We start from the raw sequence: 280,482 nt of genomic DNA on the forward strand, positions 1-280,482 counted from the left end.
TCACAAATTTACACACACAGATGCACTAACACACAACCACCCATACACACTGCACACTTTCCCTGAACTGGTCCCAGAACCAGAACAGGCCCGAGGGAAGCGCTGTCCTCCAAGGGGGGCGGACCCAAGGCCCTCACCCACTCCGGGGCACCCCAGCTGTGCCAGGGGCCTGGATCTGGCGACCCCCACGGCCTGCCCAGCTCTGCCCAGCCCCCTCTTCGAGGTCCCCAAGGGGCGCTCAGGGCCAGGGTCCCTGGCTTGGCCGAGTCTGCCGTGCGCAGTGACGCAGGAGGAAGGGTTGCGAGCACCCTGACATCCTGTGGTGCGCTTCACTGGGCCAACAGGATGCCCTGGCCAGGTGGGGATGACGGCAGCTCTCCTCGGAGCCTGCCCGGTCTCAGGGCTCGCTCTGCGCACCTCAGCCAGGCGGGGCCGTGCGGCTACTGCTCCTCCAGTCGGGAAGGTCCCGACACATGGCTGCATCCACCCACGTCACCCCTACTCATCCGGAAACATGCATGTCACGGCTCCTGTGAGGACAGCGCAGCCAGCCCGGCAACCAGCCCCGAGCTCCTGGGGACAGTGGTGCTGCCCCTGCCGGCCCAGCCACACTCAAACCAGTGCAGCCCCAGGGGGTGGCCTCCTGGGAGTGGGCGCAGACTCTGCATGGGCCCCAGCTGGTGGGTACTGCCCCAAGAAAAGCAGGGCAGGCAAGGAGGCAAGCCCCTAGGAAGGGTTGGGGCTGCTGACGAGCTGGGGGAGGGGTTGCGGTGCACAGACAAGTTCACCAAGCCCTTTATTCAGTGTTCTCTCAATCCGTGGTCCCCATCAGTCTCCTGACAAGTCTAAAAACAAGGGGAGGGCGTGCCGCTGTGCAGCTGCAGGTCGGAGCATCCCGGTCCTCGGTGGCCCCCATGAGCGCCCCGCAGGCCGGGTCAGCGCTGCCCGCCACTGCCCTCCTCCAGCCGCATCTGGTCAGCCAGCTGCTGCCCAATGGCCAGCAGGGGACTGGCTCTGTAGGCCGGGCTGGCCAGCAGCTCCCGGAAGCGGGTCCGTTCCTCCTCCCTGCAAAGAGTCAAGGCCGGAGGTCAGCCTGTGCACTCAGCTGGGGTCCTCGGGCAGGACACCCCAGTGGACAGGGGGTGTCAGCTCAGAACAGGGGGGACCGCACCGGGAGCCTCATCACAGAAACATGCCAAGAAGCCAGCAGGGTGCCACACATGGCAGGCACAGGGGCGCAGGGGAGTGCGGGTGAGAAGCATCTCAGCCGGGTCTGGGAGGTACGGCCAGGGCTGAGGACGGGCTGCCAACCGCCCGGCTCATACTCACAGGAGCTGCAGCCTCTGCACAGCACTCATGCGATGGAACTCTGCCGGCCTGGGCTGCCGGTTCCCCCTGCTGCGGACGAGAAAGTGTCCTGTGAAACCCCCGCGGACGCCACCCCTGCCTTCTCCAAGCCCAGGGAGCTGCCAGCTCCGGCTGCAGGGGCTGCAGGGCCGAGCCTGGCTGGGGACTTGCCCGCTTCACCTCCTAGGAGCCGGGGCTGTGGGGAGCAGCCTGCTGCCTTCCAGAAGAGCAGGCCCAACAGCAACAAAACAGAGTAGGGCTGGGCTCACTCCCACTGGAGAGAGGGAGCGTCCCTGAGTCCTCAGGGAAAGGGATGGCAGGTGACCAAATGAACAGACAGGGAGGGGAGAGGGGACAAGCCTCCTGCACAGAACCCCAAAGGACTCATGAAGGTGCTCTGCCCTCAGGGAGGGGATCAAAACTCCCCGCTCCTCACCCATGGGCCACGCAGGGTGGCTCCTTCTACAGCCCAGTGTGGAGAGGGAGAAAAACAGGAGCTTTCCAGGAGAGCCCGGCAGATGCGGCTGCCCCGGGTGCTGGGAGGTGATGCACCCACCAACAGCACGACCCCTGACCTGGGGTGACAAGGGGGCACTTGCCTCTGAGGTCTCCTCCCCAAACCTATAACCCCCATCTACCAGAGAAAAGTGCTAGACAAATCCCAATGGGGGGTCGGGGTGTCCTGCAAACCCCTTGACCTCAGGGCTGTCAAGGCCACCAAAACCTGGGAAGCCTGAGACACTGCCCCGGCTCAAGGAGCCCACGGAGACCTGACGTGCAGAGGCCGGGGGTCCTGGGTGGGTCCAGGGGCAGAGAAGGGGCGTCAGGTGGAAGCCACAGGGAGCCGAATAAAGCATGGGCGTTGGCTCATTATTATTTTAAGCTGTTCACCATCTCTGTCTCAGCATTGGTTCCTTCACTGGAGACAACGTGCCATGCTAACGTGAGATGTAAATAACAAGGAAAACAGCCCTGTGCTCGCTCCGCAACTTGTCTATAAAGCTAAAGCGACTCTGATATTAAACGCTTTTATTATAACAAAGACAGCTGTGGCTGGTGCCAGGACACGGGCCCCTGAGACCACTGAGGAGCCGCTGACCCCGGGCTGGGCGGGGCACGGGCACTGGGCCCTCTCGGCCACACTGGGAAGCTGAGGTCAGGGGCTGTGTGACCAGACAGGGCCTTCCCACACCCGGAGCCCAAAGCAACACACACCACCGCCAGCCCAGCGACACTCTGCAGTCGGAACCCACTAGTGCGCGCCGCCAAGGCCCTGGCTGCCGGGTGTTTACCCAGCTCGTCCCCCTGGGAACCAAGAGCACATTTTTCAGATGAGAAAACTGAAAAACAGGGAAAGGATTCTTGACCAGGGTCACATTTTTGTTCAAGAACCAGGAATGGAATTTGCATCTCAGGCTACATTCAGTCGTCAAATCTTAATCTCAGTGGCCACTCCTTGTCTGGACCGAATGTTCCGGGTGATTCCACCAGGAGAGTCTGCCTTCTCTGCAGAGGATGGGGAGCTGGCCTGGAACCAGGGGGTCTGTGGCCAAGTGCCTCTGAGCCCACACCTACCCCCAGGCCTGAGGGTCCCTGAGTGTGCACCCCCCCCACCCACACCATTCTCACGCCCACAATGGCAAGAGGCTGCACGGGGGGCGCGAACTTACCTTGTGGGCTGTGGCCTACGGCGGCCGGCCTCCAGCTCCAGCAGCTCGGGCAGGGCCTCCAGCAGCGGGTGCAGGTCCCCCACCACTGCCGTGGCCCTCCGCCTCTGCGCCTCCTTGTGCTTCTGCTCGGCCAGCTTTATGGCTTCTATTTCTGCAGAAAGAGGGCAGGAGGTCAGAGGGGGAGAAGCAGCAACGGACTCAGAGCACGGGCTGGAGCCCCGGTCAGAGGCGATGAAGCCGCACATGTGCGGGGCCCAGACATGCAGCCCACCCGGGGTGGGGGGCGGGGCAGGGGTCTCCAGCCCACCTGAGCCCCTGGGCCCTGCTCTCCTGGGGCAGGGCTGCTGTCCCCTGCCCCCGCCCGGAAGCCTCCCTCATCACGCAGGCACACTCTCCCATCCCAGTGGACAAGGCTGGAGCACTGCACTGAGGATTTTTCCTTTCTGAACAGGGATGTTGGCACAGTGGTCTGAGCACACGGGCTGAAGGGGACCCCAACAGCACACGAAGGTGGGGAAGGAACATGAGCGGAAGCAGGCCCTGGGTTTGGTGAGTGAGCACTCACTGGGGGCCTGACCCTCCCTCCTTCCCAGCCAGGAGCCGCCTGTGATGGTGCCGGGGCCACGCAGGAGAAGACCCCAGCCCAGGTTCATGGCCCGCAGGGAGAGGATGCGGGGCAGGGCTGACTCACTGAAATGCGAGGTGGCAGGTGGCGCCCAGGAGGGGGCAGCTCAGGGGTGGGGGGAGGGAGCAGGCGGGCAGAGGGGAGGCAGGTCTGTGGGGCCCCTGGGGTCACAGGAGGGCGAGGTGGGGGCTGCACGGCAGCAGCCGCTTCCTAAGAAGGTGGGTGCAGGGCCCTCAACACAAGGGTGGCGGGTCAGTGCTGGGGCCCAGCAGGGAAGACCAGCAGGGAGACTCTCACGGCCGCCACGAGAAGTGCTAAACCGCACCTGATGAGACGTACTCCGCATGCAGAGAAATCGCCAACGGGAGGACGTCCTCAACCGGGCCAAGAACCTCCAGAAACCTGGACTAACTATGCCTTCGAGGGAAGACATCAGGCACGTCCATCTCCACTCAGACAAGACGAGGATGTTGGGCGAAGGGTGCGGCCCCCGGAACCCACCCTGACCACGGAGTGGAGGACGGGACCAGGGACGCTCGGCTCCCCCAGGCCAACCCCGTCCAAGGCAGCCTCGGCTGGTCCAGTGGGACTTTTAGGGGGACCTGCCACCGCAATCTTCTAAAGACTAAATGCGTAAGAACAGACTAAACAATTCTGAAAAGGGAACAAACAAGAAGAGAGTTGGTCTACTGGCTGGTAAAGAAAACTACGGAAGGACAGAAACTGCAACAGCGCAGTGGCCAGGGGAAGAGGCGCGTGTCCGAGCAGGGCCACCGGAGCCTGCTGGGGAGGCCTGCGGGAGAGCGGGCCCTGAAGTGGCGGGTGCTCGCCTATCAGGTTAGCAACTTCCTAGAAGTTTCACAGCCTCGAGTGTGGGGGGACTTTGGGGGATGGGGGGTGTGTGCACCGGCCCAGACATTTTAGGGGACAGCTTGGTAAATGAACACCAAGCAGAAGGGGTGCATCCTCCTCCAGCACCCGGACCAGGCTGTGCTGGCGCCACACGGGAGGGGCCCTGGGCCGCCCCAGGCGTCAGGCAATCTCGGGAACATCACTGGTGTCGTGACACGGCGGCTCTGTCTGCTCCCAGGAAGCGTGAACAAGACCAAGCGGGGGGCGGGGCAAGGGCGGCAGGGGGCTCCCTGGGGAGCGGAGGCAGGGATGTGCTCGGTGTGTATCAGGAACAAGGGAAGGCCCCCGGGTGGAGACATGGAGAAATCTCAACACACCATGGAGCAAAGGAGCAAACCAAGGGGGAAACCACCGCCCACCCCACTACAGAACAGACTTTTCTGAAGACGTGACCAGCCGTAAACAAAGAGACAGGTTTGCAAGTTTAATCTTCAACAATCAACCACAGTGGTCATTCCTCAGCAGGAAAACAAATTTGGGTCTGGGACTGAAGAGGTTTTCTGTGTTGTCTGGGACCCTGTGCGTTGTCCCCAGACTTGGAAGCCCTCTGACTCGAGGCGTAGCAGGTCTGCGGTCTACAGGACAAGAGTAGATGCAAAGAATGGCGAGTCCACGAGCCGACAGGCTGGGCATGGGGCAGGGCTCTGGCCGGTTGTGAGGGGCCATCTCTGCTGCTGCCCCTCCAGCCCCCTGGCCCTCTCCTTCCCCAACCTGCTGGGAGAGACATGGCGCAGGCCGTGTGCCCCGTGGCCAGGACTCAGTTGTGCAGCCTTCTCCACGGCACCTCAGGGGTTCTGGGACCCCAGCCTGCCTTGGAACCTCCAGGCCTGGGGTTCCCGGGTATCTCCAGGCGAGGCCTTTTGGGGGTGCTGGGACCAGGCTGCCCCTCAGCCCCAGGCAAATGAGGCCAGCCCCACGAGGGTTGGATTTTCCTGGCCAACCCCTAGTGCATGATGCCAAAAATAAAAGCAGAAGACGGGCTTGCTCAGTTAAAAAGAAGGAAAAAAGAAAAGAAGAAAGTAAACTAAAAAGCAGTGGGGCAAAGGGGGAAAGGAAAAGTTTCCTTCTGTGAACGCTGTGGTTCACGCGCGCTCCAAAGCAACAACAGGAAAATCCTACCAGACTCCGGGATGCGCTGCCAGCAGGGCGGGGGTGGCTCGGCTGGGCCAGCTCCCCCAGTCCCCAGGCAGGTGAGCACCACCAACCCCCAGAGCCCTGGCAAACCCACCTCCCCACAGGGCTCGGGAGGTGCTGGCCAGGGCCGGACCCGCCTTGATCCTAAGTGGTTTAATTTAAAACCAACTTGACAGAACAATCAAGAAATTATCTCATGCTCAAACTGAGCCTCCAAAAATGACTCCACTGGCTTCACGGGCCCCTGAACTTGGGGGACTTTCATGAGCTGAAGGGGGCGCTTGTCTCTGGCATCCTGGACAGCCCGGCCGTGCTCCGTGGCAGGGTTCAGAGGACGGGGGGCCGCTCCCTCGCCCTCCTCCCCACACGTGCCCGTCTTCTGTAAAAACCTCAAGGGGAGTTCCGCAGAACCAGGACTGACCACTGCGCACCTGTGGGGGTCACCGGCCTTAGACACCCCTGGGCGGGGGTCCCATGGCCCGAGAAGACGCAGGCTCAGGGGACAATGACCGCGGCCTCGCCCTGGGACGTCCAGTCTCACTCCTGCCCCCAACTCCGGAGCGCAGGGTTGAGCTAGCGCAGTAGGACAAGACAAAAAAACAGAGGGTTTGGGAGGAAGTAGAACCGCCTCTGTTCGAAGCCGACATGGTTACTCAGGCAGAAAATCCCAAGGAATCTACAAAATAACCACCAGAACCAACACGGGACTTTAGCAAGCTCACAGCATACAAGATGAATATTTCAAACACTGGAAAAGGAAACTTCTAAAATTCCACTATAACAGCATTGAAAACCATAAGATATAAAATACTTAGCAATAAAATTCTAAAAAAAAACAAAAAAAACAAATTTAAAAAAATCCCACATAGGGCCTCTATACTGAAAATTAAGTGTTTAACCTCAGCTGACAGCTGCCGTAAGTTAAGGAAAACTTAAGAAAGTGGAGGCACACCACGTGCATTTCTCCCGAATCTGATCCACAGATTCAAGGCCGCCCCAATCACAATCCTGCCAGGCCTGTTTGTTTGTTTCCTTTTAAAGAAATTGACACCCTAATGGTAACAGTTAGACAAAACGTCAAGGTCCCAGAGCCTCCACAGAACCAGCGCACAGATGGGGGCTCCCCTCCTCCCGGGCCACGGCCCTCGGGGTGTGCACCCTGAGGTGCCCCCGTGCTCCAGGGGCAGGAGACGGACCTCAGGACGAGGCGCCACAGCAGCCCATGGGGGAGCGGGGACAACGCCAGGGACGAGCATCGTAACCTCCCCCTCACGCCAGGGACGAGCGTCACCTCCCGGTGGAGGGCAGCCCCACAGAAAGGCTGAGACCGTAAGGCTCTCAGCAGAAGACACGGGATAATGTCCTCAGGACTTGGAACTAGGCAACATGTTCTTAAACAGGATATAGGAAAAAACAATAACCATATTAAAAAAAGATAAATTACGACTTTCAAAATTAAACTCTGGCCACCAAAAAGCACTAGGAAAATGCATAGGCAAGCCACAGTCTAGGAGAAAATACTAGCAAATGTATCCGACAAAGAACTGGCCTCCAGACAGAGGGAGAGCCCCTGCAGCCCAACACGAGGCCCACGGCCTAACGAAGAAAGGGCGAAACACGTGGACAGACGCTGCACTCAAGGTGACGGGCAGAAACGCTTCTTTCTGGCTGTGAAAATGAAAACCACAATCAGCTACCTCTTTGCACTCACTGGATGCTAATAAGGCTTTGGAGACGAACAGCCACACACCGGAAAAGACCACATGGAGGCTCAGGAGCTCCCAGGCGCTGCTCGTGGGAGTGCAAATGCACAACCGCGTTAAAAAATGTCTGGCAGCTGCGAGTGAAGCTAAACATGCACCTGCCCTATGACCCAGCATTCCATTCTCAAATACTTACAAGAGAAACGAAAACACGTCCACAAAAAGACTCATCAAGAATGCGCCCAGCAGCCTTCCTGTTGGTGGTGGACGTGGGAGCGCACCCAGGCAAGCATGGGCAGGGGTGCGGGCACGGACGGGCACTGCCAAGGCCTTCTCTGCAGCAAAAGCCACTGACCGCAGCTGCACGCCAGGGCCAGACCAAGACGGGCCTGTGCCACCTGCTCCCTTCATGTGACACCTGGACTGCCGGGGCTCTGGGGGCAGGGCCAGGGGCGGAGGGAGGCTCCTGCACACTGGGGCGCGTGTGTGTGTCAGAACCGACGAACAGCAGGCTTGAGATGCGCGCTTTCCTGTAAGTAAATTTTACCCAAAATAAAAAGAAAACAGAAAAGAATCATAAACCAATCGTGAATTCAAGTTGAATTATTTGGGAGAAAGTGTGCTGATGTCTGTAAAGTACTCTGGATGCATAAAGAGTGTGGGTTGGTGGACAGACACACGGAGGAACGGACAGATGAGCAGACAAGCAAGCAAGCAAGGAAGGCAAGTCCTGGCTGTAGATTGTAGGTGGTGGGTACAAGGGTGTTCACCATAAATTCTTCCAACTTCTCAGTGTGAAACATTTAATAAAATGTCAGCAAGGACAATGTGCAAGACGTAGCTACAGCCGCACTCAGAGGCCGACTCAGAGCCCACGGGCTTTCACCCCTAACAGGACGAAGGAAACCAACGAGCTGAGAAACTGAAACCCAAGAAAGCAAGAATGGGACATTCATTAAACAGAAACTAGTCTGTTAGAAAACAAAGAAGTAGAATTGACAACTAAAAATAAGAATCAATTCTTGGAAGGAGGAAACAGAACTCCCCAACTAACCTGTCAGAATAGGAAGTGGAAAATAGAAATAAAGAATGTGAGGATACATAGGATATTGAAAAATGAGAAACTGACAGACAACCCTTTGCTTTATTAGCAAAGGTTGAGAGCTGACTAAAGATTATTTTATGGAAAAACATGAATGGCCAAAACTGACCCAAGTTCTTAAAAAAACAAAAGATCAGCGCCATGGAAGAATATTTAAAAGTCATCAAAGCATCATAGCCAAGAAATCCTCAGCCGGCTGACTTTTCCAATCCACTTTATAAAATCTACCCTGCACATCTCTGTGCTGGGAACCACGAAAAAAAAAAGCGGATGAATGAAGTACCTGCTTCAGAAATATCCAGAAAGTGATAGAAAACGCAGTATTAATAATTGTGGAAGAAGTTGACAAATTTCTCTAAGTACTACCTCTGAAAAACATATTTTCTTTATAACTTTGAAGGAAAAAATAATGCAGATCATATTTTCACTGTGTGAGACCACACAGAAGAAACATTTCAAACTAATTTTTAAAAGTCAGCAAAACCATAATAAAAAGGTAACAGTAAGAAGTTACAAAACAATCTTTACCAGAAAACCTTTAGGTAAACATCAGCAAATATTCAACACTACATTAAGAATGAAAATAAGTCAACATGCTCACGTGAAGTGTATCCCAGAGGAAAAGCCCGGAGTCCACTGAGGCAAGGCCTCACATTTACTGGTAACTGGACGACAGCCAGAGGCCCGCAGAGGCCATCCGCACAGACGCCGAGGGGTCGCCAATGGGAGGTGGGGGCTCGGCAGGGCCCGGGCAGCAGCCCGATGTCAGGAGTACCCCTCACCCGGGGGAGCGAGGCCAGGCTGTCTGCCGGGCACCCAGGCACACAAGCTAACACCTCTGGACTGCAGGACACTCTCCTGAGCCGTTACTCTCTCAAGAGCTTCTGTTTCTCTGGATAGGTCAAGTGGTATTTACCATACTCAAATTAAAACATGAAAATTTAAATTATTGTTTACTAATTCATCTAAAAACACTGCTCAACCCATTTTATGCTAGCTAGCACGCTATTTACCAGCGAGAGACTGGCAGGCGATGCAACAGGAGATGTTTTGCTGGAAGCATGTGAAGAAAATCTGACCTCATGTAGACATGTGCTTGGACAACATGGGACCCCTGGGACCCCTGAAAGGGTCGCAGGGACCCCAGGAGCCCTCGGGGTACACTCGGAGCTGCTGCAGCACATGTGTGCAAGCCGGGACATGCATGGGCAGCTCCACGAGGACACACACCCAGCCTCAAACCTGGCTTGCACTTTCCTCAATGTTTCTGTGTCACAAGAACAAGCACAGAGACACCACACTTCTGTGGTTCAGAACACCCGTCACGGGAACCAAGACCTAGGCCTGTTCCCACAAGCCGGACGTCGCGGGTGCTGTCAGGGAGGCATAAGCCGGGCTGTGCAGGCCCACACGGGGGCCGCAGGCTGTCCCTGCAAGGGACTGTCACTCACCCTGAGGCTGCCCACCCCGAGGCTGACTGGCATGGCTGTGCTGCCAAGCTCTGCTCTGCACCCAGTTGCCCCAGACGACCCCCCCTCCACCGCAGGCAGCCTCCAAGGGGCTCCACGGTGGGTTTCAGGCGCAGGCCGACACCTGGCTGGGAACAAGTTGGTGCAGCCACCACATGAGGCCTGACGGGCACTTACTCTGCAGCCACCTCTCACGCCTCAGCTTCAGCTTCTCCTTCTTGGGCAAAATCACCTTCACCTCCGCACCTGGGGCAGAACACAGGCGATAAGTCAAGCATCTCGGATGGATATTCTGCAAGAACAGAAAAAACACAAACAGGCCGTGGGCCTGGCCCCACAGTTCCAAGCAGATATCTGCCGACATCCTTGCTGGCAGGCTCCAGTGACCACAGGCCCTGCCCGGCCCCAGCACACACCGAGGCCCAACAGCCTTGAGCACTGGCTGCGACATAACTGCTCAGCACGGAGGCCGCGGTGAATGAGGCGGCGCAAACGCTGGAGGCAGCAGGCAGAAGCTGGGGCAGAGACCGGTGGGCAGCAGGTCTCCCCAGGGCCTGGCTCCCCAAGTCTGCACATCGGGGTTCGGGGCTGGCCGGCCGCCTCCGCAACGCTCAGTGCAGCTGGGGAGCCGCAGGTGAGGGCCAAATGAAGGCCTCAGCCACACCACGGGCCCACCCGGGTACATGAGGACGCCCCTGTGCCCTCATCCCTTCCTATTCCCATCCCGCTGGTCCCAGCGGCTGCCAGGGGCACCAAAAGCACAGTCAGCTCTTATTCCCAGGGGACACCCTCAACCTCTGAAGACCCCCTGTGAGCCCCATTCTGAGGACCAGGTGGGCCACCCCAACCCCTCTGTCCATTCCCTGTGGTCTCTGGGGCCCTCCTCTTCCTAACCAACAAGAGGGAATGGGGCAGGGCAGGATGAGGAAGCATCTAGAATGTAATGCAACATCCCACACCCGGGTCACACTGAGCCTGAAGCTCACCCCGAGGCCTCAGCCGGCCCTGCTGGGTTAGAAGGCGTGCAGGGAGCCCGTGTGCTGCAAACCGAGGCTGGAGCAGGAGCTGGTCTGCGGGAACACGGGTAAAGAAGGCACCGTGCCCCGCAGCACCGTCCACCCTGTGCAGGATTCCACAACTGGTGAGGGGGGCCTTGCAGGAAGTGGTAACAGGACAAAACCAAAAACCCTAACCAGGCCAAGTCCTGAGGGCCAGGCATCCACTAGGGCTTGGCTGGGGGTGAGCCAGGGCTCTGCCCCAGGGGCATGCAGAGGGGTCAAGGCCACCCTGCCCACCACAGCAGCAGGAAGACATGCTCCCACATTGACTGGCTTCCTGCCAAGCTCACCGGGAGTCGGGGACCCAGGGCCATGACCGCCTGGGGCCCTTGCACACAAGTGGTGAGTGGCACAGAGAGGGCTGCCCCAGAGCACCTCACAGCTGCCTGGTGCAGGGGGCTCAGGGGGCATGACAGCAGGTGTTGGTGGGGACCCAGCCTCCGGGCTCAGGCTGGCCTGGGAGCTCTGCAGCACCGACCTCCATGGGGGCAAAAGGCAGCCACGAAGGAGCCTATGCCAGAGGCCCCCAGGCTCTGAAGGTACGGCTGCAGCCCCCAACGGGCCACCACCACACAGCTGGCTGCACAGGTAGCACGCTGCCCAGCCCCAGGGGCACCACCTGTGGAGACCGCATGCAAGCAGGTTCCTGGACGGGGCAGTGCACAACCTCGCTGCTTGGCATCCACGCAGAGGTCCAGGGGGCACACACCGAGTCCACGGCCCCCCCGGGCCCCCCCCCGTCTCACCCAGGCCCCCATCCTGGATGCAGCTTTGCCTCAGCCCCACTCTTTCTCAAGCTGCTCCTAGGAGGTTTGCTCCCATATTCCTTTCCTACCTGATTCAGAGAACTTGTGCTTTCCTACTCATCCTCAAACATTAAGTTTACTGGTTTTATTTCCCAAATGAAATCAACTCTTGGAATTATTCAGATTTCTGTGACATTTTATTGGTTGAAATTCCTGTTTCTTTGCCTTCATTTCTGCCCTGATCTTGTTGGGTTCTTTCTCTTCTCTCTCACTCTCCGAGCTGGACACTGAGCCTGCCCCCGTCCCTTCCTCCCGGGAGCGTGGGCCGTGCACAGGAGGCAGTGAGTTTGGGCGCCACCCCATTTGGAACGCAGCTTCTCGAGACACCTTACTGTCCTGTTCCCCGCTTCAGGAACCCCACAGCTGTCCCCTTCTCTATTACCTGACTCACTGTTCTCTCACCTGTGCTCAGTCCGCGGACGCCCCTCTGACCTCCCATGGTGCCAGCCCTTCCCGCCGCCTCTCGCCGAGGCGCATGTCTGAGCCGCGCCGTCTTCCCCAGCTCTGCTGTCCTGCCCCTCCCCAGGATCCTGTGGCCCACGGGCCTGCTGTCCACCTTTTCATGGCACACTAGCCAACCCTCTTCCTCACTCCACAGCACAGCATTTGGGGGGAGGGTGTGTGCCGGTTCCTTCCTCTTTTGGGGTATCTCAGAGTCTCCCACAGTGATCTCACAGTGCCTGCCTTCGGACGGGAAGGTCAGCTCTGCGGGCACAGGAGTGTTTATCCGTCTTCCCCTGATGTCCTCTGAAACTGAGAACGGAGCAGAGCTTGCAGCTCTGAACGAGGCCGTGCAGGCGGCACTGCCCTGCTGCCTCTGAGCAAGGTGGGCACGGCCTGGGGACCCCACTCAGGCCAAGCTGGGGTGACAAAGCTCCTGGGGCGCCGGCTGGGGTAGGCGCTCAGCCTCCCTCTCTGGCCAGCTGGGGGTGGCCCCTCGTCACTCCTCTGCCCAAGGCACCAACAGCGTTTCCTGCCAAGCTGCCAAGACCACTGTTCCCATCCAGGCTCCGTCCCACTGCCCCGTGGAGAGAGTGGGCTCAGGACCCTCCCGCTGCCGACCCTCCTCCCAACTGCGCCCTTCCAAGGGAGGGTCACGGGATCTGACCCCCTCAGGGAGCCACGCCCTTCAAACAATGCTCTCCTTTCTGGAAGCTTCCCCCAGGCTCTGTCCCTTTGGTCCCACTCTCGCTCTGCCTGGCAGCCCATCTGCACGTGTTGTTCCAAGGGTTGAGGGCACTTTGGAGTTTGAGAAGATATAGTCCTTCTCATCCACCCCAGGCTCAGAAGCCGCTGCTCCTCGAAAGCAGGGCCCCGGGGAAGGGCGGCACTGCCAGGCCGGGGGGGCAGCTGTGGCAGGCAAGTGACAGCTGGACCCTCTGCTCTGAGCCCCACCCTCTGCTGCACCCCACTCGCGCCAGACTCGAGGGCACAGAGGGGCCACCAACACCCTCCGACTGGGCTCGGTGCCCCCGGGCCGGAAGTGCCGCCCGGGAGGGGTGAGTCACCCCCGCAGGAGAGGGTGAGTCAGAGCAGGCGCTGCAGGGCTCCACAGCCAGAGGAGGGGTCGCCCCGGCGCCCCGCGCTCCATGGGCAGGCCACCCTTCCATCACACGCGCTCATTCGCCAGGGAACCCGCAACGGCCTCCTCTGTTACTTTAAAATTAACCCACCCTCCCCTGCCCCGGGACAGCGCTGCGCTGGTGGCTGCAGCTGGACATCTCAGCTACCTGGTGGTGGCCGGCAGGGTAGGGGCGCTGGCAGCTCCCTGCAGGGGCCAAGCCACATGGCAGCCCCAGGCCCTGGCCAGAGGTGCTGACGGATCCACCCAGGGCAGCTCAGGAAAGGACCAGAAGGAACCGGATGTGCCCGGCTCTGAGCATAGACACACGGTACACATGTGTGCTGCATCCAAGGCTGGGTGCTCCGGCCGCCTGGGGGGCTCAGGGGCTGTGCTGAGGGCCAAGGGTCCCCTCTGCTGACCAGCACCTGGGCACGCTGAGGCCTGGGGCTCCTGGCCACCCACTGGCCAAAACCTCCTCCACACGGGCTTGTGAGGCATCGGTCAGTCCCCAGAGCTGACTGAGGTAACTGGAAAAAGCTGCTTCTCTTCAGCCCGGCTTTCCCTAGCACCACCCTCCCACCTCCCCACAGCACCCCAGCACCAGCTGCTCCCCAACTGGTGACCAGGGGGGCAGGACACACCTCCCTGCCCCTCCTCCCTCCCAAGGAAGGCCGGCTCTGCCTGCCCCACCCCCAGCTGGCCTGGCTCCTGTCACACCCCAAGGCCTGTCCTCCTTCCTGGTGCCTTCCCACCAGCCCTGCTCTGTGGCCTCCGCGCCCCTCCCCAGCTCCGCCTCCTCCCTTGCCACCATCTCCAAGTCCAGCAGCCCCTCCATCCCCACCCTAGCCATTCTCCCCTGCTGTCCCACTGTCCACTCTCCCTCTGCATGTGGCAGATCTTTCTGGTACAAATGCATGTTGCTATTTCTCCCACTGCAGAGCCCTCTCCAGAACCCCCACCACCACTACTGCCCAGTGCCTTCCCCCTCTGCGGGCCAGCTCCTAGGAGGAGCGCCCCCCACAGACTGCTCTGCAAGGCACCCCCACTCACCGTACCCCTAGGCCCAAAAGCACAGCCTCACCCTCACTCACCATACCCCCCACCCCCCACTCACATCCCCCAGATCCACAAGCACAGGCTCACCCCCAACTCACCATGACCCCCCCCCAAGTGCTCCACACAGACCCCCAATGCTCCTGTCCGTGTACCCCTTTAAGGGGCAGGGACTTGTCCCAGCGTCAGCCCCAAGGTCAAGGGATTGCTGAGAACCTCCCACAGGGGACAGCTGGAAGGTGGGAGGGGCAAGGGCACAGAACCCCGCTTGCCGTGAACCTCCAGGGGCCTCTTGGCCCAACTCTTGTTTCCATGGTTTTCATATCCACAGAAAACCAGAGAAACAAGTGCCACGAACCCAATGGCCCCTGCGCTCAACTCGCCCGTCACCACGTTTCTCCGGCCTGCACTGTCCGCTCTCTGCACGCGCGTCCTCCAACCCCAGAGGACAAGGCCCAGCCACGGCGCCGGGACCCTCAGCAGCCGGCCCGGCCTGGCCCACATACGCACTGCCTCAGAAGTTCCAGAAGGTTTTATAATCTTCTTAAAAAAAGAATCTTTGAAACAATATATTTTTAAAAAATCTTTTTAGAAAAATTCTCAAATCTTAAAAAAATTTTTTTTAATCTTTTCAATTTTTTTAAAAAAAATCTGCCTCAGAAGTTTTTAAAATTTTTTCCATCTGGGACCTACCAAGGCTCAGGTGCTGTCTCCCCACCTCCTTTCTCTACAAGAACCCCCACCAGTTGTTTCTGGCAACACCGACTCTCGGGGCCCCACGTTCAGGCCGCTGGACGGAGACCGTGGGCTGGACAAGGAGGGGGCCCTTCGGCCTCGGCAGGCCAGGGGGGGCCGGGCAGCAACTGGCCTTGGTGACTCTCTTCTCTGAGAGTCTCTGAGGGACCCACATGGGCTGGGGCCAGCATGAGGAGAGCCACCGAGGGCCACACAGAGCCCCCACCCTCGGTGCCGACGTGGGCAGGAGTCAGGGGAGCGCGTGGGTGGCCCAGGGAGATGGGGTGCGGATCAGAGGGGCCCACGCTACTCCCTCGGGTCTCTGGCAGCAGGGTGGGTGGATTTCAGAATAGCTGCCAGTGGGTGCTCCAATTCCACGGCCTATGGCGTCAATTCAGAAAGATGATGCCCCCCCTGGGTTCTCACAACCGCGGGGAAAGAGGCCTCTGACAAGCTGAGACGGGCACGAGGCCAGTGACACGTTCCCTGGTCCCCACCCGGCCACGAGTGGACAGGACCAGCTTCCTGGGTGAGCAGGAGACGCGTCCCGAGGGTGGCAGCAGGCTCGAGGGATCCGGCCCTGAACCCGAGCACTGCGATCTGACCCTGCTCCGGCTGACACCAGGGCTGCAGCACAAGGGCACCCAGAGAAACAGAGGACTGCCGGGACGGGAAGCAGAGGGCCCGGGCAATGCCTAGCGCTGGCCCCAGGGTCTCTGCAAGTCCACCCCACTTTCCAGGACGACTCACCCTCCCTGCGATGGCACGGCCCCCTACCCAGAACATGCTCCAAGAGCGTGCCCTCCTCGTGTGCCTGTAACGGGCCCAGGGTGCTCAGAGGAACAGAGCAGGCAAGCAATGTAGGGAGAACAGGGTGACCCCACCAGGCGACCAGAGACTCTGTGTTTCCAGAGCATGTGCACGGCCCCTGTGAACCAAGCCTCCCCGGGGTCCAGTCCCCACTCCCAGAGCTCTGAGCCCTAGACGCTCGCAGCCTCCTGCTTCAACCCCCGAGGGCTGGGTGCTGCAGGCAACCCACCCCCTCACCAGAGAGGAGGGGCTGGCACTTTCCCATCATCCTCGGCGTCTCCTGTTGCTGGCCAAGCCCAGCTGCTCAGGGAGGGGCAGGGGGCAGAGGTCAGGGTGAACAGAAAAAGCAGATGGGGAGGCCAGCCCAGAGCTCATTCAGGGCGGGCACCCAGGACACACACTGCTCTGGCCGGTCCAAGCCCCCAGGGTGCAGACACTATACCTCAGCATGACACCCCCACAGTGGACCCCAACACTGCACCCCCGCGTAACACCCAACGCACCCAACACCATACACACTGCTGTGTGCAGCAGTCGGGAGCAGCCCAGGGGAGGGCGAGGAGAGCCTCAGCGAGGCCCTGCACGGGGTCAGAGGCTGTCGGGGGAGAAGGGGTCCACAGCCAGTGCGGGGTACAGGGCCAGGGGGCTCAGGCTGTCGGGGCAGTGAGGAGGCCCCCGTCATTGGTGGATGGGAGCAGGGCCTGGAGACGCTCAGTGTCACGGGGACAGCAGCTGTGCCTGGGCTGCACCCCTGGGACGCGCCCGGCCAGCCACCACCCGGGTCTCCTGCCTCCGGGGTCCCCGCCCCTCCCTCCAGGTCCCCACCCCTGAGCATTTCAGGTGTCCCTACCGCACTCTTTCCAGAGGCCCGGCTGCTCCCCTGGTGCCAGGGATAAGGTGACGCCCCGTGAAGCCAGAACCCAGAGCACCCCGGCCAGCGGGTGGGTGACCAGATGAGCCAAGACGCCCGGCCCGCACTGAGACGGCAGCGCCCCACCTGCCCACCTGCCACCTCACAGGGCTGTGGCTTCTCCCCAGCGCCACTTGCCTTTGTGTGTGTGACACACGCACACTTCTGTGTCCAGAAAGACTCTCCCTTGTGCTGCGTTTCTCTTCGTGGTGAGCGAGCCCCCACTCCCGCTCCAGCCACTTTCTCCAGTGGAAGAGACTTGGCTGGCAGCTGGGGCGGTGGCCACACACTGCAGGTTTTAAACCACCTGCCACCTGGGACCTGCACTTCTCACCAGGCCCATGTTGTTACCAGGGGACTCCAAAGACAAGCAGGGTCCACAATGGCCCCAAGACAAACAGCTCTCAGCTCCTCCGATCCCAGAAGCCAGGTGGAGGGAGGGGCCGGGGAGGGTTCATGGAAATGAGATGGGACATGGGGGGATGGGACTTGGGGGGATGGGGTGGGGGTTGGGGAGAGAGGGTAAGGGGACATGGGGGAGTGTGGGGATGGGGAGACTGGGTGTGGGGGAGTCGTGGGGTATGGAGGCTGCAGGGCAGGGAGGCAGGGCTGGGGGCATCGGGCATCGGGCTGGCTTGGGCCTGGGTCATGGGCCCCCCGTTGGCTGCTTCTGCCATGTGGCCAGAGCAGCCTGCACCTCCCCGTGAGAGAGGGACAGCGCGCAAACTGGGGCGCCGGTTATTTCAAATTCCCTCTGACATGAACAGCTGAAAGGCAGTGGCGTTTGAGGCTTGACTTCTAGACACTCAACCAGGCCAGCTGCCCCACCCCCACCCCCCGCTGACCCTGATCATATCCTCATGAAAAGGGGAGACACGTTAGAATAAAATGAACCTTTACTCTTTATTCCAATAAAGGGAGCCACTCGTAACCCACACGGCTGTGTTTCTGTGTCTCTGAGTCAGCGTGAAGGCTCCCCCAGGCACCAGCCAGGTGCTTTTAAACGCAGGGAACCCCAGCAGCACAGCTGGCGGGAGGTGCTAACCTGTTGGAGGTACGTGTGATGGTTGGGTTCACGTGTCCACTTGGCCAGGTGATGGTGTCCAGGTGTCTGGTCAAGCAAGAACTCACCTGTTACTGTAAGGACGTTTGTGGCTGGTTAATAAACCAACAGGCTGGTTTATTGACGCATCAGTCAACTGGCTGCAGCTGTGACTGATGACGTCAATGAAGGGGTGTCTTCCACAAAGAGAATGGAGTCAGGTGGATTTAATCCAATTAGCTGAAGACTCTCCAGTGAGACAGAGGACTTCACTACTTCGGCTGGCCAACAAAGCATTTCCTGAAGAGTTCATCGAAGTTGCCAGTTCGTTTCCTAAGGCGTTCGTCAAACACCCTCATCAGAGTTGCCAGTTTGCTGCATGCTCTATGGAATTTGGACTTGTGCATACCCACAGTTGGGCGAGGCACTTTTATAAAACCTTTCATTAGATATCTTTTGTTGATTCTGTTTCAATAGAGAACCCTAACTAATATAGTGCAGTTAGCAGCAAAGCACATGCCTTAGGATCCAACGGGACCATGAGAAAACCCAGTAGCTAAGGGACGTTTCTGTAGTGCCGTCAAGAAGCCAGGCCTTTTGTCACATCCCACGATCCAGGGGAGGTCTGGGCAGAGCATAGGCAGGGGATGTGGCTTGCACAACTGCGTCGGAAGTACGCTCACGGGGCCCAGGTGGCAGGTGAGATGCTCAAACAGCACCGCCGCTTCCTCCCACCGCAGCCTAAACGCAGTTACAGGGGCACTCCTAACTCGTCCTGCTACGCGATCCTCCTGCACACATAGCAGGTGCTTTACTGTGATGTCCACTTTACTGTGGTGGTCTGGAGCCAAACCTGCTGTATCTCCACAGCAGATAATGGGATAGAATCGAGAGTCCAGACATAAACTCACATGTCCACGGCCAAACGATTTTCAACAAGGGGCCAAGGCCACTCACTAGGGAAAGAACTGTGGTGCTGGGACCCCCACATGCACGGGAATGAAGCTGGAGCCCCACCTCACCCCACAGGCAGAAGTCTCCTCCAGCTGCTAAGAGCTAAACTGTAAAACTCTCAGAAGAGTTGGAACTCTTCATGGCCTCTAATTAGGCAAATTTCTTAAATATGACACCAAAAGCCCGAGCAACAAGAAAAGTAAATCAAAACTTAAAAGTTTTGTGCAAAGGCCACTGCCAAGGAAGTAAAAAGACAACTCGCAGAATAGGAGAAAATATTTACAAATTATATTTCTGAAAAGAGCCTAAGTATCCACAATATATAAAGAACTCTTGCAACTCAATTATAAAAAGACAAACAACCTAATTTAAAAATGTGCAACAGCTTTGACCAGACATTTCTCCCAAGACCATCTAAAAATGACCAACAAGCACAGGAAAAGATGCTCAACGTCATCAGCGGTCAGGGAAATGCAAATCACAACCACGACGAGACCCACCTCATGACCACTGCGATGGCTGTAAGAAAAATTCCCCACACACTGTAGGTGACTGTAAAATGGTGTGGTGACTCTGGGAAACAGCTCGGCAATTCCTCAAAATGTTAAACACAGAGTTACCGTATGACCCTGCAATTCCACTCCTAGGCGTATGCCCAGAACTGAAAACACGTCCACGTGAGAACGTCTATGTTCACAGCGGCGTTATTCACAGCAGCCAAGCAGCAGAACCCACCCAAGTGCTCATTAACTGGTGAATGGGTAAACCGAGGTCTATCCACATGCAGAGCATTATTCCGCCACAAAATGAAAGGGCGTTCCAACACATGCTCCAGCAGGTGAACCTGGAAACCCTGGGCTCAGCGGAAGGAGCCAAGTACAAAGGCCAGGTGTGCTGCAACCCCGTTCTCGTGCAGTGCCCAGGAGAGGCAGCTCCACAGAGACACAAAGCGCAGAGCAGGGCCCAGGGCCTGGGGGAGGAGGTATGGCGAGTACCTACCAAGGGGTGCAGGGTTTCTTTTGGTGTTAAAGGGTTTTGGTATTAGACAGTGAAGGATGCATGACATTGAAATATACTAAAAAACCCTAAATTGTATACTTTAAAACAGTTAAAATGGTGAATTTTATCTCAATTTTTTTAAAAAAAGGAAAGAAAAATGACAGCAGTTACAGAATTGGCCAGTTAGGGAAAAGATAAAGCTGGAATCCTCAACCTCACTCCATGTGCCAAAATAAGATCCCAATGGACTAAATGCAAAAATAGAAAAACAAAGCCATAAAAGTACTACAAAAAGACAGAAATTACAAAACTAATCTAAATAAAACACTAGGAAACATAAATTTGACTATAAACTTAAAACCTCTGCAAATAAAAAAATCTTATGAACAAATTCAAAAGGAACTACCAATGAGACAGAAACATCTGCAGAACGCAAAAAAAAAAAAAAAAAAAAAAAATTTGCCTAATTAGAAAAAAAAAATGCCTCCTTCTATACCAACAGCACTTTCAAACCAATAACACTAAAATCCTAATAGAAAAATAGGGGAAGGGCACAAACGGGCTGCTAACAGAGAGATTATGGTACTAAACCCTCATCCACAGGGAGATGCCATTTCAACACCCAGACCCCGGTGCTCAGCAATGTGCGGGGAGGGGCGCGGACAGGGGCTCCCGCGGCAGGGCCGGGCTGGTCCCAGCCAGGAAAGGCACCGTCCCCCCAGGCACAACCCACTGCGCTGGCCTCGTGGTCCCGAAGGGCCCACGCTCCCCCTCCCCAAGGGCAGGCTCTCTCCCACCTCCAGAGCGCAGAGCCCCGCAGGTTCTAGAGAGGAGGTGGGGCTGCGCCCAGGCTCCGCAGGCTCTTGCCCCCGCTCTTTCCCGCAAGGACACCTGCTGTGCCCTGGAGACGGCCTTCCTGCAGCAGGGTGGGTTTGGCCACAGTGACCGTGATTCCTGGTGAATTCCAGGCCCCACAGGGTCTGGAAGATGAAGGGGGTGCTGCAGGCAGTCCTCATCAGTGTCAGGTGTGGTGCAGGCACCCGGCCTCCAAGAGGAAAGAGCCCTTGGGGTGCTGGCCCACAGTGAGCACACTGGGCGGCCGAAGGGCTCCCAGGCCCCGTCCCAAGGACGCAGGGGTCTGCCTGCTGCCTGTCCCACGGGCCTGGGGCCTCACCCACCACGAGCCCAGTGTCTGTCTGTGTTTGCTGAAAGGATGGCCTGGGAAGGGCTGGTAAGAAGAGACCCTCCCAGGAGTCCGCAGGGACCCCCCATCCCCGTCAGCAGCCCTCGCCGACACTCCCAAGCGCGCAGCACACACTGGAGACACACAGGACCCAGAATGCGGCAGCAGCCCCCTGCCAGGACCGATCTGAAGACCGATCACCCGCATGTTCTAGAGAGCCCTAACTTCACCCATCCTGCTTGAGCATCCCACTAGGGTCTGGAAAAAACAGCCAGCGCCACTGTGCCCAAAGGAGGCGCAGCCAGAAATCCCAGGGCCAATGGCTCATTTCAAACGCTGCGTCCCAGGGCCCCCAGCCTCCCACCACGTGCCCCCAAGTTTCTATTTGAAAACTGTGAGCCCATGACTTCACCAGAGCCCGAGCCGGCCTTGGCCCCCACTGTCAATGATGTGGTGATGAGCAGACGGCCTGGCAGGGGCTGCCAGCACGGGCTCCACAAACAGCAGAAGTATGCGCCAGCCTGAAATAGCTCCAGCACCCCCACCCCCACCCAGCCCACGTGCTCAGCTGGCAGCTCCCCTTCTCTGAGCAGGAGGGGGTCCAAGCACAGGGATGTCTGTGTCCACATGGCAGCACCCCAACCAGGGAGCAACCCCAAATGTCCAGTTCCGTCACAGGACCATGGCTGGGGCACACCGTTTCAGAGACCGTGTGCCCTTTGGGAAGAAGGTTCTGGAGTGACTGCAAACAGATCCTATACAGGGGAGAGGAGGGCATGCTCTGGGACCCCCTCATCTGGTCATACGGTTTAGAGCACCTGTAGGTCGAGTCCCCTCTGTGAGAGGCATTTCAGGGAAGGCACAGGGGACCCCAAGTACCCCACTGATGGGGCTGCCGCTCCGCCTCCCACGATGCCCAAACCCCACACCTAGCTCCCCCTACCACGTGCCCCCAGATGCCCTGTCCCCCCACACCTGGCTCCCTGCACCAGCACCTGCCCCCACAAGGCCCGTCCCCAACACCCAGCCCCCTCCCCCCAACAGCCATGTTCACCTGCAGGGTCACCCCCAGGGCCACGTTCACCCTGACCCCCAATCCCGTCCTCTCCATGGGCCACCTCCATGAGCAGGCCATTCCCTGCCATGCCCCAAGAAGAGGAAATGCATGGCTGATCCTCAGCCACACTGGCACACGTGGACATCTGGGTCTCTGTTAGCAATGATGTCCTGGGGCCAGGGGTACCCCGCCTTGCCCTATGCCAGACCCCTATGCCAAGAGGCTGGAGGGCAGAGAGCCCACTGCCTGCACCCCAGGGCAGACACGTGCCAAGGAGGTGGGAAGGCCAGGGAGCAAAGGGGGCTCCACCCTCCATCCAGCAACCCCACAACCCGTGCACGGGCCGGCAGCACCCCACCCTGGACTCACCTTCAGAGAGAGGCTCCACACAGCTGACTAGCTCACTTTGTTTTAAATTTGGGGGTGGGAAGGACATGAGTAAGGAAAATACTCTCTGTGACTTCTGTCATAACCCTGACTTCAAGGCTGCAGGGAAAGGGGGGAAATCTTACAAAGAGCTGTGTTTACAAAGGTCCCCCAAGAGCCCCCTCCCCACCCCGATTCGGAGGCCACCTCGTGAGTAGGCAGGATAGGAACCTGCCTCCGCCTCACCCAACCTGGGCTTCACCCAGGAAAGGCAGCAGCGAGCCACCCTGTGCCTGCACGGGATGAGGCCCCTCACCACCCATCCAGGGGCCTTGGGGCGGTCCCGGGGAAGGCCAGCCCATCTCGGCAGACCCTGCACTCAGCGTGGAGTGCCCTGGCATCTCCCCATGCATCCCCAATCCGCCACCTCTAGGACACTCTGCAGCCCCAGCTGGGAGTGCTGGGAGAAGCCCAGGGAGCGAGCGCCACGTGGCCTCTAGTGGGAGACGGAGGCAAACATCACCATGAAGACACAAATGACGCTGGGGCCAAGGAGCTTGGTCCTGCCACCTGCCAGTGGTGCAGCCCTGCCAGCCTCAGGGCCGTGGACATCTTACAGCGGGTGAACGATGGCAGCTGGAGGGTCACACCCAGCCCTGGCCTCTGCCTTCGGCTCCCTCAGCAGCACCCACACTCGCACACACACACAATCACTTCCCGCAGGCGCTGTGCACTCAAGCCTTAACAGACCCCTATCCTCCAAACGGGGAGCCTCTTCCTAGGATGGAGCTCCGTGAACGTGACGACACAGGAAATCGCTTTGGGACGGAACAAATGAACACGACGGGGTGGGGGTGGGGGGTGGCGTTCCCACGTCACTCGGCAGAATTAGAGTCAGACCAGCGACCAGGAGCTCCGGGAGGCCCAGCTTAAAACGAGAGCCACACCATGGGGGAGGAGGGGGCTCGGGGTGAAAGTCTGCATTCTCCAGGGGAAGGGCTCGTGGACGAGACCCCCAGGACCAAGTGCAAGGCAGAGGGGCAGCTAGGGGTGCTGCGAAGTATCTTCTTGTGTTTTCTTTCCTTTTCTCATACTCTTGTTCTAAGTATTAAAAAAAATACATTTACAAATTCTCAAGTATGTACACGCAAACAACCATATGTATATGTGGACAACCACACGCACACACACTCGTGAACTACATCATGAGCGTGCTGCCTGCAAGCAGGAGGCCAGCTCCAAGGCCCGCGGGTGTCCCCATTCTCTGGAATCACGTGTCTGGTGTTAAGCCTCATGTCCCTTTTCTCCTGCATTTGGTCTTCCAGATACAGTAGGTCCTCGTTTTGCATTCCAAGACCCTTCGTTTATGTTGAAAATTGTGTGTAATCACGAACCCCATTATTTAATAAGTATTTCTTACACAAACATACCTATCACACATTTTTTAATAAAGGATATAAACACTCCAGTAACAATAAGTAAATAAATTAATCACAGAAAAATTTTAAAATTTTAGTTCTCTCTCTGCCTTTATGTTTTCGCTTGCCAACTGCGCATACCTGAGTTCATTTAAAACGAGGTCCTGTTTTGACTTGAAGGGTCTCCAGTGACCCCCTCAAGAAAGCACCTGCCTCAACTGCCCACAGGCGGCTGAGTGTGGGCTGAGACAGGCAGGCCCTGAGCCAGCCCACCCACGGGCCTGGGCAGCACCGGCCCCTGTCCAGGCCATCGGCCCACCAGGGCAGTCCCTGGCTGTCCCCCAGCCTGTACTCAGCTCTGGAGGGCCCAGACCACCCTGGGCCATGGGACAGGCAGGGGCCTGACCCCCAGGCACTGGCCCAAGAGCCGAGTGGGGGAGCTTCTGTGACCTCTGTAGAGAGCTGAACGCAGGGCCCGGAACAGGCCGGGCCGACACGGCACCATGGCCCGCCGCCACGCACAGTCCCATTCCTGAGCCAGCCTCGGAGAGGCGCAGCTGCCTTTGGAGCTGACAAGTCCCCACTAATCAGAGCAGACAGGTGTCCTGAGGCCACGGCTGCCCTCGCCCTTACTAAGCAGGCCACTGAGCAGGCGCTGCCATTGAAGCCCAAGACACTCTTTCCACATGACCAGGGGCCCCCCACCCTCGCCCTGCAGGACGCAGACCTGGGGCCAGCTGGGAGCTGAGAACACCAAGGCCCAGGAACAGCCAGCAGAGAGAGGCGCACGGGGCAGGGCCAGGGCAGTGAGTGCTTGGACGTGTTCGCGCCCACAGAGGAGGGCCTGTCCACCCAGCCTGGCGGGGATGCCCCTTGGACAGGGCAGACCGCTGAGCTCAGCACCCGCAATCCAAGGGGTCTGCAGTTCAGGGAGCTGCCAAAGGCAGTCCGGGGACATAAGCCACCCCCAAATGCAGAGACCCCCGAGGGGTGCAGAGCCAGCTGAGCACACCATGAGTGCTGCACCTCACACAGCGTCTCCCCCATGCTCGAGGCAAGCAGGGCCTTCTGGACACACGGGGCCTTTGCGGCACCCAGGAGGCAGATGGACCCTTCCTCAGGTGCAGGGTCAGCGGTTCCAAGGGGGCCCCAAACAATGAATTCCACCCCCAAAGCCCCCTTGACCCCAGGCTCCTGTGAGGCCCTGCTCTGGCCGCCCGCTTCACTGACTCCCTCAGCTGGTGCGTGGCCTCCAGCAACACCCGAGCCCGAGTCAGCAGAACGAGGGGCGCACGGCTGCTGACACATTCCCTGAGCACTTACTCCCTGCCGGGAACAGTCTTACGCAGTCTCCATCTTTAACTGATTCAAACCACAGAGCAGGTAAATCTCAGGAAGGAAATACTCTCATCACCTGCATCTTACCGACGTGGGTGTGGGAGCCACTGGCTGGGGAAGCCCAGGCTGGCACTGGTGCCTGAAGCCCGTTCCTGCCCCCGGGGCCCTCCCCACACCTCAGAGACCCAGACCCCGGCCCCGAGGCCACCATGCAGCTCCCAAGCCTGCCCAGCGGGACGTCTGGGTCACCTCGTGCCGGGCTACCCGAGCCACAGAACACAGCACGCTCGCACCCCGAGGCCTCCCCGCCCCACCCCTGCGGCTCTCAGGCCTGGACCCCAGAACTCCCAGACTGAGAAGGGGTCGCTCTGTCACCCTGACCCCTCTGCCGAGGGTGATTTCCTGGGAAGGGACGTGTGGGCTCCTCCTGCAGAGCCATCCTCCGTGGGCATTTTCTGTAGCCCCCAACTCACAGGGGAGGCACAGGGTGGTCAAAACTTCTGCCTATGGCGCGGGGGATCCTGCCTTGGAGCGCAGGGGATCTTGCCTGGGATCCAGCCTCGGGCCAAGCAGCCGGGCGCTGCCACCTGGTGGGCGCTGGCAGAACTGCAGCGACTGGAGAGGCTCCCAGAGGGGGACAGCGCACGGAGCAGGCAGCCAGGGCTTCAGGACCTTCACCAGACAGGACAGACAGCAGAGCAGAGAGGACAGAAAGATGGAGAGGGCTCTCGGTTCCCTAGAAGCCCAGTCAGCAGTCCTGAGCTGTCCCTTCCAGGACCCCGTGTGGCCCACCGATAAGCCACACATGAGAACAGGATCTGGGTGCCATGGAAGGCAATGGCCGCGCCTGTGCAGGCAGACTTAGGGCGCAGGCCACCTCCCAGCCATGCGCCACTGAAGACAGCCCCAGGGTTCGCAGAGGTGCCACCAACTGCCCTCTTCCCAGGCCGCAGCCCGCACCACACGGAACCATCTGGCCACTCGCACCCATCCACACAGCCCCCCGTGAGGAGGAGCCGCACGCCCCCCCCCGCCCCCGCCCCTTCCAGCCCGCGGCGCCAACAATGCTGGACACCGGGTGGTGCCGCCCCCACCACCACTATTCACAATGGACAAACTTTATTTACCACTCAGGGCTTAGGTCCAAAACCCAGCCCCAAACTCAGCCAACCCGGCCAGACCACGAGACCACCCCCGACACCCGCGCCTGCACTGACTGCACAGGGCTGCGTTTACCCAGCAGCCACGGAATCGAGCACCGCGGGGTCACCTGACGATGAGGGATCCTGTAGGTTTGCAAGGTGAGATCACAGGATTGTGGATACACTTACGGGGACTTCTTAAGAGCCCTAAGAAACATGTACTGTACAATTTGTGGCTGAAATGCTGCAAAGGTGTTGGTTTCAAAATAACTCAGTTCATATGAGCCAAAGGCAGGTGATGGCTACAAGGGGACTGTTTCATGGGTCACATCTTTTTGTCTCTCTTTTCCTTTACTGCAACCTCCTTTTCTGTACAGCTGACCTTTCGTGACGTATCCAACTGATCCCTTTCTCACTACCATGCTTTTATCCATTCTGCCAACCTGGGTCTTTGGACTGGGGATTTAACCCGTTAGCATTCAGCATTACTACCGGAAAGCAATGCTCTCTTCAGCAGTGCTGTCCTTTGGTTTTCACATGTCTTATCTACAGGGATTCTTTATACCAACCTTTTAGCTTCAGTAAATGTTCAAATTTCTCCATAATGAGGAAACGTTTTAAAAACTGCACAGGCTACCTCAAAACACGCTCAGACCCGTGGCGTGAACAAGCCTAAGCCAGTGGGTGTCGGGGTGCTCAGAGCCCGGTCCCCAGGCCCCCCACCGCTCACCTCTCCTGACGGAGGCCACGCTCCTTGTGTCCAGGTCCAGCCTCTGCACCAAGGCGCGGGGGTCTATCTCGGTCTTGGCGAAGATGTCAGTGCTCACGGACGCCCAATCCTAACCCCCCAAAAAAGGAAAGAAGAGACAGCATGAGATGCTTGGTAGCTGAGACCTCAGTGATCTCAGGCGAGGCCCTGCATGGGAGAGCGTCCTCAGGGGAAGCCCAGCTGCCCAGGGCGGGAAACCACAGCCCCTCGGTGCCTGTACTCGGAGCCCCTCGGCAGCCGCCAGTGCCCCAGCCACCTCCCTCCTGCCTCCCACCGCTCCTGGGTTTCTGGGACCCTCCGCGAGTCCAGGTCAGTAATCGGTTGAGATTAAAACCTCAGCGCTCTGAAGCACCGTGACAGGAACCACATTTCCTTCCCAACTCTTCCATTTTCTTACTCTTTCCTTAATGCTCTCCCATTTCATAACCAGCCACCCTTTCCCAGGCCTGTTTCCAACCCAGTTGCTCCTGCACTTAATTTCAGAAACAGAACCCCCACCTCCCAGGCCCCACCAGCTCACTCGAGGGCTCAGCCCAAATGCCCCCTCATGGCCCGAGGCCTTGGGGGGAAACAGCTCTGATCCCAGGGCAGGGAGGCAGCAGTGGCTGAGGCGGAAACCAGCCAGCAGCCATGAGGACGGAGGCTGGTGGCAGCTCCTGCACCCGGTCCCTGAGGCTCCACCTGGAGCACCTGAGAGGACAACCCTAGGTCATGGGGAGTTCACAGCATGGGGGCAGCGAGGAAACAGAAGACAGCAGAGGGCAGCCCTGGGTGCAAGGAGCAGTGCAGGGGCAGTGGCAGCCACATCACAGGGGCAGGCAGGGCACACGGAGGCCACACAGCAAGGAGGGCCAGCCTGGAAAGGCGGAGGGCACCGTGCACATGCTGCCAGAAGGCAAAGGGGTCAGCATGCAAGACGGTGTGGCCGCCCCAGAGCCTCTCTTGCACTGCAACTCAGAATGTTTCCACGTGGGACTTCATAACCCGTTATGTCGTAGTTTTGGAAGCTAATATAAACAGTACGGTAATGTCACTGGGCCTACACTGCTTGAGTGTCTTTCACAGATTACAATTTCATTATCTGTTTAGAAACTCTCCTTAACTCTCCATTTGGTATTAAAGTCCAATGTCTATTATTTTTCATTTATATAAGTTCTATTTACTACTTTTTCCGAAAAAAATCTGCCTGGTCTTTCTGAGGACTTTTTTGTTGTTGTTCTTAGATTCCTGCCTATCTTTACTACTTTAGACATGCGGTCGCAGTTGATTCGTCTGGGGGAGGGTGGCGGCCGGTTGCTAAATCCTAGGCTCCCAGGATTGCTCCGAGGGTACTGGCGGCGGGGGCTCTTTCCCGGAGGCGAGGGCGAGGCGGGGGACTTGGCCAGGTCCCCGGCGGGAGGCGTGCAAGTATGGAGGGCGGCGAGAAAGGAACAGGCGGGACACGATTTCTTTTAGGATGATGAAAACCAAGAGAGAGAGCTTTATTAGGGGAGAGTACAAGTTTATATCGGGCGGTTTAGAGGGCGGGGTAGCTGTAAGGGTTAAAGGCTTGGATTGGTTCTGAGAGGATGCGGAAGCTGTTTGTCACGGGCAGGAGTTGCTCTGGCAACGGTGCATGCGCACTGGCGGTGGGGGAGTTGCTCTGGCAACGGGGAGTGGGTGGGCAAGGTAAAGGGGGCGGTTTTCTCCGGCAAGCCCTCCCCAATGGTTTTTACTTTGGGGTGAGGAAATGGGGCCTGCATTCGGCTCCGCTTTCTCAGGCCCGGGGGGCCGTGGAGGGCGCAACCACCCGTGCCCCACTACCTTTCCTAGGGGCTGATCAGTTCCCCTGGCCCAGGCCCGCCAAGTCAGAACTCGATAACAGTGTCCCGCAAGACACACTGATTTTGTGATCCCTATCCTGAGAGATGCATATTAAGAACAGAACTCTGACCCTCTCTGCAGCAACCTGCCCAGGAAGCCAAAGCACAACCCCTGTAACCATCGGCCCCAAATAGCCAGGACTTCATCCGTAACCGACAGCACCCCTCACTGTGCCCCCACTTCCAGCCTAGGACCAACAGACGGAAGCCAAACTTGCTCCCTGAACGACCCACCCAGGAGGCCCGGTCTCCTCAGCCCCCCCCCCCCCCACGCTCATGGCCCCAGCCAGGGCCTGAAGCCCCCATCCCTCCAGGAAGCTCTCCCACTCCTCTGCCCACCACTGGGACTCTGCAAAGGCAGCCTCTGTGTGTCCTCGCCCGGATGTTCTTCGCTCACTCCCACAGCTATCCCGAGGCCCCACGGAGACGCCCACACTACCCACCGCCAAACCCCAGCCCGAGGCCCTGGGCCCTGGCGCTCACAGCCGGGCCTCCGCTGAGGCAGCACATCGGCACCAGGCCTCAACCCCACTCTCTGTGCTGTTTCCCAGCTACTTGCTCTCAGTTTGGTACCAGAGTTTGGTTCTTGGTTCCCGTTTGTTCGCCACCCTTGATGGAATCAACCATTCCCTTCCCTCCCTCTGCTGTCTTTGTGACTGTTTAAAAGTATTTGTCATAAGAGAATCATAGGGTGGAACACAGGTGCAGACCCCGCAAGCCCGATGCTCCAGCTGGCTTTGCAGGCTGGTGAGCTGGAGTTCTCACCAGACCGACATCCACTTGCACAAACTTTGCTGCGGGTCATCAACAAAACCAGATGAGCTTCTCCTTCCACCTAGATCTTTATCCTGCAAGCTGGGCTTTCACCCAGAGAGAGCAAGCTCTGGTTTTCCACCTAGCCAGGGGCATGGACTGTCAAGTCTGCGTTTGGAAGCGGACACCCGTCAGTGTGGGGACCCGAGACAAGAGGTGCACAAGCATCCCATGTCAACTGACAATGCCAGCTCCTTAGGGTTCTCCGAGTCCGAATCCTCTCCTCCTCCAGGGAAAGCTCCTGTGTCTTACACACGCTCTCATCACGATCCCAGCTCTTGAACCAGCTTTCTGAACAGCCACACTTTTAAAGATGATTTGGGCCTTCAGTGGCCCCTCTGGGGAACGATGACTTGAACAGAACTGCTCGCTTGAGAGGTGCCTTGGGAAAGAGAGGGAGCAAGGTTTTGCAGGCTCAGTGGGCAGCTTGAGAGGCCTCCAAACACACTTGTGAAGGAAAAACTGCTTCACTAAAAGATTCCTAGGCCAATGCTAATGACCAATCTGTCAAAGTACATTAAAGCAGCCCAGGCTCGCTTCCCTGTACATCCCTCCCCCTCCTGCTCCTGCAGTTGTCTCCCCACCTGCAGCTCTCACGTCCCCTCACCCTTCTGACCTCCCTCCTTTGCCCTTTTTCCAGACCCCCTACCTTTCTCAACTCTCCTAAAATCCCAAGATACCAGTTTCCTATAAAGATCCATCCTTCCCATAAGCCAGGTATGCAGACAAATAGACAATTTAAATCTTGGACCCTGAATTAGAGGTCTATATATTTATATTAACATATAATACAGTATGTTCACAAATTATAAATACATACTTTAGTATCATTAGATGTAGAAAATATTGCCCAAAACCCAAACAAAACCAGCAAATATCCACAGAAGAATTTAGAATCTTTTTGGTTGCACATGAGCCAGGGTTACCTGAAGTGTATCGACTCGTCACATACCTGTTGGTTAGAACCTCAGATGCTAAATCCTTGAACTGACCCAGAAAGGGACCTATGGGATCCCTCTTCCCACAATAAATCTGAGGGTCAAAAAATGGGCTAAAAAGTACGGCAAAGTCTCCTAACTAAAAGCTCTGCCAGCAACAATTACAACAAAAATTGATCGGACCAGAATTTAATCATGCAAACAGAAAAAGGATGAAACAGTAGGAGATTTTCAGGATAGACTAAAAAATACTTTCCAACAACATTCAGAAATTAAAGAAGGTGTTGAGGTAACAGCGGCCCTTTCATCTCATTTTTTGGTGGAGTTAAACCTGTAACTGCAGATGTAATTTGAAAATCAGAATGGGAAAGAGTCCCCTCTCTGAACCACGACACCTGGCCCAACATCTGAAAGGGCTTTAGAACAAAAAACAAGACAGAACCCAAAGTAAAGTAAGCCTGTGGCCCTGCAGGTCAAGTGGCTGGAAGACCCGCTCCCCAACCAACCACCTACGGACAAGGACACCTGGAGACACTCTAAACAGAAGGGAGAGCAGGAAAATGATGGTCCCATCTGAGAAAAGAAAAACCAAGACCAAGAAAAATCCCTCAACTGAAACCACTGAGGCTGCGCAGAAGAAGAAAAAAGAGCCCAATATCCTGCCTTACTCTTCAACAAGCAGAGTGAATCACCTCCAAGCATAGACAGTCACTGCACTGGGTGACAGGGCAAGTAAAAAGGTAAAGGAGTAAAAGCCATCCAAATTGGAAAAGAAAAAGTAAAACTCTATTCACAGATGACATGTCCTTATATGTAGAAAACCCTAAGGAATCCACAAAAAAAAAAAAAAAACACTACTAGAACGAGTAAAGAAGTTCAGCAAGGTTTCAGGATACAAGATAAATATACAAAAAAGTTTTATTTCTATAAAATAGCAACAAACTGCAAAAATGAAATTAAGAAAACAATCCCACTTACAATAGCATCAAAAAGAATAAAATACTTAGGAATTAATTTAACAAAAGATATGTTAAGACTTGTATGCCAAAAATGAACAAAACATCATGAAAGAAAATAAAGAAGCCCTAAATAGATGGTAAGACAACTCACATTCACAGCCTGTTAGGATGGGAAACTCCCCAAACTGATCTAAAGATTCAGCGCAATCCTTATCAAAATCCCAGCTACCTTTTTTGCAGAAAGTGTCAAGTTTGTCCTAAAAGTCATATAGAAATGTAAGGGAGCCAGCATAGCCAAAACGATCTTGAAAAAGGACAGTATTTGAGAATTTATACCTCCTGATTTCAAAACTTACTACAAAGCTACAGTAAGCAAGAACGTGTGGTGCTGGTACTTCCATAAGGATCAATGGATTGGAACCGAGAAATAAATTCCACACATCTACAGCCAATTGATTTTTGACAAGACTGTCAAGATAACTCAATAGGGAAAGAGCAGTCTTCTCAACAAATGGTGCTGTGACTAGTGGAGAGCCACATATCAAAGAATGAAGTTGGACCCATGCCTCACACCATATCCAACAATTAACTCAAAATGGGTCAAAGACTTAAGTGTTACAGCTAAACTTATAAAATTCTTAGGGGAAAAAAAATAAGCATACTTCTTTGTGAACTTGTATTAGGCAATGGTTTCTTAGATAAGACACCAAAAGCACAAGCAACTAAAGAAAAAAAATAGATAAATGGGACCTCATGAAAATATAAAACTTCTGTGCCTCAAAGGACATTAAGAAAGTAGACATTGTTAAGAAAGTGAAAAAACAACTTGCGGAATGGCAGAAAATATTTACGAATCATGTATCTGATAAGGGTCTATTATTCAGAATATACAAAGAATGCCTACAACTCAACAATAAAAATGCAAACAACCAAATTAAAAATGGGCAAAGGATTGAAACAACATTTCTCCAAAGAAAATTTACAAAAGATGCTCAATATCATTAGCCATCATGGGAATGTAAATCAAACCCAAAATGAGATACCACTTCACCCCCACTAAAATGACTATAATCAAAAAGACAAGTAGTAACAAGTGTTAGTGATGCTGTAGAGTAATTGGAACCCTCATGCATTGCTGGTGGGAATGTAAAATGGTGCATCCCGTTTGGAAAGGAGTTGAGCAATTCCTCAAAAAGGTGGATCTAGAATTACTGTGTGATCCACTCCCTATGTCCTGAGAAAAATTGCTACACAAATGTTCATAGCAGCATTATTCATAGTAGCCCCAAAGTAGAAACAAGCTACATGTCCATCAACTCAGGAATGAATAAACAAAATGTACTTCCATACAACAGAATAGTTCTCATAAAAAGGAATGAAGTACTACTAGATAAGGATGAACTGAGAAAACATTTTGCTAAGCAAATGCCCCCAGACACAAGGTCACATACTGCACGATTTCATGTACATGAATGTCCAGAACAAGCAAATTATATACAGAAAGAAAATAGATTTGCAGCTGCCAGAAGGTGGGGTGAAAGGAGAAAGGAAAGTGATTGTTAAGTATGGAGTTTGTTTTTTTTTCCCAGACAATGAAAATGCTCTGAAATTAGTAGTGGTGACTGCACAACTATGTAAGTATACTAAAAAACAGTTAATTGTACACTTTATGAATTTCATGGTATATAAATTAAAACTCGAAAAAGACGTTTCTGTTTTTAAAATATAAAAGGCAGAGCCCGGGGCTGACCACCTGGATCCGAATATCAGCCCCCTCCTCTCAACAGCTGAGGGGCCTTGGCAATTCGGGCGTCCGGCCCCCTCACCCGCACGTGAGGGCCAGGGCTGCGGTGAAGACGCAAAGTGCGGCCCGCGGCAGGTGCTCGCTAAGCGGGGCTGTTCCTACCGGCATCGCCGATCCAAAGCCATGGCCCCGCGGGCCCGCGGTCTCGTCTACCCAACCCGAGGGCGACCGTCGACTGAAAACGACCAGCGAACGCCCCAGGGCAGCTCCAGGTTCAGCGCCTGCGTTCCAGCTCCATTTTCAGTTTGCGCTTGGTGTTTTCCCTCACTCTGGGAATGCCCTTCCCTCTCCTGGGATCTGGGCCACACCGCGCGACCCCAACCTCGGGAGCGGTGCAAGGCGGCCGCCCCCAGCCCGCGCCCCCAGGCCCGCGCGGAGGACACAGTCCGCGGACTCGCGGGGCGGGCGCGGCGGGGCTGACGGGGGTCGCGCACCCCACCCGAGGCCCCCGCGAGCGCCCGGCGCCGCCCGCCACCGCGCTCTCACCTTTCCCCCAGCGACGCCGGCCGAGGCCTCCTCGCGGGGCGCCTGCGGGGCGGGGGGCGCGGCGTCGGGCGCGGCCTCCCCGCGGGGCCTCACGGCCGCCTGGTGCACCCGGGACCGCAGCCCCCGCACTTTCCCCATTTCCGCGAGCAGAGAGCCGAGGCCGGCCGGGGACGCCGCGGAGCACGCGCGGAAGGGCCCTCCGGAAGCCGGTCCTTCGCTCTCGCGGGCCCCCGGAAACGCGAGCTGCAGCGGCCGGGTTCCGCCTCCTCTCCGCGTCCGCCATGCGGGTACCCGGAAGTGCCGTTTCCTCGGAGGGGCGGGGCCGTGCCCTGAACACGCCCCCGGCCGCTGACTGGCAGCCCAGGAGCCCTATTCTTTTTTTTTAATTGACTTTTATTGAGATATGTTCACATAGCACACGTACCATGCAGTCATACAAAGCATACACTCAGTTCACGGTACCATTATATAGTTGTGCGTTCATCACCAAAATTAATTTTTGAACATTTTCATTACCACCCACACAAAAATAATAACAAAATGAAAGTGAAAAAGAACAATTAAAGTAAAAAAGAACACTGGGTGCCTTTTTCTACTCATCCATCCATACACTGGACAAAGGGGAGTGTGGTCCTTATGGCTTTCCCAATCCCACTGTCCCCCCTCATAAGCTACATTTTTATACAATTGTCTTCAAGATTCATGGGTTCTGGGTTGTAGTTTGATAGTTTCAGGTATCCACCACCAGCTACCCCAATTCATTAGAACCTAAAAAGGGTTGTCTAAAGTGTGCGTAAGAGTGCCCACCAGAGTGACCTCTCAGCTCCTTTTGGAATCTCTCTGCCACTGAAGCTTATTTCATTTCCTTTCATTTCCCCCTTTTGGTCAAGAAGATGTTCTCCATCCCACGATGCCGGGTCTACATTCCTCCCCGGGAGTCATATTCCACGTTGCCAGGGAGATTCACTTCCCTGGGTGTCTGATCCCACGTAGGGGGGAGGGCAGTGATTTCACCTGCCAAGTTGGCTTAGCTAGAGAGAGAGGCCACATCTGAGCAACAAAGAGGCATTCGGGAGGAGGCTCTTAGGCACAATTATATGAAGGCCCAGCCTCTCCTTTGCAGCAACAGTCTTCCCCAGGGCAAGTCCCATGGTAGAGGGCTCAGCCCATCAAACCACCAGTCCCCTATTTTATTTTTTAGAGTAGTTGTGGGTTTACAAAAAAACTCCCAGAAAGCACAGACTTCCTATATATTCCCAACACAACAAATTTGCCTATTAACATTTCACGTTATTATGGAACATTTGTTAACCACTTGTGAGACAATATTGTTAGAATTATATATATTATCTATCGGGCTCACTTTCAGGGTTGCATGGGTCTATGGGTGTTTCATTTGCCTGTTTGTGGTAATAAATGTATGAAGTGAAAAGTCCCCTTTCAACTACTTTCAAATGTGCAGTTTGTGGCATTTATTACACACTGGTGTTGTGCTACCAGTGCTGTTTATTGAGCACCTAGTGCATGCCGCCCCCACACCTGCTCCCACCGACCCGGTTGGTTCTGATCCTGCCAGCCCAGGCGACGTGGCCATCCCTGAAGCTCTGCGACCCCCTTCTGGGGGCTCCCTGCTCTCGCCGCGCAGCCCTCTTGGGGTGCGGGACTGACTCCTGCAGCGCTGGGCTGGGACCAGGCCTGCTCAAAACGTCTTGAAAATGTTTGCTGCCAACCAAGTTTTGCCTTCCATAAAGCATTCTAGGACCCCAACCCTGCACACCTCCACCCTGCACCCCCACGCCCCCACCCTCACACACACACACTCCCACAACACCTGCACCCTCACCCTCCACCCTGCACACCCAGGCCTCCCCCCACCCAGACCCCCACCCTCCACCAGGCCTTGGGGAGCATGGTGCGTCCCAGGCAGAACCGGGCACTTCCCGGGGAAGCTCACCCGCCAGCTGGGGGGGGTGGGTCACATACGCGAAGGCGGCAATGGAATCTGTGGTTTATCCAAGGCCACACGACTGGCTTGAATGTGTCCACTGACACGTTCAAGGCTTTCCAGGGTCTTTGTGAGTCATCACGTTTTTTCTCTCCAACTAGGTTTGTTCTCAACCCGTCCACCCAGGAGGCCGATGCTGTGGGGCTCACGGGGGAGGCAGCCGCGGGCCGGGCATGGCGAGCGCTGCACAGGTGAGTCCCAGCCAGGAGTGACACCTGCGCCTAGGGGGTGCCTTCCCCGCCAGCCGCCGTTCACAGCGAGTCTCCTCCGAGATTGTGCCTGTTTCTAAAGGGCCTCCCTTCTGTGGCCACCCAGGATCTCAGCCCTACAGAGGAGGACGATCCAAAAGCAGCCGCTCAGCGACAGAGGCTGGTGCTGCAGAAGGACCGCGCAAGCCACGGAGCGCTGAGAACTAATTAGCTGACGGACTGTAGCCCTCTCTCTTGAAAAGGCAACATACAGGCCTGGTACCAGGACAAATGTGTGTCCCCCCCTGCACCTCCACCCTGGTTCCCTCCCCAGACGCCACCGCCAGCCCGTTTCCTGGTGACTTCCCAGAAATACTAGATATACGTCATATATGAAAATGTGTTCTTCATTGGTCCTCTTCGTGGTGCGAATCTGACGTTACTCTCCACACTGTCCTGTGGTTTGCCTCTTTCTCGTGAGAATAGTTCTAGAAGCTTCCACACCACCACCACCCCTCAGGCGGGCAGTGCAAAGGACACCCTGTAGATGTGGCCACAGCTCCATCAGAGTCCACGGGTGTCGCCATCACTGGCCTGCGTGTCCTTACACACGTGAACAAGAAGCTTTCTAAAGAAAAGAGACTGAAGTGTTTGGCAATTGAGATTTCTGATTCAGATCTGCTGATCTCACTGCATTACCTACATCAGCTGGATGGCTTTTCTCCCGGTTTGGAGGCTGTGCTGGTTTGGATGTATTATGTCCCCCAAAACGCCATTATCTTTGATGCAGTCTTGTGTGGGCAGGAAACATATTGGTGTTGATTGGTTTGGAGACTTTTGATTGGATGTTTCCGTGGAGATGTGACCCACCCAACTGTGGGTGATAACTCTGATTGGATAATTTCCGTGGAGGTGTGACCCTGCCCATTCAGCGTGGGCCTTGATTAGTTTACTGGAGCCCTATATAAGCTCAGACAGGAGCGAGCTTGCTACAGCCAAGAGGGACACTTAGAAGAATGCACAGGATCTGAGAGAGGAGCTGCAGATGAGAGACAGTTTGAAGATGGCCTTTGAAAGCAGACTCTTGCTCTGGAGAAGCTAAGGGAGGAAAAATGCCCCAAGAGCTACTGAGAGTGACATTTTTGAGGAACTGCAGCCTGGAGAGGAACATCCTGGGAGAAAGCCATTTTGAAACCAGAACTTTGGAGCAGACACCAGCCACGTGCCTTCCCAGCTAACAGAGGTTTTCCGGATGCCATTGGCCATCCTCCAGTGAAGGTACCCGATTGTTGATGCCTTACCTTGGATACTTTATGGCCTTTAGACTGTAATTTTGTAACTAAATAAACCCTCTTTATAAAAGCTAATCCATTTCTGGTGTTTTACATTCTGGCAGCATTAGCAAACCGGAACAGAGGCCCAGCTGGGGAGAGTCCCGTGACAAGCGTGGCTATGTGGCAAACCCGGAATTCCTGTCAGGGCCCTGGGGACCCCACTAAGGGATCAGGAGGCGCCCCCAGAGCAGCCAGGCAGCAGTGGCTGTTTCATCCAATGTGGAGAGGTCTGGGATGGTTGGACTTAATGTACTGGCTTCATGAGCAGCCAGGGGGCAGCGGAAACCCTGGCCTGGGCAGAGCCCACCTGGCTGTGCGTCAGAACCAACACGGCACGTGTGCAAGGACGCTGCAGGTGCCGGAGGCCTGCAGGGGCCCCAGCACCAGCCCCCAGCCCGGCCCCGCGCTGGCATCGCAAATCAAGGCCCTGGCCAGCCCTCCTGGCCCCTGGGGGGCATCTGAGCAACCCCACAACCCTTTGGCTGAGCAGGGCTCTGGGCCTCCGTGCTGCCGCCAAGGGCTAGAGCCAGCGTGTCGCAAGCACACTGATTTCTGGCATCCTGCTGCCTTGTCCCGTGCACCGGGTCCAGCCTGAGGAGGCTGGGAGGGGGGCGTCAGTGGGTGGCCCCTGCTTTGCCCCGCGCTGAGCAGGACCAGGCGGCACTGTGGTGACCCACGCCAAGACCACAGTGAGTTTTGGGGGGCCTGAGGGCAGACTGACCCCTCAGGGAGAACCCAATATGCTGTCTCCTTGGAGACTCACTGCTGGGCGCTGACTCAGTGCACACCTGGCACCTCGGGGAGGCAGAGCTCACCTGCACCCCCAGCTCCTCCACCACCCTGATCCCTCTAGGCGGGTGCAGCAAGTGTGGCCCCCAAAGAGCCAAGAGCCCTTTCGGCTCCTTGCTCCGAGCCCGCTGACCTCAGGCTGTGTCTCAGAAGCCTGACTTCAGAGTGCACCCCATCCGTGGCTCTGCTCACATCAAGAGCCAGGGGGCACCGGGGCTTCCACAGAGCCCTGAGGCCCCCTAGGTGGAGGAGGGGGCCCCCACCTCCCCACTCCCCACCCTGCCCCGGGTTGGGGTGCTCACTGTCTGAGAGACTCGAGGGTCCCAGGCACGGCCAGCAACTGCTCCAGGCATGAGCTCCGGGCATCCCCCACCCCTGCACCCTAAACGTGCCCCTTGCTTCCTGCCCCAGACCCTACAGGCTGGCACCACAGGTCACTCAGGCTCGCCCAGCTCCCAGCTGTGCCCAGGGTCCGGGCTGGTTCCTGGGGCCCCTGTCCCTGCTGTGCCCCGAGGGCCTGATTCTCCCCAGTGTGCAGTGGGGCCGGCAAGGAAGTGGAGACTGTGGGAGACACAGGTGAGGGGTAGCAGGTTCTCGCCATCCTGGCCGAGGGTCCAGAACCCCAGGAGTTCCTCGTAGAAAATGGTATTGGGTGCAGGTGGCCTCAGACCAAGGCCCCTAGTCCTGGGGTGCACTCCTCCGAGCCCTGCCTCACAGCCCCTCTGGGACACCCCGACTCAGCCCCATTGGACCAGAGCCTGCAGCCCCCAGGGCAATGGCCGGCCACCCATGGCCATGCAGACAGCAGGGGACAGGACCAGGTCCAAACCAGAGGACCTGCCTGCCAGACCCCACAGTCATCATTCTGCTGCTGGGTCTTTGCTGGGGGCAAGGCAGGAAAGCAGGGGGTTGGGGGGACACAGCCGTAGCGGGTTCAGGCAACTCTGTCCAGCAGGAACCGGAGGGGTCAGCGCCTGGCCTGGGGAGGGTGCAGCGCAAACAGCCTCGTGGTCGGCTGGGACTGTCCGGTCCCCAGCTCTCCCCACAAAGCGTCTCAGTGTCTGTGGAAACAAGGGGGGTGGAGAAGAAGAAAACAGGAGGGGCAGCCGCCGCCAGCCCTCCCGAGCCTGAGCGATAGCTCCCTCGGGGAGGCCGGGTCCCAAGGCTCCCTTCTACCAGGAGAGGTGTGGGGTCTTGGCTGAGCGGGCACCGTGGGGTAGCCTGTCAGCCCCTCCAGCCTGGGGGTCGCCCCACCCAAGGGAGGGGCGTGGGCAGCTGCATTTCTTAGCAGGCCTGGCCCACCCTCCCCTCACACTGCGTCAGGATTTGGGGTGGCTGCTGACCCCAGGCCTGGCCACGAGAACCGGATCGGAAACAGAGAGGGGGAGCAAGGCTGGAGAGGAGAGGGTACCTCCCCAGGGCCTGGGTGCCCCTCACTTCTGCCTTTCCACCTTGGGGCCTGTGGCAGGGAGAAGGGGAGTGACCCTGCTGCCCAGGGGCCACCGCTGCCTGGCCCAGCCCTTCCAGGGGGTCAGCTCCAGCCCCCCTTGGGTGTCCAGGGACATGAGCCACATTGTTTCGCTGTTGCTTGTCGACAGAGAGCTAATGGATTTACCAACCTCCCCTTAAAGAACTTATCCAGAGTCAGAACAGAATCTACACAGAGCTGGACAAGGGACCCTCAGATTAGAAAACCTGGCCCTGGGGGCTCCATGCCATGGTGCTCACCCTGCCCTGGGCCCCCACAGAAGTGACCAGGCACCCCCCTTCTAGCTAACACGACTGCTGCTTCTCGACCCGCTTCGGGGCCCCCACATGCTGGATACCTGAGGGAGCCCATTATAAAGTCGCTCTGCTGCCTGGCTGCACCCCTTATTTGAGCCCTCCCCCTGAGAGGCCCGTGGCACCCGCTCGGGTTGTGGGCTTCCCTGGCGCAGTGAGTTCCCAAACCCCGCTTTGGCTGATTGCAGGCCTGTTCCGGGTGGGGTTTAGTTTGCTAACACCAACAAAATGCAGCGTACCAGAACTGCGCTGGCTTTTACAATGGGGATTTATTAACTTAGGAGTTTACATTTCTGAGGCTGTGAAAATGCCCAATTCAAAGCACATCAAGGCGATGCTGTCTCCCCAAACACTGGCTGCCTTCGAGCCTCGGTTCCTCTGCCGCCGGCCGGGCCCACGGCATGTCTGCTCTCTCCCTTCTCTCCCGGGTTTCCTTGCTTCCGGCTTCTGGCTTCAGCGGTCTCCTCTATGTTTCCTGTGTGTCCTTTCTCAGCTTCTCCGGGGCTTGCTTCCCGTGTCTTCTCTCTGACTCTGTCTTCCCATAAAGGACCCCAGTAGAGGATTAAGACCCACCATGAATGAGGTGGGCCACATCTCAAGCTAAGATCCTACTCACCAAAAGGGTCACTTATGAGGGTCCACACCCACGGGAATGGAGTAGCTTCAGGAACGTGATCTTTTCTGGGTACACACAGCTTCAAGCCATCACAGTAGGCATTGGCTGAGCTGAGCAGGAGCTGCCCTGGCCAGATCCAAACGTCCAAGAGGGGACGATGCCACCCGCCGGTGACGAGGTTGCCTCAGTGCTATCAGGACATGCAGGGAGGACTTCCCAGCCCGGACCGCTGCTCAGTGAGAACCGCCTCACCCCAGCTCCTGCCCCGTGGCAAGTGTGGGCATCTGCCCAGCGCCAGCCAGGCCAGGCCGGTCAAAAGGAGAATCCAGCTTCCTCGCGCTCCGGAGGAGAGCTGGGTGGGGACAGAGGGGAGCGGTTTGTCCTGAGACGGACAGGAGTGGCCCCGGCCTGGAAACTTGCAGGAGCCGCTTGACTGGGCTGTGAATACGGCTGGCAGAACTTCGGGGTGCAGTGGGTGGGTGTCAGCCCACAGGGTGTGCTTTCTGCAGTATGAGAGTCCCACCCTTTCCCCCAGATCATGTCCCCACTATCCAGGGAGTGTTGAGTCTGTTTCCAAGCAGTGGTCTGGGGCCACAGCTCTGTGACAAAACACGGCGTAACGAGAGCAGCAGGCCCCGCCGCTGGGTGACGGCCCTGAGAGGGGGTGGGAGGGGTGGGAGCCGCAGGCCCTTGCTCCTTGGCAAACCTCAGCGGCCTGTGCCGGGATCCCAGGGAAGATTCCAGAAGCAGCTCTGTTCTCATGGGTCCAGCCGCGTGCACTTCGCCGTCTGTATTCTTGCATCAAACCAGCCACATTCCCAGAGACCTCGGGGCACGGCCCTTTCCCCGACAGGCTCCTGGCCCCCCAGGGCCCCAGTGCGTGGTGGGCACCCCAGCCCGGGACGGCCGTGTTTTCCCGTCCTGCTCTTCGCCCGGGCTGCGTGGTCGGTGCTTTCTCAACAAAAGGAAGGGAACCTCCAACTGCTGCAAAATGCATGTTCAGCGCTTTGGAAACTCCTTTCCCGCCGCGAGCCCACGATGGAGACGCCCCTGTCGCCCAGTCCCGGCGACGCCCCCACCGGCCTTCCCCGGCCTGAGCTCCCCTGGGGTCCCCGCGCGGACCGCGCCCCCGCCGCCCACCGCCCCGCAGCCGTGGCCTTGGCGGGGGTCAGAGCCGCACGCGCGGGGACGGGGTCCCGGAGGGGGCGGCTGGGCTCGGGCTGCCGCCCCTCCAGCGACCCGAGGCCTTGGCCCCGGTTCAGGGGTCGGTCTGGGGTTGAAAATGGCCGTGTGGGTTTCTGGGGTGCCGTTGGCCGTCTGAGTAAACAAACAACCTGCAGCGTTCCCGAGACCCGCACCGCCTCCCTCCTGGGGCCGCGGCCCCCCTGGGCGCCTGGGCAGTGACCCCGCAGAGGGACCCTCCCGCCGTCCCCGCCCAGGGTGCCACACGAGCCCCAGTGAAGTCAGCCGGGGCTGCGCGGTTCCCGTATTTGGAAACTCTTGGGCTAAAAATATGTGCCCAACTCAGCTTGTCACCACCCAGGGAGGTTCTGAGGAGGTTTTGTGGAAGTAAAAGGGTGACGCGCCAGGGTCATTGTTGGGCCATCGTGGTGCCCTCGTCGGGGGCTGCGGGGAGGGCAGGGAGGAAGAGCCTGGGGGAGAAGTTGCCCAATTCGGGGCTGCACAGCGAGCCTGCCTGGCGTGGGGTGCAGGGCGCCTGGCCCGGGCCTCAGGGTGGCCGAGCGGCCGCACCCTCTGGGGCAGGGGCAGGGCGGTGCCCTCACCCTGGTTCTCTCAGCCTTTCGTTCCTTTCCTCTCACTGCAGCCGCCCCTGGACCAAGGGGATGGGGGGGAGGGGGGAGCCTGGGAGGGGGGAGGGGGGAGGGGATGGGGGAGGGAGGCCCACAGAGGCAGAAGCTTCTCCCACGGGAGGCAGTATAGGCCCCTGGCAGTGATGCCCATGAGGGGGCTGGGGTTGGGCAGGGGCTGGGTCACCTACCCTCAGGGTTCCCCTGGAAGCTGGTGGGCGAGGCAGGGAGAGAAGAGGCTTAGGGGGCCTCTGGCTCTGCTCCTGCCTCTCTGCCCCCTGCCCCCTCCCCGGACGCCAGGGCCTGCAGGTGCAGGGCACGGGGTGTGGGGGGCTCGGGCCAGGAGCAGGGCCTGTGGGCAGGGACGCCGGCCCCACCAGAGATCCAGCTCTGGGAGTGGGGTAGGCCTGCAAGGCTGCATTTGTGACAGGCAGCCCAGACGCAGGATTTCCAAGTTCACATGTGAACCCGCTGACCCGAAAACCAGGGGTCTGCAAACCACACCCTGGGGCTGGCCCTCACTGTGTGTAATTGCAGTTGTCTTGGCCCAGCCGCCCCTTCGTGTGCCAGCGTGTGGCAGCTTCCCTGCCATGTGGCCACGAAGCCGCGGCCCTTCACTGAGCTCACCGGGAGGGCGTCTTCCCCCAGCCACTGTCCTCTGTCCCCTTCTCCATCCTCCACCCTCGGGACATGCCGCTGGACCACCCTCCTCACTTGGCAGGTGCACAGGGGGACACACAGGTGTGCCCAGGGACATGGCGGGGAGCTGGGTACCCCTGAGGCTGGGTCCTGGGGTGGGGGTGGTGAAGAGAGGAGCTTGAGAGGGTGTGCCACATCCTGTAGGCCTCCCCGGGCTCGGAGGGGTGGTAGGGATGCGAGGGTCTTCCCACATCCTTTATCTGTCACCCCAAACCTCCACCTGCACATTTGCCTGGCCCTGGGTGCGGGGCTCCCAGCACCCCCACCACCCACCCCGGCCTCTGCAGGCCCCGCCCCTCCCCTGCTTCCTCCTCCCTCCTTCCCCTCCAGGCGGGAGAAGCCCAAATTCTCACCTGCGCCCCGATCCTGTAAGGTAAGGTGAGACAACTTTGATTCCTATTTGTCGAGGGCAAAGACACTGATGCAGAAAGATTAAAATTTTCCCCCAGTTTCAAAAGCTGAAAGGTAGATGCAAAAAATTCAATGGGAAGAAACCTAAGTCCAGGGATAGACTCTCCCTGAAAAACACAACAAATGGCTGTGGCTTTCTGGCACGTGGGGACCTCCCATTCACCTCTTGACTGTCCACACCGAGTGGGCCCAGCCAGCCCTGTCCCTAAGCCCAGCCTCCCCAAGGCATCCCCAAAACAGCCTCAGGGGACTCAGCCTGCGCAAATATTGAGCAGGAAGTTGCAGTTTGGGTAAGTACCAGGCTGCGTGCTCTGAGGGCAGGAGGGATCCCCAAGTCCGGGTGGGGCCAGGCCTCGGTGAGGCGCCCACTGCCTGCCGGGGCCCCCACAGGCCGCGGTGCCCGGGGAGGGGCTCCTGGGACTGGCAAGGCCTGGGCCCCCCCGGGGTTGGTGGTGAGGGCATGTACTCACCCCCATCCTCCCCGTGGCCGCCCTTCCCTGGAGCCATGGCGGTTTTGTTGGTCACCCCTGCTCACTGCTTCCGGACTTGTACCCAGGCAAATGTGCCCTGCTGGGCCGAGAGGACGGAGGATAAGGACATCTTCCTTGTGTGGCTTTTGATGCTCTTTCCCCTCAGGGTGAACCATTGCTCAACGCTTTACTTGCTTAATCCCCTCTGCACTCAGAGAAAGGCTGTCTCCGGCCCCCCGTCAGGGGTGCCCCTTGACCTGTGGGCTTTGCTGAGGGTTGGGAAGGGAGAAGTGCCCGGGCTGAGGCAGCCCCCACCCCAGCCCCGCCCACCTCCCTTTGGAGAGTCAGGGGTGGGGGGCAGGAAGTCTGCCTCGGGGCCCCCACCCCCAGGGAGGTGGCAGGCTGCAAAGAGGAAGGCTGGAGGAGGAAGCAGCAATCTGTGGGTTTTGGGGGCCATGACCGAGTTGGGGGGTGCAGGCCAGCATTTGGGACAGCAAGCAGGTGGAGACAGCCCCCCAGCCTCTTGCACCTCGTCCTCCCTTCTCCCTTCCTCCCTCACCTGGCTACTCCCCAACCCTGGGATGGCTCCCCCTTTGGGGTCCCCGTGGTGGCCCGACTGGGTGAGCAGGGAAAGCAGAGGTGCTGGCCTGGCCTTAGGGCTGGGGGAAGTTCTAATGAGAGAGAACCATCCGGGGCTCTTATCTCACACCTGCCACTGCCATTTCCTGCCACAGACACCTGCCCACACGCCCCAGTCACCCGCTCGAGGTGCCCTGCACCCCCTCCCCACGGCCTCGCCGCAAAGGAGCGACAGCTGAGTCAACATCCCAGCAGGAAGTTACTGGTGGGAAGAAATTGAAAAGAAAGCAGAGATGGGGGCAGGGTCAGGAAAAGACAAGAGCTGGATCTGAGGGTGCACTTTCAGGCGCGCTGGGAGGGAAGCTGGCAGAGACACGCAAGCTAACGGGGCGTGGGGAGGGAGGCCGAGAGGAGGAGTGCCAAGTGGTTTTGCTGTGTGCAGGGACGTGCGTGGCCTGTGGTGTGTCCTCGAGGATGCCGTGGCGCTCTGCCCTGGGGTCCGTGGGTGGCTCTCTCTTGGCGTCTCTCACTGGGCCGGCCCACGGGCACTGACCTGCCCATTCTTGCCCCCCACTCAGTTCCACTTCTGCCGTTCCCCAGCCGCAGGGCCCGACTCCCCAGCAGGCCCTGGGTGTTGGCTAGCGTGTCACCGTCCCTGCTTGGGCACCTCTGTGACAGCAACATTCCTCTAGAAACCCCTCCTCACATTCTCCACCATTAAAATCTTTCTCATTCTTCAAGCCCTGCTGCAATGCCATCTCCTCAGTGGAAACTTCTGGAAGTTGCCTTCCTATTTCAGCACTGTGTTTTGGGGGCCGGGGCTGGGATTGGGCAGTGAGGCGGGGAGCACAGGCCAGAATTCAGGACAGCCTGGGAACAGCCCCCAGCCTCTCCGGCCTCTTCCCTCCTTCCACCCTCCTGGCTGCCCTGTGCCCCCCTGGCCTGGATGACCCTTTGGGGGTCCCCTCTCCTGCCTGTGTCACAGTGACAGCTTCCTTGCCTCCTAAACTAGACGGTGCACCCTGGAGGCCCTGGCACAGGGAAAGTCCTCCGTGAGTGCGCGATGAGATAAATGCAACTTTCCGGAGGGTGTAGGTGAAAGTGACTGCAAATGGAATTTCCTGGTGGATTTAGGGAAAAAGATGATTCCCGGCCTCCAGCTCCTGCTTCCGCCCATTTGTTTGGCTAAAAATACCCAGAAGCTCACTTGTTCCTGGCTCCAGAACCCAGTTACAGGTGTTGAGAAGATGTGAACTCATTAGCAGGAATACCCAGACGGTGCGGCTATTTCAGTTGATTTTTATTTTGGAAAGCGCCCCTGAGCTCCACAGGGTTGCCTCTCACTCCCAGCTCGCAGCCAGTAGCGGCTCTTCTGCCAAATGGCCCGTGAAGCAACAGCCTCCTGATTTCCACACAGTGGGGCCCCACGATGTTTTATATGGAACGTTCCTCCTGGTTCTTTGTCTTTCACACAAAGCAAAGTTTGCCACAGTCTGATGTTGGGTCTCATGGGGCAGATGGGACATGGGTACACGGTGGGTGTTGAGAAGCAAGTGCCAAGGGCATGGAGCACGGAGTGCCCGGCAGGGCAGGGCAGGGGCCACGTGGTGGGGCTGGAGTGGGGGGGCCACGCAGTGGGGCAGGGGCAAGGAGCTACATGGCAGGGCAGGGGGCCACATGCAGGGCAAGGGCCACATGCAGGGAAGGGACAGGGGCCCATGCGGTGGGGCCCACGGGCAGTCCTCCGTCGGCTAACCAACCGCAGGTGCACGTGGGCTGGCGCAGCGCAGGCTCCCGCACTGAAGGGTCATGACTCTGCCTGAGGGAGCCCCGGGGTCCCTTCCCCACCTCACTCCCACCAGTCTCTCCCTGCACTGAGGCCACTCTTCTGTCCCTGCCACTGTACCCCGCTCAACCCTCCCTTAAACAATGGCACTGCCTGAAGTCATGCTGCTGTGTTTCTAACATCTGCACCTAATGCTATGAATTTCCCTCTAGGCACTGCGGTAGCTTCACCCCACAAAATTTGATGTTGTATTTTCATTTTCATTCCATTCAGAATATTTTCTAATTTCCCTTGAGGCTTCTGCTTGACTCACGGATAATTTAGAAGTGTGCTTTTTGGGGAAGATTTTCCCAAATATCTTTCTGTTGTTTATTTTCGGGCTTAATTCCATTATGACCAGATAATGTGTTCTGTATGCTTTCAGCTCTTTTACATTTGTTAAGGTTTGTTTATGACCCAGCCTAGAGTCTGTGTTGCTGACTGTGTCGTGAGCACTTGAGCGGAATGTGTATTCTGCTGCGGCAGCTATTGGGTGGAATGCTCCAGAAGCATCTTCAAAGCGTGTGGTTCAGGTCTTCTAGATACCTGCTGATTTTCTATTTTTTTTATTGATTACTGAGAGAGGAGGGTTGAAGGTGCCAACCATAATTATGAACGTGTCTGTTTCTCCTTTGAGCCGTCATTGTTAGACGTGTCCACATTTAGGATCATTATACGTTCTTATTGATTTGACCCTTTCATCATTAAGTAATGTCCCTCTTCACATGTCAATTTCCTTGTTGTTAAGTCCACTTAACTCTAGAGTGATATTAACACCATCAGCCTGATTTCCCTTTGATGAATGTTTGTATGCTATACCTTTTCCCTTCCTTTTACTTTTAACCTACCTGAAATTATCATATTCAAGGTGAGTTTCTTGTAGAAAGCATATAGTTTGGTCTTTAAAAAGAATCTCCCTTGACAATCTCTGTCTTACAATTGGGTATTTAGATCATTTACACTTAATGTAATTGTTGAATTGATTGTGTTTAGGGCCACCATTTAATACTTTTGTTTTCTCTTTCTCCCCTATGTTTTTCACTCTGTTTCTCCATCCTGCTTTGTTTTAGATTATTTGAATTTTACAAGTATTTCATTTTAATTCATCAGTTTGCCTTTGACTCCAGTTCTTTGAATAGGTTTTTCATTTGTTGCTCCAGGAATAACAATATATATACCAAACACTTCGCTGTCTACTCAAAGTTAGCGTTTCATCACTTCAAGTGAAATGTGGAGAAATTTTGCAGTGATACAGGTTCCTTTACTGTCCTCTATCTTGTGGTGGTCACTTGTCTTTTATCTACATACCTCAAAAACCCTACCACACCATGTCATGCATTTTTCTGTCAACATATTCTAAGGGACTTAGGAGGAGAAAAGTATCTATTACCTTTACTCCAATGTTTACCATTTTTGTTGCTTGTCTTTCATTTCTGTGCCTAGTCTCCCTCTGAGTCATTTCCCATCTGCCTGGCATTTATTTTAGCTCATGTCTACTGGTGACTAATTTTCTTAGTTTTCTTCATCTGAGAATGTCTTCATTTCCCCTTCAGTAGTGAGGAAGATCTTGGCTTGAAATGGAATACTGATTTGACAGTTCTTTGCTTTGACCACTTAAAAAGTGTTGCTCCTTTGCCTTCAAAGCTCCATGGTTTCTGATAAGAAGTCACTCAAATGATTTTTCCTCTCTTGTAATGTGTCATTTTTCTCTGGCTGCTTTCAAGATTTTTTTCTTTATTTTTGGTTTTCAGTAGTTAGAGGATGGTGAGTATAGTCTTGGTTTTCTCAGAGTTTATACTGTTTGAGATGCTCTGAGCTTTTTGAATCTGTAAACGTACGATTTTCACTGAATATGGAAATCTTCAGTTATTATTTCTTCAAAAGTGTTTTATGTGCCCATCTTTTATTCCTCTCCTTCTGGGATTCAATGACGCAAAAGTTATACCTTTTGATACTATTCCACAGATCCCTAAGTTCTGTTCTCTTGTTTTGTTTTGCCGGTCTTTTTTTCTCTCTGTTGTTTGTATTGGATAATTACTTCTGACCCTCAGGTTCAATGACTTTTTTCCCTGTCATAACAATTCTTCTTTTGAGCCCATTCAGTGAATTTTTTATTTATGTTATAGCATTTTTAACTTTTAGAATTTCTGTTTGGTTCTTTTTCATAGCTTCTATTTCTCTGCTGAGAATTTTAATTTTGCAGTTTGTTTCCAGCATGTTTGGCCATACTTAATGGAGCATGGTTATAATAACTGCTTTAAAGACCTTGTGCAATAGTTTCAATATTTGGATCACCTCAGAATTGGCAACTATTAATTATCCTTTCCCTGACAAATTTCTAAGCTTTTCTCTGTTTTGTTGTATTGCTGCTGCAGTTGTTGCTTGAGTAATTTTGGATTGTGTCCTGGACATTTTGGATATTTTTAGTTAGACTATGGATCCTGATGAAACCCCCCTAGAAAATATAGATCATTTTGGTTTTGCTAGCAATCAGTCTGGATGGGTTCAAGCCACAGATCCAGACCTGCCTCCTGTGGGCTGTGTTCCCAATGTGAGTCCAGTTTTCAGACCCCCTCGGTGCTGTTTGGACCCCTCATGCCTGCACCCGGGTCTGACCTGTGACCTCAGCAGTGTCCGCACCACGGTTCAACGCCCACAGCCTTTGATCGGCTGTTCCCACACACGCCCAGCTCAGGGGTGGGTCTGGGGCACCACACAAAGCTTCACAGGGACCCTTCCTTGTCCACTTCCTCTTCTGGATTTCTCCCGAACTCTGGCTCCCAGGGGCCCCTTCTCCTGGTCCTCTGGCTATAAAGCAGGGGTTTGGGCTTCCTTCCGTTTCACATGCTTCCTGCAGATGCATCCAACTCTGGCCAAAGTAGTAACCGCCCCCATTTCTGCTGCAACCTCCTCAGAGGTGCAACTTTGGGGCAAGGTTTGCCTCTGAGGCAAGACCAGGAAACAGAAGGAAGCAGAAGGTGTCCCCCACCACCTCCATCCTTCACGGCCCCCCTTCCCCGTCCTCTGACCAGAAAAGGAGGTTCCTCTTGGTGAGACCCACGCTGGAATCCTGGAGTTCCAGCTCCCTGGAGTCTAAGCTGAAAGATGAGAGGAGAAAGAATCAGGACACTCATCACGATATCAGTTTTCCGCACGTTTTTATTTCCCTCCACCTACCTGCTGTTAGCTGCTTTTTGGGGCCCTGTGTGGGGTTTCCAGTTTGTTCAGGGGTAGAGGTAAGGAGTGGTGTGTGCTTGCTCCATCTTACCTGGGACCAGAAGCTACTGGTGCATTTGTTCTTTCAAATATTTTTTATTTTGTTTCTTTATTTTTTTTAAATGCAATTTTATTGAGATATGTTCACATAACATACAATCCTTCAAAGGGTAAGAACAATTGCAGCTTCCCTGAGGTAGAAATTATCTACCAAATTCCACTCACACTAGATGTACAAACCAGTGGTTTTCAGTAAATTTACAGAGTTGCACAACTGTCACCACAGTCTAACTTTAGAACATTTCCATCACCCCCAAAGCTCCCTCATGCCAGTGTGCAACCACTACCTCCTAGCTCCTTTTGAAGACATAAAATATCTCAATAATACAGAAAAGTGAAACATTCTAACACTCATATACCTCTGTCCAACTTCATAAAATATTAGCATCTTGCCTTACTTTGCTCAGAACCTTTTTCTTCTTTCTTTTTTAACAAATCAAACTTTACAATATAAAACTGAAGCCCTGGCATACCTTTCCCAGGACCGTTGTCTTCTCCACCTTCAGAAGCAACCACTGTCCTCAAGGTAGGCTCATGGTGTGCAGGTTTCATCTTGTAGTCTCGTACATCCGTGACATTATACTATGTATCCTTCTGCAACTTGCTTTATAAAAAGCTCAGTGTTGTGATTCTGAGAGGTGTTGTGTGGATACATCTAACCCAGGTTAGCATTTTAATTGCTGCTTATTATTCCACTGTGTGAATGCGCTACAGTATTTATTCATTCCAGTTTTTCAGGATGCCAAAGTTATCCTTTGGTCAAAATCTAATTTTTTTAAATGTTTTATCATGGTAACATATGTACTACATAAAATTCCCCATTTGAACCACTGCCAAGTACACAATGCAGAGGTGTTAATTAAGATCCTGATACATCACCATCAACACTACTCACCCATTTCCAAAAAGTATCTTATTTTTTTCTCACTGTGTGTCGGTGATGTTTTTTGTGCTGGGGAATGTATTTGAGCTCTCCTTTGTGATCTAATACATGCTCCAAATTTTAATGGTCCCAGGTGTTTCAACTTTATGGGGTACAAGTTTGCCATGAGCCTAATTTGTATTTCTCTTTGCCCTGTCCACTTCTGAGGGAGGTGTGTTAACGATGCACGCTATACTTGTGGCTTTGCCACTTTGCTTATGCATCTGTCAGTTTTCTGTAGCATTGTGTTCAGCACATAAAGATTTATGACTGCTAAAACGTTCTTTGGTACTGCAACTTTCATTAGTTAAATCTTTCTTTGTCCATTCAATTCTTTTTGCCTTGAACTATAACTTTGTGATATTGTTTCTATACAATTATATTTGTTAGTATTTTCTAGTACATGATGTGTTTATTTTCCATTCCTTTATTTTCAGCCTTTGTTGTTTTTCTCTTTTAACTGTTTATCTGATACAGGACACTTATTTCACTATCTTGAAAAGTTTTTTTTTTTAATTTTTACTACAGAACTTTCACACACATACAAAAGTGGAGAGCATAGTTTAATGAACCTCATGTCTCCATACCAGCTTTAAAAATTGTCAACTAAGCATCTAAAAGAATAAAACACTTAGGAATAAATGTAATTAAGGAGGTGAAAGACTTGTACACTGAAAACTACAAAACATTGCTGAAAGAAATTATAAAAAGACCTAAGTAAATGTAAAGGCATCCCGTGTTCATGGATTGGAACAGGATTGGAAGGTTTAATATTGTTAGGACATCAGTCCTGCCTAAAGTAGTCTACAAATGCAGTGTGATCCCTATCAAAAAATCTCAGCAGCCTTTTTGCAGAAATGGAAAATCCTCAAATTCTTATAGAATTTCAAGGGACCCCAAATAGCCAAAACAACCTTGAAAAAGAAGAACGAAGTTGGAGGACTCACACTTCCTGATTTGAAAATTTACTACAAAGCTACAGTAATTAAGACAGTGTGGCCCTGGCATAAGGACAGATATCGAGACCAATAGAACAGACGGAGAGTCCATAGTTGAATCCACACATCTGTGGCCATTTGGTTTTCGACAAGACACCAAGTCCACTCAATGGGGAAAGAGCAGTCTCATCAACAAATGGGGCTGGACAGCTGGAAACCCACATGCCAAGAATGAGTGTGGAGCCCCACTTCTCACCAGATACAGAAATTAATTCAGGGTGGATCAATGACCTAAATATAAGACCAAAAGTGCAAGCAACAAGGAAAAGAAGAGTTTAAATGGACTTTTAATTTAATAAAAATTAAAATCTTTTGTGCTTCAAAGAACTTTATCAAGAAAGTGAAAGACAACCTACAGAATGGGAGAAAATATTTTGAAACCATGTATCTAATGAGGGTTGAATATCCAGAATTATAAACTCCTACAACTCAACAACAAAAAGACAAATGACCCTATTAAAAAATGGGCCAATGATTTGAATAGACATTTCCCTAAAGAAGATATTTAAAAAGCCAATGAGTATATGAAAAGATGCTCTACATCCTTAGCCTTTAGAGAAATGCAAATTAAAACTACAGTGAGCTACCACTTCACACCCACTAGAATGGCTATTAAAAAACAACTAAAAACGGCAAGCGTTGGTGAGGATGTGGGGAAACAAGAGCCCTTGTACACTGTGGGTGGGAGTGTAACATGGTGCAGCCACTGTAGGAAACAGTTTGGCAGTTCCTCAGAAAGCTAAACATAGAATGACCATATGACCTGGAAGTCCTACCCCGAGGTGTATCCCCAAAGAACCAAAAGCGGGAATTCAGATAGATATTTGCACACCAATGTTCATCACAGCATCAGTCACAGTAACCAAAAGGTGGAAACAACCCAAGTGCCTATCAACCGAAGAATGGATCAACACAATGTAGTCTGTCGTACGATGGAGTATTACGCAGCCATAAAAAGAATATTACGTGCTGGTCCATACTACAACATGGATAAACCTTGCAGACATCATGTTGAGTGAAATAAGCCAAGGACAAATATTGTATGATTTCTCTTAACGAAATACTAAGAATCAGCAAATTCATAGAGACAGAAAGCGGAACAGTGGCTACCAGGTGTGGAGGAGGGAGAGTTATTGCTAAATATGTGAGTGTTTTGGTTTTGAATGATAAAAATAGTTTGGAAATTGATAGTGGTGAAAGTTGTATAGTATTGCCAATGTACTGAATGTCAAACAGTTGTCCACTGAAAATGGTTAAAAGGATTTTACATTATATATATTTTAGCACAACAAAAAATATATTTTTTTAAATTATCAACTCATGACCAATCTTGTTTTACCTGTACTCCTACACACTCTCACCATCCCCAATTCTTTGGAGGCAAATCCCAAACATCATACATGTCATCTATAAGTCTAGAAGATGGGGACTCATGAACCTATTCATAGTTCCACTGTCACACCCAAATAAATTAACAATCATTTCTTAACATCATCAAACACCCAATCAGCATTCACATTTTCCCCATCATCTCAAGTTTTTTTTCTTCCTGTTTCTCTGATTCAGAATTCAAATAAGGTCCATATGTCATGATTGGCTGATGGTCTTTTCTGAACACTCAATTAGATTCCTTTGATCAGTATATCTATCTTTATGCCAGTACCATGCTATTTTAACCACCGTAGCTTTGTAATGTGATTTAAAGTTAGGTAGTGTGGGAGCTCCCACTTTATTTTTCTTTCTCAAAATATTTTCAGCTATTTGGGACACCCTGCCCTTCCAATAAATTTGATTTTTAGTTTCTCTATTTCTGCAAAGTAAGTTGTTGGGCTTTTAATTGGTATTGCATTGAATCTATAAATTAATTTGAGTAGTATTGACATCTTTACTATATTTAGTCTTCCAATCCATGAACATGGTGTGTCCTTCCATTTATTTAGGTCTTCTTCGATTTCTTTTAGCAATTTTTTGTAGTTTTCTATGTATACGTCTTTTTGTTGTTGTTTTTCTTTTTATCTTTTTTTTTTTTAACTTTGTTTCTTCTGTGTATATCTTTTGTGGCCTTGGTTAAATTTATTCCTAAATATTTGATCCTTTTTGGTTGCTATTGTAAATGGATTTTTTTCTTAGTTTCCTCCACAGATTGCTCATTACTAGTGTATACACTACTGATTTTTGTGTGCTGATCTCGTACGCTGTCTCTTTGCTGTACTCATTTATTAGCTCTAGTAGCTTTGATGTAGATTTTCCAGGATTTTCTAAAATACACTATCGTGTCATCTGCAAACAGTGAAAGTTTTACTTCTTCCTCTCCAATTTGGATGCCTTTTATTTCTTTTTCTTGCGTAATTGCCCTGGCTAGCACTTCCAGCACAATGTTGAATAACAGTGGTGACAGCGGGCATCCTTGTCTTGTTCCTGATCTTAGAGGGAAGGCTTTCAGTCTTTCCCCGTTGAGTATGATGTTGGCTGTGGGTTTTTCATAGAAGCCCTTGATCACGTTGAGGAGGCTCCCTTCCATTCCTACCTTTTGAAGTGTTTTTATCATGAAAGGATGCTGAATTTTGTCAAATGTCTTTTCTGCATCAATTGACATGGTCATGTGGTTTTCCCCTTTTGATTTGTTAATGTGCTGTTTCACATTCATTGATTTTGTTGTGCTGAATGGCATGTCTTTTAAACCTTTTAGTCTGTAGGTTCCACTCTATTCTTTTTCACCTGGCAACTTGTTTTCCTGGGCGTTTGCTCCAGCCTGGGCTTTGCTTGTTCATCCCTGTGACGTCACGTACGTGTTCCTCTGTGTCCTGTGTTTCCTATAAAATGTCTGAGTGTTGTTTCTTTGTGGGTATCATCTGTCTGCCTGTCTGCCTGTCTGTCTGTCTCAAGGCCTATGGCATTTTCGTGACACCGTCAGGATGTACCGTGTTTGGGGCTCAGTGGCCTGGAATCTGTATTTTCCACCTCAGGTCTGGGCTCTGTCTTGTTCCTGGCGCCCCCCTACACCTTCCCCTCGGCCTCGTGTGGGTGCGGTAGCAGCTGCCCCCCAAGTCCGCCCCCCTCCACCTCCTGTGGGTGCAGTGACAGCTGTGCGGCTGGGGCCCCTTTCCTCCTCCCCGTCACCCCGCAGCGGGGCCTCAGCCCCAGCGTTCTTCTACTAATGTGCTTTCCGGCCGTTTCCGGCCTGCTCTTCAGCTTGGGAGTCACTTTTTATTTCCGTGATCAAAGTTTTAATTTCCAAGGCCTCCATTTCCTTCTTCTTCCAAAAGGCGTGCTCCCCTCTTGCTGAGGGCCCCTCCGTGGCCAGGTCCCACCCACCCCACTGCGAACCTGCCCCTGCGCCCAGCCCCCGTGGGACCCTCCCCTGCGGGCAAAGCCACCCCTGGGTGGCTCGGGAGGCCCCCGCAGACCCTGTTCCCATAACCGCCCCTCATCCCACCCTCGGCTTCCCTCCCGGACGTGTGTGATTCCCGCGCGGGGCTGTGACTCTGCCACCCCGTCGGGGCGCGCTGGGGCGTAGAGAGGGGCTGGGTGTGTCTGCAGCGCGTGGCGCAATCAACCAGCTCCTTGCAGCTCTACTTCCTCCCTGGGCCTCCTGAGAACAGGCCGAGGCCACCGTTCCTGGTCGGGGCACCCGCGGTGCACACGCAGTGCTCACTCAGCACACACGCACACGCGGCGAGGGCTCCAGGACAGCAGGTGGGTGAGTGGGGGGGCGACCCTCTGCTTCTGCGGCTCTTTATTTCCGTAAGGGGAAAGTGCAGCCCTGTGGCTTCCCCCCAGGGAACAATCCCATGCGCCCCAGCCCCTGGAGTGGGGCCTGGTGGTCCAGGGGCTCAGGGCAGGGAGCAGCCCAGGAGAGCACCCTCCAGGTGCCCTCTTGCCAGGGGAGGTGCCACCCGGGGAGGCCGGGGCCTCGTGAAGCCGAGCAGGAGCCCCTGATCCCCGAGGCGCCGGCCCAGCCAGGAGCACCCCCCAGCTTCCCTGGTCCCGAGGCCGCCTCCGTGTCCCTGCCGCCTCCCCACGAGCCCGGGGCTTCTTTTCCAACCCAGAGCGCTGGGCCACACTGGACGCGGGGGGCAGATGTCAGTCCCACGGCCACCCTGACGGCCCCGGAGGGCAGAGCGTGGGGTGACTGCGAGGGCCCCGGAGGCCTCCAGCCTGGTGCGCCCAGCCTGTCTGCTTGTCTCTCCTGAGGCTTAAGATGGCTGTCGGGGACGGGACCCCCAAGGCTGCCTGGGCTACTCTCTGGGGTACACAGGTGAACCGCGAAATCCTAGCAACACAGTGTGTGTGACTGTGTGTATGAGGCGGGGTGTGCTATGTGAGGTGCATGGTAGTGGTGTGTATATGAGTGTGTGTGTGTGTGTGAGTGTGAGACTCTGTGGTGTTGTATGTGAGGACAGCAGCAGCTCCAGTTAGGCTGGTGTGTCTGTCTGTGTGTCTGTGTGTCCGTGGTGTATGTGTGTGCAGTGTGGTGTGTGCAGCACCTTTTCCCCGTGGGGGGTCCGTGGCTTCTCTCCGATTCTGGAAGGGTTGGAACCACCAGCCTAACCGAAGTGAAAACTCAGGGTGAGCTGAGTTCTGGGGAACTGGCTTTAGGTGCCGGCGGTTTAGTGCCAAGTGGCTTTGCCGTGGGACCTAAACTCCCTCCTGGCAACACGGTCCCCGAGCTCCTGGGGTGCAGCGTGGGTGCCTTACCACCCAGGCCCACACCAGTAGGTCCCCCAGACCCGGGGCTTTGGGGCCAGCCCCACATGCACACCTTCCTCCAGCCCCTTCCCCTCGGCCGTCCCCCTGCCCTCCCCAGAGCAGGAGGCAGGGACCAGCCACTGCTGTGCTCGGCCAGGGGTGCCCCTTCCTCTGGCACCTGGGGAGCAGCTGGCAGGGAAACGGGGCAGCCCCTGTGATGGCGAAGGAGGGGAGTGGGGGATAACTCGGGGAGCATTTGCCTGGAGCTGTGTGCAAGTGTGGGGCATTATGTGCGAGTTGTGTGTGGGGAGTGTGTGCGTGCATGAGTGTGTGGTGCGTATGGTATGTGCATGTGTGTGGCTGTGTGCTTGTGTGCACATGCACTGTGATGTGTGGTGTACGTGTGCGTGTTGGGGTGTGAGATGGGAGGGAGAGGGCGTGGGTGCGGCCCCCGCCTGCACTGTCCCAGCCGCGTCCCGGCGTCTGTGCGCTGGGGCTGGGAATGAGCCAGATCCCGGGAGTCAGGGGAAGGAAGGGCCGTCAAGCTTCTTGGAGGCGGCTTCGGCGCCCGGCAGCTCAGGGGGAAGCGGCCTGCGCGTCTCCCGCCGACCGCCCTTCGGTTTCCACGCGCCGCCACCCCACCCTTCACCCGCTGTCCTCAGCTGAACCTCGGGGCCTGCCCCGGGCCTGCAGCATCTGCAGGAGGAGTGAGGTGAAGGAGACCCGCTGCCCCGGGAGGTCGTGAGGCCAAGGTCACTCCTGAGGTCAAGGTCACTCCTGGGGCCAAGGTCACCCCAAGGCTGAGGTCACTCCCAAGGCCAAGGTCACCCTCAAGGTCAAGGTTACCCCCAAGGCCAAGGTCACCCCTGAGGTCAAGGTCACTCCTGGGGCCAAGGTCACCCCCAAGGCTGAGGTCACTCCCAAGGCCGAGGTCACCCTCAAGGTCAAGGTCACTCCTGGGGCCAAGGTCACCCCCAAGGCTGAGGTCACTCCCAAGGCCAAGGTCACCCTCGAGGTCAAGGTTACCCCCAAGGCCAAGGTCACCCCTGAGGTCAAGGTCACTCCTGGGGCCAAGGTCACCCCCAAGGCTGAGGTCACTCCCAAGGCCAAGGTCACCCTCGAGGTCAAGGTTTCCCCTGAAGTCGAGGTCGCCCCAAGGCCAAGGTCACCCCGAGGACAGATACTCCATGTCAGGCATGAGCAGGGCCACAACCTTTCTGGTCATCTTGGCCCTCTAGACGTCAGACTCCAGGGGGCTGTGCCCTCGGCTGGGACGGGCCTCCCGGACGGGGCGGGCAGGGGCTGTGGGTCCTGGGCAGGCAGTTCCACTCCCCAGCGTGTCCCTGAGCTTAGGACGTGCCCCGGTCTCTGGTGTGAGTGGACAGGAGCAATGGCCAAGGTGCCCGTGGGCGAGGCCGGGCCACGGGGGGCCACTGGCCGGTGCCTGAGCCCCCCGTGAGTGACCCGTTAGATGGAGCAGGGCTTTCGGGCCCCGGGCTGGGCTGGGCATCCCCAGGCTCACATGCCCACCCGGGCAGCCCCGTTCCTGGCACTGACCTGCACTGCGGGGATCCTCAGTGGTCGCCAGGCAGGGCTAGAAGAGGGAACGTGGCACAGCCAGCGCAGGACTGGCCATGGTCACCTCTAGCCATTACCGTGTTCAAGCCCCAAAGCAGGGGAGCACGGTGGCGGAAGTCTGCAGCCCCTGCCAACCCCTCCAGCATGACCTCCCTGTGCCTCGGTTTCCCCCTCTGTGAAGCAGGGGGCATGAGCTGGCCAGTTGTTTAAATTCCAGTGGACCCTACAATGTGATGTATAATTAGAGCCCCCTTCCCTGGAGGCAGAGGTGTTGGGGGCATGCGGGAAAGGAGGGGCCCCAGCAGGCCTGGCCCTGTCCCCTCTGCCCAAGCTGTGCTCCCTGATGGTGAGCACAGAGCACCCTCATCCCCACCCTCCTGGCCCCCACCCACCTGGCCCCGCCCTGGCCCACTCCTGTCCCCGTGTCCCGGGCAGCTTGCCCCGATTTGCAGCATCCCCCACCCTCAGCAAGCAGGCACCACAGGGAAGGGTGGAGCGTGAGGGGCCTCTGGTCACGCAGGGCTGGTCTCCGGGCTTTCTCAATGGGTGACCCGGCCAGGCCGTCCCCTCCTCGGCCCAGGGCTCCCTCCTCTCAAAGCCGAGGGGTGCCCAGCTGTGCGCCCTTCTGAGCTGGTGTGGTCACAGCCAGCAGGGCCCGGGAGAGCCCGGAGAGGTGCGGCCCGGGGCTGAGAGGGCCTGGGAGGGGGCCGGGGGCTGGCCTTGCTGGGCTCTGGGGACAGGGGACGAAACAGACTTGCCAGGGCCCAGCCGCCTCCCACGATGCTGAGGCGAAACCGCAGCCCACTGCCCACCCGGTTCTGCTCCTGGAATCTGGACGCGGTTCCCTGGAATCCCTTGCTCTCTCGCAACAGGTGGGGAAACTGAGGCCTGAGGCGGAAATGACCTGTGCACAGTGCAGAGCTGGACAGAGATCTGAGGGCGGCAGCCCTCGTGGGCCCCCATGGGCGCCGGCCTGGCCCCGGCACGTCCTGGCTGGTGGCTTGGCAAAGGGCTGCCCCTCTGGGAGCCCGTTTCCCCGTCATGACTGGATGCCGGGCACTGCCCCGTGCTGTGTCTGGGGACCTGGGTCCGGAGCGGAGGCCGGGCAGGGACACTGCGTGCTGCCCGGCCGGGAGCAGGGCCAGCCCTGAATGGGGCTGCGTCCGCCATGCCCCGTCCCTGAGCCTCGTCCTCCCCCAGCCTCTGGCTTGTTACGACCCGTCTCTGAGGCTTGAAGTGAGGGGCTGGGGCGGGGTCGGGCCCTTGGACGCTCAGATCTGGTCAATCTGAAAGGTGAGACCTCATGCCCAACCCTTCTGCAGTGCTGGAAGCTTCTGGGGAGGGGTCAGCACATGGGCAGCAGCTGGTAGTGGTCCTGGGGCTGGCCTGGGCAGCGGGGACGCCACCAAGCCAGGGGTCTGCTGGGAGGGGCCCAGGGGGAGCTGGTCACGCTGGCTGCTGCCCCGGCATCCGGCTGGGCTCTCCCCCAGGGGTCCAGGGGCTGCGGATACATGGGGGCCAGCCCCCCAGGGCAGCCCTCCTGCTCGACTCATTTTAGTGGGCTTTGAATAAGGCCACGTGCCTTTGGAGAGATGGTGGCTTTCGAGCGTGATGGACGCAGACGGAGGGCCAGGCCACTTCCGTGGGAGGGAGGGCACGGGAGCAGGGGCTGCCTGCCAGCTCTCAGGAGCAGAGCCCGGGGGTCCCAGGGCCGTGCCCAGGGAAGGTTCTATGAGAGGATGAAGGATGACTGAGTGGTGAGCAGACGGCCCGGGGGAGGTCCCAAGGCCACACGCCTCACCTCTGTCCTCAGAACGATCCAGTCAGGACAGAAAACCTGATCACTTTCAGAGGCTGAAGAAATGTCAGGGCAACTGATCCACCACCTTGGAATTCCGATTTTAGAAAACAGGTATTATATACGATTACAGTTGGAAGTTTGGAAAATACAAAAAAGAGTTAACGAAGAGCATTGCAAATACACACGATGCCCACAGCCAGAGGGAAACACAGAATGTACCAATGGACTTGCTTTTACTTTTTCCCAAATTTACTTTTTGCCAGGAAATTGAAATAGAGTTCTGAAGTCTGTGCTTTTACTTTAACGTTCTAACATTTTCTCGGGTCTTTTGTGGCTTTTACGCAAGGGGAGCCCCAGAGCAAGCCCTCGGCACGTGTCCGAGATGCATCTGTCCGTCCGTCCATCCACCATGGTGGGTCACTTGTTTATTATGGGGTCAGATTCCACTGAGCAGCCTTTATAAAAGTCAAAAACTTTTCTCCACTTCATAGAAACAAAATCAAGCCCTATCTGACTCTTAGGGAGGTGGGCATTTTCCTGTTTATTGACCAGTTGCATTTCTTCTTCTGTGAATTATCTGCTCATTTCCATGAGGGCTTTGCCATTTTGCTATTAATTTGTCTAGGATTTCTTTAGAGGTTAAGTTTACCCTAATGTTAAACCTTTAGTTTCAGCACCAGCTAAACCTTTAGCGTTGGATAGAGGTTTAATATTTTTATCTCTATGCAAGCTCTTATGTACACAAGCTTTCCATCTGTAGTTGGCCGATCTCCCCTTGCTTTCATGCTTAGAGTAAGGTTTGCGCTGAGACGCATTTCCTTCTAGTGCTTTTGTTATTTTATTTCCTTAAACAAGCTACACCACAGCGTGTGATGTGAAGAAACAGCCCTTCTCCACAAGCAAGCTTCCTTTCTCCGGAAACGGAAATGCTTGAACCAGCTTCCAGCACCTTCTAAGATCTAGGTTGGACCTGAGCTGGCCCATGGGCTCTGGGGCCAGGTTGCTGTGTCAATTCCCGAAGCTTTTTAGTGTCCTTACGATCTCGTGGTGCTCACCCCGGTCTCTGTTCTTTTCCAAAACAACTTGCCCATCACCAGAGATTTCCTTCTCCAGATCATCACTTACTTTGCTTTCTCCAAGGAAACAGGTTTTGATGCCTTTATTGGCTTTAGCTTTTTTGTTTGTTTCTCTTCTGATGTATTAACTTTGGCCCTTATCTTTATAGTTCCCATTTCCTGCGACAGCTTTATTACTATTTTTCTAACTTATTGAGCTTCAGTCTTGGGACATTATTTTTATTCTTTTTTGTTTCCAACAAAAGTGCCCGAGGTGTCACGCCCCTTTCCTGGGCTGCAGAGGCTTTCCATCGTCCCTGACAGGTTTCAGAGGGTATTGATTGTCTGCTTTTCTAAATTGTCTATAAGTATAACCTTGATTTCCCTTTGACTTGAGTTATTTAGGAGCATGCTTTAAAATGTTCTCATTAGTATGTGGAGGTGGGGTGGAGATTGTCTCATTTTATCCCATTTTGGTCGGAAACTGCAGCCCCTGAAGTTTCTGCTTTCACATGTCACCGGTAACGAATGAACAGCGTGTGTGCAGGTTTCGGAGACACTTGGAAAAATATTTTTTGTAGGGTTGGAGGTTCGGTGAGCATGTGGCTAAATCTCCCTCCATCCTCCCTGCCCTTTGGTTCCTTCGGCCCATTTTCTTTGTCCCCTCGGTCTGGTCTCGGACACACATGGCCTGAGGACTGGTGCCAGGCTCCCACTGCGTCTGGTTTCAGCCCAATTCCTTTTGTATTTATTTAAAGCAGGAACGATTGCCTCGTAGAGTCTGTATTTGGGGCTAAAGAGGTGGACGAGCATCTGCTGTGGCCTGTAGACGTTCCCTTTTACAGGGGTGGGTGCCGTGGCCCAGATGTCTCCTGTCTCCTTTCCTTTGCCCCTTGCCCTGCGGGAGCCGCCTCCCCTCCCCCTCCCGTTGCACCTTTGGGAGCGTTTGCTCCACCTGCCCGCGCGGCCTCTCTGCTCGGACCCTCTGGACAGTCTTTGTCCCTTGATGGGGGCCTCGACCCCCGCGGTCAGGGCTTGTGCACTTGGGCCGTCCTCTGCTGTGTGTTAGTGTTTCCTTTTTCTGGTGTTTCCTCCTTTTCTTTTGTCTAACCCCATGGATTATATTTCCCTTTTGTGGATGTGGGTGGGTGTGATTTAGAGGAACATATCCTGTTTTATTCTAAGGCTACTTTCATGTTTCGAAACCGAATGTTTAAACCTTTTACTCATCATGAAGCGAGCCGTGTGCATTTGGCGCCAGGGAAGGGGCCCTGCTGGGGAGGGGTCTCCGGGCAGGGTGACGGGGCCCGCGGGGCAGGGGCGGCCTCCTGCAGTTGGGCCCCGGGTTCCACCAGCGCCAACAGCAGCAGGCAGGGTGGGGGGTCCTGGGTTTCTCAGGCTTTGCACCTCGAGTCCTGTCTCAGTGACGCCCCTGCCGCAGCTCAGCGTGCCAGGGCCTGGCCGGGCGGGCAGACGGGTGCCGCCCTGTCCACACAGCCGAGCAGCCGGTGCCACGCGGAGCTCGGGCCCCCGTCTCCACCCTGTGCCTCCCCGGGGCCCGTCATGTGGGGTCACCTCGCTGGGTGAGGACACTCACGGCCACAGGAGGGCCCCCCCCACTTCCTGTGGCCAAGGTCACGGCCCTGCGGTCTGTGGGTCAGTCTGTCCTACCCGAGCCCCTCCCCCTGTCCTCGAGGGGGGAGCTGGGCTCTCCCGAGGCTGCCTGGACCCAGGCCCAGGACAGGGACCCACAGGGCCTGGGTCTGCCAGGGCAGCCACGGGGGCGGGGGCTCAACTTGCGACACAGCGACCGTCCAGCCGGGGAACTGAGGCCACAGGTGGAGGCAGGGACTGGGCACGGCTGGCCCTCGCCTGAGCCCCTTGCCCCAAAGCCGGGGAGCTGGGGGGCTTCCTCCAGCGGGTGGGCCGTGGGGAGCCACCACCGCCTCCCTGGCTCGCCTGTGCCGGGGCCGCCTCGCGGGGGAGTTCTGCTTTTGACCCCTAGCGGGAGGGCTGGGGTTCCGCTCTCACCTTTCAGGTTCTGACTGTAAACTTGGTGAGGAGCAGTGAACAGGACCACCCCAAAAAAGGCGAGGACTTGGGGGGCAGGCTGACCTCTAAGTTGTAGGGTCTTCGGTGGGGGCAAGAGCAGGTCTGTGGGGTGCACCCCCGAGCACAGGGGCCCGTCCCACTGCCAGGAAGCTTGCCAGCCTCGGGGGTGTGTGGATCTCGGGTTCTGGTAAAGCACAGCTGCTCCCTGCTGCCACCCCACTGCCACCCCCACGGTGACAGGTCCATCAGGCGGCTACGTGGGCCCAGGTGGTGGAGCTGCAGCTGGAGGCCCTCCTGGAAACCGCCCCAGGGGGGCACGCCACTTTGGACCAGGCCGGGGGCACCTCCGGGATCCAGGGTGCTGCCAGGGGAGGGGGTGACGGGGTGCCCAGGCCAGCACCTGCCCACACAGATGGGGCCTCCATGGCCAGGCCCATGATGTCCGGACCTGAGGGACGTTGCTCAGCTGCTGTCGCTGGACGCCCTGTGGACACCCCAGCCTGGGGCGCTGGGTTTGTGAGGCCAGAGTGGTCTGGACCCAGAAAAACAAGGCACCGGGTCTCCTGGGAGCTGGGAGCTTCGGGGATTGCTCTCTGCAGCCCCTCCTTTGCCCGCCAGTGGGGTTGTCCAGGAAGGCCGCTGGTGCCCGTCCGGTGCCCACTGGGCTCAGCAAGGCCCGTTCCCCTCCTGGTCCCAGTTCTGCCCCACGAGGGGCCCTGGGCGGGGCAGGCTCTGCTGCAGCTCAGCATGCCATCCAAGTGCTCCAGGGGGCCACGCGGGGGTGCACGAAGGCTTGCCCAGGGCAGAGCATGTGGCACTGTGTGTGCAAATGCGTGTGCACAAATGCGTGCATGCATGCGTGGCACCATGTGTGTGCATGTGGGTGCAATTTGTACATACGTGTGTGAACATTGTGTGTGCACACGTGTGTGTGCGTGTGCCTCTTGACCCTGGAGACCTGGGGGGCTCAGCAGGTGCTGGGCTGGGTCTGCCCCACCCCAGGGCAGCTCTGCACACTTGGGGCCGCCTGAGGGGCTCCCAGTGCCTGTGGAATGTGTGAGGGGACATGGAGGCACCTGGGGCTGCCCCAGAGCTGGGTCCAAGCACGACCACCCAGCCCCCTTCCCTCCACAGGACATGTCCGGCCAACGCGCCCTGCTGCCCACCCTGGCGGCCCTGCTCTCCCTCGGGTCCGGTGAGTACTGCAGGGGCGGCTCAGGGCTGGAGCCCAGCAGGAGGAGAGGACCTGCCCCCCGCGCCACTGGACCAGCTCCCGGAGGCCGAACAGCTGTGCACAGCCTGCCCCTGCGTCAGGAGGGGCCCGAACGTTTTCTGGGCTCCCCCCTCCCCCCGACCCTCCCTCAGAGCCCCTCTTGCCTGGCCCCTCCCCTGGACTCTGCCACCCCCTCCTGCGGCCTCCCTCCCCCCCTCCTCCCCCTTTCCTTCCCCTCCATGGGCAGGTGTGGCCCGGGGCCCCGTTGGCCTCTCCGTCCCTTCACCCACCGTCCCGTCCCAAGCCCCGATCAGACCCCAGCTACTCACTGCCGCCTCCACATGAACAGCTAACGGGCGTCTCAGCTCATCCAAGTTAGAGCTTTGGGGCTTGCCACCCCCCACCCAACACCTGCTCCTCCCTGGTAAGGGGTGCCGCCCACCCCCACACGTGCTGACCCCGGCCGCTCCACAGATCCATCGAGCCCGCCGGCCCCACTGTCCACATGTGCCCAGCGTCCCGGGACGCCTCACCTGTGCCTCCTACACATCACCACCCTCCGTCTCCAGATGCCTGCAGGGGCTTCCCTGCCCTTCCCAGCAGCCCACGGGACCCCACAAAGCACAAATATAACCGGGGACTTCTCTGCTTAACCCTGTGGTCTCCCCAACATGGCTCCCCGGCGGTCAGCACGGCCCTCGCCATCTCTTACACCCCCCCCAGCCCCAGCTGCCTCCTCCCACGCTGCAGCCACACCTGCTGCTCCCAGCTGCTGCTGCTGCCCCAGAGCCCATCACAGCTCTCGCCTCATTCTGCTCAGGCCTCACCTCTGAGACCTTCTCTCAGCCCCCTAGACAGCCCATCTCCACTATTCTCTACAGATGGGCTTACATGGTATAGATGTCTGCTACCAGTGTCCATTTCCCCCCTGTAGAGTCAGATCATGAGGGCAGGGGGGCCCGAGGCATCACCCATTCATCCATCTATCCATCTATCCACTCACCTATCCATCTACCCATCCATCCACCCATCATCCATCCATCCACCCACCCACCCATCCATCCACCCATCCACCCACCCACCCATCCATCCATCATCCACCCATCTACCCATCCACCCACCCACCCATCCATCCACCCAGCCACCCACCCCTCTATCCACCCATCTACCCATCCACCCACCCACCCATCCATCCACCCATCCACCCACCCATCCATCCATCCATCCATCATCCACCCATCTACCCATCCACCCATCCATTCACCCAGCCACCCACCCTTCTATCCACCCATCCACCATCCATCTACCCACCTACCTACCCATCTATGCATCATCCACCCATCTACCCATCTACCCATCCATCATCCATCTACCCACCTACCTATCCATCCATCATCCACCCATCTACCCATCCACCCATCTGCCCATCCATCATTCATCTACCCACCTATCTACCCATCTATCCATCATCCACCCATCTACCCACCCTTCCATCCACCCATCCATCATCCATCTACCCACCTACCTACCCATCCATCCATCATCTACCCATCTACCCCTACACCCATCACCCACCCAAACATCCACCCACCCATCATCCATCTACCCACCCACCCACACATCCACCCATCCACCCATCCCTCATCCACCCAACCATCCACCCACCCACCCCTCCATCCACCCACACACCCATCATGCATCTATCCATCCATCCATCATCCACCCATCATCCGTCTACCCACCTGCCACCCATCCACTCATTCACCCATCCATCCATCCCTCATCCATCCATTCACACAGCCACCCACCCATCCATCCATTATCCACCCATCCACCTATCCATCCACCCACCTACCCATCCACTCACCTACCCATCCATCAGTTAGTCCATTCATCCATTTGTTCATCCATCTGTTCGTTGGTTTGTCCTCTGACCCCTCGCTGGTCTCAGGGTGGATGCTGGGTCGGCAGCTGCAGGCCCCACACTGAAGCTCGTGTTCCTTCCCCCAGTCCTCTCCCAGGAGTGCAACAAGTACAAGGTCAGCACCTGTCGGGACTGCGTGGAGGCGGGGCCTGGCTGCGCCTGGTGCCAGAAGCTGGTAAGAGCCGCGGCTGCTGATGTTGGCGCTGGGGTCCCCTCGGCCTCTGCCCCCTCCCTTCCTGAGTTCCCATCTCCTGGGCACCCTTTCTCTCTTTGCTTCTGAACTCAGAAAAATCACCAGCTCCATTTTCTAGTGGGAGCAGGAGCAGCTCAGGACCTCAAGTGTCCGTGAGAAGGCCAGGCAGGCCCACAGCCATGGGCTGTCCCTCAACCGGCCTCTCCCCAGGCAGGCCAGGGCTTGGTGCTGTCTTGTGGGGTCCCCCAAGCAGGAGGCAGGCTTGGGCCGAACACTCCATCTGGGGTCCCCAGGAGGTGGGACTCGGTCTGGGTCAGGAGCTGTGTTCCTCTGGAGACGGCTGAGCCAGACTATGACGCTGCAGCAATTCCGGCCACGCATTTGAGCAGGAAGCCAGGGGATCCCAGGCGGGGCGGGAAGGAAGGGCCGCGGTGGGCGATGGGCTCAAAGCAGCCCCAAAGCAGATGGGCGGTGAGGGGCAGCCCAGCTCCAGGATCTGGAGGGAGCGTGGAGAAGGCCCCCCAGGGACTCGCCTCCTCTTTCACCTCTCGTGATTTTGTTTTCCTGCGACCCCCAAGGGAGACAGACTCCCTGCACCCCGAAGCAGCCGGGGAAACGGAGAGCTTCCTGGATCCCAGACCAGAGCCTCTGTCACTCTCCCATCCTCCTCCTGTAGAGGCCCTCCCCTCGGGGGCCCAGACCCCAACCACACCCTCCTCCTCAGGGTCCCAGACCCCGACCACACCCTCCTCCTAAGGGGGCCCAGACCCCAACCACACCCTCCTCCTCAGGGTCCCAGACCCTGACCACACCCTCCTCCTAAGGGGTCCCAGACCCCGACCATGCCCTCCTCCTCAGGGTCCCAGACCCCAACCACAACCTCGTCCTAAGGGGACCCTGAGATCCTGACTGTGCACTTCTCCTTGCACACACACGTGCACACACACGCGTTATTTTTTTCCACCACTTGAGAACAGGCTGCAGACCCGGAGCCCCTTTGCCCCTTACAACTTCAAGGGCGTTTCTTAAGAACAAATGATCCAAATCAGGCAATTTAACATCACTGCCTCGCTCTTGTTAACACTGCACGTGTCGTGCACACGTTCCCACTGGTTCCAGCAGAGTTCCCTTTGGCTCTCCTTCCGGGTCCCACGGGGCCCAGGGGCCCAGGTTGTGGCGAGACCTGGGTCTGGAGCAGCCTCGGCCCGCCCTGACCTTAGGTGCCTGACGTCGCTGAAGAACACGGGTGGCAGGTTCACGGGCTGCCTCGGGGGGGGCTTGTCCTGCGCTCCGGGCTGTGCGCTCTGCAGGGCTCGGGCGTCTTCCCCGCGTCCCCGAGGGCCCTGTCCTGTCCCTCTGCCCAGCCTGGTGACGTTTGCGTGGACCCCCCGGCCAGGCTCTGCCCCAGCAAGTCCGTCTCCCCCAACAATGAATCAGCAACACGGGGGTGGGGGGCACCGAGGCTGTGGGACATCCTGTTCCCATCAGGTTGGCACCCACTAATGTTAGTGTCATTGATGGTTCTTGCCTGAATCGATTGACATAACATAAAATTAAATGTTTCAATTTCCCAAACCCTTCACCTTTTGATTAGTGGCATTCTGGTGTAAGGAAGCACTTTTCCTCCTCTCTCCCTCTCTCTCCTCTCTTCCTCGTCTCCATCTCTGTCTCCCACCATTACCAGTGTGGACGCCTGGATTTTTATTTCACTCAATAGCTCCTAATCCATCACTAGCTGCTTTTCCTTTTGACCCTCAGGGTGCCCCAGCCTCGGCCCCTCGGCTGATCTCGACGTGCCGCCATTTTTTAACTCTTTTTTCTGGAATAACAAGGTCTTGCAGACCCACCTTGTGCCGGCCTCCCCTGGGCCCTGGAGTCAGATGTTCCTCTAGAGAATCTGGTTCCTTTTCGGGAGGAACTTGGCTCTCAGCGCCCTCAGTTTATTTCCCCATTTTCTCAATCCTACAACACACGAAATTTCTGGGGCTCAGCCCACACCCCAGCAACAAGCAGGCCTCCAAGGGGAAGTGGCTGTGAGCTGCCGCTCCTTTTTCTTCCTCTTGAGGAGCCCGTGGGAGTCCAGGGCTTCCCATCCTTCATGGGGACTTTCCCCGCCTTTCCTGGGATTGTTTCATTCGAGTTCAGTTGGGTTCCGTTTGTTTCTGTGGGAATCTATTTTAGGGTGCTTTCCTCCCCATTCTTGTTGATTTTATTTTATAAGAACTTAAAACATCAATTCAGTCCCCAAAGTCAAAACAGGATGGAAAGGCTCTGATAAGTCCTGCAACAAAGGCAAAATCAGGGTCTGTCACGGCCCCTCCCCCACCAGCCCAGGTCCTGCCCCCACCTGGCCCCGCCCACCTGCTGCTGCAAATGAGCCCGGCCCTTCCTGTGTTACCTTCTGTAAAAGTAAACAGAAAGAGGAATATATTTTTAGCTATTTATATTTTGGGTGCCCCTTTAGAGGACCCCCAAGTGGGATCCATCTGCCTCATCCCCACCCTGAGGGAGGCAGGGGCCTCCATGGCTGGCAGAGGGGTCAAGAGGAAAGAGGTGGCCTGGGACCCCGTTACCCGGTTCCCATTTCCCTCTGGGCCCCGGGGGGCTCGCCAGGCCTCTGCATGGGCTGCAGGGTTCCGGGCACCTGGGTGCCAGCCAAGGGGGGGTGCGTGTTCCCTGGGGGCTGCCCCTTGTGTCACCTTTTGACTGGGCCGATGCTCCCGCGTCGTTTTGCTGCTGGAGGCACTGGGGGAAAATGCCCCGTCCACCCCTCCCGCCAGAAGGCTGTTGGGGACCCCTGCAGGGATGTCGGGGTGCCCCGGCCTGGCCCCCGGTGTGGAAAAGGGGGGGGCAGCTGGGTCCTCAGCCCTCAGTCAGCCTCATGCCACCCTCGCCCTGGGACTTGGGGTCCCCCTTGGGGTCCAGCCTCCCTCCTGACCCTTGACCCCTGCCCGCCCCGCCGCCCCCCCAGAATTTCACTGGGCGCGGGGAGCCCGACTCCGTCCGCTGTGACACCAGGGAGCGGCTGCTGCTGAGAGGCTGCGTGGCCGACGACATCACGGACCCGCAGAGCATCGCCGAGCCCCAGGTGGACAGCCGAGGCTTTCGCCAGCAGCTGTCCCCGCAGAAGGTGACGCTGTACCTGAGGCCAGGTAGGCTCTGCCCGGCCGCGGGCCGTGTGCGGGCCTTCTCAGGGCGGGGCGTGGGGGTGGGCAGGTGAGGCCGCAGCGTCCCGGCCCGAGCACTGCTGGGGACCTCGAGGCCACCAGCTGAGCCCACCACAGCCCTGCCTCTCTGGTCCCAGACAGACCCCACCCTCATCCCCACCCCACTTCCCACCGTCTGCAGCTGGGTGTCAGGCCCCCCCTTTAGCCCTGTGTATGTTCCGTGTCCTTTTTGGGGGTGGGATAAGGATAAGCCATGTGGAAGATACTGCTCTTTCCCCTCTTTAGAGGGTCAGAACAAGTGTTGGCAGAGGAAAGGCTCTGATAAGTCCTGCAGCCAAGAGCGCTGAGTCACTAGGATAACACCCACACCTCCCAACCCACCCTGACCGCAGACCCAGTTTCGGAATCCAGACCCTTGGGAGGGCGGGTGGGGGAGACAGGGAGGAGGTGGCCTTGAAGGTGGGGGGGCTTCACACTTTCCCGCCCCCGGCCCTGAGTGGGGGCTGCCTCACCAGGTGTCCCGGGACAGAGTGACCCGCACCGCCACGTGGAGCAGCCCGAGGCGGTGCCCCGGGGGAAGGAGGGCACACGGGCCGGGTGTGCGGAGGGGACAGGGCCCGGCTCTGGGAGCACCCTCCTCAGGGGCAAAGGGGGCTGGGGCCAGCGGAAAGCCAGCAGGGGGCCTGGAAGAGGGGCGCGTGAGAGAGCAGGGGGGCGAGCTGCATGCAGGGCAGGGCCGGGGCTGAGGGGCACGGCTGCTCCTTGGGGCAGCAGCGGATGAGCCGGGTCCTGGGTGGGGCTGGCCCCTGCCCCTTGCAGGCCCCACGGGCTTGCTCACGGCCCTCCGTCCTGGGACCACCTCTGACCACAAATGCTGGGGGCCTGGCCCGACAGAGCCCTGGAGGGCAGCTCCAGCGCAGCGCCCCAGGGTCCCCGTCTTACAGAAGGGGAGACGAGGGCCCACGAGAGTCTTGCCCGGGCCCGAGGTCCCGCAACTTGGCCTGTGGGAGTCAGGGGTAGGGGGGGAGCTCAGCCGGGGTGCAGGGACCTGAAAGCAGACGGTCCCTCTACCACCCTGACACCTCCAAGGGGCAGAGCAAATGGTTAGCCCTCGAGGGTGCAGGTGAGCACTGAGCAACGCAGGCCGCAAGGGGGTGGGGGGTGGCTTCCCGGAGCAGCCCCCTGGGGCAGGGCGTGGGGGCCAGGGCCAGACCCCCGACCGTCTGAGGGCGCCTCCTATCGCAAGCCTCATCCTCTGCAAGGGGAGGGACGTGTCCCCTGCTGGCCAGCGCAGGCCCATGTCCACGTACCTGTTATTCGTGGCAGCTTCCGTGTTGCAACAGCATTGCCCAGCAGTCAGTGCAGACACGTGAGGCCACAGAGCCAGAACCGGTGTCATCAGGCCCTTCTCCGAGACCTCCGCCACCTCCCGGCAGCCACAGAGAGCCACTGAGGGCCGGGGCTAGGCCAGGGGCTCTGGGTGGGAGGCACGCATGTGCACAGCCTGCGTGAGCATGAGGGTGCTGGGTGTGTGCAAGGTGGGTACGAGAGCATGTGTGTGCCTGTGTGGGAATGGCTGCGGTGTATATGTGTAGGTAGTGAGTGAGTGTGTGTATGTGTGTGGTGTGTGCATATGTGTGTGATGTGGGTGTTTGCCGTGTGGGGGTGTATGCATGAGTGTGGTGTATTGTACGTGTGTTGTATGAGTGGTGTATGTGTACGTGTGTGTGTGCTGTCCGTGTACATAAGTACAGTATTTGCATACATGTCTTTTCATGGGCTGTGTGTATAAGTGTAAGAGTGTGGCGTGTGTGTATATGTGCGTGCTATATGTATTGTGTGTGTGTGGTGTGTCTGCATGTCAGTGAGAGTGTGTGCACATTGCGGTCGCAGTTGACTCGTCTGGGGGGGGTGGCGGCTGGTTGCTAAATCCTAGGCTCTCGGGATTGCTCGGAGGGTACCGGCGGCGGGGGCTCTTTCCCGGAGGCGAGGGCGAGGCGGGGGACTGGGCCCGGTCCCCGGCGGAGGCGTGCAAGGTGTGGAGGGCGGCGAGAAGGAACAGGCGGGACACGTTTCTTTTAGGGTGAAGAAGCCAAGAGAGTTTATTAGGGGAGAGTACAAGCTTATATCGGGTGGTATAGAGGGCGGGGTAGCTGTAGGGGTTAAAGGCTTGGATTGGTTCTGAGAGGGCGCGGAGGTTGATTGAAAAGGGGCGGGAGTTGCTCCGGTAACGAAGAGGGTGGAGGGTGTGGGTAAGGCACGGGGGGGGGGGGAGGTTTTCTCCGGCAAGCCCTCCCCAACGGTTGTACTTTGGGGTGAGGAAATGGGGCCTGCATTCGGCTCCACTTTCTCAGGCCCGGGGGGCCGTGGAGGGCGCTACCACCCGTGCCCCACTACCTTTCCTAGGGGCTGATCAGTTCCCCTGGCCCAGGCCCGCCAAGTCAGAACTCGATAACAGTGTCCCGCATTTCCCCCTTCTTTTCTAATTAGAGGAAGAAGCTTACCGGAGAGATCCGCCAAGGGATGAGGGAAAGGGGAGGTGGGGGAAGGGATAGGGGTAGATGGTAGTCAGAGAGGCTGGAGCTCGACGTTGGTGTGGCACCCGGGCGCTCGAGAGGGGCTTCACTGCTTGCGGGATGGACGAGGGTGGCGACGCTGCGGAGGGTCAGCTTCTTCAGCGGAGGCAAGTTGTTGATACTGGACTTGCACAAATGATGAAAAGACAGCATTGGCTTGGTTCTTAGCAAGCTGGACAATTCTGCGGATAATGCAGGGCCCTAGGGTGAGAGCTAGAATAATCATTAGTAGGGGGCCGAGGAGAGGGAGGAGGTAAGGGAGGAGGGGGGTAAAGATGTGGGACCAATAGTTGGTGGCTTCACGGTTTCTTTTGCGTTGTTCCAGTCCCTCTCGGACCTTCTTTAGGCTGTCCTCGGCGAGACCTGTGGAATTGGCATATACACAGCACTCTTCTCCTAGGGCGGCGCAGAGGCCTCCTTCTTTGAGGAGGAGAAGGTCGAGACCTCGGCGGTTTTGGAGCACTACCTCAGAGAGGGAATTGACAGAATTTTTAAGATGGGAAATAGCGTCTTGTAGGTGACGAATGTCCTCGTCAACAGCCGCCCGGAGGTGAGTTAGGGCGGAGCCTTGACTGGCTAATGCAGCGATTCCGGTGCCAGCGCCTGCAAGACCTAGGAGGGAGGCAATTGTGAGGGCGGTGATGGGTTTTCGCTTTTGCAGAGTGGCAGGAACTGCAGTTCTTTCCAGGCGGAGGAAGAAATCTTCCTCGCTGTGGTATAGGACCCTAGGGATAAGGACAATTAGGAGGCAAGTTTCATGAGTTGTATTGAGGGTCTGCACGTTAAGGCAGGGGGTAAGCCCTGTAGAGGAGCAGAGCCATTGGGAGGAGTTGTGGGGAATAAGAAACTTGGCAGAGCTGCTGGGAGATGAGTAGTTGGCACAGGCTGTGAGGTTGGGAGAGTTGTTTGAGCGAGGGCGGCCTGTGGAGGAAACTGAATGAAAGGTTAGGGGGACGGCAGAGGTATTCCAATTGCATTCCGAGGGGTTGTCTTCTGCATTTTCTGAAAAGGAGAGGTTGGAGGCGACGGGCTCATACAGTGAGGAGGAGGTGGAGAGGCAAAGCCAACAAGAGGAGGTAAGATTGGGATAGGAGACATTTAGTGAGGTGAAGGTTGCTTGGATAAGGCTGAAGAGGGGAGAGGAGTAATGAGAGGGGGGTAGAAAAGGTTGGGGTGGTGGGGTTGGCGATGCGTTGTTTGCAGCTGAGGTGCGGCTGGTTGGAGTTGAGGTGCGGCTGGAGGGCTGTGGAAAAAGGGGGTTAATGACTTTATTAGGACCGATGGCAGAGGGGTTTTTTAGTACAGCCTCCTTTTTTATAAAAATAAGGGAACCTGGGTCGACTCCTTCCAAATAGATTCTGAAGCCCCAGGTTCGACCGAGTAGCCAAGAGGGATCAGTAGGGAGCTGTACGGTGAGATTTAGTTTTTGACAATTATATTTATCGTAATAAGGATTGATGGAATGGTCACGGGGCTTGCAACCAAAAGGGGCCCAATTTAAAGTTAGGTAAAGATCAGGGGCGTAAGGCTTCCAAGTAGTGGCTAATGTTTCACACCCCCAGTATGCACAGTAGTATTGGTTGGGAGCATTGCAGTACTGTTTCCCGGGGTTTGAGGATGGGCACATGTAATATTGGGCTTGGTTAAGGCAAGGTGTGCCCTCCGGGAACAGGATTAGGTCGCAGGGGTAAATGACGAAGGAAGGGCGTCCTGCGGTAACGTGGGTTTGCACAATCTTGGAATCTTCCCATCGTGCCAAGGTCCATTTCCAAGGCTGGTGGGGGTTGGCCTGAGTAGAAGAGGCGAAGGCTAACATGGCTATTAGAAGAGAAGCTATGCTTGGGTGAGGGTTGTGGAGGTGTAGGGGGCTGGCTTTTGCCTGTCTGTATAGGCGCATGATTTGGACAATTTCTTGTCTTTCCTCTTGCGAGTTTTCAGGCCTCTCCGGGAGTGCTCTCGGACGGCCTTCCTGGTCCAGTTGTAAGGTTGTCATCTGGTATGTTAGGCTGCGGAGACGGCGGCGTTCTCGTCTTGTCGGCCGTTTGGCTGCTGGTGGCGGGTCGGATTGCTTTTCCCGGGATCCAGATTGGTTGTGATGCATCATCTGGGAAAACACAAGCAAACCCGCGCCCCTGGGCGAGGAGTGGGGAGGGACCCTTCCAGGCATTAATTTCTGGGTCTTTCCAGTAGACCATCGGGGCCTGGGTGGGCCTATACGAGGGACCCCAATGTTTATGTAGGGGCGAAAGTCCTTCTTTATTGAATGTGAGTAGATTAAGGTGAATAAGGGCTGCTATGATAAGGTCCCCTGGAGTTGCCTGGGGGAGCATTGCCCTTTCTTTTTCAATTTGTGTTTTTAAGCGGCGATGGACTGCTTCCACAATGGCTTGCCCCTATGGATTATAGGGGATGCCGAAATGATGGGTGATGTTATATAACTGGAGAAAGGCCGCAAAGGAGGCACTGCGATAGGCAGGCCCATTGTCCGTTTTTAGGTCCCAGGGGACTCCCATGAAGAGAATTCCCTGTCTTAGGGCCTTGATACAGTGTTTGGCCGTTTCCCCGGCGAGGGGGACTGCATAACACATGGCTGAGAAGGTGTCAATCATTACATGTACATACTTGAGGCGCCCAAAGGACGGAACATGAGTTACATCCATTTGCCATCTAGAATTGTGTTTTAGGCCTCGTGGGTTGACTCCCTGAGGTTGCAGGGGCCAAGCGGCGCAAAGGGCGCACAAGTTGCACAATTGCGGACAAGATGTTTACAGGTATCTAGGGGGAGGCCACATAAATGATGCAACGACGTAGCCGAAAAGTGAAACCTGGAATGCAATAACTTAGCCTGGTTAACAGCATCCCCCGGAGGGGCTGCCGTGTGGGTTAGCATAGCTTGGGTAGTCTGAGCTGAGACCGCTTGGTCTACTATACTATTGCCATTAGCCAAGGGCCCCGGAAGGCCTGAGTGACTACGAATGTGGCTAATGAACCAAGGATCTTGTCGATGCTCCAGGATGCTCCTGAGGGTAGAAAGTGCTTTATCAATGGCCGAGTCCCCGGGGAAAAAGGTGGAAAACGCGAGGACTCGGCAGACCTGATAAGTGTAGAGGCTGTCAGTGAAAATGTTTACTGGGTGGTTACAGTGGGCGTTTAGCGCGTATGACACTGCCAGAATTTCCCCCACTTGGACTGAATGAAGGTTGACATAACTGAATAGGCGGGGTTCCGGGTGGTCCTGTGAATAAGAGAGGAAGGCGAAACGGGTTTTGGAGGCGTCAGTAAAGACGGTGGTGGCACCCGGGATGGGTGCAGAGGAGGGGAAAGGATGGAAGGGGCTGCGGAAGGGAAGCTTGGCGAGCCCCTGTAACAGTCGATGGCTAGGATAGTGGCAGCTGAATTCTCCCTGAAATCCTTCTAAGAGGATTTGCATGTCCGGGTTATCACATATAAGCAGGCGGGTTTGGCCTGCGTCTAGGGGCCAAACAATTTTTTCTGGCGGCTCTCCGAATACATGAACAGCCAGGGTGACTAGATCTGAAGCTAGGCTGATCCAGAGCCGCACTGCGGGGCAAATTTTTCTAAGCCGGCTTTTAGCAGGGTGCACCCAAAGTAGAGGGCCTTCCTGCCACAGGCAGCCCATGGGTGTCCCGGGCGTAGGAAGGATGAGTGCCATAAGATTGCCCTCTTTAGTGCTGAACCTGTTGAGACAGCAGGCGGCGAGCGCCTTGTTAATTGCGGCAATGGCTTCCTTTGCCTCCTGGGTGAGCTTAATGCGCCAGGAGATTGCTAGCGGCGGGGCTTCAGGGACACTCAGCAGCATAAAGAGTGGTTGGAGCTGCGCGGTGGTGATTGGCAATGCAGAGCGGAGCCAATTGATCTGACCGCAGAGCTGTTGAAGCTCAGTGATAGTGACCCGATCCGGTATGTCCATCTGGGGAGCGGACGGGGCAATGGTTTTATCAATACTAAACCCTAAGAAGGCTAATGGTGGCACAATCTGAACTTTATCGGGCTTAACCGTGAGGCCGAGGTCAGCTAAATTAGTGGTGAGGTCTTTGAGGATTAGAGGAAGCGCCTCGGCGTCCTCAGAGGCCACCAAGATGTCATCCATGTAATGGATGCGCATGGCCTGCTTTCGCAGGGGGGCCACTGCGTGATTAACATACATTTGGCAGATGGCCGGACTGTTACGCATCCCTTGAGGGAGGACTTTCCATTGGTACCTGCTAGCCACGCCCGCGTGATTGGGGACGGGAACTGTAAAGGCAAAGCGCGGGCGGTCTCGCTCATGTAGCAGGATGGAAAAGAAACAGTCTTTGATGTCAATGGTGGTTACATGATAGTGGGCCGGGATGGCCACCGGATGGGGGAGGCCAGGCTGCGGGGAACCCATGGGAAGAATATGCTTATTGATTTCCCGCAGATCATGGAGGAGCCTAAATTTCCCTGTGGCTTTTTTATGAATAATAAACACTGGCGAATTATAGGGACTAGTAGAAGGTTCTATGTGGTTAGCGTCCAATTGTTCTCGGACAAGGGCTTGAAGTGCCACTAATTTGTGCGTGGGAAGGGGCCACTGCTCCACCCATATAGGTTCCTCAGTATCCCACTGCAGAGGAACGGGCGCTGGAGGTGTTAAACGAGCAGTGGCGCACATTATTGGGGGGGCTGCGTGGTAAGCACTGCCCCAGAGGCGGCGAGGATGTCGCGGCCCCATAAAATTTGGTCTATGGTGTGTAGAAATAACGGGCGGAAGGTGCCTGAGTGGCCCTCCTCATCCTCCCACTTAATGGGCCCTATGGCCTGGAGAGAGGTGGAGGTACCAGTGGCTCCCACTACTGAGGGACCATCGAGAACCATGCACATGGTGGCATACTGAGCGGGCATGCAAGAGACTTCTGCCCCTGAATCGAGCGTGCCCGTGTACCATTGCCCCCCTATTCTTAACTTACGAGTAGGCTTTTCTGGAGTGATAGGGACTGTCCAGAGAAGCGTTTTACTGCCGGTGAACTGATTAGTTTTATTAGAACCGGCCGGCACGCTGCCTCTTAGGGGCGGGGCTGAGGCTTGCCCCGCTTGGAGTTTAAAGCTTGCTCAGCGTTTTGGCGCTGATTGACACCAGGGCAGCGGCAGAGGGTTTTGGGGTTATTTTTGCAATCGCGCGCCCAGTGATAGCCACGCTGGCAGCGTGGGCAAGGAGTGGGAGGGGGGCGCCCATTGCGCTGCATGAAAGGCGGGCGGTTGACCTCCGCATTGGGGCACTCCCGGGCAAAATGACCGCTCTGCCCGCACTTAAAGCAACCGGTGGTGGCGGCTAAGGCGGCAGTGACAGCGCCAGAGACAGCCTGGGCTAGGGACGCGGCAGCTGGGTCAAAGGCGCTGCAGGCGAGTACCCAATCGTATAGGCTTTTCTCCCGCAAGGGAAGAATAGCCTGCTTGCAAGGGGGATTGGCTCCCTCGAGAACGAGCTCTCGAGCGAGAGCCAGTTGGGCCTGGGGATCATTAACCTTTCGAGCGCAGGTTTCTTCAACCCTAGAGACAAAGGTGGCAAAAGGCTCATTTGGCTCCTGGAGGAGCTTGGTGAATTTAGTAGGCCGACAGGCGGAACAGTTGGCAAAAGCTCGCAAGGCGATTCCCCGAAGGATAGGCCAAAAGGTGGCAGGCGCATTAATATAGGCGGATGCATTTATAAACGCTCCCGTGCCCAAGTAGGCTTCGGGGTGATGATAGACTCCAGTGGCTGCGTCTTGCTCGCTTTGCTTAGCTGCTTCCGCCTGGAAGTGGGCACACCAATCAACGAACTGGCCGGGGTTAAGGATGGTATGGGCAAGCGAGGCCCAGTCTTGGGGGAGGCAAAAGTCCATGGCGAGATCCTGCAGTAATTGGGAAGCGTATGGGCTACCTAACCCGTCTTCCTTGACGGCCCTGCGAAGCTGCTTGATAGTATCTGAGTCAATGGGATACCAGTCGTACGGTTTCTGCGGTGTGGGGGTAAGGTTAAGAGGAAAGCAGCGAAAAGCACGAGAGAAAGGAGGACGCGCTTGCAGAGGGCCTGGCGCGGGAGTGGGGGTAGGGGGAGCGTTGCCCCAAGGGTTGCCTTGAGGTGTAGAAGGCAGCCAGGGGTTGTTAGTCAGCAGGGTGGGAGGAGCGGCAGCAGCTGCCGGTAGCGGCTCCGAGGGGGAGCTTGTCGAAGGGGGAGGCGGAAGTGGGAGGCCCCAAGCGTCGCAAGATGGCGGCGTGGTGGGAGTGGCTAAGGCATAAGATGGTGGACTAGCTCCGCCCTGTGAAAGGGCGGGGTCTAAGGCATAAGATGGCGGACTAGCTCCGCCCTGTGAAAGGGCGGGGCCTAAGGCATAAGATGGCGGACTAGCCCCGTCCTGTGAAAGGGCGGGGTAAAGCGCATGCGGTTTCCGGCCCGGCTTAGGGCTGACGTCATCACTAGAGCACTTCCTCCCCTCAGTGGAAGAAGAAGGAGGAAGTTCGCCATTTTGGAGAGGCTTAGTATTGCTTTGTTTTTGGGGGGCGACTTCGAGCGCGTTGTTAATCTGCTCGACTAAGGATTCTGTGTCCGAATCGTGGTCTACATTAGTATCGCTGTCTGAATCTGTTGGCTGGGTTGATAGGGCCTCCTTGGATTTAATGGGGCCTCGATCAGGGGGGAGGGAGCCTTGAAGGCAGGAGCGGACGGTTATTAAGGTGGGGAGCAAGCCGGGAGGGAAGCGCTTGCTCTCATGTTCCATGGCGTTGGTGACCCGATCAATAAGGCGATTATAAGTAACAGGGTCCCAAAGATGGCAAGTGGTGAGCCATGGGTTAAAGGGCAGCAGGAGGTCCCAGTATACTTGCAGCTGCCGGACAGACACCTTACAGCGATGTGTGTCTAGGAGACCCGCTAGAGCGCGAACTTGAGGTGCTTGGCGTGCAGATAGACGATTACCCATAGCGGAGGGAGAAAAGAAAAAGGGGGGTTGATTATTGAGTAAAGAAAATGAGGTAAACCGTGGCCGCGAGGCCGAAGGAGACGGCGAGAATAGAAAGCAGGACCCTCTAGTAGCGAGAGCAGTTTGGGGGGGCGGTCGCAAAGAGGCACACGGCGCCAAACAAAGAAACAAAGACACAGAGGACCACAGCAAAGTAATGGAGGGGAAGAGGGAAAGCTACTGGAGGAAGAGTGTTAGGAGGAATGGGGGGGACATAGGAAGAGAAGACGAAAGGTAGTCGGGGGCAAGAGCCAGGTTAATGCGGGAAAGGAAGAGCGGCGAGGGAGAGGCGGCTCCGCGGGGCGGCGAGGGAGAGGCGGCCCTTACCTTGCAGGCGAGGAGAAGGGGAGTTGGAGAGGCGTCCGGGTGAGCGGGTGGTTTTACTGGACCGCTGCGTGGAGAGGACTTTTAATCCCAGGGTCGGTAGAGCATGAGACTCTTAATCTCAGGGTCGTGGGTTCGAGCCCCACGTTGGGCGCCAGTTGCGGTCACAGTTGACTCGTCTGGGGGGGGTGGCGGCCGGTTGCTAAATCCTAGGCTCTCAGGATTGCTTGGAGGGTACCGGCGGCGGGGGCTCTTTCCCGGAGGCGAGGGCGAGGCGGGGGACTGGGCCCGGTCCCTGGCGGAGGCGTGCAAGGTGTGGAGGGCGGCGAGAAGGAACAGGCGGGACACGTTTCTTTTAGGGTGAAGAAGCCAAGAGAGTTTATTAGGGGAGAGTACAAGCTTATATCGGGCGGTTTAGAGGGCGGGGTAGCTGTAGAGGTTAAAGGCTTGGATTGGTTCTGAGAGGGCGCGGAGGTTGTTTGAAAAGGGGCGGGAGTTGCTACGGTAACGAAGAGGGTGGAGGGTGCGGGTAAGGCACGGGGGGGGGGTTTTCTCCGGCAAGCCCTCCCCAACGGTTGTACTTTGGGGTGAGGAAATGGGGCCTGCATTCGGCTCCACTTTCTCAGGCCCGGGGGGCCGTGGAGGGCGCTACCACCCGTGCCCCACTACCTTTCCTAGGGGCTGATCAGTTCCCCTGGCCCAGGCCCGCCAAGTCGGAACTCGATAACAGTGTCCCGCACACATAGTGTACATGGGATCTGTGGGGGTGTGTGTGGTGTGTATATATGTGTGCTATGTTGTGCACAGTGTGGTGTGTGTGTTTCATAGGTGTGTGTGTTGTGCACATGTGTATGTGTTCTGTGTGCATGTGCTTGTGAGTGTACTGTGTTACGTGTGCGTGGGTGTGCGTGGCCTGTGTGGGTGCGCACAGCAGGACCAGGAGAGGTGCCACTGAGAAGGGGGAGCCGAGAGGTGCTGCCTGGCAGGACCCCTCGGGAGTGTTTGTCCGGGACAGGACATGATGCGGGGGCTGCAGACACAGTCAGCCCTGCCCTCGGAGCCCCTCGCCGTGGTGGGGCGCCCGGCACGAAAGCGAACTGAACATGCGGGTGGGTGACCAGCGGCGACCTTCCTGGGACAGGACAGAAGAGCCAGCCCTGCGGGAGCGGGGGGCCCTGGGCTCTGGGGATGTGTGGTGAGGACAGGGCTCGGGGCTGGGGGCCGGGAGGGGACAGCGGCGGGTGGCCGGGGTGGGAGCTGTGTCGCCGGGCGAGCTTTGGGCAGGGAACCTCCGACCTCACCGCAGGGCTTGGGTCTGAGCAGCTGCGACTGGGCAGGGGCTGCAGGTGCCTGAGGGGGTGCCACGGAGACTGGGCACCGGACAGGAGGTCGTCACCACGCCAGACAGGGCTCCAGATTTAGCAAAACATAAACTACAGGCTGCCCAGATGGATTTTAATTTCAGATTTTAAAAAAATTATTATTTCTAGGCAAGTGTGTTCCAAATGTTGTATGGACATTCTTCTATTTGGGAGAAGCTTATACTAGACAAATCTGCGTGGTTGATCTAAAATTCACACCCACGTGGCCTCCTGTATTTTATCTGCAGCTCCCCCATGGGCCATACACGGGGAAAGTTGGAAGGATTTCGGGGTTCTGGAGCAGGCCCCCAGTCCCCCCCGCCCCCACAGCGCCCGATGGGCCCGCGCAGCCCTGCCCACTCCCCGGCTCTCTGCCCACAGGCCAGGCCGCTGCGTTCAACGTGACCTTCCGGCGGGCCAAGGGCTACCCCATCGACCTCTACTACCTGATGGATCTCTCCTACTCTATGCTCGACGACCTCAAGAACGTCAAGAAGCTGGGAGGCCACCTGCTCAGGGCCCTCAACGACATCACCGAGTCTGGCCGCATCGGTGAGGCGCGGGGGCGTCTGCGGGGGTGGGAGGGGAGGCCGGAGCTCTGCGTCTTTGCCAGGGGCCACGCTGGCCGCTCACGCTCCAAGACGTGTGAACATCGCCCGCCCCCAGTTCCTCTTTCTCTTCTTCCTCTTTCATTTGCTTGCCTGGTATTTTTAAAAGGCACAAAACCTTGCAGTGATATTTTTAAATTAAAGAATTCAAACCTACACCAACTACACAGGAGACACGGCACTGAAGGAATAACAACAGCAAAATGCAGATCTTGGACACACGCGTGTGCGACGGAGGGGAGGACATCTCCCCACTGCACCACACCCAGTCAGCATGCTCCCAGCGCCTTGCAGGCTGCTCTCTCTGTATGCAGGGGTGCATGCACACACGTGTGCACGCGTGCAGGCACAGACACGTGAACTCACTCATGTACAAACATGCACACACTTGTGCTCAAGCAGAATCACATGTGCACTCACACTTTCGCCTGCATCCTCACATGCACACCCACCCACTTGCACACACACTTACCCTCAGATGCACACATATCCACATGGCCATACATGTACACAACCACACAAGTGCCTGGTATGTGTGTACTCACACACAATCACACCCACATGTACACACTTGCTCCCACCTGTACACTGTCACACACTTGTACACACACACATGCACACATGCACCATCTTGCTTTCCCCCTTGCCCCCATATGAGATGGGGAAACTAAGGCCCCATCCACGTGCTCTCCTCGGGGCCCACCTGCTCTCTCTGGGGGTGACCTGCCCACCTGCCCAGCCTCCCCCATGTGCCCCCCAGGCTTTGGGTCATTCGTGGACAAGACGGTGCTGCCGTTCGTCAACACGCACCCTGAGAAGCTGAGGAACCCGTGCCCCAACAAGGAGAAGGAGTGCCAGCCCCCCTTCGCCTTCCGCCACGTGCTGAAGCTGACCAACAACTCCGACCAGTTCCAGACCGAGGTGGGCAAGCAGCTGATCTCGGGGAACCTCGACGCGCCCGAGGGCGGCCTGGACGCCATGATGCAGGTGGCCGCGTGCCCGGTAAGCTCGGCTCCGGGACCCGCTTCTCGGCCCGGCGGATTCCCCTGGGGGCTCCAGCCGATGGCCCCACAGCCTGTCCCTCTCGGAGAGTGGCATCCGCAGGCAGGGAGCCGCAGCCCCCGGTTGCTACGTGGTTTGGGCGGCAGTGCCTGGCTCTGCCCTCACCGCCCCAGCCCTGCTGTGAGCCCCACGCGTCCCCCCCACCTCCGTGTCCCGTTGCCGGCAGGGCTCGCTGCCCGGTGCGCTAACAGCCCATCTACGCCGCCAGGTTTCAGAGACAGAAAGAGCTTTTGTTTGCCAAGCGCGATGCGAGAACGGGTGGCTGCGGCTTCAGCGCTGCTCGCCTCCCGGAGAGCTCCTGAGGGCTTCCGAGCATCTTGGCAAGGGCGGGTTTGATAATGAGCGCGTGGCTCTGAGATGATGAGTTAGAGATCGTCTAATTCTGGAGCAGGTGCAGCGAGCTTTCAAACTTGACCATGGGGCGTACATAAGGAAATGCGGCTCAAGATGCTTGTGGGTGTGATTTGCAGCATCACAACGAGGTACAGGTTACCGTGGGTCAGCGTTTGTCCCCTGCCGCCTCAGGTGGGCCAGCTCCGGCTAGGACCCGCCCGTCTAGTGAAATATGGAGGAAGGGGGTGGGGGTGGTCAGCTGCGGTTTCGTTAATAAACATTAATTGGGCTGTAATGGAAGCACGAGACCCGAAAGCTGTAAAACAAGAGAAACCCGGACACTCAGCCGCCCTGAGGCTGTTGAGTTACAGCCGCGGAGCAGAGCCGGGGCCTCGGGCCGCCCTCGGTGAGCTGTAACAGTTGCAAGTTTTCGCCTTTGGCTGCACCACCCTGTATCCGAAGGCTGATGCGCATCTGAGTGAGGTCCAGCTGCGATTAGAGTAGTTAATTCCCCGTTAGGGTTCCACCCGCCGTATTCAAAACCCGGTGGCTTCGGGACCACGCATGGGCTGGGTCTTGCTGCTTTCACCGCAGGATCCGCTGGTCCCGCGTGTCTCCCAGAACCCAGGCGCGCTGGGATTGAGCGTGACGCAACCACACGGGGTCACCGTGGGTCCCCCAGCCGCGCAGCGGGACGAGATCAGGAGGGATTACAGTGACGCACGACGGCGCACGTTTTTTTGTGCAGAATATTATAGTTTTTGATGTGCACGTCTCTAAACAAGCATTCCTTCAAGGGACGGTCTGTGACTACGTAAAGTCCCTTAGCGTGTGGCCTAGTTTGTTTCTTATTTTGTTTTTGCAACACTTCTACATTGTAAGACATTTCTATGCATTTTTTTTTTCTTTGGGATTGTTTTCTTAGGATTCACTCCCAGGACTGGACTAAAGAGGACATTTCTTTTTTTTCTTAAGTTAAACCTGTGCTTTCTTCCCCCTCACCCTGTGTATCCACGGGGGCATTTTTAAAGCTGCAGCCTCGACAGACACGGGTGATGCCGTCCACACCCGGATTCCGAGCCGCGGCCACAGGAAGCTGCCCCAGGGGGGGTGTCCTCTCACCCTCTACCCCCCACCCCACCCCCCATGCTCTGAAGCCCTGAGGAGGGGAAGGGGAGGCCCAGCCGAAGCCCATGAGGGGCCGGGAACTGCTCTGCATCAGAACGCTCCTTGGGCAGGACTCCGGCTGGGGAAACTGAGTCGGGTAACGCCCCATGTTTCCTTCCCAGGAGGAAATCGGCTGGCGCAATGTCACGCGCCTGCTGGTGTACGCCACGGATGACGGCTTCCACTTCGCGGGGGACGGGAAGCTGGGCGCCATCCTGACCCCCAACGACGGCCGCTGCCACCTGGAAGACAACCTGTACAAGAGCAGCAACGAGTTTGTGAGTCCCTCTCCCACACGGCGTCCGGAGGGGCGCCGGGCCCGGCTGGCACTGGTCTCACTGCCCGGAGCAGGGGCCTCTGCGGGAAGCATGTGCAGCCACGGCGGGGCGGGCGGGGCACAGGCTCCTGCACTGGCCCCAGGGGCAGCCGCAGGCCTTGTGTGGGCCTCACACTGTCCACCCGCCATGGAGCCCAGGACCCCTCTCCAGTCTAAGTGGACAGAGAAGGAAGGAGCGTCTGCGGGCACCAGCTCGGGCAGTGTAGAGTCTTGGGGCCTCCATCCTCGGCCATGCCTAGCCTGTGGCTGCCCGGAGCCCCTGCCCTCGTCAGGCCTGGCAGAGGCGCTGCAGACACAGTCTCCCCATCTCCCACCCGCTCAGCGGCAGCCCAGACCTCTCCCCCGCCAGGGCCCCCATCCCCAGGGTGTCTGCCTTCCAGAAGGCCCGTGTCCCCTGGGAGCTCCCCTCTAAGCGCAGAGGCTGGGGGACACAGCATACACGGGTGTCCCCTCTTTCCATCTTCTCCATGGGGGGGCACCCAGGTAGGGACAGGGGCCGGGACCCAGGGAGGAGAACGTGAGCTGGAGGGGGCGAGAGCCTGGGGGATGGGGGGCAGGGCACGGGCCCATGACTCGGATTGTGGATGAGCTTGTCGTGGGGAATTCTGCCTCCCCAGGGAGCCACTTTCTGTGCTTGGAGGAGCCAGTGAATCCTCTGCCGTGGAGGCCAAGGCTGCGGCCTAAACAAGGGTGATGTTTTGTCCCAGCCCGCAGTGGAAAGGGTGCCCGGCGTCCCGGAAGCCTAAACTCCGGACACCGAGGGGTTTTATCGGGGGTGCAGCCTGGAGGTTTCTCTCCTGGATCCTACAGACCCGGGGGCAGGGGGTCGGGGTGTAGAATTCAGGGATCCACGCGCTTGGACAGAAAAACTGGCATCTTCATGCTCACGAACCGTCGCCAGCGTGGGGACCAGTGCCTGAGCCGCTGCCCGGTGGCGACCTCGGGCCTCCCCACGTCTTCCCACCGGGGCCCCTCCACGTGCTGTTTGCACACTCCCGGGGTCTGCTCACCACTGGGCTTGTCTCAAGGCCTTGATCAAGAAGCGCACCCCTACTCTCAGTATCGTCTCCCCTGAATTTCCCCTTAATTGGCTCCTTCATGGTCCCGTGTATTTTGTGTGTTTGAAAACGTCGGCAGGGTCGTCTGGGGCGGGTGTGGACGGGGAGCCCTGGGGCCTCTGACCGCCGTTCCGTCCCCCCAGGACTACCCCTCGGTGGGCCAGCTGGCGCACAAACTGGCCGAGAGCAACATCCAGCCCATCTTCGCCGTGACCAAGCGGATGGTGAAAACCTACGAGGTGGGTGCGGCCGGGGAGGTGTTTTCAAAAATTCAATTCTGCCGACTTGAACTGCTCGGCCCTGAGAGTCCCTCAGCTGGGGGCAGAAGGCAGCCACGTGCGGGAAACGAAAATACAAAGCCAAGGGAAATGAGCCTGGGATGTCGGGACAAGCGAGCGGCAAACACCTGGCTTACCTGAGATATCTGGAAATAGCCAGTCTGTGCAGACAGAGTAGATTAGGGGTTTCCCGGGGTGGGGGTGTTCCTTGATGGATACAGAGTGTTAGTAAATTTTGGAAAATTTTTAAATAAAATTATAAAAATAACAATTAAAGCCCAGAACACGTTGCTTCCTCGTGATTTTCCCCACGGCCTTGGGGTCGTCTGCGCCCATCGTATCTCTGGGGCGTGTCCATCTGGGGGTCCCACCTCCACGCTCAGCACTGTCACCGGGTAGCCTGAAACCGACCAGGAAATCGGCAAAGGCGACAAACCAGGGCTCCCCCCCACCCCCGCCGAGAACGGCCCATGGCGGACACTCCTAACTGATTAAAGATGGAAACTGTGAGGGGGGTTCTCCGAGCCCCCCGGGGTGCCCTAGAGCTGGGTCTCGGGGGCCCAGGTTCCCGCTGCAATGCGTCTGTCCTGCTGGCCCTGCAGAAGCTCACGGAGATCATCCCCAAGTCTGCGGTCGGGGAGCTGTCAGACGACTCCAGCAACGTGGTGCAGCTCATCAAGAGCGCCTACAACGTGAGTCTGCCCCACAGGCACCTGAGAGGGGACCCGGCACCCCGCAGCCCCTCGGGCCTCGGACTGCCCGGCCCTGGAGCCACCCCGATGCTCGAGCCCAGGCCCTCCTCCTTCGGGCCCTTTGCTACTGCTCTCTGTGGAGAAGTGGGGAACAGACAGCAGGGGGTGGGAAGCCCCAGAGCCCACAATCCTCACTCACCCCAGTGGGCTCTGACCCTACAAGGAGTCCCTTGGGGATGGGAGGCCCCTGGAGGGGCCTCGTCCGTCATCACCTGGGGGGTGGGGGCACCCAGCTCAGGGCCCGGGCCCAGCGGGTCTCCCTCGGCCAGGGGAGCTTCTACCCAGATAGAAAAGCTCTGTGCCTTCTGGCTGCGAGTCTTCTGGACAGATGTCCCGGAGGCTCCATGGTGCCCCATAAACGGTGACTGCACTGATGGAAATCAAAGCCCATCAAGGAGGTTCTGTCAGCTTCCAGAAGCCTTTCGGGGACCCTGAGCCCCTGCAGTGGGGTGCCCTGTGGGCTCCACGGCTGCCTGTCGGTGTCTCGGTGTTTGCACAAATATTGCCACTTCACAGCAATTCCCTCCTTCCCCCTCCCCCTTTTCTGCCCCCCCCACCCCCTACCTTCTCCCCCCACCCCGCCTCATTCAAAGCCTTGGTCCAGCAGGGCCTTCCCAGGCCTGGGGGTTTGGGGGCGAGTGACCGGGGCAAAGCCCTGCCCTCATGGGGTTTCCACTCGGACCCACGTGGGTGCCCCCAGGTGGCCCGGGAGCCTCTCGGGGCAGGACGGTGGCGTGCACGGCCCCTGTCCCCTGTCCCGGGCACGGTCCCCCACCCGGTGGAGGAGCTGAGGAAGGGGGAGGCGCCGGCAGTGGCCCCCCTGAGCGGGCGCTCTGTCTGCAGAAACTCTCCTCCCGGGTCTTCCTGGACCACAGCGGCCTTCCCGACACCTTGAGGGTCGCCTACGACTCCTTCTGCAGCAACGGCCAGTCGCGCACGGACGAGCCCCGCGGCGACTGCGACGGCGTCCAGATCGGCGTCCCGGTGAGCAAGGGTCGCGGGGCGGCGGGGGGCGAGGACGGGGCCAGGACCCTCTCCGAGGAGGCCCCGTGCCTGGGTGCTCAGGTGCGGGCAGGGTGCCCGGGATCGCGTCGGTCATTCAAAAGAAGAGTTTCTCCCCAAAACTGCCGGACCCGCCGCGGGAGGTGCCAGCGCCCGGGGGCAGCCCGGACACACAGCTCCGGCCGGCAAACGGCTTCACACCCCCAAACCTGGCTCTGATTCGTTCTTCCAATATGATTTGGGGATTTTTTGCTTTTTGACAAAAAACGAGCAAGCCACAGCACAGACAGGCGATCAGAAGCAGGCACTGGGTTCCTTTCCTAACATTTTAGATTCGGATTTATTACAACCGTAACGATTCAGTTTTTCCTGCTGCTTGCTGTGAACTGACGCCCAGTGCCGTCTGCGCTTTTATTGCTTTGTGAATAGGACCCGGGAATTCCTTCATATCTGTCACTTTCTAAACGCTGTCGGTGGATTTTCACCCCGAGATTTCTCCTCATGCTGGGAATTTATTCCATTTTGTTTATCATAATTTGCTGATTGCTTTTTACACATTTTTACAGATATTTCTACTGGATCTGAATGCAGTTTATGGAAATTGATTTCATTTTATGTTATACGTGGCTCACTTCTGACACACCGATATTCCCTGAAATTCAGTGTTGATGTCTGCTCGTACTGGGCAGTGTGTGTGCTGGGACTTCTGGTGGCCAGGCAGGGGGGACGGGGACACTGTTGTCCCCAGGGCCAGCCGGCTGGGGCCTGGAGCAGGCTCGTGCCTCCAATCCCTCGAGGGTCTGGGGCCTTGTCTGAGCCTGCTGGCCCCCTGCAGGTCACGTTCCAGGTGAAGGTCACGGCCACGGAGTGCATCAAGGAGCACTCGTTTGTCATCCGGCCGCTGGGCTTCACGGACACGGTGACGGTGCAGGTGCAGCCGCAGTGCGAGTGCCGCTGCAGGGACACGAGCCAGGACCGCGGCCACTGCCACAACAAGGGCGTCGTGGAGTGTGGCATCTGCAGGTGCGCTCCTGGGGGCTGGCGGCGAGGGGCACGCGTGGGGCGGGCCGGGGGGCCGGGGTGAGCCGGGACCTGACTCAGAACCCGTTCTCCGAGTCTCTGGCCCCCGGGGGGAGGACGGGTCCGCGGCTGCTGGCCCCGGCTGGGGGCCTCCCGGGCTGCCCTGTGCTGACCCGCCGAGGGTGCGCAGCAGCCGACTGAGGAACATGCAAGCACAGCGTGCAGCAGCAGGTGTTTTCGGCCAAACGCCCAGGGCTTCGGAGGAGCGGGAAGGCTGGCCCGGGCCTCGGGAGGGGCCCTGACCACGCAGTCACTCCGTCCCCAGGTGCGACGCTGGCTACATCGGGAAAAACTGTGAGTGCCAGACACAGGGCCGGAGCAGCCAGGAGCTGGAAGGAAGCTGCCGGAAGGACAACAGCTCCATCATCTGCTCCGGGCTGGGGGACTGTGTCTGTGGGGTGTGTCAGTGCCACGCCAGCGATGTCCCCGACAAGGAGATCTATGGGCAGTACTGCGAGTGCGACAACGTCAACTGCGAGCGCTTCGATGGCAAAGTCTGCGGGGGCAAGAGTGAGGGCCCTGGGCTGGTGGGGGGCTGCTCACGCTCCGAGGGACGGGGTGAGGGCCTGGGGTGGGGCTGTGACCCCCGGGGGAGGGGTGTGGGGCACTGCTGGCCCCCCTCACAGGTGGGCGCGTGGAGGCCTGGGCCGGCCAGGGGCTCGGGCAAGGAGGCGACATCGGGGTGATGCAGAGATGGGAATCGGGGCTGGTGCGGGATGCCCGCTGGAGCCAGAAGTTGGGCACACGGGACCTCCACTGCCTTGCAGAAAGGGGGCGCTGCTACTGCGGCAATTGTCTCTGCGACAAAGAGTTTGAGGGGTCGGCGTGCCAGTGCAAGAAATCCACCGACGGCTGCCTGACTGCACGGGGCGTCGAGTGCAGCGGCCGCGGGCGGTGCCAGTGCAACGTGTGCATGTGCGACGCGGGCTTCCTGCCGCCGCTGTGCGAGGACTGCCCCGGCTGCACCACGCCCTGCGCCCAGTACATGTGAGTGTCCAGGGGCCGGGGGCTCAGGGGAGGCTCCAACAACGTGTGAGTGCCAGGGGGCCATGGGGGCCAGGGAGCCTCCCTCCCCCTGCCCTGGGACCCCCGAGGGGCCTTCCCTGGGCCCCGACTGCCTGCTGGTGAGCATCAGCCTCACCCCACCAGCCCACACACACGCCATGGCTGGGTCCCTGTTCCGGTTTGCTAAGGCTGCTGGAATGCAAAACACCGGAAATGGGTTGGCTTTTACAATGGGGGTTTATTAGTTCACAAATTGACAGCGCTGGGCGATGAAAATGTCCCAATTAAGGCATCCACAGGACGATACGTTCCCTGAAGAAAGGCCGATGGCATCTGGGGTTCGTCTGTCACATGGGAAGGTGCACGGCCAGAATCTGCTGGGCCTGTCCTGGGTTTAGCTTCTGTTTTCCATGGCTCTCTTCAAAATGTCTCTGCCTTTTATCCTCTCATAGAGGACCGCGGTGAAGGATTAAGACCCACCTTGAATGGGTGGGGTCGCATCCCAATTGGACTAGCCTCACGTAAAGGCCCCGCCCACAAGAGGTCTGTCCCACAGGGATGGATTAAAGAACATAGCCCTTTATGGGGTACAGAACAGACTGGAACCACCACAGGCCCCAAGGAGTGGGGGATGGCCTGGTCTTGCCTGGGCCTGGGGGATGGGGATGGGGGTGGGGCTCTCCGTGGGTCCCAGGTCCCAGCTGCTCCCCCTCATCCTCTGTACACTTTGGGGGTCCTGGCACGTTTGGGGAGGGCTGAGGCCTAGGCATTCTGTGGGCTCCTTCTCCCCAGAGGCACCCTAACCCCAGGCGCCCGCCCCCCAGCACCCAGGCCCAGCTCCACGGGGGCCCCGCATGGTGCACCCGGCCATGCGTGCCCTCGGGCCACCCCGTCTTGACTGCGCTGCGCTCACGCCGGCCCCTCCCGCAGCTCCTGCGCTGAGTGTCTCAAGTTCGACAAGGGCCCCCTGGCCAAGAACTGCAGCACGGCCTGCGGGAACCTGCAGCTGGTGAGCGACCCAGTGTCGAACAAGCCCTGCAGGGAGCGCGACTCGGAGGGCTGCTGGGTGACGTACACGATGCGGCTGCGCGTCGGGCGGGAGCAGTACGACATCTACGTGGATGAGGCCCGAGGTGAGCCCGCGGGGGCCCTGCCGCCCGTCCCCCCCACGCGCAGTGGGGTACCCCGCAGACCCAGGCCCAGGGCAGGGGGTCCGGGAGAGGGTGGCCTCTTCGCCGAAGTCACCGGACTCCCCCCTCACACCCACCCTCAGAGCAGCGTTTGGCCCAAATGCGCAGCCCCCAGCCCGGCCGGTGCATAATCCCTGGTCCCCGGCGGAATCCGTGGGCTGCAGTGATGGGGTCCCCAGCTGTCCCGGCGGGGGGTGACGTCCTGGGGGGAGTCAGCTGCTCACCCTGGAGGAGGGACTCCCTCCGGCCCCAGTTGTTTTGTCCATAGACCCAGTGAGCCAGGCAGCCTCCACCCTGCACTGGGAGGTTTGCAATCAGGGCCGGTGGGGCACCCAGCGCTGCCCCCTCCCTGGCCAGGGGACCGGGTCCGGGTGCGCGCAGCCTTCCAGGGGTGGCCGGGAGGGCGCAAAACCACCTGGTGGGACCTGGGCAGTGACCTCAGTCCTGGGGGCGGTGACCCAGTCTGGGGGCACCCTCGGTGCCAGGCGGACGCAGAGAGCCTGAGGCGCGCGGCGTGTGCTCCCCACAGAGTGTGTGCTGGGCCCTGACACGGCCGCCATCATCGGGGGCACCGTGGCGGGCGTCGTGCTGATCGGCCTCCTCCTGCTGGGCATCTGGAAGGTGATGACGCATCTGAGCGACCTGCGCGAGTACAAGCGCTTCGAGAGGGAGAAGCTCAGGTCCCAGTGGAACAACGTGAGTGCAGGCGGCGTCGGGTCGGGGTGACGGACCCTGCCCCCCCAAAAGGCCTCCCGGCACTAACAGGTGTGCATTTGTTTTTCTCACCAGGATAACCCCCTTTTCAAGAGCGCCACCACCACGGTCATGAACCCCAAGTTTGCCGACAGTTAGGAGCCCTGGTGAGCACAGGCGTCTGCACCGCCAGGGGCGCCACCTGCTCAGCACCCCCTCCTGACGCCCGCCGGGGCCCCAGCCCGGGGAGGTGACACGACTCTTGACAGTTTCATCAATGAACCAAAATCCGCACTGCTTTTTCTGGCTCAGTTTTTACACGGATGGGACCCTCCTCTCCGATTTGTACAATCTTCTGATATATACTTGAAAAGGGAATTGCTTACGTCTTATAAGGTTAGGTACATGTATTCTGGTTTAAAAAATGAGGTTAGGGGTCTGATTAAAGGCAGCACAAATGTATTTATATTTAATGCTCATAAATATATAAAATTATGTTCCATAAATTACAGTGTTAACCAATCACATGTATAGAAAAAAAAATAAACCTTCCATTGAGGCTCTCCAGGGCAACTGAGGCTGGCGGGCTCTGCTCCACTCCACACTGGCTCAGGCTCTGTGGTTCCCCACGATTCCAGTGTGGCCGATGGGTTCTGTTCCCTGCCCGCCCCTCACCTGCAGGCCCAAGGTGTCTCTGAGCCCCTCGTCCCCATCCCTGTGCCAAATCCCAGGCAGCTTTCCGGCTGTTGCTGGCCTCCTGCCTTGTCCGGGTAACAGCTCAGCGGCCTGGGCTGCCTGTCCCCAGGACTCGGAGAGCATCAGCGCATTTTCTCGGCAACTTTGTCATCTACCTGTCAAGTGCCATCTCGGCTGGGCTCGACTGACCGCTGGGGGCAGAGGGTGCAGCTGGGGCCCGGGGACCTGGAGCTGCTCTATGGGGTTAACACCAGCAATGCTGGCTCACAAAGTGACCCCAGACCCTGGGCTCAGTACCGAGCCCCTGAGGCCAGGTCACTGACCCAGGGAGCAGTTGTCAGACGATGGGGGACGAGGTCAGGATGGCCTGGTGGGGGTGGCTGTAGCAGTCAGGCTCCGGTGACCTGCCATCCTGGTTTGCCTGGGACTGTTACAGGTTTAAAAATTGAAAGAAACACACACACACACACACACACACACCTTCTTCCTGGGGCACCGCAGACCTGTGAGTGGGCCCTGTGAGGAGGCCATCAGGCTTGCATCACTTTTAATTTCAAAATCCCCATTGCGCAGCCTGCACGTAGGGCCCTTTACACCGGCAGGCGGGAGGAACTGGGAACAGTCCAGTGGGCACGGCTGCCCGCTCGCCCCACACCTGCCAGCCCTGGGCATCTCGGCCGGCCTGTACCAAGGGAGCTACAAACAGTCCCGGCCCGCACGCCGGCTTCAGTTACCCTCCGGGCTGGGTGGTCTGTGTTCTTCAGGGCCCCCTGGAGATGGCTGTGCAGCCGGACTTAAGACCCCTGACCTGGCCCAGTGCTTGGCAAGGGCTGGTTCCGGACCAGCAGCCAAAGCTTGTCAGAAATGCAAATTCCTAGGCCCACCCAGCCCTGCTGAATCGTAAGCTCGTGGTGGGAGGCGGCAGTCTGGTTTGGAACCAGCCCTCCAGGGGATTCGGATGCGCTCCAGGTACATGAGGAAAGTCTAACTATCAACAGAAGGTGCGGTCCGGGGATGCCGCCTGTGTGACGTGTGCTGGGTGGGGAGGTGACAGAGGGAGGGTCACACCCCCAGGCGAGCCTGGCCCCCAGGAGCCCTGGGCCCACCCCAGCCTGCACGCTGCTTTGGTTCCCAGTGTGGGCAGAGAAGGCCCAGCCTGAGGCGTCCATCAGCAGGCCGGTAACGGTACAGTCGGCTGCCCTCAGTCCGTAAACCCGGCCCATTTTGTGGCTTTGTGGCATTTCCCTGGTAGTTTCCAAATAATCCTTTCGCAGAGTTCCAGGGTGTGTGGGGAAGTCAGCGGAGCTGCCGGGAAAGACTCTGAGAGTGGCCCTTGGGTCCAAGCCCAGCTCTGCCTCGTAGTGGCCGCGTGACCTTGATGTTACAGAGCCCCAGGCTTTTCTGTGAGCTCCCAGGTGCTGGGGAGGGGTCATGGGGTCACGGGGGCCTCCATCCCCCTGCCGGGAGGGCTCCAGGAAACTGGCTGGGGAAGTGCTTTCAGAAACCCACCTGCACCTTAAGGTGGGTGAGGGGCATTTTCCCACGTCTTGGTCAAGGGTAAATGGGGGGCATCCCTGGGCCCTGGAGGCCTGGCATGAGAGTGGCAGCCAAAGGGACCAGCTCCAAAGCCCACGGGGCTAATGACCATGGTGAGGCGGGAGCCCTCTCCACCCACAGCCCCCTTTGGAGCCATCCTACATGCAGGGGAAGTGTGGGCCGCTGCATCCTGGAATCCAACCACGGAAAACAGGCTCTGGCCAGTGGGTGCTGCCCCTCCCCTCCCTCTGCCCCTCCCCCTGCCCCAGCCAGAGCCCCTGCTGACTCCTGACCCACAGACCCCAGGCCCGGACCTTCCCAGCTCCCTCCCGAAGCCCTAGGCCCACAAGTGCTTTCCTTGCCCTCAGCTAAAGCAGAAACCACCCCGCAGAGCTCATGATTATGATGGTTTAATGTGTTCCCTTGCTCTGGTAAAAGCTTTGCTGGAGGAAATTCTTTAATTCTTTAACCTACTGAAGAATTTAGTCACCATGATGAAAAGAAACCAGACAGTATAAACACTCCCACTGGTTAAAAACAACTCTGGTGAGAGCCCGGCCAGCAGTGACGGCAATATCCAGGAGCTCGTGGAGCGTTTTTCTGAGCAGTTCCCGTGCAGGAGCTGCTGGCGCACCCTCGGGTGGACCGCGGGAGGCTTTGGCCTCAGCCCACCCCCAGACCGCAGCTGGCCTGGGCTCCTGGCCCTCCCTCCCCATGGCTCTGGGACTGACTCTCCTGCTTCCTGTTGATATCACCTGGCGCGAGCAGCCACACGGGACGTCCTGGAACACAGGTTCAGAGCAGGATAAACTTCCAGCAAATGATCTCTTTATTATCTGCACAGAATAAAGAATCCAGAAAGGGCAGATAATCTCCTTGTCACTTACACAGCACAAAGAGTCCAAGAGAGCAGGGAAAGATGTCCCATCACGGATGGTCTCCCAGGGTGGCCGAAAGCTGCCCAGGGTGGGGTTGGTGTGCGGCAGCTCCGCGTGCCCCACCTCCTGCCAGTCAGAGAAGAGGGAGAAACCTGTACTGTCAGCCTCGGGGAGGGGCCTGCAACGGAGAATTCCTGGTGCGGTCGGCATCTCGGGCTGCTCGTTCGTGGTTTCCAGGTTTAAGGTCTGTGGGGCCTGTTCTTTAGATTCAATATCTCCCCCAGGGTGTGGATCAGCACACAACAGAAAAGGAAGAGGAAGATGGCCTCTTAGTGTGTGCTCCTGACTTCCCAGGATGAGGACTGGCCACAGCCCCTCACAGGTGTCTGTGACTCCCCAGCAACCTTTGTGATTTCAGGGGAGGTGGGCGCCATTGTCAATCTAATTCCAGACTGAGCTTTCCTCTCGGAGAAGCAGAAAAGCATATGCTTTTTAAAATTCCAGACAGCTCCAAGTAGCCATCCTCTTTTGTGAAGAGTCATTCTCATTTGTGCTTGGCTGATAATGTGTCCCTTGGTCATTCTTGAGTTCAAAGCATCTTTGACAACTGAACACACATCTGTGGACGACAGATACATTGTTATAAGTTAAGTAGTGCTGCTCCTCCCCCTCCCCCTTTTAGATCTTGGCATTATGGGGGCCATGATTACCAAGGTGTTTTGAACTTCTGTATTGTTGGATTGACCCAGAACTTAAGGTGTGGCTTTAAAATGCCATTGGTGAGAGAACCTAAGATGGCGGCTAGGAGAGACAGGGCAGAAAACACCCTCCATGAAAAATACTAGGTAGAGGCCAGAAAGTGACCCAGAACACCAGTTCCAGCGATGCACCAGCTGGACAAGGGCTGCTAGATCCACAGGGACCGTGCACTTGGAGAAACCGGGAGTCTGCGTTCTGAAACGAGTGCGTGAGCCTGCTGAAAGTCCTGCCGCCACGCTGTCATGTGGGGAAACCGTGGGTTGGCGTTTGGAGGTGGACGAGTTCTTCTTTTAAAAAAAAAACAAAAGCAGCTGCAGATACGGCAGCGAGAATTGCACAGTGAAGCGCGGCAGGAAAGGGCTGTGCGGACGCCTCAATGTCTGGTGTGGAAGATAGCCTTTCGCACACCCACTGCTAACTGTCTCGGAGCGGGGAGGGCAGAGGGGAGTCAAAAGGGGAAAATAACCATGCCCCTTGTAGCCATCTTCACGGTGGGCGGGGAACGCTCCTGCCTGGCACCAGAGCCATAGCCTAGAGCCGCGCCAAGGGACCCAGTGGGGAGGGAAGTGTTTCTGGCAACACCGTGCACACACCACAATCGGGCTTGGACCATAGCCTTTCGCACACCCACAGCTAATTGTCCCAGAGCTGGGAAGGTGGAGTTGTGCAAAAAGGGGGAAATTAACATGCCCCATTCAGCCATCTTTTCAGCCATCTTTACAGCAGGCTGGGAATGCCCCTACATGGCCCAGCGGCCCAGGGCTTCCCTTGAGGAATGGCTCGTACTTGTGACTTAGCACAGCCTTCCCTCAGCAAAGGCCCTAGAAGGGCACGACTGGGAAGAGGAACCGACCTGGAAATCCTGGGGACCCTACGCCAATACCAAGGACTTGTGGGTCAGCTGCAGAGACAATCTGTGGCGAGACTGAAATGAAGGTTTAGACTCTTGCAACAGCCTTAAATCTCCAGAAACACCTGGGAGGTTTGATTATTAAAGCTGCCCTGCCTCCCTAACCGCTCAGACACACGCCCCACATTCAGGGCGGACAGCTCCAACAACACACCCAAACTTGGTGCACCAATTGGACCCCACAAGAATCAGATCCCCACACACCACAAAGACAAAGCTGGGGAGAACTGACTTGAGGGGAATAGGTGACTCGCGGATGCCATCTGCTAGTTAGAGAAAGTGTACACCACCAAGCTGCAGATCTGACAAATGAGAGATTAGTCTTTGAATAATCCTACATATCCTAAAAGAACCCTATCAAGTAAAGCAAATGCCAAGAGGCCAAAAACAACAGAAAATTTTAAAGCATATGAAGAAAACAGACAATATGGGTAACCCAAACCCAAACACCCAAATCAAAAGATCAGAGGAGACACAGTACTTGGAGCAATTAATCAAAGAACTAAAGATGAACGACGAGACCATGGCACAGGGTATAAAGGACATGAAGAAGACCCTAGAAGAGCATAAAGAAGAAATTGCAAGAGTAAATAAAAAAATACATGATCTTATGGAAATAAAAGAAACTGTTGACCAAATTAAAAAGGTTCTGGATACTCATAGTACAAGACTAGAGGAAGCTGAACAATGACTCAGTGACCTCGAGGACCACAGAATGGAAAATGAAAGAACAAAAGAAAGAATGGGGAAAAAATTGAAAAAATCAAAATGCACCACAGGGATATGATAGATAAAACAAAACGTCCAAATTTAAGACTCATTGGTGTCCCAGAAGGGGAAGAGAAAGGTAAAGGTCTAGAAAGAGTATTCAAAGAAATTGTTGGGGAAAACTTCCCAAACCTTCCACACAATATAAATACACAAAGCATAAATGCCCAGCGAACTCCAAATAGAATAAATCCAAATAAACCCACTCCAAGACATATTCTGAACAGACTGTCAAATACTGAAGAGAAAGAGCAAGTTCTGGAAGCAGAAAGAGAAAAGCAATTCACCACATACCAAGGGAACAACATAAGACTAAGTAGTGACTACTCAGCGGCAACCACGGAGGCAAGAAGGCAGTGGCATGACATATTTAAAATTCTGAGAGAGAAAAATTTCCAACCAAGAATACTTTATCCAGTAAAGCTCTCCCTCAAATTTGAAGGAGAGCTTAAATTTTTCACAGACAAACAAATGCTGAGAGATTTTGCTAATAAAAGACCTGTCCTACTTCAGATACTGAAGGGAGCCCTACAGACAGAGAAACAAAGAAAGGAGAGAGATATATAGAGAAATTTAATAGACATGTATAGAACATTACATCCCAAATCACCAGGATACACACTCTTCTCTAGTGATCATGGAACTTTCTCCAGAATAGACCATAGGCTGGGACATAAAACAAGCCTCAATAAATTTAAAAAAACTGAAATTATTCAAAGCACATTCTCTGACCACAATGGAATACAAATAGAAGTCAATAACCATCAGAGACTTAGAAAATTCACAAACACCTGGAGGTTAAAAATGAGGGGGAGATGAAAGCATTACCAGATAATCAAAAGCTGAGGGACTTCATCACCAGTAGATCAGTCCTATAAGAAATGCTAAAGGGAACTGAGCAGGCTGAAAGGAAGGGACACTAAACAATTGACTGAAACTACACGAAAAAATAAAGATTTCCTGTAACGATCACATGGTAAATATAAATACCAATACTACTGTATTTTTGATTTGTAACTCTACTTATTTACTTCCTACAGGATCTAAAATACATAAACTGTAATGATAAATCAGTGGTTTCGGACTCAATGTAAAATATGCAATTTTTGACAACAACTACGTAAAGATGGGCAAATGGAGGAGTACAGGAACATAGTTTATGTGTCCTATTGAAGTTAAGTTGGTTGAAAGAAAACAAGATTGTTATAGACTTAAGATGTTAAATTTAAGCCCCACAGTAAACACAAAGAAAGTATCAGAGAATATGACCATAGAGATGAAAAGTTGAGTATGGGTTATGAGAAGTGGGGGAAGGGGCAATGGGGAGTTAATAAGAAATGAGTGCAGGGTTTCCGTTTGGGGTGAAGGGAAATTTCTAGTAATGGATGGTGGGAAGGTGATGGCATTGCAACATTGTGAATGTGATCAATCCCACTAAATGGAATGCTTGGGAGGGGTTGGAATGGGAAGATTTATGCTGTATTTATGTTTCCACAATTGAAAAAAAAGACAGTCTAAATAGATAATGACAATTAAATGTCACAGATGATCCTGGATGAGATCTAAGAATAGAGGAGAAAAGGCTCAAAAGGACACAATTGGGACAAAAGAAAAAAACGAAATATAGAATGTAAGCTTTATATCAATGTTAAATTTCTTGAACTTCTTAACTACACTTAATGTGATTACATAAATGAATATTCTTGTTCATAGAAAATGTATATTTGAATTATATTATTTGTTCAAGGATGTCTGCAACTTGCTCTCATATGTTCAGAAGACAACAATATATGATGGATGATAGACAGGGAGGGAGGAAAAGAAAGAAATGGTAAAGTGACAAAATATTAAAGTTGGTAGATTGGGGTATCGGTGAAGGCGGGTTGGGGTATGCTGGAGTTCTGTGTATGGGATTTGTATTATTTTTGCAACTGTTACTGTAAGTCTGAATTCATTTCAAAATAAAAATCTAAAAAAAATGCCATTGGTGACAGTGTTGTTTAAAATGTAGTTGTGTTGCGTTGGTTAATGTTTACAAAAGACTAATGTCCATTGTTCCAGTTTGTTAATCATGCCATCATGCAAAATACCAGAAATGGATTGGCTTTTATAAAGGGGGTTTATTTGGTTACAAACTTACAGTCTTAAGGCCATAAAGTGTCCAAGGTAAGGCATCAACAACAGGGTACCTTCACTGGAGAAAGGCCATTGGCATCCGGAAAACCTCTGTTAGCTGGGAAGGCATGTGGCTGGCGTCTGCTTGCTCCCAGGTTGCATTTCAAAACGGTGCTCTCCAAAAGGTCAGCATCAGTTTCCAACAGCTGTCTTCAAAATGCCTGTCTCAGCTGCAGCTTCTCTGAAGTCCTTCTACTTCTAAGCTTTTATAGGGCGCCAGTAAACTAACCAAGGCCCATGCTGAACAGGTGGGGCCACACCTCCACGGAAATTATCCAATCAGAGTTATTACTTACAGTTGGGTGGGTCGCATCTCCACGGAAACAACCTAATCCAAAGGTTTCAACTTAACACTTGTCTGCCCCCACAAGAGTGCATCAAAGAACATGGTGTTTTTGGGGGACATGATACATCCAAACTGGCACATTCATCAACCATCATTAAATTAGTACATTTCATGGTTGTGTTGTCAGGATAGAAAAATGTTGGCTTGGGGGGGCCATAGTTCTAAAACCAGGCTTGTGTTTACTCTGTTCCCTAGGACAAACGAATCTTTAAACATCATTTTATATATTCAAAAATCCAAAGAAGACGTTCAGTACTTGAACGGGAAGAGGCGGCTCCAAGACCGAGTTCACGTGGGCCCCGGTCCCTGGACCACGGCTCCCGCGAGCACAGCTCATGGAGGCTGAGTGACTGGGTCAAGGACACCGGGTGGAAACCAGTGGGGTTGGGATTTGAGCCCCCAGTGCCTGGTTCCCAGCCCCTGGTGCACCATTCCCGGCCCTATGATGTGCGGTGCCCAGGCTCTGCTCCAGGTCAGGTTCTCCCCGACGGCAGCAATGGGGCTGGGGCGGCGGTGCTGTCTCAGGCTCCTGCACATCGCAGAAGCTGTAAGTACACAGCCACTGATGGTGTCCTCCTGGCCAGAGAGCGCAGCTCTCCATGCTGGCCCCGGGGGCCAAGGACAAGTGGAAGTCCAACCACGTTGGGATCCTCTCCTGGAGCGGGTCTGGAGGATGTTATAGGCCACACGGCTGAATTCCAGCATCCTGAACAGAGGCAATTGGTCTTAGCTCTCTGCTCAGTGCCTTCCTCCCAGGGGGCTCAGCACCTCCCAGGTGAAACTGCAAAGCCCACCCCAGAAGACCAGTAAAGTGCAACCCCCTCCCCACCTCCCTTGGGACTGAGATAGGTGTGGGACAGCAAGGAAACAGGAGCCAGCAGTGGCTTTGGGGCCCGGAGACACTACAAATGGCGGACACTGCACCCCAGGCTGACTCCATGACTGATCTGTGCACAGGGCCCCTGAGCCAGGGGTGGGTGCTGAGCAGGGTGGGCAGGGTGGCCACAGGGGACCATCACCCTGTGTGAGCCTGAGGGTGGATCTCCTTTACCGTTCCTGAACAATTCCCAAATCCACCCAACAATTCCCAAGTCTTACAAAGTCTTAAAAAGACAACTTCTGGGTATGTGTATCTTCATCATTTCTTATGTAGCCTGTCCAGCCAGAAATACCCAACTGAGCTGCAAGGCAACAGCGGCGTTTATTTGGGGTCTTCGAATTGCAATTTGGGGAGCACAGACCCAAGGAGAAGCCCAAGTGCGTCCTGTCTTGGTACTTCCAAGCAAGGAAAAGAAGATCAGACAGATTGTTTGTGGTCCACAGTATCTGGGTGCTCCGATTGTCCTTCAGGTTAATAGTTAACTGAGGTCTGCGCCTTGTGGTTTCTGGTGTCCATGTCCTGGGGTTTGAGAACACACTGCCCGAGGTTTTGCATCCTGTGGTGGTTTGTGACCGCTGCTGCGGCCAGCCTGAGTCACCTCCACAGTGACCTCCTGCTTCTGTTGTAAATCTCTTAGCCAGAGTAACTCTATTTTGTTTTATTTCTTTTTACAAACCTTGAAATGATTCTGGTACTTTTTATCTTCTGAACTTGAGTATCCTACAGAACAGAGTCCAACACAAGAAGGGCAGGGAGCATGGAGGTGGGAGTAAAGCGGGGGGAGCGTCTCCCCATCAGGTGCAAAGGGCGGTCTCAGCAACAAAACCAGTGAATCCAAGCGCGTTTGAGACTGCACTACCCATGAGAAAATGAGACACAAGAACGAACAAAGCTTCTCTGGGGAATTTAAACGATAGTTTCAATAATAAAAGTTTGAATTTCGAGGTTGTTTCACATGTTCTGAACGTACATGAAGAATTACACCCTCCCAAGGTACGACGGGATCACCGGGCAAAGCTCCGAGGAAGAAGGGGAGGCGGCGCGTGTCCCCGAGTCCCCGCCGGCCCCGGGCCGCCCCCGCCCCACCCCGCAGGACCTCGGCGAGCCCCCAGCAGCCGGGCGGGTCAGCTGGTCCGGGGCCTTCCGGCTCCCCAGTGGTCAAGGAGCCCTCGCAGGAGGACACGCGAGGCCACAGGTCAGGCCGGCGAGAGGGGGCCCGGCCCCTGCGGGAAAGGGTGGCCGGGGACGGGGACGGCCGGGGCGGGGGTGGCCGCGACGCGGGCCTGAGCCTACCTGGAACGGGACGAGAGCGCTGGTCTCTGCGGAACCCTCCACCACTGCGGGGTAAAGGTTGCAGGCGCCCCTCCACCTGGGAACGCCCCTCCGCGACGTCCGCCGCCTCGAGCCCCAGCCGAGCAGCGCTGCGCAGGCGCACGGAGCCGCAGCCCTGCCGAGCCGCGCAGGCGCACGGAACCGCCCGCGAGCCAGGCGGCGCAGGCGCACGGAGCCGCAGTCGCCCCTCGCCACCCCAGAGCGCCGGGAGGAAGGGACGCAAGCCAGGGGCGGGCTAGAGGGCGGGCTAGGGGGCGGGGCGAGCAGCGTGCCGCGGCTGCGCACTGCGCCTGGCCCCGCCCCGCCCCACTTCCGGTCCGAGGACGCCGCGGTTGGTGTCGCCGTATGGACGTGCGAGCGGCGGGCGTCCGGCGACCACCGACCACCCACCGACCACCCGCCGACCGGGCCCGCGCCGCCATGGCTCCCGGCGAGGCCCGCGGCCCGACAGCGCGCTGGGGGCTGCTCCTGGGCGGCGCCGCGCTGCTCCTGCTCGTCCCCGCCGCCGCTGCGCAGCAACCGCCCGGAGCAGGTGAGGCCCGGGGCCGCGGCCTCCGGCGGGGGCGGCTGAGGGGCGGGCGCGGGGGCGAGACCCCCGGTGAGGGTCCGGGGCGCGGTCCTGGCGCGGAGGCCGTCGGTTGGGGCGGGGCGGGGTCCCGGGGCGGGGCGAGATCCCGGGGAAAGGTCCGTGCCGCGGTCGTGGGGCGGGGTCCGCGGGCGGAGGCCCTGACGCGGGGCGGCGGTGGGGTCGCGCCCGCCCGGCCCGCGCCCCTCGGTGGCTGCGTCGCCGACAGTCCCCCGCCCCGACCCCGCGCCCCCCAACTCCCTCCCCCTCCACGCCCGAGATTGCCGCTCCGCGCGCGTTTGGAGGGTTGCTCACCGGTCGCGGGGTGCCACCCCAGCCCCGTGCACACGCGGACAGCCACCGCGGAAGCGGCTCTCGGGGCGGAAGAGGCGCGAGCGGGGGGCCGGCCTCGTCCTCCTGGGGCTCCTCGCCGGCCTTTGCAGGGCCGCCTGCCCCGGTGGCTTCTGCAGCGAGCGCCCCTCGCCGGGCGGCGCCTGGCAGCCCCCGTTTGACAGCGAGCCTCCGTTTGAGATTTGGGATCGGGAAGGACATGGCCGGTGGGTGGGTCAGGGCGTGAGGTCTCACCCCTTGTCAAGCCTGTGTCACCTGGAGAAGGGGCAAGGGCCCCCTGTCGAGAGCGCTCGGATGCCGTGGACACCTGGGTTACCTTTTTGTCGGAGGGAATGCTGTGGCGCTTGTGAGTGGAAGCCAGGGGCTGGGGTATGGTCTCCACTCTACCCCACCTGCTCGCAGCGGCAGAGTTCCTGTCCTGGGGCAGCTGAGGTCCTGGGAGCCTGGCCCATGGGCAGAGGGGGACTTTCTGTAGAAACCACCTGACCTAAGGCCCCCAGGCTGTGAGAATCGGAGGAGGGGAGCAGGGCAGGAGGGCAGTCTCCTGTGGGCTGGGCAGAGTGGGGAGAGGGGTCTGGACAGGGGCAGCCGGTTGCTGTCTGGAGACCCCGGGGGTGGGGGGGTGGGAGTGGGCGTGGGCCACGGTTTAAGCTGGGGAGGGTGGTGGTCGGCCTTGTTTGGGGAACGTGGGTGCCCCTGGCCACTTTGTGGGGGGTGCTGTGGCCACCTGCTGTGGACAGGAACCAGACGGCACCAAGCCCAAGGGCTTGTATTTTCTCAGTTCACAGGAGCCCAGAGCTGTGGGGTTCTGTTTTTTCTCTTCTGACCTTGCTGAGTGTTTATTCCAGCACAGGGCTGCGTTCTTCCTTATCTACTGCCAGATGGACTTGGGTGTTGGCAAAGCCACACAATCACGGTCTCAGTTTGATAACGGAGAAGTTGATTGCCTTGGTTTCAGTCTATGTAGAGCTCTGAGGATTAATGTGAAATGAGTACTTTATTAGAGCAGTTGTAGATTTACGGGAAAGTTGTGCGGAAAGCACAGGGTTTCCATTGCACAGTTTTCCCTGTTATTAACACTGCATTGGTGTGGTGCCCTTGTTATAACTGATGGAGCAATATTGGTACAATGAAACTCTTAACCCTAATCCATAGTTTACGTTCCGGTGAGTGGGTGGTAGGGGTGTTTGCCCGAGGAGGAGTCGGTGATCGCACCAGAAAGGCTTTATTGCACCTTACGGGCGTGCCTGCCCTCGTGATTAGATCGGGTGTGCCCACAGAATGCCCGCAGTGGCCAGCTCAGACTCGGGAGGACCGTTCGGCCGCTCTGATTTAACATTGCCCCTGGCCCCAAGAGGATGCAGAGACTGAGGCAAATGCAGGCGGGCTGCGAGTTGGGGGCTCAGCCAGGACGGCCCTGTGGGTGTCAGCTGAGACGCTAATGCCTTCTACGCACGGGAGTCTGGGGGGAGCTGCACAAGCCTGTCTCCCCATCTGCCCCCAGGTTCCTGTGCGGAGGAGATCTTGTCAGGGCGGGAGGAATGTGGCTAACACTGGAAAAAGCGTCCTCCTTGCAAGGCTACTCTGAACTCAGAGACTACATCACACCAACCCCAAACCCGCACTTTCAGACATCACGTGGTGTTTTGGTGGAATGGAGACATGAGGAACCCGCAACAGAGTGAAGCTCTTTAGAGCAAAATTAACAAGATTAAAGGAGGCTTGATGGGGTGTTTGGACCCCACTTTAGTGTCTGGGGTGAAACTCCAGGTGAGAGCTTTCTCTGTACATCTGTAGGGAAGATGACCCCTGAAAGTACTTCTTTTGCTCTTCCTAAACAAAGAGCCCAAGGAGAACTGTGTGGCTGGAACAGGGCAGTGGAGGAGGTGGGTCCAGCCCTGGGGGCCCCTGTCGGGGACTCTGGATTTGGAGAGGGGATCTGATCTGAAGTTGCAAAAAGCTCCTCAGGCTTCTCCTCCCCACCCCCTCAGTTGAGAACTGTACGGCCTTGTTTCAGTATATGCACAGGACTTTTTAAACTTTTTGTCTTGGAATAATTTCAAGCTTAGTGGACAGTTGCAGAAATAATTCAGAACACATGGAGAGAACTCCAGTATCCCCTACCCAGACACCCAGATGCACCAACTTTTCACATTTGCCAGATCATCTGCCTGCCTGCCTGTTGATCCATCCGTCTGTCTGACTGTATTCTAAACATTTGAGAGTAGGTTGTATCCATCATACTCTTTGAACACTTAATACTTCCGTGCACATTTTCTAAGAACAAGGAAATTCACTTATGGAACCACCTTAAGTGCAGTTACCAAGTTCGTGAAATTTAATATGATGCGAAGCTTACGGTTTACATTCCGGTTTTTCCATTTGCCCCAATAATGTCCTTTTGGGCTTTTAGTCCATTATTAGATCATTCCAGGATCATGGATTGCATTTAATTGCCATCGTCTCTTTAGTCCGTCTCTTTCTTTCTTTCTTTCTTTTTAATTGTGAAAGCATATACACAACGTAAGATTTCCCATCTCAGTTGTTCCCAAGCATACAGTTCAGAGATTATGTCCACCACGTTGTGCCACTCCCACATCCAGCCCTCCCCAGAACTCTTCCATCACCCCAAACAGAACCCGGACCCAGGTGGCATCAGTTCCCACCCCCCTCCCCTGTAACCCACACTTACTTTCTGTCTCTTTGAATCTGTACATACTAGTTACTTCACTTATGTGAGATCATGCAGAATCTGTCCTTTTGTGTCTGGCTTATTCGACTCAACACGGTGTCTTCAGGATTCATCCACGTTGTTGCCAAGTCTCAGGACATCACGCCTCCTTCCAGCTGAGTGTGGCCAGACCACATGGTGTTGGTCCAGTTGTCTGCCAATGGGCACAGGTTGTTTCTACCTTTTGGCAGTTGTGGATGACGCTGCTGTGGACGTTGCTCCACAAATACCTGTCCAGATCCCTGCTTTCAGTTCTTTGGGGTATTTGCGTAGAAGTGGGATTGTTGTGTTGTGGTTCTGTGTTTCACTTTCTGAGGACCTGCCAGGTGTTTTCCCTGGTGGCTGCAAACGGTACTTATTTGTGATATATGCTACCACCCCTCTTTATTTTCTACTGAGGTAGTGGGACGAATGGGACTTTTTTGTCCAAACGAATTTTCCCATTTCTTATCCGAAGCTGAGGAGTTAGGTGTTCTGCATGCACTCCTTATGGGGCCTTTGTGTGAGGTACACGCACAGTATAAAAATATACCTACCTGTTTCTGCATTTTTAAAAAGCATGTCTCTTGGTACAGACGTTTTCTTCATACTCACTGAATTAATTGACTCAGCTGAATCTTGAGGCAGGAACTCACTGTGGGTCGTGGTTTAGTTTATCTTAATAGGAGAACCTTTTTTTCCCTTGTCTACTTTCCGAGGTGAATGGAACTTAAACTTCTCTAACCACTGAGAAGTGGAATCTAAGTTGAAGATTTTAATCCCAGGATCTCAGAAACTGGGGACACTTCTGGTCTGCCAGAGCTTGTTTTCATCTCTAGCTTTCAAGCCCGCAGTTTTCTGCACCTTGTGGCAAGATCAGAGAGAGAGTGGCCACGTAGAGAAAGAGAACCGGCCCATGTGTGAGGCAGAAGCAAATGGTTCCTGTGTTTTCCTTTCTGGCTGTGAAAGATGGCATGTTTTCAGTTGAGGGAACCGAATGACCTCTTCACTGCTGTGGACGTTGTTTTGCTGAGGATTCTTTGACAGTGGCGTCTCCCCCTTCCACTGAAAACCTGCTGGCTGCTGGAGGAGGGACGGGAGGATTCCTGGGCTGCAGTCCCAGGGCCTCTTCCACCCAGAGGGGGAGAAGTTGGCGGAGTTTCTCTTAGAGCAAAATTCTTTTAGTTCACACAAGGCCAGTTATTAAACGGCTTTAGAAGGAACTTCCCCTTGAGGGATTCTTATGCCCCATCTTCCCTGTCTCCTGTGGTGCAGGGAGATGATGCACCGTCTCCTGTAGAACTTTTTAAAAGGACGGAGAGTGGGGACGTGGAGGCAGCTGCAGGGTTTCCACAGTGCCACCCTCCTCAACTGCTCATTTAGAAAAACTTCCCAAAGCTTCCAGCAGTCAACGGGCTGTGCAGGGAGCTCCTGAGCCACCCCTGGATTTGTAGTTTGCCCCTTGCTGCCCACTGCCTCGCCATGCCCACCTGGTCTTACTTGACAGGAAGTTGTCCGTGTGGCTCTCTGCCCCCAGATTCCTCAGGGGGGGTCTCTGAAGAGCAAGGATGCACCATCCTAAACCAGAGTTTACTTACCATACCCGCACCTGGCATTGGTACCTCACCTAACACACAGCCCAGGTGCTCACCTGCTTCACCCAAAACAGCGCCTCAGCCTCACCTGTGTTCAGAAAGCGGGTGTGTGGAGGCCCTCCCTGGGTTCGTCTGGGGTTCCCTGAGATTCAGGTCAGGTGCCCCCCACCTACCCCCAGGAGGTGTAGGCTATCACTCGGTCCTTCTGTCATGTCCGTTTCCTTTCACAAGCGATGACTGATGTGCGAGGGGTGCCTGGAGACCGTGGCTCGTCCCACACATGCTGACACGGGGGTCTTGGTGTCCACAGGTGGCTCCTACCTGCGCCGGTGTTGACCTTGACATTGCCAGATGGAAACTTCTCATCCTTTTTCTGTGCTTATTCCCCTTATGTTTATTTCCTGTCATTGTGAAATCAGGATTGTTTTATTGAAGAGGCTGTAAAGTTGACGAAATGCAACATACAGAAATGGGTCGGCTTTTACAGTGGGGATTTATTAGCTTGCAAGTTTACAGTACAAATTGGCATCAACAGGACGATACCTTCTTCCTGAAGAAAGGCTGCTGGCACACGGCTCTTTCGGTGTGTGCGCGTGTGTGCGCGTGTGCATGCGTGAGTTACGGCAGGGTGGAGGGCAGGCTGTGGTAGCGGCCTGATGGCATGTTGGAAATCCCTTCTTGCACAGCAGCTCTTTATTTCCACTCAGCTTCCAAAGCTGTCGGCTGCTTCGAGTGCAGCCCCTTGAGCAGCAGTGGCACCTAGGGGTTCTCATCCCATTGGAACCAGCGGGGCCCTGGGGTCCTGAGGCAGGGCTGCTGGGAGCGCTCTGGAAACACTGGGGCGCTGCTTGCCAGTGTCGCGGTCCCGCAGTCACACCAGATGATGGCTGGTGCGCCGGGAGGTCTGGGCTGGGGCCCGGAATTAGACATAAGCAGCCTTCTGTGTCTTGAGCCCTTCCTGCGGGGTACAGCTGTGTGTCGCTGTTCCGCTCGTCTCCGTGGAGCTCTGCTGGCAGCCAATTCTCGGGGACTGTTTGTTGGCCTCGAAGAAGCTTGTTCCTGGGGGGCCCCAGGGAGGCTGTTGCCAGTGTCCTTGAGACCCCCCCCCCAGCTGGTCTGACAGATCGTGATTCTCAGAGGTGTATTTATTCCTTCTTTCCCACAGCTTGTTCTCAGAACACAAACAGAACCTGTGAAGAGTGCCTGAAAAACGTTTCTGTAAGTAGCACACAAATTATAATCCAAAAGCAGATGCGCCGTTTCTAGATCTAGAAAGTTACTGTGTATCGTCAGGGATCTGCTATTTAGGATTTAGGGGCGTATTTTTGTGCTGGTTATTACGGGTTATGCAGGCCTTTCTCAGGCATGGTGCATTGTCTCGGGAAAACTGTGGACACCCCTGAGCACTGTTGGCACGTTATTTACCCCCATAAGAGGTGTCTGTGGGAGGTGTGGGAGGCCTGGGTGGCAGAGGAGCAGGGGCCCCTGCCCAGGCCAGGGGTCGGTGCTGGCAGGGCGGGCACAGGTGGGTGCAGGTGGGCGAGTGGAGGCAGTGGGTCACCGGGCCACAGGGTTGGGGCAGGGCTTTCCCCCCGAGAGTCCTGGCACCTGCAAGGCCCAAGGAGGGCAGGGGCTGGGTGGGCCCAGGGCCTTGGCAGTGAGTACCTCTGGGGGTGCACAGGGCTCCTCTCACCCACTTCTCTGCTCAGGAGGGCTCCCCTTCCTAAGAGTTGCCCCTGTCGAGAGGAAAGCCGGCCGGCCCTAAACCTCAGAGCGAGGCCTTGAGCTGGGATGTCCTGCGTTTTCCCTCTGCTGCCAGGGGTGCAGCAGGTGCTTTGGGGTGGGAAACGGGACAAGGGCAAGGAGGGAGGTGCACGGGCCTCCCAGTCAGTGAGAAATTTAGGTCCCCAGTCTGGCGGGACTCAGTGAGGTTTGCGGGTGAGGGTTGGAGCTGGGGCCCCTCTGTGTGACCTTGAGCAGGGCGCCTGGGGTGCAGTTACCCTCCTCATCGTCCAGCGGGCGGGGCAGAGGCTCAGTGGGGCCCCTTCCAGGGACCATCCTGCAGGAGGAGGGCCTGCGGGTGCGGGAAGTTCATCACCAGTGGCCGTGGACACCGCTGCCTTGTTGAGGGTCCTTGGCTCCCGCAGGCCCCCTCCCCCGTGCGCCCACAGACCCCGTGGCCCTCCATGCCCAGCAGCTCCTCGTGTCCCTGCAGTTGGCACTGAGCCCCCCTGGAGCTGACAGGACGGTGCCTTTGTCCTTGGGGTTGCACCGAGGGCGTCTCCCCTCCCCTTCCCCTCACCTTTCACAGGGGCGTTGTAAGCCGGCATAGCCTGCGTTTTCCTTCCCTGATTCAGGGTTTCTGCTGGGAGAGGCCCGTGGCTGCGCTGTGTGCCCCGTGGGCCTGAGCAGCTCGCGCCTGCCACGGGAGTGGTGTCCACACGGCCGGTGGGGAACGAGCTGCTGCTCCAGTTTCTGATTGTTGGACCCGGGCCGCACAGCCTGGGGCCCGGCCCTTCCTGGGGCATTTCTGAGGCTCTTCGCTTCAGTCTCCCGGCTTTTTTCTGCTGGGGGTTGTGTCAGCCGCGGGAATGCTCAGCCCTTGGTGGTGCTGTGGAGTGGTGTCCTGGGTGCTGTCCCAGGGGACAGCTTGGGGGGTCAGGGGAACACGGTGGTGTCCGCGCTGGCTGCTGGGTGGAGGAGCAGCTGGAGGAGAGTGGGAGGGCGTAGGGGTGAGCCAAGGGGCCGTGCCGGGGAGGCGGGGGCGGGAGGGGTCTCGGGCACCTGGTCCCTGGGCCCCACGTCGCCTCTCCAAGGCTGGCGTCTCTCCTTTCCAGTGCCTGTGGTGCAACACGAACAAGGCGTGTCTAGACTACCCGGTCACAAAAATCCTGCCGCCTCGTTCCCTCTGTGAGTTGAGTTCTGCACGCTGGGGCGTCTGCTGGGGTAAGTCATTATTTTACTTTGCTTCTTGCAAAAACTTTGCTTTTTAAAAATTCCAGTGTCCACTCAATAAACAAGTTGCCAGAAAGGAGCCCACTGACAGGCCCAGCACAGTATCAGGAAGCTGGTGACAGCTTGTGGGGTCTGGGAGAGGAACTGAGGTCCCTGGGGGTCTGGAGGAGCACCTCAAGGCTGAGGGGGATTGGGTGGGCTTGGAGCCGTTTCTCGGCTCCCCGGCGCACCATGAGTGGATGAGTGGATGGTGTCACTCCCGCCCCTGGCGTGGATTCCCGCCCCCTCCTCACCAAGCCTGTGGCCTGTCCGCTCCCATGTGGGGGTCTCGCCCGTGGTTTTTTCTGTACCCGGAATGCCTGCCAAGCGGTGGAGTTGCTGCGGCGGGCTCTGCTTTATTTGAGGCACTTGTCTCTTTCGCAGCAAAGCTGGCGTTTTTCCTGTCTTTGACCATTTGTGTTTCTGTCAGCTTCGGGTTAGTTGTTGTCATGTTTTCTGTCATTGCAGCCCGCTGTCTTTCCTCGCTGTCTTGTGCTGCCGTTGCCTTCTTTCCCTGCTGTCTCTCACCTGATGAGTCTGTGCTAAGCTGGAGGGTGTGTTTGCACGTTGACATCTCTGAAATGACTGTGGTCTCTGGTGTGGGCGCATCACTCCTCCTGCCTGCTGTGGCTTCCTGGCTCTCCTCCTGTGTGTGGGATTGGCCTCCTTGTTTTCCTGTGTCCCTGCGTGAGCTCCGAGGAGGGGCCCATCTGGGCCCTACTGGGCCGTTATCCCCCGGGGCGTGGGCTTGCTGGTTGTGAGTGAATGAGTGTGTGCATGAAAAAAGTGCACGGCTGATTCCACCCTCGGCACATGGTAGCAGGTGTCTGCACCCCCTCTGGGGTGGCGCTGAGCACTGTTCCGGGGCACACAGGGAAGTCCAGCCCCTGCTCTCCTGTGTGGAGGCCTGGAGGTGGGTCACTCAGGCACACGGCCTGGCCACAGCCCGCCTGAGGGACGGCTCTCGACTCCACGGTGGGGCCGAGTGGACACAGTGCTAACGCGGCGCCCCTGGGCTCTGCAGTGAACTTCGAGGCCCTGATCATCACGATGTCAGTGGTGGGCGGTGCCCTGCTCCTCGGTGTCTCCATCTGCTGCTACTGCTGCTGCTGCCGGAGGCGGCGGAGTCAGAAGCCAGACAAGGATGACGAGAAGGCCATGAGGGAGAGGGAGGAGAGGCGGCTGCGGCAGGAGGAGAGGTGAGCGGGCACAGCCACCGTGCCCCCCTGGGGAGAGGGGCCGAGGGGCGTCAGTGCAGGAGCCGTGCACGAGGAAACCCACAAGCCAGGAGTCTCCTCGATTCTTAGAGTTTGGGGCTGATGGGGTTTGGTCCCAGTCTTCAGGGTCCAGCGTAGAGAGGGAATCCACCGGCCCCCCGGCCCCGCTGACAGCCGAGTCACAGAGCACCCGTGTGCACGGTCAGCGCTGCCCAGCCGGCCCATGGAGCACCGGCTGCATGAGTGTGTGGGGATCGAGTGCTGCACGAGTGCATGGGCTGCGGCTGATGGAGGTTCCCATCGGGCCGCCGGACCCTCATGGCAGCTGCTGGGTGGGCTTTCCATGGGCCAGAGTGAAAATAGACGTTTGTACTTCCTGACCACCTTCAGGATCTGACATAGAGTGTTTACTGCTCAGCATGTTTCCTTTACGTGAAAAAAGGATTTTACAGAATCGTCGTGCTGGGCACTCTGGTGGCTTTTATTGGAAAGAATTAAACGACAGGCTGTGAGGCAGCCTCGGGGGACACCAGGCTGGGCCTGTTCCAACAGGAGGGGCCGCGGCTCCCCCCGGGAAGCACAGGACACACCAGCTCTTCTGCCCAAAGACACGGAAGGGCTGCTCTTGAAGTTAGTTTGTAATCGTATTTTGGTCTTAAACGATGTTTCTTTGTGTTTTTTAGGAGAGCGGAAATGAAGTCAAGACATGATGAAATCAGAAAGAAATACGGTGAGAATGGATGGGACTCTCTTTTCGGTAGATTAGGGCTCGAGCCAGCCTCAGGGAGCCAGGGGGTCTTCCTTTCTGGGGGCAGAAGCAGGGCTCTGCTGAGAAGAGCTCGAAAGAGCGGGCCTCGGGACGTTTTCCCCTCAACCGGACGCCTTCGTGGAACCATTTTCTCTGACAGGGTTTGCTCAGGGCGCCCTGGAACCTCCACATGGCCCATCTGTGTCCTCTCTCCTGTCACCTGGTTTGCCTTAGAATGGGGGTGGCCTGTGGTCCCCGCAGAGCCTCTCGTCCCTGGCGTGTCCTCTGCTGCCCTCCTTCCGTCTTCTCCCTACGCACCTCCTTCCCCTTGGGGCATTCGCCACAGTGGGCCTTGCTGCCCCTCCTGAGTCTCTGGTTTCTTCTTGTTCAGGTTTGCTTTCCATTTGGGAGATTTGGGGGATAACCCAGTTGTGTGAAAAACTGTATTTTTACTTTTTTTCCTTTGGGCTTTGGAAGCACTGACGCTGTTCTCGTGTTTGGCTGGTTTGTGCTGGTTTCACGGTCCAGGGCATGATCTGGGTCTTCTAGAGCATGCACAGGGGTTGCCTGGTCTCTGGGAAATGGTGCCTGCTCCTTGGCTGGTGCAGAGGCAAGAATGGCCTCCAACCCCGGCCTCCACGGGCCTAGGCCCTGCACGGTCCCTGAAGTGCCTGGGACCCTGAGGTGTGCACACAGCCTGTTTCCTGCTCGCCGGGTCCCACAGACCAGGAGATCGTATCAGGCTGATCAGGAACGTTGCACTTCGTCAGGTCTCCTGTTTGTATTGGGAAATACTGAGGCTTAGGGGCACATTAGGGCCCTTCCCAGCGGGGACAGGCTTCTCCAGGAGCGGTTAGAGCCGTGGCAGGGGGTCAGCCTAGCAGCACAGTAAGCCCCGGCCCTGCTTCCCGTCGATCTGAGGGCCAGGGGCCTCCGCAGACCCTGCTGCCACTCGCCTGCGGCCATAGCAAGTCCTGGGGCTTTTGGGGCCACAGCCCGATCTGGGGGCCCCTTCTGTTGGCTTTGGGCTCCATGGAGCCAGGGGTTACTGCCCATGACTCTGCCTCCCTCCTGGCTCATCCTGGTTTCTTGTCCTTCCTTCGTCCCCTCCGTCTTCCCAGGGGTACTCAGCCACCCAGAGACCCTCCCGCATGACCCCCATCTCCTGACTCCTGGGCACGGCACACACAGAGGGGGGCCCCCATGGGCTTGTGCCCCGGTGTCCTCTGGTATCTGATAAACAGTGATGTCGTACAGGATGGATGCCCCCCCACATGCACCCGCAACACACCACTCACACACAGTCACCCACCATGCACACACCACTCGCACACGTGCACCGTGGACGGCCTCGTTGCCAGGTGCAGGGGCGGGCATGGCCGGCCTCACCTGCGCGCTACTGAGGCGCCTCCGCAGCACCGAGGGCTGGTGGCCGGGGCACCGTGTCGTCTGACTGTGGCCGAGAGGCTCTGCTTCTGAGCTTGGTGAGCCGGCCCCGTGACTGCCTTGACGAGCTTTGTGACGGTTTATAAAAAAGCCAGACCGGGGCACCTCAGCTCTAGAATTCCCAGGAGCTCCCGGCGGAGAGCTGGGATAAAGCCCATGAGGAGACTGTAGTTAACAAATGAAATGTTGTAGTGTAGACAGAACCCTTCTTTTCGTTGGGTGTTTACTTCCTATCACCAGTTTACCTTTGTTTTTCCCTCTGAACTAGGAGCAGAGCTAGGAGGTCTCTTGCAGTGAGGCCTGAGTGAGGCGGCTTGTACTTGGCCCTTGGTGTTTGGTAGTTCACAGAAATGGGCTCCAGCCTCACCCCCCAAAGCCCGATGCTGACCGGGCGTAACTTCCCCTCATCGCCCCCAGCGCCCAAAAAATACAACCGCAGGAAGGAGATGCACTGCAGCGGTTCCAGAGCTTTTGGTGGACGATACAGATTTTTCAAGTGTGTGTGTGTTTCTGCAGCGTGAAGTGGAATCTCCAGTCTTTGGGGAAGTCTCAGAGATTTATTTTTTTAGTTGAATTCACATTTTATTCCTGTTATATCAGAGTCCTTCAGAGTTAATTGATGGTCTTAGTTCTTTTTGTGGCCTCAAGTCTAAAAATAAGTTAGCAATTAGTAAGGAACATAGGGGTTTTCTCCCATGTGAACTAACAACTCTGGAAAGAAATTTTGGCTTTAAATTTTTGGATTTTTCCTAAGTAATAGACTCCTAACTTAGTCTTTATTTGCTGGGGTCTCTTTGAATGATTGCTCCCAGTAAATTGTATTTTGGTTTTAAAGTAAAACTGGTTTGATCTTCAAAAAAAGGTTAAGTATAGTATTTGAGCCTCCTTAGAACACCAGTTTTTCTTACAGCCTCAGCACATCTTCATATGAAACTTACCTAAGCTGTATTGCTTTCTTGAATATTGGTTCCCATTGGATGAGTGGATTCATGATTCAAGTTTGTTTGTTTTCAGGTTTGTTTAAAGAAGAAAACCCATATGCCAGATTTGAGAACAACTAACACACACTTGTGACGGGTCACCCGGCAATCCCAGAGCTTCCTGAAGACTTGGGCGCCGCTGCTCAGAGCAGCTCCTGGAGGGGCCGGGCGCCCTCGGATTGCCCCTGACCTCGAGTGTGTGGGCCGGGCCTTGGAGACGGTCAGCCGTGGCCCCCGACCCTCTTGGCCCCGGAAGCTTGTGCCTTTGTCCCCCGTGATCTCAGTTTCTGAATTCAGTTCAGACATTAAACTGGCGTCTTCTTTCTGAGGAGGAGACATGCGCACCCCCTGCTCTCCTGAGCATGTGAGCTGGTGTTGGCCCGACGCCTGTGGCCCCGTCGCACTGCCCCCAGCCTCCACGGCCCTGGCCTCGTGCTCCTCTCCTCCCACCAGCCGGCTTCACGCAGCCGTGACAGTCACATTACGCTCGTCTCATGAGGAGAATTGAACAGTCCCTCTCTGTTTCCCCTTGAATCTGTGCCTGACCTCTGGGCAAGTGTGTGCACGTCTGTGTGTGGATGTCACTCAGGCAGCTCTGACGGGGATGCTTTCCTGACCTCAGCGGGACCCAGGGGCTTTCAGCAAGAGTGGAAATCACCTTCCACAGTTCTCTGATGATTCTTGGATTTTTTCCCCCCACCTAAAAGATTTCACCAAAAAACTTTCATGTGAAAGCTTAGGTCCCTTGTCTGATTTTTCTGTTTATATCATTAACAGACTATCAAGGTTTGCTTTCAGTGGAAATTTGGGTTGTCAGGGTAGCTTTCCGGCACCCTCTGTAAGCACAGTGTGCTACAGGGCTGCCCTCCCCCCGTCTCCAAGCCCCTGGGCAGAAGGCGTGTGCACCGCGTGTGCTCCCTGACACCTCCTCGTCCCCTCTGTGGTCCCGATGACAGCAAGTTCTTCCGGGGAGGAAGGTGGGCGCCAGAGGCCAGCCCCTCCGTGGCCTGTCCAGGCCAGTGAAAGGGACATTCCCCGGGCTCAGTGGCAGCAGGGCGGGTCAGTGTTCTGCCGGGAAACTACCAAGCCTGGAGCCACGTTGCTGGCCAGGGGGTGTTGTGAGAACTTCAGGGCCGGCCACCGTGAGAGTCGTTATTGGGCTACTGCTGCCCTAATGGGGACACGCGTCCTCTGCCTTTCCTTAAAACCAAGACAAGTGCCTTCAGGAAACAGGCCCAGCACTTCTCACAGTCACCCAGCAAAAAGCTTCTAAAGAAACCGGAAACTCCCAGCAGCCAGGCTGCTTTGAATTAATTAAACACTAGCTGTGGGAAAGCAGGTCATTAGGCACAGAGCATACGCGATGCCACGCAGTTCACGCTCATAATCGTGCTGTTCACGAGAATGTTCTTACGCATCAAATAGTGTTCATATGCACGGCCGGATGAGCACAGATAATTTAAAAAAACGTTGAGCGACTTGCTAGGCCTTTTTCGCTATGTAATGTCTGTACTGTGAATTAACATCTCTACCCTGAAATTTCACAAACTAAGAAAATAGCCTTTAAAAATTCCTTATTCTTTTTCTTCTTGGGCATTTGAGTAAGCAATTTAAAGTTTTATGATACATTCCTGAATATTTTATAGCAGCCTTCAAATTTTGACTTTACTGTTTATTTGTAAAAGAAACTTTCTAGCGAACTTTGTATTAATATACAGTAATGTGTATGTAAATTCCCACTGTCTTGAGCTTGGGTTGCTGAGCTGAAACTAGATGCCAGTTGTTAAATGTAGACGCAGTCCGGAAAATCGGACCAGTCTCATTCCGGGACAGTGCTAGGAGCTGCCACAACATTGTAACCTCAAGGAAAGCCTTAAAGTTTGGCATGCCTTAACTTTTAGCCAGTTGCCAATAAAATGGGGTGATACCTGCTTGCTTCATCATTCTCTGTGTGGCTCGTGTTCATTTCTGTGGTGTTATGGGGTGACTGGGAGAGCTCAGTCTGGGGGTGGCAGGGAGACCGTCTAGAGCACGGTGGACTCACGGGCCAGTGTCCTGGCTTCTGGGTCTGTAGCCCCCAGGAGAGAGTGCCGCGTCTTGGAGGGACCCCAGCCCAGCCCCCACTGCGCCTCCTGCCTGTAGAGGGGAGGCTCGGCTGCCCAGCACTTGGCACTGCCCGTCCCGGAGTTTCCTTCTGCTTAGTTGAGGTCAGACACAAAGGACTTGAGAAGGCTGGAGCCTTTGGGGCTTACTTATTTGCACTCCTCGTCTGAAATTTGGCCCTGCAGCAGATCCCACTGTGTTCCCAGACGGCACCCCTCGCCCGGGGCTCTCCTGGGCCACCCACCACGGAGCCCAGCATAGGGGAAGATGCAGGCAGGGGAAGGGAAGGGCGGCTCCATCCTGTCACCGGCAGGAGGCCAGCCAGTGCCCCAGAGGCCAGTAGGAGGGTGGGGGGACAGGTTCCTGCCCTGTGCCAGGGCCCGGGGCCCAGCTCCCTCCCCCTCTTTCTCCCTCTCCCCCACCCACTGCTTCCAGGTCCCCCCTGCAGGTCCAGCTGCCCCTCGCAGCATAGACCCCCACAGCACAGCGCAGGAACCCCCATCCCAGGGCCGCTGAGCTGTGCCCTGAGCCTGGTCCATGCAGCAAGGACCACAGAGGGGTACCCCGGCAAGTCTCCAGCGTTCCAGATGAACCCGCTGGCCCCAGGGCAGGAGGACCGGGTCACCCATGTCTTCCGAGGGACCCCGAGGAGCCAGCGTTGCGGGGAGTCGGAGTAGGGGCAGTGGCCCGCCCGTGGGCTGCTGGGATGTCTGTGAGCCAGACCCCCAAAGTGGCTGGCGGCCTGAACACTAGAAAGCGTCTCCCCACTGCCGGGGGCGCTCTCCCGTGGTGGAGGGGCCCGGCCCCTTCCTCTTGGGGCTCTGCATCCCCCGGGCCGAGTCCCTGGCCTCTGGCCCCTCCAGCCCGGCTCACGGGCACCTCCCGAGGGCACGGGCTGGTCGCGGCCGGGGCACCCCTCCTACGTGGGCAGGCGGCCCACAATGGGGGCGCCCAGCAGCCTCTGCCTCATGGGAGTCCATCCCGCCTGGGCCTCACGTCCTCCGAAAGCCGCTTCCACCAGGCCCGAGTTTCGGAAAGTGCTCGGCACAGCCGGTCCCGCTTCCTGCGGTGCCGCTGGCAAGTGCCTGAAATCACCACAAAAACCCCAAAGGCACCGCTTAGCCAGACACTGAGCCGCCGGGGTGGGTTTTCTGCTCCGTGGAGCTGAAGCGTGGAGCTTCATCCCCAGTGATAGGGCAAATGTTTAGTTTTTTTCCTCCAAACTTGTCTGTGCAACTGGGTGGATGTAAATTAACAAACAAAAACTTAAGCAAGATGCACATAACATTTTAACAAGCTAATAATCTAGTTTCAACTTCTCTCACCTTCAACTTGAGGTCTTTCCGCCGCAGGGCTCCTGAGATGCACCAAGGTAGACACCACAGGCAGAAGGACCTAGGAGGCTAAACTCTAGAATGCAGTTAGGAAGAACCTTCCAGAGACTGTGCTTCGTAAGTAAAAAAGCATTGGCATAAAATCTTCAAGATAAAATCAGAAGTCAGCACACTTGCAGGCTGTCAGCTTAAGATAGCTGTTCTTTTGCTAATGAATGACTTTTTCTGCTGTGATATCTTCGAGTTGAACAAATAAAGCACCTTTGGGAGTTGTGCTCAATGGTTAAAACATTCCCACTACCTCTGTGGTGGTTTGAAGCTGTGTACCCCAGAAAAACATGTTCTTAAAGCCAGTCCACTCCTGCGGGTGTGGACCCACTGTAAGTGGGACCTTCTGATGAGGGGACCTCAGTTGAGGTGTGGCCCGGCTCAACCGGGAGGGGTCTCAGTCCTGTTCCTGGAGCCCTTTACAAGAGAAGAAAATTCAGAGGGGTGGTGGGGAGAGAGAAAACCACAGGAAGGGAGAAGCCCGGAGACGCCGTCACGTGCCGCCGTGTGACAACTGCAGGCGGCCCAGGGTGCCTGAGCCCTGGGGAGACAGCATCGCCTTCACCGAAACCGTGAGCTAAGAAATCCCCAGTGTTTAATCTGAACCATTTCATAGTGTTGCTTAATCGGCCTAGGAAACTTAAAACAACCTCTTTACAAAGACCATCTCTACTGAAAGTGCTTCAAAACCTTAGAGATGCGGGGTGTTCTAACATTAAGTGTGAGAAAAAGAGAAAGGCTTCTATGGAGATCACAACTATGAAGTCATGGTTATACAGACTGCACATTTGTGTGAAAAACATGGAATAAAATTCTTTCTTGATTCTCTCTGTAACCAAGAGGACTTAAAAAGCCAGGGGCTGGGGTGGGTTTTGGAAAATATCCAGGGCCTCAGCACTGCGGGAATGTAATGCGGTGGCCCAAGGGAGAGTCACAATTTATTTTGTTTCCCCGCTGGTTTTATGTGAGCTTGGTGGTGTCATTCCACCTCAACAGATCAGCAATCTCAATATTTAAAATTTACCTTGTCTTTTAATTATCACCATATGTGGGAGCCCCAGGCCCCCAAGTATCTTGCAGACTGCACACAGCACCTTGTGTGACCTAGGACAGTTAGGGTTTGACCTACTCTCCTATCAGGTGCTAAATGTAATCTATACCCGAAACTACCTCCTCCCTGAGATTCCCTGAGATACTGTTTTCACAAGATAATCTATAATCCTCCCCTGGTCCCTGTTGATTGCCATCAACCCCTCCCTACGTTGCATGACCCTGCTCCCTGCCTTATGTTCTCATGCCCGTTGGAATGTCAGCCCCCCAAAGTGCGGTGTATCTTCACGTTGTGCTCTGAACTGGCCACCATTCAGAGCAGCTCCTGAATCCATTAAGAGAAGCTCCTGATTTCAGGGCGACATGATTTGACTTCCCACCCTGTAGGTAAACCCCATAAGAAAAGCTTAAGTCTCAGAACGTGTCCTGTGCTTTCTTTAGTCCTTTGGCTACAAAAGCCTTCTTGGGCCGTGACACCGTATTAACAACCAAAATAATAGATAAAACACACAGGCGAGGGTGATACTAACTTCACCTTACTACAGCTGGTTTCTTGACACAGTGACTCTTTTTTTTTTTTTTTTTAGAAAAGGGATGGTGCCTCTCGGTTTGCTTCCAAGCCAGGAGAGCACGTTGAATTCTGCATCTCTCAACTGCAGACAGAAGGCAGCCCTTGAAACAGGCTAGAAACTGGTGGGAAAAGCCGAGAACCAGCCCCAGCGATGGTAATTATTTTACAAGACCGAAGGAAATAGATTCCAATTTCCACGGGGAAAAAAAACTGTGCAAACAAGCTTTCAACTACTTTTTTTTGCCCCAGATACCACCATCTTCAGAAAAGAATTTGAAAGGTGGGGATGAGAAGAAAGTTATTTCATTTAGGAAAAATAGCCACTGTCTTTTTCCTGGTTAAAACTTCAATTCACAAGTTAAACATACACAGCTGCTTTGATACTTGACACAAGTCCCATTTTCAGAGCATCGCAGGACAGATATAAAGCACATTTTAAAAACACTGGGCCAAGGCTTCCCATAAAACCCCACCTGACTTCCCCTAAGTTTCTAAAATAACGTGTACTTCTCCTTCAACGTCTGCAGCCCTTCTGGAATTTTCAGGAGCCGCATGAGCATGCCCTCAGCTCCTGTCCCCGGCTCTTTGGGCTCAGTGACCGAGATGGAGACCCCGGCTGATGGCTCGGACGCAGGTGGCCCTGGGCCGAAATGGCCCCGTGGAGGAGGGCCCGTCTCCCTGCGGCCCGGGCCGTGGCCCGGGAGCACAGTGCCACACGGCCGCCCACCGCCGGCCTTTCCTCTGCTCTGCGCCCAGGGCGGACGCTGGGTGAGGCCTGTGCCCCTCGCCGGCCTGGCTGTCCCCCGGGAGACACACAAGGAGCCCCCTCCGAGTGTGGGTGTGTGGCTGCACCGCTGCTGACCGTCCCCTCTGATGTTGCAGCCCCCGAAGAGTAGACACAATTCACAACCATGATCGGTCATTAAATACAGTCAGTAAAAACAAGCAACGTCTCCCACGAGTTCTAGTTCCCTAAGCTCGGGTGCAGGGGCCCTTGCTGGACAAGGCGGCACCGATCTCACCTGGGGGACTTTGGGGGACCTGCGTGGGGCGGGGGTGTGGGCCTGGCCCGAGGACCACCGAGCCCTCTCCCCTCCCGGGGGCTCTCCCTCCCCTTGGCTGCAAGTTCCCAGGAAGAGTCTCAGAAGGCAGGGGAGGGTCCGGGCCCCGAGGGAGCCACACAGGGACGCAGGAGCAGAGCCTGCGCCCTCGGTTCCTTCCGGGGCCATCCGAGCGCCTGAGCGAGACCCCGCAGGGCAGACCTAGGCCCCAGACGTCTCGGGGGGCCCCGCCCCATCCACCACCCCCACCCCCGCCCTCACGGACGGCCCCTCCGGGCCTGGACGTCAAGGCCGCCAAGTGGCCCCGCCTCCAGATTGCTGCCCTGCCGCCTCCCCTCCCTGACCCCGGCCAGGGGTCCCCGATGCTTGTCCTTCCTGTGCAGCCCTGGCCGGTGCACCCACGAGTGCGTGGGACTGCCGTGCCCCCCCATCCCCCACCCCATGCCCACCTCACCGCCCTCCCGCTGCTTACCATAGTGGGTGTAACCAGGGAAGCAGATCCAGCAGGCTTGTCCGTCTTATCCATCTGTCCATCCACCCATCCATGTATCCACCCACCTACCTACCTGTCACCCTTCTGCATCACCCGCCTGTCTGTCTGTCCCCCCATCCTCTAGCCTCCATGCATCCATCACCTGCCACCCCCCATGGGTCTATTATGGGGCGGCCTCATGGCTGGGGGGTGGTTAAGCCCAAGTGCGGCGTCCCCCCACCCCTACCCCCTGGACCCTAGAGATAGGGTGGCGGTGAGAGGGCCCTGTCCTGGGGCCTCTGGATGGACCCGGCATGGTCCTCGGTGTCAGGGTGCAGGCCCGAGACCACGCGGGGACCCCACCGCCCCCATCTGCAGCTGGGGAGGCCGAGCCAGCCCAGGGCACTGAGGAGGCCCGAGTTGGGGAAGCTGGGGCCATGGGAACTCACAGTCAAAAGGCGAAAGGACAAAGCAGTTAGGGGAGTCACGAGGTCAGGGATGTGCCCTTGGGCAGTGGGGTGGGTGCCCTGGGCCTCTGGGAGTGCCTCAAGGCACAGGCCCCGAAGGAGCCAGGTCAGGGAAGGGCAGTTAGAGGCCGGGCGAGTGGAGCCGTCAGTGGAGGCTCCAGAGAGAAACTGAGGCAGCAGGTGTGGGGGCCGCCCGGGAGGGAGCCAGTGTCGAGGCGGGGGGTGCCTGCGGAGTCCAGGGCGACGTGGGGCTGCAGGACGGGGCGCAGCTCCCAGGGCCTCTCCAAGCACAGGCGGGAGCCGAGCGTCCTCCCTGGGGCCTGCCACCTGGGCTTTGCAACCCAAGCTGCAAGTCCTCACTGGTTCGCTGCATCTTGTGCTTGTGGTGGTGTCTGCCGGGCAGAAAAGTTGGATTTTTATGGTGTCAAATAAATCAGCCTTTTCCTCTGTTGGCTTTGGGGCTGTCATTTGGCCTTTCCTTACTCCAAAATTACGACTCTCTGTTGCCTGGGGTTTTTGTAGCACTGCTTGGATTTTTATTACACATCAAAGTACTTTATCCCTTGGGATGGTTCTTAAGGGTGTAAAATGTGAATCCAAGCAGATGGTCTCCCGTGAGGCTCCCTGGCTTCGCTGCACGACTCAGCCAACAGCCTGAGGGACGCTCCCCAAGGCCGTGGGGTCACCTCGCCTTCCTGGGGACGTGTGCCTGTCCCACACCCGGGGAAGGGCACGGGTGCCTCCTGCCAGCACCTCCTGCTGGGGGGCCGGGTGTGGGCCCTGGGTGGGGTGCAGCAGCCTGCCCCACGTGCCCAGAGCAGGCGGGGCCCGGTGAGAAGCCCCCCGTGCTGGGTGCTGCCTTAGTGCACAGGGTCTCTAGCTGAGTCACCGAGAACCACACACTGGGGGCTTCAACCCACAGCAAGGTGTCCCCTGAGGTCCTGGAGGCCAGAGGTGGGCTGGGTCCTTCCCCGCCCCTCCCGGCTTGTGGCCGCGTCCCCCCAGTCTCTGCCTCCATCATCCTCTGTGTCTGGATGGCCGTCTTCTATAAGGACATGGGTCATCCACCCTGCTCGAGTGTGACCCCACCTGGACTTGATCACGAATGTGCAGACCCTCTTTCCAAACAAGGTCACCTGCCCAAGTCCTGGGTGGACACGGAATTGGGGGGACACTTCATCCCACCAGAGTCTCCAGAGCTTTCCAGGCCTGCCTGGCCAGGCAGGGGTGGCTGTCCTCGTTCTCGGGGTGAGGTCGAAGGCAGTCCCCGGCCGTGGCATTTCAGGCGTCGGCGGGCAGGGGGCAGCCCCAGGTGGGGTCCGGCAGCGGCAGGTGGTGGGCGAGCCGGGTGGCCCGCAGACGCGGGCCCAGGGCCTTCAGCCCTCCCGAGGGCGAGCCCGCGTAGGGAGGGCCCCGGGAAGCTGGGCTTCTGGTCAAGGTGGGGCCGATGAACAGGGCGGGTCTTCGCCAGGGACTGGAGGCCCTAGAGAGGGGATCCCGGAGTCACGGTGGGGGGAAGGAGAGGACCCAGCCATGGGACGAGGGCAGAGGCGCAGCCTGGGGACCCCGAGCGCGGCCGGCAGCCCCCAGCAGAGCGCCGCAGGCGTGGGGAAGAGCGTGTGGCCTCGCCCAGGTCTCGGTTGGGGCCTCCCCACCCCGCGGTCTCCTCCACCTGGTGGGTGCTGTGGGTGTGGCTGGAGGCCGGGGTGAGACACCTGTCAGAGGGTGGGTGCCCTGTGCGTTCTCCAGTTGCACCAGATTTGCCTCTGACTTCCTCAGAGCCAGCTCGGCCGCCGGCACCCCGTCCCGCTTCTGCAGGAGCCACACCGGAGAGCAGGGCCTGGGGTCAGAGGCTGAGGGGACGTCGGGGCAGATCCCAGGGCGTGTCCGGCTGCTGACCTCATCCTGGGCACTGTGGAGACTCTGGATGTGTGAGGGGAGCAGTGGCCAGGGCCCCTGTGTAGACCCGAGGGCCCCGGGTCCAGGCCAGGCTTGGGGACTGGCTACTCCCCTCGGAGTCCCTGGCTTCGGACAAATCACGGGGTGCTGGCTGGCAGATGCCCCTCAAATGTGCCTGCAGAGGGAGGTTCCTGGGGTGCACACGGTGGCCTCGAGGGCCTCACAGTGGACACTGCCCACTCCTTCCCTAACGTGGTTCCGGCACAAGGATCTGCCCAGTCTGCTGACCTGAGGCCTAGCCATAGCCACGGCTTTGGGCAGGGATGCTGGGCCCGGCTGAGTGCGGCCTCCAGCCTGGGTTTCCACACTGTGGCCCGGCTCCCAGGTGCCCCGGCCACTGGCTCTGCAGGGAAGGGCTGGTTGAGAGGGAGGCTCGTCCTGCACATCTTAGTGCCGGACAAGGTGGAGGGGTCGCTGACCACCCCCCAGGACACGGCCGAGGAACCTCTGTGGACGCGCTGAGTCCGGGGGGCTCTGGGCCTGCAGCGTGTGGCCCCGGATCCATGTGGCGAGGTTCAGGGTTCCAGCCCCCCTGCACCCCTGGCCGAGTCTGGTCCCCCCACTCTCCCCTTGCCCCTGGAATCAGCCCTGTTCTCTGGGCGGGGGTCTCAGAATCCACCAGGCAGCCCGGGACGAAATGCAGATTCTTGTGGGAAAGAGAACTGGTCTCCTGGGGCGGAAAGGGTCTGCGACATTTTCTCGTGAAAAACCAGGCGCAGTTATTCCTTCCTCCCCTTCCACAAACACCTAAGCAGGGGCCCACCCTGGAGTCCTGCTGGGACTGCCTTGACTTCCTGTGGCCTTTCCTCCATCCATCCGTCCATCTGTCTGTCTCCCCTTCCCACGAGGACGCTGGTTATGTTGGAGTGAAACCACCCCACTCCCACGAACTCGCCCTGATGTGCCCCATTCCACCTGCACTGACTCGGTTTCTGCATGAGGTCACGTGCTCAGAACCTGGCCGAGGACGAGAACGTCATTTTGGGGGGGCACGATTGACCCGCAGCCCCTCGGCTCCAGGTCCTGCGGGACCCCCTGGAGGGGGCACACCATGTGCACCCCAGTGGAGAGGGGCACCCAGGGAAGGAGAGCCTGGTGCCGACTGGCCCCCAGGAAGTGAGGGGGGACAGGCGGACGCTTGGGGTGACCCACGTGGCCTTGCGGGGAGCCTCCTGGCACAGGGCCGCCTGTCCTCTCCCCTGGACCCCACCCACGGCCAGGGCAGGGAATCACCACAGAGAGTGGGCCCACTAAAGAGGACTTGGCGAAAGTCCAGAGTAAATCGTGACTTGGGATTTTATTAAAAAAAAAAAAAAAATTAAACTGACTAATGTTTATCTTCCATTTAACAAAGTTAATTCAGCCAATTCTTGGCTGCCCTTCTGGGTCCTTCCACTCCTGACAGGCCAGCCAGGCGCTGGGGTTTGTGGACATCTGTGGGGACACCACCCCCTTCGCGAGGCCTCTTTGTTTTTTTTTTTAAATTGAGATTGTTCATTCCATACAATTATCCAAAGATCCAAAGTGTACAATCAATTTTCCCTGGTACCATCATACAGCTGTGCATCCATCACCACAATTAACTTTTTTTCCAATTTTTAGAACATTTTCATTACTCCAGAAAAGAAATAAAGACAAGAAAAGGAAACTCAAATCCTCCCTTACCCCTAACCGCCCCCCACCATTGTTGACTTACAGTATTGGTCTAGTACATTTGTTACTGTTGAGGAAAGAACGTTGAAGTACTACTAACTGTAATATATATTTTGCATTAGGTATATTTTTTCCCTATGTACCCCTCTATTATTGACTTCTAGTTATAGTGTCATACAATTGTTCTGGTTCATGAAAGAGTTTTCTAATATTTGTACAGTTAATCACAGATATTGTCCACCACAAGGGTCACTGTTTTATACATTCCCATCTTTTAACTTCCAGCTTTCCTTCTGGTGACATTCGTGACTCTGAGCTTCCCCTTTCCACCACCTTCACACACCATTCGGCACTGTTAGTTATTCTCACAACATGCTACCATCACCTCTGTCCACTTTCAAATGTTTAAGTTCACCCTAGGTGAACATTCTGCTCATAATAAGCAATTGCTCCCCATTCTTTAGTCTCATTCTGTATCCTGGTAACTTGTATTTCATGTCTGTGAGTTTACATATTATAATTAGTTCATATCAGTGAGACCCTGCAATATTTGCCTTTATGTGTCTGTCTTATTTCACTTAATATAGTGCCCTCAAGTTTTCTTCATCAACCCGTTTTTTTTTTTTAAAGACAGTTTTGTTCACACACCATGCATTCCATCCTAAGTAAACAATCGATGGTTCCCCGTATAGTCACATATTTATGTATTCAGCACCATTGCCACTATCTATATAAAGACATCTCCATTTCTTCCACAAAGAAGGAGGAAGAGTCAAAGAAGTCACAGAAACTAAAGAAAAAGAAAAACAACAACAACAAAAAACAAACATGACAGCTAGGAAGCAACAAAAGGAAAGATAGCATTAAACTAAAGTAGAATAAAGAATCAGACAACATCACCAATGCCAAGAGTCCCATACCCCTCCTTTATGTCCCCCTCTTATATGCATTTAGCTTTGGTAAATTGCCTTTGTTACATTCAAGGAAGCATAATACAATGTTTCTGCTAATTATAGTCTCCAGTTTGCATTAATTTTATTTTTCCCCAATACCTCCCTATTTTTAACACATTGCAAGGCTGACATTCATTTGTTCTCCCTCATGAAAAAAACATATTTGTACATCTCATCACAGTTGTTGAGCACTCTAGGTTTCACTGAGTTATACAATCCCAGTCTTTATCTTTCCTCTTTCCTTCTGGTGTCTCACATGCTCCTAACCTTCCTCTTTCAACCAGACTCACAGTCATCTTTGTTCAATGTACTTACATTGCTGTGCTACCATCACCCAAAACCGTGTTCCAAACCTCTCCCTCCTGTCTTTTTCTAGTCGTCTATAGCACTCCCTTTAGTATTTCCGGTAGTGCAAGTATCTTGTTCACAGACTCTGTCATTGCCTGTTTCTCAGACAATATTTTAAGCTCTCCCTCATACTTGAAGGACAGTTTTGCTGGATATAGGATTCTTGGTTGGTGCTTTTTCTCTTTCAGTGTCTTAAATATATCACACCACTTCCTTCTTGCCTCCATGGTTTCCACTGAGAAATCCACACATAGTCTTATCAAGCTTCCTTTGTATGTAATGGATCGCTTTTCTCTTGCTGCTTTCAGGATTCTCTCTTTATCTTTGACATTTGATAATCTGATTATTAAGTCTCTTGGCGTAGGCCTATTCGGGTCTATTCTGTTTGGGGTACACTGAGCTTCTTGGATCTGCAATTTTATGTCTTTCATAAGAGATGGGAAATTTTCATTGATTATTTCCTCTATTATTGCTTCTGCCTCTTTTCCTTTCTCTTCTCCTTCTGGGACACCAATGACACACACATTCCTGCATTTCATTTTTTCTTGTAAGTTCCTGGAGATGTTGTTTGTATTTTTCCATTCTTTTCTCTATCTGTTCTTTTGTGTGTAGGCTTTCAGGTGCCTTGTTCTCTAGTTCCTTAGTGTTTTCTTCTGCCTCTTGAGATCTGCTGTTGTATATCTCTATTGTGTCTTTCATCTCTTGTGTTGTGCCTTTCATTTCCATAGATTCTGCCAGTTGTTTTTTCAAACTTTCGATTTCTACCTTATGTACTCCCAGTGTTTTCACTATATGCTTCATCTCTTTTGCCATATCTTCCCTAAACTTTTTGAATTGATTTAGAATTAGTTGTTTCAATTCCTGTATCTCAGTTGAAGTGTAAATCTGTTCCTTTGTCTGGGCCATAACTTCATTTTTCTTAGTGTAGGTTGTAGTTTTCTGTTGTCTAGGCATCTGGTTTCCTTGGTTACTCCAATCAGGTTTTCCCAGATCAAACCGGACTCAGGTCCCAAAAGGGGACAATATTCAGTATCAGGTTTCCCTGAGGGTGTGTCTTAGAAGATTGACACCCCCTGTGAGGCCTCTAGCCACTGTGTTTTTCCTAACTTGCCCAGCAGGTGGTGCCTGTCAGCCTGTCACTCCAGACTGTTGTAAGGAGATGTGGCTGTTTTCCCCCAGGTTCTGGGGTCTGGTTCTGAATGGAAGGCGGGTAATAGAGATGGGCACCACGTCTTTCCTTTTAGGGAAGACAGACCCCCTAGGGAGTTTTAATCTGCATTTAATTAGGTGCTTCATCTCTCTGACTCCGCTGTCTCCACCCTTGTCTGTGTCAGAGCACTGCAAACTGAAAATGGCCAAGGCTTTCTCCACTGCAGAGTGCTGCAAACTGAAAATGGCTGTGCCTCTCTCCTCTGAGACCCTCAGGTTGAGAGAGAGAGAAAGGGACAGAAAGCCCCCTTTCAGGGCCAGTCCGCAGCCCCCAGTTTCACCCATTGGTCAGAAACAGCACCTGGTCCTCTGGGCTCCCCCTCCTGGGACAGAGAAGTCCCCTGGCTCTTTAAGGTCAGTCATCACTAAGAGCCTCTGTCTACTTGTTGGGGATTTGCAGCTTGCATTGAGCAGTCCACATTTCCCAATTAAAACCCCAGCTGGAGCTGGACTGAGGTATATTCGCTTGTTCAGAGAGTGCTGCTCTCTAGCACCACGAGGCTTTGCAATTCAGACTGCCGTGAGGGAGGGGGCTCTCGGCTCGCATCCGCAGTTTCTACTCAGATTCCATGCTGCCATCTCAGGCATTCCTCCCAATCCGGGTTGGTGCACGATGTGTGGACAGTCACACTTGTCCCCCAGCAGTCATTCCTGCGGGACACTGATTACGTGCTTCAACTTGGCGGGCCTGGGCTGGGGGACCTGATCAGCCCCTGGGGAGGGTGGTGGGCACGGGCGACAGCGCCCTCCGCAGCCCCCCAGGCCTGAGAAAGTGAGGCCGGAGGCAGGCCCCATTTCCTCACCCAAAATACCACCGTTAGGGGAGGCTTGCCGGAGGGAACCGCCTTTTCCCCACCCCCTGATCTTGCCCGGACACTCCCCGTTGCCAGTGCAACTCCCATCACCACCAGTGCGCATACATTGTTGCCAGACACCGTTGCCAGAGCAACTCTCGCCCCTTTTCAAACTACCTCTGTGCCCTCTTAGAACCAATCCTAACCTCTGCACCCTCTCAGAACCAATCCTAGCCTTTATCCCCTCAGCATTGGCTTGTAACAACCCCCGCCCTCTATGCCAGCCTATATAACCTGTGCTCACCCCTAATAAACGCTCTTGGCTTTACCCCCCTGAAAAAACCCCCCTTTTGTTCTACCCCTACTGGAGGAAGAGTGTCTTGTCTTTCCCTTCTCGCCGCCCTCCACACCTTGCACGCCTCCGCCGGGGACCGGGCCCAGTCCCCCGCCTCGCCCTCGCCTCCGGGAAAGAGCCCCCGCCGCCGGTACCCTCCGAGCAACGCCGAGAGCCGAGGGTTCAGCAACCGGCCGCCCCCCCCCCCAGACAAATCAACTGCGACCGCAATTCCAGAGCATTTACTAGTTATTCCTGGTTGTTTATTGGTTGCTCCTGGCGGGGGTGAACTAACTTCCACTCCTCTTTATGCCGCCATCTTCTTCTGTCCAGTGTGAGGCCTCTTTTAACCTCTGTCGGCCACCTTGCTGTCCCTGGGCACCTATGGGCACCGTCCAGGCCCCTCACTGAGGACTCAGGTGGCTTGGACAGTGCCCCCATGCCACGGTGTGGACTTTATGGAAACCCCCTCTTTTGCAAGATTTTCAACTGCAGTTGTTGGGTGTGCATTGTGCTGGGTTCATGTCCACGCAGGGACGCTTTGTGCAGCCAGGTGGGGGCAGCTTTAGGTTACTTGGGAGTGACCTTAGGTGTGGTCAGTTCAGGGGTAAGAATTGCCAACTGACAATGCTGTCTGCCCCTCCCCCAAACTCCAGAGGGGAGCACTTGGTGACAGGAACCCCTGTCCCCACTCCAGCTGTCAGGCCGGGAGGGTGAGGGGAGGACAGGAGGGGAGGGGTCAGGTAGCTGGCAGAGATGCAGGGCAGTGTCCCAAACCCACCGGTCAGCCCTACAGCTGACTGGAGGCCGGGTGGATGGAGGCTGATGGATGGAGGCCAGGTGGTTGGAGGCCAGTGGACAGGGGCCAATGGATGGAGGCAGAATGGATGGAGGCTGATTCATGGAGGCCGATGGATGGAGGCCGAGTAGACACAGGCCACCGTGAGCACTGTTTCTGGAGTCCAGCCTGCCGTGGGCGGCCCGCGCATCCGATCGGCAGGGCAGGGTGGATGGCAGTGGCGGGCGGCCTTCGGGACAGATCCGCGTCAGCGGGAAAGGAGCTCCGGGAGCCCCGGGCTGCAGCGGGGGACGCCCTCCCTTCGGGGTGGGGCCGTGTGCTGGGGTCCTGCGGGTCGGATGGGGTCTGCGTCCGTCATTGCCGGCCGGGTGGGTGGGTGCCGGCGCCGCCCCCTCGAGCCCGCACCCCCGCGCCCGCCCCCCGGAGCCTCCCCTTGGCTGGACCTTCTGGAAGGCCGCTGGCAAAGGCGCCTGGGAAGCGCAGTCTCGGGGGGGCCGCCACGTAGAGCCGGGGGCCGGGTCCGAGGGCAGCCCCCAAACCGGGACCCGCCCCCAGACCCCCCATCGCCCACACCTGCCGCTTCCCGCGAGGCTTCCGCTGGGGTTGGGGGGGTGGGCGGAGCGGCCCCGACGGGCTCCCCACGGCCTGGGCTCCGGGCGCCCCTCCCCTCGCCCTTCCCTCCCCGGACAGCGCGGCGGGGCGGAGCGGGACCCCAACTTCCCGGAGGCCGGCTGGGGGTGGAGGGGCTGGGAGGGGTACCCAAGGCCCGCGCGAGGTGGGGGCTGCCTCTGGCAGTTGCAGTCCGGGTCCTGCTGGGCCCCTCGAGCCCACTTTCTGGGGGTGTCCTCAGCCGGTTGGGGGGTCATCTCCGGGGCGCCCCTGCTGCCCCGGGAGTCCACGGCGGGGCGGCTGAAGCCGAGGGACCATCCGTCGGAGCCAGGGGCTGGTGGGGGGCCGGGGGTGGGGGGCCCTCGGGGCGCCTGGCCAGCCCCCCCCCATCCTGGGGAGGCTCGGGAGGGGCTCGGGGATGGGCGCGGGCAGCCGGCGGGCGGAGGGAAGGTGGTGGCGAGGGGCTCCGGGGCGGGCACTGGCCTCCCGGGCGTGGTGGGAAATTTCCTGCCTGCAAACACCGACCAGGCTCAGTCTCCAAGAAGCGACCTCCTGCCAAAGGCGCCGATTTGTCCTTCTTTCCCACACCTGCAGCGCCTTCCGCTCCTTGCCGGGGGAGCCGACTGCCACCCAGGGTGGGCGCCCTCTTCCCCCCGCGGACCTGGAGGTGGGGGTGGGGTGGGGGTGGGGGCTCGGGAGAGTTCGTTCCTCAACATGCCACTTTCTGGAAATACCTGTCATCGATTAACGAAGTTGCCTGCTACTTAAAACTTAGTAAGAATTTTTATTAGGCATGGGCTTTAAAATTTAATCAAAGTAAAATTTTAGCATCTCTCTAAAAAGATTATATGATTTATGTCTTAGTGTCATAAATTAAATTAAAGCCACTTTTTAATGTTGAACACACCTTGAATTCCTAGTATAAATCTAACTTAATCATCAAGAATGATTATTTTAATATACTGGTAAATTTGATTTGCCAATATTTTACTTCAGAGTTTTGCATCTCCAGTTGTCTGTGAGATCACTGTATGTTTTCCTTTTTTTGAGGCGTCCTTGTTGGTTTGGAAGGCAGGGCCTGTGTTAGTTTCCTGGGCTGCTGAAAGCAATATACCATGAAACAGGCTGGCTTTTAACAATGCAGATTTATTAGCTCACAAGCTTACAGTTTTGAGACTGTGAAAATGTCCAAATCAAGGCACCATCAAGGCGATGCTTTCTTCCTGAAGACCGGCTGCCGGCGATCCTTGGCTCCTCATCACTGGCTGTGATGACGGCTTCTCGGGAGATTCCCTGAGGCCCGATCCGCAGAGGACAGACGATTTGTCCTTCTTTTCTACGGCAATGCACATGGCGGCGTGTGCTGTTCTCCCCTTCTCTTCTGGGTTCTCGTTGCTTGCAGCTTCTTGCTTCCCTGGCTTTCTCTCTTTCCCTGTTTTCATCCCCATTGTAAAGGCCTCCAGTAAGGAGAGTAGGAGCCACCCTGGGCCACATCTTAACTGAAGTAACCTCATGAAAACCCACTCACCATAGGTTCACACCACAGGAGTGGATTAGCTTTCAGAACGTGCTCTCCTGGGGCACGCAGCTTCAGACCACCGCAGTGCAACCCCATGTGGCCGCGGTTGCAGAATGAGTGTCCGTGGCTCTGTGTGCTCTAGAAGGTTTGGTAAAATATCTTTAAAAGATCTGGGGGTGCTGTCTTTCTTGGGGGGGGGTGTGCCAGTTTGAATGTATTATGTCCCCCAAACACCATTATCTTTGATGTAATCTTGCGTGATTCTTTGAGTGTTTCCATGGAGATGTGCCCCACCCAACTGTGGGTGATGACTCTAACTGGATAATTTCCATGGAGGTGTGGGCCTGCCCATTCAGGGTGGGTGTAAATTAAATCACTGGAGCCATATAAATGAACGGACAAACAGAGGGAACTCAGTGCAGCTGAGAATGACATTTTTGAGGAACTGCAGCCTAGAGAGGAACATCCTGGGAGAAAGCCATTTTGAAACCAGAACTTTGGAGCAGATGCCAGCCACGTGCCTTCCCAGCTAACAGAGGTTTTCCAGATGCCATTGGCCATCCTCCAGTGAAGGTACCCGATTGCTGATGTGCGGGACACTGATTACGTGCTTCAACTTGGCGGGCCTGGGCTGGGGGACCTGATCAGCCCCTGGGGAGGGTGGTGGGCACGGGCGACAGCGCCCTCCACAGCCCCCCGGGCCTGGGAAAGTGAGGCCGGAGGCAGGCCCCATTTCCTCACCCAAAATACCACTGTTAGGGGAGGCTTGCCGGAGGGAACCGCCTTTTCCCCACCCCCTTATCTTGCCCGGACACTCCCCGTTGCCAGTGCAACTCCCATCACCACCAGTGCGCATACATTGTTGCCAGACACCGTTACCGGAGCAACTCTCGCCCCTTTTCAATCAACCTCCGCGCCCTCTCAGAACCAATCCAAGCCTTTAACCTCTACAGCTACCCCGCCCTCTAAACGCCCAATATAAGCTTGTACTCTCCCCTAATAAACTCTCTTGGCTTCTTCACCCTAAAAGAACCGTGTCCCGCCTGTTCCTTTCTCGCCGCCCTCCATACTTTGCACGCCACCCCGCCGGGGACCTGGCCAAGTCCCCCGCCTCGCCCTCGCCTCCGGGAAAGAGCCCCCGCCGCCGGTACCCTCCGAGCAATCCTGGGAGCCTAGGATTTAGCAACCGGCCGCCACCCCCCCCCAGACGAGTCAACTGCGACCGCAACTGGCACCCAACGTGGGGCCCCTGGAATTAAAAGTCCTCTCCACGCAGCGGTCCAGTAAAACCACCCGCTCGCCCGGACGCCTCTCCAGCTCCCCTTCTCGCCTGCAAAGTAAGGGCCGCCTCTCCCTCGCCGCCCCGCGGAGCCGCCTCTCCCTCGCCGCTCCACGTCTGGAGCCACCTCTCCCACGCCGCTCCGCGCCCGGGCCGCTCTTCCTTTCCCGCGTTAACCTAACTCTTACCCCCGACTACCTTTCGTCTTCTCTTCCTATGTCCCCCCATTCCTCCTAACACTCTTCCTCCAGTAGCTTTCCCTCTTCCCCTCCATTACTTTGCTGTGGTCCTTTGTGTCTTTGTTTCTTTGTTTCGCGCGGTGTGCCTCTTTGCGACCGCCCCCCCCCAAACTGCTCTCGCCACTAGAGGCTCCTGCCTTCTATTCTCGCCATCTCCTTCGGCCTCGCGACCACGGTTTACCTCATTTTCTTTACTCAATAATCAACCCCCCCTTTTTTTTTTTTTTTTTTTTTTTTTTCCAAGAAAGAATGATACAACTTTTATTTTCCTTGGATTTTAAAGATACTTTTGCTACACAGTTTATGTATTTTTTATGAGATTATATTTTTTCATTTGTATGAATTTCAACCTTATACAATTTTAAGGTATATGTTTGGTAGTGTATCTATAATCTTTAAAAAGTTTAGAGTTTTTGGAATGTACAATATATGAGGTAAAATCAAGATTACATTAAAAATTTTCTCCTCTGCATTAATTTTACAGTGAGGCTCAAATGGCAAATACACTATTAAATGACATTTACTATCAAAAATAGCAGTTCATTTGAGTTTACTATGAAAAACATAAGCCACTGTAACTTGCCAAAGTGGCACATTTCACCGTTTTAGACATTTAACTATATAGAAATCTCTGGGCTATTACACGCAAACGCATTTTTACTGCCAAATGTGGCAGTTTTAAGAAGTTTTTAGAAAACAATTGTGATCACCGTTGTTTTGGGGGAAGGTTATCAGTCTATGCACAGGAGACTGAATTTAAATAAAATGTAAACATACAGTATATTAACAGTGACATCATTCTTACCACTCGGAAAGACCAAGTGGTATCCATCTCTTTTTTGAACAAAATTCATGTTTCTTCTACAGCACGAATCATGTGACATAAAACAATTAGAATACATGCCCATTCTAACGGGTTCTTCAGAGATCTTCAAATACAAAACATATGTTCTTTTTTTCCAAAGACTGACAGCGCTTAGTAATCACTAAAATGCTAACCTCAGCAACTAAAAATTAGTGATTCACTATCCTACAATTCAAGTAATAAATTAAAAAAGCTAGTTACAAATGTTTTACAGATAACAGGTATGATAAAACAAGAAATTTAGATAGTTTCATTTCAAACTGTGTATTACTGGCAGTCATTGACATCTAGGCGAGATGTACAATGGAGTACTTGACAAATTCAGTCTGATCATCCAGTAACTCACAAATGCAAGCTCACAAAACATTAATGAATTATGCAATTGCAAAGTGCTCTAATGCAACATTAACCACATGCAATCAACAATTTCGAATAGTATCCAAACAGACATTACATTAAACATTAGTTTTTCAAGAAAGAAAGCAGCTTGACGTTTACTGGTGCAAATTAATCTGTCTTCGGATTTGGTGCCCCAAACAAAAAGGGTAGGTTTGATTAGGAATTCTGATGGTGAAGGCAGTAGTTATAGGAAAAGCAGCAAAACTTGTGGGAGTTCTTCAAAACTGGCCTATACCAGACAGATTAAGTATTCAAATGTGTGTGTGTGTATATATATATATATACATATATATTCATTCATTTATACATTTGCTATGTAAGTACTGCAATGCTCCCAACCAATATTACTGTGCATATTGGGGGTGTGAAACATTAGCCACTGCTTGGAAGCCTTACGCCACTGATCATTACCTAACTTTAAGATGGGCCCCCTTTAACTGCAAACCATCTGATGAACCCATTAACTGGGGCCTTTATGGAGGTCACCACCACATTGCGCCTACAGGCAACTGCACACATCTTAATCTTACAGTGCAGCTCCTCACTGATCCCTCCTGGTTACTCGGTCGAACTTGGGGCTTCAGAATCTATGAGAAAGGAGCCGACCGAGGATCACTTATTCTCATAAAAAAGGAGGCTGCAAGCCAACCATGCCAAAATACTGCATTAAATACACCCTCTGGCATAGGTCCCAACCAAGTCCTTAACCCCCTTAATCCACAGCCCTCCAGCCGCACCTCAAGTACAAGCAGCGCATCCGGAAACCGCACCTCGGCTGCAAACAACGCATCGCCAACCCCACCACCCCGACCTCCTCTACCCCCCTCTCGCTACTCCTCTCGCTACTCTTCTCCCCTCCTCGGCCTTATCCAAGCGGCCTTCACCTCAGTGAATTCCTCCAACCCTAATCTTACCTCCTCTTATTGGCTTTGCCTCTCCACTTCCTCCCCCCTGTATGAGCCAGTAGCCTCCAACCTCTCCTTTTCAGAAAACACAGAGGACAGCCCCTCGGAATGCAATTGGAATACCTCTGCCGTCCCCCTAACCTTTCATTCAGTCTCCTTTACAGGAAAGTGCATCCGCCCTCGCTCAAGTAACTCTCCCAACCTCACAGCTTGTGCCGACTACTCATCTCCCAGCAGCTCTGCAAAATTTCTCATCCCTCGTAACTCCTCCCAATGGCTCTGCTCCTCTACAGGACTTACCCCCTGCCTTAACGTGCAAACCTCAATACAACTAATGAAACTTGCCTCCTAATTGTCCTCATCCCTAGGGTCCTATACCATAGCGAGGAAGACTTCTTCCTCCGCCTGGAAACAACTGCAGCTTCTGCCCCACTGCAAAAGCGAGAGCCCATCACCGTCCTCACGATTGCCTCCCTCCTAGGTCTTGCAGGCGCTGGCACCGGAATCGCTGCATTAGCCAGTCAAGGCTCCGCCCTAACTCACCTCCGGGCGGCTGTTGACGAGGACATTCGTCACCTACAAGACGCTATTTCCCATCTTAAAAATTCTGTCAATTCCCTCTCTGAGGTCGTGCTCCAAAACCGCCGAGGTCTCGACCTTCTCCTCAAAGAAGGAGGCCTTTGCGCCGCCCTAGGAGAAGAGTGCTGTGTATATGCCAATTCCACGGGTCTTGCCGAGGACAGCCTAAAGAAGGTCCGAGAGGGACTGGAACAACGCAAAAGAGACCGTGAAGCCACCAGCTATTGGTCCCACATCTTTACCCCCCTCCTCCCTTACCTCCTCCCTCTCCTCGGCCCCCCTACTAATGATTATTCTAGCTCTCACCTTAGGACCCTGCATTATCCGCAGAATTGTCCAGCTTGTAAGGAAACAAACGGATGCTATTTTCTCCTCGTTCGTGCAAGTCCAGTACCAGCGACTCGCCACCTCTGACGCTCCCTACTCCGAGATGACAACCAACCCTCCGCGACCTCACCGCCACCGGTCAACCCGCCGACCGCGAGGCCCTTCTCGATCGCCTGAACATCGCACCAACCTCGAGCTCCAGCTTCTCTGAACCTCCAACTTTAAACCCCCCACCCTCGTCCATCCCGCAAGCAGCAAGGCCCCTGTCGAGCGCCCGGGCGCCACACCAACGCCGAGCTCCAGCCTCGCTGAGCCACCGTCAACCCCTTTTTCCCCTCCCCGGCCTCCCCCTTCCCTCATCCCTTAGCGGGCCTCTCCGGTAAGCTTCTTCCTTTAATTAGAAAAGAAGGGGGAAATGCGGGACACTGATTACGTGCTTCAACTTGGCGGGCCTGGGCTGGGGGACCTGATCAGCCCCTGGGGAGGGTGGTGGGCACGGGTGACAGCGCCCTCCACAGCCCCCCGGGCCTGCGAAAGTGAGGCCAGAGGCAGGCCCCGTTTCCTCACCCAAAATACCACTGTTAGGGGAGGCTTGCCGGAGGGAACCGCCTTTTCCCCACCCCCTTATCTTGCCCGGACACTCCCCGTTGCCAGTGCAACTCCCATCACCACCAGTGCGCATACATTGTTGCCAGACACCGTTACCGGAGCAACTCTCGCCCCTTTTCAATCAACCTCCGCGCCCTCTCAGAACCAATCCAAGCCTTTAACCTCTACAGCTACCCCGCCCTCTAAACGCCCGATATAAGCTTGTACTCTCCCCTAATAAACTCTCTTGGCTTCTTCACCCTAAAAGAACCGTGTCCCGCCTGTTCCTTTCTCGCCGCCCTCCATACTTTGCACGCCACCCCGCCGGGGACCTGGCCAAGTCCCCCGCCTCGCCCTCGCCTCCGGGAAAGAGCCCCCGCCGCCGGTACCCTCCAAGCAATCCTGAGAGCCTAGGATTTAGCAACCGGCCGCCACCCCCCCCCAGACGAGTCAACTGCGACCGCACTGATGTGTTACCTTGGACACTTTATGGCCTTAAGACTGTAACTGTAACCAAATAAACCCCCGTTATAAAAGCCAGTCCATCTCTGGTGTTTGGCATTCCAGCAGCATTAGCAAACCAGCACAGGGGGTTAGGTATTTTGATACTGTTGAGACTTCTTCCCTGGTTATTGGTCTATTCACGTTGTCCATGTCTTCTGAAGTTTATTTTTTAGTTCATGTTTTCCTAGAAAGTCATCCATTTAATCTAGACTTTCAAATGTATTGGTATGATTTTGTAAATATTAAAATTCTCTTCTCATCCATTGTTACACCATTTTTTATTCCTAATGATTTTTGTGTTTTTTTCTTTATTAGACTTGCAAATGATTTGGGGTCCCCCCCGCCTTTACTCATTTTTTCACAGCAGTGTTGTTTGGCTCCAGTGATCAAGACTATTTTTGTCTGTTTCACTACAGGTACAAAGGGCAGGGATTGTGCCAGTGCCCCCCCCTTCCTCAGTGCCCCCCTCTTCCTCAGTGCCCCCCCCTTCCTCAGTGCCCCCCCTCACTGGCCTGGCCTGGCCTGGTGGCCGGCTCCAACAGAATGGGTGGGAGTGACCGTGTGTGATGTTGCCCAGGCCTCACGGGGCCCCGTGAGAGGCAGCCCGAGCTCCTCAGGGACAGCCAGACACGGAGTGAGGCCCTCGCGCTGGCCCCGTGTCCCAGGCAGGGTGGGCAGGAGATGCGCCCAGCTGAGCCCAGCCCCATTGCTGAGCTGGAGAAAAGCAAGCAAATTAAATGGCTGTGGTCTCAGGCCACCGAGGTTCTGGACAGTTCGTTATTCAGCAATAGATCATTTGTACCTTTACTTCTACCTTCCACATGTTTGCACTGATTTTGCCTTTCTTAAAAAAGTAACTTTTCCCAGTCAGGATCCCAGCAGGAAACTGAAGGAGCCGTTTTCAGAGCTGTGGCCAGGGAGGGGGAGGGGGGAGGGCAGCCCCCACCCCCCAGGCCTGGAGGGGCAGCAGCCAGGCCAGCCTTGGCGAGGGGACGCCCTGCAGAGCCCCCAGCCTTGCAGCCAACGGGGTCCCTGGAGAAGGCGGCCGACTGGCAGCCAGGGGCCCGGCCCCCCGCAGCGCTGCCCTCCCACAGCATCTCGCAGTACACAGACGCTGTCATCCTCTGCGTCCACTCTGAGGGGCCCCCTCGGGACCAAGCTGTGGGTGCTCCGTCCCAGCCCCCAGCACTGGCCAGCCTGGGAGCCGGGCAGCTCCCTCCGCGCGGAGGGGACAGCCCCGTGGACGGCCGCGGCTCGGCGCCCTGGGAGGGTCTCCCGCCCCCTCTCTTTCAGGGTCACTCCTGAGCGAGGCTCCATGGCAGCCGCTGCCCGTGTCCAGCGGGGTCCAGCCAGGCGCTGTCCTCTGTGGCCTGGCCATCGGGAGTCGCTGTGGGTCGGGGATTTAACAGATGATCACGACTACTGAATCTTTTTATAAATGTTCCTTTTTACTTTCTGTTATATTCAAGTATGCAGAGGGAAATACCCGAAATCCCTTAGCTGTGATCCGGCTGCCCTGATCTCTGATAATGAGTGTGAAAGCCTTTGTCTTGTGCCCTCGTGATAGTAGAAGCGGGTGCTCCCTTTTTCCCGGCTTTCTCTCAAAGTAACGTGGAGGGCAAATCCCCTAACGCTGGTGGGGGAACCCGAGTCAGCTCAGAACCGACCATGCCTGGCTCCAGCCCTGTTTCTCTCCGTTACTTTTGTAAATTCTTTCTGCCAATACTTGCTAAGGAGATGGGAACTCCATCTTCCTCCTTTCTGCTGACACTTGCTGATGAAATTATAATGACTCCATCTCCCGCTCTTTGACTCCATAAAAACCTTGAAGTTCCCACACTCATTGGGACAGATTTGGGGCCTTCTGCTCTCCTGCTTCGCGCCTAGCAATGAACTCTCTGCCTCTCTCTCTGAAACCCCGGTGTGTCAGGAATTGGTCATTTGAGCGCATCGGGCCGAGAATGCCCCATGTTGCCCAGTGTCGTTCACATTTACAGCGGGATCCCCTGGCCCACCCCAGCTGAAGACACGATGGGTGAGACAGGCACCCGCTTCCTGCCGAGTGGTGTCGGCCACGTGTCACTGTGCCTCGGTCTCCCCGGTGCCCACAGCGAGCCCAGAGCTTCTCCAATGGAGGGGAGCTGTCAGCAGAGGAGGGACGGCCTTTCTCTGAAAGACTGTCGGGGGTCCCTGCTGGGGTCCTTCTGGGAACCCCCAAAGGCTCAGACATTCCCGAGACTGCTGGGTCTGCACCAGCTCCCCAGCCTTGCCTTCCCCGGGCCCCACGCAACACTCACGGAATTTTCAACCTAACTGTCATGGCAGCACATCCGAGAGGATGCCACGCCTGTGGCCAGCGCACGGTGCAGCGGGGTCCCTCTCTTGGGGTGCCACCCTGGCTCGTTCCGGACAATCAGATCCCCGAGGACATCCACAAGGCGTGGGCCGCTGAACCGTGGGGGTTTACGGCCCCTCCTCGGGCAGGCCCGGGCTTCCCCCCTCCTGTTCACCTAATTAGTGGCCCCAGTGGGCCGAACGAGTGGCCTGTAATGGACGGTGAGGTGAGCACAGCCTCCGGGCGCCCAGTACCTGGAGGGAGAGGGAAGGCACAGCCCTGACGTGGAAGGGAAGGGCCTCTGCTGCCCACACCTGTGAAGGCAGAGGACTTCTGGTTATCTTTGCTGATGGCAGTGGAAGGAAAAAGAAAGCGTCTGCAGGGCCAGTACCTGCCCACAGGTGCGCCTGAGCCAGGTCTGATAACCCCCAGGTACTCTTCGGGACCCAAAGACGTTGGCAACAGCCATGCAGGGTTTCAGGGGGGCCTTGACATCTTCCGAGCCTGCAGTGGAGCTTGCTTCCTTGCCACACCTCCTCTTTGCCAGCCTCGATGGAGCCTTGATTTGGACTTTTTCCTAACCTCATAATCGTGAGCAAATAGATTCCCGTCGTTGAACCCGACACACTTCCCGGTATTTCCTTGTGCACCAGGAAACGGACGCCGCGGCTGTGGTGGTAATGAACTGTGCCACTCGGCCTCCGGTCCAGCGCATCAGGACCCTGCAGCTCCCACTGCGCTCAGGGCCCTGGGTCCAGGCAGCGTCTCCGGCCTCACGCCCACCGAGCCCCCAGGGACGCTGGCCCCCGTCTGCCCTTCTCAGGCACTGGCGAGGCAGGGCCCATGGAGCAGGTCGCACACGATAGATCCATTTCCACGAGCTTTCCCAGCAGACATTCCCCATCCTGGCTCCCACGGGGATCACCTGAGGAGCTCTAAAAACTCCCAATGCCAGACGCCCCCTCCAAAGGCTGACTTCTCAGTCTGGGTGGGGCCAGGTGTGAGTATTTTAACACAAACTCTCTGGGTTATTCTAACGGACATGAGGGTGAACGCCACTGCCCCACTGGCTCCTCAGTGTGGTCCAAATTTTAGCAGCACCCGTGGCAACTGGGGGCTTGATAGGAAAGCAGGCCTGCGTTTTCACAAGACTCCCTCACCATTCAAATGCACACGAATGTTTGGGAAGCTCTGCAGTTCCCAACCTTGAGTTGCAGCAGTCGGCATGCTGAGCACAGCGGGGTCCCCCCTTCCCAATCTCTAGTTCAGGGGGTCTGGGGAGAGGCCCCAGCATTTGCACGTGCAGCAAGTTCCCAGATGATGTCGACACTGCCGACGAACGCATGGGCCCCTCGCTGGGAACTCTGCTGTACAGACTGCCAAGGAAGTTCGTCATTTCAAGCTAACTGACCACGGAGGTGTCCCAGATTCTACTGGCCGGATGGTGGGTGCCACTCCCAGTGCTGGAGCCAGCACGTGAGACCCGAATCCCAGGCAGGGGCTCCGATGGCCCAATCGGGCCTTGCTTTCCATCAGCTTGGTCTAACAGCCTTGGAATCTGTTTCTACAGACGTTCTCCAGGCTGTGCCGGTACAAACTGGTGAGGGCCTACAGCTTGCTTGGAATTGCCTCCTGTTTGGGGCCAGGAGGCAGTGAGAGGTGGTGGGGAGCCCCGAAGGAAGCAGGCCTTGCTCCTTAGGGAACAGCCCCAGGTGTGGACACCGAAAGCAGTTCATGCAGAGAAAGCCCCCCAGGGCAGTTTCTGCACCATGTCAACATCAGTTGGCCATCTGTGAGTGTCTCTCTTTCTGAATTATCTTCTTTCCCAGTGATCTCTGTGTCTATCATTTCACTACTGGATTAGGGAGGCTCCATAATAAGCTAGATATCCAAGTTAGATTTCCTCAGCAAGATATCCAAGCGTATCGCCTTCAAATTCTGTCTTCCATCCAACATCAGAACACAATTTTGTCAAATTCGCTGCCACTTAAAAACAAGGATTGCCTTCCTTCCAGTTTGCAATGACAAATTCATCATTTCTGTCTAAGGCCTCATCGGAAGTATCTTTAGTGTCCACATTTCTGCAAACAGTCTCTTCAAAGCAATCTAGGCCTTTCTATCAAGTTCCTCACAATTCCCCCAGAATCTTCCCCTTATCCATTTATAAAGGTGTTCCAGCATTTTTGGTATTTGCAAATTGCAGCATCCCACTTCTGGGTACCAAAATCCATTTCAGTTTGCTAAAGCTGCCAAAATGCAATATACCAGAAATGGATTGGCTTTTCACAGTGGGGATTTATTAAGTCACAAGTCACAATTCTAAGGCTGTGAAAATGTCCAGGCATCAACAAGAGGACACCTTCTCTGAAGAAAGGCCACTGGCACCTGGGGTTCCTCTGTCAATAGGTGCATGGCTGGCATCTGCTGGTCCTTCACTCCTGGGTTTCACTGCTTTCAGATTCTGATTCTGGTGGCTCTCTCTGAGCATCTGTGGTTTTCTCTTAGCATCTCTGGGTGTTTCTCTCTCTGCTCTTTCTCTCCAAATATCTCTGCCTTTTATCCTCTCATAAAGGACTGCAGTAAAGGATTAAAAACCACCTTGAGTTGGCCAGGTCACATCTCCATGGAAACACCCTGTGCCAGTTTGAATGTATTATGTCCCCCAAACGCCATTATCTTTGATGTAATCTTGTGTGGGCAGACGTTATCGGTGTTCATTAGATTGTAATTCTTTAAGTGTTTCTTTGGAATGCGCCCCACCCAGCTGTGGGCGATGACTCTGATTGGATAATTTCCATGGAGTATTGGCCCGCCCATTGGGTAGGCCTTGATCACTGGAGCCATATAAATGAGCTGACAGGCAGAGGGAACTCAGTGCAGCTGTGAGTGATGTTTTGAAGAGCAGCTACAGCCAAGAGGGACACTTTGAAGAAAGCACAGGAGCTGCAGATGAGAGACAGTTTGAAGATGGCTGTTGGAAGCAGACTCTTGCTCCAGAGAAGCTAAGAGAGGACAAATACCCGAAGTGCAACTAAGAGTGACATTTTTGAGGAACTGCAGCCTAGAGAGGAACATCCTGGGAGAAAGCCATTTTGAAACCAGAACTTTGGAGCAGATGCCAGCCATGTGCCTTCCCAGCTAACAGAGGTTTTCTGACACCATTTGCCATCCTCCAGTGAAGGTACCTGATTGCTGATGTGTTACCTTGGACACTTTATGGTCTTAAGACTGTAACTGTGTAACCAAATAAACCCCCTTTGTAAAAGCCAGTCCATCTCTGGTGTTTGGCATTCCAGCAGCATTAGCAAACTAGAACTATATATATATAAAATTTCTGTCACCCTGCTGAGAATTTCTATCTTTCCATTGATTTCAAGAATGTTTACCTTTACTTCAAGGAGCATGGTTATAACGGCTGTAAGAAAAGTCTTTGATAATTCCAACAGCTGAATCATTTGGGGGTTGACATATGTTGAGTGCTGTGCTGGTTTGGAGCTTCTATGTACCTCAGAAAAGGCCATGTTCTTTTAATCCATCCCTGTGGGGACAGACCTACTGTTGGGTGAGGACTTCTGGTTATGTTGTTTCCATGGAGATGTGAGCCAGCCCATTCAAGGTGGATCCTGATCCTTTACTGGAGCCCTTCAAGGACAGAGAGAGAGCTTAGAAATAAAATGCCTGGGAGAAGCAAGAAGGACCCAGATAAGCTGAGAGAGAAATGCCCAGAGACAGCCATTGAAACCAGAAGCTGGGAGAAAAGGACCAGCAGACATCACCAAATGCCTTCTCATGTGACAGAGGAGCCCTGGATGGCAGTGGCCTTTCCTCAGAGAAAGTATCGTCCTATTGATGCCTTTTGGGGACATTTTCATGGCCTTAGAACTGTAAATCTGTAACCAAATAAAACCCCATAGAAAAAGCCAACCCATTTCTGGCATATTGCATTCTGGCAGCTATAGCAAACCTAAACAATTGCCGCTTCCCTTGACAGTTGATCCATTTTCACTGTTCGTTGTATGTCAAGTAACTGGATTTTATCCTATAAACTTTGATACCATGTGTCAAGACTCTGGGACCTAATAAAATCCTTTGGAGAAAGTTGTTTTTTTCGCAGCTACCCAAAGAGCTCTGTCTCACCTCCTGTGGGCCACGGCTCCTATTGCAGTTCAGTTTCCAAAGCCTGTGCTGTGTTCTTTGGGTCTGTGCTGTGCACGTGCCCCTGAGGTGGCCTGGGATCTGAGCGAGGCACATTGCAAGGTTAGTCTCCAAAGCCTCTGACATGCTGCTTTGGGTGGATCCTGTGCACACACAGCTCAGGGGTAAGCCTGGGGCTTGCATCCGTTCCCACGCAGAACTCTCCCATCTCTGAGATTTCCACCACATCGCCCAGCTCCCAGGGCCCCTTCCCAGTGTTCTGGTCGGGAAGGTGGAGTTTCTCCTGCAGTTGTCACATCCACACTGTCACACAGTTTCACATCACTGGGCTGCCCTTGGGGCTAAGCAGCAACAGGAAAGAGAGGGAAAAACACAGCAGGGGTCTCCCAACATTTTTTTGAGCATTAGGTCCTCTTTTCCTTGTTTCTCTAGCCAGGAAAAAAATGCATTTTCTCTTAAAGTTTTAGGTGCCCATTCTGTTGCCATGGTGCCGCTCCTCGGTTGGGCCCTTATGAGAGGGCTGGGAGAAGAAAAACAGCAACCACAAAACAAGATAAAACCCGGGGTTCCACTGTGCTCTCTGGCTTGCAGGGCCCCTTTCTCTCGCCAGAAAGATTGGGTTTCTCTTGGTGTTTTACTGACAGCATCTGCTGCGCTGTTCCACCCTGAGGTTGCCCTCAGGTCAAAGCTGGGAAATAAGAGGAAAAAATACTCGGACAGTCACCTCCACTCAGGTCTCTTTTTAAGTAGGTTTGGTCCCCCCTCCCTAAGCTGCCTGCTACTGTTAACCTTTCAGAGTTCTCAGGTGGGTGCCTTTTGTGTATTGTCTGGAGTTTTGGTGGCAATCAGTGGGAGAGGCAGGCTGTACTGGGCTCACTACATCTTAACCAGCTCCAGAAGTCTTGCCTTTTTTTCTTTTCCCCTAGCTTCAATTCTCAAAGTTTGCACATTATTGTTAGTCCATATTAGTGAGGCATTATAGTGTTTGTCTTTTCATTTCTGGCTTATTTCATTCAACCTACTGTCCTCAAGGTTCATTAACCTAGACGCATACTTCACAACTTCATTTCTTCTTGCAGTTGCTCAATATATTCCATTGTATGTGTACACCACAGTTCACCCTTCTGTTTATCAGCTGATAGATCATGAATACCACTGCTGCAAAGGCCAGTGTGCAAATGTCCACTCGTGTCCCCGCTCCCAGTTCTTCCAAGTATACAAACAATAACAGGATTGCAGGACTGTATGACAACCCCCAAACTTAGCTTCCTGTGGAACCCCCACACTGCCCTCCAGGTGGGCTGCACCATTCTGCTTCCCCACCAACAGTGAATAGGTACATCCCTCTCTCCACATTTGCTCCAACACTTGTATCCCTCTGTTCATTTTAAAAATAGATTTAGTCACACACCATACAATCCATCTTAAGTAAACAATGACTCCCGGTATAATCACATAGTTATGCATTTACCACCACAATCTATGAGGACATTTCCATTTCTTCTGCAATGAAAGAGAAATGGGAAGAAAAAAAATGAAGAAGAAAAAATGATAGAAGAAAAAATAAAATATATTGAAAAATTCATACACCACCACCACCACTAAGAATCCCATACCACTCCCTTATATCCCCCTCTTATAGACATTTAGTTTTGGTTTATTGACTTTGTCACAATTAATGGAAGCACATTACAATGTTACTGTTAACTATAGACTCTATTTTGCATTAATTGTATTTTTCCCCTATACCATCCAGTTTTCAACACCTTGCAATGTTGACATTCATTTGTTCTCCCTCATGTAAAAACATTCTTATTAGTACATTTAATCACCATCATTGATCACTCCAGGCTTCACTAAGTTACACAGTCCCAGTCTTTATCTTCTATCTTTCTTTCTGTTATCACACATGCCCCTAACCTTCCTCTTTCATCCATACTCACACTCATCTTTGTTCAGAATACTTCCCAGATTGTGCTACCATCACCCACTATTGTGCTATCTATTTCTGGATCTATACAATCAATCCTGTTGAACATTCTGTACTCCTTCAGCATCAAATGACTGATCTCTACCCTCTTTCTTTCTCCTGATAACCTGTGTTCTCAACTTTAACATTCAAGTTTCACTCATTAGTGTTAGCTCATATTAGTGAGACAACACGGTGTTTGTCCTTTTGTTTCTGGCGAATTTCACTCAACCTAATGTCTACTGTCTATCATTTTGTGTTTTGGATTTTGTAAGTCATATTTTATTTTTATTTTTCTCTCTCTCTCTCTTTTTACCCATACTGATAGTCTTCATTTCTACATTTCTTCTTTGAATCTCTCTCTCCTGTCTTTTCCTATGTGCCTGTAGTGCTCCCTTTGATATTTCTTGTAGAGCATGTATCTTTTTCACAAACTCTCTCAGTGTCTGTTTGTCTGAAAATATTTTAAACTCTCCCTCATTTAAAAAAAAATCTCCCTCATTTTTGAAGGACACTTTTGCCAGATATAGAATTCTTGGTTGGCAGTTTTTCTCTTTCAGTATCTTAAATGTATCATACCACTGCCTTCTTGCTTCCATGATTTCTACTGAGAAATCCTCACATAGCCTTATCATGCTTCCTTTGTATGTGATGGATCGCTTTTCTCTCGCTGCTTTCAGGATTCTCTCTTTGTCTTTGACATTTGATAATCTGATTATTATGTGTCTTGGAGTAGGTCTACTTGGATCTATTCTGGTTGAGGTATGCTGTGCTTCTTGGATGTGTAATTTTATGCCTTTCATAAGAGATGGGAAATTTTCAGTGATTATTTTCTCCATTATTGCTTCTGCCCCTTTTCCCTTCTCTTCTCCTTCTGGGACACCCATGACATGTATATTCATGTGCTTCATGTTGTCATTCAGTTCCCTGAGATCCTGCTCATATTTTTCCATTCTTTTCCCTATGTGTTCTTTTGTGTGGAGGATTTCAGACGTCCTGTCTCCAGTTCCTGAATCCTTTCTTCTGCCTCTTCAAGTCTGCTGTTGTATGTCTGCAGTGTGTTTTTCATCTCTTCTATTGTGGCTTTCATTCCCTTAAGTTCTGCCAATTATTTTTTTAAACTTTTAAGTTCTTCCTTATGTTTGCCCAATGTCTTCTTTATGTCCTTCATCTCTTTTGCCTTATCTTCCCTCAGCTCGTTAGTTTGATTTTTGAACTGATTTAGCATATTAGTTTGAAGATCTTTAATTAGTTGTTTCAACTCCTGTATCTCAGTTGAAGTGTAAGTTTGTTCCTTTGACTGGCCCATATCTTTGTTTTTTCCAATGTGATTTGTAATTTTTTGTTGTCTAGGTATCTGGTTTCCTTGGTTACCCCAATCAGATTTTCCCAGACCAGATGGGCTCAGGTCTCAAGAGGAGGCTGAGTATTCAGTATCAGTTTTCCCTGAGGATGAGACCCAGCAGTTTGTCAGACTTTCCTGTGAGGCCTCTAGACTCTTTGCTTTTCCTCTCCTTCCCAGCAGGTAGTGCTTGTCAGCCCACAGCTCCCCACTGCTGTAGAGAGGTGCGGTCCTTTTAATTCTCAGCAGACTCTTTCCTGGCCAGGGGCTGAGGGTGTCAGAAGCCAAGCTTAAGTTGTTTCTGGCCCCCAGCTCCCAGGCCCTGGGGTCTGAATTCTCTGATGGAAGGCAGCCACTTGAGCTGGGCCCCGCTTTTCAGGGAAGATATGCCGTTTAGGGAATTATTTCCTTCACTGGACTTCTTCCTCTGTCTCTCTGACTCTCTTAACTCCAACCTTGCCTGAGTCAGCGCTGACAATTGAAAATGCCTGAGGCTTTCTCTAATGAGCTACTTAGAGTGAGAAGGAAAAAAAGAAGAAGAAAAAAGGAAATCCCCTTTCCAGTCCCCAGCCCCCCAGCTTCAGCGGTTGACTGGAGTTGGTACCTGGTTCTGTGTGCCCCTTTTCTTGGGACACAGCCATTTTCCAGTATCCTGAGCTCAGCCACCTCCAAAACCGTCTGTATTTATTTACTTATTATTATTGTTTTTCCATCAGTCCCACCTCCTCTCTGCTGGGAGAGACCTCAGGGTTCCTTTCCTGATTGCTCCAGGTTTCTCTGTGCTCATAGCTTGTATTCAGTAGTCCAAATTTGTTAATTAAAGCTGCAGTCAGAGCTTGGTTGAGTTACTTTCCCTTTCTCCTAGTAGACAACTTCTTTTTTCCACAGGGAAGTGTTCCAGCCTGCTCTTCCAGTGGGGGAGGGGTGTCACTCTGCAGTTTGGGGAGCTTTACTTACAGTTCTGTGCTGTGATCTCAGCTGTTCCACCCATTCCAGAGGGCGTAGGATGTGTGTCCAGTCACGGCTGGCTGTCCCAGACTATTTATTAGCTGTTCATGGCTATTTACTAGTTGCTCTAGAGGATTAAATAAATTCCACACCTCCCTATGTCAACATCTTGCCCTGCCCCCTTGCCTTCATTTAAAAAAGATATTTTGCTTGGTATATAAATCTGGATTTACAGTTTTTAAAGGTAGCACTTCATTGTCTTCACTGTCTTCTGGCTTGCAGGGTTTCTGACAACAGGTGAACCATAATTCTTACCTTTGTTCTTCACCATGTAATGTGTCTTTTTTTTTTTTTAATCTTTCTTCAAGATGTCTTCTTTATCTTTGGTTTTCAGCAGCTTGAATATCATGTGTCTTGGTGTGTGCTCTGGTTTACTAAAGCTGCTTGAATGCAAACTACCAGAAATGGGTTGGCTTTTACAATGGGGGTTCATTTGTTCACAAATTTACAGTCCTAAGGCCACAAAAATCTCCCAATTAAGGCATCCATTTCTTCTCTTAAGAAAGGCCGATGGCCTCTGCATTTTCTCTGTCAGCTGGGAAGGCACATGGCTGGCTTCTGCTGGTTCCTTGCTCCTGGGTTCTGCTTTCAAAATGGCTTTTTCCAAAATGTCTCTGGGCTTCTGTCTCTCTTAGCTCCTCTCTCTCAGCTCCCGTGAGTCCTTGCTTCTTTCCCCCGGAGTGTTTCTCTCTAAGCATCTGGGGGTCCTCTCTTAGCTTCTCTGGGGCAAACTCTGGGCTTTATCTCTTAGCTTAGCATCTCCAACAGTCTTTCTGTCTGCATCTTCAAGTGCTGGGTCTGTGTTGGCTCTGAGATGTCTTCAAAATGTTTCTGTCTTTTATCCTCTCATAAAGGACTCCAGTAAACCAATTAAGACTCACCTTGAATGGGTGTGGTCACATCTCCATGGAAATAATCTAATCAAAAGGTCCCACTCATAGTAGGTCTGCCCCCACAAGAGTGGATTTAAAGAACATAGTCTTTTATGTGGTACATAACAGTTTCAAATGAGCACTAGTGTGCCTTTTATTTATTTATTTATTTTTTATTTTTTTTTTTTAAGGAGTGAGTCAGTTTATTAGACAGTGGTAGTATCATTTCACAAGACTTCAGAAATCATAACGAAGTAGTACTTTGCTTAAGCAATTAATTGGTTGCTAAAAAAAGCACGTTTGGGAAATCTACCTTTGCTTATTTTTTCAAACCTTTGATCATTTTGTTTTGTCATATTTATTCCATATTACAAAGATTTTTCCTTAAATAAACCTTGCCTATATTATAATTTTTATTTTCATCCATCATGGTATTACAGTCACTTTTTGAAATTAGTTTGTGGCAGGAAAAATAAAAATATGGTTTTGGAAGCCCTAAGTCACGTAACATGTACTATGGAAAATAACACTACTGTTTTTCTTTGTTACTCAGAGTATTGAAATTGTCTAGACTACAGCGGTTGTCAAGAATTTGTACTTATGTAACTGCATACTTTTTAGCATAATCATGCCCTGGTTAAGTTGACAGCCTGTGAGGCCTCCTCCACTGACACACACGGATTGCAGGCGAGTCCTCGGTGCGCCTTGAAGCAGTGCTGGCGTTCTGCCCGCATTTTGCTAAAGCGTGATAGTCTCAGTCTCAGTCTCCATGTTTGTGCTTTCCTTTGTGTTTGCCTTATTGCTTCCCTTTTATTCAAGAGGTGCTTCTTTTACTTTTTTAGGAAACAAATGGTTGATAAGGTAATAAGAAGCCTACTAGTGAAAAGGAATTGTTTACCAGTTGGGATATGACAAATACAGTCCCCAGCCATCACCCAGCATGCTTTTCAGTTATTAAATAGAATGGAAACCATGTTTTAAATCCTGTAACAAGCAACAAACTACTTCTTTCAAAGTGTTCAATTCATTTGTGATTTCTGCTGATGGTGAATTATGGATCAGAATTTGATATATAATTATTGGATCAGTTATTGAATAACATAGGAGTACATGTTAATTAAAAATATTATAAAACCATTTGAATTTAACTAAGGTGGTAATGTACTTTTTTTTTTTTTTTTTTTTTTTTTTTTACAAAACAAATTGTACTTTCGATTGTTTACAGTACCATTACATAGTTGTACATTCATCACCTAAATCAATCCCTGACACCTTCATTAGCACACACACAAAAATAACAAGAATAATAATTAGAGTGAAAAACAGCAATTGAAGTAAAAAAGAACACTGGGTACCTTTGTCTGTTTGTTTGCTTCCCCTACTTTTCTACACATCCATCCATAAACTAGACAAAGTGGAGTTTGGTCCTTATGGCATTCCCAATCCCGCTGTCACCCCTCATAAGCTACATTTTTATACAACTGTCTTCGAGATTCATGGGTTCTGGGTTGTAGTTTAATAGTTTCAGGTATCCACCACCAGCTACCCCAATTCTTTAGAACTTAAAAAAGGTTGTCTAAAGTGTGCGTAAGAGTGCCCACCAGAGTGATCTCTCGGCTCGTTTTGGAATCTCTCTGCCACTGAAGCTTATTTCATTTCCTTTCACATCCCCCTTTTGGTCAAGAAGATGTTCTCCGTCCCACGATGCCGGGTCTACATTCCTCCCCGGGAGTCATATTCCACGTTGCCAGGGAGATTCACTTCCCTGGGTGTCTGATCCCACGTAGGGGGGAGGGCAGTGATTTCACCTTTCAAGTTGGCTTAGCCAGAGAGAGAGGGCCACATCTGAGCAACAAAGAGGCATTCAGGAGGAGACTCTTAGGCACAAATACAGGGAGGCCTAGCCTCTCCTTTGCAGCAACCGTCTTCCCAAGGGTAAAACTTATGGTAGAGGGCTCAACCCATCAAACCACCAGTCCCCTATGTCTGTGGTCATGTTAGCAACCATGAAGGTGGGGTAGGCAAATACCCCTGCATTCTCCACAGGCTCCTCAAGGGGGCACTACATCTTTTTTTTTTTTTTTTTTTTCCTTGTTTGTCTTTTTTCTTTTTTTTTTTTTTTTAACTTTCCCTTCTTTTTTAAATCAACTGTATGAAAAAAAAAGTTAAAAAGAAAACAAACATACAATAAAAGAACATTTCAAAGAGACCATAACAAGGGAGTAAGAAAAAGACAACTAACCTAAGATAACTGCTTAACTTCCAACATGTTCCTACTTTACCCCAAGAAAGTTACATAATATAGCAACATTTCAGTGAACTTGTTCCTACTACATCCATCAGAAATTAACAGACCATAGTCATTTCTGGGCATCCCCAGAACGTTAAATAGCTTATCTGTTCTTCTTGGATTATTGTTCCCCCTTCCTTAATTGCTCTCTACTGCTAGTTCCCCTACATTCTACATTATAAACCATTTGTTTTTACATTTTTCAAAGTTCACATTAGTGGTAGCATATAATATTTCTCTTTTTGTGCCTGGCTTATTTCGCTCAGCATTATGTCTTCAAGGTTCATCCATGTTGTCATATGTTTCACCAGATCGTTCCTTCTTACTGCCGCGTAGTATTCCATCGTGTGTATATACCACATTTTATTTATCCACTCATCTGTTGAAGGACATTTGGGTTGTTTCCATCTCTTGGCAATTGTGAATAATGCTGCTATGAACATTGGCGTGCAGATATCTGTTCATGTCACTGCTTTCCGATCTTCCGGGTATATACCGAGAAGTGCAATCGCTGGATCGAATGGTAGCTCTATATCTAGTTTTCTAAGGAACTGCCAGACTGACTTCCAGAGTGGCTGAACCATTATACAGTCCCACCAACAATGAATAAGGGTTCCAATTTCTCCACATCCCCTCCAGCATTTGTAGTTTCCTGTTTGTTTAATGGCAGCCATTCTAACCGGTGTTAGATGGTATCTCATTGTGGTCTTAATTTGCATCTCTCTAATAGCTAGTGAAGCTGAACATTTTTTCATGTGTTTCTTGGCCATTTGTATTTCCTCTTCAGAGAACTGTCTTTTCATATCTTTTGCCCATTTTATAATTGGGCTGTCTGTACTATTGTCATTGAGTTGTAGGATTTCTTTGTATATGCAAGATATCAGTCTTTTGTCAGATACATGGTTTCCAAAAATTTTTTCCCATAGAGTTGGCTGCCTCTTTACCTTTTTGAGAAATTCCTTTGAGGTGCAGAAACTTCTAAGCTTGAGGAGTTCCCATTTATCTATTTTCTCTTTTGTTGCTTGTGCTTTGGGTGTAAAGTCTAGGAAGTGGCCTCCTAATACAAGGTCTTGAAGATGTTTTCCTACATTATCTTCTAGGAGTTTTATGGTACTTTCTTTTATATTGAGATCTTTGGTCCATTTTGAGTTAATTTTTGTGTAGGGGGTGAGGTAGGGGTCCTCTTTCATTCTTTTGGATATGGATATCCAACTCTCCCAGCCCCATTTGTTGAAAAGACCATTATGGCTCAGTTCGGTGACTTTGGGGGCCTTATCAAAGATCAGTCGGCCATAGATCTGAGGGTCTATCTCTGAATTCTCAATTCGATTCCATTGATCTATATGTCTATCTTTGTGCCAGTACCATGCTGTTTTGGCAACTGTGGCTTTATAATAAGCTTCAAAGTCAGGGAGTGTAAGTCCTCCCACTTCGTTTTTCTTTTTTAGAGTGTCTTCAGCAATTCGAGGCATCTTCCCTTTCCAAATAAATTTGATAACTAGCTTTTCCAAGTCTGCAAAGTAGGTTGTTGGAATTTTGATTGGGATTGCATTGAATCTGTAGATGAGTTTGGGTAGAATTGACATCTTAATGACATTTAGCCTTCCTATCCATGAACATGGAATATTTTTCCATCTTTTAAGGTCCCCTTCTATTTCTTTTAGTAGAGTTATGTAGTTTTCTTTGTATAGGTCTTTTACATCTTTGGTTAAGTTTATTCCTAGGTACTTGATTTTTTTAGTTGCTATTGAAAATGGTATCTTTTTCTTGAGTGTCTCTTCAGTTTGTTCATTTCTAGCATATAGAAACATTACTGACTTATGTGCATTAATCTTGTATCCTGCTACTTTGCTAAATTTGTTTATTAGCTCTAGTAGGTGTATCGTTGATTTCTCAGGGTTTTCTAGATATAAGATCATATCATCTGCAAACAATGACAGTTTTACTTCTTCTTTTCCAATTTGGATGCCTTTTATTTCTTTGTCTTGCCGGATTGCCCTGGCTAGCACTTCCAGCACAATGTTGAATAACAGTGGTGACAGCGGGCATCCTTGTCTTGTTCCTGATCTTAGAGGGAAGACTTTCAGTCTCTCACCATTGAGTACTATGCTGGCTGTGGGTTTTTCATATATGCTCTTTATCATGTTGAGGAAGTTTCCTTCAATTCCTACCTTTTGAAGTGTTTTTATCAAAAAGGGATGTTGGATTTTGTCAAATGCTTTTTCAGCATCTATTGAGATGATCAATTGATTTTTCCCTTTCGAGTTTTTAATGTGTTGTAATGCATTGATTGTTTTTCTTATGTTGAACCATCCTTGCATGCCTGGAATGAACCCCACTTGGTCATGGTGTATGATTTTTTTAATGTGTCTTTGGATTCGATTTGCAAGTATTTTGTTGAGGATTTTTGCATCTATATTCATTAGGGAGATTGGCCGGTAGTTTTCCTTTTTTGTAGCATCTTTGCCTGGTTTTGGTATTAGATTGATGTTAGCTTCATAAAATGAGTTAGGTAGTGTTCCATTTTTTTCAATGTTTTGAAAGAGTTTGAGTAAGATTGGTGTCAGTTCTTTCTGGAAAGTTTGGTAGAATTCCCCTGTGAAGCCATCTGGCCCTGGGCATTTATTTGTGGGAAGATTTTTGATGACTGATTGGATCTCTTTGCTTGTGATGGGTTGGTTGAGGTCTTCTATTTCTTCTCTGGTCAGTCTAGGTTGTTCATATGTTTCCAGGAAATTGTCCATTTCTTCTACATTATCCAGTTTGTTGCCATACAGTTGTTCATAATATCCTCTTATAATTTTTTTAATTTCTTCAGGATCTGCAGTTATGTTACCTTTTTCATTCATTATTTTGTTTATATGGGTCTTCTCTCTTTTTGATTTTGTCAGTCTAGCTAGGGGCTTGTCAATCTTGTTGATCTTCTCAAAGAACCAACTTTTGGTGATATTTATCCTTTCTATTGTTTTTTTGTTCTCTATGTCATTTATTTCTGCTTTAATCCTTGTTATTTCTTTTCTTGTACTTGGTTTAGGATTGGTTTGCTGTTCATTTTCTAGCTTCTTCAGTTGATCCATTAGTTCTTTGATTTTGGCTCTTTCTTCCTTTTTAATATATGCGTTTAGTGCTATAAATTTCCCCCTTAGCACTGCTTTTGCTGCATCCCATAGGTTTTGGTATGTTGTGTTCTCATTTTCATTCGTCTCTATATATTTAGCAATTTCTCTTGCTATTTCTTCTTTAACCCACTGATTGTTTAGGAGTGTGTTGTTTAACCTCCAGGTATTTGTGAATTTTCGAAGTCTCTGATGGTTATTGACTTCTAATTGTATTCCATTGTGGTCAGAGAATGTGCTTTGAATAATTTCAATCTTTTTAAATTTATTGAGGCTTGTTTTATGTCCCAGCATATGATCTATTCTGGAGAAAGTTCCGTGAGCACTAGAAAAGTATGTGTATCCTGGTGATTTGGGATGTAATGTCCTGTAGATGTCTGTTAAATCTAATTCATTTATCAGATTGTTTAGGTTTTCAATTTCCTTATTGGTCTTCTGTCTGGTTGATCTATCTATAGGAGAGAGTGATGTGTTGAAGTCTCCCACAATTATTGTGGAAACATCAATTGCTTCCTTTAGTTTTGCCAATGTTTCTCTCATGTATTTTGTGGCACCTTGATTGGGTGCATAGACATTTACGATTGTTATTTCTTCTTGCTGAATTGCCCCTTTTATTCGTACGTAGTGGCCTTCTTTGTCTCTCAAAACATCCCTGCATTTGAAGTCTATTTTATCTGAGATTAATATTGCTACACCTGCTTTCTTTTGGCTGTAGCTTGCATGAAATATTTTTTTCCATCCTTTCACTTTCAGTTTCTTTGTGTCCCTGTGTCTAAGATGAGTCTCTTGTATGCAACATATTGATGGTTCATTTTTTTTGATCCATTCTGCGAATCTATATCTTTTAATTGGGGAGTTTAATCCATTTACATTCAACGTTAAAACCGTGAAGGCATTTCTTGAATCGGCCATCTTATCCTTTGGATTATGTTTGCCATATTTTTCCCTCTCTCTATTAATATCCTTTATTGTACCCATACCGAATCTCTTTAGTACTGAACCTTTCTCCAGGTCTCTCTGTCCTGTCTTTGTTTCTCTGTCTGTAGGGCTCCCTTTAGTATCTCCAGTAGGGCAGGTCTCTTGTTAGCAAATTCTCTCAGCATTTCTTTGTCTGTGAAAAATTTAAGCTCTCCCTCAAATTTGAAGGAGAGCTTTGCTGGATAAAGTATTCTTGGCTGGAAATTCCTCTCACTCAGAATTTTAAATATATCGTGCCACTGCCTTCTTGCCTCCATGGTGGCTGCTGAGTAGTCACTACTTAGTCTTATGCTGTTTCCTTTGTATGTGGTGAATTGCTTTTCTCTTGCTGCTTTCAGAACTTGCTCCTTCTCTTCTATGTTTGACAGTGTGATCAGTATATGTCTCGGAGTGGGTTTTTTTGGATTTATTCTATTTGGAGTTCGCTGAGCATTTATGATTTGTGTATTTATGTTGTTTAGAAGATTTGGGAAGTTTTCCCCAACAATTTCTTTGAATACTCTTCCTAGACCTTTACCCTTTTCTTCCCCTTCTGGGACACCAATGAGTCTTATATTCGGACGTTTCATATTATCTATCATATCCCTGAGGTCCATTTCGAGTTTTTCAATTTTTTTCCCCATTCTTTCTTTTATGCTTTCATTTTCCATTCTGTCATCTTCCAGGTCACTGATTCGTTGTTCAACTTCCTCTAGTCTTGTACTATGAGTGTCCAGAATCTTTTTAATTTGGTCAACAGTTTCTTTAATTTCCATAAGATCATCCATTTTTTTATTTAGTCTTGCAATGTCTTCTTTATGCTCTTCTAGGGTCTTCTTGATTTCCTTCATATCCCGTACTAGGGTCTCATTGTTCATCTTTAGTTCTTTGAGTAGCTGCTCTAGGTGGTGTGTCTCTTCTGGTCTTTTGATTTGGGTGCTTGGGCTTGGGTTATCCATATCGTCTGGTTTTTTCATATGCTTTATAATTTTCTGTTGTTTTTGGCCTCGTGGCATTTGCTGAACTTGATAGGGTTCTTTTAGGGTTTGTAGACCAGTTGAAGTCCTTATCTCTAATTTATCACATCTACAGCTTCGTGGAGTACACTTTCTCTAACTAACCAGCAGGTGGCGTCCACGAGCCACCTGTTCTCCACAAGCCAGATCTCCCCTGCTTAGCCTTTTTGGTGAGTGGGGGAGTGAGTCTTGTGGGGCCCAATTGGTGTACCAAGCTTGCGTGTGTAGTTGGTGTTGCCTGCCCTGTATGTGGGGCGTGTTTCTGGGCAGTCGGGGAGGGGGGGTGGCCCTAACAATCAAATCTCCCTGATGATCCTAGAGTTTTAAAGCTGCTGCAATAGTCTAATCCTTCAGTTCAGTCCTGCCACAGTTTGTCTCTGCCACTGACCCACAAGTCTTTGGTATTGGCGTATGGCTCCTGAGACTTGCAAGTGGGCCCCTCTTCCAGGCTGTGCACCCCGGGTCCTCTGTTGAGGGATGACTGTGCTATGTCACAGGTGAGTGCCGTCCCCCCAGGGCAGTTCTGGGCTGCTGGGCTGTGTAGGGAGGCTCCCAGTCTGCTCAAATGATGGCTGAATGGGGCTTTGTTAATTCACACTGCTCCACCTTCCCAGCTCTGGGACCTTCAGCTGAGGTTGCAGGGAAGGCTAATGTCCACGCCCAGTTTTGTGGTGTGTGCCTGTTATTTGAAGCACTTCCGTCACACTGGGTTGTCTGGGGCAGCTCTGGGCTATGGGGCTGGCGATGGGCAGGAGTGTTTCCTGTCCACCAGGATGGTGGCTGTGAGCGGACACCCCCCTTTTCTTGGGAAGTTGTGTTGTTTAGTGAATTTTCTCAGCCACTGGAATATTGCCTTTTGTCTCAGAGCTCTCTTAGTTCTGCTCTTGACTTGACGTGCCCAAATTTCAATTCTTTGAAGCTTTCTGTATTGAGCTTCTTAGAGTAATTGTTTTAGAAAAAGCAAAAAGGATTTAAAAAAAAAAAAAAAAAAACGGCCCTCCTCAGAGATCTAATGGGTTATTGAAATGCTAATAGACAAAGCAACCAGGGCCATTAAGGAAAGGTGCACAGGGCAGAGAGATCAGCTTTGCTTCGGGATTTGCATATGCGCCTCAAGGCCTGATCTCCGCCCTTCCCCTTTCTGTGTTCACCAGAACTCGAAAAATCCTCTGCTTTTATTTTGGAGTTTTTCGTGTTGTTTTTTTTTCTATGTCTGTCTCCTCTCTGCTGGGCTGGCTGCTCTCAGAGTCTCTGGTGTCTGGTCTCAGTCTATCTATGGTTGGAGTCTGAATCAGTAGAATGAGTTTCCGATAAGAGCAGCCACTGCAATTCTCCCTTCTCCTTCCCGGAGCTGACAGCCCCTCCTCCCCCGGGACTGAGCCTGGCAGGGAGGGGCGCGGGTCCCCTGGCCGCAAAAACTTACAGATTTCGCTGATCTCAGCAGTTCCACGTTTTCATGAGTGTTGTATGAAGTATGCCCAAAGACAGATTGCTCTGTGGTGTCCAGTCTACACAGTTCCTGGCTTTTTACCTACTTTCCTGGAGGAGTAACTAAAACATACAGCTCACCAGTCTGCCATCTTGCCCCGCCCTCCTAGTGTGCCTTTTAAAAATGCTTTTAATCCTATGTGCAGTTTTCTGAACTTCTTAGATCTGTGGTGTGGTAGCTTCCAATATTTTCAGAAAATTCTTGGCCATTATCTTTTCAAATATTTATTCTTCCCCATTCTTACTCTCATCCTCTATCATTCCAGTCACACATATGTGAGACTATTTGAAATTATCCCAGAGCTTTTGTTTGCTGTTATGTTTTCCCCCTTTTAAAATTCAACTTTATGAGATATATTCACACACTATATAATCCATCCAAAGTTATACTTCGCTCAGAGTATCATCATATAGTTGTGCAGTCAAAACCACAATCAATTTTAAAACATTTTCATTACTCCAAAATAAAGAAAAAATAAAAATAAAAGTAAAAAAGAACATCCAAAACATCCTATACCCCTTATTTCCCCCATTATTTATTTTCTCTTTATTTTATTACTCATCTGCCCATACACTGGTTGAAGGGAGTGTCAGTCACAAGGTTTTCACAATTGCACAGTCACATGATAAAAGCTATATGGTTATACAGTCATCATTAAGAATCAAGGCTACTTCAACAGCTTCAGGTATTTCCTACTAGCTATTCTAATACACTAGAAAGTAAAAAGGAATATCTATATAAGGCATAAGAATAACCTCCAGAATGACCTCTCGACTTCATCTGAAATCTCTATTTTGAAACTTTATTTTGTTGCATTTCTCTTCCCGCTTTTGGTCCAAGAAGGCTTTCTCAATCTCAGTATGCTGGGTCCAGGCTCATCCCCAGGAGTCATGTCCCACGTTGCCAGAAATATTTACACCTGTTGTTCTACTTTGCTAATGCTGCCAGAATGCAAAACACCAGAAATGGATCAGATTTTATAAAGGTGGTTTATTTGGTTACACAGTTACAGTCTTAAAGCCATAAAGCGTCCAAGGTAACACATCAGCAATCGGGTACCTTCACTGGAGGATGGCCAATGGTGCCTGGAAAACCTCTGTTAGCTGGGAAGGCATGTGGCTGGCGTCTGCTCCAAAGTTCTGGTTTCAAAATGGCTTTCTCCCAGGATGTTCCTCTCTAGGCTGCAGCTCCTCAAAAATGTCACTCTCAGTTGCTGTTGGAGCATTTGTCCTCTCTTAGCTTCTCTGGAGAAAGAGTCTGCTTTCAACGGCCATCTTCAAAATGTCTGCTTCAGCTCCTGTGTATTCTTCGAAGTGTCCCTCTTGGTTGTAGCAAGCTCGCTCCTTCTGTCTGAGCTTATATAGTGCTCCAGTGAACTAATCAAGGCCCACACTGAATGGGCGGGGCCACACCTCCATGGAAACTATCCAATCAGAGTTATCACCTACAGCTGGGTGGGTCACATCTCCATGGAAACACTCAAAGGATTAGAATCTAATCAACACTGATACATCTGCCCACACAAGATTACATCAAAGATAATGACGTTTTGGGGGACATAATACATTCAAACCAGCACACCTGTTTCCCCCACTTTTGTTCTCTGTTCCAGTTTGGGTAATTTCTATTGATTTATGTTGACGTCCACTGATTCTCTCCTTGGCTGTGCTGATTCTACTTGAGAGCCTGATGAAAGTATTCCTCACCTCTGCTGCTGTGTTTTTCATTTCCAGCGTTTCCACTGGGCTCCTGCAGGGTTTCCAGCTCTCCGCTGACACTCCCCAACTGTTGTGAGTTGTTTACCTTTTCCACCAGAGCTTTAACATGAGTCCCTGCATCTGGGTAATCCCCAGCAGCTGGGTAATCTCTGAATCTGGTTCTGTCGGTTTTTGCTCCTTGATTGTGGGTTTTTTAAAAATTGTTTTTCTTGTGTCTCATAATTTTTTATTGAAATCCTGACATTGTTTGTGAGAAAACAGAGATGGAGGCAAATGGTGTGATATCTGTTAACGGACCTCCCAACATCCCTCCTCTGCCACGTTGTTATGGGGGTCGGGTCAGTCACATGGGGGTTGGTCTGGACTTGTTTTTGCTGTGTCTCAGCTTGCCAGGCTTCCTTGGCATATATCAAATGATGGGTTGGCTTAAATAAAAAGCATTTTTTGTGTCTTGGTTTTGGAGGCTAGAATTCCAAAATGAAGGCATGAGCCAGGCTGGGCGTCCTCTTGGGGTTCGCCAGCTCCCCAGGGTTCCCTGGCTTGCATCGCTGCCTCCTGTTGCTCAGCCATCTCTCTCCATCTCTCTCTCTCCCTCCCTCCCTCTCTTCTCTCTGTCTCTCTCCTTGCATCTGCTTTTCTGGTTCCTGCTGACTTCCAGCCTCTGGCTCCCACTGTGGCCTCCTCTGACTGTGTCCTGACTCCTTCCTCTTCATGCACAGCACATGGGTTAAGGCCCCCCCCCGATTGAGTTGAGCCACACCTTAATTAAAAATAACATCTTCAAACGTCCTGTTAAAAATGGAATCAGGCCACTGGAATGCAGATCAAGATTAAGAACAGGTCTTCTGAGGGTACATCATTCAAGCTATGTTTGGAGTACACAGACCTCAGATCCCTCCAGCCCACCTTCTGTTTAGGGTGGGGCTGGTGTGCTGAGGGTTTTTTCTCAATGCCCCATCACTTTAGGCCTCCCCTGTGCACCTGCCCTCTGAGAAGGTCTCTCCCAGCCCCCTGCCCCTCCCGGCCTGGCCTGCTGCTCTTGGTTGTCCTGGTGCTTGCTTGCCTGGTGTGACGACGACACGTGGAGCTCTCTGCTGCCCTGGTCTGGTCTTTTCAGGCAAGCCCATGCCCTTGGGTCTCGGGTGAGGCCTTTCCAGGGATCCTGTCCTTCCCAGAGGTAGCACACCTCCAAAGGCCTGGGCCCAGCGCGTATCCTCTCTTCTCCCCCAGAGCTAGGATTTCTGCCTTCTGCATTTTCCTGGCCACAGTGGGTCCTCACCTGTGCCTTGCAGGGTGCTGGAGTTAGCTGCCTGAAGGACTTTGTTCCATGTGGGGGAGGTGTCTGGGCAGGGCTTTGTGCCCTTTCCACAGAGGCGGCTGCTCCCCTCCTGGATTCCTCTGGCCTCCCCTCAGCCCCCCATCTTTCTCACGGGTGCCCATGAGGGCCGCAGAGAGCCTAGGAGTGGGCATGAACTCACCGTGTGTCGCCAGCTCCCAGGGGCTCTGTATTCCCACACTGGCCCACACCTGGCCATTAGCACTTTGTTAAAAAGCTTACCTGAAATCTCACCTGCTTTTATGACAGCTCACCTTCCTCTGTTCTTTGCCTCAGGTGAGTCCCATCTCTCCTTGGAAGCACCCATCTTCCCTAGGAAGCAGGCTGGTTGCTTGTCCTGCAATGCCAACTCTGTGATAGGTTTAGGAAGAGTTATGATTATGATTTTGTGGGTCATCCAGCTTTTCTTGTTTTTAGGGTGGGGCAATGCTCTTTCCAGCTTTCTACACCCTAGGCTGAGCCTTCCCCTGTATGATCTTGCATCTTACAATTTATCAAGGTTTTCTTAAAGACCTAATGCTTGGCCAAATTTTGAAAATATTCCACATGTGATAAAATACATCACATAATTTTTGGGTTTCAAGTTCTCACTCTATCTGTATGTACATTATGACAAGCGTATTGTTCTATTCAGAGTCTCTGCTTACTTAGTTTATGCTGTTGTAGCCACAGTTCAGAAACAAGATGAACCCTCACCCCAAATTTGGTTTGGATGTGAAGACTGATGATGCCCCCACCCCCCACCCCAAGAAGGTATGGGATAGTTGCTGCTCACATAATCAGGCTTTCTGGGGAGAGTAGGACAGGTTTCCCAACCCGGTCTGAAGTGGCTGTGAGAGCAAAGAAAGGAGACTGGCTCCGGGTTTTTACTGTGAGGGGTTGGGGCTGGGGTGAGGGTCCCTGCGTGTGGGCTGGGGCTTCTGTGGATTTGGTTTCCCACTTGCTCCAAAGGAGTGAGCTCCAGACTTTCTTGTCTGCTTTCCCAGATAATGGGCAGAAGGGGAAGAGGGAGTGTGAAGCTTTAAAGCTGTCAGCAATAAAACATCAAAAAGTATTACATTTTCCTACCTGAGTCTTGATGGAATGGACTTGTTACAAATATATCTCTTAGTCCATTTAATGCTTTGCAGTTTGAAATGTAATTGATATAAAAATTGTCATAAGCCATTAGCTTTTGCCTATTTTTGCCTTTATTTTCCAAACTTTTCCTCTTTCTGCTTCAGTCTAAATATTTTCTTCTGACCTATCTTCCAGTTCATTAATCATCTCTTTCACTGCATCTAACCTGTTGCTAAACCCATGTATTGAATTCATAATTTGTTACAGTATTTTTCCGTTTTCAAATTTCCATTTGATTTTTTAATAGATTCTACTCTTCTGCTGAAAATTTCCATGTCGTAAACCATATCATGAACAAATTAATATGTTATTTTTAAATTTGTTTCTGATAATGCAGATGTCCTGTTCTCTATGGGTTTACCACTACTGCATTTTTTCCTCTTGATTTTGGATGATTTGATTTATCTCCTGGTTTTCCTTGTAATTTATAACTTTGTGATTTTTTTTTAAGTTAATTTGAGGTCCAGGATGAAGCTACTTTCCTCCTGAGAGTTCCCTTTGCTTCAGGCTGGCAGATAGACAGGAGCAGATTGTCTTAATCTAATTTGGGACTGAGCTGTTTGGAAGCTGGGTGTCAGTCTTTGTGAGACGAGCTACTTACACCCCAGCCTTGCTCTACGTGGTAACCCACGGCGGTCTGACTGCAGGTCTGGGTCATGTACCAGAGCCCTGCTATCTGGCAGGCCATTGCCAATTATTGTCACCCCCTGTTCTGGTTTCCTACTGCTGCCATTACGCAAAATACCAGAAATGGATTGGCTTTTAGAAAGGGGGTTTATTTGGCTACAAATCTACAGTCTGAAGGCCATGAAAATGTCCAAATGAAGGCATCAACATGAGTGTACCTTCACCGCAGGAAGGCCAATGGCACCTGGAAGTCTCTGTTAGCTGGAAAGGCACGTGGCTGGCGTCTGCTGATCCTGGGTTGTGTTCCAGTTCTCTCTCAGTTCCTGCATGTTCTTCACAATGTTGCTCTTGGGGTGTTTAGTCCTCTCTTAGCTTCCCCGGAGCAAAGTGTCAGCAAAAGTCTGCTTTCAACCGCCATCTCCAAAATGTCTCTCTTGGCTGCAGCACCTCCTTCTGTCTGTGAACTCTTTACAGGACTCCAGTGATTGAATTAACACCCACCCTGAATGGGTGGGACAACACCTCCATGGAAATTATCCAATCAAAGGTCTCGCCCACAGTGGATTGAGTCACATCTCCATGGAGATACTCAAAGGATTCCAACCTAATCAACACTAATATGTCTGCCCCCACAAGACTGCATCAAAGAACATGGCGTTTTGGGGGACATAATACATCTAAACTGGCACCCACCCCCAACATCCCCAAGACACTCAAATCTCGGCTCAGTTTCTCAGCTTCTGATCCACTGCTTATTAATCATCAAGGGCCTGAAAGGGGAAATCAATTCCTTTCTTTCTGGGTCTTTGCCTCTCAAGCCTTCCCTGTTTTGGTAGATTTCTGATGTCTTCAAACAAATGTGTGTTTTGTTTTTTTTTTAAATATTTTCTCCTGATATTCTGGTTGTCCTTGTTCAGAGAGTTTGATACAAGTGAGTCCTTCTAAACTGTAAGCAGAAACCTCTCCGGATGCTTTTGGGATTTCTCCTCATACACAGCATAGCTCAGTGTTGGTCTTTTCTTGTTGAGCCCATTTGATACTCACTGGCCCATTCAATTTGTCAGGTCATATATATTTTTTAACTCAGGGAAATTTTCTGTTGTCTTTGATTTTGTCCTCCCTTCCATCTTCTCCTTCTGAATCTCTGATTAGAGGGACATAGTACTTCTTGTGTTGATCCTTGCTATCTTAACCTTCCTCATATTTTCCCTCTCTTTTTCTTTCTATAATGGACAAGTCCTGTGACTTTAGCCTGCACTCCCTTAAGTCCTCAGGCAGGTGATTCTGTCTGTGGACCATTCTAGTTTTAGTTTCAGTTCTTTTGATTTTCCAATTCTTCTTCTTCTGTGTAACCCTCCTCTCTCAAAGTGGGCTGTGCCTGTTGCCCACAGCCATCTCGTCAGGAAGGGGCATTGGCAGGTGCTGGTTGCAGCCTCAGACTTCTCCCTGGGGTGTGTGAGCCTGTGGGGGGCAGGCAGACTGTGGTCCCCTGACTGCCAAGGTAACTTAGCACCCCCAGGCTAGCCAAGCTGTATTTCCTTTCTCAGAGGAACCCCCAACTCTTCTGGACCCTCCTCTCAGCCCCGACACCACCCTAGGAGCCTCCGCAGGCCGCTGGTTCTGTCTTTGGAGAGTTCCGGGCTCTTAGCCTGGGGGTGGGTCAAACTCCACAGAAGCACGGGGGACAGGGTGGAGGGCAAACCAGGCTGGCTTCCCCTGCAGCCCTTTCACCAGTAGCCCCGACACTACCCTGCCGCCCATTCTGGTCAGCTCAGAGCCTGCAGCATCCCTACATAGCTCACTGTCTCTGTCCATTGCTCCTGCGTGTGGTGGACCACATCTCCTTTGTCCTAATCACTGGTTTCTCTGTCAATTCTACTCAATGTGGCTTCCTCACCTTGGAATTCCACAATTTTTTTTGTCCACTGGTGGCATCCTTTTGTGGTTTCCAGTGCTGCTTGAACACCTGTAGTCATCTTTTCTGCCATTTTAAGGGATTTGGTACAGGACGGAAGGTGTGGGAGCAGCATTCCGTCTTGAGCCAACATTTGCGCACACACACAATGCAAATTGAGGTCACAGCATATTAGTGTTCTACGACTCCGCTTTTTTAAAACTTATGACATGAATGCCTTTCGCTGTAATCAACCACTCTTTTTTTTTTTTTTTTTTGCATATCACCTTGATTAGGAACATGCCCTTTCACTACAGGAACAAACTGCAGATTATTTAGCTAATTTCTTACTGTAACACATCAGTTACTGAGTGCAGTCAATTCAAAGTTGCTATTGTTCACACTTCAGCGACTCTGAAACCCGGACTCGGCTGGGGCTCCGCAGCCCAGTGTGTTTGTGGTGATACGATAATGCATGTTGTACAGCTGACAGCCTCTCAGGGCCGGTGACCTTCACATTCCCAAACACCACCGACCCCACGCCACGCCAGGGCTGGGTCCCCTGGGCTGGGCCTGTGCTGGCCCGTCCACCCAGGGCTCCTGGGCCCCGTCTTGGGTGGGGGTCGGCTCTGACCGCACCCTCCGTGGGGACTTCAGCAGACTGCGACATGGCTGCCTGATCTGGGGCAGCCCCCTTCCCCTCTCCTAAACGGTGGCTCTGGCCAGGATAATGAGCGGTTTAACAAAATGCCGCCAGTGAGAACGCCGGGCAGCGGCTTGGGATATTTATAGGAAACGAGAGGAACGCAGCTGGGTTAACATCCGGACCCCGCCACTGCCTCGCCGGGGAGTCCTGTGCGACACCCCTCCCCGTCCCCAGTCTTGGCTTCTTAACTGGAAAACCTGGGATCACAGGGGCCACGCTTCAGGGCGCTACTGTGAACTGCGCTCCGGCCGGGGTCACTCTCGGGTCCCAGGTAAGTTGGCAGGTACTGGTCCCCTGCACGAGGGCCGGGCGGGGGCGCATACTGACCTTGCCCCCGAGGTTTCCAGCCCGGTTTCCTCGTTCCCGCGAGCCCCCCGTTCTCGGGGCCGTCCAGCCCCGGGACTGCGCGCACGGCCGGCTCTGCTCACCGACCAGCTGCCTGACCCCCGGGCCGGCAACGGCGCCCCCCGACTCTGCGCCCTGGTGCCTGCCGCTCCCCCGCGAAGCCCCTCGGCGCCCCATCTGCAGAGGTGCTAGGCCAGCGTCCGGCTCAGGGCGTGCGGCACGGGCCCCCTGGGTGCCGCGGAGTGGCGCCGGGCCGGACGCCCCTTCACGCCTGCAGCCCCGGGGCTCCCAGTGGCAAAGAGCAAAGGGGATGACGCTGGCGGAGGCGGGGTGGTCACGCCGCGCTGCTCGGAGGGCCCCTCTCCAGGGGTGGAAGGCGGCACACGCGGGGCCACCCGCCTTTCTCCCCCCCCCCCCGAGCAGCGCGTGCTCCCCACGGGGGGACTGCACCCCGCGCCGGGGAGGTGACGACGGCAGCGGCCCTGGCCCCGATGGGACCGGCCCGGGGCTCGGCTCCCGGGGACGCCCCCGCTGCCCTCGGGGCGGGCTCTGCGCAGCCGCGCGGCGCGGGGCAGGGGGGGGCGGCCGGGGGCCGGAGCGGTGGGGGAGGGGCCCGGGCGCGCGGCCGCCCCGCCCGTGACGCATTTCCAACCGCCGGGAACCACGTCCCGGGCCGAGCGCGCGGCCGACGCCCTGGGCGCGCGCCTCGTGCACGCGCTCCCGCCACGTGACCCCGCGCTGGCCAATCGGCGGGCCGAGATTTGGGGGGCAAAGCGCGGCCCCGCGAGCAGTTGCGGCGGGAGAGCGGCGGGGCCGAGAGCGTGACTCGCCCGCTGCGCGCTGCCCCTGCTTCCCGCCGCCGCCGCCCGCAGCCATGTCCGAGGAGAAGCCCAAGGTAAGCGCCGGGACGGCGGGGCCGGCTTCCCGCGCTCGCCTCGGCCCCCGCGCCGCCATCTCGGGCGCTCGGGGCGCCGTCTGCGGCCGGGCGGGCGCGCTCCTCCGGGCCTGCGGGGCGACGGCGCCCCCCGGCCCCGCGCCTCCAGGCCCGACCCGCGGCCTCCCCCGCGCGGCCCCCGCCGGCCCGCTCCCCTCCCCCCGCGGCGCGCCCGCCCCCGCCTGGGGCTCCGCCCCCGCCTGGCCCCGCCCCGCGCCCCCAGCCCCGCCCACGTTGGCTGGCGCCGCCGCGTGGGGCGGGCGTGGGCGTGGCCCGGGCGTGGGCGGGGAGGGGGGCGGAGCCTGGCGCGGGTTCCGGGCGGCCTGGTCGGGCCCGCGGACTTGGGGTACGGGATGGGTCTCTTCTCGCCGTCGTTCGCCGACCTCGGGGCCCGCCGGGAACCCCCTTCTCCCGCACGCCCGGGCCCTCGGGAGCGCGTCGCCCGCGGGTCGGGCCTGGCGGTGCCTCCCGCAGTCCCCAGCGTCGCCTGCCGCGAGGGCAGCCCTGGACCGTGGCCTGGACAGATCGGGCGAGGCCCCCGCGGGGCGCGCCCCGGGCACAGTGCTGCGGCCCCCAACCGCCGGCGCGCCCTGGGCGTCGGGCCGCCTTCCGGCCCCTCGCGGCCCCCGGGTGGGCCCTTTGCCGAATGCCGCCCTCAGGTGGGCCCCGCCGCTCCCCCGCCGCGGCCTCAGGTGTGGGCCCCAGCCCGCTTGCTGGCAGTCGCTGACCTCCCTGGGCCTCTGCGACCCTGGGACGCAGTAAGCGGCCCACTCCAGGGAGAGGTCCTCCGACCACTGCACTTGGAGTGGCCTTGGCTTTTTACCAGATTCCAGCACAGTGAAGAGCCCGGGCGCTCCATCTGCGCCTGGTTGGTCCAGGCCAACTGGGACCTTCAGGTACCACGAAATGCACGTGGGCTCCATGGCCCAGGGCTCCTGGCACTTCTGCCATGTGGCCGACTTCCATGTCCATTTCATTGGAATAGATTTTTGCTTTACGTTTTTACAAAACGATGTTATTGCCGGCAGGCCCCATTCTTGACGCCCACCCCTGCTCAGACAGGGCAGCTCTCCTGGCTGGGGCTGCGGGGCGAGCGGGAAGGAAAAGGTTTTTGGGTCAGTTGGAACGCCAATTTCTGCTGAACCCTGGGGGACTCTGGCAGGGAATTGACCAAGGAGAATTGCACTCGTTTTTAGAGTTTCATTATGGGGGTGTGTGTGTGTGGTATATATGTATTTACTCCCAAGTTCATTGTTTACCAGGAACTCCCCAGTGGTTTGGGACAGACTGTTGTCTCCAGGTCTCCAGGGACAGAGCCACCTGCCAACCCAGGGTGGCCGGGAACACAGCAACCACTGAGCCCGAGTGCAGTTTTGGGATTTCGCCCCCTGGCGAGCCTGTGCGCCCATGCCCCTGTTTTAGGCACAGCGGGGACAGATTAGCTGGGTCCCTTAGCCAGGAATGGAGAGGAGGAACCAGTGAAGAGAAGGGAGACCTGGACCTGAGAGGAATCTAGACTCCTTCCTTCAGGTCTCAGCTCGCGCCCGGGGACCAGCTCCCCCAGGTCTGCACCTTCCTGGGACACGCCAGGAGAGAGCACACGATACAGTTCAGATTTCCAGCAAGAGTTTATTTTCAGATTGATTCAGAGGAGTCAGCTTTCATCATTTTGTTGAAACATGAATGATTTTTATAGATCCCTTAAATCCCAAACAGTGCAGATACCTGAGGTGACACTGTACTTTCGGAACCCACTATAACCCACCCTGTGGGGAGAACCACAGGGGTCTTACTCAGAGCTTTAAAAATACTTCCAGGACCTCGCTTCCTTTTCAGGTTGAGCTGCCTGGAAGATGGCCCACTGCTCCTTAACCTAAGCCTCTTCCGTCTATTCAAAATGTGTTTCCAGGCAACGAGACATCCCAATTATGTTATTGTCCAGTTGTTTTGACATTGTCAGGAATTATGTAAAGATATATGTCATGAATTATTACTGTTCAGATAGAACAGTTTAAATGAGAAACTGCATGGAGGACGGCTTTGCTCTCAGTGCTTGTTTCCAGTACAGCGAGATGGGGCTGCAGACTAATAACACGGTGAAAGCTTCTGGACAAAATTACTGCAGGATACCTTTTCCTAGCGTTCTTTTAACCACAACATTTTTGGTTTTCTTTTTGTTCTATTTTACCAGTCATATATAAGTATATTTTACCTGTGAACATGTGTTTTTACTGATTTCATGAGTACTTTTAAAAACAAGAACTTTCTCTAAATTTATTCCTAGATTTAATATATGGATTTTTTCTTTCCATTAACAACCTGTGAGAAGAACTCTGTAAACTTCCGTTGCATTTAGTATATACTCCTTTACACATGGATGCTTAACAAGTTAAAAATAAGTTGTGTAAAAATAAAGAGTCATATGAGCTACTCTGAATTGGTGGAAGATTTTAAGAATTAGGTCAGTTTTAATGACTTAAAAATCAAACAACAATTACCTAAAGACTAAAACTAAAATAAAATTGTGGTATCTGGTGAATGGTTTTTGAGGCCCAGTTTCACTTCTGTTTTGCAGGAGGGAGTAAAGACAGAGAACGACCACATCAATCTGAAAGTGGCTGGGCAGGATGGGTCAGTCGTCCAGTTCAAAATCAAGAGGCACACTCCTTTGAGCAAGCTGATGAAGGCGTACTGCGAGAGACAGGTGACGGCATCAGATACCACGCGGGGTTGAGATTTCCAGTTATCTTGTAGACACCCGTGTGTGTGTCATTCGGCAGCCGGGTGCCATCCCCACGCTGCCCTTGGTCAGCACCTGTCTCTCCACACTCAAGCTAGTTCTTCAGCAGGTAGATGGCACCACCTCTTGTCTTGTAGACGTGCCCTCAGTCTGGGTCCTGCAGGTTGCGTCCCTGAATGTCTTGAGCCTGTTTCTCTGTACTTGTGTCCCTGCAAATTGACAGCTGGATCTGAGGGCTTGGTTGGACTCAAGTTCAGCAGGGCAGGTGGGTGGTGGCCCGCCTTCCACGAGTTGGCAGGTGATGTCTGGGGATATCTCCTGCTGATGGTGACCAGCTCTGGGGGCTGTTGATTCATCAGAGGTTGCAGACTGGTGAGTTCTCCTTCAGTTCTGTTATTCCTCCCATCACGGAGCTGCTGGACTGCGTCTGTGAAGAGATGGCTGTCCTTGACAGTTTGGTCTTCCAGGGGTCATTTTATTTAGGAAAGACAAGACTCATTAAGTTTTCAAAATAATGAGTTGATTCATTATCATCTTGCAGCAGTGACCAGTTAGATTTGTTATTTTTAGGGTCATTAGGAATTCATGGATTAAAACCTAGTTGTGCTTCAGTCTTCGCATGGCTCAAATGGACTCGTCTCTGGCACATGGGGCTCTTGATCCCAGTGACCTTTGGTGCTTTGCTGCTGCCTGGTGTGACAGGATGACCCGGGCTGCGATTTGGCATTTCCTGCCCCAGGGCTGGGTCTGCTTGTTCTCCAGGGAGCCCTGTTCTTTTAGTGGGAAATAGCATATTAAGACACAAGGCACTTGGGGCCATGATGCCATCTTTACTCGGTGCTTTGCAAGCACCCTCGTGTGTTGCTGTCCTGGTGGTGGCCATTCTTGCCTTTGGGTTTGTTTTTCCCCTTTTTAAAAAAAAAATAGGGTAAAACACTCACATGCCTTCCTGTTTTTCCTTCCCATTCTTCAAATCCTGTCTTCAGAGGCAATCACTATCAACCCCTTTAACTTTCTTTCACTCTTTAGTGGCAAATAGCATTCTTATTACCTCCATCTTTTCATATTTTTCAGTTTTTGTTGTTATTTTCATCTGTGATATATAAGCTAATTTAGTTCCCTGATACCTCCATACACCATCGATGCACACCCTTCTCGTTTGCACACTTTCTTTCCCCTGCTCCAGGGCAGTTAATGACATTGTGGCTGTGTAAGCACTGCTCATGCTGAGCCCAGTGCACACCTCACTCCACCTTATTCTTGGAGAAGTTTGTGTCTGTGTCTGTTCTGCTTGGTGTTTGTGTAACTTTCTAGGTGTCTGTTACTAATGCCTCATCCCTGCAGCCTCCACTGTGCCTGATGCCCTCCACATAGCAAGGCACGTCCTGCTTTTCTCAGCATCCCTCGTGGAGCCCTGCTCCCTTGGCTCCAGCTGGACCCATGGCTTTGGAGACTGCGCAGCTGTCGCCGCAGAGCTGCAGGAGGGAGCAGAGAGACATGGTCTCTGGCCATCTGTCCTGTGTCTGTGAAATCAGAACAGCTTTTTCAGTGAAATGTTGACATGCCGAGATGACGCTCACGCATTCCCCTGGGGATGCAGAAAGGCTGCACACCCTCCTTTTTAGCTGCAGTGTACACATCTCCGCCTGCTGCCTGCTCAAGGCCTGAAGCATCGCCCCTGCTTTTATGCAGACATCCAGTTCGTGCAGCCTTCCTTTCCACAGCCCTCGTTTTCACCTGGCCCGTTTTCTCTTTGAGAATTTTCTGAAGGGGGGAAGCGGTGGTTCCAACAGTGTAGCCATGCTGCTTGGCAGCTGGAGGGCAGCTAGAGGGAGGAATCAGGCCGGGGAAGGGAAGGGACTAGTCAGTGGAAGGTATTAGAGAAGGGCTTTCTGAACGTGTACATCCATACGTTTGGAATTTTGATATTTTGATATAAATATTTGATTTTGTGAATTAAGCTGTATTATCTGGAAATATTTAACTATTGCTTTTTCTTTTCAGGGCTTGTCAATGAGACAGATTAGATTCAGGTTTGATGGGCAACCAATTAATGAAACAGATACCCCAGCACAGGTATGAAAACAGACGGTATGTTTTAGTGTAATTTATATCCAACGGTTACTTCTGATTTGCATTTGAATAATTGCCGTTTAAAATACTCATTTGAGAATTGTTGGTTGATTCACATACTGAATACTTTACTTTTTCTTAATCATTTTAATTATTAGATTATTTCATTTTTTAATCTTGAAATTAAAGTTTCCAAATGAGAAGGATATACTTTATCAGACATCACTCTTTGTATTTGAAGATCAGAGCTTAGGTTCTGGGTTGAGCCTCCGTGGTGACGCTGAGGGAGATGTCCCCCCCGAGTGACTTCCGGGACAGGCCTGGCAGCCACAAATGACGACGCAGAAGTGCCTCCCCTCCGCTGCCTAGACAGTTGGTTTGCAGTTTGAGTCAGGTTGTAACTAAAGTTTCGGCTTGATTCTCGTGCCCGTAAGCATTTAGGCCCACGTTCCATGGGTGGAAAGGGGAATGCATTTTCCACGTCATTATCCGTCACTTAGTCTCTCTGAAGTACAGACTCACGACACCCAAGATATCTGAGAATTGTATGTCATGCAGTAGTGACAAGGGCTTTGGACCTGGCAATACAGGCTAAAGTTGCAGCTCTTGTCATTTCTCAACTGGTGACCTTGTGTTGCAAGTCCCTTCATCTCTGAGTCTGTTTGGTTTCTCTGTAAAATGGAGCTAATAAGTGTCTCTTTTACAAAATTGTGAGAATCAATTGGGAAGTTCATTGGGAAAACCTGTTTTTGCAAAACTGTAAGGGGCTCTATATAAAGAGGTTTTCTTTCTATCCACATAGGAAATCATACTCTGTAAACCAGGGTGGTGAGCTGCGTGTGTGGATTTACGAGAAGGGCTGCCTGGGGCGAGCAGTGTGGGGAAAGGCCTTGTGGAGTCGATGGGGCTCCAGCTGGGGGTTGAAGGGCAGGTCAGAGGAGCAGAGAGAACTCCACAGGTCAAATGAGGTCACCTGCCTTGTGAGTCAGGGCTCTCTGGCCTCTGTGCTCCATGGCCACGCTGTCTGCAGAGCGAGGGCAGTGGCGAGTCCAGGCTGGTTCTCTGTGCAGTGCGGAGGTGATTTCTGGGACACATGGCTGCTTCCAGCCTTGGTTAATCTGTCTGAACTGGCAGAGGATGGAGAGAGGTCAGGGTACATGTTTTTGTGCCCCTTGGTGTCAGAAAAGGAGACTCGAGGGCAGTGTGTGTACCACCTCTGGTCTGGCCTTTGGAAAAGGAGGAGAAGCAGAGGAGGGAAGCCGGCAGGGAGCCCCATCGCCTGCATTTTGGTTTGGTGGAAGGTCATACATACGACTGACTGAAGTGCCATCTCTGCTCAGTGGGCTCCCATTGGTCCTTAGGATTTGCCATGCCAGTTGGCATCTTGTCCTTAGTTGTCCCCGTCTCACTTGGCAGTGGAATCTTATGTTGCCTAATTTTCAGTAAAAATTTTATATGTCTCAAGTTTCTTTTGTAATGAAACCCAGGTTTTCTCTTTATCAGTTACAGTTCTTTGCTTTTGAAGATTCTTTTGAGTTTTGTTAGGGGAAATGTGGTGAATAAATAGGGTTTATTGTAAGTGCAAAACTAGACATCTTTTCTTGCATGTTACTTATATGGGAGGGATTCCAAAAGCAAGGTGTGCTCAGGGTGGTGCTCTCTATTGGAAGGGGCACATTTGCATTAACTGCTGTTCAATCTTGCGTTTTCCGTTCCCATGATGATGAGAAAACTTAACAAGCCTCCCCCTCTCCCACTGTGCTTGTCATGACGTTCCCAGCTGGAGATGGAGGACGAGGACACCATTGATGTGTTCCAGCAGCAGACGGGCGGAGAGGCCGGCGACGGGCTTCAGCAGCAGACGGGGGCAGCGCCTGGGGCCCTGGGCCTCTGGGGACGTGGCGTCTAGAAGCACCACCGCCACACGTGTCATCTCTCCTTGCATTTGCTCTAAGTAAACACGTGAACATGCCAATCACAAAGGAGTCTGCAGAAACTCAAGGACACTCACCAAAATTATTTTCCTCTCTCTCTGATGCACTGTGAGTGCAACTCAAAACTCTATCTGCAGGGATTAATCTACATCTTAAATTGGGCCAACAAGAATTGTTATCTTTGTTTAGGTAAAATCAGTTGCCAGGTTTTTTGGGTTTTTGTTTTTATTTTTTTCTCCTCTTATACCATTTTCCCCTCAAACTTGTTGACCTGAATGTCCACTTTTAGTCTGTGGATGGCGATCTTATGCCCAGGTGCTGCAGTGCCCCCCCCCTTTTGTAATTGTGTGGCCAACTTGTGTCCTCCGGGGGGGGGTTCCTGTTGGACAAGTTTTGGGGGGTTGATGGGGATAGAAGGCAACATTTGACTTACTGTTTGTTATTAAAATGCTAAATATATTGCAAATTTAAGTTTTTGTCACAGAGTATGGTAAAGTTGAAGAGAAAATATTGGATTGCTTCTTAAAAGGTAAAAGGAGGAAAATAACCGAGTCCTTCAGTAATATGGCCCCGAGCATCCCCTGCTCCTTGAGCCCCGCCCGGGTTTTGAGGCCCAGGACTCCCACCACCAACTGCTCGGCATATCGGGCAACAACTGGCATGGCTAAATTGGCTTTCCCCCCTTTTTTAATATGGAAGAAAATAATTACCACAGTTTTCATTTGGTAATAGTATTGTGGCCTCAGATTTCTTCTAGTAGTTGCTTCTGATGAGTAATTATGGTCTATATATAAAAAACTAAGATTAAGTATTACTGAATTTGCAGTTATGTCGTCGTGTAAAAGAGCTATTCAAAGTGTGGTTAAAAACGAGACCTGTGGGAAGATGACTTCATGTTACTCTCCTGGATCTCAAGGACCTTTGCTCTGCTGCTTTCCAAATATGTATTCAATTTATGCGTTAGTGCGGTGATTTCAGTTGTGTGAAATATTTTGGGATCTATGCCAATTAAAAATTTCCACAGTTCTGCCTGTTGTCCTTCAGTCAGGATCCACTGCTGCCTGACGGCCATTCTCTGCCTTTTTTATAGTCACCTGAGCGGTTGGACCATGACCGATCATCTCTTGCCTGCTTGAAATCTTGCTGCAAATGTCTTCATTTCCTTGGCATTTTGCTGTACGGGCTAGGGTGGGGCATTTTGTTGGCTCTGTTGTGTTTATTCACCAATTTGTACATTATTTGTTGTCCTTTACTACTGTAAACAGTAAATATAGTTTGGTATTCTGTCTCTTGGCTTCTGTTAAACGCTGCATTTGAGGGTTGGGCCCCATCTGTCACAGTTCGGTGTTTGTGTCCACCACGCAGCGAGGGCCACAGGAGCTGATGGAGAAGCCAGGTGCTGGTGAGGGGCTGCTCCCCGACGGCTCCTCTCCCCGCCCTGCTGGACTAGTGATGGGGCCCAGCGTTTTCCCTGCTGAGCGGTGCAGCCTCTCACTCCTCACCAGAGCTCTGCTTGGTTGATCTGAACTGGTGTGATGATGAAACCTCCTTTTCCTGTCCTGGGTTTAGTGCAGACAGAGAGGGTGGATTTTAGAGGCAGGTAAATCTGGGCTTCAGTCTTGGGGCTTCTCAATTTTTCTAGTGTTTGAAGATGACTTTGTGCAGTTGGCAACCTCCTCATTTACTTGAAAAAGTGAATTGATATTAATTTGACTTCGGGAATCTCCACATACTCTGCTGTGACAAAAGAAGGGTGGAAAATGTATGAGCTGTTTTAGTTGGTCCATTAAGGTGAGTGTCGAAAGGTTAGGGCAGCCAGGGACAGCAAGCACATCCACTCTGGCACTTGATTCACACACATCAGCAAAAGCATATGGATTAAAGTACATCGATCACCAGGTGCCCTAGATAGGATGGGGAAATAAAGGGATGGAAAGAATCCAGGAACACATAAGGAGAGGTGTGCCCAGATGCCTTAAGTTAGAAAAGAATAATGGGTTAAGAATTTATTTGGGTACATTAGAGCAATGCCGCTTGAATTTTCACCCAAAGACACTCAACAGGAGAGGAAAGAGAAGGGATATGTCCTTGAAGTTGTCTTTTATCTTAGAAATTCAAGCAAATTCTGCATTTGGAATAATAAATCCATTGGTATTAAATATTTTTTAAAAATTAAATTACATAAACCTAACTCCCAGAATCTTTTGGTTAGATTGACACTTTAGGAAGAGAGATGCGCGATTTATCCTGTTACCTGTGCCTCAGGTCCCGGCTGGGACTGTCCCGGTTTTAGCACTGGAAGTCCTAGGCAGATGGGACAGTTGTCTGCTACCGTCTGAGAAACAAGCTTCTATTAAAGCCATACCATATAACATGGGCTTAGCTGAGATCCTTTTTATACTTCAGAACTTTAGTTGTCAAGGATATAAAAGACTAATTTTACTCTGCACTCACTGGCTTCCCACATGTGTGTTGCTTAGAAAAAACATTTAAGTTTCAGACACTTGCAACTCAGCACTTCCGCAACCAGTACCGACTGGTCCGACTTGAGAGCTGGCAGGTTTGGCAAATAAAACACAGGATACCCAGTTAAGATTTGAGTTTCAGTAAAAGAACAAATAACTGGCCTAGGAAGAGAAAGACGTGTTGAGGGTAGAGGACAAGAGAGAAACCTGGTTCCCTGGAGAGCAGGCCCCCATGACAACCACCTCTAGGTGAGAATTTTCCATCTTGTTGAAGCAACTCATACATTGGATTTCTGTCACCTGATGCTGAACCTAATCCTGATACAAGCTATAAACCACATTTCCTAAAATAATAGTTGAACACATAATGCTCTACAATGAGTTAGAAAATGTCTGGAAAAGACTGATTCAATGAGGAAAACTTCCAGCCTGCGGTGCCCTCGATGTGGAGCACATGCTGATACTGATCATCACCCACAACCACCCACCTGCACGAGTGGAGCTGTTTCCCTTTTGTAGCAGTGTCAATAGCACCCTCTGGCCCCCTGGTGATCAGAAGAAAGGGCCTGCAGCCTGGCTTAAGGAACGGGGGTGCAGTTTGTAACCACAGGGAGAGGGCCCTCCATGAGGAGGTTAGCTCTCTCAAACTCTCTAAGGGATGCTGACTACCCTGTCATTTTATAAAGCACCGTGGTCATGTGAAGGGAGTCTTGGATTCAGATTTTGTGGTGCTACTACTCAAAAATACGCATCCTTGTGTTTCCGTTGTTAAATTTCATTCAACTCCACAAAGACTTAGTGAGAGCATGCCTGTCAGGGTGCCATTCCAGGGGCCGAGGCTGCATCCGGGAACACATGAGCCAAGACTCCTGCCCTCATGGGATGTGTTTCTAGTTAGAGGAGTCTGACAATAAATATAATAAATAAGTAAATTATATAATATGCTATTAAATTATATGACACATTGTGTAGTAAATTATATGACACATGGTACATAGGATAGGTGTGGAAAAAAAATGAGGTACAGGGTTTGGGCTGGGGGTGGGGCATGTGAGCAGACTTGAAAAGATGGGTGGCTGGGGACTGAGGGACACCTGAGGAGGGAAGCACTGGGGAGAGTCAGGGGCACCCCTGGCTCCTTGAAGAAGCAGCCAGGAGGCCAGGGGGGCTGGAGGAAGTGAGAGGTCAGAGGAGGGGGTGGGCGTGGGAGGGACCATTCCAGCCATGGTGGGGAACGAGCTTCTACTGGGTAAAACGGGGCGCCGAGCAGCAAGCTGATCCGGCTCACCTTTTAAATGGATCCTGTCTGTTATGTTGAAGACAAAGTGGAAACAGACGCAAGGAGACAGGTTAAGGGACTATTGAAACAGTCTCGGCAGGGGATGAAAGCAGTTTTCTTTCAAAAAGGCACACAGGCCCTTGGAGAGCCCACCCACAGAATACTAAACGTGTTTGCTTTCTTCCCAGCCAGGAAGGATGTGGGTTCTGGAAAGCATAAACAGACGGTTCAACCCCGGCAGGGCAATCAGAGAACGCTTCAGAGTATTTTGGAAAAGATACACACTGCGGGAGCCGCTAGAGAAGCGAGGAGCCGAAAGGGGAGCAGGAGGAGGATGAGTCACTACTGGTCAACCCTCCTGCAGCTCCGGCCCGGGAGCGCGGGGCGCAGCACCCGGGGCCTGTGAGACCCTGACGCGGAGCTGGCGGAGAAGCCGGAAAGCTGGGGTGACCCTGGGGTCACCGCCGGGCAGCGGGACCGGCGACTAGGAGAGCTGGCCCCTCCTGGCACGCGTCCTCGTGGCTCCGACCTGGATCCAGAACCAGAGACGGGTCTTGGGACGCCCGCTCCCAGCCCAGCCTCACCGACACGGAATACGACCGCCACGATCACCATCTTCCACTCGCTTTTTAGGAACCTAAAACCCGTTTCATTCCAAAGGAGCGTCCAGTGTCGCCCTCGGACACTCCCGGTCAGCCTGGGCTGGGCCCGCAGTTACAGCGGCTCTTCCCCGCCACCGAGGTGGCGACAGCAGGTGCCCGCCTCTGGACCGGATCGACGTGCCACGTGCACACTCGCGGAGAGCTTTTGCTTTCCATCCTCCATTTTCCCGGCACGAGGAAAAAAGCGATCTGAACACAAGCCCCTCCGGCCGGGGTCTCCGACCGCCCACAGCAGGCACAACGCGGTGGGGAACCAGGAAGCTCCGGAGGCGCCCGCTGCTGCGGTCCTCCAGGGGCCTGGCGCAGGCACCGGCCTCTCTCCCGGGGGTTCGCCCGCGCGGTCTGCCTCGTCCGCTCCGCTTCCCGGGCCCCACGCCGGGCCGCAGGGTCGGGGATGCCGCGGCCGGCGCCATCCCTCGGGACCCGAGCGCTTGGACCTCAAACCCGCTCTCTCCACGGCGACCGCGCACGCGCCAAGGCCGCGACCCGGAAGGGCTCCGCCGGCCGCGGTGGCGACCCGGAAGCTGCTCCCGGCGTTGGGGCGAGAGGGACAAGAGCTTATGAGGCGAGGCTCTGGAGAATCGCTGTTGCCGGGACGATGGCGGGGACGGCTCTCAAGAGGCTGATGGCTGAGTACAAACGTGAGTTCGGGGCCCCCGCGCTCGCCCCCGCCGTCGGGCCGCGGCCTTCCTCGGCGACGGGGCGTCCGCTCCCCGGGCCCGGGTCGACGGGGCCCGCCCTGCCCTCCTGGCCCCGGGGCGCCGCGCCCCGCGGCCTCGCGCGCGGCCGGGCCCTGGTGCTGGGACGTGGTTCGTGGCGGCTGCGGCCTCCGCCTGCGCCGCGAACCGGAGCGTAGAACCCGGCGCCCGAGCCCCGCGCCCAACCCTACCGCATGGGCATGCAGGAGCCCAGGGAGGTTCAGGGCGCCTCGGTGCCAGCTGCTCCCCTGCCGAGGCTGAGAGGTGCTACACTGGGTCAGGGCTGCCTGCCCATGAGTTAGGAGCGAATGCGTTTTGTTTTGGCACGTTGTGTCTGCATGCTCTGTCTCCTGTGTCTCCCGCTACTCTTTAGTGTATGTACGCTTCTAAAGAAATTCTAGATAAGAAACAAAAAGGAGAGAAGACAATCATACGTCGTTTAGGTTGCTTTAACAATATAATCTGTTTTTCTTTAGTGGCGCTTTTTGGTAACTCACAGGGACCCCTAATTCCAATCCTGCAAACATGCAGTGAGAAGTTGGGGAAGAAAACCTCGATTGTCTCCTGAGAAGTTAAGAAATGAAGTGTATTAAAAGGGAAAAGGCTCAGTGTGATGAGTATGAGGTGGAAGTTCCGGTTTTGGCTTTCTCATTAATAAAAGACCAGGGTTTTTGAGCAGTTCCACCTGTCATTTCTTCCCGGGTCATATTCAGAAAATGTCCTTAGTGCTTTCTTAGCCACCAACTTAAATATTTGTAATATTTGGGGGAAAGGAAAGGGAGAAATGAGAAAACTGAAAACACTTTGAATGCCACCTTTTAAAATGGAATGCTCCTTGGAAGAAAATTCAGAGGCCTGTTGTGAGAAATTAGGTTATACCACTGTTTGGAGGTGCCAAAATAAAATAACAATTAAAATAAAAAAGAACATCTAAAACATCCTGTTCCCCTCCTCCCCCTCATTGTTCATTTACTTTTTTTAAAATACAGTTTAATTGAGATATATTCACATACCCTACAGTCATCCACAGTGTACACAGCACCATCATACAGTTGTGCGTTAATTACTAGAATCAAGTTGAATCTTTTTCTTACTCCAAAATAAAAATAGAAGCAAAAAAGAACACCCAGAACTTTCCATTCTCTCCATCCCACCCTATTCTTCATCTGATTTTTGTCCCCATTTTTCCACTCATCTGTCCAAACACTGGATAAAGGGAGTGCGAGCCACAAGGTTTTCACAATCACACAGTCACACTATGCAAGCTGCATAGTTATATAGTTGTTTTCAAGAATCAGGGTCACTGGGTTGCAGTTCGGCAGCTTCAGGTATTTCCCTATAGCCATTCCAACACACTAAAAACTAAAAAGTGTTATCTGTATAGTGCATAAGAATACCCTCCAGCATGACCTCTCAACTCCATTTGAAATCTCTCAGCCACTGGAACCTTATTTTGTTTCATCTCTCTTCCCCCTTTTGGTCAAGAAAATCTTCTCAGTCCCACAGTACTGGGTCCAGGCTCATCCCCAGGAATCGTTTCCTGCATTGCCAGGGGCATTCACACCCCTGGGAGTCATGTCTTTCGAAGGGAGGAGGGTAGTGAGTTCACCTGCTGAGTGAGCTTAGAGAGAGAGGCCACATCTGAGCAACAAAGAGGCTCTCTGGGGAGGACTCCTAGGCACAATTATAAGTAGGTTTAGCCTCTCCTTTGCAGCAATAGGCCTCACAAGGGAAAGCCCCCACATTGAGGGCTCAGCCCACTAAATTGGCAGTCCTCGGTGTTTGCGAGAAAATCAGCAACAACCTAGGTGGGGAAGTCCAACTTTTCTGCATTTCTCCGCAGTTCCTTTGGGGGCCCCACAAATACACTTTCTCTCTGCCCATATCACTCTGGGTTGTATTGGGATTTCACCCCAGGCTGTACAAACTCACCAAATCCCACTTCCCACTCAAAACTCCATGCACCTATTGTGTTCAAACAAACTGATTGTACGGGTTAAATTATCTAGTGTGCTACGAAAACTATAGATCCTGCACCAGATAAACATCTCCCTTGGTCTCACAGATAAACCCAGTCAGTATCATCCTTTACCCTTTGGCCTGATTTGCCTTAGTCCTAACCAGATCTGCTTCATTCTCTAATTGAATTCTGAACTCTTTTTCAGCTCTTTCAACGGTTGCCATATGGGGTAATACTGACATTCATAGTTGCCAAGATCTAGCTCTGAGTCTCATGTGTCACACACATACGCAAAGTTTCAGAGAAGGAGCTCAGCATCTCAGAATTTAGAGATAACCATTACAACTCAGGAATAGATGTGACTTCTGTAAGAGCTTACAGTCTAGGGACTGTTAAAATAAGTGTTACCCTGATAAGCTGTGCTCTAAGATTCAATTCTGAAATTTTACATATTATAGTTAGTCCATATTAGGCACTATAACATGTGTCCTCTTGTTTCTGGCATACTTCACTCAAAATGCTGTACTCAAGATCTATTCACCTAGAGAAACCTGTTGATTAATTGGTGGAGACAAGATGGTAGCGTGGCATCTGGAGCTACAGACCTGGGTGCACACCTTGCTTGTATTTTTTTTTTTTTTTTGTAGTTCCGACCTTGGCCACGTTTCTTAACATCTCTGCAATTTCCTCATCTTGAAGATTAAAGTTGATATTGCATAGCAAGATAGCTGGCAATAGTTCTCAGTAATGTTAGTTGCTATTATTATTGTTATTATTAGATTGAGGCCAGTTTTAGAAGAAAATTGAAAATAAGCTCAAATAAGGAATGTAATAAAAATAGTTGGTAAATACTCACACAGCTCAAATTCCTAAACCTTTTTGGTGGTGCTCCACAGGGAGATTTGACGTGTGGCATGAGTAAACCAAACTGTTGTCAAGTGTAGGCTCATTAAAATAAATGTTTTAACACCGTTGACCTCCTTGTCTTCTCTTGTGTAAGAACATGTCTTTATACTTTTAGTAGAGACTTTTTGGGGGGCAGAAGAGGAGATGGTTCACTTTGATCAGAGGACCAGGTAAGGGAGGACTTCTTTTTCTGTCTTTTCATGGGAAACCCAGCTGGGAGACTTCATGTGTGAAAGCCTGCCATTTCCTGGCATCATTGTGTGTTTCTGTACCTATTTTAGTCCATCCAGCCCTGTTTCTATGCTGTGTGTAGGTATTATTTTCTCAGTTTTACAGAGAAGGAAACTGTTAAACTCCTGCATAGGGAATGAAGTTCAGGCTTTCTGTTTCAATCCAGTTTTTGCGTTGTTGAACTTTCATTTCTTAAGGATATTTACATTAGTGAATTTCCCATTTTACTGTACTTACAAGGGCCTTAGCCATTGTTCCAACCGTATTGTCAGTTAGTTTGTAGTTATAAAACTTGAATAACAGTTGACGTCCAGAATTCCATTGCAGAGTGTATTGTGTGTGTGTGTGTTTGTGTTAATATATGACATTTTGGAGTATGTGTGGTAGGCAGAATTCTAAAGATGGCTTCCCAAGATACCCTAGTACACTGATCTCAATACTGTGTATATAATTAAGATTACTAAACAGCTTACCTTAATATAGGGAGATTATCTGGAATTATCCAGGTAGGTCTAGTAATTACATAAGTCCTAAAAATGCAGAAGAGGAAGGCAGAAGGGGACATTGGAGATTCAGACTGTGAGAGGGACTTCACCTGCCAGGGCTGGTTTTGAAGATGTAGGAAGGGACCGTGAACCAAGGAATGCAGGCAGCCTTTAGAAGCTGAGGATGACCGCTGGCCGACAGCCAACAGGGAACCTGGGGTCTCAGTCTTAACGCTGCATGGAACTGAACTCGTGGAGTTCGGCCCTGCTTACAGCTTGTTTTTGGCATTATGTGGCTAAGCAGAGAACTGCCTGAGCTGTGCTGTGCCACCCTTCTGACCCATGGAAACTAGATGATGAATGCATGTTGTTTTTAGCCCCTGAGTTTACGGTGTTTGAGTTATGATATATGTGTGCACCCATGAAGCTATCACCTCATTGAAAACTATGAACATCCTCAGAAGATTCCTCCTGCCTCTTTCAGTCCATCGCTTCCTCCCTCCCTTCCTTGTCCCTAGTCTCTAGGCAATGACCAGTCTGCTTTTGGTTACTATAGATTAGATTATACCTTTTTTTATGGTCTGGCTTCTTTTACTCAGCATAATTATATTGAAAGTCATCCATGTTGCTGCTTGTATCAGTAGTCTCTTTTAATTGCTGAGTAGTATTCCACTGTATGGATAGACTACAATTTGTTTACCTGTTTAACCTGTTTACCTTTTAGTATGCATTTGGATTGTTTCCAGGTTTGGCTCTTATAAATAATGCTGCTTTGAACATTATTCATAGCATTATTCAAGAACATTATTCAGGGACTGATATCCTGCATATGTAAAAAAAATCCTACAACTCAACAACAGTAGTACAAATAGCCCAGTTATAAAACGGGCAGAAGATATGAAAAGGTATTTTTCTGAAGTGGAAATACAAATGGTTAGAAATCACATGAAAAAATGTTCATCTTCACTAGCTGTTAGGGAAATGCAAATCAAAACCACAATGAGATACCATCTCACACTAATAAGAATGGCTGCCATTAAACAAACAGGAAACAAATGCTGGAGAGGATGTAGAGAAATTGGGAATCTTATTCATTGCTGGTGCTAATGTATAATGGTACAGCTGCTGTGGAAGACAGATTGGCAGTTTCTCAGAAAACTTACCCTACCATTTGGCAATTCCACTTCTTGGTATATACCCAGAAGATTTGAAAGCAGTGACACGAACAGACATTTGTACTCCAATGTTCATAACAACATTGTTCACAATTGCCAAGAGATGGAAACAGTCCAAGTGTCCTTCAACAGACAAGTAGATAAACAAAATGTGGTATATATATAACAATATATACGCAACATGGAATACTTTGCAGCAGTAAAGAGGAACAAGGTCCTGAAACATAATGCAACATGGATGAACCTTGAAGATAACAATGCTGAGTGAATAATGTGAACTCCGTGAACAATGTAAAATAAGCGTTTTATAATGTAGAATATTGGGGACCTAGTGATAGTCAGAAGTTAGTGGAGGGGCAATGATAATCTAATATGTTCAAATGTGTTAAACATGGTGAATTCAAAAGTATGGGAATGGATAGGTGTGATGATTGTTTGTTAATGGGATTATAAGTATCAGAGCTGTATTGAAGGTGAACACGATTGAAAGAAGTTGTTTAAAGACCTGTATCCCACAGATCAGCACTACCAGTACGGATAGGTGCTTGCATGATATACTTCTAAAGTAGGACACTGGTACAGAGAGTTGACAACAGAATGGTATATGAGAAAAATCTACCTATTGCATACTAGGGACTATAATTAATAGGAATACCTTACTAGTATCACACAAATACTAGGGACAAATAAGTAAGGGCTGAAAAGAGCTACGAGACATTTTGGGTCATGAGAATTGTTTAAAATGAAGAGTGATGAGGATTGTACAACTAAGTGATGATAATGTGAGATATGGATGAATTATCTTGGACAGAAGAAAAAAAATAAAATTACATATGTGGTTTGCATTATATTTCTTTTGGAGAAATAAGAAATCAGCTGTGTAAATACCAGAAGGTAGTGATTATCTTTGGGGAAGGAACTGGAGGACTGGGGGTTATGGTGGAATGGAATTATGGTATTTTGTTCCAAGCCTTTTAATATGATTTGACTTTTAAAATGTGTATATCTGTTTGTTAAATAAAATTATATTAAATATATATATTTTTAAAAAGCAGAGAAAAAAGATACATTATGTAGGAACAAAGATAAGGATGGCAGCAGATTCATCACTGGAAACGGTATAAGCCAGAAAACAGTGAAGCACGTCTATCTTTAAAGTACCAAAAGCAGAAAAACCAAATACAAAGCTGGCAACCTAGAATTCTTTACCCAGAGAAAATATCTTTCAAAAGCAAAAGTGAAACTTAGATTTTACTAAAAGTATTTTAAGCTTTGAGGTTGGATACATCTTGCCTGTAACTCTTGCATGGTTTGGACATGCAGGTCACACATCTGGGAATTATATAGCCATGGCGTTTTATCATGGGAAGAACCTTGGGGGTTCCAATTTTATATGCGAGGGAACCAGACCAGGCCAGCCTTTGGCAATGCAATGGTTGGCGATGCCCCTGACTAAAAGGCTTCTTCCACTCCACAGTAGAGCTCTTAAAAGTTTCCTGCCACTGGAAAGGGTGGAAAGGTAAGCTGCTAGAAATCCTTAATACTTGGGTGCAAACTATTTTACCAAATGCTGCCCTTTCCAGGAAATTGGCCTAGTGCCTTGAAAGCGTTAGATGGGAAAAGGTTCCACAGGGCAGAAAGTCAAGGCAGAAAAAAATCCAGAAACAACCTTACCTAAATCACAGATTCAGTGAGGTATGGGGCACAGGAGCTAGTAGAAAAGTCAGTGACTTAGCGTTGCACTGCCTGTGTCTTTCCTCCCCATGCCCCCCTCTTCCAGGTGAGTGGGCGAGCAGAGAAAGATGCTGGGAGGAAGCGGGCAAGGCCTGCTGAGGAGGTAGACGGCTCTTAAGCAGTAGCTCACTCCTGAATGTGGATCTGTGTACATGATTTGTGCAGTGTCTGTAGTTTAAAATATCTCCTAAACATCTCATTTCATCAGAAAATACAAGGAAATGTGTTCTTAGAAGAAAACTGGGCAAATATTTTAAATATTTCTGCACTTTTAAAAAGAAGCCTAGTTCTATGGGCAGATAAACCAGATCAGTGAGGTGTATAAGTGAGAAACCCTGTGTGACGGTTAGGTTCATGTGTCAGCTTGGCTAGGTGATGGTACCTGGGTGTCTGGCCAAGCAAGCACTGGCCTAACCATTACTGCAAGGACATTTGTGGCTGGTTAATAACCAGAAGGCTGGTTTATTAAATCATCAGTCAGTTGACTGCGTCAGTGACTGATTATATCAACGAAGGGCGTGTCTTCTACAATGAGAGAATTCAATCAGCTGGATTTAATCCAATCAGTTGACTTTTTTTTTTTAATTTTATTTTTAAATAAATTCAAACTTACAGGGAACAGGTGCAAAAACAATACAAACCCCACACACAGAACTCGAGCATACCCTGACCCCCGTCCCCCGATACCCCGATCCACCAACTTTAACATCCTGTCACAGCACCATTTCTTTCTTTCCTTCCCTCCCTCCCTCCCTGTCTATTATCCCATCATCTATTGCTCTGTCTTCTGAACATATGAGAGCAAGCTGCACACATCTTTGAACAAATATAATTCAAATACACATTTGCTATGAACAAGAACATTCTTTTATGCAATCCCATTAAGTACAGCTAAGAAGTGCAAGAAGTTCAACATTGATACAAAACTTACATTCTATATTTCCTTTTTTTTTTTTTTCTTATGTCCCATCTGTGTCCCTTTGAGTCTCCTCTCATCCATCCTCAGATCCCATCTAGGATCATCCTTGGCATTTAATTGTCATCTATTTAGACTGTCTTTTTTTTTTTTCCCCTCCAATTGTGGAAACATATATACAACCTAAATCTTCCCATTCCAACCTCTCCCTAGCATTCCATTAGTGGGATTAATCACATTTAGAATGTTGCAGTGTATCACCTTCCCACCGTCCATTACTAGAAATTTCCCTTCACCCCAAACAGAAACCCTACACTTATTTCTTAACTCCCCATTGCCCCTTCCCCCACTTCTCGGAATCCCTACTCTACTTTTCATCTCTGTGATCATATTCTCTGATACTTTCTTTGTGTTTACTGTGGGGCTTAAATTTAACCTCTTGAATCTATAACAATCTAGTTTTTCTTTGATACCAGCTTAACTTCAATAGGACACATGAACTATGTTCCTATACCCCTCTATTCGCCCACCTTTATGTAGTTCTTGTCAAAAATTACGTTTTTTACATTGAGTCCAAAACCACTGATTTATCATTACAGTTTATGTACTTTAGATCCTATAGGAAGTAAATAGTGGAGTTACAAATCAAAAATACAGTAGAATTGGTATTTATATTTACCATGTGATCTTTACTGGAAATCTTTATTTCTTCATGTAGTTTCAGTCAGTTGTTTAGTGTCCCTTCCTTTCAGCCTGCTCATCTCCCTTTAGCATTTCTTATAGGACTGATCTACTGTGATGAAGTCCCTCAGCTTTTGATTATCCAGGAATGTTTTCATCTCCCCCTCATTTTTACCCTCCAGGTGTTTGTGAATTCTCCAAGTCTCTGATGGTTCTTGACTTCTATTTGTATTCCATTGTGGTCAGAGAATGTGCTTTGAACAAATTCAATTTTTTTTTTTTTAATTTATTGAGGCTTGTTTTATGTTCCAGCATATGGTCCATTCTGGAGAAAGTTCCGTGATCACTAGAGAAGAATGTGTGTCCCGGTGACCTGGGATGTAATGTTCTATATATGTCTGTTAAATTTCTCTATACCTCTCTCTCCTTTCTTTGTTTTCCTGTCGGTAGGGCTCCCTTTAGTATCTGAAGTAAGGCAGGTCTTTTTTTAGCAAAATCTCTCAGCATTTGTTTGTCTGTGAAAAATTTAAGCTCTCCCTCAAATTTGAAGGAGAGTTTTGCTGGATAAATTATTCTTGGTTGGAAATTTTTCTCTCTCAGAATTTTAAATATGTCATGCCACTCCCTTCTCGCCTCCAGGGTGGCCGCTGAGTAGTCACTACTTAGTCTTATGTTGTTTCCTTTGTATGTGGTGAATTGCTTTTCTCTTGCTGCTTTCAGAACTTGCTCCTCTTCAGTATTTGACAGTCTGATCAAAATATGTCTTGGAGTGGGTTTATCTGGATTTATTCTATTTGGAGTTCGCTGGGCATTTATGCTTTGTGTATTTATATTGTGTAGAAGGGTTAGGAAGTTTTCCCCAACAATTTCTTTGAAAACTCTTTCTAGACCTTTACCCTTCTCTTCCCCTTCTGGGACACCAATGAGTCTTAAATTTGGACGTTTTATTTTATCATATCGCCGAGATCCATTTTGTTTTTTTTTTTATTTTTTTCCCCATTCTTTCTTTTGTTCTTTCGTTTTCCATTCTGGGGTCCTCAAGGAAGCTGAGTCGTTGTTCATCTTTCTCTAATCTTGTGTTATGAGTATTCAGAATCTTTTTAATTTGGCCAATAGTTTCTTTCATTTCCATAAGATCATGTGTTTTTTTTTTACTCTTGCAATTTCTTCTTTATGCTCTTCTAGGGTCTTCTTTATGTCCTTTATGTCCTGTGCCATGTTCTTCTTCATGTCCTTTATATCCTGTGCCATGCTTTTGTTGTCTGTCTGTAGTTATTTGATTAATTGTTCCAAGTACTGAGTCTCTTCTGATCTTTTGATTTGGGTGGTTGGGTTTGGGTTATGCATATAGTCTGTTTTTATCGTATGCTTTTAAGATTTTCTGTTGTTTTTGGCCTCTTGGCATTTGCTTTACTTGATAGGGTTCTTTCAGGTTATAAAAAATACCAATCTCTAATTTGTCAGATCTACAGCTTGGTGGCGTACACTTTCTCCAGCTAACCAGCAGATGGTGTCCGTGAGTCACCTATACCCCTCAAGTCAGTTCTCCCCAACTTTGTGGTGTGTGGGGATCTGATTCTTGTGGGGTTCAGTTGGTGCACCAAGTTTGGGTGTGTTGCTGATGCTCTCTGCCCAGAATGTGGGGCGTGTGTCTGGGTGGTTAGGGAGGCAGGGCAGCTTTAATAATCAAACGAAGGCTTTAATAATCAAAGCCTTCATTTCTGTCTTGCCACAGATTCTCTCTGCCGCTGACCCACAAGTCCTTGGTATTGTTGCTATTGGCGTAGGATCCCTGGGATTTCTGAGCAGATCCCCCTTCTCAACCGTGCTCTTCCAGGACCTCTGCTGAGGGAAGGCTGTGCCATGTCACAAGTGCGTGCCGGCCCTCCGTGGAAGCCCTAGGCCACCGGGCCGTGCAGGGGTGTTCCCAGCCTGCTGTAAAGATGGTGGAATGGGGCGTGTTAATTTCCCCCTTTTCACACAGCTCCGCCTTCCCAGCTCTGGGACAATTAGCTGTGAGTGCACTAAAGGCCGCTGTCCACAGCTGATATTGTGGCATGTGCATGGTACTGCAGGAAACACTCCCCATTGTACTGGGTTTCATGGCGCGGCTCTGGATTATGGCTCTGTCCCTGAGCAGGAGTGTCTCCAACCCTCTGGGGAGATGTCTGCAAGCGGTGCGGTTTCTTTCTCCTTTTGGCTCCTCTCTATGCCCCTGGCTGCGAGACAGTCAGCAGCGGATGTGGGAAGGGCTGTCCTCCACACCAGACACTGAGGCATTGATACAGCCCACTCCTGCTGCACTTCACTGCGCGGTTCTCTGCCTTGTATCTGCACCCGCTCCCGGGTTTTTTTTTTTTAAAGAACTAGTCTGTCTCCAAACGCCAACCCACGCACGGTTTCCCCACACCGCAGCATGGCTGCTGGACATTCAGCTGGCTTACTCACTTGTTTCAGAACACAGACTCCCGGTTTCACCAAGTGCACGGTCCCTGTGGATTTAGCAGACCTTGTCCGGCTGGTGCGTCACTGGAACTGGTGTTCTGGGTCACTTTCTGGTTTTTATCTATTATTTCTCATAGAAGTGTTTTTTTGCCCCATCTCACCTAGCTGCTATCTTAGGTTCCTCAATTAGTTGACTTTTAAGGAAGAGAGAGAGGACCTTCACTTCTTCAGCTAGCCAGCAAAGCGTTTCCTGAGGAGTTCATCGAACACCTTTGTCGGAGTTGCCAGTTTGCTGCCTGCCCTACAGAATTTGGATTCGTGCATCTCCACAGTTGCATGAGACACTTTTATAAAATCTTACATTTACAGTTACCTCTTGTTGGTTTTGTTTCCCTAACTAATACACCCTGCCATACCATGTTTTTGGTTTGTGACTTTTCCTGTCATGACTAGAATGAGGCCAGCCTCCTGTCTGCTGTAGCCCCTGTCAGGGATCTGAGCAGTTCCCTCCTTTCGTGTGTGGCATTTGACCAACCCAAGAGGGAAAGCTTCTTCAGGATCTCCTGCAAGGTAAAACTAGGAGGCCATAACAGATGGATGCAGAGGATACTTCTTTGGGGATATTTGGGTTATTTTTGGGTGTCAACTTATATTGAATGCATCTGCTTTGTATTAGAGGTTTTGTATCAGGTGGACAGTTTCTTTGATTCTCAAAATTAAGTTATCATCCAGTCTTAAAATGTACATTATTCATGTGGTTGAGACGTCAAAACGGTGTTAAAAGCTAAACATTACAAGCTCCTCTCCCATCCTCATCTCCATCCATGCTGATCACTGCCCTCTCCAGTGTACCACTTTAGAAATTAATTGATATTACTGTTTTTTTTTCTTTTTCTTTTTTCTGTGTAGTCTCTTGGAATTCCTTCCATGTGGTTATGTCACACGGTTAAGTATTTGTTTCCTTTTTTTAAAATTATTTTTGGGGGCTTGTTTTTTTTTTTTCTCTTTTTTTTAAATTGTATTTTTTTTTTTTATAATTAGGTCACATATTTTCCTGGTCCCAAAGTCAAATCTATAAAACAAGGTATATTGAAAGAAGTTTAACTTATTTCTCTGTCCCTTCTACCCTATCACTCCTTGCCCTTATAGGTAACCTTTTCTTTTAAGTATTTTGTGGTTTAATCTCTCCATTTTTATAAGAAATGTAGAAACAGGCATGTGTATGCATATTTGTTGTTGCCCCTGCCCCCTGATAATCACAGCATGTTATATATACTTTGTCTACATTGCTTTTTCACTTAATATGTCCTGGAGTTCATTCTATACTAGAATATAGAGATATTCATTATTCTTCTTTACAGTTGCAGAGTACTTTATTGGTAGATGTATCATAATTTGGTCACCTATTAATAGATATTTGGGCCATTCCCAGTTTTTTGACACTATATATAATCCTGAAGCAAATAGGCTTATGCATGTATCTTCTCTTATTTTTTCCTGTGTATCTGTGGGATAGATTCGTAGAAGCAGAATTGCTGGGTCATAGGTTAAATGCATATTTCATTTCATTTTGATTTTTTAAGTTACTTTTAAAAAAATGTGTTCAGTAAATTAACATTCTTAAATTAACATTCTCAGGGATCAGTGGCAATGCATGGTCTTTGCAAATTTCTCTGATATTCTTTTAAGATTTTGTTCTCTTTTTCAAGTTTTTTTTTTTTTATTAGCAAATATGAACTATGTTTTGTTTATGTGTATTTTGGAAACAAAAAATACAACAAGAAAAAAGTGTAGTCGAAGAAACATTCCCTTCACTCTCTGAACGCATTTACTGTAATTCTTTATTGACCAGTAGGTGCCGCTGTTGAATAATAATGCAGTTAGGAAAACTAGCATTTATCTGGATGATTCTCTGATACGCAGAGCCTCAAGCTTTAGAACAACAGGTCTCCAGCTGCAGTTTTTAGACCACTCTTTCCTTCTCCCTAAAGGGAGGGTGTCACAGGGGGGAGTTCCAAGGGGGAACTCCAAGTGAAGAAGAAAGCCAGCTCTTTTTTCATGTAAACACCTCCATGTGTTCCCATGAAAACAAGAGTTACACCTCTTCTGTATTTTGCTCTTAGGTGCCATATTTCATCTACCACTAACATTGTACCCCCACACCCCCCCACTCCCCCATCCCAGCAGTTTACAGTCCATCTGCCTTAATCTGTTGTTTGCTTCTTCCTCTCTTATAATAAGATGGTTCAACTTTAGCCACAAAGAATAACTAAGTTTCGGAGGATTGAATGTGTAAAGCCTGGTGAGTGGGGCTCTGTGGTTATTTCTGTTTACTTCCTGTGAAGAGATACGAAGAGAACAGAGATGGTCCAAGACTGTCTTGCCAAGTTCAATAGTCTCAGCCTTCCTGATACTTGACCTCAGTAGCACATGATTACTCCCTCCTTGAAACCTTTAGTGCCCTTGACTTTTGGGTTGGGCGCTCTTGTTTGTCCTACTTCACTGACCTCTGCTTAATGTCTCCTGCAGTTTTCTTCTCTTCTTTCCACTTCTAAATATTAGTGCATCCTTGGTAACAGCATTCAGCCCTCTTCTGTACCTTTACTCATTTCTTAGATCAGGGTTTCACAACAGGTGTTGGCATTTTAAGTGAATAATTTTTTTCTTGAGTAGGACTCAGTTATGACAGGGTGTTAAGTGTTCCTGGTCCATTTATACTAAATGGCGGTAGCATTCCCCTGCCGTTGTGAAAACCAAAAATAGCACCATGTATTTCCATACTTTCCCTGGGGAACCACCGCCCTAGACAATCTCCTCCAGTCCCCAGTGGGTACAGATGTTCTATATGCAGATAACACCCAAATTCTGATCTCCAACTTCAACCTCTACTCCTGAGCTTCAGACTCCTTTCTCCAGCCGGCGGCTACTCATCATCTTATTTGTCTGTTTACTAGACATCTCTTTTTTTAAAATTAACTTTTTATTAGAGCAGTTTTAACTTCACAGAAAAACCATGCAGAAAGTACAGAGTTCCCCTATATACCCCCATCATGTGCAGTTTTCCCTATTACTAACATTTTGCATTAGTGTGGAAACTTCATTACAATTGATGAAACAATAGTGTTACAATTGTACTATTAACTGAAGCCCATGGTTTACATTAGGGGTCACTGTTTGTGATGTGCAGTTCTCTGTTGTTTTTTTTTTCAGTAACTTACATATAACCGAAAATTTCCCATTTATCCACTTTCAAACGTATACAATTCAGTGGTGGTTAATTACATTCACCAAGTTGTGTCTCCTTAACTGTCATCCGTTGCTAGAACTTTCCCATCATCCCAAACAGAAACTGTATTCCAATTAAACATTAACTCCTCATACCCTACTGCCACCCTGTCCCTGGTAACCTGTATTCTAGTTTCTGACTTTATGAATTTGCATATTCTGCTTATTTCATATAAGTGAGATCATACAATATTTATCCTTTTGTGTCTGGCTTATTTCACTCAACATGCATCTTCAAGGTTCATGTTGTAGTGTGGATCAGAATGTCATTCCTTTTTATGGCCAAATTTCCATTGTATGGATATACCACATTTTGTTTATCCCTTCATCTATTGATAGACACTTGGGTTGTCCACCTTTTGGCAGTTGTGAATAATGCCACTGTGAACATTGGTGTGTAAATATCTGTTTGAGTTCCTGTTTCAATTATTTTGGGTATATACGTAGAAGTGGGATTGCCAGATCATATGGTAATTCTATATTTAACTTTCTGAGGAATCACCAACAATGTACAAGGGTTCCTGTTTTTCAGCATCCTCTCCAGCACTTGTTACTTTTGGTTTTCTTTTAATAGTAGTCATTCTAGTAGGTGTGACGTGATATCTTGTGGTTTCAATTTGCATTTCCTTGATGGTTAATGATGTTGGCCATCTTTTCATGTGTTTATTGGCCATTTGCATATCTTCTTTAGAGAAATGTCTATTCAAGTCTTTTTGTTGAGTTATAGGAGTTTTTAATATATTTTGGATATTAAGCCCTTATCACATAAGTGTTTTCCAAATATTTTCTCCCATTCTGTAGATGTCCTTTTGCTTTCTTGATAAAGTCCTTTGATGCACCAAAGTTTTTAATTTTGATGAAGTCCCATTTATCTATTTTTTCTTTTGAGGCCTGTGTTTTTGGTGTAAAGTCTAAGGAGCCACTGCCTAAAACAAATTTCTGAAGGTGTTTCTCTATGTTTTCTTCCAAGAGTTTTATAGTGTGGATTCTTTAATTTAGGTAATTGATTCATTTTCAGTTAATTTTTGTATATGATGTGAGATAAGGGGTTGTCCACATTCATTCTTATGCATATGGTTACCCAGTTCTCCCAGCACCATTTGTTGAGGGGTCACCCTTGATGAAAATCAGTTGGCCACAGATGTATGGATTTATCTCTGAACTTTCAATTCTATTCCATTGGTTTAAATATTTATCCTAGTGCTAGCACCACACTGGTTTAAATAGTGTAGCTTTGTAGTAAATTTTAAAATTAGGAAGTGTGAGTCCTCCAGTTTTGTTCTTTTTCAGGGTAGCCATTTGGGGCCCCTTGCAATTACATATGAATTTGAGGATCAGCTTTTCCATTTCTGTAAAAAAGGCTGCTGGGATTTCTGTAGGGATTGCATTGGATTTGTAGATTGCTTTAGGCAGTATTGACATCTTAAAAATATTAAATCTTCCAATCCATGAACATGGAATGTGTTCTAATTTGCTAATGCTGCCGGAATGCAAAACACCAGAGATTGGTTGGCTTTTATAAAGGGAGGTTTATTTGGTTACACAGTTACAGTCTTAAGGCCATAAAGTGACCAAGGTAACACATCAGCAATCGGGTACCTTCACTGGAGGATGGCCAGTGGTGTCCAGAAAACGTCTGTTAGCTGGGAAGGCACATGGCTGGCTTCTCTTCCAAAGTTCTGGGTTGAAAATGGCTTTCTCTCAGGACGTTCCTCTCTAGGCTGCAGTTCCTCAAAAATGTCACTCTCAGTTGCTCTTGGGGCATTTGTCCTCTCTTAGCTTCTCCGGAGCAAAAGTCTGCTTTCAATGGCAGTCTTCAGACTGTCTCTCATCTGCAGCTCCTCTCTCAGCTTCTGTGCATTCTTCAAAGTGTCCCTCTCAGCTGTAGCAAGCTCGCTCCTTCTGTCTGAGTTTATATAGTGCTCCAACAAACTAACCAAGGCCCAGGCTGAATGGGCGGGGCCACAGCTGCATGGAAACTATCCAACCAAAGTTATCATCCACATTTGGGTGGGCACATTTCCATGGAAACAACCTAATCCAACTGTTCCAACTTAATCGCCACTAATATATCTGCCCCACAAGATTGCATCACAGATAATGGCATTTTGGGGGACATAATGCATTCAAACAGGCACAGGATGTCTTTCGAGTTATTTAGGTCTTTAATTTCTTTCATCATTGTTTTGAAGTTTTCAAAGAATAAGTCTTTACTGTCTATTCTTAGGTATTTTATTCTTTTAGATGCTATGGTAAATGGAATTGTTCTCTTGATTTCCTTTTCAAATGCTCATTATTGGTGTATAGAAACTCACCTGACTTTATCCTGCAACTTGATGAATTTGTTTATTAGTTCTAGTAGCTATCTTGTAGATTCGTTGGAATTTTCTATCATAGGATCATGCCATCTATGAACAGGGATAATTTGACTTCTTCCTTTCTGATTTTGATGCCTTTTATTTCTTTTGCTTGCCTGATTGTTCTGGCTAGAACTTGCAGTACAATGTTGGATAACAGTGGTGATAGTGGGCATTCTTGTCTTGTTCCTGATCTTAAGGGGAAAGCTTTCAGTCTTTCACCATTCAGTATGATATTTGCCCTGGGTTTTTCATAAATGCCTGTATTAGGGTCCTCTAGAGAAACAGAACTAACAAGAGATATCTGTAAATATTATGAGATTTTTATGAAAATTTTCTTGAGACTGTAGGGATGGACAAGTCCAAATTCCATAGGGAGGCTTCAGGCTGGGAATTCTGTTGAAGATTTTCGATGAATTCCCCAGGAGAAGCTGGCTGGCCTAAGTAGAAATGGAAATTCTTCTGACTGCTGAAACCATCACTTCTTTTACAGCCTTCCACTGATAGGGTGAGACTTCTCTCCTTGTTGAAGGCAATCTCCTCAGTTGATTGTAGATGCCATTAGCCATAGATGCAGTCAACTTACTGATGATTTAAGTCCATGAAATGTCTTCACAGTAACAATCAGGTCAGTTCTTGCTTGACCAAACAACTGGGCACTACAACCTGGCCAAGTTGGCACATGAACTTTACCATCACAATGCACTTTTTATGTTGAGAAAGTTTCCTTCTATGCCTAGGTTTCTGAGTGTTTTTTGTCTTGAAAGGATGTTGGATTTTATCAAATGCTTTTTCTGCATCAATTTAAATGATCATGTTTTTGTTTTTTTTTTCCCTTCGTTCTTTTAATGTGGTGTATTACCTTGGTTGATTTTCTTATGTTGAACCATCCTTGTTTTCCTAGAATAAATCCCACTTGGTCATGTATATAACCTTTTTAATATGCTGTTGGGTTCAGTTTGCCAGTATTTTGTTGAGGATTTTTGCATCTATATTCACAAGGGCTTTTGGTTTCTGCTTTTCTCTTGTGCTGTCTTTATCTGACTTTGGTATCAGGGTAATGCTGGCCTCTTGTACTTTTTGGAGGAGTTTGAGAGGGATTGATATTAACTCTTTTTTAAATGTTTGGTAGAACTTGGCATTGAAACCTTCCGGTCCTGGCCTTTTCTTTGTTAGGAGGTTTTTTAAATTATTGTTTCAATTTCTTCAATTGTTATAGGTCTTTTGAAATTTTCTATTTTTTCTTGCATGAGATTAGGTCATTTGTATGTTTCCTAGAACTTGTCCATTTCATCTAGGTTTTCTGATTTGTTGGCGTGTAATTGTCCATATGCCCTATTACAGTCCTTTTTATTTCCTTAAGGTCATTAGTAATGCCCCACTTTCATTCTTGACTTTAGTTATTTGTGTCTTCTCTCTTTTTCTTTGTCAGTCTAGCTAAAGGTTTGTTGATTTTATTGACCTTTTCAAAGAGCCAACCTTGGGTCTTGTTGATTCTTTTTTTTTTTTTTTTTTTTTTAATTCTCTCTGTCATTTATCTCTGCTCTAATATTTACTGTTTCCTTCCTTTTACTAATTTTGGGTTTGGCTTGTTCTTTTTCCAGTTTTCTTAGGTGTGAAGTCAGGTTATTGATTTGTGATCTTTGATGTAATAAGCATTTAGAGCTATAAAAGTTGGTATCTGAGCACTGCCTTCTGCTACATCCCATGAGTTTTGGTATGTTGTGGTTTTGTTTTTTGTTTTCATTCATCTCAAGATATGTCCCCATTTCCCTTATGTTTTCTCCTTTACCCCATTGGTTGTTTAAGAATATGTTGTTTAATTTCCACTTATTTATAAATTTCCAGTTTTTCTTTTGTTATTTATTTCTAGCTTTATTCCATTGTGGTCTAAGAAGATACTTTGTATGATTTTGGTGTTTTAAAATTTATTAATATTTGAATTTTGGCCTAATATATGTCTATTCTAGAAAATGTTCCATGTGCGCTTGAAAAGAATGTGCGTGGGGTGTTCTGTATATGTCCATTGGGTCTAATTGGTTAAAAGTGGTCTTCAGGTCCTCTATTTCTTACTGATCTGATGTTTAGATGGTCTATCAATTGTTGATAGTGGTGTGTTGAGGTCTCCAACTAATACTGTAGAACTATCTATTTCTTCCTTCAATTCTTTTAGTTTTTTGGGCTCTGTTGTGAGGTGCATATATATCTGTAATTGTTATATCTTCTTTCTGGATTAACCTTTCATTAATATATAATATCCTCCTTTATCTCTTGTAATCTTTTTTGAGCTAAAACTCTACTTTGTCTGACAATAACATAGCCACTCCGGCTCTCTTTTGATGACTGTTTGCATGGAATATCTTTTCCACCCTTTTACTTGGAACCTTTTTATGTCTTTGTTCCTAAATTTATTTCTTTGTGGTTACTTTGTAATTACAATGAACATCTTAAACTAATAATCTAGTTCTACTAGTGCAAACCTAGTTTCAGTAGTATACAGACTCTAGTCCTATATAGCTTTGCCTCTCCTTTTTTATATTGTTATTGTCTCAGATTACATTTTTATACATCGGATGCCCATTAACATAGAATTTTAATGTTATTTTACACATTTGCCTGCTAAGTCGTCTGGGGAGAAAAGCAGTTACAGATCAAAAGTTCAATAATACAGGAATTTACATTTACCTCTTAGTTACCTTTACTAGTATTCTTTATTTCTTCTCATGACTTTGAGTTACTGTTTAGTGTTCTTTCATTTCAGCCTGAAGGATTCCCTTTTGCATTTCTTGTAGGGAAGGTCTTTGGTAATTAACTCTTCCAGCCTTTATTTATTTTTAACTACCTTAATTTCTCCTTCATTTTTGGAGGATAATTTTTCCAGATACAGAATTCTTGCTTGATTACTTTTTTCCTCAAGGACTTTAAATATGCCACCCCCAACGTGGGATATGATTCCTGGGGATGAATCTGGACACAGCATTGTGGGATTGAGAACATCTTGACCAAAAGGGAGATGTGAAATGAAACAAAATAAAGTTTCAGTGGCTGAGAGATTCCAAATGGAATCAGGAGGTGTTCTAGTTTGCTAATGCTGCCGGAATGCAAAACACCAGAGATGGATTGGCTTTTATAAAAGGGGGTTTATTTGGTTACACAGTTACAGTCTTCAAGGCCATAAAGTGTCCAGGGTAACACATCAGCAATTGGGTACCTTCACTGGAGGATGGCCAGTGGTGTCTGGAAAACCTCTGTTAGCTGGGAAGTCACATGGCTGGCGTCTGCTCTGGAGTTCTGGTTTCAAAATGGCTTTCTCCCAGGACGTTCCTCTCTAGGCTGCAGTCCCTCAAAAATGTCACTCTTAGTTGCACTTGGGATATTTGTCCTCTCAGCTTCTCCGGAGCAAGAGTCTGCATTCAACAGTCGTCTTCAGACTGTCTCTCATCTGTAGCTCCTGTGCTTTCTTCGAAGTGTCCCTCTTGGCTGTAGCTTCTCTTCAAAATGTCACTCTCAGCTGCACTGAGTTCCTTCTGTTTATCAGCTCATTTATATGGCTCCACTGATCAAGGTGTACTGTGAATGGGTGGGGCCATACCTCCATGGAAATTATCTAATCAGAGTCATCACTCACAGCTGGGTGGGGTGCATCTCCATGGAAACACTCAAAGAATTACAATGTAATCAACACTGATAACGTCTGCCCACACAAGATTACATCAAAGATAATGGCATTTGGAGGGACATAATACATTCAGACTGGCACAGAAGGTCACTCTGGTGGGTATTCTTACGAACTGTATAGATAACCCTTTTTAGGTTTTACTGTATTGGAATAGCTAGAAGTAAATACCTGTAACTATCAAACTGCAACCCAGTAGCCTTGACTCTTGAAGATGTATGTATAAGAATGTAGCTTACGATGTGATTGTGAAAGCCTTGGGGATCAACACCCCTTTATCCAGTGTAAGGATGGACGAGTAGAAAAATAGGGACAAAAAACTAAAGGAAAAATTGGACGGGTGGGGGGATGATTTGGTTGTTCTTTTTTTACTCTTGTTTTTTTTGTTCTTATTTTCACTTTTTCTGGTACAAGGAAAATGTTCACAAAATAGATAGGGGTGATGAATGAATGACTGTATGATGGTAATGTGAACAATTGATTGTACACTTTGGACGATTGTATGGTATGTGAATATATCTCAATAAAATTGAATTTAAAAAATTAATATGCCACCCCATTGTCTTCTGGCCCATGGTTTCTGATGAGAAATCTTTTGTTATTTTTATTGGGGGGAAAATAAAGAGAAAAACTTGTTTGTGACAAGTTGCTTCCCACTTGCTGCTCTTTAAACCTTCTCTTTGTCTTGGATTTTGACAGTTTCACTCTAATGTGTCTTGGTGAACATGTCTTAGAGTCTATCCTATTTGGAGTTTGTAGAGCTTCTTGGTTGTGTGTATTCATGTCTTTTATAAGATTTGGTAATTTTTTGGCCATTGTTTTTTTAAATACTTTTTCCGCCCCTTTTTCTCTCTCTTGTTCTTTTGGAACTGCAGTGATGCATTTGTATGCTTGAGGGTGTCCCACAGGTCCCTCAGCCTCTATTCCCTTTATTAGTATTTTATTTTCTCTTCCTCATACTTGTTACTTTCAGTTATCTTGTCTTCAAGTTTGCTGAGCCTTTCTTTCACCTGATCACATCTGCTGTTGAATCCATTTCATGAGTTTTTCATTTCAATTACTGTACTTCCGAGTTATGCAATGTCTGTTTGGTTCTTGTTTTGTGATTTCCATCTCTTTATTTTCTTCAGACAGTGTTTTCCTAATTTCCTTTTGTTGTTTACATGTGGATTCCTTTAGCTTACTGAACATATTAAGACAGATGATTTAAAGTCTGACTAATAGTTTCAGTGTTTGAGTTTCCTCAGGGATGGTTTCATGTATATTCTTTTTTTCTTGTGACATGGCTATACTTTCCTGTTTCTTTGTGTTTTGTAATTTTTTGTTGTGCACTGGACATTCTGTGTATTATGCTATTATATCCCTGGAAATACAGTTCTTTCATTCCTCTGGTATTGCTACAGTGTGGTGTTGTTTTTGAGGGCTGAAGCCATCAATTTGTGAGTCGCCCAAACTACTTTTGCTCCTAAATAAGAATGGAGAGAGAGAAAAGAGAAAAAAGAAATTGTATTAAAGAGTAGTTATGTATATGGAGAAATTTTAATATAGACTGGATATTAGGGGCACCAAGGATTGACTGTTAATTGTATTAAATATGACGATAGAATTGCAGTTATGTAAGAAATAGTTATGTAAGAAAGTGTCCATAATTTTTAGAAATATAAAAGTATGTAGTGGTAAAATGACTTGTAGAAATTTGCTCTAAAATACTTCGGAAAACAATGGAGAGAGAATAGATCAGGCAGATGTGGCAAAATCTTCAAAACTGCTGCATCTGCTTGATGGGTTTTGAGGATTTGGTATATTTTCCTACCTACGTTTGTATGTTTAACTTTATTCGTTAAAAAGGTGTTTTTTTTGGGGGGGGGGTGGAGAAAAAGAAATGGTATTGCCTCTTTAAGACTCCTGAGCTGCTTTTGCCCATGGGGGTTTGGAACAGTGGCCCCCCTCAGAGGTGACCTTGCAGTGCTCTGAAATAGCTGATCAAAAGTTGTGATCGGCGATCAGACCAGAGACCCCTGGATTTTGGAGGACCAGGTCCTTATCGCCCAGCCTGGCACTGGTAAGCTGCCTCAGGAGCTGGGGCTGCAGCCCCCACTGCTGCCTGCCTTGTGTTGGGGGAGTGGGCGTGGTAGCCAGCAGCCCCTTCCTCCAGCTCTTCTCTGGATGCTGCAAGCATTCCGCTAGACCCCTGAGCTTCAAGATAGTTGCCAGTTCAGTAGTTTTGTGGAGGGACAGATTCCTGCAGCTTCCTCTTCTGCCGTCTTCCCAAAATCTCACCCCTAAGTCTTTCAACAACCACTAATCTCCTGAAATTGTTGAGACATGACGCTGCTGAGTTGTTTCTCACTATTTTTTATTGATTTCATTCCTGAACTCTGATATTCTATGGAGTATCCCGTCTGCGGGGATCCTCATTTTGTAGGATGGTATTGAAGATTGACAAGTAACCTGTAAAATGTTTGATGTATTTGACAATGTCAGGCTTTTGAAACCTCAGTTCTGGTTCATACCTTTGGTTTGTCACACTCACAAAGGTTTGCCCAACTCTCAGAATGACAGGAAATGCCATTCAGTTGGAAAATAATAGGCCATGTTCGATTTATGAGCTTTAATTATAGTCACCAGCAGGAGTACTTTGGAAAGGCAGCTAACCCTTTTTGTTTGGTTTTCATTTGTAAGCTGAAAGGCTTTTATCTCTGAAAGTCTGTGTTTCTCTGGTGTAGAGTCAGAAACGTAACTGAACCTGCCATCCAGACTTCTAGTCTGTTAATATACTCCATGATTCACAGCCTCGTATACTTTTTAAAGGTGTTTTGTTACAATGTCATATAACTTCACTTTGTTTAGTAATGGTTTTACTTTTCAATTTTATAGAATTAACACTGAATCCTCCAGAAGGAATTGTGGCAGGTGAGGTGCTAAAATTAACTTCTTTATAGTTTACTTCTAATTGCTAAAGTTGCCTTCAAAATTAAAATGTGGAATTTTTTTTCTTTCCTCGCAGGCCCCATGAATGAAGAGAATTTTTTTGAATGGGAAGCATTAATCATGTAAGTGAATCATATGCATTACTAGTTTTTAAAACTTTACTGGATATTAGACCTGTGAGTCTTTTAGCTTTTGGCTCTTCTCTAGCCTGCTTATCTGAAAGCAGAAAATAATATGAAAAATTTTCCAAAAGAAATGAAAATATTTTCTTATAACCATAGAAAAGTTTAGTTGTAAATATATGTATGCAGAGTTTTAAAATGATAATTTTTAAATGTGTGTGGTCTTGGCATTTGGTCTCAAATAGTTTGAGTGACTTTGGCTTTATGAGGCCTCTGAGAGCCTGAAGGTTGGCCTGTGAGAAGGATTTCAGGACCTGACTGCGCTGGGCCTGTTAGTCCAGCGCTGGCCCTGCCCCGACCTTGGACCAGGACTCCTTTTTCTTCTCTTCCTCTCTTCTCTCCAGCCCATCCATCTCCTCCTTTGCTGCTTCTCCCTTTTTCTCTTTGTCTTGTTTGGGCTTGTGGACCTTCTGCTGTCTGTGACAATGAGGCATGGCTACGTTCTTCTCCTGGCAGGCTGAGCGTGTGGCTCTGACCCCACTCTAGAAGTCATAACTGGATTTCACATTTAACTTACAGTGATGTTACTGGGAAGGAGAAATAAATCAACCTCTATTTCTAGAGTTCTGTAGCCCAAAGGCCCAGGCCTGTTGTTTTTCTTCATTTTACCTTAGGGAGTGGGGTCTGGGGGTGCTCCTGGCCCTATAGGTAAAGAGAGCAGCCACATGGTCATGTGCGCGTGTGCCTCTGCGTGTGCTTAAATTAGGGGTTCACAGGCAAAATACTGTGGTCCAAGGTTACTTGACCTGGCTCTTATTTGCAGGATGGTTTTATGTCTGTGTCTTCAGAGCAGCCCAGGGATGGAGGGAGAGGTGAGCCTTGTGGATGTCCGACCTCTGTAGCGGAGCGGAGTGCTGAGCGGGGCATCCGTGCGGGTGCTCATGGCACTGTGAGGTGGGAGTTGGCTCTTCTTTCTAGCTGGCTCGTGCCCCATGTGCAGAGCAAGTGTGCACTCTGGTTTGAGAGCCTAATTTTAAATGCCATCACACTTTCTGAATTTGCCTTGAGTGATTATGTCACGTTGGTTCTTAGTGATCTTCATGTTAGTCTGAGAAACAAATTGCTGCTGAATGTTGTCTGGAAGATTAGATTAATTCATGAAAATCAATGTGAAAATGAGATTTTTTAAATAAGCAAAATGTGTTTTAAAAAAATCGTTATTAAACACCATCTAGAGGTAAGTACAGCATGCCTAACATTTGGATATATATCTTTCCTGAATATTCGTATTAGTCTGTTTGCTTGAGCCTATGATACATACTCTTTTTTTTGTGTTGAAATGTTTCTGGAAGGAGGATGTATTTACAGTCTATATTTGTATCTGAGGTGGCATTGTATCTTTTATCCTCCAAAATGTAGTTATAAAATGGTTGGTGAGCTTCAAAATCAGTGGTGCCTTACATTTAATAGAATATGGCTTTGTGCTCCTGTGTTATGAAGTGCTCTTTTTATTTTTAAAGAAACATGAGATCATATTGTAAGAACTGATTTGTAACCTGCTTTTTCCAGTTAATGTATGATGTACATTCTTTTTATATTAGCACAGACACATACACACCCACCCACACACGCCACCAGGGAGCAGGCCTGCTTGTGCAGTGCAGAGGCCTTTGGGTATTGTGCCAGGGTATGCACTCAGACACCCTTCAGTATTTGGAAGATGTTGGCTCATAGATATTAAAAGAACAGTTTAGCCTTCCAGTATGCTTTTTTAAAAAGTGGTCATTGTTAAATATCTAGTAGGGTAACTCTTACTAATTTTAGATAAACAGTATAAATTAAACCAATATTTTGAAAACCTGTCTTAAAAAGTAATTAGAACTATTTTTAGATAGAGTGCTTTTATGTTTGAATAAGGCTTTTTTACATTAGTATGGAATTCCCCTGCTTCAAATCTGGTGAGTTTGTGGGTTTTGGTCAGATTCCAGATCCTTGCACAAATAAGAGGCCGTTTACGGATGTACTTAAAGCATCTATTAAGGAATTAACTGTCCTTCCATTGATTTGTCTTACCATGCTATTTTGGCAGACAGCTGGCTGATTTTTCACTGCATTAGTAATAGGGTTTTCTTTTCCCTCTTTTTATTCTTTGATGGTTTCCAGGGTTTCCTCCTTACCCTAGTATTTCTGAAAACTACTATAGTGTAATTTTCTTGAAGTACGGTGCTGTCAGCCTTTGCAGTCGTGTTTGCCTACAGAGCCTTCATCTCTTTTTGGGCCATCAGGTAACAAGGGCCTCTTTCTACATATTCGGACAATAAATACTGAATACCTATTATAGTAGGACCCCTGCTTGGGAATGCAGGTGTGTCACAGATGACCCCAAATCTCTAACCTGAAAGAATGGGGTTGAGGGACTAGGATGGAGAACATGCCAAATTAATAAGAGAAGAACTGGATAATAAAATTGCCACAACCGTCACCTCTAATTAAAAGTAGACTTTCACGTAGCTCTTCCCAGTGCTGTAACATCCAGAACAGTTGGAAAATAACTCTTACAACTCACTGCTGAGCTTGGGGCAGAGTTTGAGCCTGATATCCAATTGCAAAGGGTTGTACTTGCTCTGGAGGGTCAGACAAGGGGACCTGGAGCTGCCATGGCTGTGCTGGTGGTGTGGCTTCCTGGTTTTGGGCCATCACTTTGTCTTTTCTGGCCTTCACTTATTCAGATCCCAAACAAAGAGGTTCTGTATCTTTTAGATAAATGACTTATGGTCTCTCCAGCTCTGGATCCCTGGTGCATAATTTGTATTTCAAAAAAGCTGTTAAAAAACTGACATTGGGGGAAGACGCATCATGCCATACCAGGGTTTCCCAGCCCAGACCTTGCTGACCTACCGGGTTGGACAGCTCTGTCGTCTGCCACCAATCTGCAGTGCTGGGGAGCTTTTCTGTGGTCCTTGTATGACAGAGATGGTGCAAGAAAATCAGGGGGAATCCTGCAGCAGAGGACAGCTCTTGACTGTCAATGGCTAGAAAAGGTGTGATGTCCCTTGGAACCTTGCTGTCCCATTTGTCTTGCCCCTGCAGTCACCTCTCCAGACCAGTGAGTTTTTGAGGCTGCAGTCAAATGAGAAGGCCCTCCCCCTTACCGAGTGGTTGGGGACCCCTGATTGACTCCCCCCTGCCTTGCTACTGGTGGGTGTTGGAGGCCCAGGTGGTGAAGTGATTTTCCCAAGGTTCTTCAGCTGGTTTGCAGCAGTGGGCTCTAGGATTTCCAGTCTGCTGCTCCTCCTTCCACACTGCTTGGCTCCTGCTAGGGGCAAAAGTTATGATCACAGTAACCACTCATTACATCAGGCTTTCTAGTTGACAGAAGACTGTCACAGTGTCAGCGTTGTGTGCTGTTAAAATAAGATATTAAAATGTAGTTTTGTAATTTGACCCAGCAATCCCAGTCTAGGAATTACTTCTATAGAAGTGTTATAAAGATCATTATATGAGGAAGTTTATTGCAACATTCATGTGATAATGAAAAAAACAGGAACCATCATTATCCAACATAATTTATGGCATGTCCATATAGTGGAATGCCATATAGCACTGAAAAGATTTAGGTAGGATGTGTGCTGCATGGGAAGATGTCTCCAGTGTCTGATTAAGTGAAAAGTAAATTATGTAACAGTAGGTCTAGACCAGTGATTTTCAGCCAGGGATAATTTTGCCCCCATGAGGCATTTGGCGTGTATGAAGACATTTTTGGTTGTCTCGTGTTGGCACCTAGTGTGCAGAGGTCAGGGATGCTGCCGGGTGCCCTCCGTGCATGGGACGGCCTCGTGCACATGACAGAGCTGTCCAGCCTGGTAGTCAGCAAGGTCTGGGCTGGGAAACCCTAGTATGGCATGATGAGTCCTCACCCAACGTCAGTTTTTTAATAGCTTTTTTGAAATACAATTTATGCACCAAAAATTTGATGTATTTTAAGTGATTTTAGTATATTCCTAGAATTGTGCTGCCGTCACCACAAAGCAGTTTTAGAACATTTCTGGAAAACTCCTTGTGCCCACTTGTACCTCCTGCACCCCTCCACTCCTGGCACCACTGCTCTGCTTCCTGAAGGTCGAGTTGCCTTTTCCGGACATCTCATATTGATACAATGATGATACATGCAGTCTTTTGTGTCTGGCTTCTTTCATTTAGCATAATGCGTTTGAGATTCATCCATGTCCGTTTTATGAATGTACGGCATCCCTTTAATCCATTCACCGGTTGATGGACATTTGTGAGTTTTTTGTTTGTTTCCCACTTTTTGGGCATTTTGAATAATACACTTGCATGCAAGTCTTTGCATGGGCCTATATTTTTTCATTTCTCTTGGGTAGATACCCAACAGTGGAGTTGTTGGGTTGTATGGTCAATTTATGTTGAACTTTAAGAAAAACTGGCAATTGTTTTCCGAGTGGCTCACCATTTTACATTTCCCCAGCAAGGTGTGAGGGTTCCAGTTTCTCCACAGCCTCAGCACTGGTTATTGTTTGACTGTAGCCATCCTAGTGGGTGTGAAAAAACGTCTTCGTTGTGGGTTTGATTTGCAATTCCCTAATGACCGGTGATGTTGAACATTTTTTCATGAGCTTAGTAGTCATTTGTATTTCTTCTTTGGTAAGCTGTTCAGAACTTACGCCCATTTTTAAGTTGGGTTCTTTTCTTTTAATTGAGTCATATGGGTTCTTTATATATTTTGTATACATTGGATGTATTATTTTTCAGATACGTGATTATCAGATGTATGATTTTCAAGTATTTTCTCCCAGTCTGTAGCTTTTCTTTTTTTCCACATTTTCTTAATGGAGTTTTTGAAGCTCAAAGGTTTTAAATTTTGATGAAGTCTCATTTAGCAGTTTTCTTTTTCTTTTGTGGGTCATGCATTTTGTGTCCTATATAACCCAAGCTTACAGAGATTTTCTCCTATGTTTTAGAAGTTTTATAGGTTTAGCTCTTACATTTATATCTTTGACCTATTTTGAGTCAATTTCTGTACCTGGTGTTAGGCAGGAGCTCTACTTTCTTCTTTTGCATGTAGATGTCCAGTTGTCCAGCACCATTTGTTAAAAAGACTGTTCTTTCCTCCTTGAATTGCCTTGGCACCTTTGTCAAAAATCAGTGGACCATAAATGTTGATGTTTATTTCTGGACTCCGAATTCTGTTTCATTGATCTGTATGTCTAACCTTAGCTTGTACACACTGTCTTGATTACTGTAGCTTTTAAACTGAGGTTTTTTGTGTGTTTTTTAAATTTTTATTTTGAAATAAATTCAAACTTATGGTAACAGTTGCAAAAATAATACAAACCCCATACACAGAACTTCAGCATACCCCAACCCCCCTCCACCGATACCCCGATCTACCAACCTTAATATTTTGTCACTTTACCATTTCTTTCTTTCCCTCCCTCCCTCTCTCCCTGTCTATCATCCATCATCTATTGCTCTGTCTTCTGAACATATGAGAGCAAGTTGCAGACATCCTTGAACAAATAATATAATTCACGTATACATTTCCCATGAACAAGAATATTCATTTATATAATCACATTAAGTGTAGTTAAGAAGTTCAAGAAATTTAACATTGATATAACGCTTACATTCTATATTTCATTTTTTTCTTATGTCCCAATTGTGTCCTTTTGAACCTTTTCTCCTCTATTCTTAGATCTCATCCAGGATCATCTATGGCATTTAATTATCATTATCTATTTAGACTGTCTTTTTCTTCAATTGTGGAAACATATATACAGCATAAATTTTCCCATTCCAACCCCTCCCAAGCATTCCATTTAGTGGGATTAATCACATTCACAATGTTGCAATGCCATCACCTTCCCACCATCCATTACTAGAAATTTCTCTTCACCCCAAACAGAAACCTTACACTCATTTCTTATTAACTCCCCATTGCCCCTTCACCCACTTCTCGTAACCCAATACTCGACTTTTCATCTCTATGATCATATTCTCTGATACTTTCTTTGTGTTTACTGTGGGGCTTAAATTTAACCTCTTAAGTCTATAACAATCTTGTTTTCTTTCATACCAATTTAACTTGAATAGGGCACATAAACTGTGTTCCTATAGTCCTCCATTCCCCCACCGTTTTGTAGTTCTTGTCAAAAATTACATATTTTACATTGAGTCCAAAACCACTGATTTGATCCTGTAGGAAGTAAATAGTGGAGTTACAAATCAAAAATACAGTAGTATTGGTATTTATATTTACCATGTGATCTTTACTGGAAATTTTTATTTCTTCATGTGGTTTCAGTCAATTGTTTAGTGTCCCTTCCTTTCAGCCTGCTCAATTCCCTTTAGCATTTCTTATAGGACTGTTCTACTGGTAATGAAGTCCCTCAGCTTTTGATTATCCGGGAATGTTCTCATCTCCCCCTCATTTTTACCCTCCAGGTGTTTGTGAATTTTCTGAATCTCTGATGATTACTGACTTCTATTTGTATTCCATTGTGGTCAGAGAATGTGCTTGGAATAATTTCAATTTTTTTAAATTTATTGAGGCCTGTTTTATGTCCCAGCCTATGGTCTATTCTGGAGAACGTTCCGTGATCACTAGAGAAGAATGTGTGTCCTGGTGACCTGGGATGTGATGGTCTATATATGTCTGTTAAATTTCTCTTATCTCTCTCTCTCTCTCTCTCTCTCTCTCTCCTTTCTTTGTTTCTCTGTCTGTAGGGCTCCCTTCAGTATCTGAAGTAGGACAGGTCTTTTATTAGCAAAATCTCTCAGCATTTGTTTGTCTGTGAAAAATTTAAGCTCTTCCTCAAATTTGAGGGAGAGCTTTGCTGGATAAAGTATTCTTGGTCGGAAATTTTTCTCTCTCAGAATTTTAAATATGTCATGCCACTGCCTTCTTGCCTCCATGGTGGCCGCTGAGTAGTCACTACTTAGTCTTATGTTGTTTTCTTTGTATGTGGTGAATTGCTTTTCTCTTGCTGCTTTCAGAACTTGCTCCTTCTCTTCAGTATTTTAGAGTCTGATGAGAATATGTCTTGGAGTGGGTTTATTTGGATTTACTCTATTTGGAGTTCGCTGGGCATTTATGCTTTGTGTATTTATATTGTGTAGAAGGTTTGGGAAGTTTTCCCCAACAATTTCTTGAATACTCTTTCTAGACCTTTACCCTTTTCTTCCCCTTCTGGGACACCAATGAGTCTTAAATTTGGATGTTTTAGTTTATCTATCACATCGCTGAGATCCATTTTGATTTTTTTGATTTTTTCCCCCATTCTTTCTTTTGTTCTTTCATTTTCCGTTCTTTGGTTCTCGAGGTCGCTGAGTCGTTGTTCAGCTTCCTCTAATCTTGTACTATGAGTATCCAGAATCTTTTTAATGTGGTCAACAGTTTCTTTTATTTCCGTAAGATCATTGTGCCAGTTTGAATATATTGCGTCCCCCAAATGCCATTATCTTTGATTTAATCTTGTGTGGGCAGGCGTTATCAGTGCTGATTAGATTGTATTTCTTTGAGTGTGTCTGTGAGGATGCACACCACCCAGCTGTGGGTGATGACTCTAATTGGATAATTTCCATGGAGATGTTGCTCCACCCATTCGGGGTGGATCTAAGTTGAGTCATGGAGCCATATAAATAAGCCAGCAAAGAAAAGGAACTCAGTGCAGCTGAGAGTGACATTTTGAAGAGGAGCTACAGCCAAGAGGGACACTTGGAAGAAAGCACAGGAGTTGCAGATGAGAGACATTTTGAAGACAGCCATTGAAAGCAGACTCTTGCTCCAGGGAAGCTAAGAGAGGACAAATACCCCAAGTGCATCTAAGACTGACATTTTTGAGGAACTGCGGCCTAGAGAGGAATGTCCTGGAAGAAAGCCATTTTGAAACGAGAACTCCAGAGCAGACGCCAGTCATGTGCCTTCCCAGCTAACAGAGGCTTTCTGGACAACATTGGTCATCCTCCAGCGAAGGTACCCTATTGCTGATGTGTTACCTTGGACACTTTGTGGCCTTAAGACTGTACCTGTGTAACCAAGTAAACCCCCTTTTATAAAAGCCAATCTGTCTCTGGTGTTTTGCATTCCGGCAGCATTAGCAAACTGTAATAATTATCTTTTTTTTTTATTTACTCTTGCAATTTCTTCTTTATGCTCTTCTAGGGTCTTCTTCATGTCCTTTATATCCTGTGCCATCTCGCGTTGTCTTTAATTCTTTGATTAATTGCTCCAAGTACTGTGTCTCCTCTGATGTTTTGATTTGGGTGTTTGGGTTTGGGTTATTCATATCATCTGTTTTTTTCATATGCTTTAAAATTTTCTGATGTTTTTGGGTTCTTGGCATTTGCTTTACTTAATAGTGTTCTTTTAGGATATAAAGGATTATTCAAACAAATCTCTAATTTGTCAGATCTACAGCTTGGTGGCGTACACTTTCTCTAACCAGCAGATGGCGTCCGTGAACCACCTATGGCCCTCAAGTCAGTTATCCCCAACTTTGACTTTGTGGTGTGTGGGGATCTGATTCTTGTGGGGTCCAATTGGTGCACCAAGTTTGGGTGTGTTGTTGGTGCTGTCTGCCCTGAATGTGGGGCATGTGTCTGAGCAGTTAGGGAGGCAGGGCAGCTTTAATAATCAAACCTCTGAGGTGTTCCTGGAGATTTAAGGCTGTTGCAAGATTCTAAACCTTCAGTTTGGTCTCTCCATAGATTGTCTCTGCCACTGACCCACAAATCTTTGGTATTGGCATAGGGTCCCTGGGATTTCCACGTGAGTTCCTCTTCCCAGCCGTGCCCTTCTAGGGCCTTTGCTGAGGGAAGGCTGTGCTAAGTCACAAGTGTGTGCCATCCCTTAAGGGAAGCCCTGGGCCGCCGGGCCGTGTAGGGGCATTCCCAGCCTGCTGTAAAGATGGCTGAATGGGGCGTGTTAATTTCCCCCTTTTCACACAACTCTGCCTTCCCAGCTCCGGGAAAATTAGCTGTGGGTGCGCGAAAGGCTGTGATCCACGCTCGATATTGTGGTGTGTGCACGGTGTTGCTGGAAACACTTCCCGTCACACTGGGTCCCTTGGCATGGCTCTGGGCTGTGGGTCCAACGCCGGGTGGGAGCATTCCCAGCCCGCTGGGAAGATGGCTGCAAGGGGTGTGTTTTTTTTCCCCTTTTGGCTAACCTCTGCCCTCCTCACTCTGAGACAACTAGCAGTGGGTGCGCGAAAGACTATCTTCCACGCCAGACATTGAAGCGTTCACACAGTCCATTCCTGCCACGCTTCATGTGCAGTTCTTGCTGCCATATCTGCAGCCACTTTTGGGTTTTATTAAAAAAGAACTAGTCCGCCTCCAAACGCCAACCCACGGTTTCCCCACATGACAGCGCGGCGGCAGGACTTTCAGCAGGCTCACGCACTCGTTTCAGAACGCAGACTCCTGGTTTCTCCAAGTGCACGGTCCCTGTGGATCTAGCAGCCCTTGTCCGGCTGGTGCATCGCTGGAACTGGTGTTCTGGGTCACTTTCTGGCCTCTGTCTAGTATTTTTCATGGGGGTGTTTTTTTGCCCTGTCTCTCCTAGCCGCCATCTTAGGTTCTCTCCCCTACCCTGAGTTTTGAAATTGGGAAGTACAGTCCTACAACTTTGTTCTTATTTTTCAAGATTGTTTAGTTTTTTCTGGGTCCTTTGCATTTCCATTTTAAGATCTGCCTGTCAGTTTCCACAAAAAGCCTGCTGAGATTTTGATAGGGAATTGCTTTGACTCTTTGATCAGTTTGGAGATAATTTCCATTTTAACCATTCTAAGTATTCTAATCCATGAACATGGAAAGTCTGTCCATTTAATATCCCTTAATTCTTCTCAGTGATGCTGTGCTACATTTTTAATAAAAAAAAAAAAATCCAGTTTTGTGGGAGAGAGTGTGTGAGTTTATACATACTTAGGAAAAAGCCTGGGAGAATAACCAAACCCTTAGGTATGGTTACTTCAGGGAAGTGATTCGGGAAACTATTACATATATTTCTGTGTTTGAATATTTTTCATAATGCATAACTTTTTCTAAATAAGGTTAAGTTTACATTGTAAAAATTATTTTCTGCATCAGAATTCACTATAAAGTTCCTTTAATTAATAAATGTAATTAGCGTACTTTAAATATAATTCATATATATTTGATTTAAAGCTTTTCAGAAATGTTTTATTGTAAAAAATAACTGTGGTGAGGCTGTTGATCCCCTTTGGACAGATTAAGCAATGAAAATAATTATATGGAGGAAAACCTGTATTTGTTACCACCATGATTTCTCCAAATAAATGCCATCTCTCTCTCTCCAAGGCTCTCAGCATTGCTTTTTACAGTAAATCCTCTGGGAACTTAGAACAGAAAGAAGGGAAAAAAGGAAACCCTCGTCCAGGCCCAGAAACTGACGAATTGCGCTGGGGTCTGTGACTGCAGCCCTAGTGTCCGGGGGAGGCCGAGCCCACCCGTCCGGTTCCTGGGGCTCCTTGCCTGGGCCGCACACGCCTGCCCTCTGCGTCCTGCCCCTCTGGGTTAAGGTCCTGTGCACAGGACCCTTCCCGTCAACTGCCTGGGTCCATAGCAGGCCTGGTATGTTGTTGCCCTGTCTGGGACTGAGGGAGGCTGGGTGATTGGGTCAGTGCCCCGGATGCCATTCAGGTGGCTCAGAGGGCTGGGGCCGAGGGCAGTGGCTGTGGGGAGGGCAGAGGCTGGGATGGGGATGTTGGGGGTGGGAGGCGGGGAGTGGTGGGCCCCTGACTGGAGAGCATCGGCATGTGGGGTGCTTGGGGGGCCCCAGAGGAGAGAGGGAAGGAGCTGGCCAGTGACCCCAGGCCCAACCCCAGCCTTAGGCCCTTCCGCTGCCTCCTCCTATGCTGCAGGCCCACCTGGGTTGCGTCCCCCCAAAGTGGGGTGTGCCTGGGAAGCGGTGCCTGCCTTTGGGGTGCTTTAGGGGGCTCAGCTTGGGTGTATGTGCTAATTAGGGGACTTAGTGTCTCTGTGAGATAAAACTGAGCCCTGCCTGAGGCTGAGCCTCCATGTCCATGTCCTGTGACAGCCTCCATCTGGGGACATCTTCCTTGCCCCCCGCAGGCTCTCAGGCCCGGGGCTCCCTCGCGGGCTGGTTGTGCAGCTCCCCTGCAGCATCTGGCCTTCCCTCCTGTGCTGCAGGCCTGATGCTGCTTCGCTGCCCAGGAACACAGCTAGGAGCAGAAGTCAAGTGTGCCACAAGTTGAGGCCGGATGGGGTGAGCAGACCTGCGTGTCCACTGCCTGGCCTGTGGCTGCTACCGAGGACCCAGGGGGCTGGGGGACCTCTGCGGGCAGTGTGGCACCTGAGTGTGGCCCTCCCAGTGTTTGTACTTTAGTATTTAATTTACCTAAAAGGTGGTCGACCAAAGTGAGCTGACCTGTGGTTTCCCTCTGAGTGCAAGTTATCTTGCTTTACACTCATGCGCCTTTCAGAAAATAAGTTCTGTAGATCCTAACCTCAAGGCCAGAAATGGCTTAGGTGATCATTTAAATCTACACGGTGGAAAAGAATTTGCAGCTTTGAAAACTTTGCATTTGCTGAAGGTAATTATGTTGTTTCCTTTCTTCTACTTGCTTTTTTTTTTCTCCCCTTCTTTATTCCTTTTGAAGATTTTGAGATGTTGAAGCCCACGTTAGTGAAAGGGAAGTGAGGCTTTCCTGGAAATAGGCACTAAAACTCGTCCCCAAACAGCACTAGTCCTGTCTGATGTCTTGGTCCAGGAATTTACTTCGAGTGTCTTCTCCAGGTCACTAACATGTGCCCGTCCCCGCAGGCTGACCTGTGAGCGTGTCCCCGGCACCGGGGCATTCTGGCAAAGAGAAAGAAACCCCTGCTTCAAACCTGTAGCGAACAGCACGTGAAAAGATGTCAAAGATGAAATGTTTGATCATGCTCCTGGGACTACCAACGACTTGCTGGTTTTTTCTTTTTCTTCTTGTTTTAAAGAAAGCCCTTTTATAAGAAACAAAGAACTGTTATCAAAGTATTGAGCAAATACCATTTGGCTCGTTCAGAAAGCACCACCCAGGTATTTTTTTCTGATTCCAGAATCAGAGGTGCCAGAAGCACCCAGGCACTGCCAGGTCTTTCTGACGGAGTGGTGGGGCACTCCCAAGGATCGGTGTCTTTCCTGGCCCGGCTTTCTGGTTGAGCATTTGAACCGGGTTCTGTTCTTAACACTGTTACTAAATTGATGTAGGACCTTGACTAAGTCATTTAATCCTTGGATTTCCCAGTTTTGCTTAACAGTAAAATGTAAACAATAATTCTTGACAACCTTTCATCAGAAGGCTGTGTGGAGGAGTCACAGAGTGACGTTTACACTCGGCTCTGAGCCCTCGTTCTGCAGATGAGGCTTGGCGCGACAGCCAGGGCTCCTCTCAGCTACGGTAAAGAGGAAGGGCTCTGTGGTCTCCTGGGCCAGTGGCGGCCCTCAGTGTCCGCGGGACGGATGCCCCTTCCACAGCAGCTGCAGCACCTCCCTCTGCAGCTGGCCAGTGCTAACCCTCCCTTGGCATTCGTCCCCCGTCACGGTTTATGACAAGACCCAGGGACTGTTGTCTCCTCCAAAACCGAGTAGCTGTTCACTGTCGCTGTCCCACAAAGTGGCGAGGACGCCATTTTCAGGATCAAAGCTCATCTCTTAATTTGAGAACAGTCTGGCCCCACGAAGTACTCATCCCCAGCACCACACGTTCTGAGCAGCTTGGCATCCGTTGCAGTGGTGCCTTAAAGCCCTGAATGTCATCCACCAAGTGAAAATGAGAGCTTTTGTTCAGCATTTTTTTTTGTCTCTTCTCTTTAATTGTGCAGGTAAATATATTGTTTCTAATATTTACATTTCTATCTTTTATTAGTTTCACTGAACCAAAATAATTTCATTGTCAAGATTTTAAAACAAATTTGTATTTTTTAAAGCCCATCTTTTTAGATGAAGATTGTTTAAGAATAAATATACTTTAATATTTTTGTCCTATGCTATACATTGGATTCCTTTGGAAAGGCAGCAGTGAACTGATAGGGAGCTTCTCCAGTCTGCAGTCCCTCGAGTGGTTTCATCCTGTCGTAGAGGTTAATAGGCCACAGCGGCATCTCTTAGAGAGGCAGAGGTGTTTGTCCAGAGACTTGTTCTCTCATGTTTCGGTTTGCTAATGCTGCCATTTTACAAAACACCAGAAATGGGGGTTTATTTGGTTACAGAGTTACAGTCCTAAGGCCATAAAGTGTCCAAGGTAAGGCATCAACAATCGGGTACCTTCACTGGAGGAAGGCCATTGGCTTCTAGAAAAGCCCTGTTAGCTGGGAAGGCCCGTGGCTGGCATCCACTTGCTCTCAGGTTGCGTTTCAAAATGGCATTCTCCAGAATGTCAGTGTCAGCTTCAAATGGCCGTCTTCAAAATGTGTCTCTCAGCTGTAGCACTGCCTGGGCCTGCATGGCTCTCTTTAAAGTACTCCAGTAAATCAATCAAGAACCACCCGGAATGGGTGCGGCCACACCTCAATGGAAATAATCTAATCAAAGGTACTGCCCGCAGTTGGGTGGGGAATATCTCCATGTAAACATCCAATCAAGAGGTCACACCCTAATCAAAAAGGTAATCAATCTGTCCCACAAAGTTGCATCAAAGAACATGGCTTTTTCTGGGGAACATAATACATCCAAACTGGCACATCTCAGTTCAGTAAATAGAGTGCACTTTACCTTCCTGTTTATTGAATTGATGGCTCACACCCAAAGTAGTTTCTACTCTTTCAGTGTCTGTATCTGTCACTCAGCAGTTATGTTCTCTTACGAAGATTCAAATAGTGAAGAGTGCCCAAGGTCTTTTAAAACTACTCTAAGATGTGTTGTTAGTGAAAAGTGTTTGAGAGGCGGGGGGAGTTCTCCTATGTGAAGATGCAAGCCAGATGGTCAGCACTCACCTCTGCAGCTGGCCTGACATGTGGTGTCTTGGTCAAGGTGGCATGAACTTGCACACATGGAGTTGTGAAGCCTGCACAGGACTTGGGGAGTGTTTCTGCCCATTTCTGCCTTTTACAGGTGTGCACGAGGCGCTCTTGTCTGCGTGTGGGTGGCATGCCACATGGGGCTGGTGGGTTTGGGCATGCATGGTCGATACGCATGTGCACGCCTGGATCACCTGTAACTCGAAGGTTACAAAAGTCACTAATAAAAAGTCTTTTATTAAAGAATAAAAGTAGCCTTTGAAATAACAATTCTGAACTCCTCATTTATTAAAGAATCTTGCTTTTAACATGCCATAATTTAGCTCTTTATCCTAAAATGTAATTATGGCTCATATGCAGAAAAGAAATCCAGGAACTTGCAGTGATGGCATTAGTTCCTTTTTTTTTTTTTTTTTTTAATCCCATTATTATGAAGAGGTTCTGCTGCCCAAACTCTTGCCCTTATTAATGTAAAAACTGTGCCTCTAATTCAGTCTTTGTGCTTGTACTTAAGATGTAAGCCAGATTGGAAAGGGAAGTTAAGATCTTAGTTTCCATACAAGTAAAAACAAAAACAATAAAACCTCATCACTGTTATTCAGATCATCTTTTTGTGTGAGTTTGTAAAGCAGTAAAAATTTCCTGAACTTTTTTCTGAATTATGGTAGACATTGAAAATTCCAGCTTGTAGTTCTGGTGTATACTTATTTTATATTTTCCAGGGGCCCAGAAGACACCTGCTTTGAGTTTGGTGTTTTTCCTGCCATCTTGAGTTTTCCGCTTGATTACCCACTAAGTCCCCCAAAGATGCGATTTACCTGTGAGATGTTCCATCCCAACAGTAAGTGTTTTCTGCAGTAGCTTCAACAGTAACAGGAGGGGTACAGAGATGGTATAATCAGTGAAATGTAACGAGTCAAGGTGTAGATTTCTAAAAATATTTATGTTTTGAACGTTAGCAAATCAACGTGTGGTATCGATGCCATGATTTCCTTGTCGATGAAAGAAAATATGAGCCTAAAACTGTGTATGCATTTGACCTGCCATCCTGCAGAGAGTGGGCTCTTGTGGGGAGTGGGTCTGGGTGGGTGCACGGAGTGAGTAAATTAAACTCATCCATATGTTAGGATGCTGTGTAGATTTTTGAAATGATCTGGAATAATATTTAATGATTGAAATGATATTTGTGATGTGTTAAGTGGGGAAAGCAGGTTACTAATCAGTAGGCTTGTTACCTTGATTTTTTGAAAAAAAAAATCCATATAAACAAATATATAACTGAAGGGTTAGCAGAAAACATTAAGGTGGTTCTCTTTTTGTGGTGGGTGTTTTTTTCTTTCTCTAAGACATTTCTTTCCTAAGATAAGCATGCATTACTTTTAAAAAGAGAAAAATTAATGTAATTTAAGTAACTTTGTTTTGTGCTGCTGTTGTCCAGTAGCAGGGATTGGAATCTCTGAACTGTCATTTTTATTTTTCCTTTTAAAGGTGGGATTATATATGGATAATAACGGAATGTTTTGTATTTTTAACAATAGCATTTAGAACAATGTTCCTTCTTACAAATGGTTTTTATTGTGTAGCTGTCTGCTTTGGTGTATGAATGAGATTTTCCATCATAAAAAGTTTGAAAATACATTATAGTTGATAGATGGAGAGTCAGTTGAAGAGGTCAGTAATTTCAGTTTGATTAACCATAGATACAACTATGAAAAGGATTGCAGGAAACTAAAACAATTAAAATAAAAAGATTGTATTGAAGAGAAATACATTCTTCAGAAAAATGCCAGTGACATGGTATTAGAGGCAGATAATGGTCAATAAAATGATTAAATTATGTGAATATGTAGTAAGAAAGTTAATCCAATAGTTATTCTTACTAGTTATGTAATTGATACGAGCTGTTTTCTGCCTTACTGTAAATGAGTTTGTTACTTTTATTTTGTAAACTTAATTTTTTGAATACAACTATTTTATAGGTCTACCAGTATAACAAATTTGTCAGTCAACAAATATTTTGAAAAATGTAGCTTATTTCCTGGAACTGCTGGAATGCACTGGTGAGCAAATAATAAAGACCCTAGGGGGCTGACCTTCAGGGGCTCACGGCCTTTGGGGCAGGATGGGCCCTGACGGAAGAGCCATTTGGCTGCACAGACCTGTCCTCTGATAGCAGCTGAGAAGGAGGGAGGGCTTGGCCATGGCAGGAAGGTCTGGGAAGGTCAGGGAAGGCCTGTGGGGACGGTTGGCAGCTCCTCCTGTTGCGGGAGTCCCCAGGTGAGGCGTTTGTGGCTCAGAGGCCCCGTGTAAGGAGAGAGGGGAGAGGAAGGCCGGGCCCAACTGCTGAGGCCTTTGGGGCAATGTCAAGTTCTCTGACCTTTTTTGTGAGAGCAGTGGGATTCCATAAGGATTGTGAGTGAGTGTGAGGGGCAGCATGGCCAGAGTGATGTTTGGAAAACGTGACCGATTGTAGTGAAGACAGCAGATGAGGAGGCCAGTTTGGGGTTGGCTGTGGGGTCTGGGGGAGAGTGGCTGGGGGCTTGGAACCAAATGTCGACACTGATGACGCAGCGATGTGGATGTTCTTGGAGAGAGTTAGGGAGCTGAGTGAGTGGAACTCAGGGTAGTGTCAGGGACGCCTTCTAGGAGCAGGACCAAGTGTGGGCCGTGCGGAGGCACACCACATGTGGCCTGGCCCTTGGATGACTTGGAGATGCCTCCAAGGAGCCGGTGGGCTGGGTTTTGATGGCAGAGATGAGAGTGTGCCAGGTGTGCCAGGTGGACAGGCAGTGTGAACTCAGGTGTGGAAATGGCCACAGCTGCTATTTGATGCTCCTGGGGTGTGCACTATCACTGCATTTACTGTCACCTTGGGGAAAACTTGTTGTCACCTACTCTTCTTTCAGGGCAGAGAAACTAGGTGTCCAGATTCTGTGAATTTGGGCGATAGGCTGACAAGCTGGTGCCCATGATAAGTAGGCCTAGAGTTCTTAAGCTCTTCCCCTTAGAGAGAGTTTGCAGAGACAGTTTCTGCTTAGCCACAGGGCAGTGACCACTAGAACAGTGGATGAAAGGGGAAAGTGAGGGGCTAGGTATAAAAAGAAAAGGCTATTTGGAGGTAAGTGATAACTAGTAAAGTTTTAAATTTTTATGAGATTCTGAGCTCATCAGTTAACGTGACGTGAAAAAGTTTGTCAAATTGTTATGCATGATTATAATTGTAATGGCCTTATAATTTTACATTTGAGTGCATCCAAGTGGCTTTCCCTGGGTAGCTATGTGTATACTGAACCATCTGAGAGTTTCCCAAAGTATATGGAAAAGAAAAGTCACAGATGCTTTTAACTTTCTTGATAGAACCAATTACATACTAGTTACACACAATTGAAAATTCTTTTTTCTCTTATAAGATCCTGAGTGTCTTGTAAATGATGATCTGTGGTGAAAGAGGGGTTCGATTTTGATGCAGTTCATCTCCAGGTGGTCTGGACAATAACCTTCCGATTAGAATAGGTCACCAAGGGAACTCGCAATGTCTTTCTTTTTCTGGATATCTAAATAATGCTGGTTGCCTCTATTCTAGCCATGTGGACATACATTTTATACAGTCCAGCTTATGTTTTAGTAGTAGAGTTAGCAAAATATAAGAAACCAGCTGTGAAGTATTGCTAATAACCCAAATTTCATTGGCTATTTTGATGATACTTAACTGCCAGATAACCTTTCATTTATCCTGTTTGGATATAATGCTGAAAAGAAGTCACCTGAGGATCGACTTGCACTGTAACTGGTTAGAGCTGGACGGGCCAGCCCGGAGCCCCCTCGACAGTGTGTGACATGTGCCGAGGCCTTGATGGCTCCGGTGCTCAGGCACAGGTCCGGGCAGGAATTGCATGGCTGTGGAGCGTGACGCATGGGGCCTCGGGCTGTGCTCCAGCCCAGCTGTGCAAACAGCTGGTGTCTCCTTGCTCTCTTTCACCTGTGGAGCCTGAGCACCTGCTGCCGTGTTCTGGCCCTGCAGTCTACCCCGACGGGAGAGTCTGCATCTCCATCCTGCATGCCCCCGGTGATGACCCCATGGGCTACGAGAGCAGCGCTGAGCGGTGGAGCCCTGTGCAGAGCGTGGAGAAGATCCTCCTGTCGGTGGTGAGCATGCTGGCAGGTACGCAGACATGACCACTGATGGCGGTGAGCATGCTGGCAGGTACATGGCATGACCCACTGATGGTGGCAAGCGCGCTGGCAGGTGCACGGGCCTCACCTGTTGATGTTTCTTAGAAGAGACACCTTGAACAGTGAGTTCATGTGTGTTATTTCAGCTTTTTCACGTTTCACAATTACGATTTTTAAAGATGACCGTAACTCCTGTCCCTTGATTGTTGGCCATTTCATTCGTTCAGCAGCACTTACTGGGGACCTACTCTGTCCCAGCCACTGCGTCCATGGGTACAGAGGTCAGTGTGACCTAGACCCCAACACTGAGAGACCAGTCTTTGAGGGCACAGCCCCTGGCCAGGATGCTGGGTCCTGTGGGGGAGGCGCACACAGGGGTGCTGCAGGAGGCTTGCAGAGTGGGGGCTTATGCCAGTTCCTGTGGGGCTTGCCAAGGAGTTGGCAGGACATGTAGGAGTGAAGGCGCAGGAGGGGAGGGGAAGGCACGTTTGGTGAGGAAATAACTTTGGCTTGTGCGAGGCCCAGAGGTATGAGGTGTGATGGCGGGGCCTGTTGCAGGGGGAGGGACTGTCAGGAGCTGGCTGTGAGTAGGGCAGCCAGAGAGATGGAAGGGAGGCGCTGCTGCCTCCCCCCACCCCCACCCCCGGCAGCACTCTTGGTCGCCATCGGAACCTTGGCCTGCAGCTTTGGGCAACTCCCAGGGGGTCTGAGCGAGGCGTTCCACCCCCAGCTGTGCCTGGGAAGGGAAGGTCCCCTGGCAGCAGCACGCTGGGTGGGCTTACTGGTGGAGGGGTCTGGGAGAGTGAAGACAGGGCTGGACTAGGGCAGAGCTGGTCCTGGGCCGAGGGAGGCCTGAGGAGGCAGCCTGGAGGACTTGGGCAATTGGGGTGGGGGGTTCTGACTCAAGTGCCTGGGTAGAGGGCGGTGCTCCCCCTTGGGTCAGGATGTGGGGGGGGGCTGAGTTGGGGGCATGGGGAGGATGAGGGCTGCGTCCCTGGGGGCTGTCCAGGGGCCTGCTAGCCATAGGCGTCTGCTGGTCAGCCAACGGCATGGCCGGGAAGAGCAGTCGGGAGGTTGGGGAAGACAGTTAGGGGTGACGTCAGGCAGAGGGTGGGTGGAGAGAAAGCTGTGAAGGACGGAGTCCACAAGGGAGGTAAGAAGGAATGATCTGGAAAGCTAGGAAGGAAAGACACGTCACAGAAAGCAGGTGAGGATCTGAGGGGGCAAGAAGAGAGTTGGCTGTGCCCGCAGGGGCCACCGAAGGCGAGGAGAGCCCCAGGAGGAGGGGCTCCATCCAGGCCACACGCGGACGGAGGAGGCCGGAGAGGCTGGGGTTGGGCGGTTCCGGATCTTAGAGGCAGCTTTGCTCTGAGTCCTGTCTGTCTTTGAACTCGCTCATGCTGACGTTTCCTCTAGCACCTTTGCTATGCTATTAACACAGCCTCTGCTCCCCACTGTCAGAAAGCGCGTCCTCTGCGGCGCTGAGCTGTCTCCGGCGCTGAGCTGTCTCCGGCTTTCTCTGCCGTCCCTCCTCACCACACAGTGCAGCCAGGCGTGCGGCCTCCACACGTGCCCGGGCCGCCACCTCCCCTTCCGCCTCTCCGCCCCCCGCCCCCCACTCCACCTCCCCTCCTGCCTCCAGGCCTCGGCCTGGTGCCCCAGTGGAGCCCCCCCGTGCATGTGCGTCACCCGCTGTCAGGTGCTGGGCGGGGAACGGAGGCTGGCTCTGTCCCTGCTGGTGTGCTCCCGCCTCGGCGAGCCCTGCAGTGAGTCCTGCAGTGAGTCCCTGCCTCTGCTGCCTGTCCTTTCCGTCTGCTCGGTTCACAGTGGTGCATCTGTGTGTCTCCCGTCTGCCCAACTGGATGCCACTCTCTGGGGGCAGGGGCACAACTTCTGCTCTCCCTGCCCAGTGCCTGGCCAGTGCGGGGCGAGTCTTGTTGAATAAATGGAAGGCAGGCAGCAGCAGGGTGTGACCGTGGAAGGCGAGACTCCGTCTGGCGTCCGGGCCTGGACGAGAGGCCGAAAGCATCGGGAGCATGTGGTGCCCGGCGGTCCTTGCCCTGCGTCTGCCGCCACTCCACTCGTGCCAGCGGGGGCCTCGTTTCTCTGCTCTCACCTTTATTCTAATGCATGTACTGCCGTACTTCATAGCTGCTTCTTGCTTCCAGCTTTTGCCTCAGGATGCCTTAATTTCAGCTTCTCGTGGCCCTTGGTCCTCGCTTTCTTCCTGCAGGCCCTGGCTCCTTTCTTGTTTCCTGATTCAAGTTGTGGAATGATGCTGGCTAGTGCTGGGCCACGCGTCCTCCCCGGGCTGAGCGTGGGGCTGTGAGAAGGAGCCATGTCCCCTAGAAGGGGCTGCTTCTATGGGAATGTGCACAGAGAGCATCTCCAGTGCCTGGGATTAGAGGGTGGGTCAGCATAGCTTGTCCAGCTACTGAAGGTGCCCTGCAGCTGGTGGAGCACTGTGGAAACCGTCCTGTGCTCTCACTGTTCAGGTTGTCATCGTGTCTTCTGAGCAAAGAAACCATTAATTGTTTTGGCACTTCAGATGTTCAAAATCCAAAGAATGGATCTTTTTGCCCTGAAATACATCGGTCTTGCATCCAGGAGTGGCCGAGCCTTGCCTCACACTGGTCCTCAGCTCCTTGCCAGATACCACAGACACCAGGGGTTCTCGTCTCCTTGTTCTGGGGGCAGCTTCTGAAAGAAACGGGGGCTCCTGCCCAGCTGCTGACTGCTGCGGCCCCCTTTATCTGGCGAATGTGCCTCTTCTCTTTATCATGATGAATGCCCCCCTTCTGTTTATCGTGGCGAATGTTCTTCTTCTCTTTTATCATGACGACTACCCCCCCTCCCCCATCGTGGTGAATGCCCCCCTTTATCATGTTGACTGCCCTTCTTTATTATGGCGAATGCGCCCCTTCTGTTTATCTGGTGAATATCCCCCTCTCTTTCAGAGCCCAATGACGAAAGCGGAGCAAACGTGGATGCTTCCAAGATGTGGCGGGATGATCGAGAGCAGTTTTATAAAATCGCCAAGCAGATTGTACAGAAGTCTCTGGGGCTCTGAGGTCCATGCCCGCGTGTGGACCTGTGCACAGACCCACACACCAGCTAGTGGTTTCCAGCCTTTCTCCTGGGAATGATCAGTGACGCTGATACTCTGTGCTAGCACCAAAAAAGGCAGACTTGCAGAACCACATCATCTATTTTGTTGCCCAACTTTCCCACCCCAAGTAGGCTTCTCCTCTGAAATTATGATTATGTAGAGTAACGACAGCCCGATGCAGTTGTAAGTATCCCTTGGGAGGGCCGGGCGGGTTGTCAGCCCTGGCAGCCTTGCCTGTCCTGGCTGAAGAGCCTGCAGGCCCAACAGCCGTGACCCCCTCAAGCAGTGGGCATCCCGTGGGTCCCCTCCCCTGGCTGAGCAAGCAGGGGAGGGCTGAATGTGCCAAACTTGCAGTGGGTCAGAAGCCGCGCTGCTCTTTCCAAAAAAGTGGGTCCTTGTGGCAACAGCCGAGGGGCCGGGCCGGGCGGCTCTCTGTACCGAGGCCCCTCCTGTTCTCGCGTCTGTTATTTCAGATCCTACGAGCAGATGTTTATCTTACGATCAGTTACGTCCTTTTCATTGTTGTCTATTACAAACCATCACATTTAGAAATATTTTCAGGAAATAAACGCTTTTTAAAAATGTAGATTAATGAAAAATGGGTTACATAAAAAAGTTTACTGCTGGTCATAAAAACCGATAGTTCCTTTTTGATCACATTTGTCAAAGATTGATAATTATGTCTTAGTTACTAGTGAGTTTTTAGAGCAGGTATGTAAGAGGTGTGAAATTTTATGAAGATTTCTTCTGGGTCTACAGGAGTTTTTCTTTTCCAATCTAGAAACTGGGAAGTTCTAAGGTTTTGCACATTGCAGCTGCACCGAACGTCACCTGGTGGGGGGAGGGGGCAGACTCGTCTTAGCGCCCGCAGCTGGGGAGGGAGCCCCTCGCTAGCACAGCATGTGGGGTGTGCCTTCCCCGCCCGGCCGCTGGCCCAGGGGGTGGCTCACGGGGTCCCCAGTGCACGTGGGGGCAGAGCACTTTCCTGCGCTTGGCTGTGATGAGAGCTGACGCCCCGGGGCTCCGCGCGTGGTGAGCTTTGCCGCTGCGCTGGGAGGCTGCTCTGAGCAGGGGCAGACCTAGTGTCCTAGTTCACATAGGGGTGTCTACATACGATAGATTTCATCTTATGTCTTCCTTTTTCCTTTTCTTTTACAATGTATTCAGTGGACAGATTAATTGTCTGTCTTGCTGAAACCTCACATGTAATTTCATGGTGTTAACAATTTATGGTTAAAGGAGGCTCCATATTGAACTTCTATGAAAACCAGATTATTTCTTTCTCAGAATGGTTTAAAGTTTGAAATCCAATATGATAACTTGTATTAGGAAGGGATTGGGGGAAGGAGAGATATTGTACCTAAATAGTATTCACAGGCATATTAAACAAGACGTGGCCGTCCTTATAAAGAGTGAAGAAGTGCTTGGTGCTGGTGGCTGTGTGGGGCCGTGGGCCGTGTTCCGCTGCGCCGTGGGGGCTGGAGTTGCGGAGGAGGGAGGCCTCATGGGGGGCATGCATTTATCCTTCAGGCTTCCGTGACACTTGGAAAAGGAAGAGGAGCAGTGTCTGCAAAACAAAGTATTTTTATTTTTTGTATTTATTAAGTGGAAAAAAAAATGAATCCCATGATGTCCTTATTCTGCGGTGGAATTTAATTACATTGTTAAAAATAAAGTTATATATTTTCCCCCTAATCTGAAGTGCATTTTTCTTGTCCTGTTTTTAAGTCCCCACGGTGGAATGTGCTGGAGGCCTGGGCAGCAGGGGTGGCAGCTGGGGGGGCCCTCCCTGGGGGCAGCACAGACCGACCTGCATCTTGGGTCAGTGCCAGTCACCGAGCGCCACTTTATACTGAAGACTGGTGTGGTGTTGTGTCGGGGCCCCAGGACGTCCTGAGGCTTCCTGATTCAGGGAGGACACGGCTCAGCATCCCGGGTGTGCGCACGGCTGAGGTGTACGACAGGGAAGGGTGTGGGGCAAGGTCGGATGGGGGCGAAGGCGCCTGGGGCGATGGCCGGGGGGACCAGGTGCGGCTTCCAGGGTCCTCTCCCCGTGGGGCCACCCGAGACGGCAGTGAGCGGTGACGACGTGTGGAGTGTTGCCCACCAGGGAAGCTCGAGAGACCCGCTGCCCAGGGCTTTTATCGGGCTGGTCCTGTAGGCTGTCCCTGCCTGGCACGTCCCGGGGTCCCAGACTCCCAGAGGAAGCAGGTGGGCCGTGCACAGCGGGGTGGGGTGGGGTGGGGGTGGATGGACCCTCTTTCCTTTCAAGGAAACAGCCTGGAAATGGCACGTCACTTCTTTTCCCATCCCACCCGCAGAACCTAGTCACAAGGCCATGTTTGTCGCAAGGGAGGCAGGGAAATAGAGGCTTTCGTCTGAGCAGCTGTGCGCCCTGGTACGGGTGGGGCTTCTTTTACTAGGAGAAAGAAGGGGTAGTGTTGGAGAAAAACCAGCGTTCCTTGCTACACGCATGCCCCCCTTGCCGAGTGGAGGGCCTGGGGGACGTGAAGAGGATGAGTTCAGCAGGAGGAACAAAAACAAAGAACGTGAGATGGATGCTGTGGTCCGAGAGGGCAATTTTGACATTCAAGGCGTGAGAGTAAGAGCCTGCCAGGCATTGGCTGGAGTAAGTCAGAAAGCACGTGGCTTTGCCAGCAGGTCAGGTGTGGGGGCACCTCACACACCTCACGTTAGGGAAGGGGGCAAAGCTCCGGAAATCCAGGGTCCCAGAGGCCGCCCAGGGCATCCCCTGCAGGCCCTTCCCAAGGACGCCTTTCTCACACCTGCTGTGCTTTAAAGTTAGTTTGCTCTCTGTTGTTTCTTTGGGTTTTCATTTTTTATTGGTGCCCTCTCCTCTGTGGCATTGGTTTTCTGAGAATGTTTGCTGTTTTGGTTGAATATCCATCCTACTTTTGGAGATTTCCTGTTCGCCTCTCAGTCCCGGGGTTGATGGAGGGGTGGGGGTTGTGGCTAGGGGCTGTCTTCTGGGTGCTGGCCGCCCCCGTGCACTGCTTCAGCCTGGGCATGGCCTGGCCCCCCCGGGGGGCAGGGGCACCCCACTCAGGCTGCCGGGGGACTCAGATTGTGGCACCCTGGAGCCACTGCCGGTGGATTCTCTTTGCTCTTTTGGGTTGTGGCTTCTTCCCCTTTGGTGTTCTCTGTAATCCAACTTGTTCAGAGACTCTGGGCCTGCTGCAGGCTTTCCCTTTATAGATCGCCCAGACTTCCTTTGTGGATTGCGGAATCCACTGTAACTGACACAGGCAGTGGGCGGGAGGCGGGGGGTGCCCAGGGTTCCCACAGCTGCCTCCACCTGGCCCCAGACACCCAAGAAGTCAGGCCCAGACGCTGGACACAGCTGCGGCAGAAGACAGACCTCTGCGGCCCGGGTTTCCCCCTCCAGCAGGTGCGTGTGCTGCGCTCCGAGGCCAGGACCCCCGGGACACATGCCATGGAAGAAAGGTGGATTTGAGTTCGCCTGCATGGTTCGGGCTCATGCATAGAATCCTGCTGTTTGGGGAGAGTTGGGGTGGTGGCAGTGCCCGCTGCTGGGGTTCTGGTGGGACCCTCCCCACCTTCCTTAGGGCTCACACAGACCCTCAAGCACCTTGATGCTCAGCAGGATGTGGCCTGGGGGCTCAGGAGGCCTCTCCCGCTTTCTAATTCCTCTGATCCTCAACACACCTGCCAACTGCATAAAAACCCTGGGATGGGGCTTGTCGGGCCACAGGGTGGGGTGCGAGCGCGGAGCCCAGGCCCCTGGCGGGAAGCTTGGGAGAGGACCCCACTGGCAGTGCCCTCATGGGGTGGCTGGTCCCATCAGAGGCTGTTTCTAGGTTGAGCTGTGCAGAAACCGGAACCCCGTTTCACCCTCACGGTTGGTCCAGGGCCCCCCTGCCCCAGGGCTGGGCTGTGCAGAGGGGACGAAACAGCCTTTCACGCTCGGGCCAAGGCTGAGACAGCATCTGCCTGTCTGCCACTGACCCAGAGCTCTGCTCAGCAGTGTGGCCCCCGGTCAGCCCCCAGCCCCTGTGCTGTGCCCTGAGGTACCCTGTGCCCTCACCCAGCTTGCTGCCCGTCCCCTGGTGTCCCTCAGCCCTGTGGGTCCTGGGAAAGGAGTGCTGGCCTTACCACTCCCTCCCCAGGCCTTCAGGCCTACAGTTGCCTCCTGGTGCTCCTTGAGTGGAGGGGCTCCCTGGACCTCCAGCCCCAGCCTTGGCCATGCTGGGGAAGGCTGCCTGCTTCCCGACTGCTGTAGAGCCTGCTGCCCCTGGTCAAGGCCACCTGCCTTTGGCGCTGGTGCCCGTCCCACCCGGTGCCTCTGCTCCCAGGAGCCGTTAGCTCACAGCAATGGCTTTGGCATCAGTTAGGCCTCTGCCCAGCGTCTGCCCTCCTGGGGGCAGTGGGAGACGGCCTCCTGGCCACAGGACTGCCCGGAGCCCTCGCTGGCCACAAGAATCGCTGCTCCTTGGGCTCAGCCTAGAGATGCCCCAACTGCCCAGTGTCCCCGCCGGCCTGGCCTGGACACCTGTTCCCGGCAGGGGCTGTGCTCCAGTCACCCCAAGGCCAGGCCTGCCCGGCAGCACGCTCTTGGGCCACAGCCACCCATGGCTCGTGGACCCTCGCCACAGCTTCTGTCCAAGCAGTGCTTCTGGGAACATCACCCAGCCCAGGAGGGGTGGAGATAGAGGCACTGGTGCCATCACTTGTCCAGGCCACTCCCCTGGGGGATGGTGGCCAGGAGTGGGCCGTAGCTGCCCGTCCCTGAGGCCACGGGCTGCCCCTGCCCCATTTTGCCAGTCCCCAGTGAGTGAATTTGTACAGCTTTTCACCTGGGCTACGAGGCCCATCCGACCCACCCCCTGTCCCATAGCTGGTGGGCGGTGCCTTGGGACAGGGCCTCCCATGGCCCCCCCAGGGCCCCCACCAGCAGCTGCTCAGCCCCCCACACCCCTCAGTGCCCCCTTCTCCCGCCCTGGCCTGGCCTCAAGCTTGCAGAGGTCACTGGGCCCTTTCGCTGCCTGCTGCTGTCAGGAGGACTGGCCCAGGCAGTGCCCTGGGGGTTTCTCCCCCACAGCCCCGGGGGGTGGGCAAGTGCCGGGCCCCACCCCAGTCTTGGCAGCACCCCTCCTTGCCCCATGCTCTCTGCCACAGGCCCTCTGCCTTCCGGGGGCCTGGCTGCCCTCCGTCTTGGGGTGGCCTGTGGCACCTGTGGTCCCCTGCCCAGCAGCCGGGCCCTGGTGGAAACCGGCCAGCCCCTCGCCCCCTCCCGATCCTCACCTGCCCCTGGTGCCCATTTCACTTGGTGCCAGGGCTGACTGTGGGCCGCGTGGGGACAGGTCCGGCTCGTCAACCCCGCAGGTGCGCGGCCTCATGGCCTGTGCCACAGACGCCCAGGCACACTGGCCATGTCCGCACACAGTGCACACCGTGGCTTCTCCATGCTGCTGCGTTCTCTGTTCACTGAAGGGACAATTCACGTGCAGCCAGGATAACTTTTAAGGGAAAACAACTGGTTCTTAAAGGTTTAAAGCCTAAAATGCAGAGACTCGTCCCCCCTGTGTGGGCGGGCCCGGGTCCTGAAGCTGATTTTAGGCTGGTGGGTTGTGCCCTCCTTCTGGCTCCCGAGCTGCTGGGGGGCAGCATTGCGCCCTGGGGACGGGCTGTGCTGGAGCGGGAGGGGGCACCCATGGGCCCCGGACTCTTACAACCCGAGGCCTCTGCAGTTTGGGAACGGGAGATTTTCAGGAGGCCTGTTGTAAACGCTTTCCTCTCCCAGAGTCCCAGGAAGTCTTGGGGATGGCCCCCTCCTTCTTGAGGGGGGCTGCACAGAGTGGGGGGTGACAGTTTCTGTGCCCCCCTCCCACCCCTGCCCGGCAGCGGCGACCGGGACCTCGCTCAGGTCTGAGCTCACAACTCGCGGCTGTGTCGTCCCCCAGGGCTGCATTGGCAGGAGGGGTGCCCAGAGGGCACCTGGGGTGTGCAGGGCACAGGGGCAGTGGGCTGCTGGCGGGGGACGGCTGGGAGCCCAGGGCTTTCCCCTCTGCCCAGGCCCAGGGCCTTGTGCCAGCTGCCGACCTGTCCAGGGAGGCTGGTGTCCTCCGCTGGCAGCCAGGACTGGGGACATGGGACTCAGGGAGCAAGCAACCCGCCCAAGGTGGGGACAGCTTCAGAAGCCGAGGCCCACACACCCTCCCCTGTGCCAGCCCTGGGCTGGAGCGCAGCTCTGGGGCCTCAGGAAGCTGCATCAGGTTCACTAAGCGCGTCCCCGGGGCCAGGCCCTGCCCTGTGGGGGCCACAGACACGAAGCCTCTTCTCGCAGTGGCCACCAGCTGTCCGGAGGCTTTGCTGGGTGGGGTGCACTGGGCCTGTTCTGGCCAGCAGGGAGGGCTTCAGGGGACGCCGGGTCTGGAAGGGTCTAGAAGCTGCATGGGTGGTTGACTGCCCGCAGCGGGCAGATGTGGAGACCTGGGCCCCGGTGGTGGTCAGCTGCTCCCTGGTGACTGGGGTGGGGCAGGCCTGGCAGTCTGGGGGGGGCTCTGGCTGGGACCTCCGCACCTGGTGGGCTGGGCACGCTGGCTGGTAGGTGGGGGTGGTGGCCCCAATACTAGAGCACCCCCAGACCAGTCGAGAGTGCCAAGGGGGACCAGGTTGGCATAGAGTTTAGCCAGGAGGGCTGCTGGGTGGCAGATCGGTCCTGGGGCCAGTGCTGGTTTCCTCCAGTACCCACCAGGCCAGCCCAGGCCCAAGCCACGGCCAGCACAGCCCACCCTCAGCTCCTTTCTCACCGGTCAGCTCCAGGGCAGGAGCAGGCACGTGTGTGCCAGGAGGGCCGGGGGGAGGGGAGTGTCGCGGCTGTTGGCACTGCCCCCCCGGAAGTGGAGGCCGGGCCTGGGCAGGGGCCCCGTGGGGCCATTGTGGAGCAGTGGGCACACAAGACCCTGGAAAGGACCGGCTTGCCTTCTTGCCCAGGCCCGTCCAGAGGGCTCCTTGGGGTGCCAGGGGAGGCTGACTTCTCCAAGAGGCTGGGATGTTGCACAGGGAGCTGTGCCTCATGCCCCCCACACCTCCGGTCTGCCCCTGAGAGAAGTCCGAGACAGGAGCCTGAGGCCCCTGCAATGTGCACCGCATGTGCTTGACTCCCACCCCTTGGACAGCTGGGGCCTCTCGTTGGCTGGAGGGTCATGGAGGAGCAGCTGGAAACTGACCACAAGTTCCTTTCAAGGTTTGTGTGTGCATGTGTGTGCTGTGTGTGTTGTGCCTGTACGTGAGTGTACATGTGTGTGCATGAGTATACATGTGTGTTGTGCTTTTGTGGGCTTGTGCATGCATATGTGTACGTGTGTGCACTTGGCATGCAGGTAGGTGTGTAGATGTGAGTGTATGCACATTTGTATATTTGTGCATGTGTGTACAGTGATTGTGTGCACTTGTGTGTGCATGTTTGTGCTGTGCTTGTGTGTTCATGTGTGTGCTTTTGTGTGCATGTTGTGTATGTAAATGCACTTGTGTGTGCATATGTATGAGTGTGCACTCGCATGTGAGTGTATATGCATGCATGTGTACATTTGTGTGTGCATGTGTGTACAGGTGTGATCGTGTGCACTTGTATGTGCATGCATGATTGTGTGTGTGTGCTGCACTTTGTGAGTGTTGTGTGTGAGTGTGTGTTTAACTTCCTGGCAGAGGACCCGGTGCTGGAACGGATTCAGATGAAAACAGGCGTGAGGACCCACCTCTGCTGCAGGCGCCTTGAAATCCTGTGGCAGGCGAGATGAGCTGGAACCACATTAAACGGGCGCAGCTTCAAGGCCCTGCAGATTCGGGGATTCTCGCTGGTTTCCCCCTCTTGGACCAGTTCCCACTGCAGGGAGCTGCTGAGCAGAGGGGCAGTCCCAGGCACCCTGAATGCCAAGGCCTGCAGCACCCAAAGGCTCACATGTGCATGCATGTGTGCACCCAGCTCCACACGCCTGGGCACTCAGGCTCTGCTCTCCTCCTGGGGGAAGCCCCCGCACCTTTTGGGGGTTTGGCAGTGTTGGTGGGCCCCTGATCCCACTGGACCGTTCATTTTCCTGAGGAGGAAGTGGCACGTGGAAAGGCGAGGGGAAGCGGAGGGGGTGGTAGAGGTGAGTGGGGCAGTGCCTGGCAGGCCGGGCATGGGGACTTGGGGGCCAGTGCCCAGCCCCTGCGCTGCGCTGAGCTGCCCTGGTCTTTGTGTCCCCATCGCTGGGACTCCGGCCTCCTCCTTGCTGTGACTGATCTCGGGGTGGTCCTGGCCACGGCGGGGTGGTCCTGGCCATGGTGAGGTGGCCACCGGGCGCTCAGGGACAATCCTGGCCGCCCAGAGAACAGGGTGATGAGCCTCCTTTCACTGCACGGTAAACAAAAAGTCATACCCAAATGAAGCAAGCTTCCAAATCCAAACCTGGTCACCATGCTCCCCTGCTATGAAGGCCCCGAGGGCTCCTCCCGAGGGCCCCTGTGGCTCCGGTGTGTCTCCTCGGTGGACCCCAGGCCGGCAGGGCCCAGGAGAGCCTGGTGCTCCTTCTGGCCTGGCCCCTCTCAGATGCCCTGGCACTTGGAGACGCCCCCCCCATGCTGACCCCCTCTCCCTGCACTCGGGCCCTCGTGTCGTGTAGGGCTCTGCTGAGCACTCCCCTTGGGGGAGCTGTCCCTGCACCGCCCACATCTGCTGCAGTGATCGTATGGGGTTTTCAGTTAAAATAATAATAATTTTGTGTTCCAATTATTTTTTAGAAATTATTATCATAGTTTTATATATATATATATATATATAAAATGCAAACTTTCCCAATTTAACCATTTTTCAGTGTTCAAGTCCATTGTAATAACGACATTCTCGCCATTGTGCCACTCCCACCACCTGCCATGGCCAAAACGTTCCCATCGCCCCACACAGAGGCTCCGCACCTGCCAAGCACTGGCCCCTCTCCCCCCGCCCCAGCCCGGGCCACCTCTCGCCTACTTCCTGTCCCTGTGAATTTGCTTATTCTGAATATTTCATATACATGGAAAATGATTCAATATTTGTCCTTTTGTGTCTTTTTTTTCACAGTGATTTCAAGGTTCATCCGTGTTGTAGCGTGTACTAGTGCTTCATTCTGTTTTACAGCTGAATAATATTCCATCGTGTGCTAGATCATATTTTGTTTATCCATTCACCTGTTGATGGACTCTTCGGTTGCTTCCACCTTTTGGCGCTTGTGAATAACACTGCTACGGATGTTGTGTGCAAGTGTCTGTGGGGGTCCCTGCTTTCAGTTCTTATGGGTAAACCCAGACATGGAATTGCTGGGTCATGTGGTAATTTTACATTTAATTTTCTGAGGAACCACCAAACTGTTCTCCACAGTGGCTGCACCATTTTACATTCCCACCAACAGACATAAGGGTTCTGGTTTCCCTGCCTTGTTGTCAACACTGAGTTTCTGGTATTTTAGTAATAGCCATCCTGGTGTGTGTACAGTGCTACTCGCTGTGGTTTCATTTGCCTTTTCCTAGTGACTAATGATGCTGAGCATCTTTTCATGTGCTTATTGCCCTTTTGTATATCTTTTTTGGGCAAATGTCTCTCCAAGCCCATTGCCCACTCTACAGTTGGATTGTTTGTCTTTGTCTTAGTTTGCCAGGGCTACTTAATGCAAAATACCCTGCAATGGGTTGGCTTAAACAACAGGAGTGGCATCATGGTTTGGGATGCCAGGGGTCCAAAATCAAAGTCTCAGCAGGCCATGCCTTCTCCCAGAGTCTGCAGTGTTCTTGTGCTGGCTTGCACAGGCCTTGGGGTTCCTTGGGGTTCCTTGCCTCACATCTCTGCCTCCACCACACGGCTTCTCCTTAGGGCTTCTCCTCCTGCTCAGCCATCCGTGTCCCCCGAAATGTCGCCTCCCTCCAGGGATGTTGGCCGTCACTGTGGAGGGAGACCCACCTCGGTCAGTTCAACCACATCTCAATAGGATCTTCAGAGAACCTCTTTGCAGATGAGTCTAATTACAGCTCACTAATTACAGCATCTGCAAAGGTCCTGTTTACAGACGGGCTCATAGCCACGGGAACGCGACTAAGATGCGAGCTTGTCTTTATGGGGGACAGGATTCGATCCCCAACAGTCTTTGATGTTTACTAGTAGGCGTTCTTTATATATTCTGGATATTAAACCCTTGTCAGATATATGATTTCCAACTATTTCCTCCCCTTCTGTAGGTTATCTTCTCACTTCCTTTGTAGCACCCTTTGATGCACAGAAATTTAAAAATTTGATGTAATCCAATTGGATTCTGTTCCTGCCTTCGTTGCTCCTGATGAAAAGTCAGTGGGTATCGCCATTTGCCAGGGAAGTATCATTTTTCTCCGTCTGCTTTTCGGGTTTTCTCCTTATCGTTGGTTTTCTTCAGTTTGACTCGGGTGTGCCTCAGGGTGGTTTTCTTTGTATTTATCCTGTTTGGGGTTCGCTGATATTTTTTGATTATCTAATCCTTAAGTTTTTCATCAAATTTGGGAAATTTTTGTTCATTACTTCTTCAGATATTTTTTTTTTGGTTCCATTCTTACTCTTTTCTCCTTCTTAGACTCCATTTATGTGTGGGGTCAGCCCTTTGCTTCTGTCCTACAGTTCCCTAAGGCTCTGTTCAGTTTCCTTCAATCTTTATTGTCTTTGTTCTCTGGATTGATTAATTTCTAGTAATCAGTCTTCAAGTTAAGTCACCCAGCAAATTATTCATTTCAGATATTCTAGAACTGAGAAGTATACTTTGTGTTTGCTTCTTTTTTATGGTTTCCATTTATCTGTTGAGTTCCTTATCTGTTTGTGCATAGCAACCGTTTGCTTTTAAACATATTTGTCATACCTGCTTTAAAGTCTTTGCTCAATCCAACTTCTATGCTATCTTGGGGTTGCTACCTTTTGGCTGCCCCTTTCCCTGACTGTAGATAATATTTTCCTTAATTTATCATTGTACACTCAACTTTGTTGCCGTTTGTTGAAGACACTCTGGATTCTTACCTCCCTCTGAAGAGTGTTGGTTTTCGTGTGCAGCCGGCCCTTGGCTCAGGACTTGCAGGGAACCCCCGTGTCCTCTTGGGGCCCTGCAGCTTCCCTGGACTCCGACTGGGCTGGGGCGCAGCTCTCAGCGCCGTGGTGGGAAGCTTCCTGGGCAGGGGCCGTGGCCATGGAGTCGGCCCCCCCCAGGGCTCGCGGTCCTGCACCAGGCTGTCCGCTGTCTGCAAGCAGCTGCTCGCTGCCTTCTGTCCAGCGCTTGGCTGTTAGGGCAGAGCTGCTGGGCCAGCACCAGTTCCCTGTCAGATTGGGCCATGGGGCCCCAAGATAATCTCTAGCTTTATTTTTTATTGCTCCCTATCTTAGAGCCAGCCTGTGCTACTTCTATTATTTGAAAAACACACAATCCAGATTCAAACATTGGTAAAGTTGTGGGCAGGGTGCCTGGGCTGACCTCTGGGTGTCGCGTATTCTGGGGGAGAAGAGGATGGTGAAAAAAGGAAAGCTTGTCATTCCTCCTCAAAAGCGTTGCAACAAGGATCCAGGGGAGGGATGTGAAAATAAATTCAGCTTTGTTTGATGACAGTTTTTAGCCCCATTAAAGATAACTTGTAAGTTTGTTTTGTGTTATTTTTCAGTTGTAGACCACTCGCTATGTGAAACTTGTCTCGACCTTTTGGGGCCTCCCGTTTGATGCCCCCACCCAGACCCTGGTGTAAGGCCCCACTCGAGGGAAGAACGGAAAACGCTGAGGGCGAGGCCGCCACGCAGGCGCACCGCGGTGCCGAGAGCTGGGTGCCAGGCCAGCCTTGGGTGTGGGCCTCACGGAACGGGGGGCAGATCGCTGCCCTCTGGGCGCTGAGCCGACCACACTGAGGGGCTGGAAAGCATCTGCCGAGTGCAGCCCATGTCCCTTCACCCCAAATCCATGCACATGTTGCCCGCTCCACCTACCCCACACGCCCGAGTCCCCGGCAGGAGCTGCGACTGCACAGCCTGCGGGGGCTGTGTGGCTGGTGGTGCCCGCCTGTTCCCCAGGCATTTGCCCCATGCAGAAGAGGAGAGCCCACTCTTAATATTTGAGGCACCCCCTGTGGCTCTGGGGGGTGGTGCAGATTCAGTGAGTGCCTCGTTGCTTCTTGACAGCTGGCTGCGCCGAGAGTCCGGGTTGGCATGGAGCTGGCCTCAGCACCTGCCGTCGTGTGGGCCTCAGGCACAGCTGTCCCTGTGGGCAGCCCCGGGTGCTTCCACCATGTCCATTCACCGAGAGGGGCCAGGGCTGCGGAACGAGTAGGCCGGCTACGTGTTTGGGCAGATTCTGCCTCCCTGCTAGGGCATCCTCAGTACTCAGCGCAGGCAGCTGAGGTGGTGCTGAAGTGGGGGGCCTCACTTTGCCCGGTTCGCAAGGGGCTCCCCAAGGACAGCCTTATCCAGTGCTCGAGTGCCCGCCTCTCTCTTACCTCAGAATTCTCGCCAGGTCTCCAGCGTCACTCCTCGGTGAGGAGCCACCTCTGCCTTGAGTAGTGCGCCAACGGCAGGGAGGCCAGCGGCGGGGCCCGAGGCGCTGGGACAGGTGGCTGAGCTCACAGCCCAGGTGAGACAGGCTCGTCGTCACGGTCCAGCCCAGGTGGGATGGGCACGCGTCAGGGTCCCAGCCGAGGGGATCAGGGCACATTGTCATGGTCACAGCCCAGGTGAGACGGGCACATCGTTATGGTCTCAGCCCAGGTGGGACGGGCACGTTGTCAGGGTCCCAGCCTGGGAGAGATGGGGAGGCAGAGGCAATGGGGGGATCCCCAGATGTGGTGACAAGCACGGGGGCCTCGTGGCCTAGGGGTGGGGCTCTCCAGATCCCCATGTCTGCATTTACCAAGTGAGGGGTCGCAAAGACGCCGGCTCCAGGAGAGGCAGGGGGCTGGAGGGGCTGCAGGCAGGCAAGCGGGCAGCTGCCTTGTGCACACCTGGTCCCCCAACTGTAAGAAGACGCAGGCGGGGGCCGCCCCTTTGCCAACCTGGGCCCCCCAAGGCTCGCTCCGCTGGCCCGTGAGGCTCTCCTACCTCCCGGGCCTGGCAGCGGGTCCATCAGATAGCGTCTCCCTCTCCAGGCGGCTCTCCGCGCCTGTGGACTGGCTTCAAGTTTCCTCATGTGCGGTCGGGGTTACTGCTTCTGGGGGGAGTGGCGGCCGGTAGCCGAGCCCTCAGCTCTCGGGGCTGCTTAAAGGGTACCGGCGGCGGGGGCTCTTTCCCGGAGGCGAGGGCGAGGCGGAGGACTTGGCCGGGTCCTCGGCGAGAGGCGTGCAAGGTATGGAGGGCGGCGATAAGGACAAGACACTCTTCATCCAGTAGGAGTATGCGCCAAAGAGATTTATTCAGGGGTGATTACAGGTTATATAGGCTGGTAAGAAGGGCAGGGCTGGAAAGGAGGTGAAGCAGCCTTAAATGGCAATATTGAAGGGAGAGGGGCTAGGATTGGTTCTGAGAGGACGCAGGAACCGTTGCAGCGGGCGGGGGTTGTTTTGGCCACGGTGCATGCGCGCTGGCGGTGGCAGGAGTGGCCTTGGCACCAGGGAGTGAGTGGGTAAGATAAGGAAGTGGGGAAAGGGCAGTTGGGAGAAAGGCGGTTTCCTCCGGCAAGCCTCCCCTGCCCGTGGCATTTTGGGTGAGGAAAAGGGAGCTGCCTTGACCTCGCTCCTCAGGCTCGGGGGGGCTGCAGAGGGCACTCACGCCCGTACCTACTACCCTCCCCAGGGGGTGATCAGGTCCCCTGGCCCAGGCCTGGCAAGCCGAGGTACAAGCTCAGACACCGCACTCATGCACTCGCGAGAGAATGATTAAAAAGTAATTAACCTAAATTAAGACTGATTGTCATAAATCAATTGGCCACATGAATCATCTGATTTGCCGGCCTCCACATGCTTGGCTCCCAGGCGAATGTCACTGCAGGTTAGAACGTCCCCCACTACCCAGGGTGTGGGGTTCCTGCAGCCCCCGGATTGGGGGGCATCACAGCCCTCCAGCGGCTTGGGGGTGTCCTGTTGAAGTGCAGTGGCAGAGGAAGTCACCGTGTGCTGCCTCACACCCGCAGGTTGTCCCGGCGGCTGCGATGGTCACTCGTCCTTCCTGGAGCTTCTGCACCCAGCAGAGAGCCCCTCTGTGCACCCCGGATGGCTGAGTGGGTGGTGCGGAGGAGAGCCCCACAGATCAGCGAGGAGGCTGCCCTGCTCGCAGACTCACCCCAGGGGCTGGCTGTGGGCTTCCTGGACCACATGGGGCTGTTCGTGGCCCCTTGGGCGGCAGCCCACTGTCTCCCATGTCCCCGTGGCTTTCTGGGGGTCCAGGATGGGGACATGTTGATGTTAGTTAGGATGGGCCTGTCTGTGCTGCAGAAACACGCAAGCCCCCACACCTCAGGACTCAAAGTAGTTTTACTTCTCAGTGTGCTCTGCCGAGGGCCGGCCCCACACGCCTCTCAGGGCCCCAGGCTGACGGAGGGGTGCCACCGCCACACGCAGCTCAGGGCGAGCGCCCAGTGGGGCCACCAGGTGGGAACACGGAAACCCACAGAACCAACTGGCCGCTAACTGGAACGGGCCCTCCCCTCCCTTCCCGCCCGACGGCACCGGGACGTGGGAAACTCCTTCTATGACTGACAGCAAATATAGGGAACATGGATTTTAATTATTATTGTGCAGCTCTGTGGGCTCTGGGATGGGCCGGAGGTGTTGGATGTGTCATTAACTAAGACATACGTAATTCATACATTATTACATATGTACCCCATCAAACCTATATTCCTTACTGTCATTCCAGCAAAATCGCTAATTGTTATTATATTCAAGAGCTTCATGTAATTCATGTCTGCTAACAATATTGGTCTACAATATTTTAAAAACAATAATTGTATTTAAAGTGTACAAAATGTGAATGCATTTTCATAGAATAGATTAAGTATATGTAAATTAAAAGTATTTTTCAGGTGTTTTCAAAAAACTATTTTCTCCTAAAGTGTTCAAAAGTACCTTTTAAAACTAAAAAGCCAAATAAAATTATAAAGAATTAATGTAAAAATGTAAATGGTAGTTATTAAAATGAAGCTTGGGAAGATGTCATTCCTTTGAAAACGTGGTGACATGTGACCGAGTTTGCGTTGAGGGGCCCCGAGGGCCACGCAGGAGGCTCAGCGCCCACCTCAGGCCCCCAGTGCCCAAGACCCCCAAGACCAGGCAAAGGACGGGCCCCGCCCCCGCCTCGGCCTCGCCCTGCTGCTGGTGGACTCGGGTCTGGTGGATTCAGGCTCGGTGCATTCGGGCTGCGGCCGCTTTCTTATTTCAGGACACAGAGCGAGGGACACGGAGAAGAGGGGTCAGTGGCCCGTCCCAGCACCAAGCCGGCCTCTCTCCCACCCCACTGTGCCCCTCTCCCCTGTGGCCCCCACCCCTCCGACTGGGGGTTCGCAGTCTGCAGTCTAGGCAGCCGGGCCTCCAGCTGTCTCCTGGCCCCCGCTCGCTCTCACTCACTCCCCCTTTTAGAGCTTCTTGTGGTTTTCTCACCGCGTCCCTCCACACTCTCCCACCCGCTGTGGCCCCCGCCGTGGAGAGCAGCCCCAGTAGCCTCTCATGGCCTGGGGGTCACTGCACCTCCCCACCAGATCCTCCCCACCCCACCACCCACCACCCACCCCCACAGGTTCTCCAACGCATCCTGCGTGCCCGGGCTACCCCACTTCCAAACTCAGCTTGCCCCCTCTCCTCTGGACTGTGGTTGTGGCCTCTTAAGAATAACAGTGAAAAGAGCCTTCTAATCCCCATTGAAACATCAATTATTCTATCATTTTGGAATAATTAGAGAAGTTAAAGATGAGCCCAAAGCAGAAACTAAAGGGTCCCCACGATCCTGGGCCAGCACTAATAGTGAATGTCCCTCGGTGTCTTTGACCTGCATCAGGACACACGGGGTGGTGACGGGGGTGTTGGTCCCTTCCCTGGCTGGGACCCTATCTGAATCAAGCGGGGGATTCTTACAGAGTACGTGGGTTACCTGCTGGTGCTTCCCTTGGCTCTGAGAGTGAGGGCCCTAGTGGACCACTGTTAGTGATTGCAGAAGGTGCCTTGCTCTGAGAGCTGCTGCGAATTTCCACCAATCCCAGAGGAAGAACAGTTCTCAGTGCCCATGGCACGTGCTGTCTTGCCAGCCCCTCTGCAAAGCCCCCTCCCTTCACTCCATCTGCCCTCATGTGGAATTCAGGTCTTTGCTGTCGCAAAAACTGTGACCAACAATATCTTCATGGCTAAATCTTTGCACGTGTTCCTGATCGTTTCCTTAAGAGGACCAGACAGCTGGTGGGGGAGGGGCCAGGAGGCAGAGAGCCTCCATCACTTGACAACGGCTGGTCCTTAGGGCTGGAGGCTGCGTCTGAGGCCCACGGGGTCCTCTGGCCCTGCAGGGTGGCTCTTTGGTACTTTGGGCCTTGCCTGGCAGCTGACACCGCCGTCCTCTTCCCTGTTCCTCCAGCTGTCGGTCCTCCAGAACCTCCCACCCTGGAACTTTGGGGGCTGCCCCCCTCCTCTCTAGTGATGTCTTCATTTTGGTAACTGGTAGGCAGAGTCCTGGTCCCCAAGCTGCCCACGTCCCAGTGAATACACGAACTTCCAAGGCAAAGGGACCGTGCAGGTGCAATTCAGGATTTTAGACGGTACACCCTGGATTCCCCAGATGGGCCTGGGACACCACAGGAGCAGGCGGCAGGAGGTGACAACAGGAGCAGGGGTTGAGTGGTGTGGCCACGGGCCGAGGAAGGCAGGTCTGTAGAAGCAGGGGACAGACCCCCCGCCCCCCGGTGTTGGTTCCCGAGAGACCCATGGAGGACGTCTGGTCCCCAGCACTGGACGGTAATAAGATGGGTCATTTCAAGCCACTGAACATTGGTCACAGCAAAAACCGGAAACCAATATAGTTACTGCATTTTTTTTTAGTTCTGAATTTTAAATTTGGGTGTTTCAAACCTAAAAATGTCATCTCTTTTTAGTTTCCAGTTTCCTGTTATGTTTGCCAAGCTCGTCTTTTGTATCCTGGGTTTTTACAGTCTCCACATAGTACCTCTGACGCCTGGAGCCCGTGAGGTCTGCTTCTCTTTTCTGTTGATCCACCTGGTTTTGGTTCGTGTGCTCTCGTGTCCTTGAGCGCCTGCTATCTTGTGTGCTGGGCATTTTATTTGAAAATGACTTGTAGACATAACTTGAGGCTTAGGATAATGTTGTCTTCTTCCAAATAGGATTTTTAAAAATTATTTCTCTAGGCACTGGTATTTGGGGATTATCTTAATCTAAGCTCTGGGCTTGACGTTCCTGGGCCACCAGGTGAGTGGAGCCGGCTGTGGCTGTGCCAGGGCGGGCCTGTCCCTTGCTCACCCTGCCCTCCGTGGGCAGCAAGGCTCCAGGACGGGGTGCCCGCCCCAGGGCGTGGGTCCCAGATTGGCAAACGAGGCCCCGAGCTCTGGCCCGTCTCCGTGCCCTTGAGTCCTCTCTTTGATGTGCCAAGGACATGCTTCCCGGTGTTTCCGGCTCTGCGCGCCGTCTTCATCGTGACCTGGTCTGCTCTCACGCAGAAGCCGGCACCGGTTGCCCCCATGGCATGGGCGAGGCATGCCCTTCATTTGTTCACCCGCGTGTGCCGTGTTTGTGCGACTCCCTCCATCCTGTCCGTGTGTGCAGAGCCCTCTGCGAAGCTGCCACGGCGGGAAATGAAGGACTGATTGGAACTGACCCCAACACCTATGTGGGGCAGATGAAGTGGGACCCATGTGTCCTCCCCCCAGGGCCTCGCTGGGGCACCTGCAGGCAGGTTGGCGACTGGGCTGTGCCCGCGTTTGACCCTGGGCCTGTCCGGCTGGAGCTCCGTGGTGTGGAGAGTCACGGTCCGCGTTAATCTGGAACCCGGTGTCACACGGTGGGCAGAGCCCGTTGCGGTTCTGTCGCTGTCGTCACTGTTACTGCATCGGTGTCGTCACTTAGCCTGTGACTGACGGGCCACCCCTGGGAGCCCCGAGGTGTAGGGGCCGTTCACAAGTGTTCCTGTTAAAATGTCCTTGCCCTCAGCGACCGCCCCGTGGATGGACAGCCCCGGCCGGCCTCACGCAGAGCGGGAGCCTGGGGCCCGGGCACCGCTGCAGTGAAATGCGCGGTTTCTCACCGGGGAACTTTGCTTTCATCTTTTATGGGCACCGATGCATGTCGAAACCGGCCACAGCCGCCTCCTTAGCGGCGCCCCCCGCTGGCATTCTCCGTCCCCTCACGCCTGGAGACCGCACGCGGCACCGGGACGTGCTCGGCGGCTGCACCTTCAGCACCTGGAGGTACCCCCAGGGGCCCCTGCCGTGCCCACCTCCCCTCCCTGGGCCACAGGCCTTGTCTGGCGTGGCTGCCTGCTGCAGACGTGATGCACGGCGCCCGGAAGCCAGCGAGACATGACGTGCACGCACATGCACACACACGCACGCACCTCCACACTCACACATGCCAGAGTGCTCCTGTACACACACACGCATTCACACCGTCACACACCCCACCCTCATGCTTGCACACACATGCACACACATACCACCACACTTGCACACTCCTGCACACATCCCATACCTCCATGCTCCATGCACACCCACACTCACACATACATGCACGCTCGTGTGCACCACCCAGGCTCTCACCCTCGCCCACACACGGCCCCCCACGTCTGCCCAGAGGGGGGGTCTGTGTGTGTGTTCCCCGGGTGGGCCGCCCCCTTCATGCCTCGTGGAATTAGTCATGCACGAGCTCGTGAAGGTGAAAGGCTGTGCCACCCGCGCCCACCTCCGTTCATCTTCCCACTCCCTCGGGGCTCTCTCCTCCCTGCCAGGCGCCGGGTTGTGCTGGGTGCTGGGGCAGCAGAGTGACGGGCAGCCGGGGGAGCGACGCCTTGGGACAGTAGCACCCGGGAGGTGCAGCAGCCCTGGGCGGGCAGAGGAGCTCCCCGGCTAGGACAGCCCAGCGGGCCTCTCTGAGGGGCGGTGTTGAAGCCAAGCCCCACGGACATGCCAGGCCGGGGCTGGGGTGCAGGGATGTGGGGGGCGTGGGCAGAGGCTGGCCTCGTGGCCCGTGGCCTCTGCCGAGCGAGGCCGTGGGAACCTCGGGAAGTGTTGGGGAGCTGGTGAGCGGGGTCTGCCACGGGTGGAGGACGGAGCCGGGCGGGGGTGGAGCGGGAGGTGCTGTGGCATTGAGAGGATTTGCCGATGCGTGAGGAGGAAGAGGAGGAGGAGAGAAGGGGGGCTGTGGGGTGCCAGCTGGAGCCGTGGAGTGGGGGGGGTGGCAGGGGCGGGGATGGATTTTGGGGGAAGGAGTGCCCTGTTCCCCACCCGTGACCTGGGACGTGCGGCGGGGACCTGCTTGTGCGCGTGGGCCCCCCGCACCCTGCTCTGTTCTTCTGGTGACAGCCCCTCCTCCTCCGCTGCCTGCAGGCTGGGTGGGACCCAGACCCCCATGCCTTGGGGGCTGTGCACCCTAGGATTCTGCCCGGGGCCGAGGGTCCCAGGAAGACACACCCCGGAGTGCACTGCCCACTTGGGATAGTCCCCTGAGGAGTCACCCGTCCTCACCAGCCACCTGCACTTGGCAGTGCCTGAACCCCCAGACTCTGCCTGAACCCCTGACTCTGCCTGAACCCCAGACTCTGCCTGAACCCTGGACTCACCTGATCCCCCAGACTCTGCCTGAACCCCCCAGACTCTGCCCAAACCCCCAGACTCTGCCTGAACCCCTGGACTCTGCCCGAACCCCCAGACACTGCCTGAACCCCCAGACTCTGCCTGAACCCCCGGACACTGCCTGAATCCTCAGACACCTCTTGAGTCCCCTAGATGCCACCTGACTCTACCCCCCCAGATACTGCCTGAACCCCTGAACTCCCAGACACCACCTGTGCCCCCTTTACGTAGCCTGTGCCCCCAACACAGTGCCTGCCCCTGTGACACTGCCTGGCCCCAGCTGCCCTTTCCAAGCCTGGTCCACTCTCCCAGCGGCTGTGACTTCTGGAACCTTCTGCCACCCCAGTCTGCCAGGGGCTGATTTTTCTCTGCAGCCTGAGGGACCCCACTCTGGTGCCGCTGAAGTGCTCGCCCTGCGGTGAGCCTGGCTGCCTGGAGCAGAGGGCAGCGGAGGGCAGTGGCAGGCGAGGCCGTGGGGCATGGGCCGGATAGACGTGGGGGGGCTGGCATAAAGGGGGCCTCCCCGGGCTCCCTGCTCGCCTGGCACGGGCACCCTGCACTTCCACCTTGCACAGGTGCAGCCACATGTGGGGGGCTCTGCATGCACTTTTAGAGACCACCTTGTGCTGGCAGATGAGCCCCCTGAGGCTGCTGCCAGGGCTTCGCAAAGCCACCATTCCGGGCGCACGCTCAGCATGTGGGGCGGGGGGGTGCAGAGCATGGAGAAGGCGAGGCTCGAAGGCACAGTCTCATCCACGGGTTGGACTTACCAAGGGAGATGGAATGTTCTAGAGCTGAGGTGAACATGTCGGGGGGCTCTGGGGGACAGTCTGCACCACGCAGTCGGGAGAGCCGGGCCCCCAGCCCCACTTGGCGCCTTGGCCCTTCACTGCTCCGGTGGACGGTGGTGGGGGGGACAGGCCCTGTCCAGCTGCCCGAGCCCCACGTCCACCCACGTCCACCGGCTTCTCAGGAAGGTGCCAGCAAGGCAGAAGACGTTTGCTCATCCGCTCGTCCCAGCCCTCATTCATTCATTCATTCATTCACTCACTCAGCTCATGCAGCCTGCTCTGCGGGCGCGGCGAGGGGCGGGGGTACAGGAACGCCGTCGGAGGAAGGGAAGGTTGGCCAGACTCATTCCCACCGCTGGCCTGAGGTGTCGGGCGATGGCCGCTGCGGGGGCCGCCCGTCCTGGAACAGCCGAGAAGCCCCTCGCCACGGCCGCTGGGCGGAGGGCACTGCTTGGAGAGGCCCGGGCTTTCCACCGATGTGCCCCCGAGGAGGCCGGGGAGGCCCGGGCACCCGGCCAGGGTCCGTGCTCCAGAGCCCCCGGCAAGGCTCTGTGGGAGGACAAGTGCTGCTCCCCTCCCCCTCCCCCGCACCTCCCCCCTCCACTCCCCCCGTCCCCTCCCCTCCCTCCCCTCCCGCTCCCCCTCCCCTCCCTCCCTCCCCCTCCCCTCTTCCCCCTCCCCTCCCCTCCCTCCCCCCTCCCCTCGCCCCCTCCCCCTCCCCTCCCCTTCCCCTCCCCCTCCTCCCCCCCCTCCCCTCCCCCATCCCCTCTTCCCCCTCCCCCTCCCCCTCCCCCTCCCCCCCTCCCCTCCCCCTCTCCCACCTCCCTCCCCCTCCTTCCCCCCTCTCCCCTCCCCCTCCCCCTCCCCTCCCCCTCCCTGCTCACCTCCTCAGCCCTCCTCCCCCCCTCCCCCTCCCGCTCCGCCTCCTCACCTCCTCCCCCCTCCCACCTCCCCTCCCCGCTCCCCCTCAGCCCTCGCCCCATCCTCCCCCTCCACCCTCACACCCTCCCCCTCCTCCCCCTCCCCTCCCCCTTCCCTCCTCCCCCCTCCCTCACCCCTTCCCCCTTCCACCTCCCCTCCCCTCCCCCTTGCCCCTCCCCTCACGCCCTCCCCCTTCCCCTCCCCTTCCCCTTCAGCCTCCCCGCGCGGCGCCACTCATCCCTCCGCTCCCCCTTCCCCGGGAGCCTCCTGCCCCTCCCCCTCCCCTCCCCTCCCCCTCCCTCTCCCCTCCCCTCCCCGGCGCCCTTCCACCGCCCCGCCGTCCCCCCCGTGGACCCCCTCCCCCTGCCCTCCCCCTACCCACGCCCCCCCCCCCACTCTCTCCCTTCCCCCCCTCATCCCTCTCCGCCCATGACTCCTTTCCTTCCTTTGTGTCTGTAAACTGGTTTGTGGTCCTAGAAAGTAACTGGAAGCCCTTCCAGGCCTGCACGTCCATCAAACTTCATTCCCCGTCCCTTTCTCAGCCTCTCTGGCAAATGTGGGGCCACGCACTGAGCTCTGCCCACTGGAACATGGAGGGGAGCTGTGTGTGCAGCCCCCCCTGGCCTTGGCTGCCCATGGCCCCAGCTCCCTCTTTCCCTGTCTCCCCCATCTCTCTGTCCCCCAACTCCTCTTCTCCCCAGATCCCCAGGTGGGGGTGCTGGGTCTGCTCCCGGCCCCAGGGTGCCCTCAGGGAGCTGCCCAGCGTGCAGGGGGAGGCCGGCCGGACAGCGGTGACACTCTTGGAACCTGTGTCTACTGGGAAGGGCCTGCAGTCGAGACTCACTTGAAAATAAAAGTGTAGATGGGGATGAGAAGGAACTGAGCAGCTTGCTTTTTTCTGTTGTAATTTACTAAGGTAATAGTCACATAAGATACGAGAAAAGAGATAAAACAAAATGGAGTTACTGTGGCAAGGAGATTTACCACGGAGCCAGGAGGCCCTTCAGGAGGTGACGGTCTGACACGTCCCAGCCGGAGATGACAAACTGCCCAGGTCCGCAGAGCCCCGAGCAGTGTTTCTGAGGACATCCTGGCACACGAAGCAATCATGAGATAAAGAAACCCGTGAACTGTCCAGATCGGAGGACATGTGGAAAGCCCCAACCGTTCGGCAGTCACAGTTCTTTACAAACAACTTCTACAACATCCTCTACTTCTTTAAAAACCCCTGCTTGGAAGCCCCAGAATGGCACACTGGGCTGCTCCCCGAGTCTGTGCCCCCCGAGTGCAGTTCTAAGCCCAAACAAACGCCTCTGTTCCCTTGCAGCTCGGCCTCTCATTTCTCGGTCAGCAGAGAAAACGAACTGTTTTAAAGTGTACGTTAGTGCGTTTGCCTCGTGGGCAGCCGTCACCACTGTCCGGACTCACAGCCCAGACGCCGGCCGCTGTGGACGGGCCCTCTGTCCCCGTGGATTTGCCTCTTGTGGGAATCTCAAGGGATGGACTCACACGACACCTGTCCGTTAGTGTCCACCTCCCCACCGAGCATCGTGTGTTTGAGGCCCACCCGCACTGTGCAGCTCAGCCCCGGCCTCCCGTGGTGTCATCTAGTGGGGGGCTGGGGTGGGGGTGAGGGCCTGGGGGTGCCTCCAGGCCCCTCAGAGGCCAGGGCCAGGGAACCTTGGGCAGGGGCTGGGGACCTGTCCACTCTGCCTTCTTCTGACCCTGGCCTTCTTCTGTTGGTCCCGTCCCGTGGCCACTGTCTCGGGCAGGTGGGGCCCCGAGCCCCCGAGCCCCCGGTCCATCTGCGGGTCTCAATCCTGCTCCGGGCTGGTGGGCCGACCACTGCGGTTCTCGGCCTGCTTGCCAGGCTGCTCAGACTTCTCTTTCTCCTTCAACCTCGGTCTCAAGCCCCTGCCCGCCATGTCCACGCTTGTCTACGGCTTCCAGGAGACGGAGGCGTCTTCTGTCCCAGCACCTGTGAGGCTCCCCCTCAGCCCCAGCAGCTCCAGTCCTCCGCGGCTTGTTGGAACACAGCCGGCCCCACCTCAGAGCCTCAGACAGGGCTGGGTGGGGCCTGGGAATTTGCATTTCTAATGAGTTTCCAGGTGATGGCCCTGGGGCCAGTTCTAGAACAAACTGAGAAGCACCGGCTGGAGCATCCACCTTGGCACAGTGTGAATCACGGGAAGTTTGAGAAGAGAGCGATGCCCTCCCGGGGTCTGACTCAGTGGCGCTGGGCCCGGGGCTGGGGGTGAAGCCCCCGGTGGTCCTAACCCCGAGACAGGCTGCTTGGAGGAGGACAGGAACCCTGCACGGCAGAGGCCAGGAGCGACCGCCAAGCCTCGCTCTCCTCACGGTCTGACTGAAGGTCATTAAAGCCCAGAGAATAAGCTGGCTTGACCCGCCCCGGCTAAGAGAGCAGAGTGAGGCCTTCCAGGCTCTGTCCCCCCACAGAAGCTCTGCACAACCAGCAAGAACCAGCACAAACAACTTTCTCAAAGCTCCAGAAAAGAGTTACAGGGCTGGAGCAACAGGGTGAGCGGAATCAAGAAAAGGCCTCTGAAAAGTGAAAAGTCCCCTGGCCCCTCCCAGTCCCTCGCCAGCCGGGCACAGGACCCCCGCCTTCCCAGGGCTCCAGAGGGAGCAGAGCAGCCTTCCTGCCCGTCTGGCCCCATTCACCTGGCGGTGCCTGAGGGGCTCGCCATCCCAGAAACTGCCCTGCGTGTGGAAGGCAGCTCACCGAGCCCTGCAGGACACCGCAGGACAGTAGTCGGCTGTCTGGGGCAGAGGCCTCCAAACTCACTGTGTGGATAAACCCTGGAGGGGAGCACAGGCCCATCTGCAAAGACTGGGAAAGGGATTTTCTTTATTCCTTCTTCCTTTCCTTTGTTTTGTTTTGTTTGGTTTGGTTTGGTGTGCTCCTGGCATTCAAGGAAAGTGCTGTCATGACACTACCTGGACACAAGCTTAAGGACAGATACTTCAGAGTCTGAATTCCAGCAAGGCCACATTAAAATATCAAAATGCCCAGGTTTTAACAAAAGGTTACAAAATGTATTTAAAAAACAGGAAGTGACGGCCCAGGCAAAGGAGTAGATTAAAGCATTAGACACCATCAAGGAGGATACCAGACCTGGACAGTCCAAAAAATGGTCCTAAATATGCTCAAAGAGGTAAAGGATAACATGGACAAAGAACTAAAGGAAATCAGGAAAACAATAGATGAGCACAAAGAGATTATCAATAGAGCGATGGAAATTATGGAAAGGAAATTAACAGAGCTGAAGACCACAGTAACAGAAATTTAAAATTCTCTAGAGGGCTTCAATAGCAGATTGGAGCTGACAGAAAAAAGAATCAGTGAACTTGAAGAAAAGACTATTGAAACCATCTCATCTAAGGAACACAAAGAAGAAAGAATGAAGAAAAGTGAATGGACCCTGAGGAACCTGTGGGACACCATGAAGCACCAATATATATATTGTGGAGGTCCCAGAAGGAGAAGAAGGAAAGGGGAAGAGAGAATATTCAAAGAAATAATGGCTGAAATCTTTCCAAACTTAACAAAAGACACATCCAAGATGCTCAATGAACTCCAAACAGGATACACCCAAAGAGACCCACACTGTGGCATATTATAATCAAACTGTTCAATGCCAAAGACAAAGAGAGAATCCTGAAAGCCACAAGAGAAAAGCAATGTGTCACATACAAGGGAGCCTCAGTAAGAATAAAGGCTGATTTCCATCGGAAACCATGGAGTCAAGAAGGCAGCGGTATGGCACATTTAAAGTGCTGAGAGCAAAAACTGCCAATCAAGAATTCTATATCCTGCAAAACTGTCTTTCAAAAGCAAAGGAGAGATTACAACATTCCCAGATTAACAAAAGCTGAAAGAGTATATTACCACTAGACCTGCCCTACAAGAGATGTCAAAGGTAGTGCTGCATATTGAAAGGAAAGGACAACAGACAATAGATCAAAGTCGCATGAAGAAATAAAGCTCTCCAGTGAGGGTAATGTCATGGGTAAGTAGAAATGCCAGCGTTGTTGTATTTTTCATTTGTGATTCCCCTTTTTACTTCTTACAGGTCTAAAAGGCAAGTGCATAAAGTGTATGGAGAAATCAGTGGCTTTGGACTCATGATGTATAAATATGCAATTTGTGACAAGAACTACAGAAAGGTAGGGGATGGAGGGGTACGGGAACATAGTTTGTGTACACTATTGAAGTTAAGTTTGTATCAAAGCAAATGAGATTGTTATAGATTTAGGATGTTAAATTTAAGCCCATGGTAACTACAAGGAAAATATCTGAGAATATACAAGCCCATAGAGACAGAAATTAGAACCCAGGTCACCAAGGGTAGGGGGCCGGCAGAATGGGGAATTAATGCATAATGGGTGGAGGGTCTCTGTTTGTGGAGATGGAAAGTTTTACTAAAGGGTGGAGGTGAGGGGACAACAACATTTGCATGTGATTCATCCCACTGAATGCTGTGTTTGGGAGGGATTGGGGTGGGAAGGTGTACCTTGTATGCCTATTCCCACAGTTAATAATAATAAAAAAGGGCAACTAAAGAAACAATGACAATGAAATGCAATAAATGATCCTGGGTGGGATCTAACAACGGAGAACAGCAGGCTCAAAAGGACATTATTGGAACATGAAAAAATAGGATTATAGACTGTAAGCTCTATGTCAATGTTAAACTTCTTGAACTTGATAGCTGTACTTAAGGTCATTATGTAAGTGAATATCCTTGATTTTAGGAAATGCACATGGTATTTTTAAGTGTTTAAGGTGCATGTGTACAACCTACACTCAAGTGTTCAGAAAATAGATTGATAAATAGAGAGATAGATGATGGATGGATGGATTAGAGAGATAGAATGATACAGCAAATGTGGCAAAATGCTAAAATGGTGGATCTGGGAGGAGGGAGAGAGGAGTATTTTGGAGTTTACCCTATGGGATTTGTATTATTTTTCTAACTGAACTTGAGTCCTAAGGGATATAGAACCATAGATGGCTGGATGGAAACCAGGATGGATAAGACAGCTGGCTGGACAGAGGGGGTAGACAAAGACTTGTCAGGCGTGCCTCCTAAGAGGAACTGGGGGCTCCTACCACCACCTTTGGTTTTCCTTTCTGGCTTTGCCTCTGCTCCCATAGCCTGTCCCAGGAGCGGTAACTACTGTCCTCAGTGGTTGCGGTGGCTTTAAACAAACATGGCTCTTGTTCCTGATGTGACTTTAGAGCCCCCCATTATGGCCTGGGCACCCCCTTAACACTGCACTTTATGCTTTAGAGTTCGAGGAAAGAGTTCACCCCTGAAGCTCTCTGGGCCTGGGTCCCCTGGGATGAATGCATGTCCCCGGGGGAACATGGCCCCTGGCTGAGGGGCTGTCAGTTCCCCCCTGTGAAGCCGAAGCCTGGGGATGTTGTCCGCTCTTTGTCCCGGCTCCTTCTAGTCCAGGTCCCTGCCTCTCCCACCAGGGTCACTGCTGCCTCCCCTGACTGGCACCCACTCACCTCCCCAGGTAACAGCTGCTGGGTTGCTGTGGGGCCCTCACTATTCAGGGAGCTTGGACCAGCCTGCTGGCCCTGAGATGGGAAATGGCGTGGCCAGAAGAAATCTCGTGGAAAGGATGCTTTCTCCTTACATCCCAGGGGCCAGGTGGGAAGGCCAGGCTGCCCAGGGTTCCCCAGATCACAGGCTGGTCCTGAGGAGGGGTCTTAGATGGTTGCTGCTCTGAAGTTGCTGCAGGAGGGCCAGAGAGCCTGTTAGGTGGTGCCTGCTGGACCATGGGGAACAGTGGCCCCTGCTTTACCTGATCCAGACACTCAGAAAAAAATTCATGTTGACTCTGGCATTCCTGTTTTCTCTAAATTTAAATTTCAGTTGCTTAACTTTTCAGATTTAATCTAGACTAATTGTTTTGAGCATACCATGCATGCATGTGGCTCGGACTGCATCGAGGGGTGAGCGCCTCCCCCACTCCCTGCCCTTGCACCTCCTAGCAATGGACTGGGGCTCCAGTGTCCTGTGGCACATAAGGAGTTCCCCCTTTTAGTGGCTGATGCACCCCCTTTGCTCAAGCCCCTGTGGATCAACCTCAACTTGTTTCCATCTTCTGCTCTCACCCCATTCCCCGGTGCACATGTCTTTGCACATATGTGGGGATAAGTGAAAGAAGTGTGAGGCAGGAATGCTGGCTCAGAAGCTCTGCCTCTAAGTGCTGAGAGAGGGCCTGCAAGCAGACATGCAAGCCATGCTCCCTTGGTGCCCCTGGCCCTCTGCATTTGTTCCACCATGGGCTGAGCTCTTAAAGCCTCCCCTGGCCTCTGGGGAAGCGGCAGCTCTTTTGCACACATCTCGGGACTGAGAGGCTCCTGCACGCTCTTCTCTCGACTCCCCATGTCACTTGCTCCTCTCAGCCCTTCACCCTCCAGCAGCAAACCCCTTCTCACCACTCGAGACTGGCTCCCCTCCCTGACCCACACAAAGCTGAGTCCCACATTCTCTCCAGCTGCAAGACCACACAGTAGCTCTGGGATCGGAATCCCTGTTCCAGGATGGTCTTCAGCTGAGGCAGTGCTGCCTCTGTTACTGGCGAGGAGACTCCATGCAAGACCAGGGTGGGGGGCTGCATACCTTCCTTCATTGTTCATAATGCTCCATCTGGATCATGACATCTTTTAAACTCACTTCCCCCAAATTATTCTTCACTTTTTGTCCAACATGAGAAAAATCTAGAGACTATGTAATGAAGACCTGCCTCCACTCTCAGCCTACCGGGCTGGCCCGTGTGGACTCTCCCGATTATTCCATAGTTGATGGGGAGCTGACCACCCTCCTGCAGCTGTTCTTGCCCAGGGGCCCTGCAGGTTAAAGAGATTGAGCACCAGCAAGTTGCTCAGAGCTCATTGCAGACACCTCTTTCTGTCCTTGCTCTGCCAAAAGTGTCTTCAGCATTTTCACTTACAGGTGGATGTGGGGCCCCCCTTCTTCGGCTCATGATGAAATCTTGGAGGCAGGCAAAATCTAACAAACAAAAAATCACCCAGACTTAACAGTAAGCATCTGCAATGCTCAGCAGCATGCCCTAAAAGCAGTGGGGTGGGTGCCAGACTTGAGAGGTCAGCCTGCAGCCCCCCAGGGCCCAGGGTGGGGTTGCTGGCCCACCTGTCCATGGCAGGTACCCCGAGTGTGAGCAGCGTGGGCCCATGATCGATGCCACGGTGGGCCCACTCTGAGGGTTGCCCCTCTGCTGCCCCTGGGCATCCCTTGCTGGAACCCAGCCTGGTGTTGCCAGGCTTTCAGATACTTCAAGAGGAGCCAGAAATCTGGATTTGTTTGAAAAATCTACCAGCATTTCAATCCTAGCATCTAACTAAAATTTAAAATGTAAAGAAGCAAAGCTGCCAGGCAGCACAGGGCTGAGGACCACAGCAGAGGGTCCTGCCCTTCCAGAGAGGCCACAGCTTGGAGCGGGCGAGTGTCCACCCCTGGCCACCCATTGGGACAGGCCCCCAGGTCCCCGCTGCATGCCCAACCTCGGGGTACATTTGTCCTCACTGCACACCTGCCCTGTCCTGCAGCCCTGCCACTCGGCTATCAACGTGGGTCTGTTTTGTCTGAGCTTCAGCCTCTCTCCAGGACATCCAAGTCCTCCTAGCAGGTCTCCTGGCTTCCACTTGTGTCCCCACTTTCCAGTAGGAAAGTCTACTTACCCTGGAGCTCAGATTCCCCCAGCCCACCCTGCCCAGACCCTCCCCGCCTCCCTGTTATCCCCTAATAAAACCCAGACGCCCTCCCCTGGCCTCATCGAATGAAGCCCTCCCACCTCCTGTCCCCCCCCCCCAATCCTGCTCTCCCCCCTCCAGTCACCTTATCAGACAGGCCTTGAGGACACTCTCTCTGACAAGCTCCCTGCTGCTCTCTCAGCCCCCGCATGCCATCTGGAATCCTCGCCTCTCCAGGGACATTTGGCGTGCCTGTCACCCACCGGGGTAGGCTCTCTGCGTGGCGGGAGCAGCGGGGGTGAGGGAGGGCTGTGGCCCATGCCAAGCAAGCCCAGAGCAGGGAGGTGGGACCCATGCCCCGTTCCCTGTGGACACCACGACCCAGGACACGAGGTGGCCTGGGTCGCCCAGGGGTGTAGGGGCTGGCAGCTGGCTGTCCGCTCGAGCCCGTGTTTGCTGTTCTAACTCATTCTGCCTCTGGTTTGCAGCCTGCAGGCCATGAAGGGAGGTTTGCCCTCCATGGACAGAGCTGTGGGTGAGCCCTGGCCACAGTCCCAGGGTGGCCAGGGGGTGACTGCTGCTCCCAGTCTCGGTGTCAGTGTCAGTGAGCCCAGGGGACACGGGTGTGTGGTCCTCAGCCTTTTGGGGGCTCAGGGCAAGGCAGATGTGCTGGTTTGAATGTATTTTGTCTCCCAAAACACCATTACATTGATGCAGTCTTGTGTGGGCAGACGTATCAGTGTTGATTAGATTGTAACTCTTTGATTGTTTCCATGGAGATGTGACCCACCCAACTATAGGTGATAACTCTGATTAGATAATTTCCATGGAGGTGTGGCCCCACTGTGGGCCTTGATTAGTTTACTGGAGCTCTATATAAGCTCAGACAGAAGGAGTGAGCTTGCTACAGCCAAGAGGGACACTTTGAAGAAAGCACAGGAGCTGCAGATGAGAGACAGTTTGAAGATGGCCGTTGAAAGCAGACTCTTGCTCCAGAGAAGCTCAGAGAGGACAAATACCCCAAGAGCAACTAAGAGTGACATTTTGAAGAGGAGCTGCAGCCTAAAGAGGAATGTCCTGGGAGAAAGCCATTTTGAAACCAGAATTTGGAGCAGACGCCAGCCACGTGCCTTCCCAGCTAACGGAGGTTTTCTGGACGCCATTGGCCATCCTCCAGTGAAGGTACCCGATTGTTAATGACTTACTTTGGACACTTCATGGCCTTAAGACTGTAACTGTGTAACCAAATAAACCCCCTTTATAAAAGCTGATCCGTTTTTGGTATTTTGCAAAAAGGCAGCATTAGCAAACTGGAACAGCAGGCATGCGGAGTGGCTGGGTGGGCAGTCAGGGGGTGGGGTGGGGGGTTGTGGCTGAGCCCCAGGGACCTCAAGCAGCTGTTCGGTGGCTGCTGTGCCAACAGCCCCTCCACACAGCACCCAGCATCACCCTTTGCCTGCCAGCCCTCGGCTTGCTGAGACCCACTCTGGGTCCTGGGCACCCATTCCCATGACCTTCCAGTGGAACCCCAACTTCTCATGGAGGGGACGGACAGAGCCACCACTTCTGGGAAGCCCAGGGGGCCCATACAGGGACAGGGCAGGGGCCGTGCAATGAAGCTCTATGCCCATCGCCTTGGTGTCTGCTGTGCATCCGCTAGGAGCTCTGTGCTCAGGAGGTGCCCTCTGGGCCCCATGGCGTCCCTGGGTTTCAGCTGCCTTGGACGGGGCTGCCCAGCCAGGCATCCCTGGGCAGGAGGGGAGGCCACCAGTCAGCAGGGGGTTCAGCTTCTGCTGGAGAGAGAAGGCAGAGGGGTGCTCAGCGGATGCCCTGAGGGACAGACCCTGGGGGAGGGTGCTGGGTGTGTGTAGGGAGCTGGGGAGGAGGGAGCCGGGAGGCAGCGTGGCCCGTCTGGGTCTGTTGAGGAGGGAGCTGATCCAAGCTCTGGCCAAGCGTCTCCTAAAACCATGAAACTTTCGGACACTGCAGGGATCGGGCTTAGCTGTCTGAGGGCGTCTGTCTCCTGATTCCGTCATCAAAGCCGACATCTGGCAGTGGGTGGCCGCCCGCAGTGCCGGCACAGGGAGAAGGACCAGAGCAGGGACCTTTGGAGAGATGGCCGGGTTTCCAGTGGTTGTGCACTGGTGAGCACCTGTGGGCGTTATCCCTGGGCCTGCCTCCTCTTTCATGCTGAGGATGCGCCTCCCGCCCGATGCCGGTGGCTGCACAGAGAACTTGCAAGCCCGTGACCTGGGCCACCTGCTCAGACTCCGATGGCCATGGCGAGGCAGGTGTCGGCCCCTGAAGGAAGCTCAGCGCATGACGGGATTTGCCCCTGGCAGGGCCAGCCTTCCTGCTGGGCTGTCACCCACAGCCCACGGCCCGGCTGCACTGGGCCTTGACCTCGGACGTGGCAGAGGGCCACGGGGCACGGCGGGGGTGGCGTCAGGTCCAGGGGCCCCCCTGATGAATGTCCTGCCACCACCAGTCTGGTCCCCGCAGGAGGCATTGGCCTCTGCACTGGCCACGGCCCCTGGCTGGGCCCCACCTCGATGCCAAGGCCAAGATCACGGCCGGGGAGTGGAGCAGCCCAGGCGTCCTGTTCACTTGGGCCCAGGTGTGCTGCAAACAAACCCCCCACGCCCCAGTGGCTTGAAACAAGGAGTTATTCCCACTATCTCCATGTCCGCCGAGGAGGGATGCGCTGCCGTGACACCAGCCCCAGGGCAGCAGGGCCCGGGAGCCGTCAGGGAGCCGTGGCCCAGTGGTGGCCATGCAGAAGTGGGCGCACCTGAACCAGTGGGTCCCCTGGCTGCGCCTCCTGTGGGGTGCAGGACAGCCCCCCACGAGCTCTGAGGGAGAGGGGACGGTCCTCCCTCGAGCCTGATGGAGCAGGGGACCGACGTTGGGGACTGACGACAAACCTGCCCCACGAATGGGGTAATGCCGCTTCCAGAAACAGCCCAGCTTGCCTCCTGACCGCTGGCGGAAACAGCTTCTGTCTTCTCTCCACCCAGCTTTTCACTTAGGCAATTTCACCCTCTTCCTCATGTCCGGATAAAGACGCCAACTTGCTTCGAGGCTCCACGAGAGCCGCCAGGCCTGGGCTCCTCGGCCATGCAATCAGCACCTTCTGCTTCCACCGGGGCTCAAGCTCCACCTCTGCCCACGCCCTGGTCACCTGTCACTTCTGCTGGTCATGGTGGCCTTCATGGTTGTCCTCACTCACCGCAGTGACGTGACACCTGTGGCCAGGTACCTGAAGCCCCTGCTGGTTTCCTCTGAGTCCCAGGGGTCTCTGGTCTGCCCCCTGGCCTGTGTCTCCTGCCTCCCATGTCACCGTGCTTCTCTGTGGCTCCCTCCTCAGTCAGGGTCCCTCGCCCCTGGTCCTGGGTCCCTCGCTGCCCCCTCACCGCTGGGCTCGCCACGCCTTGCAAAGGGCCTATGTCTGCTTTAGGCACACGTGGGATTGCAACCCAGCCGCGTGGGCGACGCTCAGGCACCTGGTCACGGGGACTTGAATTGGCACAAGAAGGAATCAGTGGAGAGCCCATGTCAGGGGTCTGGAGGATGTGGAGCCCACCACCCTCATCTAGGTGAGACTAGGGTCAGCCACGGCACCAGGAAGTGTGGGAAACCATTGTCGGATGGTTGCCACGATTCCTCGGAGCCCAGGGAACACCAGCTCTCTCCCCACCTCCCCGTGCTCCCGCCGTTGGGAAGGCCCCATCCTCCCCCTGTGCTCTTCCTCACTGTTCGCTCATCCTCCTGCCTGCTCGTGGCCGGGTTTGTCCTGAAACTGTGGTGCCAGGGGGCACAGATGACCCACCACGCCTCACCTCGTGATGAAGATGGAAAATGAAGTGGTAGCAGGGGCCCGATGAGCAGAGCAGTGTGGAGCCCCCGCCCCCAGCCGTGCAGTGGGGCCTGCCCCCGTCTCTAAGCAGGCCCAGGGAGGGGGCAGGGGCCCTGTTGGAGAGGGACCTGTGGCTGGGGCGGCCGGTTCCCCAGGGGAGCTCGCTCAGGCCTGCTGCACCCGCAACGTAAGGCTCAACATGGGGAGGGACAGGCCACGGCGGGGGGGCCCAGGACACCAAAGGGAGGATCTGGGCCAAGTGGGGAGGACAGAGGCCATGAAAGGGAGGACACAGACCACATGGGTTGGACCGGGCCATGTGGGGAAGATCTGGGCCACGGGGGGAGAACATGGGCCATGTTGGGAGGACATGGGCCATGTTGGGAGGACACGGACCTCCTGGCTGCCCAGCTGGGTCCTCCTCCCAGAGCTCTTGGGAAAGGGACAGGGCAGCATCTCCTATACAAGAGCCACTGTCAGTGGTGACCTTGACTCTGTGTCGACTCCCATCGTCAGCTCTATTGTTGGCTAAAAGGATGAAGATTATAGGAGAGTGGAGCAAGCATCCATTTTTGTAAGGAAAACATTCAGGTGTACTCACGCATGTATGTAAATACTCGTACGTAATTCTTGCTGCCATGTACCAAGATGCTAAGTGGTTGTCCCTGATGGTGGGATTATGGCTAATTTTCCTTCCCTGCTTTTTGTCATCAGCATAATGAGGGTTCAACAATGAACCTATTTTCACTTCAGTAATAAAAAAAAATAAAGCTATTTTTAAAAGCAAGTGTATCTTATTGATGCAACTTATTTGCTGACTGTACAGACTGACAATGCCAGAGAGTACCCCGAGCTCCCGCTGACAGGCCCCCCAAGTCTGACAGCAGGCAATAAAATTGTAAACACTCGCTGTCTTTGTTACTTCAGCAAATTACACAAATAAGACACAAGTACGTTCTCGTCGACCAACGCAGAAGCGTGTGGTGATGTGGGAGGGCCTGGAACGTGCTGGAATCTCAGCGTTTCCCCGAGGAAAGCGCAGTTGCCCAAATGGCCGTTTGATGAATGTTGTTCTTATGTTGGACTTGGCGTTACCCCGCGTGTAAAGCCCCCATGGTCACACGAATGTGTAAAGATGAGCTGCCCGTCGCCTCCCCAGCTCCTCGCACAAACCTCTGTCCCCGAAGACGCACATTCTGACACACGGCCGATGAGATTCCTGAGTCAGAGCCAGGGACTGAGTCCGCGGAAGGCGTCTGGGGGTCTACTTGTATTTTAAATAAACAACGACTGCGGGACACTGTTATCGAGTTCCGACTTGGCGGGCCTGGGCTAGGGGAACTGATCAGCCCCTAGGAAAGGTAGTGGGGCACGGGTGGTAGCGCCCTCCACGGCCCCCCGGGCCTGAGAAAGTGGAGCCGAATGCAGGCCCCATTTCCTCACCCCAAGTACAACCGTTGGGGAGGGCTTGCCGGAGAAAACTCCCCCCGCCCCGTGCCTTACCCGCACCCTCCACCCTCTTCGTTACCGGAGCATCTCCCGCCCCTTTTCAAAACAACCTCCACGCCCTCTCAGAACCAATCCAAGCCTTCAACCCCTACAGCTACCCCGCCCTCTAAACCGCCCGATATAAGCTTGTACTCTCCCCTAATAAACTCTCTTGGCTTCCTCACCCTAAAAGAAACGTGTCCCGCCTGTTTCTTCTCGCCGCCCTCCACACCTTGCACGCCACCGCCGGGGACCGGGCCCAGTCCCCCGCCTCGCCCTCGCCTCCGGGAAAGAGCCCCCGCCGCCGGTACCCTCCGAGCAATCCCGAGAGCATAGGATTTAGCAACCGGCCGCCACCCCCCCCACCCAGAAGAGTCAACAGCGACCGCAACTGGCGCCCAACGTGGGGCAGGTCCTCTCCACGCAGTGGTCCAGTAAAACCACCCGCTCGCCCGGACGCCTCTCCAACTCCCCTTCTCCTCGCCTGCAAGGTAAGGGCCGCCTCTCCCTCGCCGCCCCGCGGAGCCGCCTCTCCCTCGCCGCTCCACGTCCGGAGCCGCCTCTCCCTCGCCGCTCCGCACCCGGGCCGCTCCTCCTTTCCCGCATTAACCTGGCTTTTGCCCCCGACTACCTCTCGTCTTCTCTTCCTATGTCCCCCCATTCCTCCTAACACTCTTCCTCCAGTGCTTTCCCTCTTCCCCTTCATTACTTTGCTGTGGTCCTTTGTGTCTTTGTTTCTTTGTTTGGCGCCGTGTGCCTCTTTACAACCGCCCCCCCCCCCCCCAAACTGCTCTCGCTACCAGAGGGTCCTGCTTTCTTTTCTCGCCGTCTCCTTCGGCCTCGCGGCCACGGTTTACCTCATTTTCTTTACTCAATAATCAACCCCCCCTTTTTTTTCTCCCTCCGCTATGGGTAATCGTCTATCTGCACGCCAAGCACCTCAAGTTCGCGCTCTGGCGGGTCTCCTAGACACACATCGCTGTAAGGTGTCTGTCCGGCAGCTGCAAGTATATTGGGACCTCCTGCTGCCCTTTAACCCATGGCTCACCACTTGCCATCTTTGGGACCCTGTCACTTATAATTGCCTTATTGATCGGGTCACCAACGCCATGGAACATGAGAGCAAGCGCTTCCCTCCTGGCTTGCTCCCCACCTTAATAACCGTCCGCTCCTGCCTTCAAGGCTCCCTCCCCCCTGATCGAGGCCCCATTAAATCCAAGGAGGCCCTATCAACCCAGTTAACAGATTCGGACAGCGATCCCCCTAACCTTTCATTCAGTCTCCTTTACAGGAAAGTGCATCCGCCCTCGCTCAAGTAACTCTCCCAACCTCACAGCTTGTGCCAACTACTCATCTCCCAGCAGCTCTGCCAAGTTTCTTATTCCCCACAACTCCTCCCAATGGCTCTGCTCCTCTACAGGACTTACCCCTTGCCTTAATGTGCAAACCCTCAATACAACTAATGAAACTTGCCTCCTAATTGTCCTTATCCCTAGGGTCCTATACCACAGCGAGGAAGACTTCTTCCTCCGCCTGGAAAGAACTGCAGCTCCTGCCACTCTGCTAAAGCGAGAACCCATCACCGCCCTCACAATTGCCTCCCTCCTAGGTCTTGCAGGCGCTGGCACCGGAATCGCTGCATTAGCCAGTCAAGGCTCCGCCCTAACTCACCTCCGGGCGGCTGTTGACGAGGACATTCGTCACCTACAAGACGCTATTTCCCATCTTAAAAATTCTGTCAATTCCCTCTCTGAAGTCGTGCTCAAAAACCGCCGAGGTCTCGACCTTCTCCTCCTCAAAGAAGGAGGCCTTTGCGCCGCCTTAGGAGAAGAGTGCTGTGTATATGCCAATTCCACAGGTCTCGCCGAAGACAGCCTAAAAAAGGTCCGAGAGGGTCTAGAACAACGCAAAAGAAACCGTGAAGCCGCCAACTATTGGTCCCACATTTTTACCCCCCTCCTCCCATACCTCCTCCCTCTCCTCGGCCCCCTACTAATAATTATTCTAGCTCTCACCCTAGGGCCCTGCATTATCCGCAGAATTGTCCAGCTTGCTAAGAACCAAGCCAATGCTGTCTTTTCATCATTTGTGCAAGTCCAGTATCAACAACTTGCCTCCACTGAAGAAGCTGACCCTCCGCAGCGTCGCCACCCTCGTCCATCCCGCAAGCAGCGAGGCCCCTCTCGAACGCCCGGGTGCCACACCAACGTCGAGCTCCAGCCTCTCTGACTACCATCTACCCCTATACCTTCCCCCACCTCCCCTTTCCCTCATCCCTTGGCGGATCTCTCCGGTAAGCTTCTTCCTCTAATTAGAAAAGAAGGGGGAAATGTGGGACACTGTTATCGAGTTCCGACTTGGCGGGCCTGGGCCAGGGGAACTGATCAGCCCCTAGGAAAGGTAGTGGGGCACGGGTGGTAGCGCCCTCCACGGCCCCCCGGGCCTGAGAAAGTGGAGCCGAATGTAGGCCCCATTTCCTCACCCCAAGTACAACCGTTGGGGAGGGCTTGCCGGAGAAAACCCCCCCCCCCGTGCCTTACCCGCACCCTCCACCCTCTTCGTTACCGGAGCATCTCCCGCCCCTTTTCAAAACAACCTCCGCGCCCTCTCAGAACCAATCCAAGCCTTTAGCCCCTACAGCTACCCCGCCCTCTAAACCGCCCGATATAAGCTTGTACTCTCCCCTAATAAACTCTCTTGGCTTCCTCACCCTAAAAGAAACGTGTCCCGCCTGTTTCTTCTCGCCGCCCTCCACACCTTGCACGCCACCGCCGGGGACCGGGCCCAGTCCCCCGCCTCGCCCTCGCCTCCGGGAAAGAGCCCCCACCGCCGGTACCCTCCGAGCAATCCCGAGAGCATAGGATTTAGCAACCGGCCGCCACCCCCCCCCCCAGAAGAGTCAATAATGACCGCAGACGACCCTGTGTCTTTCTACACGGCTGGGATGATGACTTTAAACGTCACCATGGAGGAACCACACCCATCCCCATCTTGGTGGTGATTTGGGCCAAGGGTCCCCAGGTGGGCGCTGCTCTGGGGCTGGGGGCTTCCTCGTGGCTTTGGGAGTCATCTCCCTTGCGCCCAGGCCCCCGTCTGCCCCCGTCGTCCCCGGGCCTGCTTGTTGCTGCCCCCAGTTCCTCGCCCAGGACATCCCGTCTCGCCCTGGCCTCACCATCTCCCTCTACATTCCCCAGTTCCTCTGGCTTCACCACCACTCCTCTTCCCCCACCATACGGGATCTGGCTCTTCCTAGAACCTTCCACGCTCTCTCCTGATGTGAGGCTTTTTCACTCTGCTCCAACTGCCTGGGAAGCTTTTCCCCTCGTGGTGGCCCACCCTGCTCTCCTGCCCTGAGCTCCTTCAGGTCCCCCCACCCCACCCCAGGCCCTCCGAGAATTGCCATCGTCCCCCTGCAGATGGACGCCTGCCCCCCACCCCAGCCCTCCTCCTCCCGATCTCCCACTGGCACCAGCCCATGTCTCTGAGAGTGGGTGAGGGGCCCGGGGATGCTGCGGCCCCAACGCTTGATGGGGGTTGGGGAGCGACACGGGGGGGCACCAGACGAGCCCTGCATTCATCCATTGGGCAGATGTGCGAGTTGTGATTTCTGAAGTGACTGACAGTTCTGATGGGGCCCCCCCATCACTTGAACCTGCTGGGGAGGGTGGGGCCAGGCCCCCCACACAGCCTCTCTTTCTTTGAGGGTGCTCATGGGGTGCTATGGCCTTAGGCCTCGGGCACCCCGGCCCTCGGAAACCAAGCAGCAAAGTCAGGGTCCTCTGAGCGTCCAGTCACCCGCAGCTTGTGGGCCGAGCGCCCCTTGGTGCCGGGAGCTGCTCTGGGTCTGGGGTCGCCACAGATGAGGGTGGCAATGGCGTGAGGACAGGGCTCCCCAAGATGCAGAGGGAGCCAGAGGGAGCCAGCCCCTCTGGGGTGCAGCCTGAGCGTTTCTCAAAGTGGGCTCCCTCGCCTGAGCCCCCAGGGTCCTGTGCCCTGGAGTTTGAGGACCGGTCCTGGTGGCTCCTCAGCAGACGAGGTGGAGCGGGAGGGTGAGGGCAGGCGTGTGGGTGCAGCCGGGCAGGGGCAGACCGCAGGCCGCTGTCTCCCGGGTCCCAGTGGCAGGGGCTCCGCTCTGGGGGACTCTCAGGCCGGCGGGCTCCAACGACCTTTCTGGACGTGCATCGGGCGGGCAGGGTCAGGAGCTCTGCAGGTGCGCGCCGGGAGAGGGGGCTCCCCACGGCGCTGACCACGGGAGACCAGGTGCCGTGGCCGGCGCTGGGCGAAGGCTCCCCCGGGCCACACCCGCAGGCAGCCCTTCGAGGCAAAGTGTGACTTGGGCGGAAGCCGGCGGCCACCCCCTCTGTTCCTATTTACCCTGAACCCCCCCAGTAACTCCTCTTAACCGTGTTGCAGGCGCATTTAAAACTAAACTCGAGCCGAGTCACATCACCTGCAAGATTAACCTCACTCTTAAACCGGCCGTTTCCAAGTCTGCAGGGTGCACGATTCTTTTTCTTTTTACAGTGTTTCCATGTGGAAGTGGAGTGTGCACGGGCCGGCGCTCGGGAAAGCCGCCCGGAAGCTGCTCCCCCGGGGCAGACTGAGCACACTGGGGAAGCCTGGCCCCAGATGAGCTGTTCTGAAAAGTAACTGTTGGAGCTTAAAATTCTAGGAAACGACGAAAGGAGAAAAATGACCCACCATCCCAAATAATCTCTTTTGGTCTTTCTAGAAAAAAGGAATCCTTGATTTGAGGGTGGTATCAGACCTTGTAGGAACGTACATGCTTCCTGCCGCCTCTCCCCACACACAGCACCTGCCGGCCTTCCTGGGATCCTGCCAGGGACACACAGACGCACTGTCCTAGTTTGCTAATGCTGCAGAATGCAAAACACCAGAGATGGACAGGCTTTTATAAAACGGGGGTTTATTTCGCTACACAGTTACAGTCTTAAGGCCACAAAGCATCCAAGGTAACACATCAGCAATCGGGTACCTTCACCGGAGGATGGCCAATGGCGTCCGGAAAACCTCTGTTAGCTGGGAAGGCAGCTGGCGTCTGCTCCAAAGCTCCGGCCTCAGAACGGCTTTCTCCCAGGACGTTCCTCTCCAGCAAGCTTGCTTCTCTTCAAAACATCACTCCCAGCTGCACTCCCTTCCTCCCCCCGAGTCAGCTCATTTATGTAGCTCCACTGATCAAGGCCCACCCCAAATGGGTGGGGCCATGCCTCCATGGGAACATCTCATCAGAATCATCTCCCACAGCTGGGTGGGGCACACTCCAAGCAAATCCAACCAGCACCAAAACTTCTGCCCCACACAAGACCACAAAGATAATGGCATTTGGGGGACACAATACACTCAAACCGGCACACGCATGCACACTCGCACACTCACACACATGCTCACCCACAGTTGCAACTCACACACATGCTCACTCACACCCTTACATGTGTACACATGTGCACACACATGCACACACACCACATGCCCATTCACACTCATGCTCACACTCCACACACATTCACTCACATCCACACAATGCTCATTTTCACACAACACACACTCATGTGCACAACAGTGCTCACACCTTCATTCATGCTCACACCCATGCTCACACAAGGCTCACACACTCATTCCAGTGCACATGCACACATGCATGCTGACACACACTCACACATGTTTGCACACTCAGGCACACTCACAGTGATGGCACACTCATGCTCACACACTCACAGTGCTCACACACTCACATGTGCTCACACACACGTGCTCATGCACACTCACACGTGCTCGCACACACCCTGAGCCCTGCTCAGCCCTGTTCCTAGTGTCCCCAGCCGGGATCCTTAGCAAACATGGTTGGAAATGTCTTCGGGTGACAAGGCTGGGCCCAGAGCGCAGGGGCCCGCGTCCTCTGGTTGGGTGGTGGGACCCCCTGGCACAGTCAAGCGGCCCGTGGGTGGCTACAGTCCCAGCCTCCCTTCCCTGTGGCGTCCCCTCCCCACTCGGGCTGGGGAGTCGGGCATGCAGCTCTCGGGGACCCCCTTCCTGCTGGGACATCCGGGACGTGCCCGGGCCCTCTGCCCTTCTGCCTGTGGTGCAGATGCGGGGTTTTCCGGCCCATGTCCCCCAGACTCGGCTGCAACCCCAAAGTCGAGGTGCAGTGGACGCTGCGGCTCCCTGCCTCAGGGCGCTCGCCGAGGGCGGGGAGGGGACGCGGCGGGGGGAAGCCAGCGTTTCCGCAGGGCCGGGCGGGCCTTGGCATGGCTGACCCTGCAGGGAAGGGGCCCGGGCGCGAGGTCCGGGGCGCGGGGGGAGGTTCCCGCCAAAGCGGAGGCGCCTGTGGCTCCCAGGCCGGGCCTGCGCGCACGGGGGGCCTGGGCTCCTGGAGGCCCCGCGGGTCCCTAATTACAGCCCCGCGCCCTCCGCCCGCCTCTCCTGCCCCCGGAGCTCGGGCGGCTCCTCCGCCCACCCCTGCGCCTTTGAAGTGGGGGCCGCCGGCGGCCTCGCACCGTAATTGCAGCTCCTCCGGGCCCCGGCTGCCGGCTGCGCGCGCCCTCGGCCTCTCCAGCAGCTGCGGGGAAATTACAGTGCGGCGCGGAGGCCGGGGCAGAGCCGGCTTTCATCCGGGTGGAGTCACATGGGCTAATCCGCAAAGAATGTTAAGAACATGCTTCACGCGGAAAGGGTGGGCTCTGCCTGGAGGTGGGAGCTGGAGCTGCACCAAGATGGAAATGCCCTGCTCGGTTAGCCGAGGAGGACCCAGGTGAGCCGAGGAGGGGACCCAAGCTGGCACCTCGGCTCCGTGGTCGGATGATGTCGTCTGTCCCCCATGGAGTAGCTGTGCCGTTCATTAACTTCCCATGCCTTTAGAACAACTGGTTAATAGAACTAGTTAACATGACTGATTAATATGACCAGTTGGGTGATAAGACCGATGCAGTTCTGGTATTTGAAATAAGCTGGGAGCCAGTTATTGCGGGAAAAGGAGGGGGAGTTGTCCCTTGTCCCTCCCGTCCACTCTTTGGCTCCCTCAGTGGGGTTGGGGACAGGGGGACGGTGGGCGGGGCCGGGGGTTTGGGGTTGGGAAACGCTGTGAATAGAAAGCCACTGAGCCTTCCTCTGGCAATGCCAAGTTGCTTTCCCTCTTCCTGGAATTTGCCCCCAGCAACTCCACAGTTGCTCCCCAAAGCTAGACTCGGGGCGCACGGGGAGGCCAGGCCTGAGCGAGCAGCCCACCGAGCCCAGAACCTTCAAGGAGAACGCCCAGCATCCGTCTGTCGGTCACAAATAGGACATAATATACTGAGCCCTTGTAAAGGGTTTGCCTGGGTGGAGCCCCCACTGAAGAGGCTCAGGGAAGTTTATGGGGTGTTATTACAGGGAAGAATAGGGTAGAAAACAGTAAATAAATGCCACAGCCACTTCATAACCTGCTCTGGGAAGATAGGTGCCCGTTCAAAGCCGACCCTACCATCCGGACCCATGTAAACGGGCCGCAGCCAAATCCCCAGAACAGTGGGGCCCAGAGTGTTTTCTGTTTTTAATTCAAGAGGGTTTTTTCTCCACAAAGTGACAGTATGGGAACTTGTTTATAAGAATAAAAAGGAGAGCCCCCCTGTTTGAGGACAGTCCCCCACCTTCTCAACTCAACCTCCTCCTCCTCCTCCTCGCCCCCACCCCTCACTCGGGTTTGCCTTGGAAGGTAAGGCGAGACCTGCTGTCCTAGGAAATTTCAGAACTTCATTCATTTCCCAAATCAAGGACCCTGGGGACGTTTCTGTGGGCTCCGAGGTCCTGGCACTGGCTCACCGGCTGCCTTCCCTGACAGCGGGGGGCGTGGGTTGTAGCCAGTGTCCTGGCTTCCTGACTGGGGTGGGCGGGACGCCGAGGTGTTTAAGAGGAAAATCAAAAGGGGGCGGTAAGCTGGGCGTCAGGCCGTCAGCTCCATTTAGTGTGAAGGTCACTAGCAGATCCTGAGGGCCTCACCCGGATGTGGAGATGCGCTCACATCCCAGGGTCGGTTCACGTCGCCCTCCTCACGTGATTCTTCTCCAGCTCCCAAGCCTAGGGCTCCCGTGATGTCGTTGGTTGTGGTGGTGGGGACTTGTGGTGCCAGGTGTGTGACAGCAGAGACAGGTGTGGGCATCAAACCCTGTGTGGGCCAGGAGGGGCTGGGGCCACCTGTGAGGGCTCAGGTCCCCGAGGGGGGTTTGAGGGACAGCCTGGGCCTTGCTATCCCAGCTGATAGTGGAAACGTTCACCAGCCAAGAGCCCTGAGAGCAAAAGCAGAGAGTTGGCAAGGACCAAGCACACCCCAAGGACTAAGCATGTCCCAGGGACCGAGCACATCTCAAGGACCAAGCATGTCCCGGGGACCGAGCACACCTCAAGGACTAAGCATGTCCCGGGGACCGAGCACACCCCAAGGACTAAGCATGTCCCGGGGACCGAGCACATCTCTAGGACCAAGCATGTCCCGGGGACCGAGCACATCTCTAGGACCAAGCATGTCCCGGGGACCGAGCACACCCCAAGGACTAAGCATGTCCCGGGGACCGAGCACACCCCAAGGACTAAGCATGTCCCGGGGACCGAGCACACCCCAAGGACCAAGCATGTCCCGGGGACCGAGCGTGTCCTCTAAACTGAGGGAAGCCTGGGGAGTGGGTGGAGAGGTCTCCAGGAGGAGAGAGAAATAGCTGGATGGGTTCCTGGCACAGGCGTGTGTGCACGTGTGTGTGCATGTGTGTGTGTTCTCTGTTTACCTCCTCTGGTTCATGCCAAGGTAAAATCACTTTGAGGACTTCAAGATTTAGGAAGATTGACACCAAGAATGGCGAAGGGCTGGGGTTTTGCACTACTCGCCAGCCGCCAAGCTTGGCCTGCCACTTTCATGGATTCTCACTCACGACAATGGCAGGAGCCGGAGTCACAGCAGTTTTGCACCCGTTCTCCAAGCCTGGTCCCCACAGGGTGACACCTGGACACATGGGGGGCTGTTTCCAGGAGAGGAGCTTGAGCGTGGGGACCCTGAGTGTTTCATAAAGAGCAGAAAGCACGGCCGCCCTCCGTGGTGCAGGGGAAGGCCCTTCAGTGCCCGGCCGTCAGCTCCAGAGGGAGACGCTGCTTCTGCCTTCCAGGGCTGTCCCCGTCTCCTGCATCCGTGCGGAGATCATTAGGGACAGAGGCACTAGCAAGGCAGGCAGAGACGCAAGGGACCCCGGAGAATCGTCTCCCCGAGCCTGGTGGCCAAGCAGTCGATGTTTTCTGACATTCGGATTTCTAATTCCAAATCTATGAGCTGTTCGAGGCATAGATGTTAAATGCCACAGCTCCCCTTGTTTGCCCAAGAGGGAGGAAGTGCGAGGACTTAGTCGGTGAAGTAAGGCCGCGCTCGCTTCCACCCCCGTGGTGGGTGTGCTTGACCCACAGCCCTCCAGGGCTTCCCACGAGACTGGAGTCCCGCGATTCCTGGCCACGGAACAGAAACGGAATCTTCCCATAAGTCCAGGAGCCGCGGGAGAAGAACCAGGCTGGGCCCGACACGGCCCACGTGTGGGATGGTACACACACTTACTCAGCACTCGCACACGTGATGGTGGCACTCATATGCTTACACGGCACTTGCACACTTTTTCAGCACCCACAGATATGATACTGTGCACACTTATGTGGCACTCACATGCTTATGTGGCACTTACACGCTTATGCAGCCCCCTCATGCATGATGGCGTGCACACGTACACAGCACTTGCACGTGTGATGGTGCACAGCCTTACGTGGCACCAAAGTCACTGTCCTCTTGCCATTTCAAGTGGAAGAATTCACCTTTCCTGAAGGTTGAATTTATTTTATTGGGAAAACAACTGTCTTTTTCCCTTTGTTTTTAAGCTTCAGCATAAATAAATTGATTCAGTGATAAATATGTGACACCTTTGGCTTGAAAACAATCATCAGGTCATTGCACAGCTGTGGAAATGAGACAGCGTCCACCCCCAGCACAGTGGCCGAATGGTAGAAGCTGCAGTAGCCGAGCCATGCCCCGTGCTTGGGAAGCTTTGGGGCGCACCTGCCTGATTTACTCCCCAACAACCCAGGAGGCCGGTTCGTGGCCCAAGCAAGGTGCAGCGAGCAGCGTGGCTAGCAGTCGGCAGAGCCAGGGTTCTGTCTGCAGAGTCTGTGCTTTTAACCACCATTCTACAGCCCCCTTCATACAGGCAAAGCATGCACAGCATCACGTCAATTTGTAAAATCGTATCAGCTATATATTTATAAATTTCTGGAAGAGCTAGACTAAAACATAAACAAAGTTGATATGGTGGAATTATAGATGCCTTTTTCTCTTTTTTACCTAACTATAATTTTATAGAGTGAAAGTGTTAAACAAGTAATGCTTCATGGGTGAAGCTGATGTTACACTAGTGATATTTTTCTTAAGGCACTGGCCCCACTCGCAAAGATGCCAGGGTAGGATGGTGCTCTCTCTCTCACACACACATACACACACACGCGCTCCCACTCACATGTACATACTCATAATACTTTCCAAAGAAGTAGGGGAATGAACTATTCCGTAGATGTTGGCAAAACTGTCTACTATATGGAAAAAGAATGAAGTAAGACCTGCACCCATGTCTTAAAAAATGTGTAAGTGTATTAAAGATCAAAAATTGAAAGAAAAACTACAAAGCTAATAAAATGCCAAGTCCAGAAGAAAAAAGATGGAAACCTAAGGATTTGGTAAAAACACAATTGTAACAGGAAATTTTAATATACTTCTAAAAGAAAACTTGGTTATTCAAAAGACCAATAAATTACAGGACCTCATAGCAAACCGTAAGGAGACAGGGCAGAAAACAAAATGATGCACCTTAGAGGTGAGAAAGAATATAATTGCATATAAAGAAGAGGTTAATTTTATTTTAAGAGAATATTATGTCAATTGTTCAGCAATAACTTTGAAATCTGGAGGAAGTGATTTTCTAGTATAATATAAGCCATCAGCATCCATCCAGGAAAGTAGAAAAACTGAACACATTGATAACCATAAAGGAAATTGGAATGTTTGTTTGAACCATTCACCAGTTAAAGGGTCCCCAGGTGGAATTTACATATGGACTGTGTGTCAGCTAAGACTGCTGGGCTAACAGTAAAGTATTGCTCAGTTATTGCGCTTGTTTGAAGCTGTTATGTTCCAGAAAAGATCATGTTCTTTTAATCCACTCCTGTGGGTGTGCACCTGTTGTGGGTGGGACCTTTTGATTAGGTCGTTTCAGTTGAGGCTGCCCGGTTGGGTCGTAATCCTCTTCCTGGAGTCCTTTATAAGAGGATGAAAGACAGAGAGGAGAACAGAAAAGAGCGCCAGAGGAGCTCAGAGACAGGAGGCCACGGAAGCCAGAAGCTGGAAGCAGCGAAACCCAGGAGAGAAGGGAGAGAGCAGACATGCCGTGTGCCCAGCCGTGGGGCAGAGGAGCCCGGGGTCGCTGGCAGCTGGTGTCTGGGGAGAAAGCGCTACCTGCTGACGCCTTGATTTGAACATTTTCACAGTCTCAGAACTGTAAGCTTGCAGGTGAACGCACCCCCACTGTAAAAGCCAACCCATTTCTGGTATATTGCATTTTGTCGGCTTTAGCAAACTGAAACAGACCTGATGTTCTCATTGTAGGCTTGCTAGAGAATATCTTTATTTTTAGGAAACGTGTGCAGCAATGTCTTGGAGTGAAGGCCATGTCACCAGATTGCGTTCAAATGGCTCAACATGAACAGAGTTTACACAGACACAAATATACACGTGAGAGAGAAGAAGTGAGACAAAGCTTGAACGCATGGTGCACCAGGCCAAGGCCATTTGTCAAATAGTTTGCAGGCTTGAAGAGTTTTTCAAACGTTCTGAGGAGGAGAAGCCTCAAATGTTTTTAAGATGAATTCTAGTTTATCTTCAGAAAACAAATTCCTTTGGTAATCAAACTATTCTAGACCACAGGAAAGCATTAATTTGATGAAGCTAGCATTACCTTAGTGTCAACCCACGATGACGAGCTTGTTAACTGACCACACGTTTACTGAATGCCAGGCACCAGGGACACGGGACCGAGCCCAAGGCAGCCTGATCCGGGCCTGCAACTTCCGGTCTGGGGAGGACGACAGACGTCAGTCAGCAGCGCCATGAAACGCCTGGGAGAGGGGCAGCAGGGGGCTCGGGGGAGGCCTCCGTCGAGGCCTGGAGGTGGGCCTGCAGCTGAGCATGGGGCAGGGCGAACCCTGCACCTGTAGACCACATTCTGGAATGTTCTCTTTGTTTGGGGAGCCCTGGAAGCCACTGAAGGGAGCCCTGACCCGACAGCTGTGGGCTTTGCTGTGACTGCTCGGGCTGCCGAGCCGGCCCCAGAGGGGCAGAGGGGCTGGGCACACAGGCGGGCAGTGATGGCCGTGGGGGCCAAGGGGGTGGACCAGGAAGGCCGCCGGGCGCTGGACAGACGTGTTTCCTGGTAAACTCGACGGACCCTCCTGAGGGAGGCCCCAGGAGGAGTGCAGGGAGGGGCGGGGGGTTTGCTGAGCCGGAGCCGTGTATCTCTAGCACCTTTGGTAAAGTGTCTTTGAGGTGCCCGGGGGATGCCAGGTGAGCAGCTGCCAACCCAGGCCGACCACCGGGGGCTGACACACGTCACTCAGCCTCGTGCATCTTGGGGGCAGCTGCAGCCCCAGGAGGGGGCCTGGGGAGGGAGTGATGGAGCAGAGAAGACACGAAGACAAATGAAACCTTGGACTGAATCCTGTGGAGCCACAAAAGAACAATGTGCCAGGACACGGGGTTTGGTCCACTCATGGAAGGAGGTTCAGTGTTAGGAAAGATATCCTTGCAGTTAATTCCAATGACAAATTAAAGCAGAAAGCATGCGAAACTATAGTAATCAATGTGCAAAAGCTCTTGAGAAAATTCAGCAACTGTTCCAAGTAAAAAAGGAAAAGAAGAAAACCTCTTTAATGTGCTTTTGACAACCAAATCCAACAGCTTTTCTGCTGAAGTCAGGATGGAGTTAAGAAGCTGCTTTTGTCACCACTTTCAATCTTGTTTGGAAGTCACTAGTTAATGCTATAAAAAAGAATACAAACCAAGTGGCACTGTACAAATATTAACACAGAAGAGGCAAAATTATTTTCATTTGCATTATTTATCTAGTCAATTTATCTAGAAAACCCAAGAGATTCTAAAATCTCTAAGCAAATTTAAGGCTGCTAGATAAAAGATAAATGTATAAAAACCAACCAAATTTCTTTATACTAACAACCAATTATAAGCAGAAATGGGAGAGATTACATTCACCAAGATGATAAAATTATAAATAAATTATAGGATATTTACAGGAATAACTATAGAAAAAAATTCAGGAACTATACAGTCAAAACTATAAAAAATTTTTTGATGAACTTAATTCAAGATTGGAATAAATGGAGAGATATGCCAAGTTCCTGAGTGAGAAGACGGAATATTGTAAAAACATCCATCATTATCAAATTAATCTATAAACTTATTGCTGTTTCAGTAAGTATTCCTGTAGTGAATTCCTATTGTTGGCTTGATTTTTGTTTGGAAGGTGGAGACAGAAATCATTCACTTTAAAAGTTCACATGGATGACAATATGTGAAAAATGCTAAAATATTTTTTTAAAAAAGGGACCTAGTGCATAACTCCTTATCTATCAGAATGAAAGCTTAGTATAAACACTTACGAATCTGATGCTAGAAAAGAAAATAGACAATTAGATTAGTAGAACAGAGATTAACAGAATGGATCCAACTACATATAGAAACCTAGTCCATCCTAAATGTGACATTTCAAGTTGTGGGGAAGGAGAGGTGTTTAACAAATGGTGCACACAGGATTGACTTTCTGGAAAGGATGGGATTCACTGCGTTCCATTTGCAAAACCACATTCCATTAGAGCTGAGCGCTAAACATTAACATACACTATAATGTTGGAGAAATATTTTTAAAATCATATTTTAAGATCCGTGAGTCTTCAGGAAAATGTTGCTGACTAAATAAACACTTTACCTGGCAAAAAGACAAGGTAATCAAAAGTATACAAAAAGAAATGACAGGGAGAAAATATTTGCCTCAGCCCTTTGTTAGACAACGTTTTAATCCCTCTACGTTCCAAAGAACTCCTTACATGATGAGAAAAGTGACGTATTATTTTCTTATAAAGTAATTTAATGGGTCCTCTCTTATGAAATCCCCTTCAAAAGGGAATTCTAAACTGCGATCCCTGGAAACCCGGGCCCGTCCAGGTGGGTCACAGACCGGGGGCCGAGGCCGTAGGTGGGGGCCCAGGCCTGGGGGGCAGGCCCGTGAGCTGTGGGCCCTGGGGAGTTGGCTCAGCTCCTTTTCTGGGCTTGCCAGAGCTCCTGTGTTGATCTGATCTCACTATAAATGCTCTTTTTTTTTCTTCCAGAAGCCTTTGCAAACATCCTTAGAACAGTGGTCATCAACACTGAATTATGATAAATTCTCGAGGAATTTGTGTGTCTTTAAATGATTAAAAACCACTGGGATTCACTGTCTGTACTAATGACAGGTCAGTTTAAGAGGACACAAAACTGGGGGACCGGATGACATCAGTGCTGATTTTTGTCACACTGAGTTATCGCCTCGCGTCTCCTGTCCCTTTCACTGGCCCCGCGTCCCTGGAGGAGGCTTCTTTCCTGGGAAGGGCTGTGTCGGCAGCACCCTGGGGGAAGTGGCACCACTGTGGAGACACCTTGAGCCGAACAATGGTGTCCCGGCGCTATCCGGAGGCTTAGTGGACCAGCGGTGGCCGGCCGAGGCTGCGGCTCCATCTCTCTGGATTCAGTAAACCCCGTTCCCATGGAATGAACACCACGGTCCTTTCCATGCGTCTCTGTTGTCCTCGGACGGACGAAGATGAGTGAGGTCGGCAAGGTTGGGAAACCCTTGGCAGATGCTGTAGTTTTTCATTCGAGTGCAGGGTTTGGAGATCCATGATGGGTGCCATCCCTGCCTGTTCTGGAGGGCGGGTGGGGAGGTGGCCCCCTGGGCCCGTGAATTCTGTCTCGTTAACGCCTGCAGAACCCCCTCACCTGCTACACGGGAACGCAAGTCGCTCTGATTTATGATCTTGTGGCAGGAATCTGCTCTGTTCTTTAGATGTGCATTTCTCTTAGTGTGTTCTTGGGACGTTCCATGAGACTTTACCAGATCTGATGTGGGGAAGATGGTTTCCATGGCAACCAGACATGGGGGAGACCAGGAGAGCAAACTCGAAGCGGGTTTCTCTATTGCCAATTCCTTGGAGCCTCCAGTGTGAGCGTTCTAGTTAGCTAATGCTGCCAGAATGCAAAACACCAGAGATGGATTGGCTTTTATAAAAGGAGGTTTATTTGGTTACACAGTTCCAGTGTTAAGGCCATAGAGTGTCCAAAATGTCATCAGCAATCAGATACCTTCACTGGAGGATGGCCAATGTGTCGGGAAAACCTCTGTTAGCTGGAAAGGCACGTGGCTGGCGTCTGCTCCAGAGTTCTGGTTTCTCTCAGGACGTTCCTCTCTAGGCTGCAGTTCCTCGAAAATGTCACTCTTAGTTGCACTTGGGATATTTGTCCTCTCTTAACTTCTCCCAAGCAAGAGTCTGCTTTCAACAGCTGTCTTCAAACTGTCTCTCATCTGCAGCTCCTGTGCTTTCTTTAAAGTGTCCCTCTTGGCTGTAGCTCCTCTTCAAAATGTCACTCACAGCTGCACTGAGTTCCTTCTGTTTGTCAGCTCATTTATATGGCTCCACTGATCAAGGCCCACCCTGAATGGGTGGGGCCACGCCTCCATGGAAATATCTCATCAGAGTTATCACCTACAGTTGGGTGGGGCACATTTCCATGCAAACAACCTAATACAAACATTCCAACTTAATCCCCACTAATATGTCTGCCCCACAAGGCTGCATCAAAGAATATGGCTTTTTCTGGGGGTCATAACACATTCAAACCGGCACAGCGAGGGGTGCCTGGGTGTCCCTGAGGGAGGGGCATGAGCGCCACCTGCACATGCATCTCCTTTTCACAAGGAGCCCCTTGCAGAGCTCATGTGCCCCAGGACACATGTTTTGAGAAACGCTGCTTTATGTAAATTTTATCATTTAACTTAAGGAATATCCCTATTATGCTATAGATTATTCTAAGATCTACACAACTCTTGGTATGCACATATAGATGTGGAAATTAAAATCCACAGAATTTAAGTGGCTTGTCCAGGGTCATACAGGAAACAGTCTAGAAAAGGGAATTCTGAGCTTTTTCTGTGTTCAGACATATATTTTTTTGTAGGTTTGTATATGAACAAGATTTCCACTAATTAACATTTATTTGTCTCTGAGAGTCTTACTAGTATTGTTTGAGCGAATGTAACATGAGCAAAATTTTCCTGGAGGGTTCAAGGTAACATAATTTTGATTCTTCCAATCAGGTTGTTTAAAAGTGACACGTGATTTCATCTTTATCAATCAGCTGAAAGTCGGCCAGAGCCTTGGGTGTCAGAGGTCGAGGTGGCCGCCTCGGGCCGTCGGCAAGACTCACAGATGCTGCCTGGGTCGTGGTCCCGTGGCAGACGGTGCCACCTGCGCATCCTGTGGGGAGACACCTGCCCCTGCTCACCTGTCCCAGCCCCGCCCAGGGCGCGGACCCAGAGCTGCTCTGTGCTTGGCATTGTCCCGAGATTCATCAACTGGGAGAAAAAAGGAAAGCAAAGTTCATTCCATTTAAACAGCTGTCCTTTATGCAGCATTTGGGGTGTGGGGTGGGGGAACCATGTCCTTTCTTTCATCAGATTATGGTTATAATGAATTGCACTGTGTGTGTGTGTGTGTGTGTGTGTGTGTGTGTGTGAGCATTTCACAGCTCCGGGAGGCCCAGTGGGGTGGGGGTGGCAGTGGAGGGTCAGAAAGCCCGGCTTAAACACTGCCTCTGCTGCATGGGCCCTGGCGCCTGGGGGACCCCATCCCGGGGACGCCTGCGAAGAGATAGATACCCGGGGGGCTGCCGAGGAGCCCTATGCAGTTTGTCTTCATATAACCCCAGTTACCTGAAAACCTTTTAACTAAGATGTAAACTATGATTTATATTTAGGATGTTAAATTTTAACGGGGTGGTAACCACAAAGAAAATAGATGGAAAATATATCCAGATAGAAATGAGAAGGAACTCCATACGGTACAACACATAAATATAAACGCAGGGATCATCTCAATGAAAGGAGCAGGGCAGCCTGTGATTCCCTCTTCCTCCTCTTCCTCCTCCCCTCCCCCTACCGACCAGGCCCCTAATGACAGTGTCTGGGCTCCTCTCCACCGCGTCCTGGGTCCCACCCAGCCCCTGGCCAGACCTCTGAGCTGGGCGACTCCCCAAGGAGAGCTGCGGGGTCACAACCACCACCCTGTCGATCCGAGAGCAGGAAAGGGGCCATTTGGGGGGCCCGCGGAAGGGCCTATGGACCAGGCATAGCGCCCACGTTTCTCTTGAGTCTGGGCATGGCCAGTTTTGTTTGGAGCGGTTAGGGAGGCAGGCTTTTTTTTTTTTTTTTAATGTGTCTTTTATTTTAAAAAGCAATCATTTAAGAGCTGCTCGGCCCGGTGTTGCGTTTCTTGCTACCCGCAGTTCTGAGAGCTCCGAATCCAGCACCCTGCGGTTCTTTTATGAATGGGGAGCAGCGGGGGCGCGCGAGCGTGAACGGCCGTCCGCGCCCCTGCACTTTCCCCGCGCTTTGCGCCTTCCCCAAAGCGACTCTCGTCGTTCTCCTTCTCATTGGGTTTCCCCTTTAAGGACTGACTTGCCTGCAGAGGGAATTTCCTGAACCCAGCAGTTGACAAACCACACACACACGGGAGGGCCGGGCACCAGATGAAAAGCGCTCGGCGCGGCCCGCCCCGCCCCGTGCGCCCCGGCAGCGCGCGCCCCGGCTCCCCGGCCTCGGCCCGGCGGCCCCAGAGGCAGCGGCCCGCGAGGCTGCGGCACCGCAGGGAGCCGCGAGGAAAACAGGTTCTCTAAGTTTCCCGGGACGATCTATTTCGGTCTTTCCTTTGGGAAAGATGCGCCGATCCAATGAGTAATCGCAGCCGCTGCCGAGATTGTTATCAGCTGTCACCTGCAGGCTCGACGGAGGCAGAGCCCGGGATTAGGCGCTAACGCGGCGGCTGCAGCCCGCGACCTGCCGGCCCCGGCGCAGCGAGTAGAAGGTTCTCTGCAGCCGGGGCCAGCTCTGCTCCCCTGAGCGTCCTAGGAGGCCGCCCTGGCCGCGGACATGCGGCCACTGGCGTGACCGCTCCGGGCCTGCGGCCACCCCGGGAAGGCCCGAAGCAGGTGCCTGCCTGCAGGAAAGAGCGCGCGGACCCCTGCATGGAGCTTGGGATCCGGGACCCTCATGTCTGCTCTGCTGACGCTGTGTGTCGCCCTCCTGCCCCTGGCGACCCCCGGCCGTGGTGCTGGGGGATGGGAGCCCTGCACAGGTAAGGCGGGGGCAAGGGGGCTGGGGTTGGTGCTGAGGAGCTGGGGAGGGGTTGTCACGTCTTCAATGTCACTTTCTAACTTTGAGGCAAGGTCACTTGATGCCTGAGGATGCTTTAGGAGTTCCGGGGGTTAAAACCCCTGGGGGGCAGGTGGAGGTGTGACGGCAGTGGTGGACCGGATTAAAAGAGTGATCACAATGGAAATGCCCTTCCTTGAAATGCTAACAGGGTGGGGACTTGGTTCAAAGAGTTAACCCGCAGCGACCGGCCGACGCCTCTCTCAGGCATTTACCTGCTCAGCCTCCTGGGGAAAGGGCTGCTCCTGCTTCAGGAAGGAGTCGCAGCAGCCCCTTCCTTTCCTGAGGGCAAGGAGCCCCTCCCCGGCACCGTGGGGAGCCCGGGACCCAGCCAGCAATGAGCAAAGCTTGGGCCACCCCGGGGCCGGGACGTTCTATCCAAATGTGGGTGCCCCAGGCCCAGCGGAGCCCGGTGAGACCAGCCCCCCACAGCGGAGGCAAGAGCAGGGACTGGCACGCAGGGGCCGGCCAGGGCACCTGGGGTTAGTTGCTGGAGCGAAGTCTAAGCCAGAGAGCTTTACTCCCACCCTTTAGAAAGGCCGTTCTGACTGGCTAATGCCCTACCATCTTAAGTCCTCTGGAGTTTCTTTCAAGAGATTGTATTTACCAAACCAAGAATTAAAACAAACTAACAGGAAAACCAGACCTGGCAGCTGGTTGGGGACCAGTAAAAACAGCGCGTTTGTTCTGTGGGCGCGCGTGACTTGGTTGAGACCCGGGGACAGTGGTGCCCAGCGGGTGGCGAGCAGACAGATGCTTTGACAGGTGACTCTGCTTTTATTTGCAAATTTCTCATTCCTCGGTTCCCTGGAAGAGGCTAAAGCCCCCCCATCCCCCTTGCGCCTGGCTGGAGCTCTTTGCTTGGGTGGCACTTGGTTCCCAATTACATGTCCAAGAGTGACCCATGAGGTTCCAAGTTTGGATTGCTGACCTGCACAGGGGGCTCCCTAAGTGTCGCTGGGGACAGGCTGGGAGGGGGCACAGGACCCAGGACCCACGGTGCTGGGGCTGCCGTGCGTGTGGGTCTGGGGGAAGGATGGACGCCGTGGCTCCCAGGCTCCTGGGCTCCCGAGACAGCTGCACCTGCCCACAGTGACGTTCCTGGAGGGGAGCAACTCTGCAAACAACACAGGAGCAAAACCCCTGGCTCCAGGGAATTGGGGCACAGGGCCAGCCATCCCCCCATGTGCAGACCCACACACGGGGTCCGGGCCGAGCCCCAGAGGGACCCCAGCGGCCGGGCGACCGTCACAGGCACACACACTCCTCCCTGTGGGGGTGAGTCACAAACATGTAGTTTCACGTCCCCTTGAGTGCTGGGAACAGAATAAACCTGCATAATAATAATAAAGGTTATTTATAAAGCCCGCCCCCTCTCCCCTGGAGGTAGTCTGCAAATAGTTAAAAGATGACCCAGTTATAAATGCCATGAACCAGGGAGCAAAGATAAAAGTAAGTCAAGTAAATAATATTGAACTAAACTTGGAATGCACCCAAGAGACTTGCACAATGACTGGTAGGATCTCGTACAGTTTAAAATAACCACTTCGACTCCATCGGTTTTGAAAAGCATGTGAGTTTGCACTGTAGGATAATGCGGGCGTGGGAAGGGGACAGATGTATCTTTATCTTGGGCCCCTGTTCACTGGGTCTGTGCTGCGTGGGCGTGACCCCGGACGACACAGCTGGGGCACTGTCTGGTGACCGCCTAGCGGGTGGTGTTGCCAAGGTGCATGCGAGGGCTTCAGGTTCTGGGCCCCTGGGAGCCCACGCCTGGGAGAAGGGTCCCTGTTCTGACTCCCCAGCACCAGGTCCCGTCTTACCCTGGCCATACCACGCCTTCTCGCATCTGACTTGGATATAAGGTTGCCGCGAGGCTTGGGGAGCCTGTGGGGCAGGGTTCTCAGGTGTCACCAACCCAGTGGGGCAAGGAGATGGGGGAAGACTGTCTTCAGGCCCGAACCTTGGAAAGGGATGATGGAGGAGGCCAGTGGCCGAGGGGTTCAGAGGACAGATGCGAAGGTGGTCCAAGGAGCCCTCACCTCCGTGGTGCTTTGTGGCCCAGGGAGCAGGGGTTGTGCTCCCGGGTGGCGGAGCTGGGCCTGGGGCCTGGGGCCTGGGAGACATCTGGAGGTGCAGACGTGTGCTCACCCATCTGCGGCTCAGCATCACCCTCAGGGAGTGGAGCCTGTTGGCGTCCCCAGCCTCTCATTGGGAAGGGTCCCGGCCAGTTTGCAGATGGGCAGATTGAGGTTCAGTGCTTGACCAGGGCCCGGTGCTGGGTCCTCCAGGAGGGGGTGCCCTTCCTGCATCTGTAGACGGGCTGGGTCCCAGGGTGGCCCTGCGGGCAGCGCTGGTGTGAAGGCAGGTGCGGGACAGGTCAGGGAGAGCCGCCCACGGCTGAGGGTGGGCAGGAGGGTAGCTTTGACAATTTGATTTGTGGGGTTCCAGGACATCTGTGTGGTTCCACCGCACCCCGTCCCTGTCTTCTGGCTCCACTGTACCCCCGTCATTTCCGCGAGTTCTGCCTTGGCCAGTGGGTCCACGAACATCATCTGTTACCAGAGAAGGTCAGAGGAGGGCAGCGCCTGGCCTCAGGCCTCGGCGAAGCCTGTTCGCCTGTGTCAGGTCATTCCCTGATCTCGGTGGCCTTCCTGCGCTCCCTCCTCATCCTTCATTCCCGGGGATGGCAGCAGACACCAGCCAGTGTGGTCTCCATGTGCTCGGAGCACACATCTCCACTGCAACCCTGAGGGTGCCAGTGCTGGCGGGCCCTGGGGCCGTGGCCTCCCCCCTGGGCCTAGGAGGGGCTCTCAGGGGTGGAGGGCTTCTGGCAGGTGTGAGGACTGCAGGAAGGGCCAGACCGCTGGGCCCTGGGGCTCGGGGAGCATGGAGGGCTCTGCATCCCAGGAGCTGGAGAAAGTACTGAGGAAATGGCAGGACCGGGTTTGCATTTTAAAAGTCGCCCTGCTGTGGAGGGATCTGGCTGCCATTGCAAATGGGTGGGTGGGTTGGGATACAGGAAAGCCATCCCCTTCCCCTGCTGGCTGCTCCTGGGATCTGTGTCCTTTGGACCTCTTTGAAAGGGACATTTGAAGATGGTTGGTCCTGAAGGGCATCCGGGAATCCTTATCCCTTTGGCAAGGTCCCCCAAGAGTTGGCTGGAAAACCCTGTGAGCTGCGATGCCCCCTCTAAGAGGCTCCTCTTGTGCAAGGTTAGAGCAGACAAGAGGACTGAGTACCCAGCTCGAGGTCAGCTGTCCCCTGTCCACGTGGGCACCGCGCCCCACTCGGGGCTCACGTCCCCTCGGTGCAGGGGGTCGGCGAGGTGGGGTCCGAGCTGCAGAAGCCCTGGGCCTGTTCCTTGTGAGAGTGCCGTGTCCTCGGGCAGGTGCCCCTCTCTGCTGGGAAGTCTGGCATCAAGAGCAATGGACGATTCAGGTTGGGAAGGGACGTGGGTGCCCTCCCACCCCCAGGGCACCGGACAGGGTGGGGGCCTGTGGCTGAAAGACCCAGCTTGCCTGCTGGACAATGTGCAGGCTGTGGGAGTCCTTGGCTGTTGGGAACAGACTGCCACATCTGGTGCTTGAGCTTCTGATACTTCTCTTAGCAAAAGTCCATCCTTGTTGTTACAGGAACAGCCCCCTCTTCCAAGGGAGGATCAGAACCCCGCTGTACTCTCCTGGGGCACCTCCCCCCCCCCACCTTTGTCCTTTGTCTCTTTAAAAACAGATCTCAGGGGAAACCCATCTCCTTCGCTGCCCACCTCACAGGCCATCATCTGCACTTCTGCTGTTCTGAAAGCAACTTGTCTTGGATGTGCCCAATTTTAATTTTCTTTTATGAAAAGTAACCCTAAGGCCAGGACTCCCCTACGCCCCCCACAGAAATTAGGAAACAAAGAGTGCATGTTTCTAGGATTGTATCTCATACACCATACGGGAGTTCTAAGGGTTTGATCTTTAAGATTGGATCATGGTTTTCCCGGCAACTTCTTTTCACGGGAACATCTCACAAGCCGCAGACGCAGGGGGGCGGTCGCGGGACGCGTTCTCCTGGGTTGGGACCCGGTTTCCCGAGCCTCCGGCGGCCGCGCAGAGCGCCCGGGGTTCAGCCTCAAACCGGGTGGGGTTCGGCCCCTCCACCCCCGGCCTCCTCGCCGCTCTCGCCTCCCCCGCCCTTCCCTTCCTTCCCCCTCCCGCCCTCTTCCTCTCCACGCACCCCTGCGCTCCCCGCGCTCCCCCTCTCCTTCCCACTTCTCCCTTTCCTCTCCTCCCCCATCCTCCCAGGGTGGGTTCTGAGCTGCGAGTTCAGAGGGGATCGCCGTGTCGGGGGGAGGGAGGTAGAGAATGTGGCCCTCTGCAGTCACCCTCCGCGTCCTGGGGTCTTCCACGGCGACCCTAACCCCGCCCCTCGCCTTGAAGGCGCGTCCCCCCCACCCCCGGCTGCGCGAGGGGCCGGCCTCCATCCTGAGCGCTGCGACGGGGGCTGAAGACCTCAGTGGGGCCTCTCGGGGACCCCTCCCCGTCCCGCAGCCGGGCCAGTGCTGCCCCCACGTGCCCTCCCCCCGCAGCCACCGAGAAAGCGGGGTGGGGGGTGGACTTTGGACGGGAAAGCCGGGCGCCTTCCCGTCTCTGTCCTCCCGGGGTCAGGACTCCTGCGGAGCGGGGTCCACCTGTTCTCAGTTCCCTTTTTATCCCGCCCTGGGTCAGGGGCTCGGCTCCGCTTGGGGCCCGGGAAGCTGTATCCCCGGTGGGGATCCTTTTAGGGCCCCAGGCCAAACGCGCCCAGCGCACCTCTCAGATAACGAGGCCGGAGAGCTTCAGGCGCAGGTGTTAGTCCTAAGAGGGAAAGGAGAAGAACGCTCATCACGCCCCTCAGCTACCCCCCGGCGGCTGCCGCGCTTAGCGGGCGGCGTGTGGGCCTCCGGGAGCCGAAGGCGCGGGGCGTCCGCGGCGGGGAGGGCGGCTGCCTGGGGGCGGCGGCGAGCTGCTC

At 52.9% G+C, this 280,482-nt stretch overlaps 7 protein-coding genes and 1 long non-coding RNA gene across 13 annotated transcripts in view; 5 read left to right on the forward strand and 3 right to left on the reverse strand.

The window, feature by feature from the left end:
• Positions 1-778: 778 nt before the first annotated feature.
• FAM207A (family with sequence similarity 207 member A) lies at positions 779-34,249 on the reverse strand. Of its 2 annotated transcripts, none has more exons than XM_037830296.1 (6): positions 34,029-34,249; positions 27,128-27,236; positions 10,140-10,208; positions 3,018-3,168; positions 1,330-1,398; positions 779-1,065 (listed from the first exon to the last, which is right to left on the reverse strand). In XM_037830296.1, the coding sequence occupies exons 1-6, from the start codon at positions 34,164-34,166 to the stop codon at positions 936-938; spliced, it is 666 nt and encodes a 221-aa protein (XP_037686224.1). In that variant the 5' UTR covers positions 34,167-34,249; the 3' UTR covers positions 779-935. The 2 variants fall into 2 exon arrangements, with proteins under 2 accessions (XP_037686224.1, XP_037686229.1); XM_037830301.1 differs by lacking the exon at positions 34,029-34,249 and adding an exon at positions 33,645-33,665.
• Positions 34,250-55,275: 21,026 nt separating this feature from the next.
• Positions 55,276-91,810, forward strand: ITGB2 (integrin subunit beta 2). Of its 2 annotated transcripts, none has more exons than XM_037830312.1 (16): positions 55,276-55,426; positions 64,040-64,100; positions 66,129-66,217; positions 69,207-69,387; positions 81,025-81,195; positions 82,012-82,253; positions 83,936-84,091; positions 85,352-85,447; positions 86,089-86,178; positions 87,082-87,222; positions 88,076-88,263; positions 88,586-88,830; positions 89,088-89,307; positions 90,256-90,458; positions 91,045-91,211; positions 91,305-91,810. In XM_037830312.1, the coding sequence occupies exons 2-16, from the start codon at positions 64,043-64,045 to the stop codon at positions 91,365-91,367; spliced, it is 2,310 nt and encodes a 769-aa protein (XP_037686240.1). In that variant the 5' UTR covers positions 55,276-55,426; positions 64,040-64,042; the 3' UTR covers positions 91,368-91,810. The 2 variants fall into 2 exon arrangements, with proteins under 2 accessions (XP_037686240.1, XP_037686246.1); XM_037830318.1 differs by having other exon boundaries at positions 55,407-55,430.
• A 2,441-nt stretch (positions 91,811-94,251) lies between these two features.
• Positions 94,252-101,613, reverse strand: LOC119529697. Its single transcript, XR_005215916.1, has 2 exons — positions 101,450-101,613; positions 94,252-94,937 (listed from the first exon to the last, which is right to left on the reverse strand). It is a non-coding gene; the product is annotated as an uncharacterized LOC119529697 (long non-coding RNA).
• A 185-nt stretch (positions 101,614-101,798) lies between these two features.
• On the forward strand, positions 101,799-116,037 carry LOC119529701 (PTTG1 interacting protein). Its single transcript, XM_037830338.1, has 6 exons — positions 101,799-102,020; positions 107,875-107,927; positions 109,547-109,655; positions 110,728-110,902; positions 111,604-111,650; positions 114,129-116,037. The coding sequence occupies exons 1-6, from the start codon at positions 101,834-101,836 to the stop codon at positions 114,173-114,175; spliced, it is 618 nt and encodes a 205-aa protein (XP_037686266.1). The 5' UTR covers positions 101,799-101,833; the 3' UTR covers positions 114,176-116,037.
• A 6,444-nt stretch (positions 116,038-122,481) lies between these two features.
• On the reverse strand, positions 122,482-131,210 carry LOC119541366 (basic proline-rich protein-like). The gene is made up of 7 exons (XM_037845267.1): positions 131,121-131,210; positions 130,447-130,519; positions 129,232-130,369; positions 123,388-123,502; positions 122,972-123,123; positions 122,766-122,894; positions 122,482-122,683 (listed from the first exon to the last, which is right to left on the reverse strand). Exons 1-7 carry the CDS (start codon positions 131,208-131,210, stop codon positions 122,482-122,484), a joined length of 1,899 nt encoding a protein of 632 aa, XP_037701195.1.
• Positions 131,211-166,030: 34,820 nt separating this feature from the next.
• SUMO3 (small ubiquitin like modifier 3) lies at positions 166,031-174,325 on the forward strand. Of its 2 annotated transcripts, none has more exons than XM_037830377.1 (4): positions 166,031-166,251; positions 168,866-168,994; positions 171,035-171,106; positions 172,884-174,325. In XM_037830377.1, the coding sequence occupies exons 1-4, from the start codon at positions 166,231-166,233 to the stop codon at positions 173,010-173,012; spliced, it is 351 nt and encodes a 116-aa protein (XP_037686305.1). In that variant the 5' UTR covers positions 166,031-166,230; the 3' UTR covers positions 173,013-174,325. The 2 variants fall into 2 exon arrangements, with proteins under 2 accessions (XP_037686305.1, XP_037686299.1); XM_037830371.1 differs by lacking the exon at positions 166,031-166,251 and adding an exon at positions 166,593-166,949.
• A 3,299-nt stretch (positions 174,326-177,624) lies between these two features.
• UBE2G2 (ubiquitin conjugating enzyme E2 G2) lies at positions 177,625-224,024 on the forward strand. Of its 3 annotated transcripts, none has more exons than XM_037830344.1 (6): positions 177,625-178,084; positions 200,870-200,905; positions 201,000-201,045; positions 215,769-215,887; positions 219,068-219,208; positions 222,177-224,024. In XM_037830344.1, the coding sequence occupies exons 1-6, from the start codon at positions 177,838-177,840 to the stop codon at positions 222,287-222,289; spliced, it is 702 nt and encodes a 233-aa protein (XP_037686272.1). In that variant the 5' UTR covers positions 177,625-177,837; the 3' UTR covers positions 222,290-224,024. The 3 variants fall into 3 exon arrangements, with proteins under 3 accessions (XP_037686272.1, XP_037686280.1, XP_037686290.1); XM_037830362.1 differs by having other exon boundaries at positions 177,990-178,008; XM_037830352.1 differs by lacking the exon at positions 200,870-200,905 and having other exon boundaries at positions 177,978-178,084.
• Positions 224,025-275,325: 51,301 nt separating this feature from the next.
• TSPEAR (thrombospondin type laminin G domain and EAR repeats) overlaps positions 275,326-280,482 on the forward strand; it is a 319,882-nt gene continuing 314,725 nt past the window's right edge. The window contains exon 1 of the mRNA XM_037830557.1: positions 275,326-275,410. Coding sequence (XP_037686485.1) covers positions 275,326-275,410 — 85 coding nt within the window. The remainder of the gene's footprint in view (positions 275,411-280,482) is intronic.

The sequence above is a fragment of the Choloepus didactylus genome, chromosome 1 (assembly GCF_015220235.1).
Source record: "Choloepus didactylus isolate mChoDid1 chromosome 1, mChoDid1.pri, whole genome shotgun sequence".
In the NCBI taxonomy this organism is placed as follows: Eukaryota; Metazoa; Chordata; class Mammalia; order Pilosa; family Megalonychidae; genus Choloepus; species Choloepus didactylus.

Excerpts from the sequence above, each read along its gene's own strand:
- ITGB2 (XM_037830312.1), top strand. The coding sequence starts at position 64,043 with ATGTCCGGCCAACGCGCCCTGCTGCCCACCCTGGCGGCCCTGCTCTCC. Across the intron at positions 81,196-82,011 it reads CACCGAGTCTGGCCGCATCG|GCTTTGGGTCATTCGTGGAC; the intron begins GTGAGGCGCGGG and ends TGTGCCCCCCAG. Across the intron at positions 82,254-83,935 it reads TGCAGGTGGCCGCGTGCCCG|GAGGAAATCGGCTGGCGCAA; the intron begins GTAAGCTCGGCT and ends TTTCCTTCCCAG.
- LOC119529701 (XM_037830338.1), top strand. The coding sequence starts at position 101,834 with ATGGACGTGCGAGCGGCGGGCGTCCGGCGACCACCGACCACCCACCGA. Across the intron at positions 102,021-107,874 it reads GCAGCAACCGCCCGGAGCAG|CTTGTTCTCAGAACACAAAC; the intron begins GTGAGGCCCGGG and ends TCTTTCCCACAG. Across the intron at positions 107,928-109,546 it reads AGTGCCTGAAAAACGTTTCT|TGCCTGTGGTGCAACACGAA; the intron begins GTAAGTAGCACA and ends TCTCCTTTCCAG.
- LOC119541366 (XM_037845267.1), bottom strand. The coding sequence starts at position 131,210 with ATGTGCATTGCCGTAGAAAAGAAGGACAAATCGTCTGTCCTCTGCGGA. Across the intron at positions 123,124-123,387 it reads TGGCTATGGCTAGGCCTCAG|AGTCTCCACAGTGCCCAGGA; the intron begins GTCAGCAGACTG and ends TCACACATCCAG. Across the intron at positions 122,895-122,971 it reads GCCGAGCTGGCTCTGAGGAA|CCACACCCACAGCACCCACC; the intron begins GTCAGAGGCAAA and ends CCCGGCCTCCAG.
- FAM207A (XM_037830296.1), bottom strand. The coding sequence starts at position 34,166 with ATGGGGAAAGTGCGGGGGCTGCGGTCCCGGGTGCACCAGGCGGCCGTG. Across the intron at positions 27,237-34,028 it reads CCGGCGTCGCTGGGGGAAAG|GATTGGGCGTCCGTGAGCAC; the intron begins GTGAGAGCGCGG and ends TTGGGGGGTTAG. Across the intron at positions 1,399-3,017 it reads CGTAGGCCACAGCCCACAAG|CAGGGGGAACCGGCAGCCCA; the intron begins GTAAGTTCGCGC and ends TCTCGTCCGCAG.
- UBE2G2 (XM_037830344.1), top strand. The coding sequence starts at position 177,838 with ATGCCGCGGCCGGCGCCATCCCTCGGGACCCGAGCGCTTGGACCTCAA. Across the intron at positions 201,046-215,768 it reads GAATGGGAAGCATTAATCAT|GGGCCCAGAAGACACCTGCT; the intron begins GTAAGTGAATCA and ends TATATTTTCCAG. Across the intron at positions 219,209-222,176 it reads GGTGGTGAGCATGCTGGCAG|AGCCCAATGACGAAAGCGGA; the intron begins GTACGCAGACAT and ends CCTCTCTTTCAG.
- SUMO3 (XM_037830371.1), top strand. The coding sequence starts at position 166,644 with ATGGGTCTCTTCTCGCCGTCGTTCGCCGACCTCGGGGCCCGCCGGGAA. Across the intron at positions 166,950-168,865 it reads TTGCCGAATGCCGCCCTCAG|GAGGGAGTAAAGACAGAGAA; the intron begins GTGGGCCCCGCC and ends TCTGTTTTGCAG. Across the intron at positions 168,995-171,034 it reads AGGCGTACTGCGAGAGACAG|GGCTTGTCAATGAGACAGAT; the intron begins GTGACGGCATCA and ends TTTTCTTTTCAG.